We start from the raw sequence: 252,790 nt of genomic DNA, 5'->3' as shown, positions 1-252,790 counted from the left end.
ATCAGAATAATATTACCTTTAGCTTCAAGTCACTGACACCCAGGGTTATGAATGCAGCCTTGAGAGTGGCAGTACGATTTGCACTGTTTCTAAAATACAGGTAGAGGTCCTGCAAGTGGTTTCTGAAAGTGGCCATGTATTTCACATCATTTGATGCATCTTTGCAGGCAAGGGCCAGTCTGTGGGCAGCACAGGCCACGGTCACAAGTTTGGGGAAGCTGTCAGTTAGCTGCTTTGCAACCCCATTCAAACGCCCTAGATTTAAAAAACAACATTTAGTCACAATATTTAGGGATTCAACCGCCAAGATACTCTCACATGGTTTCAAATAATGACCTGTCATTACGGCTGCCCCATCAGTCCCGAGCCCATACAGCCTCTCTGTTGGGATACCTTTCTCTAGTAGCACTTTTTTAACAGCTGACACAATGGTGTCAGCTTTTCCATCCGGAACAGTGACAAGATCCAGAAATTGGTTCACTACTTTTCCCTGTGTATCCATGTATCTGTGAGAAAAGCATTTAGTATCCACAGTTCTTCAACAGGGACCAACATGTAAATCTGACAAAGAAAATAAATGCATACCTGACATGCAGATCGAGCTGCTTGGACACAGACACATCTGTGCTTTCATCTATTTCCAGGCTAATTGCCTGTGATGCTCTTATGGCCATCAGAATAGGCTCCTCAATTTCCTGAGATAAAATCTCAAGCATCTCATCAATTATTCGATGAGACCTGTAATTGTTCCTATGGTCAATCTAGACATTGGGAAAGGGAAAACATGTATAGTCATTAAAGTAAAGATTAAATGTATGTGACATTGTAGGTGACATTTATCTTACGGTTTAGGTGTGTTACCTTTAACTTCTTAAAGTAATCACACCGCAAAAGCTCTGCCAGGTTCAGAAGCTTTGAGTAGTTGGTGTGGTGGGCCTTTTCATTTTTTTACCAGCCAGTAGAGACACTTGAAGCCACCAATGATGACCTCGTGCTCTAGCACAATAGTAGGCTCGAAAGAGTCCATTACAGAGACCTGTTAATGCCAAAATTGTTAGAAAATAATTTGGGCGTATACTAAATGAAGTTATATTATTATTATTATATATGATCTGCTATTGGACTCAGAAGTTACTGGATGCAAGAGATGCCTGGCATCTAATGCTCTCCTGGTGGTGCTCTTTGGTGATGTGCCGCTCCAAATAGTCTTTCCTGTAGGTATTGGCCCCGACCTCAACAAAAGCCCTCTTTGTGGCACCTTTCTTGGGTGCAGGCTTGTGCTGCCTGCACAGTCTACAAAACATCCCTTAAAAGTACATTGATAATTAATGAAATTAGTTAAATAGACATTCCACAGTCACACTTTGTGTTTTTTTATTATCATAATACATTTATTACATAAATAATAATCATATAAAAAGAATAATCAATACAAATATATTTCAGATTATTTGTAAAGGATAGAATAGTATCCAGCCATTAAGTTTACCATGCTGTGTGTGGTACAACCATGGCTTGAACTGAAGCATGTTCAACCACTCAGGGTTGAATCCAGTGCCCCTGTGTTTGGTGCCTTTGGATGTTGCCAAAGTCCTGTCTGCTAGAAACAGAAGAATATAAAGTATTTCCCTTGTCCTGGAACCTGCTTTCTTACCTGCCTGTTTCCACATCTGTTTGTACACCTTACCTGTTGTTTCAGCTGTCTCTCTCACAGCAGCATGGATGCTTTCATCCTCTCCTACTCTTTCTTCAAGGCCTAAAGAAACTATTTCTTTCTCTCGCTGACCCTGTCTTTTTGCCTGAGCAGCACTGGTTGAAGCCTGAAAATATTGTAAACAAATTAATAACAAAACTAATTACTATACTGGTCGGACTGTTCAGCGCTGTTTCAGACTGATACCTCCGGTTCTGGCTGGTCCTCATCCTCAATACGTGCCTTTTTCAGAAAGTACTTTTCTATAATCATCTGGATTGAAGCAGCAAACATTGTGTTAAAGTAAAAACATTACATAATATTATTTATAATATGTTTATTGGATTCACAGCTGCTACATATAACCTAGCATATGGTTTTTACCTCGACAACCCAACTGCATTTTACCGAAAACTTGCGACTAGATAACTTTCAGGGAATCGCTTGTTTGCTAAGGGTCGGGTCGGGACTCCAACATTAATACACTGACAACATTGTATTGAAATATATTATTTTTTATAGCACTTTTTATTGTGTAAAGAGTTACCAACCTTTCGTAAACTTTCGCCAGCCGTCTTCTCTGCACCAATTAGGCCAAATAGGATGATCTCGTTTTCATGACACGCGAAACAGACGTGGTGTGCACAGAGGGGAGGGGCTGTGTGTGCGTTTGTATGTGAGACGCGTGAGTGACAGACACGGAGGGAGAGGAAATGCAACTGAACGAGTATGCTGCGTGTTCGTAATAGCGTAAAAAAACGAAACTCAATGTGTGGCGGCCGGTGTTTAACCTGTGGCGCACCGCCACGAAATAGTCTATGTGTGGGAAACACTGCAGTTCTAGGCACTCTATATGCTGCCTTTAGGAAACATAATTAGAAGCTCTGGGGTAAAATGTCACTGTTATTCAGATGATACTCAGTTATATATGTCTATAAAGTCTGGAGAATTTCCACATGCTATGGAAAAATGTGTTTCTAGGTTGAGAGCTTGGATGACTGCAAATTTACTTCTTCTAAATTCGGATAAAACCGAGGTTCAAATTTTCGGTCCTAAAAAATGTAGAAATAATTTTTCCAATCTGACCTTAGACCTAGACGGCGTCAAAGTCTCTCAAAGCCAGCTGTTAAAAAATTTAGGAGTCACAATGGACCCAGACCTTTCGTTTGAGTACCATATTAAGCAAATTACCAGAACTGCATTTTTCCATCTACTCAATATTGCCAAAATACAAAAAAAATTCTCAAAGGATGATGCTGAAAAACTAATACATGCATTTGTTACGTCCCGATTGGACTATTGCAATGTTTTGTTCTCTGGCCTCCCAATTACCCACCTAAAAAATCTACAGCGGGTGCAAAATGCTGCTGCTAGACTTTTGACCAGAACAAGAAAGTTTGATCACATAACATCTACTCTTGTCTCTCTACACTGGCTCCCTATCCAAGCCAGAACTGACTTCAAAGTTCTATTACTAACCTACAAATCTCTGCATGGATTGGCACCACTGTACCTCTCCGGTCTCCTTGCACCCTATTGCCCCGCAAGGACACTTATATCTCAAGATGCCGGCTATCTGGTGGTTCCCAAAATTAAGAAAAAAACAGCTGGAGGTAGGGTGTTCTCATATAGAGCACCTCTTCTCTGGAACAAATTACCTGTCTCAATTAAGGAGTCTGATATTGTTTCGACATTTAAAATTAGGTTAAAAACGTTATTGTTTAGTCAATTCTACGACTGTTAAAGGTAAGTATGTTACTAGTTGGAGGCAACGGAGGACGGGTTGTTTCCATCCTTATTATATAAGTATAACTTATTTTAGAGTTCTCTTCCCCTGGCACAGATTTCATGTTCCAACCGAGGGGGGCTGTCGCTGTCTTGGTGTGTGGGGCTGCATCAAATACCCCTTTTTTGCTCTGTTAAATTGCTGCTCCAGTCCACACTTGACCGGTGGGGATCTCATTCTATTATGACTGTAACTGTTAGCTGCTCCTGGCATTCTCTGATCCCTGCTCTCCTCTCTCTGTCCCCCCCCACACACATCCCTTGTGGTGTGGGGGGTTTGAGTTGTCAGCACCTGCCTGGTCGTCGGTCGGCCAACGCTGGACCTGGTCGCGAGTCTCCCGGTCCTGTCCTACATCTATAAAGTTGAACAATGGATTTTGGTGTTTCAAAATCCATCGACACTGTATGACTATGTTTAGCCTGTGTTCTGCTCCTCTCTCTCACCAACCGTCTCTGGGGGAGGGGATCCCTCTCTGAATTGCTCCTCCCAAGGTTTCTTCCATTTTTTCTCCTGTTGAGTTTTTCTGGGAGTTTTTCCTTGTCTTCCTTGAGGGTTTAGGTTGGTTGAGGGGCAGTTCTATGGGCGTATGTGAAGCCCTCTGTGACATGCTTGCGTGTAAAAAGGGCTATACAAATAAATATGATTTGAAGTCTCCATTTCAAACCCTCTAGGGCCACCAATGGGTCAAAGTTGAAGGTGTGTTTACACACTTTACTTTTGAACCACGTCTCATTTTCGAAAATGAGGTATTGTTGTATTCCCTGGATCAAGACGAGTCCAACGCACTCTATGACGTCATACCCAGTAAAGAATATATTGTGCTTATTAAAGTTATGAACTTAGAAGTGTGCTCAGGCTTAAACATTGGGTCTCACACTGAGTGTGGGAAGCAGGCTGTTCTTTGTGTCTCTATCTCTTCATTTTCAGAAACAACCTTGAAACTGGGTGGAGATGGCACCCGAGCAGGTGGGACGCGCGTAGGCAAGAACAACTCCCTGACGCACGAGAGAACAAGCTGAACCCTTTTTTGATACTTGTGTTTCAATTGCACTGTATAAATATATGCTGGGGAGGGACAGATAGCCAGTTGGACTTCGTGAACCAGCCCAAACTCTGTTGCGGGTAGGGAAACGTAGACAACCCCAGAGCTCTGTACTTGTTGATTTCCAACTGCTGCATTAAAGCTGATATTATCGGACCTCTGCGACTCCAGACCACTCTTTCTAGAACACAGATTTGTGTCATTGAATACCATCATTACATATTGGAATAGACACATAGATTTTGAATCCTTCAAATGGTGACCCCGACGCTGAAAAGAGGGAGTCCAGAGGGTTCCTTCCCGACCGACGGATCGGGGGAGAGACCCATACACTGGTACGAGGAGGCAGACGTAATCGTCAGAGGCCTCAACATAAAAAAAGGTAAGCAGACACCTGTTAATTCAAAGTACTGCTATTCGGAACTGAGAACCAAATTTAGACGATTACTATTTTTCATCGTACCTAGTCAAACCAACAGTGGTGGGAAATCAACCGTTTTTGTGTTTTGTCTTTGTCAAGGGGAGGTTAGAGTCCTCTCCAAAAGGGTGGAAGTCCCTACACGTTTGTCTTTGTCAAGGGGAGGTTAGAGTCCTCTCCAAAAGGGTGAGAGTCCCTACACGTGTTTTGTCTTTGTCAAGGAGAGGTTAGAGTCCTCTTCAAATGGGTGAGAGTCCCTATACGTGTTTTGTCTTTGTCAAGGAGAGGTTAGAGTCCTCTTCAAAAGGGTGAGAGTCCTAACACGTGGTTTGTCTTTGTGAAGGAGAGGTTAGAGTCCTCTTCAAAAAGGGTGAGAGTCCCTGTAGGCCTACGTGTTTTGTGTTTATAAAAAAGGATAGGGTTAAATCCACTCCAAGGGTTAGAGTCCCTGAACTTGTTTTGTGTAAAGGGTTAGAGTCCCTGAGGTTAAGTGCCCTCTAAAGTCCTAAAAAGGTTAAAGTCCCTGAACTTGTTTTGTGTTGAATAAAAATAGAGAGGAGTGTGGTGTGTTTTTTTTCTTTGACCAAGAAGTTAAAGAAATCCCAAGGAGAGATGGAGAAAGGTGGGGGCTAAAGGAGTCCCGTTACTTGAGATCTTACAAAGGTGATCCCAGAGGGTATAGTTCTGCATAATTATGTGAGTATTAATGCTGATAGATGTGTTCGTTTAGATGAATCCCAAGTTTGGTGGTTAACAAATGCGTGATCAACATTTGTTATAATTCCTAGCCAAACAGGGAGGTTTTTTGAAGCCTTTCCGACCAGAACTTGGATTTATAGGCGGAAAATCTGTGCTGTGTGATGGTATTCAGTAAAAATGCAGAAATTGAACCCCTGGTTTATAAATTGGTTCTAATACAATTGGAAGAGTTATACTAGAGCAAACCAGCTGTGTTGGTCAAAGAATGGTTTGAGGAAATGTATGTGAAAAATTATGAGGAAGCAATTGGAAAGCTACATAAAGGATTGGTTTAGAGAGGATCATGGAAGGTTATGAAATAAAGCAAGAACATTTTGTGGATGTGAAGAGATGATTGGTTTAAACACTGATGTTTTGAAGAGGAAACTATGAATATACTTTGAAGGTATATGGGATAAACAGTTAGGCTGTGATAATGTTGTATTAATAAATGGTATTATTGCATAAAGAGGGTTATTATAACATTAAGTTCTGAAATAATTTGTGAAGACTCATCAAGTCTGATACATTGTGGTTATGATGGTTTGAGCTAATTGGCTCGTTTTGAACTGCAGCAAAACGAGTTATGAAGTTCTACCTATCTGACCTTTATAGAAAATATAGTTGGGAAAAATGTTTGGTTAATAGCTACATTAAGAACATTATTTGGTTTATATTTCATTTAAGAAGCATACGGATTCTGGTTTGGCATAATGAAAATTGCTTTTATCATATCTTTGATAAAAAGAGGTGTGATTTGGTAAAATAGAGAATCTAAAACAATATTGGTCTTAAACTTAACTGTTTTAAAAGACAGAAAAGGTTTTTTGGAGTGAAAGAAATTAGACTAACAGTTGATTTTCTAAAGAAGGGAACAAAGAAACAGATTGTCATTTCTAGGCATGACTAATAGGAGTTGAATATCAAGTGATGATGTATTGTCTTATTAGATGCTGTTACATGTGTTTGCTCAACAATAAGAAAACTGAAGGGTCAATACTGACTGGTAATTGGGTGTGCTCAAGCCTTCGGCGAGAGCACACGCGTGACTACCTGTAGCAGAACATTCGTTTCGCATCTGTTAACTTGGGGGATAGCTAGGCTAACTATAGCTTTACTGCAATATGAGTAGGCTAAATGCCTGAAAATATCACAAGAAGGGAAAACTTAAAGGGACGTTTAAGTCATAGAGATTAGGTCAATTTTTACACCGGTCTGCCAAATTTATTCGTTTTGATTCAGCTATGAGGCTGCCTCCCAGCTAACACATGACGTTGCGGCAACGTTGCCAGTAAGTGCTCAGTTGGTAACCCGCGACGTTACCTTCTGGCAACGTTGTGGCAACGTCGTAGCAACGTTATAAATGGAATGTTGCCAGTTGGTCCCATGGACAACGTTGCCACGACGTCATACCTTGGTCGGCTGGTTACGTTATTATTAGACCCGTGGTCAACGTTGCCGCGACGTCGTACCTTGGTCGGCTGGTTACGTTATTTTTTGGTCCCCTGGACAACGTTGCCGCAATGTTGTACCTTGGTCGGCTGGTTACGTTATTTTTAGACCCGTGGGCAACGTTGCCGCGACGTTGTACCTTGGTCGGCTGGTTACGTTATTTTTTGGTTCCGTGGCAAAAATAGTTTATTTAGCCCGGAATTTTCAAAGACTGTGGAGCTAGCGTGGATGATCACGTTTTAATCACAGTCGGTCATGGCATGCACAGCAATGGCGTCTATAAAAGTATCATGTCACTAATTTTTCCAATTTGTACATGACATCTGTTTTTGGATAAGTTTATTCGTTTTAACGTTTAGATGCGTGAGTTCTAAATATTTCCGACGCTTCCACCAGTTATTTTTCCAAAACGGCAGCTAGGTAGCTTTAATTAGCTTCCGTTACCTAGCAACCTAGCATAATACTCGTAGCAATGCTACTACCTGCTAGTGTTACTTGTTAGCCTACTAATTGTAAATTTTGAAGCCTTACTATAGCGTTTGTCATATAGTTTTTGTCTATCGGAAAACAGTCGGTTGGAATGTTCAGAATCACACATGTGCGACGCTACGATGTGGGGCCCTGCTTTGGAACGATCACATATGTGCAATGCTACTCCTTTAATATCAATATGCTATAACTATGTACATAAACTACATTCCATTTTCATTTCTGTACAGATTATCCTACCACCGTCACACGGCCTAGCACTGTGTCCCTGGGAAATGATGGTAAAGTAATGAATGACCGTTTAAAACAGTGACAATAATTGTATGAGCCATGGCAACCTAAAGCATTCTTAATGCACCCAATATGATAAGCGTGTGTGGACCACAGTAGCTCAGGCCCAGCTTCTAGCAAGGCCACATCTGCGGTCGCTAAAATCTCTGCATTCCACTGCTGGGGGATGTGTATGGGATTGCTAGGCCAAGTGGTCTTTATCCTAAGGAATATTTAAGAAAAAGTCAGTAGTGCATTTCATTTCGGTTCAGTTTGCACAACAAATTCCTTTCCAACAGATTTACTTGTTACTTACTTTTACATAGTTGAAAGAAATACATGTTCATCTTTCAAAGATCCATCTATCCACCCATAAGAGCTAACTGACAGTTGTGTCCACAGGAACCCCAGAAACTACCACTATCATCTCATTGATTTGGGTACTGTATACCGTTGAACTGGCTAACCTAGTAGCTCTGGGTCTTACTTGAAAAAGAGAAGCTCTCTACCTCCCGTATTCTTGATTATTATTATTATTATTTTTAGAGGACTCTAACCTCAAGGATTTGAACCAATGTTTTTCTTTACTTTAGAGGACTCTAACCTCAGGGACTCTAACCCTATTTTTTAGAGGACTCTAACCTCAATGATTTGAACCTATTTTTTTTGTTGAAAAAAATGTACATATTATTATTCTCCGTAAGACATTCATTTGCAATGTCATTAATTTCTCAACTTTCTTTCCTGCATTCTCCTGCATCAATGTACAATTATGTTTGACATAATCCATAATCATATCAACAGTTTTTGTTCTCCCAATTTAGAACCTGTTTCTTAACTTCTACCTGGAGTTCAGGAAGCAATCCACATATGAACACATGATAAAGTGGCATGGGGATGCAGCTGCTGTAAAACCAGAATGTTTTTTTTCAACAAAGAAAATCCTAGTAAGTCTTTCCAGATCATCTGTAGGATCCTCATCTTTTCTGTTTCCGATCATACACTTTGCTCCAGTCAAGCAACACCCCTCCAGTATTACTGCCATTAAACACCATCAGAAATCTATGCTTTCTCAACATACCGGTCTGGAGTTCGCCCTCTAAGCCTTGATTCAAATCAATAAAGGTAGGTATGTTGGCATTGATAGCTATTTGCAAATCTCTTAGAAATGTTGCTGAGTCCTCATGTCAGGAAATCCCTTTCCTAGCTCCCTCAGCTCAGTCACTGACCATGGGCGATAAAGGTACATAGGCTGTCATACATCAGGACCTGGATATGCACACATAGGGTTCATTGATACCTGGGGGTTCAACTGACAGGCCTTCCTGATTAACCTCACCCATCATGTTTTGCTGTGATATGAACCTTCTCTTGTAGGTTCTGTTCTGGCTGCACCTGACCCACTGCTTCCCCTAATAATGCATTTTCCCTGTCTCTGGCTCTCCTCTGCATAGCCACAGCTATAGCAACAACATCATCTTTATCGTAGGTAAATAGGCTACAAATCTTTGGTAGACTCTCTTGTTTCCCTTGAGAATTAGCGCTACCTTCAGCCTGTTTCACAACTACTGACTTCTCACAATTAGTTTTGGCACTGTTAGTCTGTTCAAGCAACTTCATGTTAACATGTTCGAGCAATGTCTTGAGTTCCCTCACTTTATGAGGGAGTCAGGTGGCTGAGCGGTGAGGGAATCGGGCTAGTAATCCGAAGGTTGCCAGTTTGATTCCCGGTCATGCCAACTGACGTTGTGTCCTTGGGCAAGGCACTTCACCCTACTTGCCTCGGGGGAATGTCCCTGTACTTACTGTAAGTCGCTCTGGATAAGAGCGTCTGCTAAATGTAAATGTCTAAATGTTATGACTTTGATAACATTTAGACTCTGATCATCTTTTCTCTGTCTCAAGACGCTCCGGGTCATTTCTTGCTTCTCTATCAGAATCAGTTTTAGCTTGATCTGATTGTATTTTCTCTCGACAATGCCACGTCGTCTCGTAGCTTCAGTTAACCATATCATAAACATTGGCCAGCTGACAAATTGTTTACACGTCCGACTTGTTTCCTTGTCTGTCAAAACCGCTTTTAAACTCTCCTATATATATATATTTTTTTTTACATCAAACGTTCACTCCAGCGGAAAACAATGTCTCGGGTCATGATTAATCCACGCATGCCATCTCTCAATGCTTGACACTGCTTGAATTCCATGTAAATCAAATCATATATCGGGCTGGACTAACAACGTCTCTATCGCTCCTGTACTGGAAGCTAAATTACCCATACTGAATTACAATGTATCTGAATACAAAGTATTTGCAACAAATCTCATAACGGTAGGCTATGTAGCCAACTCTTATGATTTACTGCAGCAAGAATCACACAACACTTTAGAATATAGTCACAAAATCACATGGCACTATAAAACAGTCGCACAATCTCATAGCACTGCAAAACGGTCACAATATTGAAGAATAAAAGAACTACAATATCATGTGGTAGTGAACTACAAATATGGCCTTTTTCAAGCCAAACTATCCTCGACCTCCGGCGCTCGATCATGGGACGCGCCTACAAAGACCCAACTCTTTGGGAACGCGCATACAATAATTTCCTCAACTCCGTTACCTCATAAGTAACAAAATAACCACAATTCGTGATTAAAAGGGACGAGTTAATTCATAAACTGCCAGTCTATATCTTTCCCTTAGTATTTGATTGTGTCCGTCGCTGATCATTAAATGCCAAGCTTGTCAGTTAAAAGCCTAACTGCCCCTTTACATTGTCAAAGTATCCCTAACTTGTTTAAAACCACTTTACCCTTAAAAGTTGGTCTCTCGCATAAAGCCTGTGACCCTGATACATTATGACCGCCCACCTACTGTGCTTGGTCTTAAGAAAAGCCCAAAACAAAACTTAATACAGTTACAATTCAAACCAAAATTAAAGTCCCACTAAGATCTCTGTTCAAAAGAGAAAAGCCCAACACAAAACTTAATACAGTTACAATTCAACTTAATACAATTCAAACCAACTTAAGATCTCTGTTCAACTAAAGTTTTCAGCTGTAAACGTGCATTTTAAAAGAAACACATACCTTTCCTTGTTTGGTTCACCCCTGGTCTGCATCTGTAAAACCATACTCTCTGTTATCAGATCCTTTTCCCCAGATCAAGAGTATGGGACGTATTCTCTTAACAGATCCTTTGCCTCAGATCAAGAACACAGATTGTTTTACATACTTTTTCAATACTTCACACGACCAGAGTTCTTGTACGCTATCAGAGTTTGCCAACTCTGACCAAGACAAAGTAAAAATAGCAAGTCAATTAATGACCCAAATTTACTAAACCAAAACTCTAATATTATCTTCCTCCTGTTGAGGCCTAGCAGACTAGTCTGCTAAGACCAGGCTCCCAACTGAACGTCACAATAAAAGGTTCTTAAATTGTTTACGTTACCAGCATCGCAGAGGGACAGCAGGCGCACCAAGCATAAAGCAGTCCGTGAATGGGGTTTTGGAAACCATTCATTACCATTTAGTTTTGTGCACCACGGGTTCTGCTTTATACTGGTGCTGCCGTGGGTCTCTCCTGGATCTGGTTCTGCAATCCTGCTGCTCGACAACGCCAATTGATGAAGAAACAGTTTAGTCCGTCTCTTCATAAACGGAGTGACTAAGTTCAGTTGAGTTCTGGATTTTAATAAGTATTATCAATCTGCAGATTGGGAGAGAAAACCAGACCTCTGACAATAAATGACAACACAACACCAGGCTTAGGTCTCAATCATGATGTTTACCCAGTACTTTCTCCTGATCACGAACATCTATTAACCCTGACACATAGACACAATCTACTCTTTTTAATAGCAAGCTTACATGAGAACATACTAACTAGTATCCAATGACTAGTTATATTGATTAGTGAATAATGTAAGCACACCGGAAATCGCAATTTCTTCCACACTACCCCTCCTATAAAGTTGTCCAATCTTCACCAAATTTGGCACAGATCCTCTTCAGACCAAGCCTCACAAAAGACATCACGTTTTTTTTGATTTTCTAAACCTTTTGACTGGAACAGCCAATCAAAGTCGTCAACCAGGCCACCATAAAACAGACATGAAAATCCCTCACCTTTTGCTCCGTTTTGAAACCAAAATAGGTGACCTACGTGAATCGTGTAGATTCGATGATAAATTGTTTTTTGGGGGGGAGGGGGGGGGTATTCATATTCAGTGAACTGCGAACAGGTGTGCGTGTCAGAAGGGAGCGCAAGTGCATGGAAATATTAACGAGAAGGGCCTTGCATCACCAGTGCAGACCACCATCAGAAGCTGAAAGCACTCCTGGCCTCGGCGATTTACCTTACTGACTTTGATGAATGATGGTTTCAATCATTTTTATATTTTCTGGTATATCTAAGTTAAGTTACCCAGGAGCTCTGTTGACATAGACTTAGCTAACGTTAGCTACAGCTTGATGAATTGAGTCATTGAACACAGCAGGAGAGAACGCAACGTTAGCCAGCTAGCTAAAGCTCCGGTGGAAAATTCCAAATGAACGTATGCAGCCCTTAGCGCCGCTTACACACAACAGTGACACTGACAGATCGAAAGCTAATTTGAGACAATATAAAGATGGAAAACCAGGCTAAGAAACGTAAACGTAATTACCTTCACTAGACAACGTTTTACCAATTGGACAAACGGCTATGTTTGTTTGTTTCAAGCTCCAAAAACTATTTTTCGCTCAAATCAGCCAAATGCGCGCTCGCATTAAGCATGGAAGTCCCTAACTAGCATCACACCAGGCACAGAATTTGCATGCATTAGCAGGGCGCTCGCTGTGGTGGCGTATACGGGACCGGTTCTGGTGGGCCGGTCTGGATCAAAGTCCAGGGCCTATTTTTACTCCCAGTCCGCCCCTGCCGTTCTATCAATAAGCAGACCTGTCAACCTGTACGCAATTTGTGTAGCGGATATGCATTTTGACTTCAAAGTACGCTGGTACTTGTATTGGCTGTTAATCATGATGGAAGAGTAGACAAGTTAAGTTACAGCATGTCCACCATCTCTTGTGGGGGTTATGTATTAAGCCATTTGTGGTGCCCTTACCACATTGTGCCTCATATACTGTAAATGTTAGACCCAGTGACAGGCTGGCATGAAATGGCTTGCATAATACTTTGTAAGGAGGCCATAATAATTTTCGACTCATGGCTTAAGTTACGTTTCTCCAGCTCTCCCCAGGTTGGCAAAAGAAGTATCTCAAAATGCATCAGATTGATGCTTTAAAATATGGAACATTTACATTTTTCTTATGGGGGAGCATGCACCCGGACCCCCAGGGTAATATCCTTCTCACCTTTTTCACCTTCTCACCTTTTTCCCTGACCCGTTTTCATGCCTGATAAAAGAAGTGAGGTCATATCTCAGCACCTCTTTACTGCATTGACACCAAATTTGGTATAAGGACTAGGGACCCTGTTCTAAAGAGGTCCAATAGGTCATGCCATTTCACCTCTAGGTGGTGCTGCAATAAGCAAAAATCTGGCACCAATTATCTTCAGATCAAGCCTCACAAACGTTTTCACATGGTTTTTGATTTTCAAAACTGTTTTTCCGGTAAAGCTGATCAAAGTTGGCGATGAAGCCGCCAAAACAGGAAGTGAGATCATATCTCAGGAAATATTTGCTGAATTGACATCAAACTTGGTACAGGTGCTCGGGCCAAATCTGACAACCGCTTGCCAGTTGAAAAACTGCTTATATTTTTACACAGTAACTGAACACAGTAATTTCCAGCACTGAGAATAGCTCACTAGGATAAATTGGTGTCCTGGCAAGGGCAACGTAAGAAGTTAAAATCCAGCCAAAGCCAACGAGCCTGCCATGTCACTGGTTTTCTGTTTAGCGAGACTGTAAGCCACTGCAAAGGAAGCCAGGTACAACTAGGGATGGGTATCGAGAACTGGTTCTTGTTTAGAACCGGTTTCCAGTGAACCGATTCCTTGGAATCATCAGCCAAATTCTAATGATTCTGCTAACGGTTCTCTGTGCCGTTGCGCATGCGCAAACTTCTAGTTTATTCAGACTGCAGCAAACATGGCAACTAGGCAGAAGCATCCTAAAGTTTGGTTGTATTTCACGCAACAAAATGACAACAACGCCACTTGTAACGCGTGTAAAAAGTCTATTTCGTCGAAGGGATGAAATGCCACAAATATGAAGAAGCATTTGAACACACAGCATGGAATGAAGTGACTGGAATGTCATGTGTTCGATGCACGCAGCAGCGCAGCTAACGTTCGCGCTTCATAAAGGTGAGCTAAACTCCTCAAAAGTGATCACAACCACTTGTCACTATGTGAAGCAATTTGCCTTTATTGTGTGTAGTCGATCAAGTTATCTTCTGTCCCGTCGTTTGAAGCATAAATTTTTGCTCCGACATTCGTCTCCCATTATTGATCACTTCACGTTAATTATCGGAGGGCGTGTGTTATCAGCAAACGTTCGCGTTGTCGTGTTAACCCAATATTAGCTAAACTGAGCGACACTGTCATATTATATGATTTCACCTTGGCTGAAAATGGAAGATTCTATAGCTAAGCTAGCGTAGCTATAACTGACATAGCTTAGCTATAGAATCTTCCATTTTCAGCCAAGGTCAAATAGAAGTGTAGAAGAAGAGCAACGCCAAAATGTAAATGTGTATGTATACATACTGTATATGGTGTGTATCATTATAGAACATTATATAGAAAATGTATGTAAATTAACCTGTTTGTGCTCTTTTTCCCACCCTTGCCCAATAAGAATCAATAAGAGAATCAATAAGAGAATCGAATCGATAATCAGGAATTGATGGAATCAGAATTGTTAATATCTTATCAATACTCATCCCTAGGTACAACGCAGTCGCTAGCTACCTGTAGTCTAGCTGTATATAGTCATACTACTTTGGCTTTCGACGAAGGCGGTCGCATTTTTCTCTCCTCCCCTCCCTGACCTTCCCTGCTTGGCTGTGTCTTGTCTTGTCTCAAGATACTCTCTCATCATCACTCTCCGAAACTAGAAGCATGGAATTAATTAGCTGGTCTCTCAATGCTATTGACACCATCTTCTCGAAGAGAAGCTCGGGTTCGGGGGAACCCAACTGTCCGGACGGGACGTTCGCAGCTGGTTACACGATGGACGCGTGGGAGAATTGGCATGTGTGTCTAGCGGCGCTTTCCGTGGAGGACGTTGAAGACATCTTCATATTACAACGCAGCATTGATTACAACAGGGATAAGTTTGCGGCTCTGCAAAGGAAGATGGAGGACATGGAGACCTTCCTGAAGGGTGGACGTTAAAATTGAGTCGCGGCTACTCGTCAAAACAACTACCCCAATCTTATCCACTTTCGGCCCCGTAACCAGCACAGGCCTTGGCCAAGACCGTTGCTGGAAAACAACTCCCCTGAAGAGCGCTGAAGCGAGACTATCTTGCTCCTCCCTTCCCCCCCCCCCCCCCCTCCCCCACCGACATCTGTGGTTTGGTCTCTGCCCGGGTCATGACCAAGGATGTCTCCTGGCCAACACAATTTGAATAGGGAGAATCGTACTGATTGTGGCCTAGGTCGAGGGCGCCAACCCAGACCTACTCCAGGGCTCTAGAGTGCGACCAATTTGGTCGCATATGCGACCAAAATTTGTACGGATGCGACAAAATTTTTTACTAGGTCGCACCGGTGCACCTAACCTCCTCGCATCCGCTGCCTCTCCAGGAACGAAGCGTTTGTTTCTTCTTTGACGGAACTCGCACTCATGGTTGGATCATATCTTGGTCTAAACTAATCAGACAGAGATGGGGCGGGTCTTTGCCTCTGATTGGCTGTGGTCCAGATATTCCTGTAGGCCTACACTGCTCCGTGCTGTGTGATTGAAATTACGACCTGAGCACCAGAGAATCAGTTATGGCAGACCTGGGCATTGTACGGCCCGCGGGCCACAACCGGCCCACAGGCTGTTCCAATCCGGCCCGCGTGAGGTAAATCAAAAATTAAAAATAAATAAATGTGTTGGGCAGTTGTAAATATGTACTCCTGAAACACTAGTGATCAGGCAATTTACATATGTGCGCTTGCGCAACCTCACCGACAGGAGAGTTAGGTGGTTAGCCCTCGAAAATGAAAAACTAAAGGTTGATACAGAATGTAGAGTTTTTAACAAGACATGGACTTCTAAGTATCTGTTTACTGAGGTCAAACTCAAAGCTGTGTTCTTAGTTTTGGAGAACAGGTCGCTGTGTTGAAGGGACTCAACAAAAAAACTAACGCGGACATAATAAGAACTTGACTGATTCAGTGGGCGCGGGCTTGATGGTTTGCTAGTTAAATTGCACACTCGGATCATCACCTGTCAGCTGTCCTTCGCATATCCACCTCAGACATTCAGCCAGATTTCGATGCACCTGTTCAAGCCCACTGGATTCCTCTCACATAACAAAATGAACTGCAAAAAAGTATTGCTTTTTGTATAAAGTTGATCAATTGCGTATCTTTAACATACTGCAAAACAACTTTTCAGTGTTGGTGAAGATTAACTAGTTACAAATAAAATGAAACACCAATGTAATGATTATTTTAGTTTTTACTGTTACTTCGATAGTCTTTTCATAGTTGACCAACATGTAAAATATTTATATAAATATTTACAGAATATCCTTATTCTTCTGATAACCAGTAGCAGCTAATCAAAATATATACTTTACTGCTTTTTACAATGGGGGGAAATGAATAGTGAGCAGAATTAAGTTCAAGTTATCGTTGATGCGGCCCTCCAACACATTTCAGGTTTCTCATGTGGCACCTTGTCAAAATTAATTGCCCACCCCTGAGTTACGGAGCTGAGCCATGGAGCTAACCCATGGAGCTAGGATGTTGATGCTAGGGAGAGTGTGGCAAGCTGGTTTAGCCAAGACCAAAGGGCAAGAAAGCCAAATTACAGGTGTTGGCCATCTGAAGGGCATGCGACAGCAAGGGGGGACCCGCTATAAGACTTTGAGCCATGAAATGTTAGGTCTCAGTTCAGGGAAGCACTTTTAAACAGTAGCTCTTTCTATTTTAAAATGTTTTATTTTGCTTGCAATGTTTTAGTTTGGCAGCTCAGTGAAGCACTTAAAATATTTGTATATACAGTTTAATTGTGCGTCAAATAAAACCAATATTTACCTACACCTTATTCTTGTTTAAGATCATTTACATAATATATATGAATGTATATGGAGCGTGATAAAAAGGTGACCTTGAAATTGTGGCGATGCAAGGAAAAATTTGGGTGCACCTAAATTTTGTGCTGGTGCACCTAAATAAAAAAGTTAGGCGCACCAGTGCAACCAAGGGAAAAAGTTAGTCTGGAGCCCTGTACTCACACATTAACTTTCACCTACTACAGATATCACCACCCCCCCACCCCCATCCAACGCCTTCGCCTGCTTGTTTCCCCAGGGTGGCTGGCGGGTCTGTGTCCAGCGCCTACCATGGCTGCAGGTCCAGATGCTGCTTGTCTACCCCCCCCCCCACTCCCCGTTGCAAGTCACGTGTTTTTGTAAATGTTGTTGTGCTTATGTGCTGAGGTTTTTGTCTGTTCCCACACTTTACTCCTCTAGGAGCATTGTCTGGGTGTTGCCTTTTTCTCTCCTCCTCTCTCCTCATGTTATGCTGTAACTTTCTAGTTGGCGCCGAAAATGGCTGCCTAGGTAGGCTCTCCTGCCAAAGTAAATTCCTTGTCTGTGCAAACTTTCATGGCGAATAAAAACCAATTCTGATTCTGATTCTCATGGCAATCCTCACACAAACTATCAAAATTATTTTTGATTTTCGAAACGGTTTGATCGGTACAGCCAATCAAAATCTGCGGCAAAGCCGGCAAACAGGAAGTTGGGTCGTATCTCATCTTTGATGGATTAAAAGCTGCATTTACTCAGAACCCTGTTCTGAGAATGTCTAAAATGTTTTTTGTTCATTTTACCTGCTTTACCGGTTTGGCCACCTCATTGCTGCTTGCAATGAGGTGGATGATGTTTTTTTTGTAAATGTCACCATATTCAATCAATGGTAAATGTAATGGGTCTTTACTCATATCTTCAACATCAATTTCGTACGGATCCACTCCTCCAACCAAACGTAATTTATCCGCATATCTAATGTCATTTATTGAAGCCATCGCGTACTAGTGACTCAAATCTGCTGCCAACTGCTGTCTAGCTACGTGGGGGGTGGGGGCTTTCTATGACAACAAAATGGCCGCGGCAGGCTATTGTGACGCTGATCGAATAATGACAATATGTATTTATTCAATTCCATTCATCTACTGCTTTTTTCATGCCTCCCCTGAAACTCTTTGGCGCCCCCCAGGGGAGGCGGGCCTCACACTTTGAAAACCCCTGGTTTAGCCTATATATAGACAACAGGGATTTGGTTTCCAATGCTTTGTACAGAAAATACAAGACACAAATACAAGATACAATTTTTTTGCACCTCATAGCACAAAGTAAAAAACACAAACGTCAATGTAAACATAGCATAATGTAAACACACCTTAGGCTGACCTGGGGGGTATTACAGAAAGCAGGTTCCGTGATATACCCGGGTAAGTTAATTACCCAGCTGACACCCAGCGTTGTAGCAACATTGCCAGTAGGTTGCTGCAACATTGGGAATCAGCTGGTGGGTTAACTTACCCGGTTATGTTGCATAACCTGCATTCTGGAATACCCCCCTGTGAAACCTGTGTGCCAAGACCAATGAGATGTGAAGTTAGGTATAAGAGGTGTGGTTAATAGTGTGTTATATATACTGTGTATGTTACCATCATTCAGCACCAGTCTACTTGTATCCAAAGCACAGTAAGTGACACTTTCTCAACTTTCTTTTTTCTAATGTCTTTATTTTTCTTACTGAATGAGTGAAATTGGAATACAAATATGTATATTTGTGGCCAGATGCTAAAGGTAAATATGGTTAAAAAGTACTGATAGAACTCACCATGATACTTCCCGAGTAAATTACTTAAAGTTTGACAATTAATTTTCATATTGGAGTTTTATTTTTTAACTTTTAAATAATCAGCGAGTGAGGCACCATCTCATTAAATATGCATTTATTTGCATACGTTTCTGAACAGAAATCTGAGCCAGGTTCAAAATGTACTTGGTTGACATAGTAGAGTCCAGGGTTTTTACAGAGGAAATTTGGGATGTCTTTTATCACTGAGTCAACAGCTAAATACATTTAAATTAAATAAGAACATAATGTTAGACTATGAAGGATCTATAAAAAAAAACCCTATTCAAAAACCTTTACCATTACTGAAGTGGATACTTCTGGCACAAAGTTTGAGAAAAAGGAATTTAGAGGAAATGGCCTTTAAAGACGTGTATTGTAAAATTGTTTATTTGAAACTGTAAATGTAACTGTCGAAGGATTCTTAAGAATCCTTCATTTGAATTAACCTTGGAGAAATAATTGATGGAAATACTTACCAAATAATATGTGTATTTGCATAGGATGTGTTAGAAAGTGCTTGCTTATGTGTATTTAGATAAGATATGTTAAAAACAGCTTGTTTCTGACACATGATGTACTGCCTTTGGCCGCGTTTCCCAGATTCGTTAACAAGCTCTTAACGCTAAAGGCCGCAATATGCTTCTGCGTCTCCGTTTACGGATGGGCGGGCGCACGGATACGCACGGATAGACTTCGTTTATGGTTCTCCGTAGGCTGTGGGTGCTGAAAACAATTCACCGCCAGAAGAGTAGGTGGCGCAACGTTTTTTTGTAAGTCGTTGTGGAGTGTTTATTTACCCAGGTTATCGAGAAGTCGGAGCAAATTAGCCGTTTCATCAATAAAATACGCACATTTTCAGCAACTACACTGCCCATTTCTCGTCACATTTTAATTCAGATGCTGATTTACATGTACTGTTTAGCTGAAATATGAATTAAAACTTACAGCAATGGCGGTCAAAGGATTCTGTTCGTCCTGTTTATCATGGCGCCCCCGCCCCTGACGCAAGCGGTTCTTAATACTGACCAATCACAGCCAAGGGGGTCTCCGTAGCTCTCCGTCGCTCACAACGGATAGTTAGAAAATTCAGGAGGTGCACGTCGAGCTCTCAGGGGCTCCGAGGGCTGACGGAGAGCTTGTAGAGGGCGTTCCTCTGAGAAGATGTGTCCGTTTTTCGAAAAACGCAGAAGCATATATCGGCCTTAAGAAGCTTGACGCTACCCACAATGCACCACGCAATCAATTCGCCTGGCTCCATAGAAAATAAATGGAAAACATGTTGTCGCTCGCATCGCGTCGCTGCAGTGTGAACGCACTGTTAGGGTTAAGAGCTTCTTAACGAATCTGGGAAACGCGGCCTTTGACAGTTTAACACCCCTGACAAATAGAACGTGCATTTTAGACAGAAAATTCTCACAAGGTGTTAGAAAACCGTAACTGAACAAACGAAACTGTTTGCATGAAGAAACAACTAGAAGCCCTAATAAGGTGTTAGGAATTGTTAAAGACTGTTAGAGGAAGCTCTAGGTTTCCTGTGGATAAGTACAAGTTATAGCCGGGTACAAGGGAATAAGGGAGAACAAACCTTGATGCCAATAAGGAAATGCTAGTAAATACTTCCTGCAATACCGTAGTTGATTTGGTGTAGCCTGATTCCCGAGCAAGTTGCTAGAAAACTTAGAGGTGTGATCTCCGTACATGAACCTAGGAAACAGGAGACCCCAGGCGTGACTGGGTTCTAGGCGAGTTCAAGGTTGATAACGCGTTAACGCAATCTCACTTTAACGCGACCCAAAAAAATAATGCCCTTAACGCAGATTTCTTTTTGACCCCGGGAATCACCTGTCGTCACATGACTTCGACTGCCGACGGTAGCTGAATGATGGAGAGAGGGCTTTTAGATGGGAAAGTTCCATTTCAAAAAGTTGCGAGACGGCTCGGTTGATAAAACTAAGGCTGTGTGTACTGATTGTCAGGCTGAGTTTAGTTATCACTGGAGTACTTCCAGCCTAAACTATCTCATACAGGGGCGGTCTTTCCTACAGGCGGTATAGGCGGTCGCCTAGGGCGTCACTCAGAGGGGGGCGCAAAAAAATGCGCCCAGCAAAAAAAAAAAAACCTGCTGGGCAGTTTGTTTTTGCGCCCCCTTCTATATCTCCAACCAATATTGCACCAGGGCCGGGGTGGGTAATCGGGAGAGTTCCCGGTGGGCCACTTCACTTTTGGGCCTTCATAGAATATGAAGGTGAATACATTACAAAAACTGTATGCATCATATACATACTTTAAATTACAGGCTTATAAAGTAAACAGTTCAACACATTTTGCTGTTAGCTGTACAGTTCTAGCAAGACATATTACATTTAACACATTCATGAGCTAATTTGTACTAATCACAGCAATTACTGTATAGGGTTTTTATGATGTGTTCTGCAACATTTTGTTATCTGTTTCAAGTTAGCATCAAGGAGAGAGATGTCTGTGTCTGAGACCATCGAGCTTGCAGGGCTGGGCCGCCCATTCCAACTGGGAATGCTGTATGACTGCAGGAAAGATGTCCTGATCCCAGGTACACCTATTTTTCTTTTTTACAACAGATGTTTTTTTAGTACAGATGAAGTTGATTATTTATACAATCTATGTTAAGGACTGTTTTGTTATTTACAACTTTGAATAGAGTTGTAATCTGAGATAATTTTACAAAGCAGTGGCTTTTATTTAGCATGCTAAAGAAACAAAACCATGCGATGTAGCGGTTTCCCTAAAACACTTCAAGACTTTGTGTTGGCGTATAACTCTACAGTCTTGTCACCATACTACCAGCATGTTAACACTCTGCCTACTCATGCCCTCCTGTGTTTACAGAATGTGTAATTTTCATTGCATAATAGACTATCGAGTTGACTCGAGCTGGCGTCATTCTCACATTAGTAACGCAGTAGTAACGTGAAATATGTTAGTCTTGACCAGTGACCCATTGTCTACCACGTCAGGGCTCTTATCAGTGCTCAAACCCATATTCACTATCTGCTGAGGCACAACATAGGAACTGCAGTCAGGACTGAATCGAGATGTACCCAAGATCATAATAGAGTACCTACAGTAGATTATTTGAACCTAATTATAAGAGGTTACACCCTGGTAGAAAGTATACCCCAGAATTAGAGATGCTCCGATCAGGTTTTTTGGTGCCGATCACCGATCACACCGATCACCGATCACGGTGTCGACTCCCTAACTGCTCAGCCATCTGACCCCCTGAATTGACAACCATCCGTTCTATTGCAGCGAACGTGCAACATTCCAGTGTTGAAGCTCTCTCGCTTACTATAAAATGTGTAAATAATAATAAATATTAAAATAATAATAAAAATATTAATATTTAAATAAAAATCACAACAATAGAATCACATGTGCAACATTCCACTCTCTAGATGCTCTCAAGAGAACTTGGAGCTGATACAGTAGCTTTCCTGTGGAAAAATAATAATACAAACTTAACTGCAACATAAACAGGCTATAGCCAAATATCCAATATGTTTCAAGTCAGTCAGTTTCAAGTCGATTAGTCTGCATTTAGGAGGAGATAACATACAGAATAAAGATTGAAGGTGCACAGGAAGTCAGCAATTAAACAAAAAAACAAAACATGTATATCTATCTGTATAGTGTCTCACTCACTCTCACATACTTCATTCACTCTCTCACTTCACTCACTTCACGCACGCACTCACTCACTCGGAGAGGGGGCATACTAGAGTATTCAAACCTTACTTCTGATTAAGCAGCATCACTGGCAGATTTGCCTTGATAAATATAAGCATATCAGCATTTTTAGGAGTCAACCTCTTCTCATCTAAAATATGTCCTGCTGTGCTGAAAAGTTGTTCGCTATCTACACTTGTACAAGGTGCGGAGAGGAAGACTCATGCTGCTTGTGCAAGAGCAGGAAAGTGATCTTTATTGGCCTTCCAAAAAGCAGTGGCTGTCCGTGACTGTTTTCATTCGAATGCGGGTCTCACAGAGTAATGTCGCACATGTGCGATTCTGAAAATTCCAACCGACTATTTTCCGATAGACAAAAACTATGACAAACGCTATAGTATGGCTTCAAAGGAGGCTAGTGGTAGTGTTACTTGTTAGGAGGCTAACAGGTAACACTAGCAGGTAGTAGCATTGCTACGAGTATTATGCTAGGTTGCTAGGTAAAGGAAGCTAAAAAAAAAAAAAGTTTTGGAAAAATAACTCTGGTGGAAGCGTCGGAAATATTTAGAACTCACGCATCTAAAGGTTAAAGAATCATTTCTTACCACTGGCGGCTTGAAATGCCTATCTAACGTTTTATTGAAACGTCTTTGATAGTAGTTCTTGCAGATTTTATGTCTTCTGATCGGTCGTGTTTGATCGGCCGTTTTGAGAACGCCAATCAAAACCAATATTGGGAATATTGGCCGATATGGATTGGCACCGATCAGATCGGAGCATCCCTACCCAGAATTAATATTCTTTCTTGATTGGCTGTGTTACGCCGTGGCTACACCAAATGCGGAAATTCTGCCTTGCGGACGCGGTGTGGACTCAGTTCTAATCCGTTGTAAACAATGAGAGACGCGGAAACTGAATTTCCGCGCCGACAATTTCCGCACGGACAATTGAGAAATAGACAGGCTTCTATTTTTATTATTTTCTGCGAGGTTTGCGTGGCCCTTTTTACATAGTCTTGTAATAAATCTATAAAAATTATTATACATTTTGCTGTAAATAATGAAGGAAGCAATAAATCCTATTATTTCCCAAACCCTCGAGAGCTTTTCCCATGGAAATTTTAACTTTCTAACGATTTTAACGTTGCTTTCCTATTTGAAGATACAACAGTGATAGTAAGTAGATAGATTCAAGTGTTAAATAGTAAGTAAGATAGTTGACAGTGTTTATAAAATAAACAAAGACAGCAATACTGATTCATCTTCAACGCGTCCAGTGTAGCCGGTTAAATAAAAGATCCGCTCCGTGAACGTTCTATTTCCGCACGGCAGAATTTCCGCGCTTGGTGTAGCCGTAGCGTTAGGATTAATGATGATGATAATAATAATAATGTTAACAAAAATAATAAACTGTATTTGCATTTTCAAAACAAGAATTAATTGCAACAAACCCAGGAATAAATACAGAAAAAAAACAGAAACAAGAATAGAGAAAAAATGGGAACAGAAGTGCAAAAAATTTAAACACAGAAAACACAGAACAAAATACAGAAATAAATACAAGCAGACAAAAAAGTACTGAGAGTAACTGAGAAAGTAGAACAAATCTGGAGTAGTACGAGACTTTGGTCCCAAGTACAGAGAGGGCCATGGAAGAGCTTCCACAGGCAGGTGGGAAGGCCACCAGACCGTAAATAAGTAAAACAGCAGAGATTAAGAACTGGGTAGAAACGTAGAAAAAACTAAATGGTAGAGAGAGATAAATACAACAACACATACAACACAAATAATACTGTGTGAATAGTACAAACGTGTATAAGTGCAGGATTTTAAGAACAAATAAATACAATAGCAGCAATAGAATGTAGAACAGATGTGAAGAAATAAACATAGAACACATTTATTAAAGGCCTTCTCATACAGGTATGTTTTCAGCTCTTTTTTAAAGATGTTCACAGGACTTGCTTGTTTGATATACATGGGCGGCTGTGGCGGCTCCTGAAAAAATTCTCAGGGGGGGCAATCTTTTTGATAATGATTAAGGCGACCCATTCAGTAGGTACATTAAGCAAGACCATTGTATCAATTTGTTGTTAGCTGATTAACACATACAGCAATACCTTTTTTCACACAACAGAAATATTTACATACAGTAGCTAGTTACAGGTAGCCTGGCTGCCAGCCCAACTTCTCCCCGCCCACAAAAAAATGTGGTCGGGAAGTTGGGTCTGGAGGGTCTCGTATTGTGGACAACTACAGAAAACCCAAATCTGGGCGGACCAATGAAATTGCCAGGGCGGGCTTTATACGATGATGGACAGATGATCAACAGTAACGTAATCAACAACGTCACGAAAGAGCCCTTGGGTTGAATTCGTTTTCAACAAACAACATATTACGTTGCTCTGATTGGTTGTAAGTCTATCCAATTGAGCGAAGAGGCATTTGTTTTACGAGTTCGGTAGAAACACGCCCCGTAGTCACAGCCCAACGGAGAGTTTTCAGACTCATATTCTGACTAGAATTATGAGTATGACAACGTCAGGCTAAGTTACAGGTGGTAAGCTATGGAAGAAAGTTGCTTCCAGGAGCCTTCATAAGCAAACATGATGTGGCTACACATTAAATGATCCCACATTTTCATTATCCACATGTCTCAAATGTTGTACCATGCAACATAACTTAACAGGACACATGATATGTCCAGTAACAACATAAAGAAGGGGGCAACATAAGTCAAAACCAACTATATTTATTGACTGATCTTGGAAGTATTGGCTTACAAAAACAAAACTAGAGAGGGTACAATTTCTGGGGAAATTGTAGGGTGTGCTTTCTTGTGTCGGTTGCAGGTGGGTCCGTCCCCTTACGCTTTTCCCTTCTAGTGACATTTTTCAAGCATTTAGCCTACTCATATTACATAGCTTAATTCATTAAGAACCCACTTTGAAACAAGTTACTGTAACAAAGTTGTCACCGGCAGTATTTCAGATGGAATCGCGATTCAAACAGTACCATCTGCTAACTGAAAATATGCCCCCAAAAACGTAAATAAGCTTGATATCTATTTAGGGGGAAATGGTTAATTCAAAAGAAGTTTGCTACGAGCAAGCTAGTTGCTGTGGCTAGCCAAACTTTACTGAGTGAAGGGATTGTTTCAAAGCACCGGAAATGACAATGTTTCTTTTGACATTAAGTTTAGACAGCGAGACTGTCTGGCATACTAGCGTTGCAGTGAGCTACATTGGTTTGAAACCACAGGTAATGATAATTTCACCAATAAATCGTTTACTTGTATTCTAATGTCATAACTAGAGAGGGTACAATTTCTGGGGAAATTGTAGGGTGTGCTTGCTTGCTTGCGTCAGTTGCACAGGGGTCCGTTTTTTATGACATTTTTACAACTGATATTTGGTATATTTTATATAAAAATGCATAGGGCCTACTTATAATTTATAAAGATTACATATATTTAAAAGCATCTTTTTTTGATGCTCAGAACTGCTCTTTTTCAGAGCTCCTATCAAATTGGGAGCCTATCAATTCGACGTGTGAGCGTATTCTTTTGTTTTCTGATTGATTATTTACTACTCAAAATATGAGTGAAGTGTAGAATGAAATATGTCTTCTCATTTCCCCTGCAAGAGGCAGCCTCATAGCTGAATCAACGAATACATTTGGCAGACCGGTGTAAACATTGACCTAATCTCTATGACTTAAACGTCCTTTTAAGTTTTCCCTTCTCGTGATATTGCAGGCATGTAGCCTACTCATATTGCATTCATTCATGAATAAAGAACCCCCTTTGAAGATTATTCTACGACGTTACCGGCAGTAGAAAATGGAATCGCGATTCAAACAGTACCATCTGCTAACTGAAAATATGCCCCCAAAAACGTAAATAAGCTTGACATTTATTTAGTGGAAAATCGCTCATTCATAAAAAAGCTCACTGCTAGCGATCGCAAAATGCGATATAGCCCTGTGTGGAGAAGCTGCCCCGGTAAATTCTACTACAGTACAGTACTAGACTACTGCTGTGTTCGTCTTGGTAGCGATTGCGTTGGTTGAATTCGATTTAACGTTCCGTTGTACGGTTTAGGCTGAAATTAATTATTAATTTTTATTAATTATTTTCTTGAACAGATTGACAAAGTTTAGCCTGTGGAAATGAAGTTCAGGTTAGTAGTCAGATAGTTTCACCTATTGAAAGACTTGATTTAAGTAAGGGGAGTGCCGAACATGTTCTGTCGCCGTTTGACTTCCTAAACAGCTGTGTAGATGTTTTTGTAGTGTGTCTCGCCTAGGCTACAGCATTGCAGTGAGCAACACTGGTTTGAAACCACAGGTAATGATAATGTCACCAACAAATCGTTTACTTGTAATGTAATGTCATAATAAATCCTACAACGAAATGGTTTTGTGAGGAATGTTTATTTTAACGATTGAAAACAGATGCATCATAGACCACTGTAGTATGTGTTGCCCGGGCAACAGAGGCTAATGTCATGATGCTAATACTTCATTGAAATAGTAGACTACCGTTTCCGAAAGTAGATGTGGGCTTACTTCCTTAATAATATCAGCTAATATTGTACGTTACATTTCACAATTGTGTTTCACATCACAAAGTAAAATGACTAAATAGTTATCACCCTGGCCTCTTTACCTGTGGCGTTTCTGCAGCTGCCTTGCAGTAAAGCTATAGTTAGCCTAGCTATCCCCCAAGTTAACAGATGCGAAATGACTGTTCTGCTACAGGTAGTCACGCGTGTTTTAGTGACGTTAGTAACGTCAGTGACTGTGGCTAGCAAATTAGCCACCATTAGCTTCACTTTTCGCCACAAAAACTTAACTTGAGCCTAAACCATGCAACGGAACGTAAATCCCAATAGAAGCAACTCAATCGCTACCAAGACTAAACTTTTGACACCTAGATTGTCTATGTAGGCCAAATATTGACTGAGTTTTAGGGGGGCGAAAATAAACAATAATAAATATATATGTGAGAGAACAAAGGTTGTGCTCTCGCCGAAGGCTTGAGCACACCCAATAAATCCTACAACGAAAATGTATTTGTGAGGAATGTTTATTTTAACGATTGAAAACAGATGCATCACAGACCGCTGTCGTATGTGTCGCCAGGGCAACAGAGGCTAATAGATGTGTTCGACTTCATGCAGTGCCGGCGGCGCCGACAGCCGTCTGCAGTTGGCTGACTTGAAGCTGAGAATGCCATTGGCTGCTTAAAGTCAACCTGGCTGCAGCGGCTGCAGGCGACGCCGGCGCTTCACTTTTGCCACAAAATCAGAAGTCTTCTCTGCTTGAGACTGGGGGGGCGTGTCGCCTGAAGGAGCTGAAGCTCCGCCCCTCGCTGCCTAGTGCCTACCTCCGACCCAGATAATGGACGCTATGTCAAGCCGAACAAAACCGTATAGAATTAGAATGTATTTGTTCAATGAGTGAAACATACAGATGCATATAAATTAAATGTTCCCCTGAGCTGTAACAGTAAAAATGGACACCAGAGACTCTAGAGCTCTCCAACTAGGCTACTTCTAACACATTAGCTACCATTTCACCAAAATACCATCATTATACACCGAGTAGCCTAATATCAATTTAGCGGTTTGCACTAACTCATAGCAGAGATACCTCTGGAAATGTTATCTAGTATAATTATAACAAGCACACAGAACTGAGTGATGAACTGCTGGCGGCGGTGGATGGTCCAGGTGAGAACGGAGGATGAACGACCGGAGGGGCGATGCTCGGTACGGCTCCACAAGAGAAGCCGTGTGTTGGTGAACCCCGTCTGTCTAGTCCATGTTAAAACTGTCCACCGTGAAATAGTCAGTGCAGAGGCGGCTGTTGGAGTTTATCCGAAGCTTTCCATGAGCGTGGCTCTTCACAAAATCTATCCACCTATTTTTCCTTTCATTATCAATAGTGAACTTAAATGGCATTGCAGCGCAGCTGGAGTTCTTGCATCCAGGGAAGATGCAGTTGCGGGTGGTGGGAGACATCCTGAAGCTAGCTAGCTAGCTGATGTAGGCTACAATAACAGTACAGCAGGAGGAGCCATTCAGTGATCTGGGCCCCGTTCGTTGTAAGGGTTGAAGCTAAGTTAATCAATTGTCCCTTTAGCCGTTAACATTAGCGAGATGAGTGAGAACAGCAAACATCGGTTCCATATCGGTTCAAAAAAAGGCTGATCCGCATTCAAATCATGTGGTTAATTTCAATCAGGCTAAACTTATCAGGGAAATTGCACGTGCACGTCCTACTTCAAAAGGCAGGAAAGGTCGATCACCAAAACCGTGATTTTCTAACGGTATGATGGTGGAAAAGACGAAAGAGAGAGCGGTGATAGGCTATTCTCGCCATCCGAGCAAACTATTATAATGAGTCTGTCTCTACGAAGACAATAAGCATATTATCATGGCTAAGTCAAACACCGCCGCTGCCAGAGCAAGACAAGCAGCTTGGCAAAAAATTGCCGATAAGCTATAAATGCGAAAGTTTTGGGGAAATGTATTCATAGATGCCACTTACGTCACTTCCAAACAGACCGCCGCCATATGCACTACCAATCTCGCCCAGTATGGCCGCCCACACTGCCGATTTCAATGAGACAGTGAGACAGAGATATGTCGGAAAAAAATCAATTTGAAGCTCCGATCCTTAGCCTATTTGTTACCCCCAGTTTTCTTTGGTTCCTTATTATCTGCCCCAGGCTTGTCCCAATTGGCTTTCCATGACAGAGCTAGCTATAAACACTTACCTTGTACATAACCCTCCCCATACAGTGGAGATTGCTTGAAGTCTTTCAAGAGTAGGGATGTTTATCAGTATGCTGTGGCTGGATGGGTGAATGACGTGAAAGTGTGGCACATGGCCACCAAGGACTTATATTTAATCATGGGAAAGTTATTTATTATTTGAAAGAAATCAAATGTATGTTTTTGGTCGTAGTTTACTCTGACTTGGTAGCGAGTTGTTAGCTAATTGGCTAAGAGCTAGCTAGCACTCATCTTAGTGCCACTTAAGCTCACGGCTAGCTGTCATTAATCTTGACAATATTCTTTAATGTCAGATGCAGGGCTTGAAATTTTGAGGCACTTTGAGGCACTTATGTTCTATGCACAAAAGTCATTTGTCTGAAACCTTTAAATAGCCTGACCTAGTGAAACGGTCAAAACTAGCCTGGCTAACGGAGGTCGCTTTCTCAGGCAAATGACGAATGAAACAGGCTCGGTTAAAGAAATCCAATATTCTGGCTATCTTCGGTAGGCTCGTATCTACCAAAAGCAGTCCTCCCTGACGTTTGTGGTGTAGAATGGAGTGAAATACAACATTGTGAACACTGCCAGTGAGCGCCCGAGTCTGACTCTGAGGCTAACGTCAAAACCGGGGGACCAAGGCATGGTTGCCGCCTACTACTATGCGGGCGACGCATTCTCACTCAAATTGCAAGACTTTTGTGACCCAAATCAAAATTCTGATGCGACAGATCAATGGGGAATCGCGTTCTCTCTTAAAGGCTGTCCACCTCGATCTGAGCAGAATTCACCGAGATGAACTTCACCGAAACAGGGAAAAAGCAGGCATATTGCAGGCATTTCTAAGGCCGAGTAGGTAGGTAAGATGGCGGCGCAAAGCTACAGTGACGTCATGTGAATCAAATCAATTGGCTCATCTTAAGTGCCTCATTACCCCAATCAGATCACATTTCTTTAAATGTGCCTGCTGGCAGTAGGCTGAATGGAAATTAATAATCGAATGAGATCTTGCAAGCGAAAATAATGATCTCAACTCTTTCAGAATAAGTAGGCTAGATAAAAACAAGGCCAAAGAGTATCTAATTGATACAAATTCATAGACACTTATGAGGATATATGTAGGCTACTGCGCTTATATCATGTACTATATATGTGTATATGCATGTAGGCCTATGTGTAAATCCCTCTTTGATTTCATTGACTGGGACATGGCCAGGGAATATGATGAATTGATTCATCAGCTGGTTAAGCGCCAAGTACACTTTTCTTACAGCAACGCATGCTGCGGCTTTGCCAATGTCAAAAAATCTCAAGGCTATGCAGAGTCTGAAGCACAGTTAAAGTTTATTGTCAATTTCTTCACATGTCAAGACATAAAAAGGAATCGATATGACGTTTCCCACTCTCCCACAGTGAAACATATGAAAAGCACAGGCACAACAGATAAGACGAGACATTTCCTAAAACATAGCGTTACATATTCACATACAGCAGCATAAGCTCATAATAAAGCATAAAGCTTGCTGCGGCGTGTGATATTTGCAATGTACGGCCCGAGAAGGTCTTGCAAATCCTTGCGAGTCCTTGTCCGCTGAATCGATATCGCTCAAACAAGAACTCATCCGTGTGAAATAAAGGATCTTGGCAATCGCGAAGAACTCTATTGGTATGGAAAGCTAATCGAACTAAAATATAGCTACTTGGTCAACTGGGTCTCTCAAAAAGGGAGCTGCCATGTTATTTTCCGGGGGTGTGGCAAGCTTATCCAGCTACACTTACGTTAGCCTGCTCTGGAGCAGGTTAGTGCTAATTGATATGTTACTATGGTGATTTAGCGAAAGTTGCTTCCACAAACCAAAAAGAGGGGCGTTTTTTTATCTTAGCCTGAAAATTAGCTCGCTAAACCGCTTAGCAAGCTACGACGAATACCCCCCTGACGTAGATAGGGCGGAATGACGTAGATAGGGCATTTTTTGGCTCCGCCCATTAAAACCTGATCTGAAAACGGAAGAGAAACTGTTCTTTGGTTTAACTCCACATTTCAGTGTGACAAAGTTTTAGCGCTTTGCACATGCTTTCAGGAACTCATTTCACACGTATATAATGTGCTTAGAAGCAAAACATGGAATTTACTTTACAGGATCTTTAAGCACACAGCGTCAACTGTTACTTGCACTGGCCAGCTTGCCTACCGAAGTTGAGTTAGCAAATGTCGTTAGCGATGCTACCTAACGTTAGTTTGCTAGCTGTATATAACATTTCACTGGGTCTTGCAGGCATCTGTGTGTTTAGCAAGTCGCAGTATTTCCAAGCCCTGATAGTTTAACTGAGATGACGCAGTAGATACGACGTGCATATATGTGCTAGTCTGGATTGAACTAGCCCTATATGGGATAGACTGTTGCACAGTACTACTAGTACTAGTAGATAGTACTTAAGCTACTAGTACTACTAGTAGCTCAAGTACTATCTATCGTGCCGTGGTGTACTGGCAGCATCATACATTTAAGCAATTCAAGACTTGCATGTGCAGTAAGTAATGTCACATTAAATAATGTATTTAAACTCAAGCTTGTGTGGTGCGTCGCTGTCTTCAATGCCACAGGCTAAACTAGGTTATGTCAAAAGAAACGTTTTTCATTTCCGGCACATTCAGTGAAGTTTGGCTAGCAACATTAGCTAGGCTAGCTGATGTTGCTAGCCACTGTAGTATGTGTTGCCCGGGCAACAGAGGCTAATGTCATGCTAATGCTTCAGTGAAATAGTAGACTACCGTTTCCGAAAGTAGATGTGGGCCTACTTCCTTAATAATATCAGCTAATATTGTACATTACATTTCACAATTGTGTTTCACATCACAAAGTAAAATGAGTAAATAGTTATCACCCTGGCCTCTTTGCTTGTGGCGTTTCTGCAGCTGCCTTGCAGTAAAGCTATAGTTAGCCTAGCTATCCCCCAAGTTAACAGATGCGAAACGAATGTTCTGCTACAGGTAGTCACGCGTGTTTTCGTGACGTTAGTGACGTAGTGGCGTTAGTAACGTCAGTGTCCAGGCCCGTAACGGAAACACATGAGGCCCCCCGCAGAATATGCCTGAGAGCCCCCCCCCCCACATATGTAACGGATAATGTAATACAAATACCGACGGGACGAACAGGACCCCGACGCGATCAACTGAACTTTTTGGAACATTCTGAAGAGCCGTGTAATAAATGCAAGATATCAAAACTCAAGCTTGTCTTGTGAGGGAAATGTATTCAATAAGAAAAAAACGCTCAAACGGTTTGCAGGTGAATAGCCTACACAGGTGCGCGTCTTTTAGCAAATCTGTGTGCAAAGTCTTTTACCACACTCTTTACATCTAAACTGCGCGCACATTCATTTTCTATGCTAAGGATGGCCAGACCTGACAGCCTCTCTTGTGACATGGAGCTTCTGAGATATGTTTTGATCAGTTTCAGCTTGGAAAATGACCTTTCAGCGCTTGCGACAGTCACGGGTATTGTCAGAAATAATTTGATGGCCGTGGCTACATCAGGCACACTTGAAAGTATGGAGTTGTGGTTTATTATTAGCGTGTTCGCTAATTCATAAATGGAGCCATTTTTTTGTTGTGTGAATCTTGTAGAAAGCAATGACTGTACGTTTTACACGATCATAATATGTATATAACTGAAATACAATGACTTATTGTAACTTTGATTATGTTTTTTGTATGTTTAAATAGTCAAACGCAATCGCTGCAACTGCACAGTACTATTGTCGCATACGTTATCATGTTTGCTAATAATGTCAGTTATGTAATATATTTTATAATTAAGCACTTTTTCTACTTTTTTTGTAGTTTCACTCCATTTCAATGTTGTCAGCTTGATAGGAAGTCAATAAAGGAGCAAGGCTAATTTTCCTGGCTCTTGGAAAGGAGGCTCTGTTAACGCTAGGAAGTACAACACAGACAGCAGTACAGCTGCCAAAGTATAGGCTAACGTTAGCTACATGGTACAGTAATGTTAGCTATAGCAAACAGTACAATACCTGTCTCTTCTGGCAGATGAGTGCATCCTTCACCGGCTGGTCGAAAAATAAATTTGTAATTTTGGGAAGTTTGGCATTTAATTCAGAAATTTTCTGTTTTGAATGCCGCTTTTGTGCACCGCTTTTAAATGTGCGTTTCATTTTCCCTACGCTATGCTACAGTTAGCTACCTATTTGTAGCAGGCTCGCCGGTCTGTGTGACCATCTGACCTACTTCGTCATGTCACTTACCTAGCTAACAAAGAAAGCACAATTAAATATACTTTCCTTTATTTTCATATCAACTCTGGAAACACAGACAAGACAATAAGACATCCCATGTAATTCAAATTGTATATAAAAAATTTAAAAAAAACGGGGTGCGGGGGTATTCTTTACGGGCCTGTCAGTGACTGTGGCTAGCAAATTAGCCACCGCTAGCTTCACTTTTCACCACAAAAACGCAACTTCTACTTAAACCATGCAACGGAACGTAAATAAAAATACAACCAACGCAATCGCAACCAATACGAAACTTTTGACACCTAGGTTGTCTATGTAGTCCAAATATTGACTGATCCTTAGGGGGGCGAAAATAAACAATAATAATATATATGTGAGAGAACAAAGGTTGTGCTCTCGACCAAGGCTTGAGCACACCCAATTATACATGTAAACGGAGTAATCGTATTATTGGCATAAACCGACAATTGCTAGTAATCGGGTTTCTCATGGTCAAATAAACACACTCAGTGGCGTAGTAGAATAAAACAGTTCCATTAGCAATAGTAGTAAAAGAGATATTAGCAGCATCTGCAGAATTAGTAGTAGTAGTGGCATAAAATATAGCAGCAGGTGCAGTAGTAGCAGCAGCACTAGTAGTATCAGTAGTGGTAGTAGTTGTGTTGCGGTGCTCTTAGTCTTTTAATGAGACAAGTTGACTGAATTGCTCTGTCTTGTGTCTCCACAAATACGCTAATACCAATCACCTGTGTGAGAGACTGAGTGGTGCGTGTCTGTCGTTGCCATGGTGAAGGTGCAGCTATGATTGCTAACACGCTGAGGGCAGAGAATAACAGAAATTCTGCTTTCTCTGACGAATTTGTCACCAGATTTGCATTGGTCTCTATGGGGCGAGAGTTGGACTTTGTCTCGCTTTCGTGGGGCTCTGAACAAATGTGTAAGTCTGTTGGATTCCACAGACAACTGTCTACAACCAGCACGAAATTAGCTATCTATTGATCCAGAAATGAAGCATGAAGAGTGAAAATTGTGGCAATGCTGGCAAAGTAGAAATATTTTTTGAAGAAGATTTCGAAGCTCCCCTCCACTCTAAGCGTTTCAGTCAGCACTCTAGGCTCACATACACACCCATGTAAATCTCAGAAACGGTTTGAAAAACTCATGAAACATAATCAGTGATATTGAAAAAAGTTGAATAGATATCAAAAAGCTACATTTAAAAAAAATTGTTTAGGGTTTTGTCAACATTTTAAAGTTTAAATGGTGGCTGTAGTTGAAAGATTGAGGAAGAAGAAGGATTTGAAAGTTTAAGAAGTTTAAGAGGATTGAGAGGATTTGGAAAAAAAAACTCAATTGGAAAACCATGTAAAAAATAACATGAATATTGATTTATATTAATTAAAACATAAGAGGTAGAAAGCTGAAAAGGCATAGCAGTCATAGGCTGAAACTGCTGAATCTTTTGATAGCTGAACTGTTTTAGTAGCTGAAGATTTGAAGGCGCTGAAAGATGTCACGGAAGAAATAGAAGAAGAAGAAGATGAAGAAGTTGAATGCTGAAGCAGCATTCCAACAATAAAGATTCAAAGAACAATACTTGGAATGCTGAAGCAGCATTCCAACAATAATAATAAGTATGCAGAATGTGAGAGAACAAAGGTTGTGCCCTTGCCAAAGGCAAAGCACACCCAATAATAAATCATATATATGTGAGAGAACAAAGGTTGTGCCCTTGCCGAAGGCAAAGCACACCCAATAAGTCATCACATAGAAAACAACTCAGTGCAAGAAGCTAACATTCACACTGTGAAATCTATGAAAAGTGACAGTGGTATATCGACATACAGACCACGTTAGCCACTTCACAGCCTGCTAGCCACGATTTTCTTTCGTTCCAATTCTTGGATGTAGGATCCTCCCCCCTTTGTAGAAAGGTATGTATGTTGAATGGATACATTTGGTCTAGGAAGTCCTAATTGGAAAAATCAATTCTACAAGAAACAGGGAGCCAGTGCAGTTCAGCTAAGACAGGGGTGATGTTCTCTCTCTTCTTGGTCTTAGATAAGAGTCTGTCGCTGAGTGCAATGGTCCGTGGTGTCAAAAGCTGCACTCAAATCTAGAAGAATGAGGATTGAGTCTTGGTTTAAGTCAGAGGCGAGTCTGAGATCATTAACAATTTTTATGTTTCTCTTGTGGTTGATGCAGCAATCAGTCTTTCCAGTACATAATGTTTCATCATAAATGTCGCTGAAAGGATGCCACATAGGCTGTAACCTTATTGGTGTCATCCCTGTTTTACAGAGATTTGTAGTTTTTCCAGATGCCCAAGGTCATCAACCTTAGTCAGGTCTCAGGCTAGCATCCAAATAAATTCATCTCATGCCAAAAAGTTTGATAAGTCTCTGTCAATCTCACACCTAACCCAGGTAGATTGTAATAAATGACACAGTCACAATTACAACGTCAACAACTTACATTATGCGCAATATGTGCCTTTTTCATGTCACCAACAAAATGTTATTAGATTACCTACTCCACTTTCAAATGCTAAGAAAACAATGTATAGGCTGGAAACAGTGAGAATGCGCTCTGTTACAAGTAAAACAAGTCTATACATTTATTGTTTTCATATTCTCATGATAAGGATGAAACCAAATTAAAACTCACCTTAAAACAATTTGACTCAGTTATGAATGTCACCGAGTGACACCAGCTTACTGTTATCACTTTTGCTCTGAAACACAGGTACTACACTCTGGGATGGCGACATGCTGCAGAAGAACATTAATATCCGACCACAACCAAACACTGAGTTCAAGATCATTGCCTCAGATTCCACAGAGAGCAAGGCAGAGGCTCTGAATGTGTGTGCATCACTTGAGGCAAGCTTTATGTGTGGGTTGGTGAAAGTAAAAGGGTCTGCAGAGTTTCTGAATGACAAGAAAAAATCGAAACAACAGTCCAGAGTCACTCTTCAGTATCGCACCACCACACGTTTTGAGCAGCTTACAATGGAACACTTAGGGGTTGGAAATTTCCAACACTGCAATGTCTTCCAGGAAGGATCTGCCACACATGTGGTGACTGCAATATTGTATGGTGCTAATGCCTTCTTTGTGTTTGATCGTGAAGTCTCTTCGAATGAAAATCATCAGGAAATACAAGGAAGTCTTGAGGTAGCAATCAAAAAAATCCCACTTGTATCTATTAAGGGAGAGGCATCTTTGAAGATGAGTGAAACAGAACAACAACAAGCAGACAAATTCAACTGTACATTCCATGGTGATTTTGCATTGGAGAATAATCCTGTCAGCTTTCAAGATGCGATCAAGGTGTACTCACAGCTTCCACAGCTGCTGGGAGAAAACGGGAAACAAGCTGTACCCATGACAGTGTGGCTGTATCCCCTCAAAAATCTGGACTCGACTGCAGCCCAGCTTGTGAGGGAGATAAGTGTAGGTCTGGTGCGCCATTCTCAGCGCATCCTTGATGACATAGACGAGGCTGACATTGAGTGCCATGACCTGATGAAAGAGGAGATAGCCATCCACTTCTCTGAGATTACAACCAAGCTTAGGAAATTCAAAGACCTGATTTCTGAATACAAACTGGTATTTCAAAAGAAGCTTTGCAAATTACTTCCCACTATTCGCGGAGGGGGGGCAGAGGAGCAAGAGTTGGTGACTACCCTGAACAGCAGAAAGAGATCCCCATTCCAGACCGCATTAATCACAGAATATCTGAGTGACAGAGAACGTGAGATGAATGTTATCAGATCCTACCTTGAGATTATGAAAGAAATCAGGGTGATTAAATCCAGTAGTGAACTGGATAAAGTTGTCCTCAATCCAAGAAATGACTTTGTAGTGGCTTGTGTGTTCTCATCCCTCAGTGGGGATACAGAATATCTACAGGATTTGGAAAACTATCTGAAGGACGAGGCAAAGGCCAATAGGTCTGACACATCTTATGAGGCCCAAAGTGCTTGTAGAAAGGAACAATGGTTTCGCTCTGGGGAGGTGACCGCTCTTACCAGGCAAAGCATTCGCCTGTTCCTTGATTTCAAGCAGTCCAACCAAGACAGAGAAAACATTGAGTTTTGCATAGGATCCGTTCCAAACAAGTCCATCACAGCCTCCTCAATTCATGTGTATGAGAAAGGGACACTTCTTGATTCTCAGTTTTTGCTGCCCTCCACACCTCCTAGCCCGACCCTTTTGAGACAGGAACATGATCGTGTCCACTTGCAAATCCACCCCCCAGCCACAGGAGAACCTTTTGTGGATTCTTATCGAATCCTGTACCAGACGTCTGAGTCTGACTGGAAGGAGATAGGCACTGATGGAAAAGTAACAGATTTTACTGTTAGTCGCTTACAGCCTCATACAGAGTACCGATTTAGCTGTAAGGCAGTGTGTCGACCTGGAGTGAGCCTTGCTAGCGATGCGACAGACTTCATCCAAACACGTCCGTGCAGCCCTCCTGGTCCACCAGAGGAGAAACGTTCATCGTCTGAGAGCATTACTATTACATGGGATATCCCAACAGCAGTTGGAGAAGATGTAACAGTCATCAGCTATGATGTTCAATACAGACAACACATGGAAGATGACGCTAAGAGCAAACAATGGGAGTGTGTACAAGCCACAACGAGGGAGTGCACTTTGGAAGGACTGAAGATGAGTACCACCTACAGCATCCGTGTTTTGGTGAATACAGGGAAATCAGGAAAGAGTCTGCCAAGTCCTGAAAGGAATATTTTTACATTAGCACCTGACACCAAGCCCCCAAAAACGAAATCGGCACAGGGCAAGAGTGAACATTTTCTGCAACAATCGAAATGTCTGGAAAAGGACAACCCATTTGTATATCAGGTAGAGTTAGAAAGGAAATATGGAGAGAATGTTGATTTCTCGCAATACATGTTTGGTAGGAAGGTGGAAGATGTGCAAAACAAGGTCATACTACTTCTGGGATCTACTGGTGTAGGAAAAACAACTCTTGTCAATGTGATGATAAATTACATTCTGGGGGTTAAATGGGAAGACCAGTACCGCTTCAAACTGATCCATGAGGTGACTAACCGGACACAAGCAGAAAGCCAGACATCGCTGGTCACATCCTATGAGCTCTATAACCAACCAGGTTTTCAGATCCCATACTCACTTACAATTATCGACACACCTGGGTTTGGAGACACCAAAGGAATGGCGCAAGACAAACTGATTACAAAACAAGTGAAAAGTTTCCTGTGCAGCCCTTTAGGGGTTGATCACATAGATGCTGTATGCTTTGTCGTTCAGGCATCTCTCGCCCGCCTCAGTGCCAACCAGAAATACATCTTTGACTCCATTCTGTCTATTTTTGGAAAGGATATTGGCGAAAACATCATGGTTCTTGTAACATTTGCTGACAGTGACAACATTCCAGTTTTAGAGGCAATTAAGGCTGCAGAGTTGCCATGTCAGAAGAACAAGAAGGGCCAACCCACCCACTTTAAGTTTAACAACTCTACCTTATATGTGCAGAAAAAGGAAATGGACAGAGGCACTAATGAAGACAGTTCAGATGAAGATGAGGATGATGATGAAAATCAGGAAATTATGAAGAGCATTATCTGGTCAACAACCTTCACACAGATGAAGTTGTTCTTCAAGGCCCTTGGTAGCACAGAGGGCAAAGATCTCAAAATGACAAGGAAAGTTCTTGAAGAACGTGAACGTCTTGAGAATGCCACTGCTAGACTGACCCCTCAGATCACAGCTGGGCTTGCCAAGCTCAGTGAGATCAAAAGCTTTAAACAATGCCTGGAGAATGAGAATGCGATGATGGATCAAAATAAGGACTTTGAGACGGAAGTAGAGGTACTGACAGCAAAACGGAACAACGTGAACTTCTTTGCAACAAACTGTAACAGTTGTATGTTTACATGTCATTCTGGTTGTTTCCTTCCTGAAGGGGATAATCTCCTCACATGTGCTGTGATGGATGACCGTGGGAAGTGTGTGGTATGCCCAAATAACTGCTCTTCCCATCAGCATCTCAGAGAGAAAGTCTTGTGGAAATATGAGACAAAGAAGGAGAAAAAGACCATACAAGAGCTGAAGGAGAACTTCATGAAAGCACAAGTAAAATTCATGGACACCAAGCAGATGCTTGAGGAATTGGAGAATGGATTTCATGTGATTGAGGAGAAACTGATGTATTTGATCAAGCTGTCCTCTAACTGCATGAAGAGACTCAATGAGATTGCACTGAAGCCAAGTTCTATGTCAACCTTCTATTACATTGAAATACTTATCCGAACAGAGGAGGAGGAGAAAAAGCCTGGGTTTGAGGATCGAATCATTGGGTTGAAGAAAATGAAACAGGAAGCGGAAACTATACATAAGATTGCAAGCGGAGAAGATGTACTGCCACAAGAGCGCCACATGGTTAAACACAATATATATTTTTGATTATGTGAACAAATAATATTTTTTTGTCTTCCATGCTTTGACTATAGGCAATGTTAACCCTAGATGGTAACTGGCAAACATTCAGCTAAAAATAAATCATCAGTAAAACCAGCTAACAATACCTAGCTGGCGTGCCACTTATAAATTTGATGATTGGTATCCTACTCTAGATGTTAAAGCAATAAAGGCAGCAGATGTACCCTGCCACAAGAGACAATTTGTTTGAAGTTAATGATGATGGTGATAATGATGACAATTTGAACTAATTTGTGTGGACCAACACTTTTAAGTAATTGAGCAAATTTTTCACATCCCAAAACACGGAGCAAAGACTTGACTCTGACCGAGAATGTTCTTGAAAAGCATGAGCGGCCAGACAATGCCATTGCAAGTCTGACCACAGCTGGGCTCTTTAAAAGTATCGAATGCCTGGAAAATGAGGGAAAGACCTTGAAGGAAAATGAAACACAACTGGATGTGCCATTATTTGAGTCAAATCAGTAGCCTTGTCACAAACAGCAATACGTTTTTTTTCCCATGTCACTCTGAATATTACCTTCCTGAGGCCAAAGATATCCTCTCATGTGCTGTGATGAACACAGCAAATGGATGCCTTATGGACCAATGAAACAAAGGGGAAGAGGAGGACTGTTAAAAAGCTGAAGCACAACCTCCTCAGTACAAGTACATTTAGTCATTTAGCAGACGCTCTTATCCAAAGTGACTTACAGTAAGTACAGGGACATTCTCCCCGAGGCAAGTAGGGTGAAGTGCCTTGCCCAAGGACACGTCATTTTACACAGCCGGGAATCGAACCAACAACCTTCTGATTAATAGCCCGACTCCCTAACTGCTCAGCCATCTGACCCTGTAAAATACATTACAGAAGAGCTAGAGGAGCTTCAGTATAAACTTGATTTGAGTGAAAGTGTGCTGCTGAAACCCATCAAACAGGTCTCAAACTGTATGCACAGACTGCAGTGAAGATGGAAATACAGTGATAGTCTACCATCGACTATACTGGCACACTGAGTCGCACTGAAGTGGATGACCCAAAAGTCTGGTTTTGAAGACCAAGTAGTTGTACTAATTAAAATGAAACAGGAGTCTGGAATTATGGATGGAATTGCTACTTCGACATGAACTGTGCAAGATCTGAGAGAAACAAGAACTGTGCATGATCTGAAAGAAACAGGAAGTGTGCATGATCTGAGAGAAACAGGAAGTGTGCATGATATGAGAGAAACAGGAAAGACATGTAAGTAAAAGGAGAGAATGGCAAACCTTAAATTCAACAACATTATGCCATGTGATGAATTCTAACTTAAATTTATGTATGTCATTGTGTGAAATTAATTTTAAACATGTAACATTCATGAAGCATTACTAGTTTACATTTGCTAACATATATTATTTAATAATTGCTACAATGTTGTACAAATACAAAGTGTAATATTTGCAAAGAATAAAGCTTTTCAGAATTAGTTGATAATCTAGAACATGAAAAACAAGAGAAGATTATGAAGATGATCATGATACAAGCACATCTGATTATGCACAATGATGTTTATGGAGAGAGAGCATTGTAGTAAAGAAATGATTAACAATTTCACATTTACTTTCTTAACTGTACTTATTGCCCATAAGAAATTTCATTAAATGTTTTGAATGATTAATTTGGTGTATTTATGATGTCCTCTATTCATCAAAAGTAAATTTTGACATTTGGTCAGACTTTTACAATAATGAAGCAACTCAATAGTAGTTGACATGTGTTTGCCTTTTATTAAAACAAAACTTCTGTTCCAGAAACTATTTCCTGTATCTGAGAATTATGTTAAATAAATACAATGCATTACCTAGCAAATTCACCCCTCAAATACTCATGACCGACTGCATAGAAACACCACACTAGGCACATATGTACGATACTAGAATTTACTAGAGATGCACTTCTGCAAGAAAATGCAAATGTAGTTGTGCCGCAACAGCAGTCCACCATTGTGTACCATCACCTCTGCAGTTACATGTGTGCTGAGGCTTCACCTTACAAAAGAAAGGTTGGATTCTCTGTGTTGGATGAGCAGTATATATCATCTAACAAGGCACAGGGTAGCGATTCTGTGACAGCAATGACCCACTGATATTCTGGCACACACAGGCAGACAACACAGTCTACTATTAAAATATAAATCAGTCAATGTTCAAATCAAATCGCTTCAAATGGCACTTCTATAGTTTCTATACTCTGGCGAAGACCACTAAAGAGGGCGTGGACACTGCAAGAACACCCAGGGGCACATCGGTGATGTGCAGGACAATCTCAGCCAGACACGAGGACATGCTGAAGACCTGTTGGAGACTCGACCAGTGTAACGATATAACTGCTAGTATTCCTCAAGACATTTAGGGCTTAGCTCATGTGAAATGCTGGTTGTATACCAGCTAACCAAGGCTGTTGTTTGTATCCCACCCAGTTACTGCTTCCAATCTACCTGTGCCTCTGGAGGCGAGTGGTATGTATTGCACCCTGCCAGGTTACCCACCCTGATATAGGGTACGTGTACCCCTTTGTTTAATCAGGGGAAATGTGCTTTTCCAAAAGATGTTAGAACACCTCTGTCCATTCCATACATAAGTTAGGATAGGCATTTCAATTATTTAATAATTATGTAAAATATTATTTTTTCCCCAACTCAAGCATCTGTCAGCAGGGGTACTACGGCAGCCCTGAGAGCTCAATGCACGGCAACTTAAAAACCCATTAAATTGGACACAACACAAGCAAATTAACTAAATTTAATTTGACAAAAACATGAGAGCATTTAGAAAAGGTGCTGCCAAATTCAGACGATACAAAACATTACAGAAACACCCTACACATTCAGACAACACATTATAGAAATGTTCTGCAGTCACACCAAACGACGACAGAAGTGTTTCCACCAGACATCTCTAGACACTCCAGTCAGTGGTGTTTGAAGATGAGCTCAAATATAGGTGTTTTTGGTTTATTTTAACGTTGTGATCGCATGATTCAGCTATTATTGCAGATATCACTGGTTTGCAGTCGTGTTCATCACTTCTAAGTATCCTCCAGAAACACTTAAATTCAAATAGATTTCATTTATAGAGTGCCTGTGAGGGACCGGACGGTCACCCCACGTTATTTTTGGGAGGTGGCGACTGGAATGGGTGAAGATGTGAAGAAAAAACACTGCACAGGAGATGGTGGCTTTTGTATACAAAAGTATATCTCTATTACCAAAGGGGGACTATAAACCCCAACACATACCATACCACAACCATAAAATAAAACATACAAATGAAATGTACAGGCCGTACTCAAAGGCACTCAAAGTCACCTATACCCTGGGCACCTGCTTGTCCTACTGAGGCCCAATCACAGGCACCTGTTCGACCCAAGCCAGGCCCCACAACATGCACAGTTACTCAGGCCGAAGCTAAGTATATACACTGGCCATACAGAAAACAATCACATATTTTAGGCACACAGACAAGGCATACAGACCAAACACAGAACAGAGGCACAAAAGACACAAAACAAGGCCAACAGTAACTACACAACTAGTCACAAAACACTTCACCTTTCAGCAGGGAAGAATGCCTAAAACAAGTCCTCTTTCTCCGTGTTCTCTCATGTTTTTCTCAGTCTCCTTCATGGAAATGAGGCAACCTTTAATTAGGTTACAGCCACTTTGACTTAATTAGGTCCAACCATGGACGCAGGGGAGCCCGGACCCAACCATTATGGTGGGGAAGTCAATGACAGGGTCCAATTGGGACAGTGGCCTACAACATGAATCCATCATAATGGCCATTGGCAGGGCCAAAATCTAATAAAGAAATAATATATATATATATTTTTATCTAGATGTCAGCCAAGTGTTCCTAATAGCCACAGGAATGAAGGAATCTCTGGCACGACCAGTTCATAACCTCGGTAGCCTAAAGCGGCGACCTGAAGGGAGCAGATTAAACCCCCCCGAAAAGTGGGTGATCAGGGCAGTTTTTATATTTAATTTGTTTAGCCTTACCCATAATCCATTTGTCATATATATCTTGCAACTGGACTAGCTGTACCCCAACCACCTTAGTTGCTACATTTACCAGCTTTGTAAGCTTACGCTTGCTGATCATTGGAAGACCACTGTACCACACCACAATGCCAAATGTCAAGACAGATTCAATAAAACACTGGTATAGACATACACACACACACACACACACACATACAGCACTGGTAGGTCTGTTCACATAGTCAGGTGGCTGAGCGGTTAGGGAATCAGGCTAGTAATCAGAAGGTTGCTGGTTCGATTCCTGGCACTTCATCCTACTTGCCTCGGGGGAATGTTCCTGTACTTACTGTAAGTCGCTCTGGATAAGAGCGTCTGCTAAATGACTAAATGTAATGTAAATGTAATGTAATAAAACACTGGTATAGACATACCCACACACACATACAGCACTGGTAGGTCTGTTCACATTCACACACAGCACTGGTAGGTATGGACACACACACATAGACACACACTGTTAGGTACGTGTGTAGAGATATTGGTGGACAGACAGATAGAGATTATGATCTGCATAATCCTCAAATCATTATCCTTCTGTAATGGATGTGTCAGACTGGCTGGTCCACTCCTGTCTTCCCCATTCGTCTAATCCCTCTTTCCTCTCCAACACTCCTCTGTTCTACTCCCCCTCTTCCCCAACACTCCTCTGTACTTCCTCCTCTCCAATGCTCTTTCGCTCCATTCCTCCTCCTCTCCAACACTTCCTCCCCCTGAGATCATAACGAGGAATGATCTCAGGTCATAACCAGGAAGGGGATCTCTGAGGTTGCCACCAAGAAGAATCTCGGGGTAAAACTATTTTCAGTGTTCAGTGTTGGGTTAGGGTTAAACCTTGATGTGACAGTTTACTTTCATGAGAAGGGGCTCAAAACACCTGAGATAGGGAACCTTTCTCTTCCAAAATTTTCTAACTTCCTGTCTGCTTGTCTGCGTGTCTGGCTAGGCTAAAATAGGCTGGGCTAAGCTAGGTTACCCCAGTTATAGGATGTTTTCTCCTTCCACCCAGAATTCCCAACTGTTAGCCTTCCAAACCCTCTCCGTCCAATATCATGTAGCCTCCCCCCCACCCTCACCTCCTATCATGCCATGCCTCCCCTCTCCCCCCTGTTCTTGCCCCTGGGCTCTGGGCTTCCTCCTCCTCTCCTCCCTCCCCTTCCTCCCCCAGGCCGGTGTGTTCCGAGTCGGGGTGCTGGGACCCTGGTCATGTGACCCCCTGTTCGCCAAAGCCCGGCCCCAGCTGGCGGCCATGTTGGCGGTGGAGCGTATCAACCACGACCCCAGCCTGTCTTTGGGCGTGGTGTTCCAGTACGAGGTCCTGGAGGAGGACTGCCAGACATCTCGGGCGCTAGGGGGTTTCCTGCGCAACCATCCACGGGCCAACGCCTACCTGGGGCCTGTCAACCCAGGCTACTGTGATGCTGCGTCCCTGTTGGCTAAGAACTGGAACAAGGCACTGTTCTCCTGGGCGTGTGTGAACTACGAGCTGGACGAGCACCAGCGACACTCCACCTTCACGCGCACTGTGCCCTCACCTGTCTGGGTGCTGCTCAGGTGTGTCTCTGTCACTGTGTTAAACACGCAAACACGTACAGTAACAGTAACGTAACAGTCTGCTTGATAAACATGTACACATGCAAACATTCAGTTTATAAACATGTTAACATCTAAACAATATGCTTGATGAACATGTACACAGATAAACACTCAGCTTATAAACATGTGAACATATAAACAATCTGTTTGATGAACATGTTCACGTAAACATTCAGCTTATGAACATGTTAACATGTAAACAATCCACTTGTAAACATGTAAAGTACCATCTTGATCAACACGTACACGTGTAAACAATCTGCATGTGCACACGTCAACAGCCTAGCACGACACTTCCGCTGGGCCCACGTGGGCGTGGTCTCATCAGCCGAGGACGTGTGGGTGGATACGGCCAATCAGGTGGCCAACGGGCTGCGCAGCCACGGCATCCCTGTGGTCATCATGGTAACGGCAGATAAGGACGCCGCCTCCGTGCGTCGGGCCTTGGTGGCCATCAAGAGAAGAAAGCACCTGCGCAGTGAGTGTTCCACACGAACCCCAACCTTAACTCTAACATCACAACTCTAACCTCAATCCCAACCCTCACCCCAGTCCTAACCTAACCCTAACATCCCAACTTTAACCCTAACACCACTCTACTCTAACCTCAACCCCAACCCCGACCCACACTCACACCCCAACCCTGACTTCAACCTAACTTCAACCCTCATCCTAACTCTAACCTTGCCCTACTCATCTCAACTGGACCTCTCAATATTTCTTCACCTGACACACGGACAGCCGCATGTGTTTCCTGGTGCCTCAGTGGGGGTATGACTCTACCAGGCAGAGGAATTGATGAATGCTTAGGTGATGGATTTGAGCATGCCCATACCGCTGAACCTCTGCGGGTCAACATACTGAACTGCTTGGCGAGTTGGGCTTCAGAGATAAAAATCGAACCTGTACACAACCAGCCTGGGCCTACCTTCTTCTCTTATGTAGAACTTGAGATAAAAGCTGAATTGAATTAATGAAATGCACTGGTACATTGGAATTACATTTAAAAGCACAGTGCAGTTGATACAAATACACTGTACTGAGAATGCTAAGAAACACACCAACCATACTGTAGCACTGGAAATGACTGGTATTTTTAACTTTAATGTGGTTGTTCACGTGTGCGCCTGTCTGTGTTTGTCTGTGTGTTTCCATTTCTGTGACTGTGTATTTTGGCACATGCGCGCGTGTGTATTGTGCTTTATTGTATGTGTTTGTGCCACCAGTGGTGATCCTCTGCATGCACTCCGTTCTGATTGGTGGAGAGACCCAGCGGTTGCTACTGGAAACGGCGTTGGACATGCACCTGACGGACGGGTCTGTGGTGTTCGTCCCATATGACACCCTCCTCTACAGCCTCCCGTACCGCGACACGCGCTACCCCGCCCTGCTCAGCAACAGCAAGCTAAGGAGAGCCTACGACGCCGTCCTCACTGTCACCATGGACTCTGAGGAGAACTCCTTTCACACAGCCTACCAGCGGGCTGTGGATACAGGCCTACTGCCCAGACACACCCATCCTCTACAGGTAGGCCTACTGCCCAGACACACCCATCCTCTACAGGTAGGCCTACTGCCCAGACACACCCATCCTCTACAGGTAGGCCTACTGCCCAGACACACCCATCCTCTACAGGTAGGCCTACTGCCCAGACACACCCATCCTCTACAGGTAGGCCTACTGCCCAGACACACCCATCCTCTACAGGTAGGCCTACTGCCCAGACACACCCATAGATTCCAGGTAGGGTCTACTGCCCCGGCACACCAGGTAGGCCTACTGATCCTCTCATGTCTCTCCTCAGCTGTCTCCTCTCTTCGGGACGATCTACAGCTCCATCCTCTTCATCGCCAACTCCCTGCAGAGCGTGCGTGAGTCCGGGGCCTGGCCGTCTGCCGGCAACCTGGTGCAGCACTCCCGGAATATGGCCTTCTACGGCTTCAGCCAGCGCGTCCGCACCAACTCCAGTGGGTCCAGTCTGCTGTCCTACCTGGTTTTGGACACGGACGGGCTGACCTGGCCATTGGTGCCCACCCACAGCCTGGACCTGGAGGCTGGCATGGTCAGGGCCCTGGGCCGGCCCATACACTGGGCGGGGGGGGCCAGCCCAGCCCGGACCCCAGCTGTTGGTTCTCCTCACACACAATCTGTAGTGGAGGTTTGCACACACACACACACACAGTGCAGTGGAGGTATGCATGCATGCACGCACACACGCAACCTAACCCAGATATACTGTAATGTTTGTAAGGTGTGGATCCGTTTGGGCTGGTGCTGGTGTTGCTGAGCCTCGTGCTGGTTCTGGTTCTGTCTGCTGTGTTGGGCTACTGGGTCCGTCGTCGTGTGATGCAGGCCCGGCTGCTCCGAGGCCCGGGGAAGATCCTGCTGACCCTGGCAGATGTGACCTTCATCAACCTGTCCCTGAGCAACAAGGTCTTTTATCTGGGATCTCTGGAACGCTCTGTGTGTGGTTACATAGAATGTTCTGTGTGGTTCTATTGAATGTTCTGGGCATGGTTCTTTAGCTTGTTCAATATGTGGTTCTGTAGCATGTTCCTTGTGGTTCCATAGAATGTTCTTTTTGTTCGTTCTTTAGGATGTTCTATATGGTTCTATTGGATGTTCTGTGTGGTTCTAAAGAGTGTTCTGTGTGATCTCCCTGGTCAGAAGCTCAGCCTGGACAGCAAGGTGAGTGACCTGGGTGGCCCTACCTCACTCTTATCTGCCTCCACCATCTCCCCGGCAACCTATGAGAACTCCAACATTGCCATGTATGAGGTAAGGATGGGGAAGAGATTCCAGGTAAGGCCTAGTCCTCAGGACTATCTCCTAGCCCCAAGCTCCTAGCTCCTGCCCAAAGAGACAGGGTCTGAAGCTAACTGGATCTGAAGCTAACAGGAAGACGGGGTCTGAAGCTAACAGGGTCTGTAGCTAATACAGTGACAGAGTCTATAGCTAACAAGATCTGTAGCTAACAGGGAGACAGGGTCTGTAGCTAACAGGGAGACAGAGTCTGAAGCTAACAGGGTCTGTAACTAACAGGGAGACATGGTCTGAAGCTAACAGGGTCTGTAACTAACAGGGAGACAGGGTCTGAAGCTAACAGGGTCTGTAACTAACAGGGAGACATAATCTGAAGCTAACAGGGTCTGTAGCTAACAGGGAGACGGGGTCTGTAGCTAACAGGGTCTGTAACTAACAGGGAGACAGGGTCTGAAGCTAACAGGGTCTGAAGCTAACAGGGAGACGGGTCTGTAGCTAACAGGGTCTGTAGCTAACAGGGAGACAGGGTCTGAAGCTAACAGGGTCTGTAGCTAACAGGGATACAGGGTCTGAAGCTAATGCCTGTATCTAGCAGGGTGTGTAGATAATATGGCCTGTAGCTAACAGGGTCTGTTGCTAACAGGGTGACAGGGACTGTAGCTCGCCCCTAGCCCTGACAGACTGCCCCCACAGGGAGACTGGGTCTGGATGAAGAAACTCCCATCTGGAAGCTTCAAATCCATCACTCCCCAGACCAGTGACGTGTTTGAGCTGGTGAGTTACACCCGAGGGTTACGATTACACCTGGCACGCCTGTTATACTTGTTCCACACTTGGTACTGGTCACGATCATTAATAAACATTCAGTCTTAATCATACATATGCATACAGGTCTAGATCATAGATATACATACAGTCGAGAACACATATATATATATATATATACAGTCTAGATTTCATATAAAGAAACAGTCTATCACATATAGTGGTAAAGATACAGTCCAGATCACATATATAAATACAGATAATGTCTAGATCATTAATATACAAACATAAATACAGTCTAGATTAGAGACATAGGCACAGATTAAATTATTGATATAAATACAGTTTTATGTGGTGAGTAATGGCAGTGTGCGAATTACGGGGGGGTTTGGGGGGGTCTGACCCCCCCGATTAAGGCTCGGACCCCCCCAAAAGAGGTAAAATCCACTGCATTTCAATAGCGGCTCCCTGACGGCCGCAAATGCTGTACAATCTCCCGGAAATCAGGGATTGTGTATTTCGAGCGAGCGAGAGACTGTCTAATGGTCATTTCTGGTAGAGATAGGTGCATATCGCGCGTCCTGATTGCGTCGGGGGGGGGGGGGGGGGGGGGGGCGCTACCTCCCGGAAATGAGTCTCTGCAGGTTGGGATGTCTGGCTATCTAATACCACAACAAACTGTCACGAATGTATTTGTAATGGCAATTAGCTGTAGAATATTCACAAGAATGTTAATGATAGAAACATGGTTAAGCACCAACTTAAAAGATAGCTATCGCTAGCTCTATATCAAGCAAGATAGCTTCATTTGTCTGTCTCATTGCTTGTCAGAATCTGGAGAGATTTCCAACAACCTTATTTTGTGATGAACAGTCAGATATGTTACTCTGCAAATTTTGAAAAGATCAAGAATATTTCAGAAAGAAATGACTACAAACAATAGTGCTCGTAGTTTGAGTTGTGCGTTGTCGTGTCGTTTACTTTGTTGGGGCGGCGGCAGGGGTGAACTTCGTCCCGGGGGGGGGGGGGGAAGGGGTACTGAGTTGACCCCCCCGATTGTCATTGTATAATTCGCACACTGAGTAATGGTTTGTGAAAATCCTCAAAAGAAAGGAAATTAAAATGGCCACCACAAGCCCAACTCGCAAACAAGGTGTTTTGTGACGTATGCTATTTCAATCTGGAGATAACAGGAATTAGTAAAGTGAAGTTAATTTTACAAAGATGATGGAATTAGCCATCAGGTGTTTGGCGCTTAGACCCCCATGGGGAAATCAATGACGAATGGGCATCAGCCCAGCCGCCGAAGATAAACCCCCCCATGGAGTCCAGACACTGACGACCCAGCCAGACAAGCCGAGGAAGCAGGAGACTAAATCACCGGGCGGCGATGGGGAGGTGGAGGGCCGCGCACATTTGTAACATTGACAAACTAAACAGGGAGAAAAACATATTGAAAGGGACGGCAGACTAGCGGGGGAGGCTCCTCACTGTGCTAATTGGATAGAAGTGAGTGGCTAATTGAACTCTAAAACCCCAATGACAGCCCGGCATTGGAGTCGAGGAAAAGGGAGAGCATGCGTAGCGGGGGGAGTGTGTAGCGATACAGAATGTTTGTATGGCCCGACCGTACACTAACATAGGGTATTGTAACTGGTGTTATAGCTATGTACTAGAATACAGGTTGAATATTATTGTGAATTGTATATTATTATATTAATGTCTATATTTCCCTTCTTCCTCCTCCTCCAGATGAAAGATATTCGTCATGAGAACGTGAACCTGTTCATGGGGTTCTTCCTGGACTGCGGAGTGTTTGGAATCATGACAGAATTCTGTTTACGTGGTAGCATCCAGGACCTGCTACGTAACGACAACGTCAAACTGGACTGGATGTTCAAGTCCTCCCTCATACTTGACCTCATCAAGGTAGGACACACGCGCACGTCCGCACATATACACACACATGCCCGTACACACGCAAACTCACATACACTGTGTGTGTATGCAACCATGCGTGTGTATGTATGGTGGGGGAGCAATGTGTGTGCGTATGTGCCTACTTTTGTGTGTTTGAATGCATGCATGGGTCCATACCTGTGTGTGTGTGTAGGGTATGAGGTACCTGCACCATCGAGGGATCTGCCATGGCAGGCTGAAGTCCGGTAACTGTGTTGTGGATGGTCGCTTTGTGCTGAAGATCACTGACTACGGATACAATGAAGTTCTGGAGGCCCAGAGACTCCCACGCACCCCACCCTCTGCTGAAGGTAGACCTCACACACACACATGGATGCGTGCATACACACACACACACACACAAACCCAGCCCTCTGCAGAGGGTATGAATACGAATTGCTATCTTTGTGTTTGTGTCAATCTTTGTGTCAATGTGTGCCTGTGTGTATGGTGTGTGTGTGTGTGCATATGTTTGTATGGTGTGTGTGTGTGTGCATATGTTTGTATGGTGTATGTGTGTATGGTCTGTGTGTATGTTGGGTGTGTGCATATATGTGTGTGTATGGTGTGTATGTATGGTGTGTGTGTGTGAGCAGAGCTACTGTGGACAGCGCCAGAGCTGCTGCGTGGGTCAGGCCAGCTGGGGTCTCTCCCGGGAGACGTCTACAGCTTCTCCATCGTCGTGCAGGAGGTTGTGCTCAGAGGACCCCCCTACTGCATGATGGACATGACTGCTGAGGGTACACACGCACACACACACGTATGCACCCCCACACACTGTTATCCAGTCATTGCACAGGTAGATTACCTAAAATCTCTAGCACTTCTGCATTCTGTTCACCCTGTGTGTGTGTGTGTGTACGTGTGTGTGTGTGCGTGGGCTCCAGACATCATCCAGAGGATCAAGAAGCCTCCTCCTCTGTGCCGGCCGCTGGTGTCTCCAGACCACGCCCCCCTTGAGTGCATCCAGCTGATGAAGCTGTGCTGGAGTGAGCAACCAGACAGACGCCCCGACTTCAACATCATCTTCGACCAGGTAGACAGACCAGACCAGGTAGACTGCTACCTCATCTTAAACCATGTAGACAAACCAGACCAGGTAGACTTCTATCTCATCCATAACCAGGTAGACAGACCAGGGAGACAGCTATCTCATCGATAACCAGGGTAGAGAACTACTTAATCTGTAACTAAGTAGACAGCTACCATGTCTATAACCAGGTAGACAACTACTTAATCTATAACCAGGTAGACAGTTACCATGTCTATAACCAGGTAGACAGTTACCATGTCTATAACCAGGTAGACAAGTACCTCATCTATAACCAGGTACGCAAGTACCTGTTCGCATGCTGACAGAAAAAAGTACTGTTAACCTTTGATCTTCCTCCTGCTCACTTCCTCCCCCCCCTCCTCCTCCTCCTCCTCCTCCTCCTCCTCCTCCTCCTCCTCCTCCTCCTCCTCCTCCTCCCCTCCTCCCCATCCTCCTCTGCGAACCGCCCTTCCCCAGTTTAAGAACATCAACAAGGGGAGGAAGACCAACATCATAGACTCCATGCTGCGCATGCTGGAGCAGTACTCATCCAACCTGGAGGAGCTGATAAGGGAGAGGACCGAGGAGCTGGAGATAGAGAAGCAAAAGACGGAGAAGCTCCTCACACAGATGCTGCCTCCGTGAGTCTCACACGAACACATACACAAAAAGTATTGTGTTAGATTCCATCTCGTGGCAATTCCTTCAATTTTCCAGTCCTATTTCTGTAAAGACCGGGTCTCTGTGGCGCAATGGATAGCGCATTGGACTTGTGTCTCAAAGTAGGGCGTGCATCGCTGTTAGACTTTTTTTGGCACAGATGTCAGCTCAATTTCATATGAATTTGATATGAGATTGGTTTCAAAGGACAGTATGGAATGGTCGAAATTAAAGAGAGACAGAAATTGTACAGTCAATGATTACATCCGTACAAATCATAAACATAGCTCACGCCAAGGGAGGAAAGAGCGTTAGCCATAGTAACGTTTGATTAGGGTTGATCAATGAGGTTGAGGGCGGTTCGCGTCCGAGGCCCATTTGAAGAATCTAAAGTCAAAGCGCGGCTGCGCTGCAGGAGTCACGAGACTGAGTCTGCGTGATCTCAGTCAGGTTGCAATTAGAATTGAATTTTTAGGGACTTCTTCTGTGGAATCGTTCAGGTAGTGTTGCACAGGCACTAATCTTGTTGAATCCCAGGAGAAGCTTGGCGACGTCCATTGGAACATCAATCATGATGGCGTTGACGCCATAGTACTGTACTGTATACTGTATATATACAATGTACTGTATAGTTAATAATCTCAGCACACTTGCATGCACATAGGCCTCGTGGCGCAACGGTAGCGCGTCTGACTCCAGATCAGAAGGTTGCGTGTTCAAATCATGTCGGGGTCAGCAGACATTATGTGTGGCCCTCCATTGGGGAAAACAAGTCTTTCTTGCGGACGCAGGGAGAGCTCCCTCTTTTACAGAACTGGCAAAATCAAGCTCTGATTGCTTCCTCAAAGTGAGTCATGCCACCACTTCTAGGCAGGGCAAGGAAAAGCCGTTCAAAGGTTGTGGGTTGGAGTCCCACCAGAGTCGTTGTCCTTCTTTCCCAAACTCCCGTTGACAGATCACAGGAAGAGTACTTAGTATGGCCGCTCCTCCTCCTCTTCTTCATGGGGAGTTTGGGCACACGTCTCCCAGCGTTTCCTTCCATTTTTCAGCCCTGGTCCTGCGGAGACAGGGTCTCTGTGGCGCAATTGGTTAGCGCGTTCGGCTGTTAACCGAAAGGATGGTGGTTCGAGCCCACCCAGGGACGAGCGTTTTCTTGTTTGCTTCTGTTGTGGGTCCTGCCTGTGTGACAATGAGCTGTACCGCCATCAGAGTCGAAGAAGCTGGAAAATCTCTTCATTCTGGTGCCTTGAGAGGCTTTGCTGCATGCGGGGCATAACCTTCGGAGGTGTCTTTCGAAGACGCTGTAGACCCCGCCTCAAAGCACCTACCCGAAGAGAAAACAGCAGCCTGAGCCCGTCACGGAGCATCAAGCAAGGCGCCGTGGCTTAGTTGGTCAAAGCGCCTGTCTAGTAAACAGGAGATCCTGAGTTCAAATCTCAGCGGTGCCTTTTCTGGCGCAAGAGGAAGCCAAGCGCTCCCTGGTGGTAGGTTCATTTGAAAGCTTAGCCTTGCAACTTGGCCCTCATCTTTGACAGTGAGCAGAGTGAGCAGAGGAAGCAGAGCTCTCCCTGGTGGTCTAGTGGCTAGGATTCGGCGCTCACACCGCCGCGGCCCGGGTTCGATTCCCGGTCAGGGAAACCTGTTTTTAGACCTCTTTTAAAATGGGCGGGGGTCTCCCTGCTGGCAGAGTAGCCTTGCTGTCAGATAGGCAACGTTTGACCCCAAAACATCCCTCCTTCGAGCCGGATTTGAACCAGCGACCTAAGGATTTCTAACCGTGTTTGACCTACAGTCCTCCGCTCTACCAACTGAGCTATCGAAGGGTGAACGAGCGAGAGGTTTTTTTGGCGAGGAAGGCATGCGATCCCCCCATTCTCTCTCCAGTTCAGATACGAAAGAAGAAAGCCTTTGCTGACGCAACTGTCTTTCAAGCCTCTCCCTGGTGGTCTAGTGGCTAGGATTCGGCGCTTTCACCGCCGCGGCCCGGGTTCGATTCCCGGTCAGGGAACTTTAGGTTCAGCCAAAAGCTTGGTGACAGATGGCTTTTTTGCATCCGCTGTGTCTCAAAGTAAGGCGTGCAACGGAGATAAGGGTTGCTGCGTGCCACAAGTCACGCTGTGTAGTTTGAACACACAGCTCACGCAGGGACTTGAACGCTGGACCCTCAGATTAAAAGCTTCCATTGTTTCCTCAAAGTGAGGTATATGAGAGAGTCAAAGGTGGACCGCTCCGACAAGGTTTGAACACACGCCGCCCGAACAGGGACTTGAACCCTGGACCCTCAGATTAAAAGTCTGATGCTCTGCCGACTGAGCTATCCGGGCTCTGGGAGCAGGGAAAACACAGAGTGTTTCGTGGAACTTCCGCATGTAAATCTCCTCGCCCACACGAACCCTTAAGGATCGTATGGCGAATCCCTGGCAAGTGTAGCGGGGTTTGCTCGTTGAAGAATAGAAATACTTCACTTATAATCACACTTTTAGTAGGCGGGGCACCGCCCTGATATCGCACTTTGCCGCACAGCGTTGGCACATCAGAGTCCACGTCAGAATGTTGCCTCCTTGCTTGCACATAGGCCTCGTGGCGCAACGGTAGCGCGTCTGACTCCAGATCAGAAGGTTGCGTGTTCAAATCACGTCGGGGTCAGCGGACATTATGTGTGGCCCTCCATTGGGGAAAAAAAGTCTTTCTTGCGGACGCAGGGAGAGCTCCCTCTTTTACAGAACTGGCAAAATCAAGCTCTGATTGCTTCCTCAAAGTGAGTCATGCCACCACTTCTAGGCAGGGCAAGGAAAAGCCGTTCAAAGGTTGTGGGTTGGAGTCCCACCAGAGTCGTTGTCCTTCTTTCCCAAACTCCCGTTGACAGATCACAGGAAGAGTACTTAGTATGGCCGCTCCTCCTCCTCTTCTTCATGGGGAGTTTGGGCACACGTCTCCCAGCGTTTCCTTCCATTTTTCAGCCCTGGTCCTGCGGAGACAGGGTCTCTGTGGCGCAATTGGTTAGCGCGTTCGGCTGTTAACCGAAAGGATGGTGGTTCGAGCCCACCCAGGGACGAGCGTTTTCTTGTTTGCTTCTGTTGTGGGTCCTGCCTGTGTGACAATGAGCTGTACCGCCATCAGAGTCGAAGAAGCTGGAAAATCTCTTCATTCTGGTGCCTTGAGAGGCTTTGCTGCATGCGGGGCATAACCTTCGGAGGTGTCTTTCGAAGACGCTGTAGACCCCGCCTCAAAGCACCTACCCGAAGAGAAAACAGCAGCCTGAGCCCGTCACGGAGCATCAAGCAAGGCGCCGTGGCTTAGTTGGTCAAAGCGCCTGTCTAGTAAACAGGAGATCCTGAGTTCAAATCTCAGCGGTGCCTTTTCTGGCGCAAGAGGAAGCCAAGCGCTCCCTGGTGGTAGGTTCATTTGAAAGCTTAGCCTTGCAACTTGGCCCTCATCTTTGACAGTGAGCAGAGTGAGCAGAGGAAGCAGAGCTCTCCCTGGTGGTCTAGTGGCTAGGATTCGGCGCTCTCACTGCCGCGGCCCGGGTTTGATTCCAGGTCAGGGAAACCTGTTTTTAGACCTCTTTTAAAATGGGCGGGGGTCTCCCTGCTGGCAGAGTAGCCTTGCTGTCAGATAGGCAACATTTGACCCCAAAACATCCCTCCTTCGAGCCGGATTTGAACCAGCGACCTAAGGATTTCTAACCGTGTTTGACCTACAGTCCTCCGCTCTACCAACTGAGCTATCGAAGGGTGAACGAGCGAGAGTTTTTTTTGGCGAGGAAGGCATGCGATCCCCCCATTCTCTCTCCAGTTCAGATACGAAAGAAGAAAGCCTTTGCTGACGCAACTGTCTTTCAAGCCTCTCCCTGGTGGTCTAGTGGCTAGGATTCGGCGCTTTCACCGCCGCGGCCCGGGTTCGATTCCCGGTCAGGGAACTTTAGGTTCAGCCAAAAGCTTGGTGACAGATGGCTTTTTTGCATCCGCTGTGTCTCAAAGTAAGGCGTGCAACGGAGATAAGGGTTGCTGCGTGCCACAAGTCACGCTGTGTAGTTTGAACACACAGCTCACGCAGGGACTTGAACGCTGGACCCTCAGATTAAAAGCTTCCATTGTTTCCTCAAAGTGAGGTATATGAGAGAGTCAAAGGTGGACCGCTCCGACAAGGTTTGAACACACGCCGCCCGAACAGGGACTTGAACCCTGGACCCTCAGATTAAAAGTCTGATGCTCTGCCGACTGAGCTATCCGGGCTCTGGGAGCAGGGAAAACACAGAGTGTTTCGTGGAACTTCCGCATGTAAATCTCCTCGCCCACACGAACCCTTAAGGATCGTATGGCGAATCCCTGGCAAGTGTAGCGGGGTTTGCTCGTTGAAGAATAGAAATACTTCACTTATAATCACACTTTTAGTAGGCGGGGCACCGCCCTGATATCGCACTTTGCCGCACAGCGTTGGCACATCAGAGTCCACGTCAGAATGTTGCCTCCTGGCTTGCACATAGGCCTCGTGGCGCAACAGTAGCGCGTCTGACTCCAGATCAGAAGGTTGCGTGTTCAAATCACGTCGGGGTCAGCGGACATTATGTGTGGCCCTCCATTGGGGAAAAAAAGTCTTTCTTGCGGACGCAGGGAGAGCTCCCTCTTTTACAGAACTGGCAAAATCAAGCTCTGATTGCTTCCTCAAAGTGAGTCATGCCACCACTTCTAGGCAGGGCAAGGAAAAGCCGTTCAAAGGTTGTGGGTTGGAGTCCCACCAGAGTCGTTGTCCTTCTTTCCCAAACTCCCGTTGACAGATCACAGGAAGAGTACTTAGTATGGCCGCTCCTCCTCCTCTTCTTCATGGGGAGTTTGGGCACACGTCTCCCAGCGTTTCCTTCCATTTTTCAGCCCTGGTCCTGCGGAGACAGGGTCTCTGTGGCGCAATTGGTTAGCGCGTTCGGCTGTTAACCGAAAGGATGGTGGTTCGAGCCCACCCAGGGACGAGCGTTTTCTTGTTTGCTTCTGTTGTGGGTCCTGCCTGTGTGACAATGAGCTGTACCGCCATCAGAGTCGAAGAAGCTGGAAAATCTCTTCATTCTGGTGCCTTGAGAGGCTTTGCTGCAGGCGGGGCATAACCTTCGGAGGTGTCTTTCGAAGACGCTGTAGACCCCGCCTCAAAGCACCTACCCGAAGAGAAAACAGCAGCCTGAGCCCGTCACGGAGCATCAAGCAAGGCGCCGTGGCTTAGTTGGTCAAAGCGCCTGTCTAGTAAACAGGAGATCCTGAGTTCAAATCTCAGCGGTGCCTTTTCTGGCGCAAGAGGAAGCCAAGCGCTCCCTGGTGGTAGGTTCATTTGAAAGCTTAGCCTTGCAACTTGGCCCTCATCTTTGACAGTGAGCAGAGTGAGCAGAGGAAGCAGAGCTCTCCCTGGTGGTCTAGTGGCTAGGATTCGGCGCTCTCACTGCCGCGGCCCGGGTTTGATTCCAGGTCAGGGAAACCTGTTTTTAGACCTCTTTTAAAATGGGCGGGGGTCTCCCTGCTGGCAGAGTAGCCTTGCTGTCAGATAGGCAACATTTGACCCCAAAACATCCCTCCTTCGAGCCGGATTTGAACCAGCGACCTAAGGATTTCTAACCGTGTTTGACCTACAGTCCTCCGCTCTACCAACTGAGCTATCGAAGGGTGAACGAGCGAGAGTTTTTTTTGGCGAGGAAGGCATGCGATCCCCCCATTCTCTCTCCAGTTCAGATACGAAAGAAGAAAGCCTTTGCTGACGCAACTGTCTTTCAAGCCTCTCCCTGGTGGTCTAGTGGCTAGGATTCGGCGCTTTCACCGCCGCGGCCCGGGTTCGATTCCCGGTCAGGGAACTTTAGGTTCAGCCAAAAGCTTGGTGACAGATGGCTTTTTTGCATCCGCTGTGTCTCAAAGTAAGGCGTGCAACGGAGATAAGGGTTGCTGCGTGCCACAAGTCACGCTGTGTAGTTTGAACACACAGCTCACGCAGGGACTTGAACGCTGGACCCTCAGATTAAAAGCTTCCATTGTTTCCTCAAAGTGAGGTATATGAGAGAGTCAAAGGTGGACCGCCCTGACAAGGTTTGAACACACGCCGCCCGAACAGGGACTTGAACCCTGGACCCTCAGATTAAAAGTCTGATGCTCTGCCGACTGAGCTATCCGGGCTCTGGGAGCAGGGAAAACACAGAGTGTTTCGTGGAACTTCCGCATGTAAATCTCCTCGCCCACACGAACCCTTAAGGATCGTATGGCGAATCCCTGGCAAGTGTAGCGGGGTTTGCTCGTTGAAGAATAGAAATACTTCACTTATAATCACACTTTTAGTAGGCGGGGCACCGCCCTGATATCGCACTTTGCCGCACAGCGTTGGCACATCAGAGTCCACGTCAGAATGTTGCCTCCTTGCTTGCACATAGGCCTCGTGGCGCAACGGTAGCGCGTCTGACTCCAGATCAGAAGGTTGCGTGTTCAAATCACGTCGGGGTCAGCGGACATTATGTGTGGCCCTCCATTGGGGAAAAAAAGTCTTTCTTGCGGACGCAGGGAGAGCTCCCTCTTTTACAGAACTGGCAAAATCAAGCTCTGATTGCTTCCTCAAAGTGAGTCATGCCACCACTTCTAGGCAGGGCAAGGAAAAGCCGTTCAAAGGTTGTGGGTTGGAGTCCCACCAGAGTCGTTGTCCTTCTTTCCCAAACTCCCGTTGACAGATCACAGGAAGAGTACTTAGTATGGCCGCTCCTCCTCCTCTTCTTCATGGGGAGTTTGGGCACACGTCTCCCAGCGTTTCCTTCCATTTTTCAGCCCTGGTCCTGCGGAGACAGGGTCTCTGTGGCGCAATTGGTTAGCGCGTTCGGCTGTTAACCGAAAGGATGGTGGTTCGAGCCCACCCAGGGACGAGCGTTTTCTTGTTTGCTTCTGTTGTGGGTCCTGCCTGTGTGACAATGAGCTGTACCGCCATCAGAGTCGAAGAAGCTGGAAAATCTCTTCATTCTGGTGCCTTGAGAGGCTTTGCTGCATGCGGGGCATAACCTTCGGAGGTGTCTTTCGAAGACGCTGTAGACCCCGCCTCAAAGCACCTACCCGAAGAGAAAACAGCAGCCTGAGCCCGTCACGGAGCATCAAGCAAGGCGCCGTGGCTTAGTTGGTCAAAGCGCCTGTCTAGTAAACAGGAGATCCTGAGTTCAAATCTCAGCGGTGCCTTTTCTGGCGCAAGAGGAAGCCAAGCGCTCCCTGGTGGTAGGTTCATTTGAAAGCTTAGCCTTGCAACTTGGCCCTCATCTTTGACAGTGAGCAGAGTGAGCAGAGGAAGCAGAGCTCTCCCTGGTGGTCTAGTGGCTAGGATTCGGCGCTCTCACTGCCGCGGCCCGGGTTTGATTCCAGGTCAGGGAAACCTGTTTTTAGACCTCTTTTAAAATGGGCGGGGGTCTCCCTGCTGGCAGAGTAGCCTTGCTGTCAGATAGGCAACATTTGACCCCAAAACATCCCTCCTTCGAGCCGGATTTGAACCAGCGACCTAAGGATTTCTAACCGTGTTTGACCTACAGTCCTCCGCTCTACCAACTGAGCTATCGAAGGGTGAACGAGCGAGAGTTTTTTTTGGCGAGGAAGGCATGCGATCCCCCCATTCTCTCTCCAGTTCAGATACGAAAGAAGAAAGCCTTTGCTGACGCAACTGTCTTTCAAGCCTCTCCCTGGTGGTCTAGTGGCTAGGATTCGGCGCTTTCACCGCCGCGGCCCGGGTTCGATTCCCGGTCAGGGAACTTTAGGTTCAGCCAAAAGCTTGGTGACAGATGGCTTTTTTGCATCCGCTGTGTCTCAAAGTAAGGCGTGCAACGGAGATAAGGGTTGCTGCGTGCCACAAGTCACGCTGTGTAGTTTGAACACACAGCTCACGCAGGGACTTGAACGCTGGACCCTCAGATTAAAAGCTTCCATTGTTTCCTCAAAGTGAGGTATATGAGAGAGTCAAAGGTGGACCGCTCCGACAAGGTTTGAACACACGCCGCCCGAACAGGGACTTGAACCCTGGACCCTCAGATTAAAAGTCTGATGCTCTGCCGACTGAGCTATCCGGGCTCTGGGAGCAGGGAAAACACAGAGTGTTTCGTGGAACTTCCGCATGTAAATCTCCTCGCCCACACGAACCCTTAAGGATCGTATGGCGAATCCCTGGCAAGTGTAGCGGGGTTTGCTCGTTGAAGAATAGAAATACTTCACTTATAATCACACTTTTAGTAGGCGGGGCACCGCCCTGATATCGCACTTTGCCGCACAGCGTTGGCACATCAGAGTCCACGTCAGAATGTTGCCTCCTTGCTTGCACATAGGCCTCGTGGCGCAACGGTAGCGCGTCTGACTCCAGATCAGAAGGTTGCGTGTTCAAATCACGTCGGGGTCAGCGGACATTATGTGTGGCCCTCCATTGGGGAAAAAAAGTCTTTCTTGCGGACGCAGGGAGAGCTCCCTCTTTTACAGAACTGGCAAAATCAAGCTCTGATTGCTTCCTCAAAGTGAGTCATGCCACCACTTCTAGGCAGGGCAAGGAAAAGCCGTTCAAAGGTTGTGGGTTGGAGTCCCACCAGAGTCGTTGTCCTTCTTTCCCAAACTCCCGTTGACAGATCACAGGAAGAGTACTTAGTATGGCCGCTCCTCCTCCTCTTCTTCATGGGGAGTTTGGGCACACGTCTCCCAGCGTTTCCTTTCATTTTTCAGCCCTGGTCCTGTGGAGACAGGGTCTCTGTGGCGCAATTGGTTAGCGCGTTCGGCTGTTAACCGAAAGGATGGTGGTTCGAGCCCACCCAGGGACGAGCGTTTTCTTGTTTGCTTCTGTTGTGGGTCCTGCCTGTGTGACAATGAGCTGTACCGCCATCAGAGTCGAAGAAGCTGGAAAATCTCTTCATTCTGGTGCCTTGAGAGGCTTTGCTGCATGCGGGGCATAACCTTCGGAGGTGTCTTTCGAAGACGCTGTAGACCCCGCCTCAAAGCACCTACCCGAAGAGAAAACAGCAGCCTGAGCCCGTCACGGAGCATCAAGCAAGGCGCCGTGGCTTAGTTGGTCAAAGCGCCTGTCTAGTAAACAGGAGATCCTGAGTTCAAATCTCAGCGGTGCCTTTTCTGGCGCAAGAGGAAGCCAAGCGCTCCCTGGTGGTAGGTTCATTTGAAAGCTTAGCCTTGCAACTTGGCCCTCATCTTTGACAGTGAGCAGAGTGAGCAGAGGAAGCAGAGCTCTCCCTGGTGGTCTAGTGGCTAGGATTCGGCGCTCTCACCGCCGCGGCCCGGGTTCGATTCCCGGTCAGGGAAACCTGTTTTTAGACCTCTTTTAAAATGGGCGGGGGTCTCCCTGCTGGCAGAGTAGCCTTGCTGTCAGATAGGCAACATTTGACCCCAAAACATCCCTCCTTCGAGCCGGATTTGAACCAGCGACCTAAGGATTTCTAACCGTGTTTGACCTACAGTCCTCCGCTCTACCAACTGAGCTATCGAAGGGTGAACGAGCGAGAGGTTTTTTTGGCGAGGAAGGCATGCGATCCCCCCATTCTCTCTCCAGTTCAGATACGAAAGAAGAAAGCCTTTGCTGACGCAACTGTCTTTCAAGCCTCTCCCTGGTGGTCTAGTGGCTAGGATTCGGCGCTTTCACCGCCGCGGCCCGGGTTCGATTCCCGGTCAGGGAACTTTAGGTTCAGCCAAAAGCTTGGTGACAGATGGCTTTTTTGCATCCGCTGTGTCTCAAAGTAAGGCGTGCAACGGAGATAAGGGTTGCTGCGTGCCACAAGTCACGCTGTGTGCCACAAGTCACGCTGTGTAGTTTGAACACACAGCTCACGCAGGGACTTGAACGCTGGACCCTCAGATTAAAAGCTTCCATTGTTTCCTCAAAGTGAGGTATATGAGAGAGTCAAAGGTGGACCGCCCTGACAAGGTTTGAACACACGCCGCCCGAACAGGGACTTGAACCCTGGACCCTCAGATTAAAAGTCTGATGCTCTGCCGACTGAGCTATCCGGGCTCTGGGAGCAGGGAAAACACAGAGTGTTTCGTGGAACTTCCGCATGTAAATCTCCTCGCCCACACGAACCCTTAAGGATCGTATGGCGAATCCCTGGCAAGTGTAGCGGGGTTTGCTCGTTGAAGAATAGAAATACTTCACTTATAATCACACTTTTAGTAGGCGGGGCACCGCCCTGATATCGCACTTTGCCGCACAGCGTTGGCACATCAGAGTCCACGTCAGAATGTTGCCTCCTTGCTTGCACATAGGCCTCGTGGCGCAACGGTAGCGCGTCTGACTCCAGATCAGAAGGTTGCGTGTTCAAATCACGTCGGGGTCAGCGGACATTATGTGTGGCCCTCCATTGGGGAAAAAAAGTCTTTCTTGCGGACGCAGGGAGAGCTCCCTCTTTTACAGAACTGGCAAAATCAAGCTCTGATTGCTTCCTCAAAGTGAGTCATGCCACCACTTCTAGGCAGGGCAAGGAAAAGCCGTTCAAAGGTTGTGGGTTGGAGTCCCACCAGAGTCGTTGTCCTTCTTTCCCAAACTCCCGTTGACAGATCACAGGAAGAGTACTTAGTATGGCCGCTCCTCCTCCTCTTCTTCATGGGGAGTTTGGGCACACGTCTCCCAGCGTTTCCTTCCATTTTTCAGCCCTGGTCCTGCGGAGACAGGGTCTCTGTGGCGCAATTGGTTAGCGCGTTCGGCTGTTAACCGAAAGGATGGTGGTTCGAGCCCACCCAGGGACGAGCGTTTTCTTGTTTGCTTCTGTTGTGGGTCCTGCCTGTGTGACAATGAGCTGTACCGCCATCAGAGTCGAAGAAGCTGGAAAATCTCTTCATTCTGGTGCCTTGAGAGGCTTTGCTGCATGCGGGGCATAACCTTCGGAGGTGTCTTTCGAAGACGCTGTAGACCCCGCCTCAAAGCACCTACCCGAAGAGAAAACAGCAGCCTGAGCCCGTCACGGAGCATCAAGCAAGGCGCCGTGGCTTAGTTGGTCAAAGCGCCTGTCTAGTAAACAGGAGATCCTGAGTTCAAATCTCAGCGGTGCCTTTTCTGGCGCAAGAGGAAGCCAAGCGCTCCCTGGTGGTAGGTTCATTTGAAAGCTTAGCCTTGCAACTTGGCCCTCATCTTTGACAGTGAGCAGAGTGAGCAGAGGAAGCAGAGCTCTCCCTGGTGGTCTAGTGGCTAGGATTCGGCGCTCTCACTGCCGCGGCCCGGGTTTGATTCCAGGTCAGGGAAACCTGTTTTTAGACCTCTTTTAAAATGGGCGGGGGTCTCCCTGCTGGCAGAGTAGCCTTGCTGTCAGATAGGCAACATTTGACCCCAAAACATCCCTCCTTCGAGCCAGATTTGAACCAGCGACCTAAGGATTTCTAACCGTGTTTGACCTACAGTCCTCCGCTCTACCAACTGAGCTATCGAAGGGTGAACGAGCGAGAGGTTTTTTTGGCGAGGAAGGCATGCGATCCCCCCATTCTCTCTCCAGTTCAGATACGAAAGAAGAAAGCCTTTGCTGACGCAACTGTCTTTCAAGCCTCTCCCTGGTGGTCTAGTGGCTAGGATTCGGCGCTTTCACCGCCGCGGCCCGGGTTCGATTCCCGGTCAGGGAACTTTAGGTTCAGCCAAAAGCTTGGTGACAGATGGCTTTTTTGCATCCGCTGTGTCTCAAAGTAAGGCGTGCAACGGAGATAAGGGTTGCTGCGTGCCACAAGTCACGCTGTGTAGTTTGAACACACAGCTCACGCAGGGACTTGAACGCTGGACCCTCAGATTAAAAGCTTCCATTGTTTCCTCAAAGTGAGGTATATGAGAGAGTCAAAGGTGGACCGCTCCGACAAGGTTTGAACACACGCCGCCCGAACAGGGACTTGAACCCTGGACCCTCAGATTAAAAGTCTGATGCTCTGCCGACTGAGCTATCCGGGCTCTGGGAGCAGGGAAAACACAGAGTGTTTCGTGGAACTTCCGCATGTAAATCTCCTCGCCCACACGAACCCTTAAGGATCGTATGGCGAATCCCTGGCAAGTGTAGCGGGGTTTGCTCGTTGAAGAATAGAAATACTTCACTTATAATCACACTTTTAGTAGGCGGGGCACCGCCCTGATATCGCACTTTGTCGCACAGCGTTGGCACATCAGAGTCCACGTCAGAATGTTGCCTCCTTGCTTGCACATAGGCCTCGTGGCGCAACGGTAGCGCGTCTGACTCCAGATCAGAAGGTTGCGTGTTCAAATCACGTCGGGGTCAGCGGACATTATGTGTGGCCCTCCATTGGGGAAAAAAAGTCTTTCTTGCGGACGCAGGGAGAGCTCCCTCTTTTACAGAACTGGCAAAATCAAGCTCTGATTGCTTCCTCAAAGTGAGTCATGCCACCACTTCTAGGCAGGGCAAGGAAAAGCCGTTCAAAGGTTGTGGGTTGGAGTCCCACCAGAGTCGTTGTCCTTCTTTCCCAAACTCCCGTTGACAGATCACAGGAAGAGTACTTAGTATGGCCGCTCCTCCTCCTCTTCTTCATGGGGAGTTTGGGCACACGTCTCCCAGCGTTTCCTTTCATTTTTCAGCCCTGGTCCTGTGGAGACAGGGTCTCTGTGGCGCAATTGGTTAGCGCGTTCGGCTGTTAACCGAAAGGATGGTGGTTCGAGCCCACCCAGGGACGAGCGTTTTCTTGTTTGCTTCTGTTGTGGGTCCTGCCTGTGTGACAATGAGCTGTACCGCCATCAGAGTCGAAGAAGCTGGAAAATCTCTTCATTCTGGTGCCTTGAGAGGCTTTGCTGCATGCGGGGCATAACCTTCGGAGGTGTCTTTCGAAGACGCTGTAGACCCCGCCTCAAAGCACCTACCCGAAGAGAAAACAGCAGCCTGAGCCCGTCACGGAGCATCAAGCAAGGCGCCGTGGCTTAGTTGGTCAAAGCGCCTGTCTAGTAAACAGGAGATCCTGAGTTCAAATCTCAGCGGTGCCTTTTCTGGCGCAAGAGGAAGCCAAGCGCTCCCTGGTGGTAGGTTCATTTGAAAGCTTAGCCTTGCAACTTGGCCCTCATCTTTGACAGTGAGCAGAGTGAGCAGAGGAAGCAGAGCTCTCCCTGGTGGTCTAGTGGCTAGGATTCGGCGCTCTCACCGCCGCGGCCCGGGTTCGATTCCCGGTCAGGGAAACCTGTTTTTAGACCTCTTTTAAAATGGGCGGGGGTCTCCCTGCTGGCAGAGTAGCCTTGCTGTCAGATAGGCAACATTTGACCCCAAAACATCCCTCCTTCGAGCCGGATTTGAACCAGCGACCTAAGGATTTCTAACCGTGTTTGACCTACAGTCCTCCGCTCTACCAACTGAGCTATCGAAGGGTGAACGAGCGAGAGGTTTTTTTGGCGAGGAAGGCATGCGATCCCCCCATTCTCTCTCCAGTTCAGATACGAAAGAAGAAAGCTTTTGCTGACGCAACTGTCTTTCAAGCCTCTCCCTGGTGGTCTAGTGGCTAGGATTCGGCGCTTTCACCGCCGCGGCCCGGGTTCGATTCCCGGTCAGGGAACTTTAGGTTCAGCCAAAAGCTTGGTGACAGATGGCTTTTTTGCATCCGCTGTGTCTCAAAGTAAGGCGTGCAACGGAGAAAAGGGTTGCTGCGTGCCACAAGTCACGCTGTGTAGTTTGAACACACAGCTCACGCAGGGACTTGAACGCTGGACCCTCAGATTAAAAGCTTCCATTGTTTCCTCAAAGTGAGGTATATGAGAGAGTCAAAGGTGGACCGCTCCGACAAGGTTTGAACACACGCCGCCCGAACAGGGACTTGAACCCTGGACCCTCAGATTAAAAGTCTGATGCTCTGCCGACTGAGCTATCCGGGCTCTGGGAGCAGGGAAAACACAGAGTGTTTCGTGGAACTTCCGCATGTAAATCTCCTCGCCCACACGAACCCTTAAGGATCGTATGGCGAATCCCTGGCAAGTGTAGCGGGGTTTGCTCGTTGAAGAATAGAAATACTTCACTTATAATCACACTTTTAGTAGGCGGGGCACCGCCCTGATATCGCACTTTGCCGCACAGCGTTGGCACATCAGAGTCCACGTCAGAATGTTGCCTCCTTGCTTGCACATAGGCCTCGTGGCGCAACGGTAGCGCGTCTGACTCCAGATCAGAAGGTTGCGTGTTCAAATCACGTCGGGGTCAGCGGACATTATGTGTGGCCCTCCATTGGGGAAAAAAAGTCTTTCTTGCGGACGCAGGGAGAGCTCCCTCTTTTACAGAACTGGCAAAATCAAGCTCTGATTGCTTCCTCAAAGTGAGTCATGCCACCACTTCTAGGCAGGGCAAGGAAAAGCCGTTCAAAGGTTGTGGGTTGGAGTCCCACCAGAGTCGTTGTCCTTCTTTCCCAAACTCCCGTTGACAGATCACAGGAAGAGTACTTAGTATGGCCGCTCCTCCTCCTCTTCTTCATGGGGAGTTTGGGCACACGTCTCCCAGCGTTTCCTTTCATTTTTCAGCCCTGGTCCTGTGGAGACAGGGTCTCTGTGGCGCAATTGGTTAGCGCGTTCGGCTGTTAACCGAAAGGATGGTGGTTCGAGCCCACCCAGGGACGAGCGTTTTCTTGTTTGCTTCTGTTGTGGGTCCTGCCTGTGTGACAATGAGCTGTACCGCCATCAGAGTCGAAGAAGCTGGAAAATCTCTTCATTCTGGTGCCTTGAGAGGCTTTGCTGCATGCGGGGCATAACCTTCGGAGGTGTCTTTCGAAGACGCTGTAGACCCCGCCTCAAAGCACCTACCCGAAGAGAAAACAGCAGCCTGAGCCCGTCACGGAGCATCAAGCAAGGCGCCGTGGCTTAGTTGGTCAAAGCGCCTGTCTAGTAAACAGGAGATCCTGAGTTCAAATCTCAGCGGTGCCTTTTCTGGCGCAAGAGGAAGCCAAGCGCTCCCTGGTGGTAGGTTCATTTGAAAGCTTAGCCTTGCAACTTGGCCCTCATCTTTGACAGTGAGCAGAGTGAGCAGAGGAAGCAGAGCTCTCCCTGGTGGTCTAGTGGCTAGGATTCGGCGCTCTCACCGCCGCGGCCCGGGTTCGATTCCCGGTCAGGGAAACCTGTTTTTAGACCTCTTTTAAAATGGGCGGGGGTCTCCCTGCTGGCAGAGTAGCCTTGCTGTCAGATAGGCAACATTTGACCCCAAAACATCCCTCCTTCGAGCCGGATTTGAACCAGCGACCTAAGGATTTCTAACCGTGTTTGACCTACAGTCCTCCGCTCTACCAACTGAGCTATCGAAGGGTGAACGAGCGAGAGGTTTTTTTGGCGAGGAAGGCATGCGATCCCCCCATTCTCTCTCCAGTTCAGATACGAAAGAAGAAAGCCTTTGCTGACGCAACTGTCTTTCAAGCCTCTCCCTGGTGGTCTAGTGGCTAGGATTCGGCGCTTTCACCGCCGCGGCCCGGGTTCGATTCCCGGTCAGGGAACTTTAGGTTCAGCCAAAAGCTTGGTGACAGATGGCTTTTTTGCATCCGCTGTGTCTCAAAGTAAGGCGTGCAACGGAGATAAGGGTTGCTGCGTGCCACAAGTCACGCTGTGTAGTTTGAACACACAGCTCACGCAGGGACTTGAACGCTGGACCCTCAGATTAAAAGCTTCCATTGTTTCCTCAAAGTGAGGTATATGAGAGAGTCAAAGGTGGACCGCCCTGACAAGGTTTGAACACACGCCGCCCGAACAGGGACTTGAACCCTGGACCCTCAGATTAAAAGTCTGATGCTCTGCCGACTGAGCTATCCGGGCTCTGGGAGCAGGGAAAACACAGAGTGTTTCGTGGAACTTCCGCATGTAAATCTCCTCGCCCACACGAACCCTTAAGGATCGTATGGCGAATCCCTGGCAAGTGTAGCGGGGTTTGCTCGTTGAAGAATAGAAATACTTCACTTATAATCACACTTTTAGTAGGCGGGGCACCGCCCTGATATCGCACTTTGCCGCACAGCGTTGGCACATCAGAGTCCACGTCAGAATGTTGCCTCCTTGCTTGCACATAGGCCTCGTGGCGCAACGGTAGCGCGTCTGACTCCAGATCAGAAGGTTGCGTGTTCAAATCACGTCGGGGTCAGCGGACATTATGTGTGGCCCTCCATTGGGGAAAAAAAGTCTTTCTTGCGGACGCAGGGAGAGCTCCCTCTTTTACAGAACTGGCAAAATCAAGCTCTGATTGCTTCCTCAAAGTGAGTCATGCCACCACTTCTAGGCAGGGCAAGGAAAAGCCGTTCAAAGGTTGTGGGTTGGAGTCCCACCAGAGTCGTTGTCCTTCTTTCCCAAACTCCCGTTGACAGATCACAGGAAGAGTACTTAGTATGGCCGCTCCTCCTCCTCTTCTTCATGGGGAGTTTGGGCACACGTCTCCCAGCGTTTCCTTCCATTTTTCAGCCCTGGTCCTGCGGAGACAGGGTCTCTGTGGCGCAATTGGTTAGCGCGTTCGGCTGTTAACCGAAAGGATGGTGGTTCGAGCCCACCCAGGGACGAGCGTTTTCTTGTTTGCTTCTGTTGTGGGTCCTGCCTGTGTGACAATGAGCTGTACCGCCATCAGAGTCGAAGAAGCTGGAAAATCTCTTCATTCTGGTGCCTTGAGAGGCTTTGCTGCATGCGGGGCATAACCTTCGGAGGTGTCTTTCGAAGACGCTGTAGACCCCGCCTCAAAGCACCTACCCGAAGAGAAAACAGCAGCCTGAGCCCGTCACGGAGCATCAAGCAAGGCGCCGTGGCTTAGTTGGTCAAAGCGCCTGTCTAGTAAACAGGAGATCCTGAGTTCAAATCTCAGCGGTGCCTTTTCTGGCGCAAGAGGAAGCCAAGCGCTCCCTGGTGGTAGGTTCATTTGAAAGCTTAGCCTTGCAACTTGGCCCTCATCTTTGACAGTGAGCAGAGTGAGCAGAGGAAGCAGAGCTCTCCCTGGTGGTCTAGTGGCTAGGATTCGGCGCTCTCACCGCCGCGGCCCGGGTTCGATTCCCGGTCAGGGAAACCTGTTTTTAGACCTCTTTTAAAATGGGCGGGGGTCTCCCTGCTGGCAGAGTAGCCTTGCTGTCAGATAGGCAACATTTGACCCCAAAACATCCCTCCTTCGAGCCGGATTTGAACCAGCGACCTAAGGATTTCTAACCGTGTTTGACCTACAGTCCTCCGCTCTACCAACTGAGCTATCGAAGGGTGAACGAGCGAGAGGTTTTTTTGGCGAGGAAGGCATGCGATCCCCCCATTCTCTCTCCAGTTCAGATACGAAAGAAGAAAGCCTTTGCTGACGCAACTGTCTTTCAAGCCTCTCCCTGGTGGTCTAGTGGCTAGGATTCGGCGCTTTCACCGCCGCGGCCCGGGTTCGATTCCCGGTCAGGGAACTTTAGGTTCAGCCAAAAGCTTGGTGACAGATGGCTTTTTTGCATCCGCTGTGTCTCAAAGTAAGGCGTGCAACGGAGATAAGGGTTGCTGCGTGCCACAAGTCACGCTGTGTAGTTTGAACACACAGCTCACGCAGGGACTTGAACGCTGGACCCTCAGATTAAAAGCTTCCATTGTTTCCTCAAAGTGAGGTATATGAGAGAGTCAAAGGTGGACCGCTCCGACAAGGTTTGAACACACGCCGCCCGAACAGGGACTTGAACCCTGGACCCTCAGATTAAAAGTCTGATGCTCTGCCGACTGAGCTATCCGGGCTCTGGGAGCAGGGAAAACACAGAGTGTTTCGTGGAACTTCCGCATGTAAATCTCCTCGCCCACACGAACCCTTAAGGATCGTATGGCGAATCCCTGGCAAGTGTAGCGGGGTTTGCTCGTTGAAGAATAGAAATACTTCACTTATAATCACACTTTTAGTAGGCGGGGCACCGCCCTGATATCGCACTTTGCCGCACAGCGTTGGCACATCAGAGTCCACGTCAGAATGTTGCCTCCTTGCTTGCACATAGGCCTCGTGGCGCAACGGTAGCGCGTCTGACTCCAGATCAGAAGGTTGCGTGTTCAAATCACGTCGGGGTCAGCGGACATTATGTGTGGCCCTCCATTGGGGAAAAAAAGTCTTTCTTGCGGACGCAGGGAGAGCTCCCTCTTTTACAGAACTGGCAAAATCAAGCTCTGATTGCTTCCTCAAAGTGAGTCATGCCACCACTTCTAGGCAGGGCAAGGAAAAGCCGTTCAAAGGTTGTGGGTTGGAGTCCCACCAGAGTCGTTGTCCTTCTTTCCCAAACTCCCGTTGACAGATCACAGGAAGAGTACTTAGTATGGCCGCTCCTCCTCCTCTTCTTCATGGGGAGTTTGGGCACACGTCTCCCAGCGTTTCCTTTCATTTTTCAGCCCTGGTCCTGTGGAGACAGGGTCTCTGTGGCGCAATTGGTTAGCGCGTTCGGCTGTTAACCGAAAGGATGGTGGTTCGAGCCCACCCAGGGACGAGCGTTTTCTTGTTTGCTTCTGTTGTGGGTCCTGCCTGTGTGACAATGAGCTGTACCGCCATCAGAGTCGAAGAAGCTGGAAAATCTCTTCATTCTGGTGCCTTGAGAGGCTTTGCTGCATGCGGGGCATAACCTTCGGAGGTGTCTTTCGAAGACGCTGTAGACCCCGCCTCAAAGCACCTACCCGAAGAGAAAACAGCAGCCTGAGCCCGTCACGGAGCATCAAGCAAGGCGCCGTGGCTTAGTTGGTCAAAGCGCCTGTCTAGTAAACAGGAGATCCTGAGTTCAAATCTCAGCGGTGCCTTTTCTGGCGCAAGAGGAAGCCAAGCGCTCCCTGGTGGTAGGTTCATTTGAAAGCTTAGCCTTGCAACTTGGCCCTCATCTTTGACAGTGAGCAGAGTGAGCAGAGGAAGCAGAGCTCTCCCTGGTGGTCTAGTGGCTAGGATTCGGCGCTCTCACCGCCGCGGCCCGGGTTCGATTCCCGGTCAGGGAAACCTGTTTTTAGACCTCTTTTAAAATGGGCGGGGGTCTCCCTGCTGGCAGAGTAGCCTTGCTGTCAGATAGGCAACATTTGACCCCAAAACATCCCTCCTTCGAGCCGGATTTGAACCAGCGACCTAAGGATTTCTAACCGTGTTTGACCTACAGTCCTCCGCTCTACCAACTGAGCTATCGAAGGGTGAACGAGCGAGAGGTTTTTTTGGCGAGGAAGGCATGCGATCCCCCCATTCTCTCTCCAGTTCAGATACGAAAGAAGAAAGCCTTTGCTGACGCAACTGTCTTTCAAGCCTCTCCCTGGTGGTCTAGTGGCTAGGATTCGGCGCTTTCACCGCCGCGGCCCGGGTTCGATTCCCGGTCAGGGAACTTTAGGTTCAGCCAAAAGCTTGGTGACAGATGGCTTTTTTGCATCCGCTGTGTCTCAAAGTAAGGCGTGCAACGGAGATAAGGGTTGCTGCGTGCCACAAGTCACGCTGTGTAGTTTGAACACACAGCTCACGCAGGGACTTGAACGCTGGACCCTCAGATTAAAAGCTTCCATTGTTTCCTCAAAGTGAGGTATATGAGAGAGTCAAAGGTGGACCGCCCTGACAAGGTTTGAACACACGCCGCCCGAACAGGGACTTGAACCCTGGACCCTCAGATTAAAAGTCTGATGCTCTGCCGACTGAGCTATCCGGGCTCTGGGAGCAGGGAAAACACAGAGTGTTTCGTGGAACTTCCGCATGTAAATCTCCTCGCCCACACGAACCCTTAAGGATCGTATGGCGAATCCCTGGCAAGTGTAGCGGGGTTTGCTCGTTGAAGAATAGAAATACTTCACTTATAATCACACTTTTAGTAGGCGGGGCACCGCCCTGATATCGCACTTTGCCGCACAGCGTTGGCACATCAGAGTCCACGTCAGAATGTTGCCTCCTTGCTTGCACATAGGCCTCGTGGCGCAACGGTAGCGCGTCTGACTCCAGATCAGAAGGTTGCGTGTTCAAATCACGTCGGGGTCAGCGGACATTATGTGTGGCCCTCCATTGGGGAAAAAAAGTCTTTCTTGCGGACGCAGGGAGAGCTCCCTCTTTTACAGAACTGGCAAAATCAAGCTCTGATTGCTTCCTCAAAGTGAGTCATGCCACCACTTCTAGGCAGGGCAAGGAAAAGCCGTTCAAAGGTTGTGGGTTGGAGTCCCACCAGAGTCGTTGTCCTTCTTTCCCAAACTCCCGTTGACAGATCACAGGAAGAGTACTTAGTATGGCCGCTCCTCCTCCTCTTCTTCATGGGGAGTTTGGGCACACGTCTCCCAGCGTTTCCTTCCATTTTTCAGCCCTGGTCCTGCGGAGACAGGGTCTCTGTGGCGCAATTGGTTAGCGCGTTCGGCTGTTAACCGAAAGGATGGTGGTTCGAGCCCACCCAGGGACGAGCGTTTTCTTGTTTGCTTCTGTTGTGGGTCCTGCCTGTGTGACAATGAGCTGTACCGCCATCAGAGTCGAAGAAGCTGGAAAATCTCTTCATTCTGGTGCCTTGAGAGGCTTTGCTGCATGCGGGGCATAACCTTCGGAGGTGTCTTTCGAAGACGCTGTAGACCCCGCCTCAAAGCACCTACCCGAAGAGAAAACAGCAGCCTGAGCCCGTCACGGAGCATCAAGCAAGGCGCCGTGGCTTAGTTGGTCAAAGCGCCTGTCTAGTAAACAGGAGATCCTGAGTTCAAATCTCAGCGGTGCCTTTTCTGGCGCAAGAGGAAGCCAAGCGCTCCCTGGTGGTAGGTTCATTTGAAAGCTTAGCCTTGCAACTTGGCCCTCATCTTTGACAGTGAGCAGAGTGAGCAGAGGAAGCAGAGCTCTCCCTGGTGGTCTAGTGGCTAGGATTCGGCGCTCTCACCGCCGCGGCCCGGGTTCGATTCCCGGTCAGGGAAACCTGTTTTTAGACCTCTTTTAAAATGGGCGGGGGTCTCCCTGCTGGCAGAGTAGCCTTGCTGTCAGATAGGCAACATTTGACCCCAAAACATCCCTCCTTCGAGCCGGATTTGAACCAGCGACCTAAGGATTTCTAACCGTGTTTGACCTACAGTCCTCCGCTCTACCAACTGAGCTATCGAAGGGTGAACGAGCGAGAGGTTTTTTTGGCGAGGAAGGCATGCGATCCCCCCATTCTCTCTCCAGTTCAGATACGAAAGAAGAAAGCCTTTGCTGACGCAACTGTCTTTCAAGCCTCTCCCTGGTGGTCTAGTGGCTAGGATTCGGCGCTTTCACCGCCGCGGCCCGGGTTCGATTCCCGGTCAGGGAACTTTAGGTTCAGCCAAAAGCTTGGTGACAGATGGCTTTTTTGCATCCGCTGTGTCTCAAAGTAAGGCGTGCAACGGAGATAAGGGTTGCTGCGTGCCACAAGTCACGCTGTGTAGTTTGAACACACAGCTCACGCAGGGACTTGAACGCTGGACCCTCAGATTAAAAGCTTCCATTGTTTCCTCAAAGTGAGGTATATGAGAGAGTCAAAGGTGGACCGCTCCGACAAGGTTTGAACACACGCCGCCCGAACAGGGACTTGAACCCTGGACCCTCAGATTAAAAGTCTGATGCTCTGCCGACTGAGCTATCCGGGCTCTGGGAGTAGGGAAAACACAGAGTGTTTCGTGGAACTTCCGCATGTAAATCTCCTCGCCCACACGAACCCTTAAGGATCGTATGGCGAATCCCTGGCAAGTGTAGCGGGGTTTGCTCGTTGAAGAATAGAAATACTTCACTTATAATCACACTTTTAGTAGGCGGGGCACCGCCCTGATATCGCACTTTGCCGCACAGCGTTGGCACATCAGAGTCCACGTCAGAATGTTGCCTCCTTGCTTGCACATAGGCCTCGTGGCGCAACGGTAGCGCGTCTGACTCCAGATCAGAAGGTTGCGTGTTCAAATCACGTCGGGGTCAGCGGACATTATGTGTGGCCCTCCATTGGGGAAAAAAAGTCTTTCTTGCGGACGCAGGGAGAGCTCCCTCTTTTACAGAACTGGCAAAATCAAGCTCTGATTGCTTCCTCAAAGTGAGTCATGCCACCACTTCTAGGCAGGGCAAGGAAAAGCCGTTCAAAGGTTGTGGGTTGGAGTCCCACCAGAGTCGTTGTCCTTCTTTCCCAAACTCCCGTTGACAGATCACAGGAAGAGTACTTAGTATGGCCGCTCCTCCTCCTCTTCTTCATGGGGAGTTTGGGCACACGTCTCCCAGCGTTTCCTTCCATTTTTCAGCCCTGGTCCTGTGGAGACAGGGTCTCTGTGGCGCAATTGGTTAGCGCGTTCGGCTGTTAACCGAAAGGATGGTGGTTCGAGCCCACCCAGGGACGAGCGTTTTCTTGTTTGCTTCTGTTGTGGGTCCTGCCTGTGTGACAATGAGCTGTACCGCCATCAGAGTCGAAGAAGCTGGAAAATCTCTTCATTCTGGTGCCTTGAGAGGCTTTGCTGCATGCGGGGCATAACCTTCGGAGGTGTCTTTCGAAGACGCTGTAGACCCCGCCTCAAAGCACCTACCCGAAGAGAAAACAGCAGCCTGAGCCCGTCACGGAGCATCAAGCAAGGCGCCGTGGCTTAGTTGGTCAAAACGCCTGTCTAGTAAACAGGAGATCCTGAGTTCAAATCTCAGCGGTGCCTTTTCTGGCGCAAGAGGAAGCCAAGCGCTCCCTGGTGGTAGGTTCATTTGAAAGCTTAGCCTTGCAACTTGGCCCTCATCTTTGACAGTGAGCAGAGTGAGCAGAGGAAGCAGAGCTCTCCCTGGTGGTCTAGTGGCTAGGATTCGGCGCTCTCACCGCCGCGGCCCGGGTTCGATTCCCGGTCAGGGAAACCTGTTTTTAGACCTCTTTTAAAATGGGCGGGGGTCTCCCTGCTGGCAGAGTAGCCTTGCTGTCAGATAGGCAACATTTGACCCCAAAACATCCCTCCTTCGAGCCAGATTTGAACCAGCGACCTAAGGATTTCTAACCGTGTTTGACCTACAGTCCTCCGCTCTACCAACTGAGCTATCGAAGGGTGAACGAGCGAGAGGTTTTTTTGGCGAGGAAGACATGCGATCCCCCCATTCTCTCTCCAGTTCAGATACGAAAGAAGAAAGCCTTTGCTGACGCAACTGTCTTTCAAGCCTCTCCCTGGTGGTCTAGTGGCTAGGATTCGGCGCTTTCACCGCCGCGGCCCGGGTTCGATTCCCGGTCAGGGAACTTTAGGTTCAGCCAAAAGCTTGGTGACAGATGGCTTTTTTGCATCCGCTGTGTCTCAAAGTAAGGCGTGCAACGGAGATAAGGGTTGCTGCGTGCCACAAGTCACGCTGTGTAGTTTGAACACACAGCTCACGCAGGGACTTGAACGCTGGACCCTCAGATTAAAAGCTTCCATTGTTTCCTCAAAGTGAGGTATATGAGAGAGTCAAAGGTGGACCGCTCCGACAAGGTTTGAACACACGCCGCCCGAACAGGGACTTGAACCCTGGACCCTCAGATTAAAAGTCTGATGCTCTGCCGACTGAGCTATCCGGGCTCTGGGAGCAGGGAAAACACAGAGTGTTTCGTGGAACTTCCGCATGTAAATCTCCTCGCCCACACGAACCCTTAAGGATCGTATGGCGAATCCCTGGCAAGTGTAGCGGGGTTTGCTCGTTGAAGAATAGAAATACTTCACTTATAATCACACTTTTAGTAGGCGGGGCACCGCCCTGATATCGCACTTTGCCGCACAGCGTTGGCACATCAGAGTCCACGTCAGAATGTTGCCTCCTTGCTTGCACATAGGCCTCGTGGCGCAACGGTAGCGCGTCTGACTCCAGATCAGAAGGTTGCGTGTTCAAATCACGTCGGGGTCAGCGGACATTATGTGTGGCCCTCCATTGGGGAAAAAAAGTCTTTCTTGCGGACGCAGGGAGAGCTCCCTCTTTTACAGAACTGGCAAAATCAAGCTCTGATTGCTTCCTCAAAGTGAGTCATGCCACCACTTCTAGGCAGGGCAAGGAAAAGCCGTTCAAAGGTTGTGGGTTGGAGTCCCACCAGAGTCGTTGTCCTTCTTTCCCAAACTCCCGTTGACAGATCACAGGAAGAGTACTTAGTATGGCCGCTCCTCCTCCTCTTCTTCATGGGGAGTTTGGGCACACGTCTCCCAGCGTTTCCTTCCATTTTTCAGCCCTGGTCCTGCGGAGACAGGGTCTCTGTGGCGCAATTGGTTAGCGCGTTCGGCTGTTAACCGAAAGGATGGTGGTTCGAGCCCACCCAGGGACGAGCGTTTTCTTGTTTGCTTCTGTTGTGGGTCCTGCCTGTGTGACAATGAGCTGTACCGCCATCAGAGTCGAAGAAGCTGGAAAATCTCTTCATTCTGGTGCCTTGAGAGGCTTTGCTGCATGCGGGGCATAACCTTCGGAGGTGTCTTTCGAAGACGCTGTAGACCCCGCCTCAAAGCACCTACCCGAAGAGAAAACAGCAGCCTGAGCCCGTCACGGAGCATCAAGCAAGGCGCCGTGGCTTAGTTGGTCAAAGCGCCTGTCTAGTAAACAGGAGATCCTGAGTTCAAATCTCAGCGGTGCCTTTTCTGGCGCAAGAGGAAGCCAAGCGCTCCCTGGTGGTAGGTTCATTTGAAAGCTTAGCCTTGCAACTTGGCCCTCATCTTTGACAGTGAGCAGAGTGAGCAGAGGAAGCAGAGCTCTCCCTGGTGGTCTAGTGGCTAGGATTCGGCGCTCTCACCGCCGCGGCCCGGGTTCGATTCCCGGTCAGGGAAACCTGTTTTTAGACCTCTTTTAAAATGGGCGGGGGTCTCCCTGCTGGCAGAGTAGCCTTGCTGTCAGATAGGCAACATTTGACCCCAAAACATCCCTCCTTCGAGCCGGATTTGAACCAGCGACCTAAGGATTTCTAACCGTGTTTGACCTACAGTCCTCCGCTCTACCAACTGAGCTATCGAAGGGTGAACGAGCGAGAGGTTTTTTTGGCGAGGAAGGCATGCGATCCCCCCATTCTCTCTCCAGTTCAGATACGAAAGAAGAAAGCCTTTGCTGACGCAACTGTCTTTCAAGCCTCTCCCTGGTGGTCTAGTGGCTAGGATTCGGCGCTTTCACCGCCGCGGCCCGGGTTCGATTCCCGGTCAGGGAACTTTAGGTTCAGCCAAATGCTTGGTGACAGATGGCTTTTTTGCATCCGCTGTGTCTCAAAGTAAGGCGTGCAACGGAGATAAGGGTTGCTGCGTGCCACAAGTCACGCTGTGTAGTTTGAACACACAGCTCACGCAGGGACTTGAACGCTGGACCCTCAGATTAAAAGCTTCCATTGTTTCCTCAAAGTGAGGTATATGAGAGAGTCAAAGGTGGACCGCTCCGACAAGGTTTGGACACACGCCGCCCGAACAGGGACTTGAACCCTGGACCCTCAGATTAAAAGTCTGATGCTCTGCCGACTGAGCTATCCGGGCTCTGGGAGCAGGGAAAACACAGAGTGTTTCGTGGAACTTCCGCATGTAAATCTCCTCGCCCACACGAACCCTTAAGGATCGTATGGCGAATCCCTGGCAAGTGTAGCGGGGTTTGCTCGTTGAAGAATAGAAATACTTCACTTATAATCACACTTTTAGTAGGCGGGGCACCGCCCTGATATCGCACTTTGCCGCACAGCGTTGGCACATCAGAGTCCACGTCAGAATGTTGCCTCCTTGCTTGCACATAGGCCTCGTGGCGCAACGGTAGAGCGTCTGACTCCAGATCAGAAGGTTGCGTGTTCAAATCACGTCGGGGTCAGCGGACATTATGTGTGGCCCTCCATTGGGGAAAAAAAGTCTTTCTTGCGGACGCAGGGAGAGCTCCCTCTTTTACAGAACTGGCAAAATCAAGCTCTGATTGCTTCCTCAAAGTGAGTCATGCCACCACTTCTAGGCAGGGCAAGGAAAAGCCGTTCAAAGGTTGTGGGTTGGAGTCCCACCAGAGTCGTTGTCCTTCTTTCCCAAACTCCCGTTGACAGATCACAGGAAGAGTACTTAGTATGGCCGCTCCTCCTCCTCTTCTTCATGGGGAGTTTGGGCACACGTCTCCCAGCGTTTCCTTCCATTTTTCAGCCCTGGTCCTGCGGAGACAGGGTCTCTGTGGCGCAATTGGTTAGCGCGTTCGGCTGTTAACCGAAAGGATGGTGGTTCGAGCCCACCCAGGGACGAGCGTTTTCTTGTTTGCTTCTGTTGTGGGTCCTGCCTGTGTGACAATGAGCTGTACCGCCATCAGAGTCGAAGAAGCTGGAAAATCTCTTCATTCTGGTGCCTTGAGAGGCTTTGCTGCATGCGGGGCATAACCTTCGGAGGTGTCTTTCGAAGACGCTGTAGACCCCGCCTCAAAGCACCTACCCGAAGAGAAAACAGCAGCCTGAGCCCGTCACGGAGCATCAAGCAAGGCGCCGTGGCTTAGTTGGTCAAAACGCCTGTCTAGTAAACAGGAGATCCTGAGTTCAAATCTCAGCGGTGCCTTTTCTGGCGCAAGAGGAAGCCAAGCGCTCCCTGGTGGTAGGTTCATTTGAAAGCTTAGCCTTGCAACTTGGCCCTCATCTTTGACAGTGAGCAGAGTGAGCAGAGGAAGCAGAGCTCTCCCTGGTGGTCTAGTGGCTAGGATTCGGCGCTCTCACCGCCGCGGCCCGGGTTCGATTCCCGGTCAGGGAAACCTGTTTTTAGACCTCTTTTAAAATGGGCGGGGGTCTCCCTGCTGGCAGAGTAGCCTTGCTGTCAGATAGGCAACATTTGACCCCAAAACATCCCTCCTTCGAGCCGGATTTGAACCAGCGACCTAAGGATTTCTAACCGTGTTTGACCTACAGTCCTCCGCTCTACCAACTGAGCTATCGAAGGGTGAACGAGCGAGAGGTTTTTTTGGCGAGGAAGACATGCGATCCCCCCATTCTCTCTCCAGTTCAGATACGAAAGAAGAAAGCCTTTGCTGACGCAACTGTCTTTCAAGCCTCTCCCTGGTGGTCTAGTGGCTAGGATTCGGCGCTTTCACCGCCGCGGCCCGGGTTCGATTCCCGGTCAGGGAACTTTAGGTTCAGCCAAAAGCTTGGTGACAGATGGCTTTTTTGCATCCGCTGTGTCTCAAAGTAAGGCGTGCAACGGAGATAAGGGTTGCTGCGTGCCACAAGTCACGCTGTGTAGTTTGAACACACAGCTCACGCAGGGACTTGAACGCTGGACCCTCAGATTAAAAGCTTCCATTGTTTCCTCAAAGTGAGGTATATGAGAGAGTCAAAGGTGGACCGCTCCGACAAGGTTTGAACACACGCCGCCCGAACAGGGACTTGAACCCTGGACCCTCAGATTAAAAGTCTGATGCTCTGCCGACTGAGCTATCCGGGCTCTGGGAGCAGGGAAAACACAGAGTGTTTCGTGGAACTTCCGCATGTAAATCTCCTCGCCCACACGAACCCTTAAGGATCGTATGGCGAATCCCTGGCAAGTGTAGCGGGGTTTGCTCGTTGAAGAATAGAAATACTTCACTTATAATCACACTTTTAGTAGGCGGGGCACCGCCCTGATATCGCACTTTGCCGCACAGCGTTGGCACATCAGAGTCCACGTCAGAATGTTGCCTCCTTGCTTGCACATAGGCCTCGTGGCGCAACGGTAGCGCGTCTGACTCCAGATCAGAAGGTTGCGTGTTCAAATCACGTCGGGGTCAGCGGACATTATGTGTGGCCCTCCATTGGGGAAAAAAAGTCTTTCTTGCGGACGCAGGGAGAGCTCCCTCTTTTACAGAACTGGCAAAATCAAGCTCTGATTGCTTCCTCAAAGTGAGTCATGCCACCACTTCTAGGCAGGGCAAGGAAAAGCCGTTCAAAGGTTGTGGGTTGGAGTCCCACCAGAGTCGTTGTCCTTCTTTCCCAAACTCCCGTTGACAGATCACAGGAAGAGTACTTAGTATGGCCGCTCCTCCTCCTCTTCTTCATGGGGAGTTTGGGCACACGTCTCCCAGCGTTTCCTTCCATTTTTCAGCCCTGGTCCTGCGGAGACAGGGTCTCTGTGGCGCAATTGGTTAGCGCGTTCGGCTGTTAACCGAAAGGATGGTGGTTCGAGCCCACCCAGGGACGAGCGTTTTCTTGTTTGCTTCTGTTGTGGGTCCTGCCTGTGTGACAATGAGCTGTACCGCCATCAGAGTCGAAGAAGCTGGAAAATCTCTTCATTCTGGTGCCTTGAGAGGCTTTGCTGCATGCGGGGCATAACCTTCGGAGGTGTCTTTCGAAGACGCTGTAGACCCCGCCTCAAAGCACCTACCCGAAGAGAAAACAGCAGCCTGAGCCCGTCACGGAGCATCAAGCAAGGCGCCGTGGCTTAGTTGGTCAAAGCGCCTGTCTAGTAAACAGGAGATCCTGAGTTCAAATCTCAGCGGTGCCTTTTCTGGCGCAAGAGGAAGCCAAGCGCTCCCTGGTGGTAGGTTCATTTGAAAGCTTAGCCTTGCAACTTGGCCCTCATCTTTGACAGTGAGCAGAGTGAGCAGAGGAAGCAGAGCTCTCCCTGGTGGTCTAGTGGCTAGGATTCGGCGCTCTCACCGCCGCGGCCCGGGTTCGATTCCCGGTCAGGGAAACCTGTTTTTAGACCTCTTTTAAAATGGGCGGGGGTCTCCCTGCTGGCAGAGTAGCCTTGCTGTCAGATAGGCAACATTTGACCCCAAAACATCCCTCCTTCGAGCCGGATTTGAACCAGCGACCTAAGGATTTCTAACCGTGTTTGACCTACAGTCCTCCGCTCTACCAACTGAGCTATCGAAGGGTGAACGAGCGAGAGGTTTTTTTGGCGAGGAAGGCATGCGATCCCCCCATTCTCTCTCCAGTTCAGATACGAAAGAAGAAAGCCTTTGCTGACGCAACTGTCTTTCAAGCCTCTCCCTGGTGGTCTAGTGGCTAGGATTCGGCGCTTTCACCGCCGCGGCCCGGGTTCGATTCCCGGTCAGGGAACTTTAGGTTCAGCCAAATGCTTGGTGACAGATGGCTTTTTTGCATCCGCTGTGTCTCAAAGTAAGGCGTGCAACGGAGATAAGGGTTGCTGCGTGCCACAAGTCACGCTGTGTAGTTTGAACACACAGCTCACGCAGGGACTTGAACGCTGGACCCTCAGATTAAAAGCTTCCATTGTTTCCTCAAAGTGAGGTATATGAGAGAGTCAAAGGTGGACCGCTCCGACAAGGTTTGAACACACGCCGCCCGAACAGGGACTTGAACCCTGGACCCTCAGATTAAAAGTCTGATGCTCTGCCGACTGAGCTATCCGGGCTCTGGGAGCAGGGAAAACACAGAGTGTTTCGTGGAACTTCCGCATGTAAATCTCCTCGCCCACACGAACCCTTAAGGATCGTATGGCGAATCCCTGGCAAGTGTAGCGGGGTTTGCTCGTTGAAGAATAGAAATACTTCACTTATAATCACACTTTTAGTAGGCGGGGCACCGCCCTGATATCGCACTTTGCCGCACAGCGTTGGCACATCAGAGTCCACGTCAGAATGTTGCCTCCTTGCTTGCACATAGGCCTCGTGGCGCAACGGTAGCGCGTCTGACTCCAGATCAGAAGGTTGCGTGTTCAAATCACGTCGGGGTCAGCGGACATTATGTGTGGCCCTCCATTGGGGAAAAAAAGTCTTTCTTGCGGACGCAGGGAGAGCTCCCTCTTTTACAGAACTGGCAAAATCAAGCTCTGATTGCTTCCTCAAAGTGAGTCATGCCACCACTTCTAGGCAGGGCAAGGAAAAGCCGTTCAAAGGTTGTGGGTTGGAGTCCCACCAGAGTCGTTGTCCTTCTTTCCCAAACTCCCGTTGACAGATCACAGGAAGAGTACTTAGTATGGCCGCTCCTCCTCCTCTTCTTCATGGGGAGTTTGGGCACACGTCTCCCAGCGTTTCCTTCCATTTTTCAGCCCTGGTCCTGCGGAGACAGGGTCTCTGTGGCGCAATTGGTTAGCGCGTTCGGCTGTTAACCGAAAGGATGGTGGTTCGAGCCCACCCAGGGACGAGCATTTTCTTGTTTGCTTCTGTTGTGGGTCCTGCCTGTGTGACAATGAGCTGTACCGCCATCAGAGTCGAAGAAGCTGGAAAATCTCTTCATTCTGGTGCCTTGAGAGGCTTTGCTGCATGCGGGGCATAACCTTCGGAGGTGTCTTTCGAAGACGCTGTAGACCCCGCCTCAAAGCACCTACCCGAAGAGAAAACAGCAGCCTGAGCCCGTCACGGAGCATCAAGCAAGGCGCCGTGGCTTAGTTGGTCAAAGCGCCTGTCTAGTAAACAGGAGATCCTGAGTTCAAATCTCAGCGGTGCCTTTTCTGGCGCAAGAGGAAGCCAAGCGCTCCCTGGTGGTAGGTTCATTTGAAAGCTTAGCCTTGCAACTTGGCCCTCATCTTTGACAGTGAGCAGAGTGAGCAGAGGAAGCAGAGCTCTCCCTGGTGGTCTAGTGGCTAGGATTCGGCGCTCTCACCGCCGCGGCCCGGGTTCGATTCCCGGTCAGGGAAACCTGTTTTTAGACCTCTTTTAAAATGGGCGGGGGTCTCCCTGCTGGCAGAGTAGCCTTGCTGTCAGATAGGCAACATTTGACCCCAAAACATCCCTCCTTCGAGCCGGATTTGAACCAGCGACCTAAGGATTTCTAACCGTGTTTGACCTACAGTCCTCCGCTCTACCAACTGAGCTATCGAAGGGTGAACGAGCGAGAGGTTTTTTTGGCGAGGAAGGCATGCGATCCCCCCATTCTCTCTCCAGTTCAGATACGAAAGAAGAAAGCCTTTGCTGACGCAACTGTCTTTCAAGCCTCTCCCTGGTGGTCTAGTGGCTAGGATTCGGCGCTTTCACCGCCGCGGCCCGGGTTCGATTCCCGGTCAGGGAACTTTAGGTTCAGCCAAATGCTTGGTGACAGATGGCTTTTTTGCATCCGCTGTGTCTCAAAGTAAGGCGTGCAACGGAGATAAGGGTTGCTGCGTGCCACAAGTCACGCTGTGTAGTTTGAACACACAGCTCACGCAGGGACTTGAACGCTGGACCCTCAGATTAAAAGCTTCCATTGTTTCCTCAAAGTGAGGTATATGAGAGAGTCAAAGGTGGACCGCTCCGACAAGGTTTGAACACACGCCGCCCGAACAGGGACTTGAACCCTGGACCCTCAGATTAAAAGTCTGATGCTCTGCCGACTGAGCTATCCGGGCTCTGGGAGCAGGGAAAACACAGAGTGTTTCGTGGAACTTCCGCATGTAAATCTCCTCGCCCACACGAACCCTTAAGGATCGTATGGCGAATCCCTGGCAAGTGTAGCGGGGTTTGCTCGTTGAAGAATAGAAATACTTCACTTATAATCACACTTTTAGTAGGCGGGGCACCGCCCTGATATCGCACTTTGCCGCACAGCGTTGGCACATCAGAGTCCACGTCAGAATGTTGCCTCCTTGCTTGCACATAGGCCTCGTGGCGCAACGGTAGCGCGTCTGACTCCAGATCAGAAGGTTGCGTGTTCAAATCACGTCGGGGTCAGCGGACATTATGTGTGGCCCTCCATTGGGGAAAAAAAGTCTTTCTTGCGGACGCAGGGAGAGCTCCCTCTTTTACAGAACTGGCAAAATCAAGCTCTGATTGCTTCCTCAAAGTGAGTCATGCCACCACTTCTAGGCAGGGCAAGGAAAAGCCGTTCAAAGGTTGTGGGTTGGAGTCCCACCAGAGTCGTTGTCCTTCTTTCCCAAACTCCCGTTGACAGATCACAGGAAGAGTACTTAGTATGGCCGCTCCTCCTCCTCTTCTTCATGGGGAGTTTGGGCACACGTCTCCCAGCGTTTCCTTCCATTTTTCAGCCCTGGTCCTGCGGAGACAGGGTCTCTGTGGCGCAATTGGTTAGCGCGTTCGGCTGTTAACCGAAAGGATGGTGGTTCGAGCCCACCCAGGGACGAGCATTTTCTTGTTTGCTTCTGTTGTGGGTCCTGCCTGTGTGACAATGAGCTGTACCGCCATCAGAGTCGAAGAAGCTGGAAAATCTCTTCATTCTGGTGCCTTGAGAGGCTTTGCTGCATGCGGGGCATAACCTTCGGAGGTGTCTTTCGAAGACGCTGTAGACCCCGCCTCAAAGCACCTACCCGAAGAGAAAACAGCAGCCTGAGCCCGTCACGGAGCATCAAGCAAGGCGCCGTGGCTTAGTTGGTCAAAGCGCCTGTCTAGTAAACAGGAGATCCTGAGTTCAAATCTCAGCGGTGCCTTTTCTGGCGCAAGAGGAAGCCAAGCGCTCCCTGGTGGTAGGTTCATTTGAAAGCTTAGCCTTGCAACTTGGCCCTCATCTTTGACAGTGAGCAGAGTGAGCAGAGGAAGCAGAGCTCTCCCTGGTGGTCTAGTGGCTAGGATTCGGCGCTCTCACCGCCGCGGCCCGGGTTCGATTCCCGGTCAGGGAAACCTGTTTTTAGACCTCTTTTAAAATGGGCGGGGGTCTCCCTGCTGGCAGAGTAGCCTTGCTGTCAGATAGGCAACATTTGACCCCAAAACATCCCTCCTTCGAGCCGATTTGAACCAGCGACCTACGGATTTCTAACCGTGTTTGACCTACAGTCCTCCGCTCTACCAACTGAGCTATCGAAGGGTGAACGAGCGAGAGGTTTTTTTGGCGAGGAAGGCATGCGATCCCCCCATTCTCTCTCCAGTTCAGATACGAAAGAAGAAAGCCTTTGCTGACGCAACTGTCTTTCAAGCCTCTCCCTGGTGGTCTAGTGGCTAGGATTCGGCGCTTTCACCGCCGCGGCCCGGGTTCGATTCCCGGTCAGGGAACTTTAGGTTCAGCCAAAAGCTTGGTGACAGATGGCTTTTTTGCATCCGCTGTGTCTCAAAGTAAGGCGTGCAACGGAGATAAGGGTTGCTGCGTGCCACAAGTCACGCTGTGTAGTTTGAACACACAGCTCACGCAGGGACTTGAACGCTGGACCCTCAGATTAAAAGCTTCCATTGTTTCCTCAAAGTGAGGTATATGAGAGAGTCAAAGGTGGACCGCTCCGACAAGGTTTGAACACACGCCGCCCGAACAGGGACTTGAACCCTGGACCCTCAGATTAAAAGTCTGATGCTCTGCCGACTGAGCTATCCGGGCTCTGGGAGCAGGGAAAACACAGGTTGTTTCGTGGAACTTGCGCATGTAAATCTCCTCGCCCACACGAACCCTTAAGGATCGTATGGCGAATCCCTGGCAAGTGTAGCGGGGTTTGCTCGTTGAAGAATAGAAATACTTCACTTATAATCACACTTTTAGTAGGCGGGGCACCGCCCTGATATCGCACTTTGCCGCACAGCGTTGGCACATCAGAGTCCACGTCAGAATGTTGCCTCCTTGCTTGCACATAGGCCTCGTGGCCCAATGGTAGCGCGTCTGACTCCAGATCAGAAGGTTGCGTGTTCAAATCACGTCGGGGTCAGCGGACATTATGTGTGGCCCTCCATTGGGGAAAAAAAGTATTTCTTGCGGACGCAGGGAGAGCTCCCTCTTTTACAGAACTGGCAAAATCAAGCTCTGATTGCTTCCTCAAAGTGAGTCATGCCACCACTTCTAGGCAGGGCAAGGAAAAGCCGTTCAAAGGTTGTGGGTTGGAGTCCCACCAGAGTCGTTGTCCTTCTTTCCCAAACTCCCGTTGACAGATCACAGGAAGAGTACTTAGTATGGCCGCTCCTCCTCCTCTTCTTCATGGGGAGTTTGGGCACACGTCTCCCAGCGTTTCCTTCCATTTTTCAGCCCTGGTCCTGCGGAGACAGGGTCTCTGTGGCGCAATTGGTTAGCGTGTTCGGCTGTTAACCGAAAGGATGGTGGTTCGAGCCCACCCAGGGACGAGCGTTTTCTTGTTTGCTTCTGTTGTGGGTCCTGCCTGTGTGACAATGAGCTGTACCGCCATCAGAGTCGAAGAAGCTGGAAAATCTCTTCATTCTGGTGCCTTGAGAGGCTTTGCTGCATGCGGGGCATAACCTTTGGAGGTGTCTTTCGAAGACGCTGTAGACCCCGCCTCAAAGCACCTACCCGAAGAGAAAACAGCAGCCTGAGCCCGTCACGGAGCATCAAGCAAGGCGCCGTGGCTTAGTTGGTCAAAGCGCCTGTCTAGTAAACAGGAGATCCTGAGTTCAAATCTCAGCGGTGCCTTTTCTGGCGCAAGAGGAAGCCAAGCGCTCCCTGGTGGTAGGTTCATTTGAAAGCTTAGCCTTGCAACTTGGCCCTCATCTTTGACAGTGAGCAGAGTGAGCAGAGTGAGCAGAGGAAGCAGAGCTCTCCCTGGTGGTCTAGTGGCTAGGATTTGGCGCTCTCACCGCCGCGGCCCGGGTTCGATTCCCGGTCAGGGAAACCTGTTTTTAGACCTCTTTTAAAATGGGCGGGGGTCTCCCTGCTGGCAGAGTAGCCTTGCTGTCAGATAGGCAACATTTGACCCCAAAACATCCCTCCTTCGAGCCGGATTTGAACCAGCGACCTAAGGATTTCTAACCGTGTTTGACCTACAGTCCTCCGCTCTACCAACTGAGCTATCGAAGGGTGAACGAGCGAGAGGTTTTTTTGGCGAGGAAGGCATGCGATCCCCCCATTCTCTCTCCAGTTCAGATACGAAAGAAGAAAGCCTTTGCTGACGCAACTGTCTTTCAAGCCTCTCCCTGGTGGTCTAGTGGCTAGGATTCGGCGCTTTCACCGCCGCGGCCCGGGTTCGATTCCCGGTCAGGGAACTTTAGGTTCAGCCAAAAGCTTGGTGACAGATGGCTTTTTTGCATCCGCTGTGTCTCAAAGTAAGGCGTGCAACGGAGATAAGGGTTGCTGCGTGCCACAAGTCACGCTGTGTAGTTTGAACACACAGCTCACGCAGGGACTTGAACGCTGGACCCTCAGATTAAAAGCTTCCATTGTTTCCTCAAAGTGAGGTATATGAGAGAGTCAAAGGTGGACCGCTCCGACAAGGTTTGAACACACGCCGCCCGAACAGGGACTTGAACCCTGGACCCTCAGATTAAAAGTCTGATGCTCTGCCGACTGAGCTATCCGGGCTCTGGGAGCAGGGAAAACACAGAGTGTTTCGTGGAACTTCCGCATGTAAATCTCCTCGCCCACACGAACCCTTAAGGATCGTATGGCGAATCCCTGGCAAGTGTAGCGGGGTTTGCTCGTTGAAGAATAGAAATACTTCACTTATAATCACACTTTTAGTAGGCGGGGCACCGCCCTGATATCGCACTTTGCCACACAGCGTTGGCACATCAGAGTCCACGTCAGAATGTTGCCTCCTTGCTTGCACATAGGCCTCGTGGCGCAACGGTAGCGCGTCTGACTCCAGATCAGAAGGTTGCGTGTTCAAATCACGTCGGGGTCAGCGGACATTATGTGTGGCCCTCCATTGGGGAAAAAAAGTCTTTCTTGCGGACGCAGGGAGAGCTCCCTCTTTTACAGAACTGGCAAAATCAAGCTCTGATTGCTTCCTCAAAGTGAGTCATGCCACCACTTCTAGGCAGGGCAAGGAAAAGCCGTTCAAAGGTTGTGGGTTGGAGTCCCACCAGAGTCGTTGTCCTTCTTTCCCAAACTCCCGTTGACAGATCACAGGAAGAGTACTTAGTATGGCCGCTCCTCCTCCTCTTCTTCATGGGGAGTTTGGGCACACGTCTCCCAGCGTTTCCTTCCATTTTTCAGCCCTGGTCCTGTGGAGACAGGGTCTCTGTGGCGCAATTGGTTAGCGCGTTCGGCTGTTAACCGAAAGGATGGTGGTTCGAGCCCACCCAGGGACGAGCGTTTTCTTGTTTGCTTCTGTTGTGGGTCCTGCCTGTGTGACAATGAGCTGTACCGCCATCAGAGTCGAAGAAGCTGGAAAATCTCTTCATTCTGGTGCCTTGAGAGCCTTTGCTGCATGCGGGGCATAACCTTCGGAGGTGTCTTTCGAAGACGCTGTAGACCCCGCCTCAAAGCACCTACCCGAAGAGAAAACAGCAGCCTGAGCCCGTCACGGAGCATCAAGCAAGGCGCCGTGGCTTAGTTGGTCAAAGCGCCTGTCTAGTAAACAGGAGATCCTGAGTTCAAATCTCAGCGGTGCCTTTTCTGGCGCAAGAGGAAGCCAAGCGCTCCCTGGTGGTAGGTTCATTTGAAAGCTTAGCCTTGCAACTTGGCCCTCATCTTTGACAGTGAGCAGAGTGAGCAGAGGAAGCAGAGCTCTCCCTGGTGGTCTAGTGGCTAGGATTCGGCGCTCTCACCGCCGCGGCCCGGGTTCGATTCCCGGTCAGGGAAACCTGTTTTTAGACCTCTTTTAAAATGGGCGGGGGTCTCCCTGCTGGCAGAGTAGCCTTGCTGTCAGATAGGCAACATTTGACCCCAAAACATCCCTCCTTCGAGCCGGATTTGAACCAGCGACCTAAGGATTTCTAACCGTGTTTGACCTACAGTCCTCCGCTCTACCAACTGAGCTATCGAAGGGTGAACGAGCGAGAGGTTTTTTTGGCGAGGAAGGCATGCGATCCCCCCATTCTCTCTCCAGTTCAGATACGAAAGAAGAAAGCCTTTGCTGACGCAACTGTCTTTCAAGCCTCTCCCTGGTGGTCTAGTGGCTAGGATTCGGCGCTTTCACCGCCGCGGCCCGGGTTCGATTCCCGGTCAGGGAACTTTAGGTTCAGCCAAAAGCTTGGTGACAGATGGCTTTTTTGCATCCGCTGTGTCTCAAAGTAAGGCGTGCAACGGAGATAAGGGTTGCTGCGTGCCACAAGTCACGCTGTGTAGTTTGAACACACAGCTCACGCAGGGACTTGAACGCTGGACCCTCAGATTAAAAGCTTCCATTGTTTCCTCAAAGTGAGGTATATGAGAGAGTCAAAGGTGGACCGCTCCGACAAGGTTTGAACACACGCCGCCCGAACAGGGACTTGAACCCTGGACCCTCAGATTAAAAGTCTGATGCTCTGCCGACTGAGCTATCCGGGCTCTGGGAGCAGGGAAAACACAGAGTGTTTCGTGGAACTTCCGCATGTAAATCTCCTCGCCCACACGAACCCTTAAGGATCGTATGGCGAATCCCTGGCAAGTGTAGCGGGGTTTGCTCGTTGAAGAATAGAAATACTTCACTTATAATCACACTTTTAGTAGGCGGGGCACCGCCCTGATATCGCACTTTGCCGCACAGCGTTGGCACATCAGAGTCCACGTCAGAATGTTGCCTCCTTGCTTGCACATAGGCCTCGTGGCGCAACGGTAGCGCGTCTGACTCCAGATCAGAAGGTTGCGTGTTCAAATCACGTCGGGGTCAGCGGACATTATGTGTGGCCCTCCATTGGGGAAAAAAAGTCTTTCTTGCGGACGCAGGGAGAGCTCCCTCTTTTACAGAACTGGCAAAATCAAGCTCTGATTGCTTCCTCAAAGTGAGTCATGCCACCACTTCTAGGCAGGGCAAGGAAAAGCCGTTCAAAGGTTGTGGGTTGGAGTCCCACCAGAGTCGTTGTCCTTCTTTCCCAAACTCCCGTTGACAGATCACAGGAAGAGTACTTAGTATGGCCGCTCCTCCTCCTCTTCTTCATGGGGAGTTTGGGCACACGTCTCCCAGCGTTTCCTTCCATTTTTCAGCCCTGGTCCTGCGGAGACAGGGTCTCTGTGGCGCAATTGGTTAGCGCGTTCGGCTGTTAACCGAAAGGATGGTGGTTCGAGCCCACCCAGGGACGAGCGTTTTCTTGTTTGCTTCTGTTGTGGGTCCTGCCTGTGTGACAATGAGCTGTACCGCCATCAGAGTCGAAGAAGCTGGAAAATCTCTTCATTCTGGTGCCTTGAGAGGCTTTGCTGCATGCGGGGCATAACCTTCGGAGGTGTCTTTCGAAGACGCTGTAGACCCCGCCTCAAAGCACCTACCCGAAGAGAAAACAGCAGCCTGAGCCCGTCACGGAGCATCAAGCAAGGCGCCGTGGCTTAGTTGGTCAAAGCGCCTGTCTAGTAAACAGGAGATCCTGAGTTCAAATCTCAGCGGTGCCTTTTCTGGCGCAAGAGGAAGCCAAGCGCTCCCTGGTGGTAGGTTCATTTGAAAGCTTAGCCTTGCAACTTGGCCCTCATCTTTGACAGTGAGCAGAGTGAGCAGAGGAAGCAGAGCTCTCCCTGGTGGTCTAGTGGCTAGGATTCGGCGCTCTCACCGCCGCGGCCCGGGTTCGATTCCCGGTCAGGGAAACCTGTTTTTAGACCTCTTTTAAAATGGGCGGGGGTCTCCCTGCTGGCAGAGTAGCCTTGCTGTCAGATAGGCAACATTTGACCCCAAAACATCCCTCCTTCGAGCCGGATTTGAACCAGCGACCTAAGGATTTCTAACCGTGTTTGACCTACAGTCCTCCGCTCTACCAACTGAGCTATCGAAGGGTGAACGAGCGAGAGGTTTTTTTGGCGAGGAAGGCATGCGATCCCCCCATTCTCTCTCCAGTTCAGATACGAAAGAAGAAAGCCTTTGCTGACGCAACTGTCTTTCAAGCCTCTCCCTGGTGGTCTAGTGGCTAGGATTCGGCGCTTTCACCGCCGCGGCCCGGGTTCGATTCCCGGTCAGGGAACTTTAGGTTCAGCCAAAAGCTTGGTGACAGATGGCTTTTTTGCATCCGCTGTGTCTCAAAGTAAGGCGTGCAACGGAGATAAGGGTTGCTGTGTGCCACAAGTCACGCTGTGTAGTTTGAACACACAGCTCACGCAGGGACTTGAACGCTGGACCCTCAGATTAAAAGCTTCCATTGTTTCCTCAAAGTGAGGTATATGAGAGAGTCAAAGGTGGACCGCTCCGACAAGGTTTGGACACACGCCGCCCGAACAGGGACTTGAACCCTGGACCCTCAGATTAAAAGTCTGATGCTCTGCCGACTGAGCTATCCGGGCTCTGGGAGCAGGGAAAACACAGAGTGTTTCGTGGAACTTCCGCATGTAAATCTCCTCGCCCACACGAACCCTTAAGGATTGTATGGCGAATCCCTGGCAAGTGTAGCGGGGTTTGCTCGTTGAAGAATAGAAATACTTCACTTATAATCACACTTTTAGTAGGCGGGGCACCGCCCTGATATCGCACTTTGCCGCACAGCGTTGGCACATCAGAGTCCACGTCAGAATGTTGCCTCCTTGCTTGCACATAGGCCTCGTGGCGCAACGGTAGCGCGTCTGACTCCAGATCAGAAGGTTGCGCGTTCAAATCACGTCGGGGTCAGCGGACATTATGTGTGGCCCTCCATTGGGGAAAAAAAGTCTTTCTTGCGGACGCAGGGAGAGCTCCCTCTTTTACAGAACTGGCAAAATCAAGCTCTGATTGCTTCCTCAAAGTGAGTCATGCCACCACTTCTAGGCAGGGCAAGGAAAAGCCGTTCAAAGGTTGTGGGTTGGAGTCCCACCAGAGTCGTTGTCCTTCTTTCCCAAACTCCCGTTGACAGATCACAGGAAGAGTACTTAGTATGGCCGCTCCTCCTCCTCTTCTTCATGGGGAGTTTGGGCACACGTCTCCCAGCGTTTCCTTCCATTTTTCAGCCCTGGTCCTGCGGAGACAGGGTCTCTGTGGCGCAATTGGTTAGCGCGTTCGGCTGTTAACCGAAAGGATGGTGGTTCGAGCCCACCCAGGGACGAGCGTTTTCTTGTTTGCTTCTGTTGTGGGTCCTGCCTGTGTGACAATGAGCTGTACCGCCATCAGAGTCGAAGAAGCTGGAAAATCTCTTCATTCTGGTGCCTTGAGAGGCTTTGCTGCATGCGGGGCATAACCTTCGGAGGTGTCTTTCGAAGACGCTGTAGACCCCGCCTCAAAGCACCTACCCGAAGAGAAAACAGCAGCCTGAGCCCGTCACGGAGCATCAAGCAAGGCGCCGTGGCTTAGTTGGTCAAAGCGCCTGTCTAGTAAACAGGAGATCCTGAGTTCAAATCTCAGCGGTGCCTTTTCTGGCGCAAGAGGAAGCCAAGCGCTCCCTGGTGGTAGGTTCATTTGAAAGCTTAGCCTTGCAACTTGGCCCTCATCTTTGACAGTGAGCAGAGTGAGCAGAGTGAGCAGAGGAAGCAGAGCTCTCCCTGGTGGTCTAGTGGCTAGGATTTGGCGCTCTCACCGCCGCGGCCCGGGTTCGATTCCCGGTCAGGGAAACCTGTTTTTAGACCTCTTTTAAAATGGGCGGGGGTCTCCCTGCTGGCAGAGTAGCCTTGCTGTCAGATAGGCAACATTTGACCCCAAAACATCCCTCCTTCGAGCCGGATTTGAACCAGCGACCTAAGGATTTCTAACCGTGTTTGACCTACAGTCCTCCGCTCTACCAACTGAGCTATCGAAGGGTGATCGAGCGAGAGGTTTTTTTGGCGAGGAAGGCATGCGATCCCCCCATTCTCTCTCCAGTTCAGATACGAAAGAAGAAAGCCTTTGCTGACGCAACTGTCTTTCAAGCCTCTCCCTGGTGGTCTAGTGGCTAGGATTCGGCGCTTTCACCGCCGCGGCCCGGGTTCGATTCCCGGTCAGGGAACTTTAGGTTCAGCCAAAAGCTTGGTGACAGATGGCTTTTTTGCATCCGCTGTGTCTCAAAGTAAGGCGTGCAACGGAGATAAGGGTTGCTGCGTGCCACAAGTCACGCTGTGTAGTTTGAACACACAGCTCACGCAGGGTCTTGAACGCTGGACCCTCAGATTAAAAGCTTCCATTGTTTCCTCAAAGTGAGGTATATGAGAGAGTCAAAGGTGGACCGCTCCGACAAGGTTTGAACACACGCCGCCCGAACAGGGACTTGAACCCTGGACCCTCAGATTAAAAGTCTGATGCTCTGCCGACTGAGCTATCCGGGCTCTGGGAGCAGGGAAAACACAGGTTGTTTCGTGGAACTTGCGCATGTAAATCTCCTCGCCCACACGAACCCTTAAGGATCGTATGGCGAATCCCTGGCAAGTGTAGCGGGGTTTGCTCGTTGAAGAATAGAAATACTTCACTTATAATCACACTTTTAGTAGGCGGGGCACCGCCCTGATATCGCACTTTGCCGCACAGCGTTGGCACATCAGAGTCCACGTCAGAATGTTGCCTCCTTGCTTGCACATAGGCCTCGTGGCGCAACGGTAGCGCGTCTGACTCCAGATCAGAAGGTTGCGTGTTCAAATCACGTAGGTGTCAGCGGACATTATGTGTGGCCCTCCATTGGGGAAAAAAAGTCTTTCTTGCGGACGCAGGGAGAGCTCCCTCTTTTACAGAACTGGCAAAATCAAGCTCTGATTGCTTCCTCAAAGTGAGTCATGCCACCACTTCTAGGCAGGGCAAGGAAAAGCCGTTCAAAGGTTGTGGGTTGGAGTCCCACCAGAGTCGTTGTCCTTCTTTCCCAAACTCCCGTTGACAGATCACAGGAAGAGTACTTAGTATGGCCGCTCCTCCTCCTCTTCTTCATGGGGAGTTTGGGCACACGTCTCCCAGCGTTTCCTTCCATTTTTCAGCCCTGGTCCTGCGGAGACAGGGTCTCTGTGGCGCAATTGGTTAGCGCGTTCGGCTGTTAACCGAAAGGATGGTGGTTCGAGCCCACCCAGGGACGAGCGTTTTCTTGTTTGCTTCTGTTGTGGGTCCTGCCTGTGTGACAATGAGCTGTACCGCCATCAGAGTCGAAGAAGCTGGAAAATCTCTTCATTCTGGTGCCTTGAGAGGCTTTGCTGCATGCGGGGCATAACCTTCGGAGGTGTCTTTCGAAGACGCTGTAGACCCCGCCTCAAAGCACCTACCCGAAGAGAAAACAGCAGCCTGAGCCCGTCACGGAGCATCAAGCAAGGCGCCGTGGCTTAGTTGGTCAAAGCGCCTGTCTAGTAAACAGGAGATCCTGAGTTCAAATCTCAGCGGTGCCTTTTCTGGCGCAAGAGGAAGCCAAGCGCTCCCTGGTGGTAGGTTCATTTGAAAGCTTAGCCTTGCAACTTGGCCCTCATCTTTGACAGTGAGCAGAGTGAGCAGAGTGAGCAGAGGAAGCAGAGCTCTCCCTGGTGGTCTAGTGGCTAGGATTTGGCGCTCTCACCGCCGCGGCCCGGGTTCGATTCCCGGTCAGGGAAACCTGTTTTTAGACCTCTTTTAAAATGGGCGGGGGTCTCCCTGCTGGCAGAGTAGCCTTGCTGTCAGATAGGCAACATTTGACCCCAAAACATCCCTCCTTCGAGCCGGATTTGAACCAGCGACCTAAGGATTTCTAACCGTGTTTGACCTACAGTCCTCCGCTCTACCAACTGAGCTATCGAAGGGTGAACGAGCGAGAGGTTTTTTTGGCGAGGAAGGCATGCGATCCCCCCATTCTCTCTCCAGTTCAGATACGAAAGAAGAAAGCCTTTGCTGACGCAACTGTCTTTCAAGCCTCTCCCTGGTGGTCTAGTGGCTAGGATTCGGCGCTTTCACCGCCGCGGCCCGGGTTCGATTCCCGGTCAGGGAACTTTAGGTTCAGCCAAAAGCTTGGTGACAGATGGCTTTTTTGCATCCGCTGTGTCTCAAAGTAAGGCGTGCAACGGAGATAAGGGTTGCTGCGTGCCACAAGTCACGCTGTGTAGTTTGAACACACAGCTCACGCAGGGTCTTGAACGCTGGACCCTCAGATTAAAAGCTTCCATTGTTTCCTCAAAGTGAGGTATATGAGAGAGTCAAAGGTGGACCGCTCCGACAAGGTTTGAACACACGCCGCCCGAACAGGGACTTGAACCCTGGACCCTCAGATTAAAAGTCTGATGCTCTGCCGACTGAGCTATCCGGGCTCTGGGAGCAGGGAAAACACAGGTTGTTTCGTGGAACTTGCGCATGTAAATCTCCTCGCCCACACGAACCCTTAAGGATCGTATGGCGAATCCCTGGCAAGTGTAGCGGGGTTTGCTCGTTGAAGAATAGAAATACTTCACTTATAATCACACTTTTAGTAGGCGGGGCACCGCCCTGATATCGCACTTTGCCGCACAGCGTTGGCACATCAGAGTCCACGTCAGAATGTTGCCTCCTTGCTTGCACATAGGCCTCGTGGCGCAACGGTAGCGCGTCTGACTCCAGATCAGAAGGTTGCGTGTTCAAATCACGTAGGTGTCAGCGGACATTATGTGTGGCCCTCCATTGGGGAAAAAAAGTCTTTCTTGCGGACGCAGGGAGAGCTCCCTCTTTTACAGAACTGGCAAAATCAAGCTCTGATTGCTTCCTCAAAGTGAGTCATGCCACCACTTCTAGGCAGGGCAAGGAAAAGCCGTTCAAAGGTTGTGGGTTGGAGTCCCACCAGAGTCGTTGTCCTTCTTTCCCAAACTCCCGTTGACAGATCACAGGAAGAGTACTTAGTATGGCCGCTCCTCCTCCTCTTCTTCATGGGGAGTTTGGGCACACGTCTCCCAGCGTTTCCTTCCATTTTTCAGCCCTGGTCCTGCGGAGACAGGGTCTCTGTGGCGCAATTGGTTAGCGCGTTCGGCTGTTAACCGAAAGGATGGTGGTTCGAGCCCACCCAGGGACGAGCGTTTTCTTGTTTGCTTCTGTTGTGGGTCCTGCCTGTGTGACAATGAGCTGTACCGCCATCAGAGTCGAAGAAGCTGGAAAATCTCTTCATTCTGGTGCCTTGAGAGGCTTTGCTGCATGCGGGGCATAACCTTCGGAGGTGTCTTTCGAAGACGCTGTAGACCCCGCCTCAAAGCACCTACCCGAAGAGAAAACAGCAGCCTGAGCCCGTCACGGAGCATCAAGCAAGGCGCCGTGGCTTAGTTGGTCAAAGCGCCTGTCTAGTAAACAGGAGATCCTGAGTTCAAATCTCAGCGGTGCCTTTTCTGGCGCAAGAGGAAGCCAAGCGCTCCCTGGTGGTAGGTTCATTTGAAAGCTTAGCCTTGCAACTTGGCCCTCATCTTTGACAGTGAGCAGAGTGAGCAGAGGAAGCAGAGCTCTCCCTGGTGGTCTAGTGGCTAGGATTCGGCGCTCTCACCGCCGCGGCCCGGGTTCGATTCCCGGTCAGGGAAACCTGTTTTTAGACCTCTTTTAAAATGGGCGGGGGTCTCCCTGCTGGCAGAGTAGCCTTGCTGTCAGATAGGCAACATTTGACCCCAAAACATCCCTCCTTCGAGCCAGATTTGAACCAGCGACCTAAGGATTTCTAACCGTGTTTGACCTACAGTCCTCCGCTCTACCAACTGAGCTATCGAAGGGTGAACGAGCGAGAGGTTTTTTTGGCGAGGAAGACATGCGATCCCCCATTCTCTCTCCAGTTCAGATACGAAAGAAGAAAGCCTTTGCTGACGCAACTGTCTTTCAAGCCTCTCCCTGGTGGTCTAGTGGCTAGGATTCGGCGCTTTCACCGCCGCGGCCCGGGTTCGATTCCCGGTCAGGGAACTTTAGGTTCAGCCAAAAGCTTGGTGACAGATGGCTTTTTTGCATCCGCTGTGTCTCAAAGTAAGGCGTGCAACGGAGATAAGGGTTGCTGCGTGCCACAAGTCACGCTGTGTAGTTTGAACACACAGCTCACGCAGGGACTTGAACGCTGGACCCTCAGATTAAAAGCTTCCATTGTTTCCTCAAAGTGAGGTATATGAGAGAGTCAAAGGTGGACCGCTCCGACAAGGTTTGAACACACGCCGCCCGAACAGGGACTTGAACCCTGGACCCTCAGATTAAAAGTCTGATGCTCTGCCGACTGAGCTATCCGGGCTCTGGGAGCAGGGAAAACACAGGTTGTTTCGTGGAACTTGCGCATGTAAATCTCCTCGCCCACACGAACCCTTAAGGATCGTATGGCGAATCCCTGGCAAGTGTAGCGGGGTTTGCTCGTTGAAGAATAGAAATACTTCACTTATAATCACACTTTTAGTAGGCGGGGCACCGCCCTGATATCGCACTTTGCCGCACAGCGTTGGCACATCAGAGTCCACGTCAGAATGTTGCCTCCTTGCTTGCACATAGGCCTCGTGGCGCAACGGTAGCGCGTCTGACTCCAGATCAGAAGGTTGCGTGTTCAAATCACGTAGGGGTCAGCGGACATTATGTGTGGCCCTCCATTGGGGAAAAAAAGTCTTTCTTGCGGACGCAGGGAGAGCTCCCTCTTTTACAGAACTGGCAAAATCAAGCTCTGATTGCTTCCTCAAAGTGAGTCATGCCACCACTTCTAGGCAGGGCAAGGAAAAGCCGTTCAAAGGTTGTGGGTTGGAGTCCCACCAGAGTCGTTGTCCTTCTTTCCCAAACTCCCGTTGACAGATCACAGGAAGAGTACTTAGTATGGCCGCTCCTCCTCCTCTTCTTCATGGGGAGTTTGGGCACACGTCTCCCAGCGTTTCCTTCCATTTTTCAGCCCTGGTCCTGCGGAGACAGGGTCTCTGTGGCGCAATTGGTTAGCGCGTTCGGCTGTTAACCGAAAGGATGGTGGTTCGAGCCCACCCAGGGACGAGCGTTTTCTTGTTTGCTTCTGTTGTGGGTCCTGCCTGTGTGACAATGAGCTGTACCGCCATCAGAGTCGAAGAAGCTGGAAAATCTCTTCATTCTGGTGCCTTGAGAGGCTTTGCTGCATGCGGGGCATAACCTTCGGAGGTGTCTTTCGAAGACGCTGTAGACCCCGCCTCAAAGCACCTACCCGAAGAGAAAACAGCAGCCTGAGCCCGTCACGGAGCATCAAGCAAGGCGCCGTGGCTTAGTTGGTCAAAGCGCCTGTCTAGTAAACAGGAGATCCTGAGTTCAAATCTCAGCGGTGCCTTTTCTGGCGCAAGAGGAAGCCAAGCGCTCCCTGGTGGTAGGTTCATTTGAAAGCTTAGCCTTGCAACTTGGCCCTCATCTTTGACAGTGAGCAGAGTGAGCAGAGGAAGCAGAGCTCTCCCTGGTGGTCTAGTGGCTAGGATTCGGCGCTCTCACCGCCGCGGCCCGGGTTCGATTCCCGGTCAGGGAAACCTGTTTTTAGACCTCTTTTAAAATGGGCGGGGGTCTCCCTGCTGGCAGAGTAGCCTTGCTGTCAGATAGGCAACATTTGACCCCAAAACATCCCTCCTTCGAGCCAGATTTGAACCAGCGACCTAAGGATTTCTAACCGTGTTTGACCTACAGTCCTCCGCTCTACCAACTGAGCTATCGAAGGGTGAACGAGCGAGAGGTTTTTTTTGGCGAGGAAGACATGCGATCCCCCCATTCTCTCTCCAGTTCAGATACGAAAGAAGAAAGCCTTTGCTGACGCAACTGTCTTTCAAGCCTCTCCCTGGTGGTCTAGTGGCTAGGATTCGGCGCTTTCACCGCCGCGGCCCGGGTTCGATTCCCGGTCAGGGAACTTTAGGTTCAGCCAAAAGCTTGGTGACAGATGGCTTTTTTGCATCCGCTGTGTCTCAAAGTAAGGCGTGCAACGGAGATAAGGGTTGCTGCGTGCCACAAGTCACGCTGTGTAGTTTGAACACACAGCTCACGCAGGGACTTGAACGCTGGACCCTCAGATTAAAAGCTTCCATTGTTTCCTCAAAGTGAGGTATATGAGAGAGTCAAAGGTGGACCGCTCCGACAAGGTTTGAACACACGCCGCCCGAACAGGGACTTGAACCCTGGACCCTCAGATTAAAAGTCTGATGCTCTGCCGACTGAGCTATCCGGGCTCTGGGAGCAGGGAAAACACAGGTTGTTTCGTGGAACTTCCGCATGTAAATCTCCTCGCCCACACAAACCCATAAGGATCGTATGGCGAATCCCTGGCAAGTGTAGCGGGGTTTGCTCGTTGAAGAATAGAAATACTTCACTTATAATCACACTTTTAGTAGGCGGGGCACCGCCCTGATATCGCACTTTGCCGCACAGCGTTGGCACATCAGAGTCCACGTCAGAATGTTGCCTCCTTGCTTGCACATAGGCCTCGTGGCGCAACGGTAGCGCGTCTGACTCCAGATCAGAAGGTTGCGTGTTCAAATCACGTCGGGGTCAGCGGACATTATGTGTGGCCCTCCATTGGGGAAAAAAAGTCTTTCTTGCGGACGCAGGTAGAGCTCCCTCTTTTACAGAACTGGCAAAATCAAGCTCTGATTGCTTCCTCAAAGTGAGTCATGCCACCACTTCTAGGCAGGGCAAGGAAAAGCCGTTCAAAGGTTGTGGGTTGGAGTCCCACCAGAGTCGTTGTCCTTCTTTCCCAAACTCCCGTTGACAGATCACAGGAAGAGTACTTAGTATGGCCGCTCCTCCTCCTCTTCTTCATGGGGAGTTTGGGCACACGTCTCCCAGCGTTTCCTTCCATTTTTCAGCCCTGGTCCTGCGGAGACAGGGTCTCTGTGGCGCAATTGGTTAGCGCGTTCGGCTGTTAACCGAAAGGATGGTGGTTCGAGCCCACCCAGGGACGAGCGTTTTCTTGTTTGCTTCTGTTGTGGGTCCTGCCTGTGTGACAATGAGCTGTACCGCCATCAGAGTCGAAGAAGCTGGAAAATCTCTTCATTCTGGTGCCTTGAGAGCCTTTGCTGCATGCGGGGCATAACCTTCGGAGGTGTCTTTCGAAGACGCTGTAGACCCCGCCTCAAAGCACCTACCCGAAGAGAAAACAGCAGCCTGAGCCCGTCACGGAGCATCAAGCAAGGCGCCGTGGCTTAGTTGGTCAAAGCGCCTGTCTAGTAAACAGGAGATCCTGAGTTCAAATCTCAGCGGTGCCTTTTCTGGCGCAAGAGGAAGCCAAGCGCTCCCTGGTGGTAGGTTCATTTGAAAGCTTAGCCTTGCAACTTGGCCCTCATCTTTGACAGTGAGCAGAGTGAGCAGAGGAAGCAGAGCTCTCCCTGGTGGTCTAGTGGCTAGGATTCGGCGCTCTCACCGCCGCGGCCCGGGTTCGATTCCCGGTCAGGGAAACCTGTTTTTAGACCTCTTTTAAAATGGGCGGGGGTCTCCCTGCTGGCAGAGTAGCCTTGCTGTCAGATAGGCAACATTTGACCCCAAAACATCCCTCCTTCGAGCCGGATTTGAACCAGCGACCTACGGATTTCTAACCGTGTTTGACCTACAGTCCTCCGCTCTACCAACTGAGCTATCGAAGGGTGAACGAGCGAGAGGTTTTTTTGGCGAGGAAGGCATGCGATCCCCCCATTCTCTCTCCAGTTCAGATACGAAAGAAGAAAGCCTTTGCTGACGCAACTGTCTTTCAAGCCTCTCCCTGGTGGTCTAGTGGCTAGGATTCGGCGCTTTCACCGCCGCGGCCCGGGTTCGATTCCCGGTCAGGGAACTTTAGGTTCAGCCAAAAGCTTGGTGACAGATGGCTTTTTTGCATCCGCTGTGTCTCAAAGTAAGGCGTGCAACGGAGATAAGGGTTGCTGCGTGCCACAAGTCACGCTGTGTAGTTTGAACACACAGCTCACGCAGGGACTTGAACGCTGGACCCTCAGATTAAAAGCTTCCATTGTTTCCTCAAAGTGAGGTATATGAGAGAGTCAAAGGTGGACCGCCCCGACAAGGTTTGAACACACGCCGCCCGAACAGGGACTTGAACCCTGGACCCTCAGATTAAAAGTCTGATGCTCTGCCGACTGAGCTATCCGGGCTCTGGGAGCAGGGAAAACACAGAGTGTTTCGTGGAACTTCCGCATGTAAATCTCCTCGCCCACACGAACCCTTAAGGATCGTATGGCGAATCCCTGGCAAGTGTAGCGGGGTTTGCTCGTTGAAGAATAGAAATACTTCACTTATAATCACACTTTTAGTAGGCGGGGCACCGCCCTGATATCGCACTTTGCCGCACAGCGTTGGCACATCAGAGTCCACGTCAGAATGTTGCCTCCTTGCTTGCACATAGGCCTTGTGGCGCAACGGTAGCGCGTCTGACTCCAGATCAGAAGGTTGCGTGTTCAAATCACGTTGGGGTCAGCGGACATTATGTGTGGCCCTCCATTGGGGAAAAAAAGTCTTTCTTGCGGACGCAGGGAGAGCTCCCTCTTTTACAGAACTGGCAAAATCAAGCTCTGATTGCTTCCTCAAAGTGAGTCATGCCACCACTTCTAGGCAGGGCAAGGAAAAGCCGTTCAAAGGTTGTGGGTTGGAGTCCCACCAGAGTCGTTGTCCTTCTTTCCCAAACTCCCGTTGACAGATCACAGGAAGAGTACTTAGTATGGCCGCTCCTCCTCCTCTTCTTCATGGGGAGTTTGGGCACACGTCTCCCAGCGTTTCCTTCCATTTTTCAGCCCTGGTCCTGCGGAGACAGGGTCTCTGTGGCGCAATTGGTTAGCGCGTTCGGCTGTTAACCGAAAGGATGGTGGTTCGAGCCCACCCAAGGACGAGCGTTTTCTTGTTTGCTTCTGTTGTGTGTCCTGCCTGTGTGACAATGAGCTGTACCGCCATCAGAGTCGAAGAAGCTGGAAAATCTCTTCATTCTGGTGCCTTGAGAGGCTTTGCTGCATGCGGGGCATAACCTTCGGAGGTGTCTTTCGAAGACGCTGTAGACCCCGCCTCAAAGCACCTACCCGAAGAGAAAACAGCAGCCTGAGCCCGTCACGGAGCATCAAGCAAGGCGCCGTGGCTTAGTTGGTCAAAGCGCCTGTCTAGTAAACAGGAGATCCTGAGTTCAAATCTCAGCGGTGCCTTTTCTGGCGCAAGAGGAAGCCAAGCGCTCCCTGGTGGTAGGTTCATTTGAAAGCTTAGCCTTGCAACTTGGCCCTCATCTTTGACAGTGAGCAGAGTGAGCAGAGGAAGCAGAGCTCTCCCTGGTGGTCTAGTGGCTAGGATTCGGCGCTCTCACCGCCGCGGCCCGGGTTCGATTCCCGGTCAGGGAAACCTGTTTTTAGACCTCTTTTAAAATGGGCGGGGGTCTCCCTGCTGGCAGAGTAGCCTTGCTGTCAGATAGGCAACATTTGACCCCAAAACATCCCTCCTTCGAGCCGGATTTGAACCAGCGACCTACGGATTTCTAACCGTGTTTGACCTACAGTCCTCCGCTCTACCAACTGAGCTATCGAAGGGTGAACGAGCGAGAGGTTTTTTTGGCGAGGAAGGCATGCGATCCCCCCATTCTCTCTCCAGTTCAGATACGAAAGAAGAAAGCCTTTGCTGACGCAACTGTCTTTCAAGCCTCTCCCTGGTGGTCTAGTGGCTAGGATTCGGCGCTTTCACCGCCGCGGCCCGGGTTCGATTCCCGGTCAGGGAACTTTAGGTTCAGCCAAAAGCTTGGTGACAGATGGCTTTTTTGCATCCGCTGTGTCTCAAAGTAAGGCGTGCAACGGAGATAAGGGTTGCTGCGTGCCACAAGTCACGCTGTGTAGTTTGAACACACAGCTCACGCAGGGACTTGAACGCTGGACCCTCAGATTAAAAGCTTCCATTGTTTCCTCAAAGTGAGGTATATGAGAGAGTCAAAGGTGGACCGCCCCGACAAGGTTTGAACACACGCCGCCCGAACAGGGACTTGAACCCTGGACCCTCAGATTAAAAGTCTGATGCTCTGCCGACTGAGCTATCCGGGCTCTGGGAGCAGGGAAAACACAGAGTGTTTCGTGGAACTTCCGCATGTAAATCTCCTCGCCCACACGAACCCTTAAGGATCGTATGGCGAATCCCTGGCAAGTGTAGCGGGGTTTGCTCGTTGAAGAATAGAAATACTTCACTTATAATCACACTTTTAGTAGGCGGGGCACCGCCCTGATATCGCACTTTGCCGCACAGCGTTGGCACATCAGAGTCCACGTCAGAATGTTGCCTTCTTGCTTGCACATAGGCCTCGTGGCGCAACGGTAGCGCGTCTGACTCCAGATCAGAAGGTTGCGTGTTCAAATCACGTCGGGGTCAGCGGACATTATGTGTGGCCCTCCATTGGGGAAAAAAAGTCTTTCTTGCGGACGCAGGGAGAGCTCCCTCTTTTACAGAACTGGCAAAATCAAGCTCTGATTGCTTCCTCAAAGTGAGTCATGCCACCACTTCTAGGCAGGGCAAGGAAAAGCCGTTCAAAGGTTGTGGGTTGGAGTCCCACCAGAGTCGTTGTCCTTCTTTCCCAAACTCCCGTTGACAGATCACAGGAAGAGTACTTAGTATGGCCGCTCCTCCTCCTCTTCTTCATGGGGAGTTTGGGCACACGTCTCCCAGCGTTTCCTTCCATTTTTCAGCCCTGGTCCTGCGGAGACAGGGTCTCTGTGGCGCAATTGGTTAGCGCGTTCGGCTGTTAACCGAAAGGATGGTGGTTCGAGCCCACCCAGGGACGAGCGTTTTCTTGTTTGCTTCTGTTGTGGGTCCTGCCTGTGTGACAATGAGCTGTACCGCCATCAGAGTCGAAGAAGCTGGAAAATCTCTTCATTCTGGTGCCTTGAGAGGCTTTGCTGCATGCGGGGCATAACCTTCGGAGGTGTCTTTCGAAGACGCTGTAGACCCCGCCTCAAAGCACCTACCCGAAGAGAAAACAGCAGCCTGAGCCCGTCACGGAGCATCAAGCAAGGCGCCGTGGCTTAGTTGGTCAAAGCGCCTGTCTAGTAAACAGGAGATCCTGAGTTCAAATCTCAGCGGTGCCTTTTCTGGCGCAAGAGGAAGCCAAGCGCTCCCTGGTGGTAGGTTCATTTGAAAGCTTAGCCTTGCAACTTGGCCCTCATCTTTGACAGTGAGCAGAGTGAGCAGAGGAAGCAGAGCTCTCCCTGGTGGTCTAGTGGCTAGGATTCGGCGCTCTCACCGCCGCGGCCCGGGTTCGATTCCCGGTCAGGGAAACCTGTTTTTAGACCTCTTTTAAAATGGGCGGGGGTCTCCCTGCTGGCAGAGTAGCCTTGCTGTCAGATAGGCAACATTTGACCCCAAAACATCCCTCCTTCGAGCCGGATTTGAACCAGCGACCTAAGGATTTCTAACCGTGTTTGACCTACAGTCCTCCGCTCTACCAACTGAGCTATCGAAGGGTGAACGAGCGAGAGGTTTTTTTGGCGAGGAAGGCATGCGATCCCCCCATTCTCTCTCCAGTTCAGATACGAAAGAAGAAAGCCTTTGCTGACGCAACTGTCTTTCAAGCCTCTCCCTGGTGGTCTAGTGGCTAGGATTCGGCGCTTTCACCGCCGCGGCCCGGGTTCGATTCCCGGTCAGGGAACTTTAGGTTCAGCCAAAAGCTTGGTGACAGATGGCTTTTTTGCATCCGCTGTGTCTCAAAGTAAGGCGTGCAACGGAGATAAGGGTTGCTGCGTGCCACAAGTCACGCTGTGTAGTTTGAACACACAGCTCACGCAGGGACTTGAACGCTGGACCCTCAGATTAAAAGCTTCCATTGTTTCCTCAAAGTGAGGTATATGAGAGAGTCAAAGGTGGACCGCTCCGACAAGGTTTGAACACACGCCGCCCGAACAGGGACTTGAACCCTGGACCCTCAGATTAAAAGTATGATGCTCTGCCGACTGAGCTATCCGGGCTCTGGGAGCAGGGAAAACACAGAGTGTTTCGTGGAACTTCCGCATGTAAATCTCCTCGCCCACACGAACCCTTAAGGATCGTATGGCGAATCCCTGGCAAGTGTAGCGGGGTTTGCTCGTTGAAGAATAGAAATACTTCACTTATAATCACACTTTTAGTAGGCGGGGCACCGCCCTGATATCGCACTTTGCCGCACAGCGTTGGCACATCAGAGTCCACGTCAGAATGTTGCCTCCTTGCTTGCACATAGGCCTCGTGGCGCAACGGTAGCGCGTCTGACTCCAGATCAGAAGGTTGCGCGTTCAAATCACGTCGGGGTCAGCGGACATTATGTGTGGCCCTCCATTGGGGAAAAAAAGTCTTTCTTGCGGACGCAGGGAGAGCTCCCTCTTTTACAGAACTGGCAAAATCAAGCTCTGATTGCTTCCTCAAAGTGAGTCATGCCACCACTTCTAGGCAGGGCAAGGAAAAGCCGTTCAAAGGTTGTGGGTTGGAGTCCCACCAGAGTCGTTGTCCTTCTTTCCCAAACTCCCGTTGACAGATCACAGGAAGAGTACTTAGTATGGCCGCTCCTCCTCCTCTTCTTCATGGGGAGTTTGGGCACACGTCTCCCAGCGTTTCCTTCCATTTTTCAGCCCTGGTCCTGCGGAGACAGGGTCTCTGTGGCGCAATTGGTTAGCGCGTTCGGCTGTTAACCGAAAGGATGGTGGTTCGAGCCCACCCAGGGACGAGCGTTTTCTTGTTTGCTTCTGTTGTGGGTCCTGCCTGTGTGACAATGAGCTGTACCGCCATCAGAGTCGAAGAAGCTGGAAAATCTCTTCATTCTGGTGCCTTGAGAGGCTTTGCTGCATGCGGGGCATAACCTTCGGAGGTGTCTTTCGAAGACGCTGTAGACCCCGCCTCAAAGCACCTACCCGAAGAGAAAACAGCAGCCTGAGCCCGTCACGGAGCATCAAGCAAGGCGCCGTGGCTTAGTTGGTCAAAGCGCCTGTCTAGTAAACAGGAGATCCTGAGTTCAAATCTCAGCGGTGCCTTTTCTGGCGCAAGAGGAAGCCAAGCGCTCCCTGGTGGTAGGTTCATTTGAAAGCTTAGCCTTGCAACTTGGCCCTCATCTTTGACAGTGAGCAGAGTGAGCAGAGGAAGCAGAGCTCTCCCTGGTGGTCTAGTGGCTAGGATTCGGCGCTCTCACCGCCGCGGCCCGGGTTCGATTCCCGGTCAGGGAAACCTGTTTTTAGACCTCTTTTGAAATGGGCGGGGGTCTCCCTGCTGGCAGAGTAGCCTTGCTGTCAGATAGGCAACATTTGACCCCAAAACATCCCTCCTTCGAGCCGGATTTGAACCAGCGACCTAAGGATTTCTAACCGTGTTTGACCTACAGTCCTCCGCTCTACCAACTGAGCTATCGAAGGGTGAACGAGCGAGAGGTTTTTTTGGCGAGGAAGGCATGCGATCCCCCCATTCTCTCTCCAGTTCAGATACGAAAGAAGAAAGCCTTTGCTGACGCAACTGTCTTTCAAGCCTCTCCCTGGTGGTCTAGTGGCTAGGATTCGGCGCTTTCACCGCCGCGGCCCGGGTTCGATTCCCGGTCAGGGAACTTTAGGTTCAGCCAAAAGCTTGGTGACAGATGGCTTTTTTGCATCCGCTGTGTCTCAAAGTAAGGCGTGCAACGGAGATAAGGGTTGCTGCGTGCCACAAGTCACGCTGTGTAGTTTGAACACACAGCTCACGCAGGGACTTGAACGCTGGACCCTCAGATTAAAAGCTTCCATTGTTTCCTCAAAGTGAGGTATATGAGAGAGTCAAAGGTGGACCGCTCCGACAAGGTTTGAACACACGCCGCCCGAACAGGGACTTGAACCCTGGACCCTCAGATTAAAAGTCTGATGCTCTGCCGACTGAGCTATCCGGGCTCTGGGAGCAGGGAAAACACAGGTTGTTTCGTGGAACTTCCGCATGTAAATCTCCTCGCCCACACGAACCCTTAAGGATCGTATGGCGAATCCCTGGCAAGTGTAGCGGGGTTTGCTCGTTGAAGAATAGAAATACTTCACTTATAATCACACTTTTAGTAGGCGGGGCACCGCCCTGATATCGCACTTTGCCGCACAGCGTTGGCACATCAGAGTCCACGTCAGAATGTTGCCTCCTTGCTTGCACATAGGCCTCGTGGCGCAACGGTAGCGCGTCTGACTCCAGATCAGAAGGTTGCGTGTTCAAATCACGTCGGGGTCAGCGGACATTATGTGTGGCCCTCCATTGGGGAAAAAAAGTCTTTCTTGCGGACGCAGGGAGAGCTCCCTCTTTTACAGAACTGGCAAAATCAAGCTCTGATTGCTTCCTCAAAGTGAGTCATGCCACCACTTCTAGGCAGGGCAAGGAAAAGCCGTTCAAAGGTTGTGGGTTGGAGTCCCACCAGAGTCGTTGTCCTTCTTTCCCAAACTCCCGTTGACAGATCACAGGAAGAGTACTTAGTATGGCCGCTCCTCCTCCTCTTCTTCATGGGGAGTTTGGGCACACGTCTCCCAGCGTTTCCTTCAATTTTGCAGCCCTGATCCTGCGGAGACAGGGTCTCTGTGGCGCAATTGGTTAGCGCGTTCGGCTGTTAACCGAAAGGATGGTGGTTCGAGCCCACCCAGGGACGGGCGTTTTCTTGTTTGCTTCTGTTGTGGGTCCTGCCTGTGTGACAATGAGCTGTACCGCCATCAGAGTCGAAGAAGCTGGAAAATCTCTTCATTCTGGTGCCTTGAGAGGCTTTGCTGCATGCGGGGCATAACCTTCGGAGGTGTCTTTCGAAGACGCTGTAGACCCCGCCTCAAAGCACCTACCCGAAGAGAAAACAGCAGCCTGAGCCCGTCACGGAGCATCAAGCAAGGCGCCGTGGCTTAGTTGGTCAAAGCGCCTGTCTAGTAAACAGGAGATCCTGAGTTCAAATCTCAGCGGTGCCTTTTCTGGCGCAAGAGGAAGCCAAGCGCTCCCTGGTGGTAGGTTCATTTGAAAGCTTAGCCTTGCAACTTGGCCCTCATCTTTGACAGTGGGCAGAGTGAGCAGAGGAAGCAGAGCTCTCCCTGGTGGTCTAGTGGCTAGGATTCGGCGCTCTCACCGCCGCGGCCCGGGTTCGATTCCCGGTCAGGGAAACCTGTTTTTAGACCTCTTTTAAAATGGGCGGGGGTCTCCCTGCTGGCAGAGTAGCCTTGCTGTCAGATAGGCAACATTTGACCCCAAAACATCCCTCCTTCGAGCCGGATTTGAACCAGCGACCTAAGGATTTCTAACCGTGTTTGACCTACAGTCCTCCGCTCTACCAACTGAGCTATCGAAGGGTGAACGAGCGAGAGGTTTTTTTGGCGAGGAAGGCATGCGATCCCCCCATTCTCTCTCCAGTTCAGATACGAAAGAAGAAAGCCTTTGCTGACGCAACTGTCTTTCAAGCCTCTCCCTGGTGGTCTAGTGGCTAGGATTCGGCGCTTTCACCGCCGCGGCCCGGGTTCGATTCCCGGTCAGGGAACTTTAGGTTCAGCCAAAAGCTTGGTGACAGATGGCTTTTTTGCATCCGCTGTGTCTCAAAGTAAGGCGTGCAACGGAGATAAGGGTTGCTGCGTGCCACAAGTCACGCTGTGTAGTTTGAACACACAGCTCACGCAGGGACTTGAACGCTGGACCCTCAGATTAAAAGCTTCCATTGTTTCCTCAAAGTGAGGTATATGAGAGAGTCAAAGGTGGACCGCTCCGACAAGGTTTGAACACACGCCGCCCGAACAGGGACTTGAACCCTGGACCCTCAGATTAAAAGTCTGATGCTCTGCCGACTGAGCTATCCGGGCTCTGGGAGCAGGGAAAACACAGAGTGTTTCGTGGAACTTCCGCATGTAAATCTCCTCGCCCACACGAACCCTTAAGGATCGTATGGCGAATCCCTGGCAAGTGTAGCGGGGTTTGCTCGTTGAAGAATAGAAATACTTCACTTATAATCACACTTTTAGTAGGCGGGGCACCGCCCTGATATCGCACTTTGCCGCACAGCGTTGGCACATCAGAGTCCACGTCAGAATGTTGCCTCCTTGCTTGCACATAGGCCTCGTGGCGCAACGGTAGCGCGTCTGACTCCAGATCAGAAGGTTGCGTGTTCAAATCACGTCGGGGTCAGCGGACATTATGTGTGGCCCTCCATTGGGGAAAAAAAGTCTTTCTTGCGGACGCAGGGAGAGCTCCCTCTTTTACAGAACTGGCAAAATCAAGCTCTGATTGCTTCCTCAAAGTGAGTCATGCCACCACTTCTAGGCAGGGCAAGGAAAAGCCGTTCAAAGGTTGTGGGTTGGAGTCCCACCAGAGTCGTTGTCCTTCTTTCCCAAACTCCCGTTGACAGATCACAGGAAGAGTACTTAGTATGGCCGCTCCTCCTCCTCTTCTTCATGGGGAGTTTGGGCACACGTCTCCCAGCGTTTCCTTCCATTTTTCAGCCCTGGTCCTGCGGAGACAGGGTCTCTGTGGCGCAATTGGTTAGCGCGTTCGGCTGTTAACCGAAAGGATGGTGGTTCGAGCCCACCCAGGGACGAGCGTTTTCTTGTTTGCTTCTGTTGTGGGTCCTGCCTGTGTGACAATGAGCTGTACCGCCATCAGAGTCGAAGAAGCTGGAAAATCTCTTCATTCTGGTGCCTTGAGAGGCTTTGCTGCATGCGGGGCATAACCTTCGGAGGTGTCTTTCGAAGACGCTGTAGACCCCGCCTCAAAGCACCTACCCGAAGAGAAAACAGCAGCCTGAGCCCGTCACGGAGCATCAAGCAAGGCGCCGTGGCTTAGTTGGTCAAAGCGCCTGTCTAGTAAACAGGAGATCCTGAGTTCAAATCTCAGCGGTGCCTTTTCTGGCGCAAGAGGAAGCCAAGCGCTCCCTGGTGGTAGGTTCATTTGAAAGCTTAGCCTTGCAACTTGGCCCTCATCTTTGACAGTGGGCAGAGTGAGCAGAGGAAGCAGAGCTCTCCCTGGTGGTCTAGTGGCTAGGATTCGGCGCTCTCACCGCCGCGGCCCGGGTTCGATTCCCGGTCAGGGAAACCTGTTTTTAGACCTCTTTTAAAATGGGCGGGGGTCTCCCTGCTGGCAGAGTAGCCTTGCTGTCAGATAGGCAACATTTGACCCCAAAACATCCCTCCTTCGAGCCGGATTTGAACCAGCGACCTAAGGATTTCTAACCGTGTTTGACCTACAGTCCTCCGCTCTACCAACTGAGCTATCGAGGGGTGAACGAGCGAGAGGTTTTTTTGGCGAGGAAGGCATGCGATCCCCCCATTCTCTCTCCAGTTCAGATACGAAAGAAGAAAGCCTTTGCTGACGCAACTGTCTTTCAAGCCTCTCCCTGGTGGTCTAGTGGCTAGGATTCGGCGCTTTCACCGCCGCGGCCCGGGTTCGATTCCCGGTCAGGGAACTTTAGGTTCAGCCAAAAGCTTGGTGACAGATGGCTTTTTTGCATCCGCTGTGTCTCAAAGTAAGGCGTGCAACGGAGATAAGGGTTGCTGCGTGCCACAAGTCACGCTGTGTAGTTTGAACACACAGCTCACGCAGGGACTTGAACGCTGGACCCTCAGATTAAAAGCTTCCATTGTTTCCTCAAAGTGAGGTATATGAGAGAGTCAAAGGTGGACCGCTCCGACAAGGTTTGAACACACGCCGCCCGAACAGGGACTTGAACCCTGGACCCTCAGATTAAAAGTCTGATGCTCTGCCGACTGAGCTATCCGGGCCCTGGGAGCAGGGAAAACACAGAGTGTTTCGTGGAACTTCCGCATGTAAATCTCCTCGCCCACACGAACCCTTAAGGATCGTATGGCGAATCCCTGGCAAGTGTAGCGGGGTTTGCTCGTTGAAGAATAGAAATACTTCACTTATAATCACACTTTTAGTAGGCGGGGCACCGCCCTGATATCGCACTTTGCCGCACAGCGTTGGCACATCAGAGTCCACGTCAGAATGTTGCCTCCTTGCTTGCACATAGGCCTCGTGGCGCAACGGTAGCGCGTCTGACTCCAGATCAGAAGGTTGCGTGTTCAAATCACGTCGGGGTCAGCGGACATTATGTGTGGCCCTCCATTGGGGAAAAAAAGTCTTTCTTGCGGACGCAGGGAGAGCTCCCTCTTTTACAGAACTGGCAAAATCAAGCTCTGATTGCTTCCTCAAAGTGAGTCATGCCACCACTTCTAGGCAGGGCAAGGAAAAGCCGTTCAAAGGTTGTGGGTTGGAGTCCCACCAGAGTCGTTGTCCTTCTTTCCCAAACTCCCGTTGACAGATCACAGGAAGAGTACTTAGTATGGCCGCTCCTCCTCCTCTTCTTCATGGGGAGTTTGGGCACACGTCTCCCAGCGTTTCCTTCCATTTTTCAGCCCTGGTCCTGCGGAGACAGGGTCTCTGTGGCGCAATTGGTTAGCGCGTTCGGCTGTTAACCGAAAGGATGGTGGTTCGAGCCCACCCAGGGACGAGCGTTTTCTTGTTTGCTTCTGTTGTGGGTCCTGCCTGTGTGACAATGAGCTGTACCGCCATCAGAGTCGAAGAAGCTGGAAAATCTCTTCATTCTGGTGCCTTGAGAGGCTTTGCTGCATGCGGGGCATAACCTTCGGAGGTGTCTTTCGAAGACGCTGTAGACCCCGCCTCAAAGCACCTACCCGAAGAGAAAACAGCAGCCTGAGCCCGTCACGGAGCATCAAGCAAGGCGCGGTGGCTTAGTTGGTCAAAGCGCCTGTCTAGTAAACAGGAGATCCTGAGTTCAAATCTCAGCGGTGCCTTTTCTGGCGCAAGAGGAAGCCAAGCGCTCCCTGGTGGTAGGTTCATTTGAAAGCTTAGCCTTGCAACTTGGCCCTCATCTTTGACAGTGGGCAGAGTGAGCAGAGGAAGCAGAGCTCTCCCTGGTGGTCTAGTGGCTAGGATTCGGCGCTCTCACCGCCGCGGCCCGGGTTCGATTCCCGGTCAGGGAAACCTGTTTTTAGACCTCTTTTAAAATGGGCGGGGGTCTCCCTGCTGGCAGAGTAGCCTTGCTGTCAGATAGGCAACATTTGACCCCAAAACATCCCTCCTTCGAGCCGGATTTGAACCAGCGACCTAAGGATTTCTAACCGTGTTTGACCTACAGTCCTCCGCTCTACCAACTGAGCTATCGAAGGGTGAACGAGCGAGAGTTTTTTTTGGCGAGGAAGGCATGCGATCCCCCCATTCTCTCTCCAGTTCAGATACGAAAGAAGAAAGCCTTTGCTGACGCAACTGTCTTTCAAGCCTCTCCCTGGTGGTCTAGTGGCTAGGATTCGGCGCTTTCACCGCCGCGGCCCGGGTTCGATTCCCGGTCAGGGAACTTTAGGTTCAGCCAAAAGCTTGGTGACAGATGGCTTTTTTGCATCCGCTGTGTCTCAAAGTAAGGCGTGCAACGGAGATAAGGGTTGCTGCGTGCCACAAGTCACGCTGTGTAGTTTGAACACACAGCTCACGCAGGGACTTGAACGCTGGACCCTCAGATTAAAAGCTTCCATTGTTTCCTCAAAGTGAGGTATATGAGAGAGTCAAAGGTGGACCGCTCCGACAAGGTTTGAACACACGCCGCCCGAACAGGGACTTGAACCCTGGACCCTCAGATTAAAAGTCTGATGCTCTGCCGACTGAGCTATCCGGGCTCTGGGAGCAGGGAAAACACAGAGTGTTTCGTGGAACTTCCGCATGTAAATCTCCTCGCCCACACGAACCCTTAAGGATCGTATGGCGAATCCCTGGCAAGTGTAGCGGGGTTTGCTCGTTGAAGAATAGAAATACTTCACTTATAATCACACTTTTAGTAGGCGGGGCACCGCCCTGATATCGCACTTTGCCGCACAGCGTTGGCACATCAGAGTCCACGTCAGAATGTTGCCTCCTTGCTTGCACATAGGCCTCGTGGCGCAACGGTAGCGCGTCTGACTCCAGATCAGAAGGTTGCGCGTTCAAATCACGTCGGGGTCAGCGGACATTATGTGTGGCCCTCCATTGGGGAAAAAAAGTCTTTCTTGCGGACGCAGGGAGAGCTCCCTCTTTTACAGAACTGGCAAAATCAAGCTCTGATTGCTTCCTCAAAGTGAGTCATGCCACCACTTCTAGGCAGGGCAAGGAAAAGCCGTTCAAAGGTTGTGGGTTGGAGTCCCACCAGAGTCGTTGTCCTTCTTTCCCAAACTCCCGTTGACAGATCACAGGAAGAGTACTTAGTATGGCCGCTCCTCCTCCTCTTCTTCATGGGGAGTTTGGGCACACGTCTCCCAGCGTTTCCTTCCATTTTTCAGCCCTGGTCCTGCGGAGACAGGGTCTCTGTGGCGCAATTGGTTAGCGCGTTCGGCTGTTAACCGAAAGGATGGTGGTTCGAGCCCACCCAGGGACGAGCGTTTTCTTGTTTGCTTCTGTTGTGGGTCCTGCCTGTGTGACAATGAGCTGTACCGCCATCAGAGTCGAAGAAGCTGGAAAATCTCTTCATTCTGGTGCCTTGAGAGGCTTTGCTGCATGCGGGGCATAACCTTCGGAGGTGTCTTTCGAAGACGCTGTAGACCCCGCCTCAAAGCACCTACCCGAAGAGAAAACAGCAGCCTGAGCCCGTCACGGAGCATCAAGCAAGGCGCCGTGGCTTAGTTGGTCAAAGCGCCTGTCTAGTAAACAGGAGATCCTGAGTTCAAATCTCAGCGGTGCCTTTTCTGGCGCAAGAGGAAGCCAAGCGCTCCCTGGTGGTAGGTTCATTTGAAAGCTTAGCCTTGCAACTTGGCCCTCATCTTTGACAGTGGGCAGAGTGAGCAGAGGAAGCAGAGCTCTCCCTGGTGGTCTAGTGGCTAGGATTCGGCGCTCTCACCGCCGCGGCCCGGGTTCGATTCCCGGTCAGGGAAACCTGTTTTTAGACCTCTTTTAAAATGGGCGGGGGTCTCCCTGCTGGCAGAGTAGCCTTGCTGTCAGATAGGCAACATTTGACCCCAAAACATCCCTCCTTCGAGCCGGATTTGAACCAGCGACCTAAGGATTTCTAACCGTGTTTGACCTACAGTCCTCCGCTCTACCAACTGAGCTATCGAAGGGTGAACGAGCGAGAGTTTTTTTTGGCGAGGAAGGCATGCGATCCCCCCATTCTCTCTCCAGTTCAGATACGAAAGAAGAAAGCCTTTGCTGACGCAACTGTCTTTCAAGCCTCTCCCTGGTGGTCTAGTGGCTAGGATTCGGCGCTTTCACCGCCGCGGCCCGGGTTCGATTCCCGGTCAGGGAACTTTAGGTTCAGCCAAAAGCTTGGTGACAGATGGCTTTTTTGCATCCGCTGTGTCTCAAAGTAAGGCGTGCAACGGAGATAAGGGTTGCTGCGTGCCACAAGTCACGCTGTGTAGTTTGAACACACAGCTCACGCAGGGACTTGAACGCTGGACCCTCAGATTAAAAGCTTCCATTGTTTCCTCAAAGTGAGGTATATGAGAGAGTCAAAGGTGGACCGCTCCGACAAGGTTTGAACACACGCCGCCCGAACAGGGACTTGAACCCTGGACCCTCAGATTAAAAGTCTGATGCTCTGCCGACTGAGCTATCCGGGCTCTGGGAGCAGGGAAAACACAGAGTGTTTCGTGGAACTTCCGCATGTAAATCTCCTCGCCCACACGAACCCTTAAGGATCGTATGGCGAATCCCTGGCAAGTGTAGCGGGGTTTGCTCGTTGAAGAATAGAAATACTTCACTTATAATCACACTTTTAGTAGGCGGGGCACCGCCCTGATATCGCACTTTGCCGCACAGCGTTGGCACATCAGAGTCCACGTCAGAATGTTGCCTCCTTGCTTGCACATAGGCCTCGTGGCGCAACGGTAGCGCGTCTGACTCCAGATCAGAAGGTTGCGCGTTCAAATCACGTCGGGGTCAGCGGACATTATGTGTGGCCCTCCATTGGGGAAAAAAAGTCTTTCTTGCGGACGCAGGGAGAGCTCCCTCTTTTACAGAACTGGCAAAATCAAGCTCTGATTGCTTCCTCAAAGTGAGTCATGCCACCACTTCTAGGCAGGGCAAGGAAAAGCCGTTCAAAGGTTGTGGGTTGGAGTCCCACCAGAGTCGTTGTCCTTCTTTCCCAAACTCCCGTTGACAGATCACAGGAAGAGTACTTAGTATGGCCGCTCCTCCTCCTCTTCTTCATGGGGAGTTTGGGCACACGTCTCCCAGCGTTTCCTTCCATTTTTCAGCCCTGGTCCTGCGGAGACAGGGTCTCTGTGGCGCAATTGGTTAGCGCGTTCGGCTGTTAACCGAAAGGATGGTGGTTCGAGCCCACCCAGGGACGAGCGTTTTCTTGTTTGCTTCTGTTGTGGGTCCTGCCTGTGTGACAATGAGCTGTACCGCCATCAGAGTCGAAGAAGCTGGAAAATCTCTTCATTCTGGTGCCTTGAGAGGCTTTGCTGCATGCGGGGCATAACCTTCGGAGGTGTCTTTCGAAGACGCTGTAGACCCCGCCTCAAAGCACCTACCCGAAGAGAAAACAGCAGCCTGAGCCCGTCACGGAGCATCAAGCAAGGCGCCGTGGCTTAGTTGGTCAAAGCGCCTGTCTAGTAAACAGGAGATCCTGAGTTCAAATCTCAGCGGTGCCTTTTCTGGCGCAAGAGGAAGCCAAGCGCTCCCTGGTGGTAGGTTCATTTGAAAGCTTAGCCTTGCAACTTGGCCCTCATCTTTGACAGTGAGCAGAGTGAGCAGAGGAAGCAGAGCTCTCCCTGGTGGTCTAGTGGCTAGGATTCGGCGCTCTCACCGCCGCGGCCCGGGTTCGATTCCCGGTCAGGGAAACCTGTTTTTAGACCTCTTTTAAAATGGGCGGGGGTCTCCCTGCTGGCAGAGTAGCCTTGCTGTCAGATAGGCAACATTTGACCCCAAAACATCCCTCCTTCGAGCCGGATTTGAACCAGCGACCTAAGGATTTCTAACCGTGTTTGACCTACAGTCCTCCGCTCTACCAACTGAGCTATCGAAGGGTGAACGAGCGAGAGTTTTTTTTGGCGAGGAAGGCATGCGATCCCCCCATTCTCTCTCCAGTTCAGATACGAAAGAAGAAAGCCTTTGCTGACGCAACTGTCTTTCAAGCCTCTCCCTGGTGGTCTAGTGGCTAGGATTCGGCGCTTTCACCGCCGCGGCCCGGGTTCGATTCCCGGTCAGGGAACTTTAGGTTCAGCCAAAAGCTTGGTGACAGATGGCTTTTTTGCATCCGCTGTGTCTCAAAGTAAGGCGTGCAACGGAGATAAGGGTTGCTGCGTGCCACAAGTCACGCTGTGTAGTTTGAACACACAGCTCACGCAGGGACTTGAACGCTGGACCCTCAGATTAAAAGCTTCCATTGTTTCCTCAAAGTGAGGTATATGAGAGAGTCAAAGGTGGACCGCTCCGACAAGGTTTGAACACACGCCGCCCGAACAGGGACTTGAACCCTGGACCCTCAGATTAAAAGTCTGATGCTCTGCCGACTGAGCTATCCGGGCTCTGGGAGCAGGGAAAACACAGAGTGTTTCGTGGAACTTCCGCATGTAAATCTCCTCGCCCACACGAACCCTTAAGGATCGTATGGCGAATCCCTGGCAAGTGTAGCGGGGTTTGCTCGTTGAAGAATAGAAATACTTCACTTATAATCACACTTTTAGTAGGCGGGGCACCGCCCTGATATCGCACTTTGCCGCACAGCGTTGGCACATCAGAGTCCACGTCAGAATGTTGCCTCCTTGCTTGCACATAGGCCTCGTGGCGCAACGGTAGCGCGTCTGACTCCAGATCAGAAGGTTGCGCGTTCAAATCACGTCGGGGTCAGCGGACATTATGTGTGGCCCTCCATTGGGGAAAAAAAGTCTTTCTTGCGGACGCAGGGAGAGCTCCCTCTTTTACAGAACTGGCAAAATCAAGCTCTGATTGCTTCCTCAAAGTGAGTCATGCCACCACTTCTAGGCAGGGCAAGGAAAAGCCGTTCAAAGGTTGTGGGTTGGAGTCCCACCAGAGTCGTTGTCCTTCTTTCCCAAACTCCCGTTGACAGATCACAGGAAGAGTACTTAGTATGGCCGCTCCTCCTCCTCTTCTTCATGGGGAGTTTGGGCACACGTCTCCCAGCGTTTCCTTCCATTTTTCAGCCCTGGTCCTGCGGAGACAGGGTCTCTGTGGCGCAATTGGTTAGCGCGTTCGGCTGTTAACCGAAAGGATGGTGGTTCGAGCCCACCCAGGGACGAGCGTTTTCTTGTTTGCTTCTGTTGTGGGTCCTGCCTGTGTGACAATGAGCTGTACCGCCATCAGAGTCGAAGAAGCTGGAAAATCTCTTCATTCTGGTGCCTTGAGAGGCTTTGCTGCATGCGGGGCATAACCTTCGGAGGTGTCTTTCGAAGACGCTGTAGACCCCGCCTCAAAGCACCTACCCGAAGAGAAAACAGCAGCCTGAGCCCGTCACGGAGCATCAAGCAAGGCGCCGTGGCTTAGTTGGTCAAAGCGCCTGTCTAGTAAACAGGAGATCCTGAGTTCAAATCTCAGCGGTGCCTTTTCTGGCGCAAGAGGAAGCCAAGCGCTCCCTGGTGGTAGGTTCATTTGAAAGCTTAGCCTTGCAACTTGGCCCTCATCTTTGACAGTGAGCAGAGTGAGCAGAGGAAGCAGAGCTCTCCCTGGTGGTCTAGTGGCTAGGATTCGGCGCTCTCACCGCCGCGGCCCGGGTTCGATTCCCGGTCAGGGAAACCTGTTTTTAGACCTCTTTTAAAATGGGCGGGGGTCTCCCTGCTGGCAGAGTAGCCTTGCTGTCAGATAGGCAACATTTGACCCCAAAACATCCCTCCTTCGAGCCGGATTTGAACCAGCGACCTAAGGATTTCTAACCGTGTTTGACCTACAGTCCTCCGCTCTACCAACTGAGCTATCGAAGGGTGAACGAGCGAGAGGTTTTTTTGGCGAGGAAGGCATGCGATCCCCCCATTCTCTCTCCAGTTCAGATACGAAAGAAGAAAGCCTTTGCTGACGCAACTGTCTTTCAAGCCTCTCCCTGGTGGTCTAGTGGCTAGGATTTGGCGCTTTCACCGCCGCGGCCCGGGTTCGATTCCCGGTCAGGGAACTTTAGGTTCAGCCAAAAGCTTGGTGACAGATGGCTTTTTTGCATCCGCTGTGTCTCAAAGTAAGGCGTGCAACGGAGATAAGGGTTGCTGCGTGCCACAAGTCACGCTGTGTAGTTTGAACACACAGCTCACGCAGGGACTTGAACGCTGGACCCTCAGATTAAAAGCTTCCATTGTTTCCTCAAAGTGAGGTATATGAGAGAGTCAAAGGTGGACCGCTCCGACAAGGTTTGAACACACGCCGCCCGAACAGGGACTTGAACCCTGGACCCTCAGATTAAAAGTCTGATGCTCTGCCGACTGAGCTATCCGGGCTCTGGGAGCAGGGAAAACACAGAGTGTTTCGTGGAACTTCCGCATGTAAATCTCCTCGCCCACACGAACCCTTAAGGATCGTATGGCGAATCCCTGGCAAGTGTAGCGGGGTTTGCTCGTTGAAGAATAGAAATACTTCACTTATAATCACACTTTTAGTAGGCGGGGCACCGCCCTGATATCGCACTTTGCCGCACAGCGTTGGCACATCAGAGTCCACGTCAGAATGTTGCCTCCTTGCTTGCACATAGGCCTCGTGGCGCAACGGTAGCGCGTCTGACTCCAGATCAGAAGGTTGCGCGTTCAAATCACGTCGGGGTCAGCGGACATTATGTGTGGCCCTCCATTGGGGAAAAAAAGTCTTTCTTGCGGACGCAGGGAGAGCTCCCTCTTTTACAGAACTGGCAAAATCAAGCTCTGATTGCTTCCTCAAAGTGAGTCATGCCACCACTTCTAGGCAGGGCAAGGAAAAGCCGTTCAAAGGTTGTGGGTTGGAGTCCCACCAGAGTCGTTGTCCTTCTTTCCCAAACTCCCGTTGACAGATCACAGGAAGAGTACTTAGTATGGCCGCTCCTCCTCCTCTTCTTCATGGGGAGTTTGGGCACACGTCTCCCAGCGTTTCCTTCCATTTTTCAGCCCTGGTCCTGCGGAGACAGGGTCTCTGTGGCGCAATTGGTTAGCGCGTTCGGCTGTTAACCGAAAGGATGGTGGTTCGAGCCCACCCAGGGACGAGCGTTTTCTTGTTTGCTTCTGTTGTGGGTCCTGCCTGTGTGACAATGAGCTGTACCGCCATCAGAGTCGAAGAAGCTGGAAAATCTCTTCATTCTGGTGCCTTGAGAGGCTTTGCTGCATGCGGGGCATAACCTTCGGAGGTGTCTTTCGAAGACGCTGTAGACCCCGCCTCAAAGCACCTACCCGAAGAGAAAACAGCAGCCTGAGCCCGTCACGGAGCATCAAGCAAGGCGCCGTGGCTTAGTTGGTCAAAGCGCCTGTCTAGTAAACAGGAGATCCTGAGTTCAAATCTCAGCGGTGCCTTTTCTGGCGCAAGAGGAAGCCAAGCGCTCCCTGGTGGTAGGTTCATTTGAAAGCTTAGCCTTGCAACTTGGCCCTCATCTTTGACAGTGAGCAGAGTGAGCAGAGGAAGCAGAGCTCTCCCTGGTGGTCTAGTGGCTAGGATTCGGCGCTCTCACCGCCGCGGCCCGGGTTCGATTCCCGGTCAGGGAAACCTGTTTTTAGACCTCTTTTAAAATGGGCGGGGGTCTCCCTGCTGGCAGAGTAGCCTTGCTGTCAGATAGGCAACATTTGACCCCAAAACATCCCTCCTTCGAGCCGGATTTGAACCAGCGACCTAAGGATTTCTAACCGTGTTTGACCTACAGTCCTCCGCTCTACCAACTGAGCTATCGAAGGGTGAACGAGCGAGAGGTTTTTTTGGCGAGGAAGGCATGCGATCCCCCCATTCTCTCTCCAGTTCAGATACGAAAGAAGAAAGCCTTTGCTGACGCAACTGTCTTTCAAGCCTCTCCCTGGTGGTCTAGTGGCTAGGATTTGGCGCTTTCACCGCCGCGGCCCGGGTTCGATTCCCGGTCAGGGAACTTTAGGTTCAGCCAAAAGCTTGGTGACAGATGGCTTTTTTGCATCCGCTGTGTCTCAAAGTAAGGCGTGCAACGGAGATAAGGGTTGCTGCGTGCCACAAGTCACGCTGTGTAGTTTGAACACACAGCTCACGCAGGGACTTGAACGCTGGACCCTCAGATTAAAAGCTTCCATTGTTTCCTCAAAGTGAGGTATATGAGAGAGTCAAAGGTGGACCGCTCCGACAAGGTTTGAACACACGCCGCCCGAACAGGGACTTGAACCCTGGACCCTCAGATTAAAAGTCTGATGCTCTGCCGACTGAGCTATCCGGGCTCTGGGAGCAGGGAAAACACAGAGTGTTTCGTGGAACTTCCGCATGTAAATCTCCTCGCCCACACGAACCCTTAAGGATCGTATGGCGAATCCCTGGCAAGTGTAGCGGGGTTTGCTCGTTGAAGAATAGAAATACTTCACTTATAATCACACTTTTAGTAGGCGGGGCACCGCCCTGATATCGCACTTTGCCGCACAGCGTTGGCACATCAGAGTCCACGTCAGAATGTTGCCTCCTTGCTTGCACATAGGCCTCGTGGCGCAACGGTAGCGCGTCTGACTCCAGATCAGAAGGTTGCGCGTTCAAATCACGTCGGGGTCAGCGGACATTATGTGTGGCCCTCCATTGGGGAAAAAAAGTCTTTCTTGCGGACGCAGGGAGAGCTCCCTCTTTTACAGAACTGGCAAAATCAAGCTCTGATTGCTTCCTCAAAGTGAGTCATGCCACCACTTCTAGGCAGGGCAAGGAAAAGCCGTTCAAAGGTTGTGGGTTGGAGTCCCACCAGAGTCGTTGTCCTTCTTTCCCAAACTCCCGTTGACAGATCACAGGAAGAGTACTTAGTATGGCCGCTCCTCCTCCTCTTCTTCATGGGGAGTTTGGGCACACGTCTCCCAGCGTTTCCTTCCATTTTTCAGCCCTGGTCCTGCGGAGACCGGGTCTCTGTGGCGCAATTGGTTAGCGCGTTCGGCTGTTAACCGAAAGGATGGTGGTTCGAGCCCACCCAGGGACGAGCGTTTTCTTGTTTGCTTCTGTTGTGGGTCCTGCCTGTGTGACAATGAGCTGTACCGCCATCAGAGTCGAAGAAGCTGGAAAATCTCTTCATTCTGGTGCCTTGAGAGGCTTTGCTGCATGCGGGGCATAACCTTCGGAGGTGTCTTTCGAAGACGCTGTAGACCCCGCCTCAAAGCACCTACCCGAAGAGAAAACAGCAGCCTGAGCCCGTCACGGAGCATCAAGCAAGGCGCCATGGCTTAGTTGGTCAAAGCGCCTGTCTAGTAAACAGGAGATCCTGAGTTCAAATCTCAGCGGTGCCTTTTCTGGCGCAAGAGGAAGCCAAGCGCTCCCTGGTGGTAGGTTCATTTGAAAGCTTAGCCTTGCAACTTGGCCCTCATCTTTGACAGTGAGCAGAGTGAGCAGGGGAAGCAGAGCTCTCCCTGGTGGTCTAGTGGCTAGGATGCGGCGCTCTCACCGCTGCGGCCCGGGTTCGATTCCCGGTCAGGGAAACCTGTTTTTAGACCTCTTTTAAAATGGGCGGGGGTCTCCCTGCTGGCAGAGTAGCCTTGCTGTCAGATAGGCAACATTTGACCCCAAAACATCCCTCCTTCGAGCCGGATTTGAACCAGCGACCTAAGGATTTCTAACCGTGTTTGACCTACAGTCCTCCGCTCTACCAACTGAGCTATCGAAGGGTGAACGAGCGAGAGGTTTTTTTGGCGAGGAAGGCATGCGATCCCCCCATTCTCTCTCCAGTTCAGATACGAAAGAAGAAAGCCTTTGCTGACGCAACTGTCTTTCAAGCCTCTCCCTGGTGGTCTAGTGGCTAGGATTCGGCGCTTTCACCGCCGCGGCCCGGGTTCGATTCCCGGTCAGGGAACTTTAGGTTCAGCCAAAAGCTTGGTGACAGATGGCTTTTTTGCATCCGCTGTGTCTCAAAGTAAGGCGTGCAACGGAGATAAGGGTTGCTGCGTGCCACAAGTCACGCTGTGTAGTTTGAACACACAGCTCACGCAGGGACTTGAACGCTGGACCCTCAGATTAAAAGCTTCCATTGTTTCCTCAAAGTGAGGTATATGAGAGAGTCAAAGGTGGACCGCTCCGACAAGGTTTGAACACACGCCGCCCGAACAGGGACTTGAACCCTGGACCCTCAGATTAAAAGTCTGATGCTCTGCCGACTGAGCTATCCGGGCTCTGGGAGCAGGGAAAACACAGAGTGTTTCGTGGAACTTCCGCATGTAAATCTCCTCGCCCACACGAACCCTTAAGGATCGTATGGCGAATCCCTGGCAAGTGTAGCGGGGTTTGCTCGTTGAAGAATAGAAATACTTCACTTATAATCACACTTTTAGTAGGCGGGGCACCGCCCTGATATCGCACTTTGCCGCACAGCGTTGGCACATCAGAGTCCACGTCAGAATGTTGCCTCCTTGCTTGCACATAGGCCTCGTGGCGCAACGGTAGCGCGTCTGACTCCAGATCAGAAGGTTGCGCGTTCAAATCACGTCGTGGTCAGCGGACATTATGTGTGGCCCTCCATTGGGGAAAAAAAGTCTTTCTTGCGGACGCAGGGAGAGCTCCCTCTTTTACAGAACTGGCAAAATCAAGCTCTGATTGCTTCCTCAAAGTGAGTCATGCCACCACTTCTAGGCAGGGCAAGGAAAAGCCGTTCAAAGGTTGTGGGTTGGAGTCCCACCAGAGTCGTTGTCCTTCTTTCCCAAACTCCCGTTGACAGATCACAGGAAGAGTACTTAGTATGGCCGCTCCTCCTCCTCTTCTTCATGGGGAGTTTGGGCACACGTCTCCCAGCGTTTCCTTCCATTTTTCAGCCCTGGTCCTGCGGAGACAGGGTCTCTGTGGCGCAATTGGTTAGCGCGTTCGGCTGTTAACCGAAAGGATGGTGGTTCGAGCCCACCCAGGGACGAGCGTTTTCTTGTTTGCTTCTGTTGTGGGTCCTGCCTGTGTGACAATGAGCTGTACCGCCATCAGAGTCGAAGAAGCTGGAAAATCTCTTCATTCTGGTGCCTTGAGAGGCTTTGCTGCATGCGGGGCATAACCTTCGGAGGTGTCTTTCGAAGACGCTGTAGACCCCGCCTCAAAGCACCTACCCGAAGAGAAAACAGCAGCCTGAGCCCGTCACGGAGCATCAAGCAAGGCGCCGTGGCTTAGTTGGTCAAAGCGCCTGTCTAGTAAACAGGAGATCCTGAGTTCAAATCTCAGCGGTGCCTTTTCTGGCGCAAGAGGAAGCCAAGCGCTCCCTGGTGGTAGGTTCATTTGAAAGCTTAGCCTTGCAACTTGGCCCTCATCTTTGACAGTGAGCAGAGTGAGCAGGGGAAGCAGAGCTCTCCCTGGTGGTCTAGTGGCTAGGATGCGGCGCTCTCACCGCTGCGGCCCGGGTTCGATTCCCGGTCAGGGAAACCTGTTTTTAGACCTCTTTTAAAATGGGCGGGGGTCTCCCTGCTGGCAGAGTAGCCTTGCTGTCAGATAGGCAACATTTGACCCCAAAACATCCCTCCTTCGAGCCGGATTTGAACCAGCGACCTAAGGATTTCTAACCGTGTTTGACCTACAGTCCTCCGCTCTACCAACTGAGCTATCGAAGGGTGAACGAGCGAGAGGTTTTTTTGGCGAGGAAGGCATGCGATCCCCCCATTCTCTCTCCAGTTCAGATACGAAAGAAGAAAGCCTTTGCTGACGCAACTGTCTTTCAAGCCTCTCCCTGGTGGTCTAGTGGCTAGGATTCGGCGCTTTCACCGCCGCGGCCCGGGTTCGATTCCCGGTCAGGGAACTTTAGGTTCAGCCAAAAGCTTGGTGACAGATGGCTTTTTTGCATCCGCTGTGTCTCAAAGTAAGGCGTGCAACGGAGATAAGGGTTGCTGCGTGCCACAAGTCACGCTGTGTAGTTTGAACACACAGCTCACGCAGGGACTTGAACGCTGGACCCTCAGATTAAAAGCTTCCATTGTTTCCTCAAAGTGAGGTATATGAGAGAGTCAAAGGTGGACCGCTCCGACAAGGTTTGAACACACGCCGCCCGAACAGGGACTTGAACCCTGGACCCTCAGATTAAAAGTCTGATGCTCTGCCGACTGAGCTATCCGGGCTCTGGGAGCAGGGAAAACACAGAGTGTTTCGTGGAACTTCCGCATGTAAATCTCCTCGCCCACACGAACCCTTAAGGATCGTATGGCGAATCCCTGGCAAGTGTAGCGGGGTTTGCTCGTTGAAGAATAGAAATACTTCACTTATAATCACACTTTTAGTAGGCGGGGCACCGCCCTGATATCGCACTTTGCCGCACAGCGTTGGCACATCAGAGTCCACGTCAGAATGTTGCCTCCTTGCTTGCACATAGGCCTCGTGGCGCAACGGTAGCGCGTCTGACTCCAGATCAGAAGGTTGCGCGTTCAAATCACGTCGGGGTCAGCGGACATTATGTGTGGCCCTCCATTGGGGAAAAAAAGTCTTTCTTGCGGACGCAGGGAGAGCTCCCTCTTTTACAGAACTGGCAAAATCAAGCTCTGATTGCTTCCTCAAAGTGAGTCATGCCACCACTTCTAGGCAGGGCAAGGAAAAGCCGTTCAAAGGTTGTGGGTTGGAGTCCCACCAGAGTCGTTGTCCTTCTTTCCCAAACTCCCGTTGACAGATCACAGGAAGAGTACTTAGTATGGCCGCTCCTCCTCCTCTTCTTCATGGGGAGTTTGGGCACACGTCTCCCAGCGTTTCCTTCCATTTTTCAGCCCTGGTCCTGCGGAGACAGGGTCTCTGTGGCGCAATTGGTTAGCGCGTTCGGCTGTTAACCGAAAGGATGGTGGTTCGAGCCCACCCAGGGACGAGCGTTTTCTTGTTTGCTTCTGTTGTGGGTCCTGCCTGTGTGACAATGAGCTGTACCGCCATCAGAGTCGAAGAAGCTGGAAAATCTCTTCATTCTGGTGCCTTGAGAGGCTTTGCTGCATGCGGGGCATAACCTTCGGAGGTGTCTTTCGAAGACGCTGTAGACCCCGCCTCAAAGCACCTACCCGAAGAGAAAACAGCAGCCTGAGCCCGTCACGGAGCATCAAGCAAGGCGCCGTGGCTTAGTTGGTCAAAGCGCCTGTCTAGTAAACAGGAGATCCTGAGTTCAAATCTCAGCGGTGGCTTTTCTGGCGCAAGAGGAAGCCAAGCGCTCCCTGGTGGTAGGTTCATTTGAAAGCTTAGCCTTGCAACTTGGCCCTCATCTTTGACAGTGAGCAGAGTGAGCAGGGGAAGCAGAGCTCTCCCTGGTGGTCTAGTGGCTAGGATTCGGCGCTCTCACCGCTGCGGCCCGGGTTCGATTCCCGGTCAGGGAAACCTGTTTTTAGACCTCTTTTAAAATGGGCGGGGGTCTCCCTGCTGGCAGAGTAGCCTTGCTGTCAGATAGGCAACATTTGACCCCAAAACATCCCTCCTTCGAGCCGGATTTGAACCAGCGACCTAAGGATTTCTAACCGTGTTTGACCTACAGTCCTCCGCTCTACCAACTGAGCTATCGAAGGGTGAACGAGCGAGAGGTTTTTTTGGCGAGGAAGGCATGCGATCCCCCCATTCTCTCTCCAGTTCAGATACGAAAGAAGAAAGCCTTTGCTGACGCAACTGTCTTTCAAGCCTCTCCCTGGTGGTCTAGTGGCTAGGATTCGGCGCTTTCACCGCCGCGGCCCGGGTTCGATTCCCGGTCAGGGAACTTTAGGTTCAGCCAAAAGCTTGGTGACAGATGGCTTTTTTGCATCCGCTGTGTCTCAAAGTAAGGCGTGCAACGGAGATAAGGGTTGCTGCGTGCCACAAGTCACGCTGTGTAGTTTGAACACACAGCTCACGCAGGGACTTGAACGCTGGACCCTCAGATTAAAAGCTTCCATTGTTTCCTCAAAGTGAGGTATATGAGAGAGTCAAAGGTGGACCGCTCCGACAAGGTTTGAACACACGCCGCCCGAACAGGGACTTGAACCCTGGACCCTCAGATTAAAAGTCTGATGCTCTGCCGACTGAGCTATCCGGGCTCTGGGAGCAGGGAAAACACAGAGTGTTTCGTGGAACTTCCGCATGTAAATCTCCTCGCCCACACGAACCCTTAAGGATCGTATGGCGAATCCCTGGCAAGTGTAGCGGGGTTTGCTCGTTGAAGAATAGAAATACTTCACTTATAATCACACTTTTAGTAGGCGGGGCACCGCCCTGATATCGCACTTTGCCGCACAGCGTTGGCACATCAGAGTCCACGTCAGAATGTTGCCTCCTTGCTTGCACATAGGCCTCGTGGCGCAACGGTAGCGCGTCTGACTCCAGATCAGAAGGTTGCGCGTTCAAATCACGTCGGGGTCAGCGGACATTATGTGTGGCCCTCCATTGGGGAAAAAAAGTCTTTCTTGCGGACGCAGGGAGAGCTCCCTCTTTTACAGAACTGGCAAAATCAAGCTCTGATTGCTTCCTCAAAGTGAGTCATGCCACCACTTCTAGGCAGGGCAAGGAAAAGCCGTTCAAAGGTTGTGGGTTGGAGTCCCACCAGAGTCGTTGTCCTTCTTTCCCAAACTCCCGTTGACAGATCACAGGAAGAGTACTTAGTATGGCCGCTCCTCCTCCTCTTCTTCATGGGGAGTTTGGGCACACGTCTCCCAGCGTTTCCTTCCATTTTTCAGCCCTGGTCCTGCGGAGACAGGGTCTCTGTGGCGCAATTGGTTAGCGCGTTCGGCTGTTAACCGAAAGGATGGTGGTTCGAGCCCACCCAGGGACGAGCGTTTTCTTGTTTGCTTCTGTTGTGGGTCCTGCCTGTGTGACAATGAGCTGTACCGCCATCAGAGTCGAAGAAGCTGGAAAATCTCTTCATTCTGGTGCCTTGAGAGGCTTTGCTGCATGCGGGGCATAACCTTCGGAGGTGTCTTTCGAAGACGCTGTAGACCCCGCCTCAAAGCACCTACCCGAAGAGAAAACAGCAGCCTGAGCCCGTCACGGAGCATCAAGCAAGGCGCCGTGGCTTAGTTGGTCAAAGCGCCTGTCTAGTAAACAGGAGATCCTGAGTTCAAATCTCAGCGGTGCCTTTTCTGGCGCAAGAGGAAGCCAAGCGCTCCCTGGTGGTAGGTTCATTTGAAAGCTTAGCCTTGCAACTTGGCCCTCATCTTTGACAGTGAGCAGAGTGAGCAGGGGAAGCAGAGCTCTCCCTGGTGGTCTAGTGGCTAGGATTCGGCGCTCTCACCGCTGCGGCCCGGGTTCGATTCCCGGTCAGGGAAACCTGTTTTTAGACCTCTTTTAAAATGGGCGGGGGTCTCCCTGCTGGCAGAGTAGCCTTGCTGTCAGATAGGCAACATTTGACCCCAAAACATCCCTCCTTCGAGCCGGATTTGAACCAGCGACCTAAGGATTTCTAACCGTGTTTGACCTACAGTCCTCCGCTCTACCAACTGAGCTATCGAAGGGTGAACGAGCGAGAGGTTTTTTTGGCGAGGAAGGCATGCGATCCCCCCATTCTCTCTCCAGTTCAGATACGAAAGAAGAAAGCCTTTGCTGACGCAACTGTCTTTCAAGCCTCTCCCTGGTGGTCTAGTGGCTAGGATTCGGCGCTTTCACCGCCGCGGCCCGGGTTCGATTCCCGGTCAGGGAACTTTAGGTTCAGCCAAAAGCTTGGTGACAGATGGCTTTTTTGCATCCGCTGTGTCTCAAAGTAAGGCGTGCAACGGAGATAAGGGTTGCTGCGTGCCACAAGTCACGCTGTGTAGTTTGAACACACAGCTCACGCAGGGACTTGAACGCTGGACCCTCAGATTAAAAGCTTCCATTGTTTCCTCAAAGTGAGGTATATGAGAGAGTCAAAGGTGGACCGCTCCGACAAGGTTTGAACACACGCCGCCCGAACAGGGACTTGAACCCTGGACCCTCAGATTAAAAGTCTGATGCTCTGCCGACTGAGCTATCCGGGCTCTGGGAGCAGGGAAAACACAGAGTGTTTCGTGGAACTTCCGCATGTAAATCTCCTCGCCCACACGAACCCTTAAGGATCGTATGGCGAATCCCTGGCAAGTGTAGCGGGGTTTGCTCGTTGAAGAATAGAAATACTTCACTTATAATCACACTTTTAGTAGGCGGGGCACCGCCCTGATATCGCACTTTGCCGCACAGCGTTGGCACATCAGAGTCCACGTCAGAATGTTGCCTCCTTGCTTGCACATAGGCCTCGTGGCGCAACGGTAGCGCGTCTGACTCCAGATCAGAAGGTTGCGCGTTCAAATCACGTCGGGGTCAGCGGACATTATGTGTGGCCCTCCATTGGGGAAAAAAAGTCTTTCTTGCGGACGCAGGGAGAGCTCCCTCTTTTACAGAACTGGCAAAATCAAGCTCTGATTGCTTCCTCAAAGTGAGTCATGCCACCACTTCTAGGCAGGGCAAGGAAAAGCCGTTCAAAGGTTGTGGGTTGGAGTCCCACCAGAGTCGTTGTCCTTCTTTCCCAAACTCCCGTTGACAGATCACAGGAAGAGTACTTAGTATGGCCGCTCCTCCTCCTCTTCTTCATGGGGAGTTTGGGCACACGTCTCCCAGCGTTTCCTTCCATTTTTCAGCCCTGGTCCTGCGGAGACAGGGTCTCTGTGGCGCAATTGGTTAGCGCGTTCGGCTGTTAACCGAAAGGATGGTGGTTCGAGCCCACCCAGGGACGAGCGTTTTCTTGTTTGCTTCTGTTGTGGGTCCTGCCTGTGTGACAATGAGCTGTACCGCCATCAGAGTCGAAGAAGCTGGAAAATCTCTTCATTCTGGTGCCTTGAGAGGCTTTGCTGCATGCGGGGCATAACCTTCGGAGGTGTCTTTCGAAGACGCTGTAGACCCCGCCTCAAAGCACCTACCCGAAGAGAAAACAGCAGCCTGAGCCCGTCACAGAGCATCAAGCAAGGCGCCGTGGCTTAGTTGGTCAAAGCGCCTGTCTAGTAAACAGGAGATCCTGAGTTCAAATCTCAGCGGTGCCTTTTCTGGCGCAAGAGGAAGCCAAGCGCTCCCTGGTGGTAGGTTCATTTGAAAGCTTAGCCTTGCAACTTGGCCCTCATCTTTGACAGTGAGCAGAGTGAGCAGGGGAAGCAGAGCTCTCCCTGGTGGTCTAGTGGCTAGGATTCGGCGCTCTCACCGCTGCGGCCCGGGTTCGATTCCCGGTCAGGGAAACCTGTTTTTAGACCTCTTTTAAAATGGGCGGGGGTCTCCCTGCTGGCAGAGTAGCCTTGCTGTCAGATAGGCAACATTTGACCCCAAAACATCCCTCCTTCGAGCCGGATTTGAACCAGCGACCTAAGGATTTCTAACCGTGTTTGACCTACAGTCCTCCGCTCTACCAACTGAGCTATCGAAGGGTGAACGAGCGAGAGGTTTTTTTGGCGAGGAAGGCATGCGATCCCCCCATTCTCTCTCCAGTTCAGATACGAAAGAAGAAAGCCTTTGCTGACGCAACTGTCTTTCAAGCCTCTCCCTGGTGGTCTAGTGGCTAGGATTCGGCGCTTTCACCGCCGCGGCCCGGGTTCGATTCCCGGTCAGGGAACTTTAGGTTCAGCCAAAAGCTTGGTGACAGATGGCTTTTTTGCATCCGCTGTGTCTCAAAGTAAGGCGTGCAACGGAGATAAGGGTTGCTGCGTGCCACAAGTCACGCTGTGTAGTTTGAACACACAGCTCACGCAGGGACTTGAACGCTGGACCCTCAGATTAAAAGCTTCCATTGTTTCCTCAAAGTGAGGTATATGAGAGAGTCAAAGGTGGACCGCTCCGACAAGGTTTGAACACACGCCGCCCGAACAGGGACTTGAACCCTGGACCCTCAGATTAAAAGTCTGATGCTCTGCCGACTGAGCTATCCGGGCTCTGGGAGCAGGGAAAACACAGAGTGTTTCGTGGAACTTCCGCATGTAAATCTCCTCGCCCACACGAACCCTTAAGGATCGTATGGCGAATCCCTGGCAAGTGTAGCGGGGTTTGCTCGTTGAAGAATAGAAATACTTCACTTATAATCACACTTTTAGTAGGCGGGGCACCGCCCTGATATCGCACTTTGCCGCACAGCGTTGGCACATCAGAGTCCACGTCAGAATGTTGCCTCCTTGCTTGCACATAGGCCTCGTGGCGCAACGGTAGCGCGTCTGACTCCAGATCAGAAGGTTGCGCGTTCAAATCACGTCGGGGTCAGCGGACATTATGTGTGGCCCTCCATTGGGGAAAAAAAGTCTTTCTTGCGGACGCAGGGAGAGCTCCCTCTTTTACAGAACTGGCAAAATCAAGCTCTGATTGCTTCCTCAAAGTGAGTCATGCCACCACTTCTAGGCAGGGCAAGGAAAAGCCGTTCAAAGGTTGTGGGTTGGAGTCCCACCAGAGTCGTTGTCCTTCTTTCCCAAACTCCCGTTGACAGATCACAGGAAGAGTACTTAGTATGGCCGCTCCTCCTCCTCTTCTTCATGGGGAGTTTGGGCACACGTCTCCCAGCGTTTCCTTCCATTTTTCAGCCCTGGTCCTGCGGAGACAGGGTCTCTGTGGCGCAATTGGTTAGCGCGTTCGGCTGTTAACCGAAAGGATGGTGGTTCGAGCCCACCCAGGGACGAGCGTTTTCTTGTTTGCTTCTGTTGTGGGTCCTGCCTGTGTGACAATGAGCTGTACCGCCATCAGAGTCGAAGAAGCTGGAAAATCTCTTCATTCTGGTGCCTTGAGAGGCTTTGCTGCATGCGGGGCATAACCTTCGGAGGTGTCTTTCGAAGACGCTGTAGACCCCGCCTCAAAGCACCTACCCGAAGAGAAAACAGCAGCCTGAGCCCGTCACGGAGCATCAAGCAAGGCGCGGTGGCTTAGTTGGTCTAAGCGCCTGTCTAGTAAACAGGAGATCCTGAGTTCAAATCTCAGCTATGCCTTTTCTGGCGCAAGAGGAAGCCAAGCGCTCCCTGGTGGTAGGTTCATTTGAAAGCTTAGCCTTGCAACTTGGCCCTCATCTTTGACAGTGAGCAGAGTGAGCAGAGGAAGCAGAGCTCTCCCTGGTGGTCTAGTGGCTAGGATTCGGCGCTCTCACCGCCGCGGCCCGGGTTCGATTCCCGGTCAGGGAAACCTGTTTTTAGACCTCTTTTAAAATGGGCGGGGGTCTCCCTGCTGGCAGAGTAGCCTTGCTGTCAGATAGGCAACATTTGACCCCAAAACATCCCTCCTTCGAGCCGGATTTGAACCAGCGACCTAAGGATTTCTAACCGTGTTTGACCTACAGTCCTCCGCTCTACCAACTGAGCTATCGAAGGGTGAACGAGCGAGAGGTTTTTTTGGCGAGGAAGGCATGCGATCCCCCCATTCTCTCTCCAGTTCAGATACGAAAGAAGAAAGCCTTTGCTGACGCAACTGTCTTTCAAGCCTCTCCCTGGTGGTCTAGTGGCTAGGATTCGGCGCTTTCACCGCCGCGGCCCGGGTTCGATTCCCGGTCAGGGAACTTTAGGTTCAGCCAAAAGCTTGGTGACAGATGGCTTTTTTGCATCCGCTGTGTCTCAAAGTAAGGCGTGCAACGGAGATAAGGGTTGCTGCGTGCCACAAGTCACGCTGTGTAGTTTGAACACACAGCTCACGCAGGGACTTGAACGCTGGACCCTCAGATTAAAAGCTTCCATTGTTTCCTCAAAGTGAGGTATATAAGAGAGTCAAAGGTGGACCGCTCCGACAAGGTTTGAACACACGCCGCCCGAACAGGGACTTAAACCCTGGACCCTCAGATTAAAAGTCTGATGCTGTGCCGACTTAGCTATCCGGGCTCTGGGATCACGGTAATGGGTGTGACAGGATGTTGGCTCTGTGTGGTCTGGCTGGGTTAGGGTTACACAAGTATTCCGGTGCAACGTCGACAGCACACTTTGCAGCACAACAGTTGCACATCAGAGTCTGTGTGACACACACGTATACACACACATGCTGTACACACACACAGGAAGGCACACGCATGCATGCACAACACAATGACAGACAGACACATATACAAACGCATATAATTAGTCTTTTTGTGTGTTTTCCTTAATTCGTTTTTTTTTTTTTTGTGTGTGTGTGTGTGTGTTCAGCTCGGTGGCTGAGGCCCTGAAGACAGGCAGTGTGGTGCAGCCGGAGCACTTTGACAGAGTCACGCTGTACTTCAGTGACATTGTGGGCTTCACCACCATCTCGGCCAATAGCGAGCCCATCGAGGTGGTCGACCTGCTCAACGACCTCTACACATTGTTTGATGCTGTTATAGGAGACCATGATGTCTACAAGGTAACACAGAGAGTGTATGTATCATGTATTTGTTGTGAATGTGTCAGGTACTTGTTGTGTATGTATCATGTCATGTACATGTCATGTGTATTTCATATAAGTCAAACATAAATGTTTGGTGTATGTGTCATGTATGTGTATGTATCTGTACAGCATTTCTATGTGTGGTGAACGTGTCATGCATGTGTTGTGTTTGTTGTATGTGTTATACATGTGTCATGTATGTGTTGTGTAACGTTGTCTGTGTTATATATGTCATGTCCCCAGGTGGAGACCATAGGTGATGCCTACATGGTGGCGTCAGGGCTTCCAGTTGCTAATGGCGACCGTCACGCGGCTGAGATTTCCAACATGGCACTGGACATTCTGAGCTCTGTGGGGTCCTTCAAGATGAGGCATATGCCCGACGTCCCCGTGCGCATGCGCATAGGCCTGCACTCAGGTACAACCCTGTTCCTTGACCCCTGAATCCTGACAGACTGACCCTAACCCTTACCTTGACCCTGGCCCTGAACCTGGACGCTGAGATCTGACCCCTGGTGTGGGAACGCTGACCCCTGACCTTGGCCCTGACCCTACTATGTGTGTGCAGGTCCATGTGTTGCAGGAGTGGTGGGTCTCACCATGCCCCGCTATTGTCTGTTTGGAGACACCGTCACCACCGCCTCCAAGATGGAGTCCACTGGCATGCGTGAGTCATCACCTGCTCAGTCATTACCGGTCTGCTCTCTCTGCTCTTGGCTCATGTTGACATTCAGTGTATGTGCGTGTGTGTGTGAGAGTGAGACTGTTTCTTTTTGTGTGTGCTTGTGTGGTCCATGTGATTGTGTGTGTTTGAGTGTGTGTGTTTGTATGTGTGTGTGTGTGTGTGTGTGTGAGGGTGGGTGGGTGTCTGTCCCCAGCGTATCGTATCCATGTCAGCCACAGCACAGTGAAGATCCTGCTGCAGCTAAAAGAGGGCTACAAGGTCCAGCCGAGAGGAAGCCCCGAACTGAAGGTCTGAACAGCCCCAAATCTCCCTCCCCCTCTTTCGGACTCTCTCCCTCTTTCTGGATGCCTTCCTCTGTCTCTCTCTTTCCGTAGATTCACCCCATGTTCTCCACTGTGTTTAGCAAGGTGTGTGTAGCATGTTCTCCACTGTGTTTAGCGTAAGGTGACCAGATTTCGGAGACACAATCCGGGGACATTTTCAGTTCAGACACGTAAACACCTCCAAAACATGTAATGTTTTTATCTTTGTAAACGAAAAACGGGGACACTGACACTGACTGGGCCCTTATTCATAAAGTAGTTTATCTTACCCTTGTTCTCGTAAATCGCAAAGGGAGTGTCAAACAAAGAGTTTTCTACTTAAAACTGATCACAAAGTGTTTTCTTCTTCGTCTCTATCTATTTCACTCGTCTTCCTGCAAAGTTTTCCACCTGTCCTTCCTTTCCACTCTCCCTACAAGGACCAGGGGTTGGGGAAGGGGCAGAGGTAGGGAACGATACACAAGTATAGGTTAATTATTAACGTTTTCGTTAATGAACGAAAACGTTCGTATTCAAAGAGACTGTATAGCCCTAACCCTAACCCTAGCCTACAACACAATTAATGGCAGGGAAGAGTTGTTGCGCGGCTTTTAAACCAAAGTTCCTAGAGCCACTCAGCCAGAGATAACCGTGGCTGGCTACCTCATACGGTTGTTGATGAATGTAAGTCAGCACTCCTCGGCTTTCAGTGGTTTTATTTAATGACAAGTTGCCAACGACCTCTAAGTAACAACAACTCTCGCGCAACAACTCTAGGGAATCAGGTGGCTGAGCGGTGACGGAATCGGGCTAGTAATCCTAAGGTTGCCAGTTCGATTCCCGGTCACACCAACTGACGTTGTGTCCTTGGGCAAGGCACTTCACCCTACTTGCCTCGGGGGAATGTCCCTGTACTTACTGTAAGTCGCTCTGGATAAGAGCGTCTGCTAAATGACTAAATGTAATGTAAATGTAAGTAGCAACCCAGACTAGTGAAACTGAAATGTCATAGTACTGGTTAGTTAGCTAGTATCTCTAATATTAGTTAGTTAGTTAGCAAGTACAGCTGTGGCTGACACCTGACAGATACATTGTTGACACGCACATATTTGCAAATTGTACATACATATTATCTATATAATAATTATAGGTTAAATAATATATGACATAAATGATAAGCAAGGATGCTTACAAGAAACACCGTTCGTCAACCGCCTATCGCAATGCAATCTTGTCTTGTACTCGATTAGTCAGAGCTAGCTGGCTGATTGAATGAATAAAAGGACGCAATCTCTCGCGCTGCATATTCAATAGCCAATCAAAATACTTCAAAGACGGGCATTCTAGAACATCTTTGAGCTCTGAGCTCAATTGCCGCCCTGGCTGCTGGCTTGCTTGCTTGAGTCCGTGGCGTGTAGGCTACACAACTAAACGTTTGGTCATTGTTTTCTTTCTCTCTTTTTTGTATTTGTGTTCTGGGTCTGTTGTTGGTCACAGTGAAAACCGGGGAGATTTTCGGGGACAGCTCCAGCCGGGGACAGGCCACCAAAAACGGGGACTGTCCCCGGAAACCGAGGTGTGTGTAGCATGTTCTCCACTGTGTTTAGCGAGGTGTGTGTATAGGGTGACCAGATGTCCGGATTTCGTCCGGACAGTCCGGTTTTGCATCCTCCTTTTCGCCCTTTTGTCCTCCTTTTGGATCCTTCCTGCCCACCGTCGCAATTTACCACTCGCGTGGGCTTCAGTGCCAAAAAAGAAAGACCTCCTTCAAATCTACGTGGAGTTCAGAACTCCACTTTGCCACTAAGAGCAGCAAAAATCAATATCATACCTTCTGTAAGCTCTGTCGCATTGATGTAGACGTGATTAGTAGGGGGAAAGGGGCTTTAGAGCGGCATGCCTGCGCTACGCAACGGCACAAGGATAATACTAGTTCTGCCGGGCACTCTTCCTTAACATCATTTTTTGCTCCAAACACAACAGCGGATGATAAAACAACCACTGCTGAGCTGACCAAATTATATATTTTAATTTATATTACAATTGAAATAGTTCCCCCACCCAGTCAACAACTTTTGGGGATTGTCTTCCTTTTTGGATCCAAGTGTCCTCCTTTTCAAGGTCATGCTTCTGGTAACCCTATGTGTGTAGCATGTTCTCCACTGTGTTTAGCGAGGTGTGTGTAGCATGTTCTCCACTGTGTGTGTTTCAGGTCAAGGAACTGGGAGACACCTACTGGCTGATTGGCAAGGACAGCTTCACCAAGCCTCTGCCCATCCCTCCAGAGGTCAAGTCTGGGTAAGAGCAATGCCTGCTACTGGTATTTCCCCTGGTGTATTTCACCTGTGTACCGTATTTTTCGGAAATAAAACCCTGATTTTAAATTTTTCTTGTGGTGGTGAGGCTTATATTTTGAAGCGGCTTATCGAACGTTTTTATAACAAAACAGGCTTCAAAATGTACTAATGAGAAGGCTAACAAGTGGTATCATGGTAGTAGCATTGCTACGAGCAGGGGCGATTCTAGGATCAGACCTTTAGGGGGGCTCAGCCCCCAATGAGAATGTGACATGGATACAGTGCCTTGCAAAAGTGTTAAACCCCCTTGCTAATAAATCACAAATTTCACTGGATAACAATTACGTAAGCCCCATTGTACCGAATTTAGTTGCAGTTACACCAGAGTTCCACTGGGAGTGATTGCGGTCCAGTGCAAAATGAATGGGAGTTTATGGAGCTAAACGGCTAAATGTGGCTCTTTCGCCTGATTGTCGTTGAGAAATCTCTGATTTGATTGTAGTTGTTGCATGTTCAACATGGATTATAGGTCGAAAGTTGAATGAACAAGTACTTTTGTCCTTTCGATTTCTTACAGGGTGAGTCGTTGTTGCCCATAACACGCTAGCATTCTGCTAATGAATGCTGATTGGTTAGTGAAGGACTGACTACAACCAGAGATCCCGCTTGATGGTATCCGAAGCGGAACCAGAAAGTCAGAGCATTAGCAACATTAGCAACAACATTAGCAAGTCTAGCATGTGTATTCACAGGGAGAGCCTAACATGTCAGCTGTGTTGTCGATGCCTTGAGAGAAAAAAGGAAGTGACCAGAGCTTGCCGCAAAGCAATATCTCTGCTCGTACGATGTGTATGATGTCATTGACATTTTAAAAGGCTTTTTAAGACAAAAAAGCTACTTTAAAAAATCAAACACACAGCAGTGTGTATTTGTTTTGCCTCCCCTTTCTAATTCAACATTCAAATGACTAGACAAAAAATTATATCCTGAGAAAAGTGGATTTTGAGGGGTATAGCTCCATAGACCATTCATTCTGCACTGGACCGTTAGCGCCCTCATATGGAACTAGGGTGGAACTGCAACTAGTTCAGAAACAGGAAGTTTCCCGAGAGTGGCAGTTCTCCCCATATTAGACATTCTCTGACTATAGGCTTTGTGTTTGACCTCCTTGTCTATTCTTTGTTTATCTATGGCCGCACCGCAGCTACAATTCACTAAATCTCTCTTACTAATTAAACACCGCCCTCGAATAAACACCGCACCAAAAATGATCATTGTGTAATAAACGCTGCAGCGTTTAATTAAAGAAATACGGTAATAATTCATAATAATTAAAACATTTTATTATTTTTTTAATATTATTTTTAGGGGTGCTGAGATGAAATTTAGGTGTGTTGAGCACCCCTAAAAAGAGTCTAAAATCGCCAATGGCTACGAGTATTATGCTAGTTAACTTAGCCCGGAAGCTAACTAAAGCTAGCTAGCTAGGCCTACTGTTTCGGAAAAATAACTTACGCTTTGGGGAGAGTCCGAAATATTTATAATTCCCGGCAGTGGCAATTTCTTTAAGACTGCAAGGGAAGCTCGGCTTCCACTAAAATGTCAAAACATTTATGGTCAAATATTTACAATTGTATTAACATTTTAAATGCGTTAGAACACGTTCATCTCGAAGACGAATTCGTTCAGAATCAGCTACCTATAGCAGGTCGACTGACTAGATTTCCTACATACATTCCCGTAGCATCACAGTGCATTTCCCTATTGAAGCCTGGCGTCCATGTACTTCAATGGGGCTGCTTTGAACAGGTTTTTTCAGTGCTTCGAAACTATACGGTCATTGGATAAATGCTGCGATTATGTCCCGCCCACGATCGCTCGGCGGGTCAGGGGGTGAATGGAGGAGTGGGCTGGCCTGGACTCCGGGCTTCTACGTGATGATTGGAGGGTCTGTCGAAAGACTGCATCTCCTTTTGATTGACAGCGATTGTATACTATAAAAAGTCGCCGAAGTTATTCGAGCTCAGTCCCATCGCGAATTTTGCAAGTGTAGTCGAAAGACAAACTGCTGCAACCTATTTCTTGGAATTTGCTTGCCGAAATTGCTAGCCAATTTTCATCATACATTTAATACAATTATACACCACATTCCTTGTTTCAGTTGAACCTAATTCCCATATTTCCTCCTTCGAGTTTAATATCGTTAGATTGTTCGTTCATTCATTCATTCATACAGTAGGCTAGGCTAGCGTCGTAGGGGTGAACTAGCCAGTGAACTAGCCAAATATATTATGATGAAAATTATGATGTAGGCCGATGTTCCCCTCTTTGAAAGACCAGCAGCCGCCCTGATTCCCGGGCAATAGAAAACATACATTACGCACTTACTTTCGTTTTCGAAGTGTGTTGCAACGGCATGCTGTAAGATCGCCTATACTCGTGCATTCCCTTATCAAGTACGGCATATATTCCAGTGTGGTTTATACTCACATTTACAAACACAAAGCTCCCATTCTGGTGTGGTGAAGTTTATAAAAAATGCGGCTTATTTTCCGAAAAATACGGTATTTCCCCTGGTAGCTCCCCTGTTATCTCCTCCTGTTATCTCCACCTGTATCTCTACTGGAATCTCCCCTGGAGTATCTCTGCTGGTATCGCCCCTAGTGTCTCCTGGTGTTTCTCGTGTCTCTACAGAGCACAAGCTCATGGGCTGCAGATGGAGGAGATAATGCGTCACAAGAAGAAGAAAGCCGAGCAGCTGGCCAGGGGGAGCAGATGAATCTCTGCAGGCTGCACTTGTTACCTGCCCTGACCTACCAGAACTGTTACCTGCCATACCACACCTGTTACCTGCCCTGCCCTACCACACCTGTAACCTGCCCTGAACGACCTGTTACTAGCCCTGTCCTACCACACCTGTTACCTGCCCTGCCCTACCACACCTGTTACATGCCCTGCTCTACCACACCTGTTACCTGCCCTACCACACCTGTTACATGCCCTGCTCTACCACACCTGTTACCTGCCCTACCACACCTGTTCCCTGCCCTGTCCTACTCTACCGCACCTGTTACCTGCCCTGTCCTACTCTACCACACCTGGTACCTGCCCTGCCCTACTCTACCACACTTGTTATCTGCCCTAACACATCTTTACCACACTCGCCCTCACCAGCGAGATCAGATGAAGCCCAGGATTGTTCTTCCTGTCTCACTTCCTGAATACAAAACCTGTTTCACTACCTGAAAACAACACCTGTCTCCCTTCATGGTGACAGCACCTGTCTCACCCCTGGTGACAACACGTCTCACTTCCTGACCACACCTGTCTCACTTCCTGGAGACAATACCAGTCTCAACACTTGTCTGAACACCTGTCCACTTCCTGGTGAAAATAACTGTCTTACTTCCTGGCGACCAAATGTGTCTCACTTCCTGGTGACAACACCTGTCTCACTTCCTGGTGACAACACCTGTCTCACTTCTTGGGGATAAAACCTGTTAATCCACTCCAAAAAGCCTAAATGGTCTGTCTGCTGCCCCTCAATGCTTCTGTGTCTGTTTGACTGATCATGTGTCCATGTGTCTGGTTGAAATTCTGGTGAAGGTGACAGCAGAGATGGGGGGAGTACTAGCAGGGCGAGAGGACTGCAACTTCCTGACTGACTCCCGTCATCCTTCTTGCTGTGTTTCAGGACAATGCCGCGGGACTTTAAGCAACTCCTTCGGAAGGCCGTGAGGAGGCTCTCCACTGTGCGCCATGTTACTGAGCTGCCTACTGGAGGCGAGGAGGACAACATCATGATACACCACCATTGACATTGGAACATTAGAACACTGGAACCTTGGAACACATCACTGGAAATACTGAAACCCTGGAACACCTCACTAGGAATACTGGAACCCTGAAACACCTCACTGGGAACACTGGAACTCTGAAACACCTCTCTGGGAACACTGGAACACCTCACTAGGAACACTGGAACCCTGAAACACCTCACTAGGAACACCGGAACCCTGAAACACCTCACTAGAAACACTGGAATCCTGGAACACCTCACTAGGAATACTGGAACACTGCAACACTGGAATATCTCATGAGGAACACAGGAACACTGGGACACCTCACCAGGAACTATGGAACTTCACTAAGAACACTGGAACAGTGCAACGTGGAACACCTCCCCAGGAACACTGGAACACCAGGGCATTGGAACACTTGAACACCTCACTTAGAACACTGGAACACTGGGACCTCATACCTCTCTTTCACTCTCCCCCCCCCCCCTCCACACTCCCTTCTCCTTCTCTCCCTTCTCCTCTCCTCCACTCTTCTCCTCCTCTCCCCCCCACCCCCTCTTCCTTGAAGTTCTTGAGAGATAGGTGGTTCAGCATATCACAGTGGGCACAGCAGGGGTTTAATCTCACCGTTATGATTAGAAGGATCTCCTCTAAGGACACTCTGCTGGTCTAAACATAGACTCTGAGGATTAATGAGTCCCAGTCTATACCACTTAATCACTGAGCCTTACTTCCTCACCCTCCTCTCCCTCCTCACCCTCCTCTCCTTCCTCTCCCTCCTAACACTCCTCGCCCTCCTCTCCCTCCTCTCCTTTCTCTCCTTTCTCTCCCTCCTCACCCTCCTCTTCTTCCTCTCCCTCCTTTCCCTCCTCACCCTCCACTCCCTCCTCTCCTTCCTCTCCCTTCTCACCCTCCTCACCCTCCTCTCCCTCCTCTCCTTCGTCTCCCTCCTCTCCTTCCTCTCCCTCCTCACCCTCCTCACCCTCCCTCTCCCTCCTCACCCTCCTCTCATTCATCACCCCAGCCCCCATACATATTTATGTTTGGGGTCGGTAGAGCTCAGTGCAGTGCATTTGACTGAAGATCAAGAGGTCACAGGTTCACCCTTTCCCCCCTTGGAAGTCACTTTGAACAAGTTTATGCTAAATGAATGTATTATTATTGTATGTTCTAACCCCAATCCCTAAGCTCAAAGGTGTACATATAGCTCAACAGAATGCTTAAGAGATACAATCATAAGTAAAACTAATAGAAATACTCATCTACTTGTGTAAATACATGTTTGATACAAGCATGTATTTCAATGTAAAGACATGCTTGAGCTGGGCAGTAAACACGTTCCAGTACTTCTAATTGTAGGCAAACTGCTTTCTGATAGCTTTTTTTCTTTTTGATAGGCTACTTTTCAGTTCCTACACTTATTTTATCCCAAGTCAAGTGCTGGTGAATACACTGGTGTACTTAGATCATGATCATAGTCCTCTTTTCACACTTCTGAAGACTGCTACTTCTGTCTGAGTTCCAGTTTGAGGTCTGTATTTCTGTATTTCCTCCCAGCGTTCAAACAGACTGTAATAAAATCAGTCCCTGGAGAAGACAGACTGTGTGGTGATTGTACAGTTCTTCAAAGCATCTCTGAGTGAATGACGTGACTGATAAACATGACTCAGTTAAGATAGCGTCTCGCTCCGCAATTTGGATTGAGACACATCCCATCCTGATCCCCGGGAATGAAGAATTGAGATGCAGCGCGATAGTTAATCCTCATCCTTTCTCGGAAGGTCACTGTGAGGGCAAAAACCAGCTTCACATCACGTAACCACAACTACTCAGACACTTGTGATTTTATTGGCCCTTCTGATGCAGTATGATTAGCCTTTTAGCAGTTAACCCAGCACATAAGGGTAAGCTAACTTGATGTATCGGGTTTCACTAAATTCCATAATATCCTGCATTTGCAGTTATTTCAGTCTTATTCTTTTCCACCAAGGAATATGAGAGACAGTTACTGACACGTGGTCAAGCATTTAAAGTCTTCCATACTTTTACTTGAAAAGGTTCGCTAATTATAACTACAGTCTCCAAAAACAATAAACCTAACTATACATTTTATGTGGCAAGTTTTTCTATGATGGTGGAGGTACCAGAAAGCCACAGTGGTGAACAGAGTGTAATAATGATTTTACAAACTTGTGGTGTAGAGAAGAATGTGTCACGTGATTATTAATATGACTAAATGTGTTGTGTGCTAGAGAATGTGTGTGGACAGTGTGTATGTGATGGGGTGTACAGGTTGACGTGCGTGGAGCGATGCACTCCTGCACCTCCTCCTTCACCCACCTCCTTCTTCTCCTCCATCCTCTTTCCCCCTCCATCCTCCTTCCCCCTTTCTTCCTCGTCCTCCACAAGTACCCTCCCCTTCAGCTGGAACCAGGGGTGTGTTCTCCAGAAGAGAGGAGAGCAGCAGTGTGTCCCCAATCCTGCTAGCCCACACTGCCTTCTGGTGGCTGACTGTGGAAGGGCAGCATCTGAATGCACTGTAGGTGCAGCCACTCTCCTATATCTTCCCTCAGCCTCTCTCTCCCCTAGCCTCTCTTCCTATCTTTGTCCTCAGCCTACCCCCAACCTCTCCCCTAGTCTCCCTCCCAGCCTCCCCCACCAGCCTCCCTCCCAGCCTCTCCCCAGCATCTTCCTGTGTGTGTGGGATGGAGTGTTTGTATGAGATGAAGGGAGTATATATGTGTGGGATGGATAGAGAGAAAGATAGAGAGAGAGAGTGTTTGTGTGTGTGGTATGGGAGGGGTAGATAAGTCACTGAGAACACCCCCACACAAACACACACAAACAGACACACACAACACTCACACATTCAAGACTGGTGTTAGATAGATCTAGTATTATGGTATTGTCTCACATTTCCCTTTGATCTACTCCACTCGAACTGTCTGTCTGCCTGTCTGTTTTTCTGTCTGTCTGCCTGCCTGTCTATTTATCTGCCTGCATGCATTTGGTAGACGATTTGGTATACAAGTAGACGTTAGAATTACATGTAATACGTAACTGGTTCAAACAGAGTCCAATTTATGAACCATGTGTGTGGCATACGGTGACAGAAATTGATTTTTATACATAATTGTATAGTTTTGAACGAAGTGTTTCATTTTGCAAAAGATTGGAGGTGTTCTGCTACTTGTGTGTCTAGTTGTGTGAATCGTGTGTTGTGTTTTGACAAAGTGAGCCCAAAATTGTGCTTAAGCAATCGGAAAAAAACTGTACTATCGTCTCGAGACACGGCTGCACTCCCCGGTGAATCTCTATTAGAACCTCTATTAGAACCGGTCACGGTGGCGCGTAGCGTTTCGTCTGCTTGTGTCACGTTCTCCACTCTGATTCACCGCGGGAAGAACGGGGGGCGAACTCTTGACATCAGCCGGAGAATCATCCCACACGGCCAATGGGGGTGTAACAGCCGGGAGCCTCGCGCGGTCCACCGCCAACATCTTCCGCGTTTTGTCAGCCAAGTCTCCGCGTCTCCACCCGGACACCCGCCGAAGCGAAGAGCCGTTCTATTACTCTATTATTGGGGGGGCTTCTAGTCGCGCCCCCACTCTTGCGCCCTGCGTCTCCATCTTCTTTCCGAGCAGCTGTCAAGGAATGCGCGCGCCGGAACCTTACCGGAGCCGCACAGAGCCGGTGAGAAGGAGGCTCGAGATGGAGGCATGCACCGCTTCTCAGGTTGGCTATCAGTTTTTCTATCCGTGTTTCTATCCGTGTGTCCGTGTGCGTGGAACAGAGATTAACGCTCGAGATGAAGAGACATTGGTTCACCTTTATTCTTAGCTAATATGGCATCATTTGGTTTTTGACCTTAGAAGTCCTTTCTAACCTAGGGGAAACAGCGGGGAATATTGTATTAGAAGCAGGATGGGGGTATTCGTGGTGTTACTGCTCATGTATTGTGTTTATGCGTCACATGACTTGAAATGACTGAAATCTAAATTTAGCTCAAAGACATGCCATTCATGGCCATTTTTACTCTTCTATAAATTCCTTATCTGCCAGCTCTGTGATGTCATCTAGTCCCCGTGGAGGGGCTTGCATTTGAATTTAACCCTCTCCTGAAAGGGTCGGAGGAAGTTACTATCCCACCCTGTAAAGTGTCCGTTCTTGTTAGCTTATGCTTGTCATGTTTCTTGTGCAGAACGAGCTAGACAGGTGTGGTGAAATATGGATTGTTTGGGGGACTGTATTGTTGCATTCATCCGTGTCTATATTATTGTATCCTCCACCCACAGACACCTCTCATGCTGTCCCAACCCCAACCCCCCTTTCTGCCCCCTTTCTGCCCCTCCCCCCCTCCCCCTCTGTCCCACCCCAACCCCATTTCTCTGCCTTCCTCATCTGCCCCCCCACTCCCTCGCTCTGCCCCCCATCTTTGTTGCCCCCCTCCGCCTTCCCATTCCCCCCCTCCCTTACTCCCCCCCCTCCCCCCCTCCCCCCCCCCCCCCTAGGGATGATTTAGGCGCTGCTGCAGCGATGAGTAACCAGCTCCCCAACACCTCCATCTCCAGCTGGGACGGACCAGAGGGGCGCAACTCCACCCCGTCCACCGAGCTGCTCCCGGTGCCGTTAACCGTTAACCCCTGGGACGTGGTCCTGTGCGTGACCGGCACCCTGATGTCCTGTGAGAATGCCCTGGTGTTGGCCCTGGTGGTGTCCACGCCCAGCCTGCGCGCCCCCATGTTCCTGCTGATCCTGAGCCTGGCTCTGGCTGACACGTTGGCCGGCCTGGGCCTCATCCTCAACTTCACCATCACCTACATGCTGGACTCGGACCTGGTCACGCTGCTGGCGGCCGGCCTGCTCATCACTGCCTTCTCCGCCTCGGTGCTCAGCATCCTGGCCATCACCGTGGACCGCTACCTGTCTCTGTACAACGCGCTGACCTACCACACGGAGCGCACGGTCATCTTCACCTACGCTGTGCTGGTGCTCATCTGGCTGACGAGCCTGACGCTGGGCTCGCTCCCGGTCCTGGGTTGGAACTGCCTGGAGGACGCCGGCGCCTGCAGCGTGTTCAGGCCGGTGGATAAGAACCACGCGGCGGCGCTGGCGGTGGCGTTCCTGCTGGTGCTGGCTCTGATCCTGCAGCTGTACCTCCAGATCTGCAGGATCGCTTTCCGCCACGCGCAGCAGATAGCCGTGCAGCAGCAGTTCATGAGCGCCGCGCACGCCTCGTCCACCACCAAGGGCGTGTCCACTCTGTCGGCGATCCTGGGCGTGTTTGCGGCGTGCTGGGTGCCGCTGGCGTTGTACTCCCTGGTGGCCGACACACGCTACCCGCCTGTCTACACCTACCTGGCGGCGCTGCCCGCCATCTGCCACTCCATTATCAACCCCGTCGTCTACGCCTTCCGCAACCCGGACATCCAGAAGGGTCTGAGGCTGGCGTGCTGCGGGTGCTCCTCTTCCCGCTTCTCCATGCGGCCCCGCACGCCCAGCGACGTCTAGACCACCAGGACCACCAGGACCCCAGCCATGTCTAGACCACCAGGACCCCCCAGACATGTGTAGACTACCAAGACCACCAGGATTCCACACATGTCTAGACCACCAGGATTCCACACATGTCTAGACCACGAGGACCACCAGGATCCCCAGACAAGACTCTGCTCCTCCTCCAGCTTCTCACTGTGGCCCAGCCTGTCTTCCTGTGTTTCGAGTCCACATGGGGCTCCACTGTGGGACATAGCTGAATGGAGGGATTAGTGACTGTGGGACCTGCAATGATGACATTGTCTGTGGATGAATCAGATGATGTTGCTAATGATGTTGCGTTTTTCTTAATTTAGAAGTCTGAAGACTAGAGGTCTCTAATCAGGCCATAAAGGAGCACTATCCCACCACCCCAACAACTCCCCCCACACACACGGTAAGGCAGAAGGGTGGGTAGGAGGGTAGGGTGGGGCAGGAGGGTGGGTGGGTGAGGATAGTAGGGCAGGAGGGTGAGTAGGAGGGTTTATAAGGTCGGGAGGGTGGGTAGGAGGACAGGGTAGGGCAGGAGGGTGGGTTAGGCGGGTATGTTAGGGCAGGATGAGATAGGTAGGTAGGTAGGTAGTCAAGCTATCAACGGTTGAATAAGCCTCAGTGCTACAGCCAGGTGACAGTGCTGGATGAGGCCTGTGACTCGTCACCCGTCAGGGTTCCCTGTCAGAGTGCTTACGGAGCGTCACCTATAGGGTGGGGGTGCAGGGTGTAGCGAAGTTATAGAGCAAATGACTGCATATCAAGGAGTTGCGGGTTCGAATCCCCCCTGGACATTGCCTTGGATAAAAGCGAAATAAAGACATTCTCATTATTCTTTATGACAGTCGCGAAAGTCGTTTCAGCAGGGGACAGAGGCGCAGAGCAGGTGCTGGTGGATGTCGCTGTCCGTGGTGCTGAAATAGATGAAGCACCAGTAGTGGGACAAGTGCCGGCCGTGTGCCATACATAATGTAACAATGTTTGTGTTAGATCATTCCTAGACAGAAACAAGCCCAGCTCTAGCTCAACACGTCCAGCTGCTCCCTGAGTGACAGAGTGATGCATTTTGCATGGAGGAGGCTCGTTAGCGACAAGACACACACTGGCAGAGACGTCACAGCATCTAAATGAAAAGCAACACAATGCAATATTACGCTACCTTAAATTACCTTTCATTCATTTATTATTCAATCCGTCACACATATGCTTAAAAGTTACTCATTCAAATTCATTCATTCATTTTTTGAATGACTTCATTCATTCAGCAGATGCTTTGATCAAAGCATACAAATAGTCCATGTGGAAAGTACAGTAGAAAATCACAAATGCAATAAAACAACAAGTATTGAATAATATTTCTATGTCAGAGTGCCACATTAACATCTGAACTACAATACATAGTACAGTGCAGCAAAATCCATGTCTTATCATAAGTGCAACATCAAACAGGTTTGTGGGTGCAGTCTCTTGCCAGACAGAGGTACAGGATATCAAATACAACATGAAAAGGAAGGACAGATTAGCAGGCATCACAATAAGAAATAACATACAATAACTCCACATCTAACTCCAAACGTCACACTCGACCTGGGTTGGTCCAGCTCAGTAGTTGGAGTACGTGACAGGAGGGCACAGGGTCGAATCCCCCCCATGTACGCCTCTTTGGATGAAAGCTAAATGAACACATTGTTATTCTACTGAGCAGCGTCCCTCTCCTCTATGTGATCCTGGGGTTCATATCTATGTAACCCTCAGGGTCGTATCCTTATGGTTGTACATAGTAACACGTGATTATAATATGCAAATATAAGTGTTCCTGTCTCCAGGATCTTCCCTTGCTCTCCAGAATGTCTGCCTTGTTGCGCTGGCAATAACCACGTCTGACATCGTCATCTCCAGGCATGGCCTGCTGAATGTTCTGAACCCCAAACTAACGTGTAGCCTCAGCCGGGTTAGGGTCTGTGGTATCAACAACCGTATCTGGGATCATCTGGATTATCTACGTAATCTGAAAAATCTGGATAATCTGGCTGCTACAGCAGCTACTTGAATGATGATACCGTCCGAGTCCAGGTGAGAGGGGACCCGTGCTCTGGAAGCATACACACGCACACTCATACACACTCATACACACGTAATCCACACACACCACACACACACACACACCCACACAGCCCTCCCCGCTAAAGCCACAGCTATGGAGCGTGAGCGGTTGGTCCTCACAGCTCCTCCTCTGCATGACTGAGGAAGAGTCGTCACAGGGTTCTCACAACTCTCAGCAGGTTGATACAGAGCTATATTTTTATATATATATATATATATATATATATATAGAAAAACACTCAACTGATGGATTCTACACATGTACTGTTTTATTTCAGTTCCTGTTCAAAGCATAACGATCACAAATGTTGTCTTAAGGTCTTGTTCAGCTGGTTTAGAAATGTATTCGAAGAAAGATGTTTTCATAAATGACACAAAACAAGTGTGGCGTCTGTGTACTTTTTTACTGACAGCGAAGGCGCCTTGGGGATCACAGCTGCCCTAACCTAGTGCGCAGTAACTAAGAGAACCATTCTACCACATTTAGAGGTTTCTGAACGTTCCAGGGTTAGACTTAGGGTCTCCAGGTAAATCACACCTGCTTCTGGTCAAAGTGATTCTGCAGGAACACAAACTGAGTGTCTCAGTAAACAAATACACACTATTAGAATTTAGGATATTAAAACAATACACTAATAAATATAAAATGAATCCAGGACTATTTTACTGTCTATGGTGTTTGGATTCAGACAGGGTGTGAGGGGTTAGTGTGTGGAACTCTGCCATAGGTCAGTGTCCTACAGAGGGGCTCTGCCATTGGCCGCTGCCCCACCCATGTGAGGTCCTGGCACATATGTTATGGAACAGATGGAGGTGGTAGGAAAGAACAGTGGGAGAAATATGTGTGCAAAATACACAAGCTCAAGCGTGACATGTGTGTGTGTGCATGTGTGAGTTAATGGAAAAATATTCCCTTATACAATATATTTCTATTCCTCCATCTGTTATAACTCAGCTCCCCTCTCACCTTTCTCCTGGCAGACACACAAATACACACACGCTCCCCTCCCACCTCTCTCCTGGTCAACACGCACACTCTCATGCACACATCAAACACACACACACACACGTACATACTCGCTCTCCTCCTACCTTTCTCTGTCCCCTCCACACAAGTTCAGAGACAGCAGGATGCAACCTCATTAGACAGCTTCTGGGTTTTATTAGTTACATGCATCATCAACAGGACTGGAGAACAAGATAAACAAACTCGTTGTACAAGCAGTGTTACCAAAATCTATACAACAATGGATATTAAACACAGTAGTTGTTCTAAACCCATAGACGTCTGAGCTGACACTGTGATGTAGAGATCAGTCACTCTGCTCTTCTGCCCCATCATTCCCTGTCCTTTTCCTTCCCTCTGCCCCCCCCCCCCCCCGTCCTACCCTCCTACCCCCTCCTCCCCTCCTACTCAGCCTCCTCCCCACCGACCACCCCTCTTACCCCCTCCTGTCCTTCTACCCCCGCCTCCTCCCCACCCTCCTCCCCTCCTACACCACTCCTCACCACCTACCTCTCCTCCCGTCTTCCTTCCCCACCTCCTTCCCACCGACCCCCAATTCCTGCCATTCTACCCCCCTCCAGCCAATATCCTGATTTAATGAAAAATATAGCAAGGCATTTGAATTCTCTTGTGAACTCTTACACAACTCTGACACACACACCCATACACACACCCACACACAGTATGAGAATAGAAGCTAAAAAGGTCAACAACTCTTTCTTTCACAACCAAGTATGTTTCTGTTTTTCTTTCGTTTTTTTTAAACAAATAATACAGTAATATTACTTCTTGTTTGAGAAGGGTTTACATCATATTCAAACACGAAACTTGAAAGTGGTGGTGATGAGAAGGATGAAACAGATCCTGCTGTCAGTCCTTCTCAGTGAGTAACAGCCCAGGGACACAGCAGTAGAGCTGGAGAGGAGTAGACCTGTACATCTGTCGAGGTGTGGATCTGTAAATCTGTAGAGCTATAAAGGGTCCATTTCTCTTCTGTGTCTAACAGCAACTCAAATGTTGCCCCCTCCCCCTTGGGGTTAGCCCCTCCCCTTGTATGAAGCCCCCCCCCCCCCCTTAGGCCTAGCCCATCTGGGTGTGGCCCCCAACGTGTAGCACTTAAAATCACTGAACTAAAACCACAATATTATAGACACAAGACCGTTATTTAGTTATATAATAGACTATCATATATTTATATATAAAGCAATCACTGAACAGATGTATATGTAGTCACGTGTGATGTGTACTTACAGGATTCCTGTGCTTACGTTTGGAGGTTGTCCCCCTACGTATCTCCATCACACTCCTTCCTTCCTTCCTTCTTTCCTTCCTTCCTTTCTTCCCTCCCTCCCTCCCTCCCTCCCTCCCTCCCTCCTTCCTTCCTTCCTTCCTTCCTTCCTTCCCTCCCTCCCTCCTTCCCTCTCTCACGCTCCCTTCTTCCCTCTCTCCCTCTCTCCCTCGGGGTCTAGGATATATCTGGACTGTATTCATTAACCTATGTATCTCCCTAGAAACTGAGACAAATGCCTGTGATGATTGTGTACGTGTGTGTTTGTGTGCCTGTATGTGCATGCATGTGTGTGTGCGTGTGTATGTATGGTGAGTGTGTGTTAATGTGTGTCCAGGTATTGGAATAGCAGCACCTCCCCCCCCCCCGGCTCCCCCACCCTAAATTCCTCAGTCGGACCACTCGTTCTCCTCAGGCTCCGAGTCCTCGTCCGATTCGCTGTACTCCACGGCGATGCGACGTGATAGGATGGTGGCCACGTCGTTTCCTACTGGCTCCTTCTTGGCCTCCTGCTCCCTCTGCTCCTGCACCTTCCTCAGCTGGATGCCTGCTCACACACACACACATTCATGAGGGGATAGAATGGGATGGATTGTGGAGCAATGTGGTGCGTAGCAGTGTGTAACATTGTGTAGCATAGGGTAGCATAGCATAGCAAGGTGCAAAGTTCTGTAGCATAGGTTCGCATAGCGTATCATAGCAGTGTGTAATGGTGTGTAGCATAGCATAGCAGTGTGTAATGTAGGATAGCATAGTTTAGCAGTGTGTAAAGTGGCATAGCATAGAGTCATGTTGTGTAGCATAGGTAGCATAGCATCGCACGGCATCGAATAGCGTACCTCTGCGTATGGCAGACAGCAGGTCGCTGCGTGCGTCGGTCATGGGCATGGCGGGCACCGCCCCCTTCCTGGGCTCCCCAGACGGGAGGTGTAGGCCCCGTGCAGGGGACAGGGCGTGGCTGGGGGGGCCCGGGGGAGGCGGGGGTGGGGCGGCAGGGGGGCCGCCGGCCGGGTGGGACGGGGAGGGGACGTAGTTGGCTGGCGGGGGAGGAGGTGGGGAGGGGCTGTAGGGGCGGGAGAGGGCAGCGAGGGAGGGAGCAAGGGAGGGGGGCAAGGAGGAGGGGGCAGAGGTGCTGTCGAAGGCTGTCTGGGCGGAGGGGATGAGAGGGGGGGGCGGAGGGGGGGCGGGTGGGATGAAGTGCTCAGTCTGGTGGCCGCTGGGAAGAGAAGTAGAAGAGACAGTTACATCATCCTATCTACCTCACTACCCACCAACCTAATAAGACTGAACGCGTATGTTAGACTAAGCACTAAGTGTGCGTGTCTGTGTTCACACCTAGCGTCCTTAGTAGTTGAAGGGCGTGGTCCGTTCAGGGCGGAGTCAGCGGGCGGGGCTCCGTGATGCGGGTGCGGCTGGGTGCGCCCCAGGGAGTGCTGACGAGCGGTGGCCGCGGCGACGGCAGAGGCAGGAGGGCGGTAGGCGCGGTCCAGAGATTGGGTCTGGTTGGGATTGGTCAGATGATCCATCCCATCAGGGGCAGCTGCTTCCTGGTTGGGGAGGCTGGGGGAGGTGGGGTAGGACATCTCGTCTGAAAGCCCTGACCTGGGATGAGATGGGATGGGAGGGAAGGGGGTGGGGTCATACATTAGTAAACACCGTCGGTAGAGTGGGTTGTGGTGGTCATTTGAAATTCCTTTCTCCTGAGGCTTTTCACAAACCGTAACTCATCACATTAAACCGTATCTATACCGGTGATCTAACCAGTACCCAGTCCTGCCATAACATAATAATAAAATAATAATAATAACAATGATAAATCCATATTGAGTTTCTAATAAGTAGTGTAATCTAGAGATCTGCAGCAGCTGACAGCAGGTTGAAGTATTCGTTGTGTGTGTGTGTGTGTGTGTGGGGTGTGAGGTTTGTGATCTATGTGTATGCTGTGTATGTGGTGCGTGTATATGGTATGTGTTTTTGTGTGTATAATGTGTATGGAGTGTCTGCTGTGTGTGTGTGTGTGTGTGTTTACCTGTCTGGGGACAGTGATCCTTCTGAGGACATGCCGTGGTAGGGTGAGGGTGTGAGGCGTGTGTCCGGGCGGAACTCCTTGTCGTACGCCATCATGTTCCACTCTTGTCGGCGGTTACGAGCCTTACGGACCTTCTTCACCTCCCTGCCGGGGTCCTCCACCTGCTTCTGCTCCTGACACACACACACACCAGACACATACCAAACACACACATACGCCACACACACACCACACACACACACCACACAAACACACACACACCACACACACATCCATACACACACACACACACAGAGCAGAGTGTAAATCTGAATTGCTCCATGTACAGTGTCCAATGGGGGGGCTGTGATGTCACCATGGTAACATGGCCAGAGAACCATCTGTGCTAGAGGGGAAGAGGTGGAAGGAGGTGATGGAGGGAGGGGGAGGATGGGGAGATGGAGGAAGGGAGGCTGGCAGGCAGACATACCGACAGACAAACCTTCTGCCTCCTCTTCTCCTTCCTCTTGTTCTCGGTGGCCTGCAGCATCTTCTCCTTCCAGAGGTTGAAGAAGTAGGACGGGTCCGTGTAGAACTTCAGACCATCCTTCTTATCATCCCTGGAGAGGAGAGGAGATTGATTAATTCTTAATAAATGATTCAATACTAACCAGGAGAGTAAGAGTGTGATGACTGACCTATAGGGGCTGAGCATGTTGAGTACTGACCTGTAGGGGCTGAGGATGTTGAGGGGTGGGGGCTTGTCACAGCGTTGGTACATGTCCATGACGGGGTTGAGGATGGAGGAGCGTGACACCACCTGCTGGTCCTGGATGGTGCTGCTCCTAAACGCCTTCCTCATGTTGATGTCCTGGAGAGACACTGGGGTAGGCACACACATACGCTCTCATCAAACACACACCTTGTCTCGCTCGCACCCTTCCTCTCCCAGCACGCCCCCAGGCTTGCCCTCCTCCCTCCTTCCTCCTCCTCCCCCTCCCCGCTTCCTGTCCTCCAACCCCCTCTTCCCGGCCTCCCCCTCCTCCCCCTCAACCCCTCCTTCAACCTCCTCCTCCCAGCCTACCCCACCTCCCTCCTCATCACCCGTCTACACCCCTCCCGTCGTTCAATCTCCCCCCCTTCTCACCCTCCTCCACGGTGGAGTCTAGCTGGGTGACCTTCACAGCCAGCAGGTCCACTCTCTCCTGCAGGCCGCTCATCCTGAGGTAGAAGCTGTTAGCCTCTGTAAACAGCTCTCCAAAGATGTCCTCCGCATGCCTGCCTGCACGCACACATACATACATACACACAAAAGCACACTATAGTTAAACACACACTAAGATAATTGGGAGCTTGACATCACAGTGACCAATCGGTAGCTGACTTACTGAGCCCGAATTATTACAGTAACCAATCAGAAGATGACTTACTGAGCCCGCCCAGCTGTTTGATGATGGCCGCCAGTGTGCTATTGGTCACACACTCCAGTTCACTGGTGACGCCATCAGGCAGAGCGCCACGACACAGGTGCCTGGGCTCGATGCTGCGCTGGACAAGGGGCATGGTGCCTGGGGGGGGGGAGCGGGGGAAGGTTAGAGAGAGTGTAGTGTGTATTGTGTGTGTGTTAGGGTTAGGGATGTGAGTGTATATAGGTGTCTGGGAGGGGGGAGGTGCAAGTGTGTGTGTGCGGCGCATGTGCGTGGCATGTGTTTGGGTGTGTGTAGTGTGGGTGTGTGTGTGAATTCATGTGTGAGTGTGTGGTGTGTGCACATGCGGGTGTGTGCAAATACATGTGTGTGTGTTGTGTGTGTATGTGTATGCATGCCGTGTGGGCCTGTGTCACAGTACATGTAGTGACCATGGAAATCCCCCCCCCCCAGCCACCCTGGTCTTTGCGAAACTCCACGAGCCTCTACTGTCTCCTAGCAACCATGAATACTGCTCTGCTGGCCTCTCTCCTTTCTGCTCCCTCCTCTGCTCTCTCTATCTGCTCTCTCTTTTCTTCTCTGCTCTCTCTCTCCTCCCCTCACTGTTCTCTCCGCCCTCTCATCTTTCTCACCTCTGCTCTCTCTTTCTTCTCCTCTCTCTCCAGTCTCTTTCTCCTGACTCTCTCCTCTACCCTCTCCTCCTCTCCTCCTCTCCTCCCTTCTCCCCTCCTCTCTACTATTTCAGACCCCGCAGGATCAAACAGCTGAGTCAGATCACACTGCTCCTACATTTGAGACGTGTGTGTGCATGCATGACTGCTTCTGTGTGTTTGTGTGTGTGTGTGTGTGTGTGCGTAGGCGTGTGTGTGTACGTCAAGCGAGTAGCTATACTGTATCAGTGCTCTAGTCGGAGGGCATCACCATGACAACCTCTCGAGGCTTTACATCATGCTCTGCTGCCCAGTACAACGAGAGGAGGAAGAGGAAAGGTGGGGGAGAAGAGGAGAGGAGGAGAGGTGGGGTGAAGGAGAGGGGGAACCGTGGAGGAGAGGAGAAGAGGAGGAGGAGAGAGGGGAGGAGACGAGGAAAAGTGGAGAAGAGGAGGAAGAGTGGAGGTGAGGAAAGGAGAGGAGGGGAAAAAGAGTTCAAGTTTCAAGTATATAACAAGTACAGGCACACTGAAATGATTTGGTGCTCCTCTTGACAATCCCTAGTGGCCCATCTAAACCTATTATAATGAATCTAAACCTATTATAATGAATCTAAACCTATTATAATGAATCTAAACCTATTATAATGAATCTAAACCTACACTTATTGCCAATATATGGAAAAATTATCATCTTGAATAATTCACCTAACAACTAAGAATAATCAAACAATGTGTACATGCAGTGGATGAAAGGAAATTGACGAAGGTTGTGGAGCTTAGCAGGATATAGTATGTCTGCCTTCTACAACGACCAGCCCAGTGGAGCGAAGGAGAGTGGAGGAGAGGAGAGACAGCTCGACTACAAGGGTTAGGGTTAGTTTACTCTGGAGGAGGGTGAAGGGGGAAGTGGGGCAGGCCATATCCGGGGGCGTGTGTGGGTGTGTGTGCATGTGTGTGTCCGGGGGCAGGGTGTGTGGCCGGGCACAGCTGTCAGATTGCCAGCTAACTGGCACACCGTAGCATCATGACAACAGCAGTCAACGCCCCCCCGGGGACTCCATGCACAGGCACACACACACTCACAGCACACACATGCCACACACACACCACATGCACAGGCACACACACACTCACAGCACACACATGCCACACACACACCACATGCACAGGCACACACACACTCACAGCACACACATGCCACACACACACCACATGCACAGGCACACACACACTCACAGCACACACATGCCACACACACACCACATGCACAGGCACACACACACTCACAGCACACACATGCCACACACACACCACATGCACAGGCACACACACACTCACAGCACACACATGCCACACACACACCACATGCACAGGCACACATGCACAGAGACACACTCACACACCACACACACATACACACACTGGTGCGTACTCTACTCTGCTTGGCTGTGAAGTCTGTTGTGATCCGAGGAGCAACCAAGATGGCCGCCCCCCATCTCTGCTGCAGTCTCATAGTCTCTCAGAGATCCCTCTGTCTGGGGATGAACGCTCACTCGCACGCACACACCACACACTCCTCATACTCTCTTTTCTCTCTGTAACATGAATGCTCATACGCTCTCTTCTCACTGTCTCTCTCTCTCTCGCTCCTTTTCTCCCTCCAGGCTACATGCTGCCATGGATGGTTTTCCTCATCCCCTCTCCTCTTCAGCCTTCTCTCCTATCCTCCTCTCTTCCCCTCCTCTCTTCTCCCCCTCTCTTCTCTGCTCCTCCAGCTTTCCTCTCATCTCTCCTCCTTTAATTTACTCTCCTCTACCTCTTCTCACCTCTCTTCTTCTTCCAGTTTTCTCCTCTCCTTTCTTCCTCTCCTAGTCTCCTCCTCGTCTCTCCTCTCTTCAGCAGTCAGTCTCTACAGTAATGCTGTACAGCTGATTAAAGAGTGGAAACCATGGTAACGGCTCCACTGTGAAGTCTTTGATCACGATTTGTGTCCTCTGACTTTGCACTCACACACAGACTATGCATGCACAAAATCACACACGTGTGCATCCAGGTGTATGCACGCAGGACGGGGTTGTGGGTATAGAAGGATGACGTCACGGGATGCGTTCATTCGGACCGGAGACAGTGGAATAACAGATTACGTCATTGATTCTACAGGCAAGTCCCCGCCGAAGACGTGCACGTGATTTGTAAAATCTGAGCGAACAGGTGTGTGCGCGCGTGCGTGTCCATTTGCCTAGTCAAATACAGAAACAACGAGGTCAAGTCATAATTTTGTTGCTAAAAGAGAACACCGTTTGACCCACGGGCTTGGACGTGTTGTTTCCTGATACCCATATTGATCATCTAGGTTACTGATAATGACATGCCCTGATAACGTTGGTAGGCTCTCTCTCTCTCAGTGTGTCTGTCTCTCTGCCTATCTGTTTCTCATCAAGCCTTTGGAATTACATAAACGCACCACGAGCTTTACTCCCAAACGCATCGTTTTATAGTTATCTACACGCACCTAACCGGGAATTAAACGACCAGCGACCAGCGTGTGACAATAAGGATGGAAGCCTCACCTCTGCTTAGTCCTCCCGCGAGTAGAGACGGTCCTCTGCGTGGCTAGTCCAGCTAATCACCCATCAGCGGCGGAGCGAGTCAGAACGCGTCGGCGTGCTGCTATGAGTATCGCTGCATTCTCGCGGCTGAGGGAATGGAGGACAGTGCCGCCGCTTCTCCGCGGACTCTCTGCATGTGTGTATCACTGGCAGCCTACGCGAGCGCTCTGCAGCGATGATACTACGGCGCATGCGTATGGAGGGCGCACACAGGCACCACCATCACCACCCTTCGTTTCCGTGACGCGCACGCTCACGCGCACCCATACAAGGACACGCATTATGTGCGTGACTTATCTGTCATGCGTGCTAGAGTGGAACTGAGCCGTAACCTTCTGAGGTTAGGGAGGGAGGGGTGATGGACAGGTGGGGGGAGAGGGTTAGATAAGGGTGAGGTGGGGGTGAGGGAGGGAGGGAGGGAGGGAGGGAGGGAGGGAGGGAGGGAGGGAGGGAGAGGGAGAAGAGGGAGGGATTAGGGAGGGGGGAGGAGAGGGGGGATTACAGAGTGAGAGGGGTGAGTGGTGAGGGAGGCAGGGAGGGAGGGAGGGGGTGACGGAGTACTGTGTAAAGAAATCTGTGGGAACGAGAGGCCGAATAAAAGCCTCTGTCATTGTCTGCCAGTGTGTGGGTGTATGTGTGTAGTATGTGTGTGTGTGTGTGCGTGTATGTAAATGGTGTGTTTGTGTGTCTGTATATGGTGAGTGTGTATTGTGTGTGTATATAGGGTGCGTGTATGTGTGTGATGTGTGTCTGTGTGTACATGAGAAAGTTCTGTGAGTGTTGTTGATAACTTCAGTAAAAGTTAGGTGGCTGAGCGTTAGGGAATCGGGCTAGTAATCAGAAGGTTGCTGGTTCGATCCCCGGGTCTGCAACTGACGTTGTGTCCTTGGGCAAGGCACTTCACCCTACTTGCTTCGGGGGGAATGTCCCTGTACTTACTGTAAGTCGCTCTGGATAAGAGCGTCTGCTAAATGACTAAATGTAAATGTAAGATCTCCCGCATGCTTTCGAGGGAGATGAGGATGACGTCACGTAACAATGACATCTGGGGTAATCCATACAAAGATGAGTAACCTTGAATTTGATCGAATAAATCAATGTTTCCTGCCATGGCGCTAGATATCCGTCAGGAGGCGCTGTGGTCTGCAGCTACATCCTCTGTGGATTCTCGTGGTGTCTTAAAGAATGTGGGTATCTTTGTGGCGCATCCATGCCAACTTTCGCAATGTTGCTGCTGCACCATGCGAATGGGATCACCAAGACAACCGTGACGAATCACCTCAACATCTGGTCACATCTGTCAAGCCACGCGCAACTGTTTAAAGCACTGACGGATCCAAGGGGTGAGCAAAAAATACGTAAACACCCCAATCTCCCCATGCTAAAATATATACTTTTACATCATAGTATATTTCATTCAAAATATCATTATTATTGGCATTATTTAAATCTTATAATCATTTATAGTTGCATGAAGACACCGTCCCTCCCCGCCTCCATGCCACCCCTTTGCCAGCCCAGGTGAAAATGTCTATAGATCCGTCCCTTATAGATCCACAATAACAACACAAACACAAATACATGGAATTTCATCTGTGTGTCTTTTGCATTATGGTTAAGTTGTGGGGAGTCGTTTGGACGGATGTAACTAACCATCTAACTAACTAACTAACTACATACATTTCTCATAGTCTGTAGCTATAGTGTTGACTACAGTGGGCCAGCCTACGGCGCCACCGGGGATTACATATTCCAGCGTGATCTTGGCTACACCCAGAACTGCTCTAGCTCAGAAGGAAACAGCCCTATTACCGATAAACACACGTCTTTCTTGACGGCTTCGTCTAACCCGCCGGACGCAACTGGCAAGATGCGGGTGGCCCTGACCGTTTCCGTTTTGCTTGTGTTACAGGTAACCTCCATCGGAATGCTTTTTTAAGCTAACATGACGCGCAGGTGAAAGTAATTATCACCCCAACAACCAGCAGTAGAACTTACATTTTAATCGATGTAGGCTATCTGAAATGCATTTACTTATACGTGCAAAGACGCGCCGAGATTTGTTCGCCATTAACCGTGCACGAGAGAAGTTAGACTAGTACAATTCTTAACCTTTAGCCTAGTTGTCTTGCATGTCGAGAATTGTCTCCATGACTCATATGTGTGCATAACATTTGGCAATGTGTCCACTCGCATTCGCTGAGTATTGTTATGGGGATTCAACATTTCAGCATGGTAAAATCTAGAGCAGTTAATTAGTGTAGCAATTACATCAGACTGTTGATCTCTCAATCCTCTCTCTTTCTTACACACAATTACTCTCTCCAGCTCTCTGTCTGTTTCTCACCCCCTTTATCTCTCCCTGTCACCCCTCTCTCTAACTCCCCCCCACCCCCATAAAACCGGTTGGTTGTGGTTTGTTGTCTCAGTACTGCTGCAGAGCTCGCTATACTGACAATGCACCAACATCCTCCTATATGTCTCCTGTATCTCTCTCCTGTCTCTCTCACCTGTATCTCTGTCCTGTATCTCTCTGTCCTGTATGTTTTACTTGTACATCTTTCCTCACATCTCTCCTCATATCTCTCTCTTTGTCTCTCTCTCTCTTTGCAGCTGCAGTGCCAGGCTCTAGAGGAGGTTGAGTGTCTGAGGCTTCTGGGAGCACTGCAGAACCAGCACCATGCCCAGTACCAGAACCAGCACCGTGTCCATAACCAGACCCAGAACCAGACCCAGACCCTGCACCTGCACAAGGCCAAGGAGCAACCTGAGGTGCTGACCCAGCAGGGAGTGTCCTGCTTCAGCCTGGCCCAGAGCCTAAGAACCTACATCTCCAAGGTAGTCTTTCCTGAAAGATGATCTATGTCTCTACAGTAGGTACTACACTAGCCTTGCCTGAATATAATCTCCAAGGTAGTTCTCCACTAACTCTGCCTCATTATAATCTCCAAAGTAGGTACTCCACTTGCCCTACCTGAATAATCTACATCACAAGATTAGGTACTCCACTTGCCCTGCCTGAATAATCTACATCACAAGATTAGGTACTCCACTTGCCCTGCCTGAATAATCTACATCACAAGATTAGGTACTCCACTTGCCCTGCCTGAATAATCTACATCACAAGATTAAGTACTCCACTTGTTCTGGTTTAATATGATCTATGCCTTCAGAGTAGTCTACTAGCCCTACCTGAACTTGATTTATGTCTCTGAGATATTTTAATCGTATAATCCTGATGAAGCCAATTAGAGCCAGCCACTCAATTCCTCCAGGAAGTCTGGTTTGAGTCCTGTCTAATAACTTTAGGAATTCTAAACACCAAGCCCTAAACACACAAACTAGCTTCCCCAGCATTACAGCGCTTCCTCTCCATGGACTCTCTCCTACCCTCCTCACTCCTTCCCATGCTCCTTTCTGTCACACACACACACACACACATACACACACGTGTAGACACACGCACATACATATCCTCTCTGTCTAACATCCAGATTAAGCGTGTAAAGCGTGTCCTGCCAGGAAAGACTGAGTCACACTCTGGTCAGCTGATCTTTAAGGGGAGGATGGAGTGAGAGGATGAGGGGTGGAGGGGACGAAGGAGTGAGATGATGAGGGCGGAGGGGAAGGGGGGATGAAGGAGTGAGAGGATGAGGGGCGGAGGGGAGAAGGAGGGAGTGAGTGGTGCAGGGTAAGAGGGGATGGGAGGATGAGGGGTGGAGGGGAGGATGGAATTACGTGGAGGGCAAACACGTGAAGGGGATGAGGGGGTGGGGGACATGGAGGGGAGGGGAGATAGGATAAACAGTAAGAGTTATAAAAGCATTGTGACTAAGCGTCCTCTCAAGTCATTCTATTATCTGGTCCTGAGGCTTCAGACTCTGGTCAAATTACTTAAAGGACGAACACGGATGATTTAATTAAACGATTCAGTGAGAGGGATCCAGGCAGGAAATGCTGGATGTGGAGTCCTTGGGTGTCGACTGGGCTTCTCGGAGCTCGGACGATCCCCCCTCGAGGTGCCCTGGAAAGCAGGAGGGGAGGTCGAGAATAGAAGAGGAGATGGAGGAGGAGGAGGGATGCAGTAGTAGAGAAACATAAGTGGCTGGAAATAGCAAGTTTGTATTCATAGGAGGCTACTGCCTAGACTGAGTTATATGTTGGATTAGCTGATGAGTATCAGGTATGTCATCGTTATGGTGATCAGGTACGTAGACAAGGTGGCAGATGGGAGTTGTGGTCTTCTCCTCCGCCAAACTTTAGTCTTGTCCAACTTCATGTATATTGTAATAAACAGTATGTAATTATAGCATCACCTCCATTAGATGCTGTTTATTTTCCAGGTGACGGAAAGGATCGTCTCTGAGCACATCCTTTCAGGTAACATTCACACCCTCCATCCATCCTTTCATGCATTTCTTCATCCCTCTATCCATCCTTCCATCTGTACATCCATCCATCCCTCTTTCCATCATCTATTCCTCTATTCATCCATTAACTCTCTAACCCTCCATCCAGTTCCTCTCCATCCCTCCATCCATGCATCCATCCATTCATCATCATCTCTATCCAACCCTCTATTCATCCCTTCATCTCTTTCTATCCATCCCTCCTTCCACCTCTCTATACCTCTAACCCTCCAACCCTTCATCCCTCCCTGTAACACTCTGGTCTCTCTTCAGAGTCTCTCCCCGCCAGAGGGACCAAACGCAACCTGCAGCCCTCCGCCCACCTCACTCTCCGAGACAGCGGGCTACAGGGTAGGTATCTCTCCCTCTCCTCCAGGTCCTACTTACCTCTCCTCTTCTTTAGGCCCTAGTTACCTCCCCATTCACCCCAGGTCCCAGTTACCTCCCCCCACTCCCCCGTGTCCTGTTCACCCCTTCCCCCTCACATCTCTCCCCAGGGCCGGTCTCATCCTCCCCCCAGAGAGACCTCCACCAGTCCTGCCGCTACCCGGTCCTGTCCTGGTCCAATCACAGCATGGTGTCTCACCTGTACAACATGAGCGTGTCCGGGGGCCGTCTCCGCGTGGCGCGCTCGGGTCGTTACCACGTCTATGCCCAGCTGACCCTGCACTACGCCTCCCTGGGCCACCAGGGGGCGCCGGAGCACAGCCACCAGCTGGTGCTGTGCGTAAGTAGGAAGACGTCGTACGCGAAGCCCATCCTTCTGCTGAAGGGCGTGGCCACGCGCCGCTGGGCCCCCGATCCTGAGCCTGCCGTCCACTCCCTCCACCAGGGGGCGCTGTTCTCCCTGCGCGCCGGAGACCAGCTGCTCGTCTCCGTGTCGTCACCCGCCGTGCTGCACCACCCTGAGGACGCTGCCAGCTACTTTGGGGCATCCCGCTATGACCCCTGACCCCATAGAGGAGCTTTGTTACTGTGCCCCAGTGATAAGGAACAACAATCATGGAGGCAATTTGTCACTTAACCAACAAACATGTTTTTTATCTGGGACTTTTAGTTACATTTTGTATGTTTTGTATCTGGGACTTGTAGTTCAGTTTTGTATGTTTTGTATCAGCCGAGTTTTAACTGAATCACAAAGGTGCTTGATTGGTTATTCATTTGGTGGCTTGTCACAGCTTCTGAGCTGGAAGTATGACGTATGGTTGGACTGAATAAAATATATTGGTATGTGAAGTTAGCTGTTCACAGAAATGCAAGACTGCGTTCAGTTGCAGTGTTGCTCATTCATGTTTGGACTTGTTTGTTTGAACCAATTTCTTGATTTCCTCATGTGTCACCGACTGTGCCATCTCGCTCTCTCACTGTTTTATTCCTAGCAAAGATCAAATGACAGGAATGCATTAGTGATATATTACATAGTTTATAATCTTAGATTAGTGTTAATTGCAGTTAATGAACACATAACACACAGATGGGTTCCAAGGTTAGGGAGTGGTAGTTGTTAGGGAGTGGTAGTTCATGGGTAGTGCCTGCTGTAGCTGTCAACCAGCATAGTCCAAAACAAGTACACCTCAGGGAGGTGACTCCCCCTGGAGGGGTGGAGCCTAGCAGAAGAGCTGCCTGCTGCCCTTAAGACCCCCCTCTCTGGAGGACAGCAGCGTGCTTCGTGAACACAGGATGGAGTGTCTGGTTTATACTGACTGAGAAGCACAACTATTCATCTCTGAACAGATCTCTCAGGCTAAGGTGATGAAGAAGGTGGAGACGATATAAGACATAGATGATATCGATGATGAAGATAATTATGATGATCCTTCCTCTCCCCTCATCGCTGGGGCTGATCTGCATGCTAAATCAGCACAGCCAACCAACCAGAGTTAACAGAGCAAGCCAGCCAAACAGAATACTGTTTACAGAGTCAGCCAACCAACCAGAATACTGTTTAATACAGGCATAGCCAGAAAACAGATCTAGGCAGTTCTGGGTCTCTGTGCTCCACAGTGCTGTCTGGAGGGTCAGTTGAAGAGGATGGAGTCCTGTGCTCCACAGTGCTGTCTGGAGGGTCAGTTGAAGAGGATGGAGTCTGGGTCTCTGTTGGCCATGGACGCCAGGTGTTTTAGGATGTCCTTCTTAGTGATGATGCCCAGCAGACGCCTGCAAAACAACCACACAGACTTTACACAACATACACACTTTACAAACACACACTTCACACACACACAAACACTTTACACACACACTTTACACAACACACACACTTTACGCACACACACTTTACACAACACACACGTGCGTACCCGTTGTGAGTGACGAGGCACTGTCTCAGGCCCAGCTTCCTGAAGATGTCCACCACGATGTCCATGGCGGTGTGGTCGGTGAGAGTGAGGGGGCCCAGGTCCAGGATGCTGCGCAGCTTCAGGGGGGGGGGGCTCCCGGGGGGCTGGGGGGGCGGGTGCTCCGTGAAGAAGATGCGCGACGAGCTGACCACGCCCTCCTGACGCTGCCGGGCGCTATCTGGGAGGGGAGAGAGAGGGAGAGTTCCTGCGGTTACCTGGCTGTGTGTATATGTGTTTGTTTGTATGTATAACAGTGTAAGTGTGTGAGTGTAGTGTGTGTGTGTGTGTGTGTGTGTAGAACAGTGTGTGTAGGTCTGTGCGTATAACTGTCTGTGTATGACTGTGTGTGGTGTATCACTATGTCTACCAGAGTATGCACGTCCCCCCACCCCCGGCCCCCACCTATAGAAATGACCAGGTCCCTGCGCAGCACGAAGCCGACCAGCCGCTGGGACTCGCGGGACACGACCACGGGGAAGCCGCTGTAGGCCGTGCTGGCCACCAGCTCCTCCGCCTCCTGCACGCTCATCCCATCCTGCGTGAGCACGGACAGCGGTGGGTCGCCGTGGCGCGGCCGCATCACGTCCATGGCCAGGGTCTTGTGGCTGAACTCCTCCTTGGGCTCCAGGAAGGGGTAGCCGTTGAGGCGGATGTGCGCCTCGTAGATGCCCTCCTTGCCCAGGGCGTCCGCCACCCACTTGCTGGTCATGGCGGCGGCCATGAGGGGCACGATGTACTCCAGGCCGCCCGTCAGCTCGAACATGATGACCACCAGGGACACGGTCATCCTGGTCACGCCGCCTGGGGCGCAGGGAGTCACACCAGACACAGGGTTCTTGCAGGTTTCAGCAAGTCAAATTTAAGACCTTTTTAAGACATTTTAAGACCATAAAGATTGAAATTTAAGACCTACACGACGAAATCAAAGAAATTCTGAAAAAAAAACATTTTATTTCAATGAATTCAGTCATTGAAAAAGCATAAATTTAATTTACAGATAAAACAATCACATTAGCAATTTTTGAATATTTTTGGGGCAAAGTTTGCAGCGAGCCTTGTACCTGGAGCTGGGTACCGCTTGTAACCAACAGCGGAAATCGCTGTGATCTAGCCATGTCTCGTTGAAAGTACACTTTCCCATTTTCCACACGTAGCCAAACTTTAACAAACTCTGAGGAAGCGCAGACGTATTTCGCGGGCAGGTATTGCATTTATAACAGGATTTGTAGTTTTATCACCGTGTACATACCAACACCAATATCCCCCAGAAAAAACTACAACACACCGAACCAACGTTCTGAGGGCAGCGTTCTGCTGGTTTTGTTTGTAGAGCTCCGCTTTGTAGGCTGCGACTCAATACTTTTTTGCTACTTTGTCTTAACTTTCTGCGGCCAGCGGTCTGGAAATGAACGAGGGTAAAACCTTTTTTAGACCTGACTAAAAGAAATTTAAGACCTCGGATGAAAATATGTCCGTTTTTAAGACGTTTTAAGGCCTTAAATTTAAAGTTCCGAATTTTAGACTTTTTAAGACCCCGCGGGAACCCTGCAGACAGGACAGGAAGTCACACCAGACAGGAAGTCACACCAGACAGGAAGTCACTCCAGACAGGAAGTCACTTCAGACAGGAAGTCACTCCAGACAGGAAGTTACACCAGACAGGAAGTTATTCCAGACAGGAAGTCACACCACACAGGAAGTCACTCCAGACAGGAAGTTACTCCAGACAGGAAGTCACTTCAGACAGGAAGTCACTCCAGACAGGAAGTTACACCAGACAGGAAGTTATTCCAGACAGGAAGTCACACCACACAGGAAGTCACTCCAGACAGGAAGTTACACCAGACAGGAAGTTACACCCAAGTACACAAACACACACACAGCCCCCCGTCTAGACTCACCCAAACAAGAAGCGGCCCCCACCATAGCGTACAGGCCTGGTGTGATACAGTCGGCTCCGGGGGAGCACCAGCCTTGGAACACCAGCCAATCATGGTGGTACAACGCCAGCTGCTCCATGCCAATGCCTAGCAACCGCCCCGCGATGGCGCCCACTGCCATGCTAGGGATGAATAGACCCGAAGGCACCTGGAGCACACACAGACCGTACACACACATACCATACAAACACACCATACAAACACACATATACATACACACACACCACACACATATACATATACCACAAACACACACAGTTAAACACCATACACACTTGATGGTAGTATGTAAGTGCGCATGGGCATACCTTCATGCCGAAGGTAACCACGGTGATGAGCATCTTAAAGACCAGTGCGAGAGCCAGCTGCCACATGGCGGTGTACACCCCCCTCCCGGCCGGCCTATCAGGAAGCCTGTTGCTGACGCGCGTCACGTTGACGTTGTCGTAGTTACAGAGCTGGGAGGAGTCGAGCAGGCCGCAGTCATTGAAGAGCTCGGAGATCAGCTCACTGGTTGAGCCGCGCGTGTAGGGGTTAGGGAACGCCACCAGTCCTGTCACCGCCGTCACCACCAGCACCTGCAACAGGAGGTCAAACAGTCATCCTCTAGAAACGTTGAACAGGAAGTTAAGCAGTCTTCCTCTATAAACCAGTAACAGGAAGTTATTAAATCATCCTCCAGAAACTTGAAACAGAAGTTATACAGAAGAACTCTAGAAGAAACCAGACAGTCAACGAGTCATCCTCTCTCACCTGGTTTATACAACAGCCAATCACTTAGTCAACCAGTCAGTCAGTCAGTAAACTAGCCAGCCAGTCAATCAGTCACCTCCTGGTCAGTGTATTGGCCCAGGCAGTAAAGCAGCAAGTAAACTAGCCAGAAAACAAGGCAGCCAGTGAGTCAGTAAACCAGCCAGTAAAACAGTCAACAGTCAACCTGTCAGTAAGCCAGGCAATGAGGCATTCACCTCCAGGACAGGATAGCGGCCTAGCCAGGTGGTCTTGCGGCGCCGGCACCAGGCGATGTTGGCACGGATGAACATTGCCCCCCAGATGCCCCCGAACACCCCCAGCAGCACGAAGGGGATGAGCTCCAGCAGGTGCCAGGGGGTGTGGAACTCTACGTAGAACAGCACCAGGCGGCTGTCCCCGAACGGGTTGATGCTGCGCAGCGTGAACGCCGCCACCAGCGCGGCAAAGAATGACCGCCACAGAGTCTTCAGGGGGAAGTAGTAACTCACCTGACAGGAAGTGGACAGGGATCAGCTGACAGGAAGTGGACACAGATCAGCTCACAGCCTGTGACTAGTTGACCAGTAGTAGCTAGCAGTAACTAGTTGACCAGTAGTAGCTAGCAGTTACTAGCAGTAACTAGTTGACCGGTAGTAACTAGCAGTAATCTCACTTCCGACGTCTCACCTCCTCCAGGCTGAAGAGAACTCCTCCTATTGGTGCTCCAAACGCTACAGACACTCCCACAGCAGCTGCCGCAGACAGCACCTACACACACAAACACAGACACACACACACACAGGGAATAGTTACCCATCAGCTTTTTTTTCTTTTTACTTCTTGTCTTCCCTGCCTCATCCTCACCCCCCTCTTCTCCACCCTCCCCTCCCTCTACCCCTCACCTCTCGTCTCTTGGCCTCGTTCTTGCGGTACTTGGTGAACAGGTGGCAGAGGATGTTCCCGCAGCAGCAGGCCACGTGGACCAGGGGCCCCTCCTTCCCCAGGCTCAGCCCCGACGACACGGCCAGCACCAGGGTCACCGTCTTCACCACCAGGGTCCACTTCCCCAGGTATCCCCGGATAATGAAGCCGCTAAGGATGGTCTTGATCTGCACACACACACACACACTCTTACAGCTGGACCTTTAGCATGCGTGTGTGCGCGCATGTGTGTGTTGAAGTGTGCATGTATGTGTGTGCATGAGTGTGTGTGTGCTTGTGTGTATACATGTGTGCGAGCGTACATGTGTGTGTGTGTACCTCAGGTATCCCAGATCCACAGGCGTAGGGGGCGAAGGCTCGGACCAGGGTGACGGCCAGGAAGGAGAAGAGCAGAGCCCAGCTCACGTACAGCAGGTAGTTCACTATGTAGGCTGCTGCACCCTGGAACACACACACACACAATCCCACACACACCATGTCGTTCACTACCCAGAGCTGATCATCGGCACGAATACTTAAGGCCGATAACGCAGTGTTGTTTTTTTTCGGTGCCTCACATCCAGGCCTGAGCGGCCGACCCGGTTGGAGCCAGACACCCTGAGGAGAAATGTTTTTCAATGTCTTTGTTAATTCAGATGTCTCCTGTACTATATGTGTCTCCCCGGTCTGAATCTCTGGGGTTGTCAAAGTGTGTATACGTGTGTGTGTGTGTGTGTGCGCTAGCGTGTGTGTGTGTGCGCGTATGCAAATGTGCGTGCATGCATTTGTGTATGTGTGTGTGTGAGCCCACCTCCGTGGAGCCTGTGAGCAGCTGTGCCCAGGAGGTCCACTGGGGGCACTGTTCCCGGTCCTGGAAGGTGGTGTGGTTGGAGCCCCAGCAGCAGTGCTCTCTGTTGAACCAGAACCCACTCAAACACACGCCCTCCTTCAAGTCTGTCATCCAATGAGCCGAGATGTCGATCCCTCCCGCCAGCGCCCCTGGAGACGGACACGCCCCTCAGCCAATCAGCAGCTCTCTTTTCAGATGTTCCAAGTGTGTGTAAGCGTGTTAGTATGTGTGTTTGTGCGTGTGTGTTTGTTAATGTGTGTGTATCCTACCTGACATGAGTCCTATGAGCAGCATAAGCAGCCATCCAGAGAAAGCATCACACACACTCTTCACCAGCGCCCAAGTAGACTCCTTACTCTTACTGGCAATCTGCGCACACACACACACACACACACAGTTACTGGATGATGTTATTACTCAGCAATAGAGCTGAGGTTGGGCTCAAGGTTAGGGGTGAGGGGTTAGAGGTCAGGGGTCACCTCTCGGTGTCGGTCCCGATCCTTGGTCTTCTCTCTGACCCAGTCGATGGTGTTGAAGTCCTCATACGTCCCCAGGCCTGGGACAGGCTCGTCCAGCAGCTCCAGCAGCCTGGGGACCCCCTCTACACCATCTCCTGGGGGAGGGGGGGGGGCATGGGTGGAGGAAAAGAGAGAAAGGCATGTGCAGGGGGAGAGAGAAAGAGAGGCAAAGAGAGAGAGGGATGGGCAGAGGGAGAGAGAGAGAGGCAAAGAGAGAGAGAGAGGGATGGGCAGGGGGAGAGACATAGGGAGAGGCAGGGGAAGGGAAAAGGGAGAGAGAGGGACGGGCAGCCGGGGAGAGAGGGGGGCAGGCAGAGAGAGAGATAGAGAGGAGGTCAGGGGAAGGAAGAGTGGGAAGGAGGAGGAAGTTCAGATATGACACAGACATCAGGTAAGTTCATATCGTATTGTTGTTATAAACTCATGGTGTCTAATCATGCTGGCCTCATTCAGACAGGAAAAAGCAGGAACGCCCATAAGCTCAGTAAAACATTGATGGAAACACACTGTTTCCTGGTATTACTGATGTCCGTAGAGCCAACAAAAACAATAGTCCTTCACAGACTTGGTTACCAGCTGACATACCACCAGGGGCGGATCTACCGGGGTGGCATGGGGTGGCAAATGCCAGCTGCCACCCCAGTTGGCAGCTTTGAAAACAAAGAAAAGTTGTGGCTCATCGGACATTTGCGAGAGCGAATTTCTAATATCCGAATGCAAGTAAATGCAGCACGAAAACGACTCCATCCACCCTCCACACACCGCCACCGAAGTTGCTTTCATTTGAACACAAGGAAGGCGCAAACTGACCATTGAAGGCTTCAACTCAAGGAAGAAATCGTCGGCACGGACAGCAGACCACACCGGAGGAATGAGGTGTTAAGCAATTATCTATTAATGACTAAGAATAATTACAAAAGTGCAGGGCTATACGGAGTTGCAATGTTACTTTTCCTGTTGAATTGAGGTTAATAACATTAACTTGTGAATTCTTTGGGCAACAAAGCAACAACAAAGATGACTGTGGTAAAGTTAGTTTGAAGTTCGATATTCAACAGATATTCGGACGCCCAGTATTGTGTTATTTTAACCGGTGTTTAGCACTGCTACGACCGGCAGCTTAGCCAATGCTTTTGGCTGCCTAAACAACGCGTACGTTTAGGGACCGTCAACAAATTACACATTTCAAAAGTCAATAGCTTTTCATCAACATGAACTAGGAACGTCAAAATAATGTTAAACTGTTGAAGATGTATGCATTCATGCTGCAAAGCCTTTATTTTGTTAATTTTCATCTCAGGTTATTAAAAAATATTTTATTCAAAATAAATCTTCAAACTTCAATAGCTTTTTGGTCATGTGACCTATAATCCTCAAATTCATTTCAGTGTTCACTGACTATGCATACATGTTGCACAGCCTTTAGTTTTTTCATTTTGATCTCACACACATTTGCCACGGGAAGCCACCCCTCAAAATCTCCTGCCACCCTCTTGCCACCCCATGAATATTTTTCTAGATCCGCCCCTGCATACCACCTCCTCTATCCCCAACCTTACTCCTGTTCTCCAGCCCCAATTCTCCAGCCTCCAGCCCCAGTTCTCTAACCCCAGTTCTCCAGTCCAGCCCTTGCCCACCCACTACTCAAGACCCAGTTCTCTGGTCGGCGTCCCTACCGTCCCTGTCGAGAGACTGCACGTCTTCGGTGACGGAAAAGTCCAGCGTGGCTCCGGTTATCTCCACCATATCGTCGTAGCTGCTGCCGCTCTTCGTGCCGCTCAACGCACTGTTCAAGCTCTCGGTGCAGTAGCTCGAGTTGTCCATTCAGACAACCTGCAGCCACACGGAAATTAACGCAGGGTCCAAAGACTGCAGTTAACAGCTTCGCTAGAGATAAGAGCGGTCTCTATACTGTACTGTCGTACGCAAAACAATGTCAGCTATAATCGTGTACCTCCGAGGTATAGATATGAATAATTTAAAGCTGTAAGGCCGTAACTTCACATTATATGATATTGACATGATGCATCTCATTTACTGTATGAGACACTCCGTCACACTGGCCAATAATAGTCAGATGCTCGGTATCGGGAAAGAATGGGCAAGCGTTGTCAAACATAACGGATTATTATTCTGAAAGGTTATAACCGGCTGATTTAATATGAGCTCGCTGCGTGCCTGAGTCAGTGACCGTATTTCGTATTTTTACAGTAACGTCATCAAATCTAAGCTTACCGTTATCTAACTTGATGACTAAGACGAGTAGCTAGCGTTAAGCAAAGATAACGTGAATGGCATCCCAAAATGCTTAGCTATGTTGCCGTTATTGATGGTGTTGCTTGACAAAATCCTCGCGGTTGTTGTCCCATAACTGCATGCAGACAGTAGAAGTCAATCTCAGAGCGTCCCATCTGACAATCGGAGCTCTATTATTCTAACCACGTTGTCTGGCCAGTCATCTCAGTTGATAGATGTTGTTAAATAAAAAATATTGAAACTGTAGGATTTATGAATGCAATTTATCGTCAGTCAGATGCAATCCAAAGCATGAGCTGAATAGTTAGTTTTTACCTGAAGTTGCAGCTTTCTGGCAAAGACTCAGGGATGGAAAAGCTCAGCTGCACTCTGTATCTCCAATGCCAGCAGAACCCTGCTGTTTTTTAGGGGGCAGTAGATGCCTTTTGCCTCTTCCATTCCCACCCCCACCCTCCGAGCCCCCCGGCTCTCTAACCCTGTAAACAGATACCCTGGGGATGTTCCTTCCTCCACCCTGACATTTGCGGGGTCTCATGTTCTGGCTGCAGCACAAGCAGTCTGAGCAGAGTCCGAGACTGGAGCAGAGGCAGTCTGAAGACGATTAGAGGAGCAGTCAGTCAGTCAGTCAGAACACAGTTAGAAGAGTAGTCAGTCGGTCAGAAGACAATTAGAGTAGCAGTCAGTCAGAACAGAGTTAGAGAAGCTGTTGGTCAGTCTGAAGACAGTTAGAGGAGGAACAGTCAGTCAGTCTGAAGACCGTTAAAGACAACTAGCAGACATGAGGAGTCGCAGCAACTCTGGGGTGAAGTTGGACAACTATTCCCGCATGGTACAGAAGACTATCCTGTGTCACCAGGTGAGAGAGAGAGAGACAGAGAGGTGAGAAAGAGAGATGAGAGATAAGTTGAAAAAGAGAGAGATGAGATAGAAAAAGAGATGAGACAGGAAGAGAGAAATGAGGAAGAGATGGAAAGAGGGAGAGAAAGACAGAGATGAGGTATTAAGACAGAAAAAGAGAGATGAGGTAGGAAGAGAGAGATAAAAGAGGGAGAAATGAGAGGAAGGGAGATAAAAGGGAGAGACAGATGTCCTAACCCTTTCAGCCTACCTGCCAACATGTTTATGATGTTGTTTTTGCTGTTGCATTTTACCTTACGTAACGTTTCATTCATTTGCCATGCACTTTTATGCAAAGCAACATACAGTTAGTGCATATAAAAAGTACTGCAAAAAAGTACAGCAGAACATCAAGAACCAGAAGTTATTCTTATTATAATCTAATAATCTTAATATTGTTTTAACATTATTTCAGAGGTCAGAGACAAGGAACAATCTGTATTTACTAGCCACATTACAAAGTAACCACATCTCAGCTACCAAACACGATGCCACAACTTCAGTCCCACATTAACTACTACAACTACATCATTAAATTGTACAATCCAGCAAAAACAGTGTTGCATCATAAGTGCAACACCAAAGGATATCGCGAGTGCAGTGGTGCGCGGATCTCAAAGATAACCTGCAGAGGCCTGCTAAGTATTGTTGTTGCTATTGGGCAGGACCCAGTGACAGGCCTGTTGCCGAGGACAGCAGATTCACCCCATGCGTGGGTGAGGGACAACGTCTACAGCATCCTGTCTGTCTGGGGGCTCAGCCTGGCCTACAGGAAGAATGCTGACCGGGACGAGGACAAGGCAAAGGCCTACGAACTGGAGCAGGTACCCTAACCCTGGGGGCTGGGGGGCTGGAGCAGGTACCATAACCCTGGGGGCTGGGGGGCTGGAGCAGGTACCCTAACCCTGGGGGCTGGGGGGCTGGAGCAGGTACCATAACCCTGGGGGCTGGGGGGCTGGAGCAGGTACCATAACCCTGGGGGCTGGGGGGCTGGAGCAGGTACCATAACCCTGGGGTCTGGGGGGCTGGAGCAGGTACCCTAACCCTGGGGGCTGGGGGGCTGGAGCAGGTACCATAACCCTGGGGGCTGGGGGGCTGGAGCAGGTACCCTAACCCTGGGGGCTGTGGGGCTGGAGCAGGTACCCTAACCCTGGGGGCTGGGGGGCTGGAGCAGGTACCCTAACCCTGGGGGCTGGGGGGCTGGAGCAGGTACCATAACCCTGGGGGCTGGGGGGCTGGAGCAGGTACCCTAACCCTGGGGGCTGGGGGGCTGGAGCAGGTACCCTAACCCTGGGGGCTGTGGGGCTGGAGCAGGTACCCTAACCCTGGGGGCTGGGGGGCTGGAGCAGGTACCATAACCCTGGGGGCTGGGGGGCTGGAGCAGGTACCCTAACCCTGGGGGCTGGAGCAGGTAGATGTTTGGGGCTGGAGCAGGTAGGGGGTGTTTCTGTTGCCATTTTTTACATCTGACATCTGTTGACAAGTGTCATGTTTAGGTAGTTAACGAGCTAACTAGTTAATGTGTGTGGGTGTATCTGTGTGTATGTGTGTGCGTGTGTGTGTAAATGCCATGGGGTAACGTAGATCAGGTTTCACTGATCCAAATGACATATGGAAGAGATAAGGTCATGGGTCATACCTGCTGTCTGTGTACTATGCCCCATCCCTTCATATTCATTGCCTCTTTTTCTTTCTGTTGCTCTCTCTCTGTACCCCTTTCCTTTCTATATATCCCTCCCTCTCTCAATCCATCCTAGTTCAAGTTCAAGTCTTTTATTGTCAGATGCACAGAACAACACAGGGTCAGACTGGGCACTGAAATTCTTAGGACAAGACAACGCAAAGCAACCTGGCATAACATAACATTTAAGTACACAGAACATAGATTACATCTATAATAAGCTAAAATATAGTAAACCTCCTAATATACAAATAATATATAATATTCAATACAGTATACTAAACCTCTAATACACAAAAATAACCTATACTAACCTTATAAACCTATACTAACCTAAGACAAGTGAAGTACAATAGTGCAATATTGCTGATAGTGCAACCAGTAGCTGAAAGTGACAGTGTGTAAAGTGACTAGTGAGAAGTGTATCAGTGTCCATATCGATGTCCATTTAGAAGCCTTATAGCCCTTGGAAAGAAACTGTTGTCCTGTCTGCGTGTGCGAGACCGAATGCTTCGGTATCGCAACCAGAAGGCAACAGGCTAAAAAGACTGAAGGATGGCTGGTAACAGTCTCTTAGAATCCTGCCAGCTTTCCTGAGGCATCGTGTGTGGTAGGTGTCCTGTAGGGCTGGGAGCTTCCTGCCGATGATGAACTCAGCAGACCTGACCAAACTACGTAGGGCCTTGCAGTCCCTGTCTGTGCAGCTCCCATACCACACTGTAATGCAACAAGTCAGTATGCTCTCTATAGTGCATCTGTAAAAAGTTAGTTATCCTCTACCTTTTCCTCCTCTCCCCCTCCCTCTCTCCCTCCTCCTCTCGCCAGAATGTGGTCAAGCTGATGAGAGGTCTGCTGCAGTGTATGATGAGACAGGTATGACATCACTTCCTGTCATTCTTGTGTTGCAGGGAGTGATTGCAAGTCAAACATGGCCTTGGAGGAATGCACCGTTAATCATTTTTGCATGACCATAGAGTAACATTACCTTAACAACAGCCAGATAGATAGAATGATAGATACATAGATTTCTAGATATATAGATAGCACTGAGCTGACTAGAGGTTCATCCTGTTCAGATTGAGAAGGTAGAGAAGTTCAAGTACAGTAAGAGCGTGGGGGACTGCCTGCACGCCAAGTTCAGCTCCCAGACCTGCGCTCCAGTGGTGGGGGACGACGAATGGGGACACCTGCAGGTCGACGCCACCTCCATCTTCCTGCTCTTCCTGGCTCAGATGACTGCCTCAGGTACAACCCTCTCTCTCCTCCCTTCTCCTCCCTTCTCTTCTCTCTCTTCCCCCTTCTCCTCCCTTCTCTCCTCCTCTCTCTCCTCCCTTCTCCTCTTTCCTCACTTCTCCTTCCTTCTCTTCTCTCTCTCCCCCCTTCTCCTCCCTTCTCTTCTCCTCTCTCTCCTCTCTTCTCCTCTCTGCTCCTCTCTCTCCTCTCTTCTCCTCTCTCTCCTGTCTTCTCCTCTCTTCTCCTCTCTCCTCTCTCCTCTTTTCTCTCTTCTCCTCTCTCTCCTCTCTTCTCCTCTCTTCTCCTCTCTCTCCTCTTTTCTCCTCTCTTCTCTCTTCTCTTCTCCTCTCTCTCCTCTCTTCTCCTCTCCTCTCTCCTCTTTTCTCCTCTCTTCTCTCTTCTCTTCTCTTCTCCACTCTCTCCTCTCTTCTCATCTCTTCTCCTCTCTCCCATGCTCTTTGCTCTTCTATGTTCCTCCCCTCTCTTCTGTTCACCTCTCTTCTCTCATCTTTTCTGGTCTTCTCCACTCCTCTCCTCCTCAGTGTGTGTATTGTACTTGTGTTTGCAGGACTCCATATTGTGTATACTCGTGATGAGGTGGACATCATCCAGAACCTCATGTTTTACATCGAGGCAGCTTATAAAGTAGCAGTGAGTAACTCACAGTCATACATATAAAGTCATACTGTAGCGTCCCATAAACCCTCATAGAAAACTTGCTATTGTTTTGGTCATTGTCGTTGTTTTATTTTTGTTGATGTTGTTTTCACAGGATTTTGGCATGTGGGAGCGAGGCGACAAAACCAACAAGGGCATTCCTGAGATCAACGTCAGCTCCATCGGCATGGCCAAGGTAAACTAGCCAAAAGCAAAGCCAAGTTAGGCCAGCCAATAGCCGTTTAAAGTTTTATGCATGAGTGTGCGTGTTCTTGCTTGTGTGTGGGCATATGTGTATGTGTGACGGTATATTCGTCGTCTTTAAATATGGTTGTGTGTGTGTGTGTATGTGTGTGTGTGTGTAGGCCGCACTGGAGGCCCTGGATGGTCTGAACCTGTTTGGAGCGAAAGGGGGTCCAGAGTCAGTGGTCCACGCCCTAGCGGACGACATACAGCACTGCCAGGTACACACACACACAGACACACAGACACACACACAAGGGCACCCGCTCACGCAGACCCTTCCTCCAGTCCATCCTCAGCTCCATGTTGCCCCGCGCCTCCACATCCAAGGAGGTCGACGCCGGCGTGCTGTCCATCATCTCCTACCCCGCCTTCGCTGTGGAAGACCTCAGCATTGTCACCCTCACCAAGGAGGAGATCATCTCCAAGCTGCAGGTGGGCCTGCTCTGTTGCTGGGCTGGGGGGGGGGGGGGGGGGGGGGATGGAAGAGCCACGCTGCTACAACTTTGGGGGTAGCAGCGTGGGGGTCAGATGGCTGAGCGATGAGGGAGTCGGGCTAGTAATCTGAAGGTTGCCAGTTCCATTCCCGGCCGTGCCAAATGACGTTGTGTCCTTGGGCAAGGCACTTCACCCTACTTGCTTCGGGGGGAATGTCCCTGTACTTACTGTAAGTCGCTCTGGATAAGAGCGTCTGCTAAATGACTAAATGTAATGTAACTTTGGAGATATCTGTCTAAATTCACCTCCTTCCTGTCTGTCTGTCAGGGGAGGTATGGATGTTGCCGTTTTCTGCGAGACGGACACAAAACGCCCAAAGAGGTGAGTCACATGGTCTCTCTCTTCTCTCTGTCTCTCTCACAATCTCTCATTTCATATTTGTTATCTTTGAACATTCTTATTCAACTGTAATTAAACTCTGATTGATCCCATAGAGTAAAACCACCACAATTCCAGCATGTTTTGGTAATACTACATATTTCGCAGCGTGGGATGACATAGGCCAACTTTGTCTCTGTTGCATGCCTTACTTTTAGAAAACAATCCAAGTTTTTAATCTGAGGGTCCAGGGTTCAAGCCCCTGTGTGAGCTATGTGTGTTCAAACCACTCAGCGTGACTTGTGATACACAACCTTTGTCTCCCTTGCACACATTTCTTTGAGAAAACTCCAGAGGCAGTAGCCTGGATAGCTCAGTCGGTAGCGCATCAGACTTTTAATCTGAGGGTCCAGGGTTCAAGTCCCTGTTCGGGCGAAGTGAGTTAAAGGCATTGTTTCACTTTGAGGAAGCAATCAGAGCTTGATTTTGTGAGTTTGGTAAAACAGTCAACGCGTCCACAACGCATTCACTGCTCTCTGAAAGACATGTTTTTCCCATTGGAGGGGCACGCATAATGCAACCTAACGCAACCTTCTGACGTGGACTCTGGTGCGTAACAGTTGTGACTTTTAATCTGACACAGGACGCAAAATCACCTGCGCCAAAAAAAGGCACCGCTGAGATTTGAACTCAGGATCTCCTGTTTACTAGACAGGCGCTTTGACCAACTAAGCCACGGCACCTTGCTCAATGCTCCATGATGGGCTCAGGCTGCTGTGTTCTCTTCGGGTAGGTGCTTTGAGGCAGGGTCTACAGCGTCTTTGAAAGACACCTCCGAAGGTTATGCCCAACATGCAGCAAAGCCTCTCAAGGCACCAGAATGAAGAGATTTTCCAGCTTCTTCGACTCTGATGGCGGTACAGCTCATTGTCACACAGGCAGGACCCACAACAGAAGCAAACAAGAAAATGCTCGTCTTTGGGTGGGCTCGAACCACCATCCTTTCGGTTAACAGCCAAACGCGCTAACCAATTGCGCCACAGAGACCCTGTCTCCACAGAACCAGGGTTGAAAAATGGAAGGATACGCTGGGAGACGTGTGCCCAAACTCCCCATGAAGAAGAAGAGGAGGAGTGACCATACTAATAACTCTTCCTGTGATTTGTCAACGGGAGTTTGAGAAACAAAGACAGTGACTCTGATGGGACCCAAATCCACAACCTTTGAATGTTTTTTTTCTTCCTGCCTAGAAGTCCAATGCACTATCCATTGCACCACAGTCCCCAATGCTTTATCAGTGTGACGTCTACGTTTTCAACCCTGACAGCATCAGACTTTTAATCTGGGGATCCAGGGTTCAAATCCTTGTTTGGCCAAGGGCCTTTCAAACCTCGTCACTGACTGCTTGCTCTCTCTCTTCTCGCTGTCTCTCTCACAATAATCATGGTAGAGTAGGTACCGTAGTTTTGTAGTGTTTGCCTTGTAATTAATTTAGTTTAATGCAAAGTTATTACATTTCATATGTGTTATCTTTGAACATTCTTATTCAACTGTAATTAAACTCTGATTGATCCCATAGAGTAAAATCACCACAATTCCAGCATGTTTTGGTAATACTATATCACAGCGCGAGATGACGTAGGCCAACTTTGTTTCTGTTGCATGCCTTACTTTGAGAAAACAAACCAAGTTTTTAATCTGAGGGTCCAGGGTTCAAGCCCCTGTGTGAGCTATGTGTGTTCAAACCACTCAGCTTGACTTGTGGTACACAGCCTTTGTCTAACTTGCACACATTTCTTTGAGAACATGTCAAAAGAATGAGCCCGGATAGCTCAGTCGGTAGAGCATCAGACTTTTAATCTGAGGGTCCAGGGTTCAAGTCCCTGTTCGGGCGAAGTGAGTTCCTGGCATGCCTCATGTTGAGGAAGCAGTCAGATCTCTGTTTTTTGACCACACAGGACGCAAAATTAAGCTGACACTTGCGCCAAAAAAAGGCAATGCTGAGATTTGAACTCAGGATCTCCTGTTTACTAAACAGGCACTTTGACCAACCCTAACCCACGGCGCCTTGGTTGATCATCCAAGACGGGCTCCAGCTGCTATTGCTCTTTGACCAGGTGCTTTGAGGCGGGGTCTAAAGCGTCTTTGAAAGACACCTCAGAAAGTTATGCCCAACACACAGCAAAGCCTCTCAAGGCACCAGAATGAAGAGATTTTCCAGCAACTCTGATGGCGGTACAGCTCATTGTCACATAGGCAGGACCCACACCGCAAATAATAATCCCTTCGTCCCTGGTTGGGCTCGAACCACCATCCTTTCGCTTACAGTAATACCTTGTCCAGTTTACTGCTTGTCCATCAGACCAAGGAGCAAAGTTCTGGTTGATTGGCCAATATATAGAAAAACCTACATATACATACATACCTACATATACATACATACCCCCCTACCCTTATGTTATACAGAACAGCCTAACCCTCCCCCCCTTCCCCAGGACTCCACCCGTCTCTACTATGAGTCATCAGAGCTGAAGCTTTTTGAGAACATAGAGTGTGAATGGCCTCTGTTCTGGACCTACCTCATCCTTGACGGCATCTTCACCAAGAGCCCTGAGCAGGTAGGTGTGTGTGCATATATGTGCCTGTGTGCATGTGGGTGTGTTTGTATATGTGTGTGTGTGTCAGTGTGTATGTGTGAATCAATGTGTGTGTGTGTGTGTGTGTGTTTGTGTATGTGTGTGTGTGACCTCTCCCATGTCTCTCCAGGTGCAGGAGTACCGAGAGGCGCTAGAGGCCATCGTGATCAAACAGAAGGACGGGATCCGTCTAGTGCCGGAGCTCTACAGCGTCCCTCCTGACAAGGTCACACTCACTGACCCCTGACCCTTGACCCCTGACAAGGTCACACACCCCGACCCTGATCCTGACCCCTGATCCCAACCCTGACCCTGTTCCCTGCAGGTGGATGAGGAGTATATGAAGCCACACTCTGTGGAGCGAGTTGCCCAGGGCCAGTGTCCTCTGAAGTGGGCTCAGTCTCTCTACGTGCTGGGCTCCCTGCTGGACGAGGTGGGTACTGCACGGCCTGTCTGTACGTCACTTTGAATAAAAACATCTACTCATTGAAAATATAATTATTATTGTTATGGTGATGATAAGCGGCCCTATTCTTCTCCACCAGGGCTTCCTGGCTCCGGGGGAAATCGACCCGCTGAACCGTCGCTTTTCCACCATCCCCAAGCCTGATGTTGTGGTGCAAGGTGGGCAGCACCACGGCTGACTAGCAGGGGAGGACAACAGTTCACCTGGTGTGGTGACTCAGTAACCTGGCTGGTGTGTGTGGTGCGTGTCTGTTTGTGTGTTTGTGTTTGGTTGTGTGAATGTGTGTGTGCGCGTGTGTGTGCATGCATGTGTGTGTGTGTATGTGTATGTGTGTAGTGATAATCCTAGCAGAGACAGAGGAGATCAAGCAGCTGCTGCAGCACCACGGCATCGATTCTGAGACGCTGGAGGACATCCACCCAATCAGAGTTCAGCCTTCCAGAGTGCTGAGTCATATCTACGCCCGGCTAGGTGTGTAACACGCGGGCGAGATCCAGGGCCTGTACATCAAGCACAGCCAAGCAGGCAGGGTCATGGGGGAGGAGCCATATGAGCTGTATGGGCAAGTTCAGGCCAGTGGTTGCCATAGAAGCCGTGTGTTACGATGCCGCAGGTCGCAACCAGCGGTTGGGGTTGACCGGGAGACCGTACCGTCGTATTGGGGTGCTGGGAACCTCCAAGTTCTACCTGATCAGAGACACGGTGTTCTCCTTCACACCACAGGTGTGTGAACAAACACTAGAGACACACGATACACACGATACACTACACACACACACTACACACACACCTACAGACCCCCTGAGTGTTTTTTGTGTGTGCGTAGTTCTTCGACCACCAGCAGTTCTACCTGGCGCTGGACAACAACATGATCGTGGAGATGTTGCGTACGGACCTGTCCTACCTCTGCTCCCGCTGGAGGATGACCGGCAGGCCCACCGTCTCCTTCCCCGTCTTACAGAGCATGCTCAGTAAGACATTTCCCTGTCTCACAGAGCATGCTCAGTAAGGTCCTTCTCACAGAGCACGCTCAGTAAGGTCCTTCCCCCTTCTCACAGAGCATGCTCAGTAAGACCCTTTCTCACAAAGCATGTTCAGTAAGGTCCTTCTCCTTTCTCACAGAGCATGCTCAGTAAGACCTTTTCTCCTCCTATGGAGCATGCTCAGTAAGACCCTTCCCCCTTCTCACAGAGCATGCTCAGTCCCTCCTCTCACAGAGCATGCTCAGTCCCTCCTCTCACAGAGCATGCTCAGTAAGAGCCTAGTAATCACTATGGAATGCTCCTTCAGCTGACGACCAGAAAGAAGTGGACCCTGCTGTCCTGGCCACCCTGAAGAAGTTGCAGGACGGATACTATGGAGGAGCCAGGTACTCATACTGTATATATGTACACAGGATGTGTATAAGCACTACATAGAGAAGATCCAGGTACACTTATAATGTATGTGTAGGTGTGTAGAGAGAGCCAGGTAGACATATACTGTATATGTGTCTATACTGTATATGTGTTGTTGCTGTCCCGCAGGGTCCAGACAGGCAAGATGTCACAGGTCCTGTGTACATCCAGCTGCGCCCACCTCACGTTCATGGACTGTGGTGAGCACCTGTATGTGTGTGTGTGTATGTGTGTGTGCGTGCGTGGGTCTGAGTGCATTTGTGTGTGAGAGTATACGTGTGCGCATGTGTGTGCGTGGGTTAGCATGCATGCATGTATGTATGTATGTATGTATGAGTGTGTGCCTGTGGGTCTGTGTGTATGTGTGTGTGAGTGTGTCACAACGCCTCTCTGCCCCAGAGGTGGACGACCTGGCCCAGTACCTGGACCAGCTGCTGGCCGTACCAGAGGAGACCCAGAAGATCAGCAACACCGAGGGAGGACTGAACCGCTTCCGCGCTGCCGCCAACAAGACCCTGGAGATGGTGTCCCTGGTGCACAAGGCCCGCCAGCTCGACATCCACAGTAGGGGCCCTCCTGTCTGGGTGTCTGCCTGTGCTGCTCTAGCTCTGGAACTGTACTGCTCTGTCTGTAGTTCTGTCTGTAGCTCTGGAACTGTACTGCTCTGTCTGTAGTTCTGTCTGTAGCTCTGGAACTGTACTGCTCTGTCTGTAGTTCTGTCTGTAGCTCTGGAACTGTACTGCTCTGTCTGTAGCTCTGTCTGTAGCTCTCGAACTATGTATGTAGCTGCCTGTAACTGTCTGTAACAATGTCTGTAACCATATATGGAACTCTGTTACTTTGTAACCCTATACTGCTCTGTTCTGTAGCTCTGTCTGTGACTCTGTCCTGCTCTGTCTGTAACTCTGTCTGTAGCTTTGTCTTTAACGATGTACTGCTGTGTCTGTGGTTCTGTCTGTAACTATGTATGTAGCTCTGTCTGTAGCTCTGTAACCGTCTGTAACTGCGTCTGTAACTCTGTTTCTCTGTCTGTAGCTCTGTCTGTAGCTCTGTAACTCTATCAGTAACTGTCTGTGCACCTATATCTGAAGCTCTGTAACTCTAGCTCCGTCTGCAGCTGAGCTGTCTCTCTGTGTGACCTCTGACCCCCAGATGTGCAGATGTACCTGCCCACCAAGCTCTTTCGTGGCCCCCAGCCCAGCCTGCACCTGCTGGACTCTCAGGTACAGTACACCTGTCAGTCTGCATTCCTGTCTGTCTATACATATGTCTGGGCACCTGTCTGTACACACATCTGTCTGTATGTGCCTCAGCGCTGTGCGAATAAAGTTGTGTGTGTGCCCCAGCGTTGTGTTAGTAAAGTTGTCTGTGTGCTCCAGCGCTCCAGCATCCAGGCCCCCATCTCCCTGCCCAGGGACGTGTCCGGGGGTGTGGACCACCAGGCTCTGGTCCAGATGCTGAGAACCTGCCAGAACCTGCAGGACCAGGCCGACATACTCTACATCTTCTACAAGGACAAGTAGTTACACACACACACACGTCTACACACACACACGCGTCTACACACACACACACACACACAACACATGAATACACACACATACACATACACCACACACACATACATGCACCAATCCAGATGGCTCGCACCTCACCTAGTTGGTATGTACGGCGTGTGTATGGTGTGTGCGTGATGTGTGTGTATGGTGCGTGTGCGCGTGTATGGTGTCTGTGTGCGTGGTGTGTGTGTTTATCAGGGGTATGGGCTGGGACACCAGGCTGCATGGTAAGGGCTCCACAGTGAGGCATCTGCTGAGTCAGCTGTACAGCCAGGCGGGAGCGCTGAAGCACTGGGGCCTCATACGCATGATGTCTGGGATGCTGCGCATGAAGGTGGAGGAGCTGGACGAGGTACACACACACACACACACACAAATGCGCGCACACACACACACAGTCACACGCGCACACACTCACACACACTCACTCGCTCACACACACACATTATGCATTGACCATCTTTAGATGTAAATGTATTTTTATTTATTGTTGTTGTCATGCCAGGCCTGTTCTGACCTGCTGGCTCACCAGAAGCACCTGACCGTGGGTCTACCTCCAGAACCACGAGAGAAGACCATCTCAGCGTGAGTCCTACTAGCTCTCTCACACACACACACACACACACACATTTATACTCACACACACACACACATACATCCACACTCAGTGTCCTCCTGTGTTGGTTTCAGCCCCATACCTCCGGACCAGCTGGCCAAGCTGATTGACACGGCCAGCGAGAACAACCTCACCATCGCTGTGCTCACCCAGGTAGACGACGGACGCACCCTCACCCTTCACACCCTCACCTTCCTCACCTTGCTCCCCAAGGTAGACACCAAACCCTCACTCTCCACATCCTCCACACCCTCACCCTCCACACCCTCACCTTCCTCACCTTGCTCCCCAAGGTAGACACCAAACCCTCACTCTCCACATCCTCCACACCCTCACCCTCCACACCCTCACCCTCCACACCCTCACCCTCCACACCCTCACCCTCCACACCCACACCCTCCACACCCACACCCTCCACACCCTCACCCTCCACACCCTCACTCTCCACATCCTCCACACCCTCACCCTCCACACCCTCACCCTCCACACCCTCACCCTCCACACCCTCACCCTCCACACCCTCACCCTCCACACCCTCACCCTCCACACCCTCCACACCCTCACCCTCCACACCCTCACCCTCCACACCCTCACCCTCCACACCCTCCACACCCTCACCCTCCACACCCTCACCCTCCACACCCTCACCCTCCACACCTGTGTGTGTTGGCAGGAGATCATGGTGTTCCTGGCCATGATCATCCGGACCCAGCCAGGCCTGTTCTCTGAGATGTTCCGTCTCCGGATAGGACTCATCATCCAGGTCATGGCTACCGAGCTGGCCCAGTCTCTCAACTGCTCAGGTACCCACCTGTTCACATGCTCAAGTACTGACCCAACTACTGACCTGCCCAGGTCAGTACCTGGGGATGGGTCAGTCCGGGGGCTGGTGCTGTTTTCTGATTGGCCTTTAACTCTGTATAACTATCCTCTCAGTATGCCTGCGCCTTGTCCATTCATTGTATATAGCGGGAAAAGTTATCCCTTACTTCTCAGCGTGAGAAATTGTTGAAATGCGTGAGAAATACAAGGTCTTGCATTCGCACGTTCATTGAATTGCACTGCTCTTCTCCTCGATTTGCACTCGTCTCTTCTCTTCTGTTTTTCCTGCATCTGCTGAGTCAGCAGAGGCGGGACTTCCTATTTTATTCTCATTGGCCAACTGGCCATGACCTTCTATTCTTTTGCATTTATCTAGTTTAGTTATAAGTAACACAACTACACATTTCTATCAATTTATTATCTCTATCAAACGATATACAATATTTATTTGTTAACCAGGATTTTGGTCCAGGTTACATGTGCACATATTTGTTTCTTACTGACGTGTATGTGTGTGTGTGTGTGTGTGTGTATGTGTGTACATGTCTGTGTGTCTGTGCTGCAGGTGAGGAGGCAACAGAGAGCCTGATGAACATGAGTCCCTCAGAGCTGAAGAACCTGCTGCAGCTCATCCTCTCTGGGAAGGAGTTTGGAGTCCAGAAGAGCGGTACACACTCCATGATCACCAATACACACTCCATGATCACCAATACACACTCCATGATCACCAATACACACTCCATGATCACCAATACACACTCCATGATCACCAATACACACTCCATGATCACCAATACACACTCCATGATCACCAATACACACTCCATGATCACCAATACACACTCCATGATCACCAATACACACTCCATGATCACCAATACACACTCCATGATCACCAATACACACTCCATGATCACCAATACACACTCCATGATCACCAATACACACTCCATGATCACCAATACACACTCCATGATCACCAATACACACTCCATGATCACCAATACACACTCCATGATCACCACAACAGACACCATGATCACCACCACAGACACCACCATGTGCTTGTCTATAGTTGACTGGCTCTGTGTTTTCTAGTACGTTCTACTGGTGCAAACTCAGTGGCCATTCAAGAGTCTGAGGCCTCCAAGACAGAGAGACCAGCCGACAGGACAAGCTCTAGCAAGCACAGCAGTGACATACGCCTGGTAGGACACACATACACACTACTGAAAGATGGTAGTTGGTTTGGACATTAGGCTAGTCCTGCTTGAATCCACTCACCCTTACTCTGAATCCACCCTCACCCTAACCCTGAATCAACCCTTACCCTGATTTTACCCTTACCCTGATGTACTCACCCTTACCCTGATTCCATCGTCACTCTCACCCTAACCCTGAATCCACTCTCACCGTAACCCTGAATCTACTCTCCTTAGCCCTGGATCCACTCCACCCTAACACTCACCTGTTCTCCTCTTCCAGTCCTTATCCGTGCACTCTCTGGACATAGAACACATCGAGTCAGGGGTGAGTACCCCATCCCATATCAGACAATGCAGGTTTTGTTTGTTTGTCTTTTAGGGTAAGTGTTTAGTGTGTTTGTGTGTGTATGTGTGTGGGATGTGTGTGTATGTGCTCCTCAGCGCTACAGACAGCCCTCCATTGAGTCGTTCCAGGGCCCGGCTGTTAAACCGGTGAAGGACGGCCGGCAGGGCCAGTGGCTGAGGAGGAGGCGTCTTGACGGGGCCATCAACAGGGTTCCTGTGGGCTTCTACCAGAAGGTCTGGAAGATTCTGCAGAAGGTACAAGCTCCAAATATAGGTGGCCTAGATATAGTTGGTGTAGATATAAGGGGTCCAGATATATAGTAGATGTAGGTGGTTAAGATGAAGTGGCCGAGATGAGGTGGTCTAGATATAGGTGGTATAGACATAGATATAGGTCTTCTAGATGTAGGTACAGATTGTCTAGATACAGATATAGGGGTATAGGGGTTATATAGGGATATATAGATGTAGTTGGTCTAATCATTTTAAACCCTACGATGACTATACCTCATACCATATTTTGTATTTATTCATTGATCTTTCAGCATTATTATAGGTTCTATAGGTATTATAGTTAAAATCTATAGCTCTATAGTCCATAGCTCCAGTAATAGTGGTTTTCTTCTTTAGTGTCATGGTCTGTCCATTGAAGGATGGGTTCTGTCCTCCTCCACCACAAGTGAGGTAGGCCACAACATCTCCTTAACCCATGATCAACATCGTGTTCTACTACACGTGTTCCTATAGTTGCGGAAGCCTAAAAAGCATTTCATTGCAAATAACTGTTATGTGCATTTGACAATAAACTTTTACTTGGAGGTCAGGGTTGTGTCTCTTCTAACCTTCACTTCTTTTTTTAATCTTGACCCACTCTTCTCCTTGTCTTCTCCTACTGCCTCAACACCCTCCTCATCTCCTCCCCTCCCTGTTCCCCTCTTCATCTTCTCCTTCTTTCTCCCTCTCCTCTTCCTCGGTGACCCGTAGATGACCCCGGGGGAGATCAAGTTTGCGGTCCACGTGGAGACGGTTCTGAACCGGGTCCCTCAGCCGGAGTACCGGCAGCTCTTGGTGGAGGCCATCTTGGTTCTGACCCTGCTGGCAGAGCTGGAGGTGGAGACCATCGGCAGCATCATCCACGTGGAGAAGATTGTCTACATGGCAAGTGACATGTTCTACCAGGACCAGGTAGGAAGGGTGATCATATCACATTTTATGATTTTATCAACTGGAAACTTCTTATTGAAGCAATTATTACCCCCACCCCCATTCCCCATCGCCCTGCAACACAAACACACACTGAGAAGAAGGACCTAGGAGCAGAGGAGTCTCTCTTGGAGAGGGACCAGTCCAATGGCATCTGCAGACTGCTGTATGACAGCGCCCCCAGTGGCCGCTTTGGGAGCATGACTTACCTCTCCAAGGCTGTAGCCACCTATGTCCAGGACTACCTGCCTGGTGGAGCCTGTGCTATCCAATGAGACGCCAGCTAGGACAGTCAAGTGGATTGGTGGGGATCAGTCAACTGACCTTACCCAGCTTCTGTGATTGGCTGGGCACTGTTGCATACCTCTGCATACCTCTGCTTGTGTGGTTGCTATGTGTTGGTTGTTATGTGATGGTTGATATATATTAGTTAAGAGTAAATACTGCCTGACAGTATGGTCCTTACGTGACATTATGTTAAGTTTGTATCATTAATGGTGTGAAACTGCTGAAATAAATTGGACTGTGACACAATTCAATCCTGATGGCTTCTCTGCACCCTCAAACAGGAAGCTGTTCCAGTAACTAAGGATTACCTTAATAAATAGGGACACCAAAGTTTAACCTTAGGCTACAATAAATATGGCCCCCAGAGAACAACAGAACCTGAGCAACAGATGACATTTTATTTCATTTTCTTCCAAAAACATCAACCTCTGCATTTCAAATAAAAAATCTATCTTTGATAACAAAGCAAACCCATTGTTGACACAGTATAATGCATCTTCCTGTTTAATGTACAAAATGTCAGAAGGGGCCTGCTGGACTGCACTGGGTCCAGGTGAGCAGCACCGGGCCTGCTGCTGTCACCATGGTTACCACGACTCCAGGGTTACCACGACTCCAGGGTTACCATGACACCAGGGTTACCATGACACCAGGGTTACCATGACTCCAGGGTTACCATGACACGGGGTTACCATGACAAGGGGTTACCATGACTCCAGGGTTACCATGACACCAGGGCTACCACGACTCCAAGGTTACCATGACACAGGAGTTACCATGACACCAAGGTTACCATGGTAATACCAAGGTTGACACCTCGCAGTAGCCAGCAGGGTTGAGTGGAGAGTCAGAAGTGGGGAGTCGGGAGAAGCGGGTCAGAAGGGGGGCGGGTGGTGTCAGGAGGGGGGAGTTGAGAGAGAGTCTGAGGTGTGAGGGGGGTCAGGAGGGGGAATTGGGAGGAGTGAGTGGGGGGAGACTGGAGGGGGGAGTCAGAAGGGGTGAGTAGGCAGTCAGGAGGGGTGAGAAAGAGTCAGGAATGAGGAGTAGAGAGTTATTCACAGTGAACATTAATAAATCTGTTAGAACAGGGTCTAAACTCAGACACGGATGAACAGTAGCAGAGCATTCAAAGAAAGAGCATTCAACACATACTGAAGACAACAGCATCACAATAAGTTACATGACTGAGAAGTCTATCTAGCTGGGTTATAGCTAGCATTGGGTCTATCTTGTTTCAAAGAGGGTGTCATGGTAACCAATCACCACCCTGACCTGGAGGGGGTGTCATGGTAACCACCCTGTTGTGGAGGGGGTGCCACAGTAACAACCCTGACCTCCAGGGGGTGCCATGGGAACCAGCCTGACCACCCATAGGCTGCCGGTCGGCTGATCATCCAGACCCCCTCATCAGCACTCTGTCCAGGTGAAACACAGGGATGAACGTCCATGCTTGTTCATGTCAAAGAGGATCCTCTCCCCAGGGAGAACAGTCCTACACGTTTCCAAACACGCCGGTAGGAGTTCACAGTATGGTCATGCTGTACCGGGCACACAGGCCAATCAAAAGACAACATTTAATCATGCAAAAGAGACGTCGTCACTGAACTCAAAAGTCCTCCTGGCCAAGCGACGAAGGAGGAAGCTGCGCATCGTTGACTTTGGTGCAAAAATGTTCCTGCTAAGATCGTGGAGCGAGCGTCCACTGTCTGGTGAAGACACTCTCGGTAGAAGAGATGCTGACCCCCCTCCAGGTGGACACAATACACACACTGACCCCCCCTCCCTCCAGGTGGACACGATACACACACTGACCCGTCATAGATCAAACACAATCACCCAATCACAGACAGCAATAAAACGTCCCATGAATGTCGTCCAATGGGCTTCCAGGTACAGAGAACACATCTATATACAGAGGACAGGAAATGGACCCGTCCCAAGTCGACCTGTCAAGCAGCTGACAGGAAGGGATGTTGCCATGACACAGAGGAGACAGGAAATAGAACACGCATAAAATCTACAAAATGGTATCTGGTTAGAAGAGCTCCAGGGACAGGGATGGGGGCTCGGTCAGGGAAGGCAGGGGGCGGGGACAGAGATGGGGGCTCGTTCAGGGAAGGCAGGGGGCGGGGACAGAGATGGGGGCTCGGTCAGGGAAGGCAGGGGGCGGGGACAAGGATGGGGTCTCGGTCAGGGGAGGCAGGGGGCAGGGACAGAGATGGGGGCTCGGTCAGGGGAGGCAGGGGGCGGGCCCAGAGATGGGGAATTGGTCAGGGGAGGCAGGGACAGAGATGGGGGCTCAGTCAGGGGAGGCAGGGGGCGGGGACAGGGATGGGGGCTCGGTCAGGGAAGGCAGGGGGCAGAGACAGGGATGGGGGCTCGGTCAGGGAAGGCAGGGGGCGGGGACAGAGATGGGGGCTCGGTCAGGGGAGGCAGGGGGCGGGGACAGGGACAGGACAGGGGGCTCCCGAAGACTGATAAAAGGTCCTTTCACCCTCCAGCACACATGTAGAACACAAGACTAGTTACGCTAAGAACATGCCACCGGCCACGGCAGCACACGAAGGCCTGGATGCCTCATGAAGGAACATCACCCTGTTATCTCGATGGGAAGGCATGTATACACACAGACACACACACACGCAAATACATTTACATATATACATACATACATGTACATACAGAACATACAGTACATATACAACACAATCAATAGAAAACAATTACTTCCCAGCAACCCCTCTTCTGTACATCCCAGCTGTGGTTCAATACTTGTGCCAGAGACCCACCCCTTCCTCCAAGATTTGTGCTATAAATACTGTGTCTGTGGTCTGCCTACCTGTCTGTCTGTCTCCCATCCTGTCTGTCAATTTCCCTTCCTGTCTGTCTGCCACTCAATCATTCTGGGTCAATCCCAGAGAAGGATGCATCTGGACCAATTATGGGTAAAGACTGGCCAGGAGAATTATGGGTAAAGACTGGCCAATAGCATAATGGGGAAAGACTGGTAATTTCTAAACAGGAGCATTATGGGTAAAGACTGGCCAAGAGTATTATGGGTAAAGTCTGTTAATGTCTGGCCAGGAGCAATCTGGGCAAAGACTGTCCAGAAGCATTATGGGTAAAGTCTCTCCAGGAGCATTATGGGTAAAGACTGGTAAAGACTGTCCAGAAGCATTATGGGTAAAGACTGTCCAGGAGCATTATGGGTAAATACTGGCAAAGACTGTCCAGAAGCATTATGGGTAAAGTCTCTCCAGGAGCATTATGGGTAAAGACTGGTAAAGACTGTCCAGGAGCATTATGGGTAAAGACTGTCCAGGAGCATTATGGGTAAAGACTGGTAAAGACTGTCCAGGAGCATTATGGGTAAAGACTGGTAAAGACTGTCCAGGAGCATTATGGGTAAAGACTGCGCAGGAGCATTATGGGTAAAGACTGGTAAAGACTGTCCAGGAGCATTATGGGTAAAGACTGCGCAGGAGCATTATGGGTAAAGACTGGTAAAGACTGTCCAGGACCATTATGGGTAAAGACTATCAAGGAGCTTTATGGGAAAAGGTATTAGAACAGCTTCTCTCTCTGAGTGGTCAAAACTGTTCTTATGGCAACATCATCGATACTTCACATACAACTGTGATATGAAGCAGGCGGAACAGAAACCAGCACAAAGGGAGTGTGTGTGTGTGTTCTGAAATAATGAGGGTACCGTACCATCCTACATTCATAGCACTTGCACAGGTCTCTGATAGTACAGAGCTACACTGGCTAACCAGCACACAGAACGATGTATACACAGAAACTGAATGGAATCAAACACATATAACAAAGACTCAAATGGTTAGATCCGGATGCTAATGGTTCAACAGTACTGTATGTACACCCTTGGCAAGTTCACATAGATTAAAGTGCGTGCAAATTATCAGAGATTTATGGTAGATAGAGCTTGGTTTGGGGGCGGGGCATGGAGAGGGCTGGGTCTGCGAGGTCTAGTTGTAGGGGAGGGGCCTTTGGGCGGAGGGAGTGGTCTATTATGTAGTGGAGGGGCATGTGGTGGAGGGAGTGGCCTGTTGTATGGGGACGGGGCTATGATGGCCGGGTCTGGATGGTGAAGGGCTGAACCAGTTCCAAACTTCCCACTGGCGTCATTGTGGAATCAGTCATTCACTTCACGTTACATAACCCACTCAGAACAGTAAATACAGAGTATATGTTTGTGTGTGTGTGTGTGTGTGAGGATTCAGCCATGACAACAGCATGGAGCAGAGGCGGTGAGCCAGGAGAGGTCATGTGACGGGTCTCTGTTTTTGTCTTCCGTTCTCCTGCCACACCCCCTTTCTACCCTCTCCAATCTTCCCTTCCTCCTCCTCCTTATCCCTTCCTTCCTCCTCCTTTCCTACTCCTAATCATCCATTCCTTCTTCTTTCTCCTTTGCGGGGTTTGGATCTCGATGGGTGTTTCCTCTCTGTGTTGCCATGGTGACACTTCTGCCCCTACATAAAGTGCATCTTTACAGAAGAAAAAAAGAATTAGCTGTGTGGGTTAGGAAGTTAGGGTTGGGTATTTATCTGTGTCGGTTGAGGTAAGGTAGTTAAGTTAACTGTGTGGGTTAAGGTGATGTAGTTAGTTGTGTGGGTTAGCTAGTTAGCTGTGTGTTGTACCAGGTGAATGTGTACCAGGTGCATGTAGCAGGTGTGTTTGTTCGTACCAGGTGTGCGTGCCAGGGGTGTGTTACCTGGGCTCCTGGCATGGGGCCAAACGGGTTGCTAGGCCGCAGGACCGGCTGGTTGTACATCACAGGCTGAGGGGCCATCATGGGAACCGCCCCCATTGGTCCCATCTGGGGGGGGAGCTGGGTGGGGTTGGGGTGACAAGGTTGCGAGGGTGGGGTGGGGGTGGGGTGAGAGAAATGTTGGTGAAAATGATGTCAAAATGATCATCTCGGTTTGCATCTCCAATGAAGACTCAGGCAAGACCTTACCATCCCATAAACAGGCACTTGAGGGGTCGTCATGGGAAACGCCATAGGAGCAGGAGCCTGGGAAACACAACAGCAAAGATGTAAGAGAAGAGAGGGAGGGAGGGGAGAGGTGAGGCTTTAGGTGCAGAGCAGAGGGGAGGGGAGAAGAGATGAGAGCAAGAGAGGGGAAGCAAAGAGAAGCAAAGATAGGAATGGGGAAGAAAAGAAAGGAGGGGAGAGTGGAGACTTACATAGCCTGTGTAGATCATTCCATTCTGGAGCGTTGGATAGAGTAGAGAAAGAGTTAGTCACTCCAAAGAAAACCCCAAAGAAATGGCAAGAATTTTTTATCGAGTGTGTGTGCGTGCGCGCGCGCGCGTGCATCTATGCATGTACTTGTGCGTGTGCGTGTGCATGTATGTATGTGTGTGCGCGTGTATGTCTGGGTGTGTCCGTGTGTATGTGTGTGGGAATGTGTGTGTGCATGTATGTGTGTGTGTGTGTGTGTGTGTGTGTGTGTGTGTGTACCATCTGAGGGACAGGCATCGGCTGGGGTGCCATGGGGTGTGTGGCGTGGGTCCAGTTGCTGCTGGTGACCATGGTCTTAGACTGCCAGCCTCCTGACGGCTTCTTCTCAACCAGCTGGTTCCACTGCAGCTCTGGCCTGGAAACATACACACACATGCGCACACAGACACTACTGGTTAATCTGTTTGATGAGTTAACAGGTTGAGCCGAAGAGGCCAGAGCAGCACTACTCACTTCTTGGCTGGTGTTCCTCCAAACTGCAGGTCTGAAACAGAGTCAAGGGAACTATTAGCATGGGTCAGGGGTCAAGGGTTAGGTTCAAGAGTAAAGGTTAACTACTTTACCACCTCTAGAAAGGGAATCAACTATTTAAAGATATAAAGGAAAAAGATGGATCCAGAGAGACTGAAACAATGAAAGAGCAAGAAATAGAGAGATTGAGAGACTCACTGCCGACCAGGTTGGCAAGGGAGGAGTCTAGGTCGCTAGGCAACATCTTCCCAGAATGCAGCTGTGCAGGGTTGTGTATGTGAGGCGGCGGGGCTTGCTTCAGCAGGCCGCCTCCCCAGGCGTAGTGATTGGTGTTTGGCACAGTGGGCGTGGTCTGGATGGCTGGAGGGAAGCTGGCCTGCAGAGTGAACAACTCACTGCACAAACAAACACACACACGTGCACACACACACACACACACACACACACAAAGGCATCCGCACACAAAGACGGGCACTGAGAAAAGTCTGAAGATAAGTCTGTTCTTCATAAAAATATATTTGATCATGGATCAGTCTCACTGACTAGGACCAGGTACAGAATAATAACATATCAGTCTTACTGGCTGGGGGCAGGTAGAACTATGACACGTGTCAAATTGTGGGGGCTTAAATGGTGTATTGAAATAAGTCTACGCTGCTTTACAGCGTGTATTGACCATAAACGGTAGGCAAAGTGACGACATCGCGCCTCTAGAAAGCAGTGTAGATACACATCAGTGTTTATCGCAAAGTTCCAAGTTTAACTGTGGGTGAAGGCGAGCATGGTTTGAATGACAGCACTCCAATGCAGCCGGTTCTCCAAACGTACCCCATGCGCATTTTCAGCCAAGGTCCTCGGGCATTCAACCCAAGTTGGTATCGCTCTCGAACTTGGATAGAGTACTCAGCCAAGCTAGATGCATGTTTCTGCTTCCCCTGACGACAATTTGGAGCCAGAAATGATAAAGATATCACCTTCACTAGACAAGGTTTTACTAATTGGAAAACGGCAATGTTTATTTTTACATAAAGCTCAAAAAGCTATTTTGCGCTGTGCGCTCTTGCATTAACTGTGGAAGTCCATATCTAGCATCACATCAAACCCAGAATACGTCCTAGGTTTGGACTAATCCCTGAATGTTTACAACGTCTGTCTCCGCGCCTGATTAACACTCGGATCGATAAGCAGTTTCAAAAATTGTATCAATATAAAAAATAATACGATCCCTTTCTGTAATCATGATACCCCCCAGAAATGTTCACTGCACCCCCAGTCAAAGCACCAACTGGCCCTCGGTGAAAATTAGTTTTACACCCCTGATCTATGATAACAGATCAGTCTTACTGGCTGGTGGCAGGTAGATCTATGATAACAGATCAGTCTTACTGGTTGGGGGCAGGTAGATGTATGATAACAGATCAGTCTTACTGGCTGGTGGCAGGTAGATCTATGATAACAGATCAGTCTTACTGGCTGGGGGCAGGTAGATGTATGATAACAGATCAGTCTTACTGGCTGGGGGCAGGTAGATGTATGATAACAGATCAGTCTTACTGGCTGGGGGCAGGTAGATGTATGATAACAGATCAGTCTTACTGGCTGGGGGCAGGTAGATGTATGATAACAGATCAGTCTTACTGGCTGGGGGCAGGTGCACCAGGTGAGGTGGAGTACAGGTCAGCAGCCCCTCCCACGGACTGGGTGCCGGGCGACACGGCCTGGCTGTCACTCATCTTAGGCCCCTCCTCCTACATCCCCACCAAGAGAGGGTGAACAGCAGACACAATTAAGAACAGCTCAAAGGAGTGTGTGTGTGTGTGCATGTGTGAGCATGTGTGTGTGTGAGTGCGTGTGTGTGTGTGTCTGACCTTGTGCTGAGTCAGCCTGCTGTCGTCTGTCTTGTCATCCAGGCGACTAAGAGAGATGCTTCCGGATTGAGCTGCACCCACAGGGCTGGTGAGCACGCTGGCTCTGTGGAGCACACCACAAAATGTACAAACACACACACCCCTAATACACACCCTAAAACACACCCCTAATACACACCCTAACACACACACACCCCTTATACACATCCTAACACACACCCCTAATACACACCCTAACACACACCCCTAACACACACCCCTAATACACACCCTAACACACACACCCCTTATACACACCCTAACACACACCCCTAATACACACCCCTAATACACACCCTAACACACACACCCCTTATACACACCCTAACACACACCCCTAATACACACCCCTAATACACACCCTAACACACACCCCTTATACACACCCTAACACACACCCCTAATACACACCCTAACACACACCCCTAATACACACCCTAACACACCCCCCTAATACACACCCTAACACACACCCCTAATACACACCCTAACACACACCCCTAATACACACCCTAACACACACACCCCTTATACACACCCTAACACACACCCATAATACACACCCTAACACACACCCCTAATACACACCCTAACACACACCCCTAATACACACCCTAACACACACCCCTAATACACACCCAAACATACACCCCTAATACACACCCTAACACACACACACCCCTAATACACACCCTAACACACACCCCTAATACACACCCTAACACACCCCCCTAATACACACCCTAACACACACCCCTAATACACACCCTAACACACACCCCTAATACACACCCTAACACACACCCCTAATACACACCCTAACACACACCCCTAATACACACCCTAACACACACACCCCTTATACACACCCTAACACACACCCCTAATACACACCCTAACACACACACCCCTTATACACACCCTAACACACACCCCTAATACACACCCTAACACACACCCCTAATACACACCCAAACATACACCCCTAATACACACCCTAACACACACACACACCTAATACACACCCTAACACACACCCCTAACACACACACACCCCTAATACACACCCTAACACACACACCCCTTATACACACCCCTAATACACACCCTAACACACACACCCCTTATACACACCCTAACACACACCCATAATACACACCCTAACACACACCCCTAATACACACCCTAACACACACCCCTAATACACACCCTAACACACACCCCTAATACACACCCAAACATACACCCCTAATACACACCCTAACACACACACACCCCTAATACACACCCTAACACACACCCCTAACACACACACACCCCTAATACACACCCTAACACACACCCCTAACTCACATACCCCTAACACACACACACCCATAACCCACTCCCCCTAACCAAGAGCATGTACACATGCTGCCTGTGTGTGTGTGCATGTGTATGTGTGTGTATTCATGTGTGTGTGTGCGTGTGTGTTGTGGCATCACGAGAGGACGTGTTGTAGAGGGGCGGTACGTTTCCCTCTGCGAATGGCTACCATGCCACAAGATGGCTGACGCAAGAACTACACCTCCCAGAATGCACCACGCCGACAGCTGCAAATGCCTCAGTCCTCTGATTGAGGCAGGAGCACAGGCGGGGGAGGGAGAGAGGACAAAAGGCTCGATACAGAGACCAAGAGGGAGAGAGCGTACCTGGCATAAGCAGAGGTCGGTGCCAGACTTCTGAGTGTTTGATACTTGGTAGGATCCAAGGCGCGGAGCAACGTTTTTGTGTTTGATGGAACTTTTTGTTTTGCTTCCTGACCTGTTTTTGGTAAATAAACCAGTTACTTTTGTTTGAACCCAGTTTAGCCTGCTCTGTCCGGTTTTTATGCACTGCCCTACACCCCGCATCGTGGTCTAGCCTCTCATGATACCACAGTGTGTATGTACGTGTGTACGTGTGTGTACCTGGTTGCAGGGAGGTCCTTGCTCTTCCTCCCCTCCAGAGAGGCCAGGTGCTGCTCCAGAGCTTCCAGAAGACTGCTAGGGGCCTGGGGGACGGGAGGGGAGGAGGACGGGGGGCAGGGGGGTGGGGGTGGGGGGACAGCGGAACCAGATTGGAATAGTACACTTTTTCACTCACTCACTCACTCACTCACTCACTCACTCACTGAAACACACACACACTTTTTAGCATACACGCAATCATTGGGCAAACACACACTTTCTAGCATACACGCAATCATTGGCAAACACACACTCTCAGATATACACATTCTCCCTTGAACACACTCCACACACACACACTTCCAACACACACATTCCCCCCTTGAACACACACCACACACAGAGCAGCAAAATTGAACATTTGTTTTCACAAATTGAGCGTAACGTGTCTATCTGGTCATCAGCTTGGACCAGTTGTGTTGACAGACAGACATGCAGTCACTTCCTGGATCATGCAGACACTTCCTGGAGCATGCAGACACTTCCTGTCCTGCTGCCCAGAGCAGTACCACCTCCCTCAACTGGGGAAAGGTTTTGCCACACTGGACACACAGGAAGTACTGGAGGCTCATGCACTGGAAGGCATACATGCTCCACACACACCTCACCTGTAAGAGTTGAGTTAACCTATGGATTCCATCTTTAATATTAAAATCCGTCAGAATAGAGATTATTGAACCGGAGGTCTGACTGGTTGTCTGACATGGCGGTGCATTGTGGGAGGCCAGCAGGTTAACTCACTGAGAGGGGAAACCCGGCTGAAACGTCTGTGAGGGTGATCATGTGACCGATCATGTGACAATAGAGTTTCATACCGGACTTTGCCTTTCAGTTTTAAAACATAATCTGAACACGCAACAACTTGCAAAAAAGAAAACCTTTTATATACGTATTTTGTGGTAAAAAAAAAAAAAAGCAGATACGAAATAACAAGGCTGGATCATTCTTCTTCAGAGAAATCTAGAATGTACTAGAAGTGTAAAGCAAAGACAGACAAACCCAGGAAAGGTGTGGTTACTATGGTTACCATGTAGCTTGGACAGGGATCGGTGAGGTCTTCATAAGCACAACAAACAGGAACAACCGTTCCTTCATTTCCAGACTGCGGTGGTGGACAGGTGCTTATGAAGTCTCAGGCCCACTCAGCCCTGGGTTATGATTGGGTACAACCCTGAGAGCTGCAACCATTCACTGCTCTACCCACAGCTGCTCAAGGGGGAGGAGGACATGTGATTGGCCGGCGTATCCATACAGCTGGTCTCTAATAGGCTAACCTATTCAGAGAGGCGTGGCCTGTATATGTTTGAACCTATTAACTGGAGTCTGAGTGCCATCAATGAGAGATTATATGTCTTAGCCATCATGATTTAGTTCCATGAAAAGCTGCAATATAATTGACCACATCTAAACGCAATCTCCAAAACAAAACATTTGAGGAAAATTGTGTCTATATCTGGACTGAAACCGTGTAATCTGAAATTTAACTGTATAACCGTGCCTATATCTGGACTGTTACAGTGTAACTTTTTCTATATCTGAACAGCAACAGTGTAATAGTGTCTATATCTGACCTGTAACAATGTCTATATTTGGAATGTACCAGTGTAACAGTGTCTATATCTGGAATGTACCAGTGTAACAGTGTCTATATCTGGGCTAGAACAGTGTAACAATGTCTATATCTGAAATCTAACAGTATAACAAAGTCTATATCTGGAGTTGGCAGTGTCTGTATCTGGGATGTAACTTGGCTGTAAGGACTTAGGGAAGGAGAGGAGGAGGTCTGTTGGGTGAGTAGGGAACGGGAGCGTTTCGAGAAGAGCATTATGGGATTGATTGAGACTGAGATGAGATGTCCACTGACCTGTTTGAGATCGGGGCCTTCACCCTGATCAATCCCAACTCGCTGTGTCACACACACGGGGGAGGAGGTGGGGGTGAGGGGGATGACGGGAGGAGGGCGGGGTGAGGGGAGAGGAGGAAGTGGGGGGAGGGAGGTGAAGGAACGAGGGGCGGGTGGAGGGAGTGGAGGAGTGCTGCTAGGGGTGGTAAAGGGTGGAGTGGGAAGAGGTGGGGGAGATGAGAGGAGGTGGGGTGATGAAGGGAAGGGAGGAGGTGTGGGTGGGGGGTGAGGAGAGGAGAGGGAGTTGGGGTGGCAAAGGGAGGGGAGGAGACGGGGGGATAAAGGGAAGGGAGAAGCTGGGGGTGAGTAAAGGGAGGTTGTGTGTTGGGGGGAGGGAAGGTGGTGAGAGGAGGAGTAGGGGTGATGAGGTACAGTAGGTAAGGTGAGGAGGTGACAGTTGTGAGGGGAGGGGGAGGTAGGGGTTGAAAGGAGGATATGGGGGTATCAAGGGGGAGGGAGGCAAAAATAAAACAAAACAAACAACAACAAATGAACACAGTATAAGACAGGAGGAGGAGATGTATGAGAAAGAGGAGGTGAAGGAAGAAAAGGAAGGAGGGGGGAAGGAGGAAGGCAAAAGTAGGAGGAGAGGAGGATGTGGGGGACGAGGGGAGGAGAATGTGAAGGAGAAGTGGTAGTGGAGGAGGAGGAGCGGTGGAGGAGGAAGAATGGATAAAAGTGGAGGAGGGGAGGAGGAGGAGAAGAGAAAGAGGAGGAGAGGAGGAGGAGGTGGAGGAGGAGAAGAGGAGGATGAGAGGAGGTGGAGTAGGGGAGGTAGAAGAGGAAAAGAGGAGGTGGAGGAGGAGGGAAGGAGGAGGTAGAAAGAAGAATCAAACGAAATCATCCATTAATCCATGCAGTGACTGGAAACAAAACAACTGAACGTAGAAGCAGTGGGTGCAAGCTCACATACACACAGGTATACACACACACACACTACACACACACTACACACAGCTATACACATACACACTACACACAGCTATACATACACACACTACGCACAGCTATATATACACACACACTCTACACACACTACACGTACACTCAGCTATATACACACATATACACTACATACGCTACACGTACACACACATACACACAGCCATAAACACACATACAAATACACACACACAGCTATTGTATATACACACAACCACACAGCTATATACACATGGACAAACCACACACACACACACACTCAAAAACACACACACTCATCTGGAGACCGTTATGGAATGAGGGCATTGCGCTGATGTGCCGGTGTGTGATGGAGCACAGACATCCAGAAGAACACAGGTCATGTAGACTGAACAGAAGGTCAAAAGTGACAGACACTGTCAGACAGTGGTAAATGGACCTGTAGCCCTCTGACTAAGCTGACCCTGTCTCTTAACACCCCCAGCAAGACCAAGCTGGTAGGACCAAGGCTACATACAGGCCTAGTAACCACCCTGAGGCCTGTATCTAGACCGTGGTATGCGTACTATAGCCATCCTACCATCCTGTATCTAGGCCTTAGTATGCATACCAAATCCATGCTACCATCCATTATCAGGGCCTTAAGTTTGCAGACTCGGGGTCTGTATAGGCTTTAGTATGCAAAGTAGGGGGCTTTATCACGGGTTTAGTATGCATTCTAGGAGCCTGTGTCTAGGGTTTAGTATGCATACTAGGGGCCTGTTTAGTAGTCAGGAGGGGAACAGTTACTGGGGAATAGTGTTCATTGGAGAAAACGTGGGAAAGAGGGGAATGACAGAGAAAGATTGGAGAATAGATATAGAGTCAAAGAGACTAATATATTTAATCATCACATGCAATGCAGGCATCTGAACAGGAAGCACACAGTGCAGGGGACATCACCCCGATAGGATAAACTCAGCCGTAAATCATTACCTCAGGATTAGATCCCGCCCCAGCCCAGCCCGCACAGGAACAGAGAGGAGAAGAGAGGACAGGAGAGGAGATAACAGGAGACAGAAGAGGAGAGAAGAGACTCGAAGAAAAGAGAGGCTAGGAGCCACTTGTTGCTGCCTGTGGTACAGCTGTTACCTCTGCAACTTTGAGGAACTCTGATAGCTTGGTCATCCTGCTGAGGAAGGTCTTATAGATGTCCAGGGCCTCTTTACACTGCTGCTTCTTCATGTCAAAATACTTCTCTGTGGCAGGAAGAGGAGGAGGAGGAAGAAGAAGAGGAGGAGGAGGAGCAGAAAAAAAGAGGAGGAGCAGGAGGGGGAAAATGAGGAACAGGAATATCGGTAAGAAAGGGAAAGGAGAAGAGAGGAGGAGAAACGGGTGGAGGAGTGGGAGTTGGAGGAAGAGAAGGAGGAGGGAGGAGACAGGAAGGGGTGAGAAGAGGAGGAGGAAGGGGAGTAAGAAGAGAAGAAAAATAAAGAGGAGGAAGAAGGAGGAGGAAAATGAGGGGAAAAGTAAAACAGGGAGGAACAAGCAAGATCATAAGTAACAATCACATGGCCCACAGCCCCACACAGAGTGATGGTGTTACAGGTTGTGTTGTGACGGCGTACACACTTACCTAGCATGTTGATGACGCCCTCATTGTACGCAGCAAATAGTCGGATGGAGTCTTTAAATAGCAGCATAAACGCTGTGTTTATCACGCCGTTTGTCAGTTCATTGGAGTTAGCCTTCAGAAATAGAGGAGGGAATGTTGCTATCATTACTATTACTAATGCTACCATTACTATTACTAATGCTACTATTATTATTATAACTAGTTTTGATACTATTGTTGCTAAAACTACTTTTACCACTATTACTAATCCTGCCATTAATATTCCTACAACACCAGCACCAGTCTGGTACAACTACACTACTCCTGCACCCCTGGTGTACTACTACACTACTCCTGCACCCCTGGTGTACTACTACACTACTCCTGCACCCCTGGTGTACTACTACACTACTCCTGCACCCCTGGTGTACTACTACACTACTCCTGCACCCCTGGTGTACTACTACACTACTCCTGCACCCCTGGTGTACTACTACACTACTCCTGCACCCCTGGTGTACTACTACACTACTCCAGGATGCCTGGTGTACCTGGAAGTCCAGAAGAGCGTCCAGCTGGTTCTGGATGATGGGGAGAGTCTTGATCAGTTTCTCTGTTGTCATGGTACGCATCACTCCGTCAACCCTGTCAATGATCGGAGACAGGGTAGGGGTAGGACACACACACAGGGGTAGGACACACACGCACAAACACACACATGCGTTGTACACATTTATAACCAGGCTTGCAACCTTGAGGGAACCTGCTGTGTGTGTGTGTATGTGTGTGTGTGTGCGTCCTACCCTCTCTTCATCTTGGTGAAGTCTACAGCCACCAGTCTGTAGGTCATTGCCTTCTCATTTAGGTAGCGGCTATACCGCCGTATGAACGTAGACATGTCATACCCTGTGGAGAGAGAGAAAAAGAGAGAGGCAGAGAGAGAGACAGAGATAATGTGACACAAACAGAAAGAGAGCGGGTAAAACAGAGAAGGAGAGAGTGAGACAGAGAAAGAGAGATGAGGAGAGAGAGAGAGAGGCCATGGTGGGATTCCTTATACACTTAGGCAATTATCATACACAAACCCTCCCTGTGATTTGTCAGTGCCTCGGAAAGGCACTCACAAAATTCAGTCGAGATTTACCCCCAAATACTAAAAAACAACTCTTTTGCAAAGATTTCTCCAGGATTGATGTTTAGTTACTCTTTATGCATTTTTCTTTATCGTATGAGCGGTGTGTACCTTGGAGGGCTGCCTTGTCCAGGAAGCTGCTGAGGTTGAAGAGGTTGTTTTTGGACGCCAGGTACTGCATGACCCTCTGGAGCAGGAGAGAGGGGGTCAAGGGGCTGCATATAGTGTGTATATAGTATGTGTGTGTGAGAGTGTGTGTGTGTGTGTGTGTCCTACCTCGTTGCCGTACATCATGAGGTGGTGTGTGGTGATGAGGGCCTTGAACACCACCACCCAGCTGTTGCTGGCGGTCCTCTCCAGCAGTGCGTCGGCCAGGAGGGGCACACCCACGCTCAACTCGTTGGTGCAGTGGACCAGGTCTGGGGGCAGGAAGAACACAGCTTCATCATGGCAGACAGGCAGACAGACAGACAGACAGACAGACAGACAGACAGTCAGTCAGTCAGTCAGTCAGTCAGTCAGTCATCAGTCAGACTGATCTGGCAGACAGACACAGACAGACAGACAGACAGACAGACAGACAGACAGAAAGTCAGTCAGTCAGTCAGTCAGTCATCAGACAGACCTGGCAGGCGGGCAGGCAGGCAAGAAGATAAGCAGACAGACAGACATGCAAGAAAGCAAGCAATGCATACACACACATGGAGATAGACAGGCAGACAGGCAGACAGGCAGACAGGCAGACAGGCAGACAGACAGACAGGGGAGATTGACAGGCAGACAGACATTCACACAGACAGGCAGACAGACAGTTTTGCAAGGCAGTCAGACAGACTAACTGTATAACTAACTTTGCTTTATTGATTGGCTGGGTTGCTATTGATTGTGTGCAGGGTTGAATCAAATCTAATTGCCAGTATTTAGACCAGCGTTGAAATCCTATCTGACAGATAGCAGCCTCCTCGTCTAGCCATGCTCCCACAGAGCTACAATACAGCAGGACCACAGGGTGGTCTGTGACTACAGCAGAACCACAGGGTGGTCTGTGACTACAGCAGAACCACAGGGTGGTCTATAACTACAGCAGAACCACAGGGTGGTTTATAACTACAGCAGAACCAGAGGGGGGTCTATAACTACAGCAGAACCACCGGGTGGTTTATAACTACAGCAGAACCACAGGGTGGTTTATAACTAGAGCAGAACCACAGGGTGGTTTATAACTACAGCAGAACCAGAGGGGGGTCTATAACTACAGCAGAACCACAGGGGGGTCTATAACTACAGAAGAACCAGAGGGGGGTCTATAACTACAGCAGAACCACAGTGTGGTCTATAACTACAGCAGAACCACAGGGTGGTCTATAACTACAGCAGAACCACAGGGGGGTCTATAACTACAGCAGAACCAGAGGGGGGTCTATAACTACAGCAGAACCACAGGGTGGTTTATAACTACAGCAGAACCACAGGGGTGTCTATAACTACAGCAGAACCAGAGGGGGGTCTATAACTACAGCAGAACCACAGGGGGTCTATAACTACAGCAGAACCACAGGGGTGTCTATAACTACAGCAGGACTACAGTCTATAGGAGGATGGTCTATTGCAGGACTACAGTCTATAGGAGGATGGTCTATAGCAGGACTACCGGATGGCCTATAGGACGATGGTCTATAGCAGGACCATATGATGGCCTATAGGAGGATGGTCTATAGCAGGACTACAAGATGGTCTATAGCAGGATTACAGGATGGCCTATAGGAGGATGGTCTATAGCAGGACTACAGGATAGTCTATAGCAGGACCATATGATGGCCTATAGGAGGATGGTCTACAGGAAGACTACAGGATGGTCTACAGGAAGACTACAGCTCCTGACTGGAACCAAGACGAGAGACGGGGTTCTGTATTGGCCTCTCTTCACTGGGTTCCAGTTCAATATAGAATTCAGTTTAATGTTATTTGTTTTCAATGAATTGCATGACTTGGTACCCAATTAGTGTATGAGGACCCATAGGCCTTCAAATCATTGGCTTTTAACTGTTGCCAAATCCTGTTTAAAAGGGTGCTTGTGCCTTCTCAGTTGCAGCCCCACAGCTCTGGAATAGTCTTCCACTCCATAAAAGATCCTCTACCACTATTGAGGTTTTTAAATGATATCGTAAGACCCACTTATTCTCCATATAGCCTATAAAACGGCAAATGTACAGCAATGTTAAGTCCCTGTGTATGTGTCCTTGTGATAAAGCTGATGTACAGCAATTTGGCAAAACTAGTTTTTTCTTAAATGTGCTATAGAAATATAATTGACTTGAATTGACAAGACAGCAGACGATCTAGATCAATAGCAGATTTACAGGATGGTCTGTAGGATGATGGTCTATAGCAGGGTGGTCTACGGTAGGATGGTTATATTATATTATAGGCCTACACATGTGTAGGATGCACAGGGGCATATTAGCTGCATCAGTAATGACCAGTCGCAGTGTGAAGGCTATTGACCTGTGTGTCCCTGCCTGGCATTCAGTCATGATGGTTCCCTTCTCCACAGCTCACTGCCCCGGGCTGTAGCAGGCTAGGCTCAATGCGCAATCACTCCTATTCTCCTGTTCCACACCAGGATAATGTCGGTGGAAAAAAAATGGGCCAGTGTGAAAGCGACGGACAGTTAAAGCTGCATACGGAACAACCCCCCAAATGCGGGCCTTCAGACGGCCTTGCGGTGTTACGATGCTGGTGTTGGTAAATGTGTGATAAGGGTGACCACCTACAGTCAAGGTGCTTCTTCTTCGGTCCGCTGACCTCATGCGTCGTGGCCTTGCAGACGGCTTTGCTTACAGCTGAGCCGCTCATGCTGTGCTGAGCCGCGGCGATCCGGTCCGTGATGGTCTGTCCCGACATATTCCAGAGGTAGGAATCGGGGGATCACGAATCAAATGTCTTTAATGACAGAGAGACTGCCCTCGAAACGCACTGGCTGCCCGAAAAACAAAAACGTACGCTGACACTAACCCGATAACAGAATTCATACGGCGACCAAATAATTAATACGGTTACATTCAATAAATTAGCCTACCAAAATTTCCACCAAATTTGGCCTTGAATGCTCCGTGAAGAGGTCGCGATGCTTCAAGGTATCCGTGTAGAGGGGAGAGATGCCGGTAAGAGCAAGAACACGTTAGAGGATAAAATCCTTTGACTGCGCTGAACAAATGATCAGTTAACGGTCCTAGCAGGGTAATTATGATGCGGCATTCGCTTGAGCAGTTACAGAATACAATTTTCCAGACGTTATGCTACAAAACTGCACATTATAATCCTCCCTTATTGATTAAGCTTCCTCGCTCTCGGATGGATATTTTTTGCATTGACTCCCCCTGGTCCCTGCCCATCACTCGCGAGGCTCCCAACGCTTTATGTAAAGGCATTCAATTTTATAATTTTTTTCTTCTCCTTTTTGTGTTAGGGTTGGCGATTATTCTTTTTTTTTCAGTAAAAATGATGTGTAAAATGGCAGTATGAATCAGGTGACTTGAGGAAGGGGTTGATTGGGCAGCGCGCAGGGGTCCGGGGAGGGCATCTTAAAGAGGCACACGGCTGCTGCTGGAGTGGATAGCGCGGTCTCGTGCTCAGCCTCTGTGATAATACCATCAGACACGAGACGCCGCTTGGGTTGTATTAATATATGTTATTGTGCGTAACACCCTCACAAAAGACCTGCTTGTGATATAAGCAGGCTGTATGGTAAAATACACACACACACACACACACATGCACACACGCAAACATACTCTGACACACACACACACAGTCAAACATTCAAATACACACAGACACACACACAGTGTATCATATAATGACTTATTCATTAAAGAGAAGTTTATTAAAGTTGCAATATGCAATATTGAGGATACAGTAGAAAGTGCAGTGTTGCAGCCTAACAGTTAAATTCTTTTGCAGTTACAGTGTTTTACCTGGACAAAAAACGGTTTCTCCCTACCCTCCCAGTCTCTCTCTCTCCTTCCCCTGCCCCCTGCCTTCCCCCAGCCCCTCTCCCTACCCTCCCAGTCTCTCTCTCTCCTTCCCCAGTCCTCCCCAGTATCTCTCTCTCCTTCCCCAGTCCTCCCCAGTATCTCTCTCTCCTTCCCCTGCCCCCTGCCTTCCCCCAACCCCTCTCCCTACCCTCCCAGTCTCTCTCTCTCCTTCCCCAGTCCTCCCCAGTATCTCTCTCTCCTTCCCCAGTCCTCCCCAGTATCTCTCTCTCCTTCCCCAGTCCTCCCCAGTATCTCTCTCTCCTTCCCCAGTCCTCCCCAGTATCTCTCTCTCCTTCCCCAGTCCTCCCCAGTATCTCTCTCTCCTTCCCCAGTCCTCCCCAGTATCTCTCTCTCCTCCCCCTGCCCCATGCCCTCCCCCAGCCCCTCTCCCTACCCTCCCCGGTCTCTCTGTGTCCCAGCCCACCTTGACAGCTCCCCTGTATGAATACAGGATAAATAAAAAGTGTTGGGCAGTATCCAGACCACCCCATATTCTACTGTATGAAGAGCAGAGATGCAGTCCAGGGTTGGGTGGAGAGGTGGGTCACGAGCAATGCCACTGGTCACTTCCTGGTTGTCACTAATTGGTCAGGTCTTGGCACAGGACAAGCAGCGGGCTCTCTCCTTGGTGGTGTTGTTGTGGCCAGGGAGGATCAGCAAATCAGGATCGGCCTTAGGGGCCGCTGTCTCCTCATTGGCCAGGATGTGTTCTACCAGGCACCTGGCTGCCACCTCGATGTTGGTGTTCTCCTGAGAGACCAAACACTTACACTTTATATACTTTATAATTATACTTTATATTTATTTTATTCTACATACCTGTCCCCTTAGTATTAGTTAGTATTAGTCAATTAGACTTTGCACCTTTTGTATAGTATAGTTAGACTTGTTTAAACTTACACCACTTATTTAAGATTTACTCACATATGTTGAATGTATGCACCCTCCTGCCAAAGTAAATTCCTTGTCTGTGCAAACTTTCATGGCGATTAAAACCCTTTCTGATTCTGATTCTGAACAAGAAGATTTACAAACACACCCTGGAGGATCAATCCAGTGAATGCCTAACCGATGCAGGCGTGAATGTCATCGTTTTGCCTTCCCACCCAGGCCTTCTCATCTAGCAGGAACTTGTTTCCTAGGCTGGGGCATCTAACACCTGCCTGTGAACATTCCACAGGATCCTGCCCCTGACCTATCCCTCCAACTAACCCTGAACATCTGCGTGAGTGAGTGAGTGAGTGAGTGAGTGAGTGAGAGATCAGTATCCATCCCACCTTGGCTGAGGTCGGGAACCAGCCTACAAAGCCGTTGTCACGGCAGAAGGCGTCCATCTTGGGCAGAGGGGTGAAGACCTGGTCAGACTTGTTAGCCAGTAGGACGGCTGGGACAGGTCTGCCGTGGGTCAGCGTGACCTTGGAGTCAAGGTCATCCTTCCACTTCAGCACGGCGTCAAAGGTTGACGCCCGCGTCACATCGAACACCACTAACGCCCCCAGCGCCTCTCGGTAATACACACGAGTCATGTTGCCATAGCGCTCCTGGCCTGTGACAGACAGGCGGGCAGTCAGTCAGACAGGCAGGCAGACAAAAGCAGACAGACACGCAGGCAGGCAGCAAGGAGACCAAGGGAGAGAGGAAAGGAGAGAACACAAAGAGAGAGTGGGAGAGTGTTGGCAGTCTGTGGCTAGTGAGCCCTCTCATGTGACTGATATAGTTGAGCCTTCAGAACCCCAGAACAGCATTCCTTCCCTGCACAATAAAAACATTTACTAGCTAGAGTGGCATGGACACTATCTACCCTGAAGGGCGGTTATGGTTTTAACAGAATTACCACAAGTGTAGGATCCTCAATAGCTGGAATGAGAATGTTATTAAGAATATATAATGTCATCAAAATGTCCAACAACAATATTCTCTAAATACTACAGTGTTAGAGCTAGGATTTAATATAGGCTATAACCACATGTTGTCGTTTAAAGTCCACCTGTGCGAATGAAAAGCATTTATGCCTACCGGCAATATCCCAGAGCTGGAGGCGAATAACCGTTTCACTGTCCCATTGAAGTACTTTCAAAGCAAAATCTACGCCGATGGTGGCGCGGTAGTGTTGAGAAAATATCTGATGAACGTATCGCTTTATTATCGAGGTTTTACCGACTCCAAGGTCCCCGATAACAAGAACTTTAAACAAATGTTCCTGCTGCATGACTTGACTATAGTCCAACTTCAGACACGTCTTCGTCTAGTGCTGCTTAGCCTACTGTCTGGACTAGGTACCGTTGACGGCTTTATTGATTGACATTCCGATTCATCCCCTCCGAGTCTCGCATTCTGTCACCGGTCTACAAGAATCTTGGACCTGTTCACTCGTGATATCAACTCACTGCAAAAGGCCCAAAGCACAGTAATTGCTGGTCAGTTGCCAAGGATGAACTATTGAAACTTATCACTTCATAATAACTTGAAAGTTACGAGAGGCATCAGTAGGCTATGTGCCTCCATCCCATGTTCATCCGTATTTTGGATCATCCCAGGCTGACGCGAACTTTTCAACCACACTGGGACGCCTGCAAGGTGGATCCACGCACATATGTATTTGTAAAAATTAAGTAACATTAGACCTTATTAATATGTCTATACGATTCAGGTTAGAGGAGTAGATTTTATTTATCTCCACTGCGTCTGTTACACGGTGTTGGTCAGCCGCATCCATTAACTGTTGACTGATTTATACTGCAGTACGAAAGACAAGAACACACTTCTACTGTCTGATGATGATCATGAAGACCAGGGCTCCGTGGAGTTCCTACCTAAGCTCTGCCTTTCATCAGACTAGAGTTGGTCTACAGGGCTGTAGCAGTCTAGAGGTGGTCTAGCCTGGAGGTCTACCAGAACCATGTACAATGTTAACAGCAAACAAAGATGAAATAAAAACGACGCAATTGAGAATTGAATTTGTAAATACTTTTATAAAACATTTTGAAAATACTACTCATTCATATACATGATGTCCATATTTACAGACAGCATATAAAACTGAGGACAAACATGAATGTGATGATTGTTAGCATTGATGATGTAATAGCATGGTGGCTTGTCTTAGACACGGTACACATGGAGCTGGGGACCCTGTATTAAACAGCGGCTGTTTTCAGTCACCAGAGACTCAAATGGCCTGTAGGAACATGCCATAGGCTCCCTGTCTGTCTCTCACCGTCTGTCTCCCCCTGCCACCTGACCGTCTCTCCCTGTCTGTCTACCCCGTCTCTCCCTGTCTGTCTACCCCGTCTCTCCCTGTCTGTCTACCCCGTCTCTCCCTGTCTGTCTACCCCGTCTCTCCCTGTCTGTCTACCCCGTCTACCAGGAGTCAGATTAAACACCAAGAAGCACAGGCCTCCAGTAATCTACATACACTAGCATGTACACACACGGGTTAGATACAATCATCTAGCAATGAACAGAAACTGTACATCTATAGTAAAAACGGCACTACAGTCATAAGAAAAAGATAACAAATAAAAATTTAAAAATATATAAATACAACCACCGACTTGTGTCTGAGCACAAATGTACATTTCATTTAGAGACCAACTTTTAGAGGTCATTCTTAGTTTAACCAATCAGCACGCTCATTTGGTCTAGCAGCATCAAGGGGCCAAACAGACCAATCGTTTGGTGATGCCATGGAAACGATTTTACACAGAAACACCATGGAGACAACAATACACAGATGTACATCTATAAAGCACATTACAGTACTGAATTAAAAATTATTTGGAAGGCATGACATACAAAACACAAATTCCAAATTAAAGACAAAATAGACTGGTCTACAGAGCAGTGACTCCACAGAACTGAAGGTGCTGGGAGCTCAACAGACAAAGCTGCCAACAAGTTTCAATGGAAACTAAAAATGTTTGTGAAAAAGGTTTATTTTCACAGGAAAACTCCCAAACGAACAATTGATGCGTGTCTAGACAGTAGCGCTCACAACGCAATAAATTAGGGTTAGCTGTAGCCATAGCCCTGACCCTAGGGTTAGCCCTAACCCTAGGGTCGGCAACTTTTTTGATGTTGAGCCATTTTTCATCTTAATCTTCTCTTAATGCTAGGTTTTTTGATTCTAGGAGAACTTCTCACTGCAGATCAAAACATAATGGCAACCGAACGTGTTAACTGAGATTGCATAAGTCAGCCTATTCTTTGTGTTGCTTTTGGCCATTTAAACATGATTCAAACACCACTTGATTCACTTGTTTTTGTTTATGTCTATACAGGCTAGGCTAGGCTCCACTGGTAGAGTTGGATGGCACAAAAGTCTTATCACCCGTTTACGCTTCTGCATAAAATCTGTACATTCTTAAAGGCCCATGATGCTCGTTGGACTTGCTATGGTTGAATCCCAAAACCCCATCTGCGACTATATTAGGTTTGATTTACTATACATTGTATAACTAATCCTAAAATGTTGTTGGAGCCACATAAGTGGTCAAGGGTTGCCGACCCCTGCCCTATCCATAGCCCTAACACCAGGGTTACCCCAAACTCGATGCATTCTTTTCAAAACAGACAACCTGTTTTGTCACATTCTGTGAACATCATAAGGGACCAGGGGCACCTAAGACAGGGGTATCTAAATAACATGTTGAAGCCCCAACCAAACCCAGACAGACACCACACTCACACAGACATTTGCATTTGGTAAGCTGCAGCAGATTACAGTTTAGAGGGGACTGATGAATATCAAGTCGATGACCCCTGTTAGGGACCGGGAGCTCCCCTTCCTTCTAGGCCAGCCCCACCTCCCCCTCAACCCCAACACTTCCAAAACATGCGCACGCACACTCCCATCCACACACCCCAAAAATACGCACAACTGATTCTGAACCCTTCTTAAGACCTGCCCCCCTCTGCATCACTGTCTTCAGCCGAGCCTGCCAGGTAGATAGGACTCTTATTCAGGGAGGGGGAGGAGCCGGACGCTGCACTGCTGTGTTGCAGACCATAGAAGAAGTAGATGAGGAATCCTGTAGGAGGAGGGGGGGAGGAGGGAAGGGAGAGTGTGTCAGTTGTGTGTGTGTTTTGGGGGAGTGTGCATGTGTGCGCGCATGTTTTGGAAATGTGTGTGTACATGTTTTTGGAAGTATGCGCGTGTGTGTGTGTAGAGGAGACTGACCTATGGCCATCCAGACAGAGAAGCGGATCCAGGTTCCCATGTCCAGCTGCATCATGAGGTACACGTTAACGAACACACTGAATACTGGCAGCCATGGCAACAGGGGCACCTGGAGGGGACAGTTACCACAGTTATAGCACACTGCTACAGTGTAGCATAGTAAGTTACCATAGTTACAGGAGACTGGTACAGTAGCATAGTCAGTTACAAGCGTAGGGTAGCGCAGGCTAGTGCAGTGAAGTATAGGGTAGCGCATTGTAGGCTAGTATAGTGCAGTGTAGGCTAGTGTAGTGCTGTGTAGGCTAGTGTAGTGCAGGCTAGTGCAGTGTAGTGTAGGCTAGTGCAGTGTAGTGTAGGCTAGTGCAGTGCAGGCTAGTGCAGTGTAGGCTCGTGCAGTGTAGTGTAGGCTAGTGTGGGCTAGTGCAGTGTAGTGTAGGCTAGTGTAGTGTAGGCTAGTGTAGGCTTGTGTAGTGTATGCTAGTGAAGTGGAGGCTAGAGCAGTGTAGTGGAGGCTAGTGTAGTGGAGGCTAGTGTAGTGCAGGGTAGTGTAGGCTTGTGTAGTGTATGCTAGTGAAGTGGAGGCTAGTGAAGTGGAGGCTAGTGAAGGCTTGTGTAGTGTAGGCTAGAGCAGTGTAGTGGAGGCTAGTGAAGTGGAGGCTAGTGAAGGCTTGTGTAGTGTAGGCTAGAGCAGTGTAGTGGAGGCTAGTGTAGTGGAGGCTAGTGTAGTCTAGGCTAGAGCAGTGTAGTGGAGGCTAGTGTAGTGGAGGCTAGTGTAGTCTAGGCTAGAGCAGTGTAGGGTAGGCTAGTGTAGGGTACCTTGAAGGTGAGGGCCTCCCTGCTCTGAGGCTGTCTCCAGATGATGATGACACACAGGCCACACAGCAGCACCAGAACCACACACACAGCCAGCCAAGCAGGCTGGGCCTCCACCAGCGCAGACAGCTGGTTTGCCAGAACCACACACAGAACCGTGATCAAGACCGCTAGGAGGAGACAGAACCAGGATTAGAACCTTGAACTGGACTGCTAGGAGGATATAGAACTCACTTCAGTTATTGTGTGCATTTGTGTGACCAGCTGAATGTTTGTGAATTTGTGTAAGTGCGTGTGTGTGTGTAACTTACAGATGACTGCTGTGGTGGCGTAGACGATGGTTCCAGAGGTCTGTGTGGGCGTGTTTCCACTCGGGAAAAACAGCAAGCGAGGAGAGAAACTCTCCCTGACTGGCTGGTCCTCATACTCGTCACCACTGTCCCCACCCGCCGCCACCTTCTCCCCGCCCACCAGTTCCACCAGCTTCTCCGTCTGGCTGGATGAGTTCAGGCTGCCTGGCTGGTACCTACACACACACAATTTGTTTAACTGTATACTGGCTGGTAGACACACATACACACACAGTCTTTAACCATCATGCAGCACAGTTTGGGGGTTACCTGAGGATGAGGACGCAGATGGCCACCAGAGAGTAGGCCAGGAGAGTCCCTATAGACATGAGGTCCACCAGAGCAGCCAGGTCAAACAGGAAGGCCATCAGAGCTGCAGAGACACACACATTTAATATCTGTCCACACACACACACAGGTTTGTTTTTCCATCATGGTGGGGCCCGACCATTCACTCCCATTCAAAATCGTGTTAACCTAAACCCGTAATATAATTCTAACTCCAACACTGATTCTAACCTTAAAACTCCCGTAAAAAAAGCATTTGAAGTTATGGGTCCCAGGAAAAAATACTTTACTTGTGAGGACATGTGGTCCCGTACTAGAGTTGTTAAACAAGAGCACACACACAGAACGCCACTCACCTGCCACGCAGCCAGAGACAATGGTAGCCATGAGGGGAGTCTTGGTGCGCTCGTTCATGCGAGACAGAGCCCTGAACAGCAGTCCGTCCTCCGCCATGGCGTAGATGACTCTGGGCATGGGGAACATGGAGCCCAGCAGACTGCAGGAGACAGAGGCTGTTAGCATCACGGCTGAGATGGGTGTAGTTTACAATGATGGGACGGGTGTAATAGAGCAATTGAATGCAGATCAAGAGGTCGCAGGTTCAAATCCCCCCCCCCATTAGCTAAACGACTCAAAAGTAATAAAGCCCATCCCCAGCAGCCTGGAGAGTGACTGGGCGTGTGCGCTAACCTGGTGGAGAGGGCGCAGAGCGAGCCCACGGCCACGATGTAGCGGGCGGGGCTCCAGCCCACGTAGCTGAAGGCCTCGGGGAGGGGGCTCTGGGTGTTCAGCAGGTAGTAGGGCATCATCAGGGTCAGGGCCGCCGACACGCCGAAGTACGCGAAGAAGCAGATGAGCAGCGACGCCACAATGCCCACTGGGATGTCGCGCATGGGGTTCTTGGCCTCCTCGCCTGCCACACAACACCAGGCTTAGTCTGGCCAGTTGCCATGTTCAACATGGTGGTGGCTATAGGAGCTACCAGTGGATACTATGCAGAATATGACCTACTGGTGGTGGCTATGCAGTCGAAGCCCACAAAGGCGTAGAAGCAGGTGGCAGCTCCAGACAAGATGCCGCTGAGACCGAACGGAGCGAAGCCTCCTTCACCAAACACCTTCTCCACCGTCCTGGAGGAACACAAATGTCAGAGCACCGTTAGTCTGCTGCTCTGGGTCTAACAGGTAGTTCTGTTGCTCTGGGTCTAACAAGTAGTTCGGGGGACTTACTCCTGTGACGGTGTTGATTCGTTGGTGCCGTTGGAGTAGGTGTGGAGGTAGTCCTCCAAGGTCAGGTTCCAGTTAGCGGAGTCTCCTTTAACAAACCCAGAGATGATGACGAACCCCAGGACCACTAGGTTCACGCCGGTGAAAATCTTGTTGACCAGCGCCGACTCGCTCACGCCAAACGCCAGCAGTCCTGGGAGAAGAATGGAGACAGCTTCCTCATCAGCATCATCCTGCATCCTGTTTTTAATCAATGTCTCTGGACATCACCCTCATAATAACATTCTCCATTCCTCAGGGTCAAGGGGTGGGGTAGGGTTGATGTTGGGGTCATGGATGGGGTTAGGGTCGGGGGTCAAGGGTTAGGGTTCTCTCACCAGTGAGAAGCAGCACCAGGACCAGGGCGAAAATGTCGGGGTACTCTGCTAGAACCTTGCCAGGAACCTTCATGGCCATGGAAGCTTGGAAAAACCCAGAGATCTTCTGTTCCACCAGGTTGTCGAAGGTGGAGCTCCACGCTCGGGCCACACTGGCCGTTCCTGCAGGCCCAGACAGGAAGGGGTCACGACCCAGACAGAACTTCAAAACGTAAACAAATCCCTCACATCCCTCCGCCATGAAGCAAAACTGGCCAGCCAGGCTACCCACCGATGACGTAGGAGAGGATGAGGTTCCAGCCCGTGATGAAGGCCCAGATCTCTCCCACCGTCACGTAGCTGTAGAGGTACGCCGAGCCCGTCTTGGGCACGCGGGCGCCAAACTCAGCGTAGCAGAGTCCCGCCAGCATGGAGGACAGGGCGGCGATGAGGAAGCACAGCACGATGGCCGGCCCCGCCTTCTCGCGCGCCACCTCCCCCGCCAGCACGTACACGCCCGCCCCCAGCGTGGAGCCCACGCCCAGAGCCACCAGGTCCAGCGTGGACAGGCAGCGGGCAAACCGGGTCTCCTCTCCAGAGAAGTCCAGCACCCGGCGGCGCAGCAGAGCGCGGCCCAGGGATGCCATCTTGTCGGTCATGATGGAGACAGTGGGTTGCGTGGCTCGGCGTGTGAGGTGGAGCTGGTGGAGGCAGGTAAGAGAGGAGCTGCACAGATCTCTGGTCGCGTCACAGGAGCTTATGAGGAGAAACACACAAGGGTGGTTTTAGTGTGTGGGTGTGTGTGAGCTAGTGTAAGTGTGTGCGCATTGTGTCTGTTAATCACTGCATCTTATAACAAGTCTAGGCCATGGCACTGTATGGCTCTGGTTCCGGCTGGGATATTCCCATGACTCCATATGTTGCTGGTAATGTCAGACCTGTAATCCTGATCTCCTTATGACTCCACACACACTCCAACCAGAACATTCCTCTACGGCACAGCTAAGTTAGCCCTTCTAAAAGCGACATGACTACATATCCCTGCCTGCTGTGGAACCACATCCCCCAGCTTGTCTCAGAACCACATCCCCCAGCTTGTTTCAGAATCATATTCCCCAGCTTGTCTCAGAACCACATCCCCCAGCTTGTTTCAGAATCATATTCCCCAGCTTGTCTCAGAACCACATCCCCCAGCTTGTTTCAGAATCACATCCCCCAGCTTGTCTCAGAACCACATCCCCCAGCTTGTTTCAGAACCACATCTCCCAGCCTGCTCCGGGAGGGGGTCAACTACATCTACTAGAGTTGCAGGATGAGGGGGTGTCAAAAGACAGTTTATAAACACGAAATGCCAAACCTTACTTTTAGTGACAACTGCAGCTCTGCATCTGAGCAACTAGGTCAAAGGGTTGGGGGCAGGAAGGCCTCAAATGGTCGTATGGGTTAGTATGGGGAGTCAGGTGGCTAAGCGGTTAGGGAATCGGGCTAGTAATCTGAAGGTTGCCAGTTCGATTCCAGCCGTGCAAAATGACGTTGTGTCCTTGGGCAAGGCACTTCACCCTACTTGCCTCGGGGGAATGTCCCTGTACTTACTGTAAGTCGCTCTGGATAAGAGCGTCTGCTAAATGTAAATGTAATATATGTAATGTTAGGGTTAACTGTTTTATGCCAAGGAGACATATGTGGTTATGTGCCAACACCTACTTTATGGTATTTAGGTCCCCATTAGTGCTGTGGTTCATTTTGTGGTACAACACAAAACACTTGCTTCACAGCTTCATTTATCACCCAGAGCAGTGTACGTGAATGTTTCCAGTCCTAAGAGGATAATCAGCCAGACTAACCTGCTTACTGCCTGGTGCTCTCTGACGCCTCTGCACAGAGCGTGGCGTTTTGGCTGTCACTCATCCTCAACAACAACAACAACAACCACAACTCTACTCTGTGGCAAGTCCTGTCTCTTAAGGTAGAGTTTCGAAAGCCGCTTAAACATGGTCTCATGTCTGGGAATGGTTTGGGCTAAATGTAGCACACGAGTCACGACCCTTCGAAGAACTGACTCATCGGTTTGCAGACTGCCTGTAGCCTATCAGGTGGAAGGTGCGACCCCACTGCTCTTCAGCATGGCTTACACCCTATACCTCACACAAAGCAGCTTGATGCTGTGGCTGTCACAGGTTCAAATGTAGCCTACGTTGCTTTGGATAAAAGCATCTGCTAAATTAATGTCAATTTCATTTGGCATTCATTTAGCAAATGAATGTCCATTTCATTTAGCAGACCAAAACAGCACAGACATCTGAAGCCAGACTAAGGGACTGAACTACTTTTATCATAGTGACACATTACATTCCTGCCTTGGTGTAGTCTGGACATGACTTTGATATCCAAGACAATGCTGAACACAGCACTGCTCACACCCTGCCACCCCAGAACACAGAACTGCCTCCCCACAATGTAGGCCTAGTGCTGCCTCCCCACAATGTAGGCCTAGTGCTGCCTCCCCAAAAGAACACAGCACTGCCCGCACAACTTCCCAGAACACAGAATTCCTGGAAGTAAGGTCCGCTCCCACAGGGATCAAGAGGCTGGGTGGGATTAGACAGAACACAGGAGATGCTGGAGGAACCTGACCTTCACAGAGCTGGGGTGGGGGGAGTGTGGGAAAGACTAAATAGGCCACTGAACCAGAGAAAAGGGGGGTGGGTTGCATGGGAGATACCGACTGCCAGACAGAGAAGTACAGATATTGTGGGCAGAGTATATGAAAGAGAAGGCCGGAGAGAGAGACGGGGAGGGAGAGAGAGATGGGGAGAGGGAGCGATAACTGAACCTAGTTCCACCCTAGCAGCAGGTGGCTTCATCTCATGCTTCAAAGACAATAGCAGTCCTGCTGTGAGGAGTTATGGAACAGTGTTTCGTAAGCACAGGGAGTGACTTCTGGGAGTGAACACAGCGACCCTAACTCTCACCCTCAATGATATCCATTCCCTGCCCACAGCTACCAAGCCCCACATCCCTAAAACTGCCAGATCTCCTTTCATCTCCAGCCTCCTGCCATGCCCTCTATGAAGAATACGTAGGCTCCTTTCTTGCCAACTAGTTAGATCAACGCTCAATCTTATGCTCACGGAACTAAGTCACATAGAGAGCTACACTTGATAGCACTTTACAAAACACACTAGATACCGGCTAATATGGTGCTTGCTGGTCTCTTGGCAACGTGGAGGGCAGGGACCACAACCCAAACGTACAACAATTTTTTTTTTCATGTTTAAAACATTTTTTCTTACGTAATCAGCAACACCATGCATGCAGTTTCACGCAACACAGCTTACCCGCCTAGTGTGTGTGCGGCTAGTTAGAAATAGCTAGCACAAGCCTGGCTAGGAAATAGCGCGCGGAACCAACAAAACTGATCGGACAATTAGAGCCATGTCAGTAATGTGATGCTTTTCTGAATTAAGAAAATAATACTTTAACTTATTTTTTATGATGGAGAAATGCATGGATATGCTCGCCTGGCAAACTTCGCCAGCATGACAACACATGCGGCTGGGATTGCATCAGAATGGATGAGCCGGTTTTGTTGAATGTCAAGCTAAGACTGCACTGTTGCAATCTATCACGGTATAATAACGAGACTGTGTAATGGTGGATGTCTTCACAAACAAATGCATAGTTTTATGAGTAAATAAATTGTAATTTGACATTACCTTGCTCAGATCTACCGTCGAGAGAGATACTTCTGCTTGCTCTGTGTTCAGCTCCTTTCTGATGAAACTCTGGACGCCTGTGAGTGGAGTGTGTAGTGGACTAGGGGCGGGCAATATGACGCTCTGGTTTGTGTAGTATAAACAATCCGAGCGAGTGCATTGGCATCAAAGAGGGCGGAGCAAACAAATGACTATCCATTCATGAAACCCACTACTAATTTTGAACCAAACAGAATATCCCTCATTATACTGAAAGTAATGAGACCAAGTTATATCTTGATGCATGAAATCATCGTGCAAGTCGCTACTCTCCCAGTACAGAGATAATACGACTTAGACATCCCCATTGGTGGACTCAGGATGACGACCAGCTGTCCCCTAGAGAAACCTCTTTTCCGGCGCTGGCCAATCTGGCTATTGTCCCTGCTCATTGACAGTCACACTAACTTTGAGTTATTCTTTCCATTCCTGTCCACTCCGCCAACCCTAACCCCGTCTGCTTCATCAACTTCACCAAGCTGCATGTCTCTGCAAATTAAACAAGCGTAACATTTGACCCTGCGGCCCCAGACTCACATTCTGCCTCAAACCAAATATGGCTAATCCTCCTCCCAGCCATCCAGACGCTTTCCTGCAGCTAAACCCAACCCTTGCTCTAACACTAGCCCTACCACAATCCTGGACTAGCCCCAGCTATATAGCCCTGGCTCCCTCGCCAACCGAGCCCTACCACAACTCGAGCTGTAACCCCAACCCTAGCTAACTCCAACTGTAGCCCTACCACAACCTTAGCTCCAACCCCAAACCTGCCCCTTTCCCCAACCATAGCCCAAATTCTAACCCATAACCTAGCCCTATCACAACCGTATTCCTAGCACTAACCCTAAACTCCTATACCAGCCAACCCAGCATGTTTTTTTTTCACATCCAGGTGTAAGGCAAGTCAATCAAACCCACATCGGAAGCAGGCTATTCTAAAGTGTGTTTAATCCATTTGACCACACCTCCCTCACCTTCGTAATCCTGCCACTTTCCAGTCAGATACAGACAGATTAAAGGAAACTGAGAATAATGTCCAGGTGAACCAATCCTTGTCAACTGGCTTGCATATTGTATATAGCCATTTTGAGTCATCTTGCTTACAAATGAGGACAGTGAAGTGACAATAGCAAGTTTACCCAAATGTCATATGTGGGGAAACATTCTGAACTGATACCAGTTTGACACAAACAAACCAGGGTCTGTACCTAGCTGTGTGATGCAATTATCTTTCCAGCATAATCTGTGGGTACAATCTCAGTTGTGCTTTTCTCCTGCATGTTTTTGAAATGTGAGAAAGGAGAATACAAAGGAATAATTGAAGACAGCAGGAGGTGTGAGGACTTCCCCCACTCTGCCAACTCTTCCCATCTAAGGTCAGCTGAACAGCACACTATGGTAGATAATATTTAGACCTGATAAAGTATGATACATTTATGTTGTGTAGATGTTTTTTCATACCTGATATAATACATCTTTATGGTGTTGGTAATATTCCTACCTGATAAAAATATAAAACATTTATCTAGTGTAGATTAGATTCATACCTTACACAATCCATTTATTTTGTGTAGATATATGTTCCAGGGGCGTAGCCACATGTCCCCCCACCATATTTATGATTGCTTACAATAAAAAATTAAGGAGTTGTGATATATCAAAACATTTGACTTTCCCCCTCATTTTAAAATGGGACCTGCAGAAAAATACAATTCTGTCCACACCCCCAATTCATACCTGTTATAATCCATCTAGCTGTATACGAAATTCATACCTGATGTAGCAAATCTACTTCCGATCGTATTCATACCTGATAGATCAAATACACTTCTGTCTAAATGTGCCTGAGATAACATGGGGAGAAAAGACAGCCAGACCGAGGGCAGATATTTTCATAGATGTATATATAAAGGCTAGATGTCTTACTTCCCTTTATATATATCTATGGATATTGTGGGCAGAGAGGCTGCACAGAGCGTGAGCAGAAACATGCAAGGACAACAGGAAGTGGGGCTTTATTGATGGGCCAAACAGCAAGGCTACATGTTAGTGCTGTTTTGACATTAAAACACATCAATCACAAAAAAGATGAACAAGCCTTGTCTCAGACCAACCAACACGATGCGGAATGCACCTTAAAGGATGACACAGTGTTTCACAGTGTTAGATATGACCAGTTTACCTGACGTTGCATTCCCTAACACAGAAGGGCCGGCAGGCCTGAGTAAGACCACCAGAGTTAATAATCAAAGTAACCATAATACATAATAGTACTATAAAAGCATGTTTGGATAGATTTTTCTGCAGCGGCCAATGCACAGTAAAGTGGGAATGTAATTTACAGCTGTTCTCAAGGGTGCTACATGTTGCTGGATCTCAGCATAGAGGGGAATTATACAATATAATCGTTTTTGTCTGAATACAAACAGGGAATATACTTTACAATGATCCGAGTAAAAAATTAAAAAAAGAGGGAAAAAAACAAACATTGATGGATTATCATCAATTATTATCGAAAGAAAAATGCAGAGTAGGATGAATGTGAGTAGTGTCTCCAGCCTCAGGATGACACTCCAGACTTGCAGCTGTGGAGCCTGGAGGAACAAGAGGGAGGCAGGGGCCTCCAGACGCCATAGCAGGAGCGAGAGGAGACATGGCCCATACCATAATACCAAATGCTTAATGATAGGAGAAATGCTGGGGATAGAAGGTAACCTTACATGTCTGTTTGCGAGTCATTCATCAGGCCTCAGACTGAGCCCAGTGTCTAACCATCAGCTAGCTCAGCCAGGCCCCAACATTTGTTAGCTCTGCTAGGCACCAACACCAGCTTGACCCCAATACCAGCTAGCTCAGTTAGACCACAACACCAGCTAGACCCCAACACAAGCTAGCTCAGTTAGACCGCAACACCAGCTAGACCCCAACACAAGCTAGCTCAGTTAGACCGCAACACCAGCTAGACCCCAACACAAGCTAGCTCAGTTAGACCCCAACACCAGCTAGCTCAGTTAGACTGCAACACCATCTAGCTAAGCTATACCTAAACACCAGCTAGCTCCAACATCAGCTAGCTCAACAGGACCTTAACACCAGCTAGACCCAACATCAGTTAACTCAACTAGGCCCCAACATCAGTTAGACAAAATGGGGATAGACGCACACCTGGGACTACCTGGAACTGGGGGCACACATCTGGGACTATCTGGGACTGGGGGCACACCTGGAACTGGGGGCACACCTGGGACTACGTGGGGTACCTGGGACTGGGGGCACACCTGGGACTACCTGGAACTGGGGGCACACCTGGGACTACCTGGGGCACACCTGGGACTGGGGGCACACCTGGGACTACCTGGGACTGGGGGCACACCTGGGACTACCTGGAACTGGGGGCACACCTGGGACTACCTGGGGCACACCTGGGACTGGGGGCACACCTGGGGCTTAAAGAGTGACTGTGAAACAGAAAGATAGAGACAGGGAAAGACAAAAGTAGAAACAAGTGGAGTGGGAGCTGGTAGCATCTGTGTCAGGACATGTTGGGACCGCGGGCTGCTTCTGGTCAGTTCCACCACTACACACCTTTCCTCTGGACCTCAGCATCTGCAGACAGAACAGCACAGGCCCTTGTTAGACCCTAACTCATCTGGGCAGACAGACACACAGACTCAAAAAGTCATAAATGTAAGGCAATAATATCAAAAATGAAAACAAACTTACTTCATTCAAACCTACAAGAGAAAGAACAAACAATCAGCTCAAAGCACGGTAAAATAGTTATACATCAAATCCAAATAACAGTACACACCTTTACAGTATACTTTCCTTTCGGCCATCTAACTTTATTCATATTATCAGATAAATCAGAATCCCCCCTCCTTCTCTCCCCCTAAAGCCGTACTTTTCCAGGAATGTAGTTGCGGTCGATGCTCTCGTCCTGCAGGAACATATGAAGACAGCGCTCATTCTGGGCCAGAGGGTGACCTGCAATTCTGAAACACACACAGACATGGCTAGCACCTCTGCTTCTGGGCTGAGTTACACGGCTGGGTTGTAGGGCAGGGTAATGCTGGGTTACAGGGCTGACTGCTCTAGCCTGCGTCCATAGGCACCTGTTGATGAACTGCTCCAGGCCGAGCCGTCGCTCCTCGATGAAGGACTCCTCGAAGATGCCCTCATCCCCCCGGAAAGGCAACTGCCTCTTCAGGGCCTTGCCAGGCAGTGGGGGCACTACAATCTGAACACACAACATGCTTAATACAAAACTACTGTCTGAACACACAACTATTTGAACACACACAACTGCATAGCTCATTCAGTTCAGAATCAAGTTTACTTCGAAGTAGGTTTACATATACAATAAATTTGCTGTGGTCTGATGGTACATTACAATAAACATAGTGAAAACAATAAACAATGAGCGATAACGGTAAAAGGGACGTTGCCTACGCTAGCCTCTTACCTTGCTGTCTCGTTCCAACTCATTCTTCAACCACTCGAAGTCACTGTACCTCCTCCGGACGCACGAGTCCTTCAGTTTGAAGATGGGAAGGTTTGTCTGAAGGCAATTAAGAAACAAGAAAACATCGATGTACAGAAACTATGAATGTAAACGTTCCTGTTCATACAAGCATCCCGGTGGCATTGGCAAATAATAGCCAGGCAACTAGAAGTTACGTCACGAATAGTCGGTAGCTAGAGCTAGTGTACATTTTTGGGGCACCTAGATCTCCATTCCCCACGAGATACTCCTGGTTAAATTCAGACGAGGCAGCTCAACTAGCAAGCCTGCGCTGCTGTCATCATCAACACATCTAACAACACAGTTGTCAAAATGGGCCTTATTTAAAATTTGATCTTGGAACATTTGAATGGCTAACTAGCTACCGCTTCTCTTTGTCGAGCCCCATGTAGCTAGTATTTGAGTATACTAGCACTAACTAGCTGCAGTGCTTGCAGAGCTAGTTAGAAATCACTGATTGTTTTCAACGAGCTACAAGTTACTCATTGGCCTTACTAACTAGGCTTGTTTTAGTTGACTTGATGATGTGACGGCCAATGACGCGTTAGTCGGCTATGCAGCTAGTACAGTACTGTAGCTAAGTGCTAAGTAGTTGGCCACCTACCCGCATACGAACTTCGTAAGTTGTGAAACGGTTCCGCCCAACTCCAATAGTTTGTGGGTCATAAACGTCAATTTCCAGAAAATTGCTTGGGGGACCGTAAGCATCTGTTAGATCCTGGGGCTTGGAGTTCAACCGACGAGTATCCGCCACCGTTGGTTCTGACATGTTCGGTGTCGGACAGCCAGCAGCGAGTTAGCGACTGACTAACGTTTGACAGCTAGACTAATTAATACTTAGATAGAATAATAGCTATTATCTTCCCAGACATCAATTTAGCGTGATGGCTGGACGAATGAAGTTAGCAGTAGCATCTATACCAGGCGGGCACCGTCACCCTGCCCCTCTTGCGTTGGCACTAATAATACCCACTGTCACTAGCTAGTTAGCTAGCACAGACCAGCAGCTAGCTTCACGGCGCCGTACGGGTTGCCATGTATTTTAAACTTTAGGCACTATCCCCCCATCGAGGGGGTTGAAACCACATTTATGGTGATGGCTTTGTTGATGTCATGGGTTAATTTGTTGTTGAATAATAGTTGCACCTATAATCCTTGACTTGGATGATACAGAGATTCCAAAGAATCCAAATATCAATTTCTGTGAATTTCTGTGAAAAGACTGCCAGACACTTACACACAACACCATACACATAGACATGTGAAATTCGAATTGCTAGCTTTTCGGTGGAGTTTATGAATTTGCATATGTCATTTTATTTAGTCATTTAGTCATTTAGCAGACGCTCTTATCCAGAGCGACTTAAGTACAGGGACATTCCCCCGAGGCAAGTAGGGTGAAGTGCCTTGCCCAAGGACACAACGTCAGCTGGCAATGCTGGACCTGGCATATGTAGTTGCTGCTTGAGTCAGAGAACCTTAATAGAACCAGAGAACGGGCAAGGTAGAGAGGAAGCGATGACTCGACACCTGTTACTCAATATTACAGCTAGACCTACTCCAGCCTTCTAACACGGAAATCCCCAAATAACCACTTCCGTTTACTGGAAATCTGCTTAGATTGGGTAATTTCTATCACAGGAAAACAACCTAGAGTGTTTACTAGCTCAGATGTGACGAGAAAAAGATCAAATGGATGAAAGCATATTCAAAATTATTGTAAATGTAGCCGAATTAATCCTTCAACAGACACGTTATTTAAAACCTGATCATGTTCATAGTTGAGCGTTTGCACCAAGAGCAGTAACAGACCCCTTAATTCCACCTTTCTGAAGTGCAATTAGACCTACATGACCTGTTTTCTGATAAAGCTGATAAACACATCTGAAGCGCTTGACTGATTTAATGCCATCTACTCCACTCCATGGACTGCAGATAATGGACAGTCTTGACTCTCTTGTAGCAGACACAGGTGGTTTTGTGCTTTAGTAGCCTATTCCACACATATCTCTGTTAGGCTGAACTAATGAATTAACTTTGCCTGTTGCAGGTGTTTCCTGTTAAAAGGAAACATGAGGTGCAAGAACAGATACAATATTTGTCAGATTATAAAGGCTTGATTTCATTTATTCATTTTTTGGGTATACAGTGCATATGGATGGACAGTTGTAAATCACTAGTTGTGTTTTTTTCATACATGGCTTTGTTTATTAATCAGTCAATGCGCCTTTTTGTTGCACAAAGTCTATGAACACAATGGAACAGGAAACGTAGGAAAACTTAGAATACTAGATAAAGTCATACAAAAATATCACTAAGACTCGTGTTGATAAAATACAAAAAATATTCAATGTAAAAAATATCTGAGAAACGTGAAGCCACTGGGCAGTTGAACATGAATAGGGTGAGAGATGGAGTCCTCAGGAGAGTGAAAAGAGGAGAGGGGGGGGGAGAGGCTAAGTGAGGGATGAGAGGAAAGGGGAGGAGAGGTAGGATAAGACAACAGGCTCATTAAGATGTTCAGCGTGAGGTCACATTTTGAGGCAGGCCACAGTGGCAGGTGTGATGGCCGTGTAATGTACTTCTCCATGAGTCATATTAGTTATATATGTTTGATGTTACTCTGAAATGTATTGTCATGTATGCATTGTGAAGTCTTAGATAATACCCAATTGCTCTGAAAGTACCAAGTCAATGAAGGGAATAGTTAAGACAAGTTCAAGACAAAATCAACATATTTATTACAGATATGCGAGGTGCAGGTGTCTGTTACACTCAAGTTGAGTATCACAGAAGACTGGACAATGAATACAGGAAATCAAGGGAGTATATGGTATCACAATATGGGAGGCTTCAAGATGATTAGTATAGCCTTCACAGGCACAGAAAAAATAATACTGTGTGCTAGATAGCTTTTGTTTAGGTCTTTAGATAGGGCTCCTAGAAATGGCCTTGTTGCTCCTTATATTTTCCTCATTCAAAGTTGCATGGCATTTTACACTTTGGAAATATTGTGACCTCTGACTTACATTAGTGACACAGGCCTTTCCTAGTCGCACCTTACAAAGAACCAACTTATGGCTATGCAGGCTTAAGAAAACAGCATAATGACAGTTTATCAATGATACAAGATACATAATTAATTAATTATCTCCTGGACATAACCAAGGGTTATGCTCATGAACGTAATATAGCAAGGTATAGATCAAACATTGTTTATTATATTCAGAACATTTCAAACAGTATAAAAGTAATAAAGTAATCATTATCTTTAATTAGCTTGTGTTGGACAAGCTCTTCTCCTGTCTGGTCCCCCAATGGTGGAATCAACTCCCCACCTCCATCAGGGACACTGACTGTCTCCCCACCTACAAGAAAAGGCTCAAGACGCACTTGTTCCAGGAGTACAACGGCACTTAAGAATGCTTGGCTGGACCTGATGTTAGTTTCCTCCAGGATCACAATGACTCTTATTGAGAGACTTGTTGCTCTTGTTGGTTAGTTGTAACGGTTTTAAATTCTTGTACTCGCTGTGAAATATTTGACTGTTGATAATTTTTCTACAGGTACACTCTTGCACTTTTTGAGTTTCATGTTGTTTAATTGTAACTTGTTTAACTGCATGCTCTTATGGTTCTTCCCTTTGGCACTTATTTGGTTTTTCACAATGTATGCTTCATGTTTTGGCTGCTCGCAATGTTTGGGGCTATCTCGTTGTTATGATCAGTGACCTATGCTCTTTTGTAAAGCTCTCTCTTGGAAGTCGCTTTGGATAAAAGCATCTGCTAAATGCATAAATTTAAATGTAAATTATTGTTAACTGATCAGTTACTACTTCATTTGCTGCACATTCCTTTGAGTGGTTACAACTTCTGTATTTGCTGACAATACGTGGCTGGCCACTGTTACTGATGTGATTATCTGATAAACTGAAGGAGAAGATCACTGTTACGACTGATGTGTTTAACTTGTGCTAAAGAAACCACTGGACAAAAACAGGAAACCATATTTGATTGTGTGTGAAGAATGGTGACTTTTAGGCATGCAACTGTTTGCATTTACATTTAGTCATTTAGCAGTAAGTCGTTCTTATCCAGAGCGACTTACAGTAAGTACAGGGACATTCCCCCGAGGCAAGTAGGGTGAAGTGCCTTGCCCAAGGACACAACGTTATTTGGCAGAGCCGGGGATCGAACCAGCAACCTTCTGATTACTAGCCCGATTCCCTAACCGCTCAGCCACCAGCCCTCTTTATTTTTGCTGTTTGAGCCTTGTGTAGCTTGCTGTGGCTGAAATCCTCCAACACAGGTCAGGAGTTTTGTCATACAAAGCGAATCACAACTACAATTGTAAATGTTGTTCTGCTCCAAATTGTCCTCATCTTTTTGTTACATTTTCAGTAAACTCCTAGAAATATGTTTTGGTCTCTGATCTTCATCAATGCAATTGTAAAAACGTAATAACACTTGGCAATAACTGTGGCAAAGTCAATAAATTGTAATTGGTGGTGTTTAAGTGAAAGAGACCAGATTAGGGGGCAATCTGGAACAAACAAATGAGATGCACCGCAGGTGTTCCTAAAGACCTGCCTGTTCCTCTCCAGACGTGATGGGAAGACTGGAGGTGCTGGTGGACGACGAACCAGAGTTGGACAGGCAGTCTGACTGGTCAGTGGAGATGGAGACAGAGCAGTCGGATTGGTCGATGGTTACTGTGGCAGAGCTCTCTGATTGGCTGGCTGACTGAGTGGTGTACTCGCGGACAGAGCAGGCGTGCTCACTGAAGTTGGGTTTGAACCCCTCTTTCAGCTCCTTAGAGATGTGGAGCCATTCCTGAGAAAAGGTAGAAGGATATACTGCAATATTAAGTGTGTATGATCTTCCTGTTGGATATATGTGTGGATGTGACAATGTCTGTGTGAGAATGTGTGTGTTTGTGGATGTGTGTTGGAAAAACTGTGCATGAGGATCTGTGGGAGGATGTGTGTTTGTGTGCAACAATGTATGTGAAGATGTGTGTGTTGGAAGAACTGTGTGTGAGGATAAGTGTGTGTTTGCGAGGATATGCGATGTGAGTTTGTCTGGGAGAATGTGTGTATGGCTGTATATGGGTGAAGATGTGTGTGTGTGTGAGGATGTATGTAGTGATATGTGTGTGTAAGCATGTGTGTGAGGATGTGTGTGTGTGTGGATTTTACCTCCACATTGCCGTTGTGGGTGTCCAGCAGCTCCGCCAGGATGGGGTTCTTGGCCGGGTTTGGAACCATGGGAACGAGGATAACTTTAAGCCTGGGGGACAAAGGCATAGGTGTTAGACATGTCACAATTAGACAGACAGTTAGATAACACAGCTACAGATCCGACATACCATTATCCGTAAATCACACAAATGATTAAAGAAATTCTTTGGAAAAGAAATTCCAAAGAATCCCAAAAAACATTTCTGTGAATTGTAAAATAATGATTTTGAAGAAGTCAAAAGACAGTCACAGACACTTACACACAACACCATACACATGAGGGATAGGGGTAGTGTGTACCAGTGTATGTGTACTAGTACAGGGATAGTGTGAACTAGTGTAGGGGTAATGTGTACTTGTTAGGGGGAAATGTATACTAGTAAGGGGGTAGTGTGTACTAGTTAGGGGGTAGTGTGTACTAGTGTAGGGGTAGTGTGCTACCTCTCATTGTGGAGCAGAAGCATAACCAGCAGCAGGAGGGTGAGGGCGGCCACCACAGCCAGCAGGGGAGTCCACACCGTCACGGCAACGCCAGGCAGCCCCGTGACCTTACGGCTGTGTGCTGCCCAGGAGGAGGTAGAAACGGAACATGAGGGTGGAGCGTAGAACTGAACTAGGTGTGAACTGGCCTGAGCTGGCCTCAAATGGTGTGTCCTAACGGCACTCAGGTGAAAGCAGGTCGCAATTAGCAATCAAAGCAGTGTTACGATGAAACACAGTGGCTGGGAGCATACGAACATTGTGTATACCTATGATTGGACCCCAGGAGATTGCCTGGCTCCACTCACTCCAGAACTCGGACTGATAACAGTAGTCTGACACTCGCGTCCTCACTTGAAACACATAGCGGAGGCTTTGGGAGGGCAGGGGGACACTGAAGTCATGCTTCAAGTTGTTACAGATGAAACTCTGAGGATGAGGAGCGGGACAGAAAGGCAAGGGAAACACAAGAAGACAGACATGTTAATATATCCCCCTCCCTCCTTGAGCCCTTCTGCCTGCCTGTTTCCCTCCTATTCCCACCCCCACTCTCCCCTTACCACACTCTCCCCTTTCCCTCCACATCGCCCTCCCCTACTCCCTCATCTACCTCCTACCTTCCATTCACTGTTGTTGGTCTTGTGCCAAACTTCGTTTTCCAGGCAGTGGTAGTTCATGGAGTTGTTCCAGTACAGCCACAGCTCGTGTCCATTGATGTTCTTCACTGTCAGGTTGGTTGGAGGATTCATTTTCACTGGAAAATATAGATTGACAAATTAAACCCTAACCCTAAATGAATCATAAACCCTAATTGAACCACATCTCTAAATAAAGACTGGTTGAGTTGAACTGAAATGTCCACAAGAGATCTTGTGCTTTGATGAAATTAAATTACATGTCTTAAACAAACAAAAAAACACCCTCATTATCACAAATTTAAAAAGTGTGCAAAATAAAGACATACCACTGGCTTTGAGGTCATGTATCTTCACAGTTGAGCAGTTTTCGTGTGTGAGGTTGGTGGAAAAAGTATTGAATCTGTCTTTAAGGTCCTTATAGGCCTCACTGCAGCCAATAACCAGGCCCTGCTCCAGGACATAACTGGAGCATTCACTATATGGGGTAGTCTTATATCTAAGGGGCAAATAGCAGACCACAGTCACATACAAATTAAATGAGCAAGAGAACCGACATGGAAACGTTGATGGATTTAACACACGCACGCACAAAGACACACACACACACAAACTGTGAGAGAAATTAAGGGATTGACATTGCCTATGCAATCTTCATAAATAATAAGTATGAATTTTTATAAAAAAAATATAAAGAAATATCAGTTGTCAAAATTTCTGTTAAAAAACGGACCCATCTGCAACCGACGCAAGCACAACCCACAATTTCCCCAGAAATTGTACCCTCTTTAGTATCTATTGTTATCATAATATTGCTGTGTTCTTAGTGTTCTCTTAAAAAATTGCTCTCTGGCCTTCATGCCCCAGACAGATGTTGCAGCAGACCTCACTGCGTCGGTGATTTGGTCATTATTATTGTCTGGTGTGTTTCCTCTCAGCTGACTGACACATTCAATGTAAACCCCAGAACCTAATTGATGCTACACTGATGGTGGCGAAGAACCCTTTTCGTGAACACTGCCCACACACACACACACACACATACAGATGACAGAACTAACCGGCTGTAGAAGGTATAGTTGACCTGGCCTCTCCACCTGCATTCGACCGAGTCCAGGTTCACGATCGAACAGTTCACCTCTGTAACAGCAGCACAACTCCATGATGCAACACTGAGCCCAGTCATGAGAAGCAGGATAGACTGCCCCATCAGATAAGACGAACCACAGATACTGAGATGCAATTCAAGTCCTTTAGAACTTAACCCTTGCGACTTTCCCCTGGGAATCTATCTGAGGCTGGTTCACCCTGGCCAGAATATGATATTAGGAACATATTCCTTTAGCAGACACTTTTGTCCAAATTGATGTACAGTGGGGGATTTGAACCTGTGACCTCTTGATCTGCATACAGTCACACTGGTTTGTTTAGAATGTTTATTTTGGAGTACTATGCAACCCTTAAAAGTTTTGCCTTAAAATGTTCTACCATTGACTTATGCATGTTCCCTACAGTGCAGGCTGCTGTGACCAAGGGAAACTCCAATGTTAGTTGAGTAAATAGAGGAGAAACTTGCTGTCTCAAAATGGAGTTCAGGCAATTATTGGATGTATTGCTGCCTATCAAGTCACCTTTTTAAATGGCAAATAAAACTTGAAGCTTGAACTATTTTAGTGACTCAAGCTCCGATAATATTACTATTATCTATATAAAGTGAAAACTGAGATTCAGTGAATTTCTTAGGGTTAGTTATTTAAAATGATTGTGCTCAAACTCTTTTTAATCCTCCATATATATTGAACTCACAAACAATATTGTATAACCGTATTTTTCGGAAAACAAGCCGCATTTTCTATAACCCGCACCCCACCAGAATGGGATTTTAAGCCGCTTTGAAATATAAGCAGTACAACCACAAGAAAACTGTAAAATCGGGGTACAAGCCGCAATTTTATTTCCGAAAAATAGGGTAAATAAAACAGTATTCTAATTTTTCTTGTAAAAAATAATGAGTCAAGGAGGAAGTCAAACATGAAATCTGAAGCGGAGAGCACATTGTCCGGAAGTGCTCCTCTGTTCATAGAGAACAAAGGCCTTAAATATTGTATAACAGTTTAAATATTATATTGTTACGTTATTAAGTTCCACATGTAACATCATTTTTATAGTTGTGTCTTACCTGGACAGATGGTGGACTCATGTCCACTGAGCTGGATGAGGAGAAACAAGGCAACCAGCATCATGGTTAACAGACTACTGACTATTCTTTACCAACTCACTGGTTATCTGCTGTGTGCCTGTTTTTGTGTGTGTGATGTGTATGTGTGTGTGACGTGTATTTGTGTATGAGTGTGTGAGAGCACATGTGTGTGAGAGCGTGTGAGGGTGAAGTTTCGTTTCCTGAAGATATAAAACCACACAGGATCTACGCAGCAGCTTCTTCAGTTATCTTAGACTGCAGATAACAATAACACAACCTATACTTTGGATAAACAAAGTAACATCCAACATTTACTTATAGCAAAGCCTATATCTATATCTGTCTATGAAGCCTATATTAGCCTTCATAGACATGGAAATACAGCTACAAATTGACACACAGGCACACACACACATCACGCACACACACGTACACAGCCCCACAAATGCCCTTTTCTTTGATCTGTAGAGCTGGAAAGTTGCCTCAACTAATCAGATTTCTAGTGAACGGCGGATTATGCATATTTGTCTTCCTGTGTGTGCGTCCACCGTGTGTTAGTGTGTTTAGCTTTGTGCCCGAGTTTAGCTGTGTTTTGTTTTGTGTGTTTTCCGTGTATGAGCGTGTTTAGACTGTGTATGTGTATTCATTGATAATAATCTTTACCAGTGTATCATGTGTTTCATACACAGCAGTTTTCTCAAATCCCCCAGTATCACAGCTCAATGTTGCCCACAAACCTTATTCCTTCTCGCCATGAAAGATTGAGGGTGTGCATTTGAAGATGTTTGGACAGGTCCTAGGCAGGGTGTACATATGTAAGTATCTGGAGATGTGGATGCGAGGCCCAAATGAGGAAGCATGTAGAGCAGCTGAAGGTAAACACACAGACGAGGAAGTACAGCAGAAAATAAAGGATCAGAAACACGTAGTTCTGTTTCCTAGACCAGTGGTGGATGTTTCCTAGACCAGTGGCGGATGTTTCCTAGACCAGTGGTGGATGTTTCCTAGACCATGGTGGATGTTGACCAGTGGTGGATGTAAACCAGTGGTGGTTGTTTCCTAGACCAGTGGTGGGTACAGCTGTGCTTTCAAAGTACATAGCCTGCTGTTGCAGGGCTCTCAAGTCTCGCGCATTTCAACCATTTCTCATGCTCTCACGCAACACCTTGTATTTCTCACGCTAATAATTAAAGGTTAACTTGTCCCGCAATATACAATGAATGGACGAGGCGCAGCAGGGCCGGTCCTTCCTATAGGCGACATAGGCAGCCGCCTAGGGCGGCATGAAGAGGGGGGCGGCATTTTCCCAAGTGCATCCATTAATTAACCCTCCCGCACAACCAGCAGAGGGCGCCAACCGCTCCACGTCATATCTCCGTGTTGCGTTTGGGGGGGCGGCCCTGGGGGGGGGCACTAAGTTTTCTGCCGAGTTGAGAGCCGCCAGAGCTCCCCCCGCCCTCCCCAACATCTTCTGGATGGCAAAACGCTTAGAAAAGTTGGTGAAATCAGAAATTCATTTCAAACTAATTAGAAATATTTTTCAGACTGATTCTACAATGTGTGTTTTAAAAACAATTATATGGGCCCTCTATGATTTGTCATTTTGTTAGATAGTACAGCCCATCTCTTTATCTGTCTGCTTCTGACTCAAAACCATCTGGGCTGCGTTTCCCGATAACGATGGATCGTAGCAACGATCGAGCAAAAAACGAAACCATCGATATTTGTTACGTGTGTTTTCCGAACATGCTCGTAAGGAGTAGGCTAATCTATGCACTTTCAAAAGCTACGAATTTTCAAGAGACACTTAAGCTACGATGGCTTTGGGAACGGCCCGTAAAACTAAGATCCGTCGTACGATGGATTCTACGATCAACTTAGGCCTACGACGCTTTCAGGTAATGCAGGTCATACAGTATGGCCCACAGGTCAAACTCTGGTTTGAATGGCTTGTATCATTATGTAACTGTGATAACTTTCAAGTTGTAAACTGTGCAAGATGTATCTTGTAGTTTCATAGTTTAATAGTTAATTTCTTTATGGCATCATTGAAAAGGTGTAACGCCTGGACACTGGCTGCGAAGCACCGCGATTAGCTGCGAAGCGCCTGGAAGCGCAGCCTTTTTCCTTTTGGCGCCCATATTATCAAATTGGACCGGCCACACAGGCCGTGTGGCGCTGCGTTGCTCTGCGAAGCGACGCAATTGGCTCGCGCTCTGCAGAGATCGTTTTGGCAGCTGGTTTACTTTTTCCGCGAGCCGCTTGTGAATTCGGCTGCAGGGTGATAAAATACACCATATAATATGATATATTTGGATAAAAAAACATGTTATTCATATTTTATTGTGTTAGTTGTAAGCTATAGCCTATCACCCAATTTCACTACGCTGGTAACAAACGGCCAACCATGTGGTTACCCCGATAAAAAACTATATCCGATCAATTCTCAAAATGTAAACATTTTTTAATAAAAAACCCTGATTGATGATTGCGTTGACTGTCAAGCCAACATGTTGTTTCTAAACAGTGTGTTTAAGAGCGAGATAGACGGCTGGCATAGCCTACACTCAAGCAGCAGAGACACCGAAACCCATAGGCGACATCACAAACCAACGGAGAAATTTGATGAAGATTATATTGGAGGACTGGACTCTACTCAGAGGACAGGTAACCTTATATCATCAGTAAACTGAATGGGAAACCTACACTATTTGCAACTGTACTTCTTTGTCTGCCATAGGCAGTACAATGAAAAGCAAAATCGACTGTTCGGAGTGAACAGTTTGGTCATGTTAAGTCCAGAAAGTCAGGGTGACTGTGTGGTTCTTGTTGTGCAGCCTGTCTTGCTACCTAAGCCTGATGCCAAGAAAGAGGAGTCCCTGAGTGAGTAGGAACCTGAGAGGTTCCACAGGGGGCAAGTCTTTGAGAAGGACCTACCCCTGGTGGATACATGGAATGCCTCGGATTTTATTTGTACCAGGCGCTCTGCTGGACGACTGCAAGTAACTTAGACATCTCTGTCTTGTGGACTTCTCTGATTCTGTATCAAAAACTATACTCTCACACACACACTCACCCTTAACAGTAATTAGAGGTGGTGTGGAAAGCACTTGTAATAAGTCGGCCCTGTCTGCAAGTTACAAGCTCTAATGTCAACCTTGGAACAAACAATGTCCTCTAGGTCTATTGGTATGATTGGCTTAGCAATTAGGAGACCGAAGTTCAATCCCCAACATATTGCATTTTTAACAAGGGATTTTCCTCTTTACAGACACTGGAGGAGGTTGTGCAACTAGTCACATTGGACTCGAGGTGAGAGCATACTGCGGACTGAAGAGGCCAATCACCAGAGCGTCTGGTTCATCCCACTGTTCCTGGATGAAACTGAATGTATTCCTGTGTATCTTTCTCAGGGTTCTGTAGCTGTATCTAGAATTGAACTGGAGGTCACAGGGGTGCAGGTCAGTCAAGTACCTAATGTTCACAAGCTGACAAACGCAACTTCAGGGTTTTCAGCTTTACACTGAGACTGTATGTTAATTAGTTATGTTTAGTTTTGTCCTCCCTAGCTACTTGGTGGTAGACAGATGACCCATGTCATGTCCCACTGTATAAATACACAGAAGGAGTTCCTGTATTTTGAGGATGGCCAGGTGCACTACACTTACATTTAGTCATTTAGCAGACGCTCTTATCCAGAGCCACTCTTATCCAGAGCCACTTTCCTTGTTGAAAAATCACATTTGGTTGACAGTCATCACTATTTAATGGGCTACTAAAAATCTAAAGATGTTCTGTATTTTCTAATCACAGGAGGTGGAAGTGAAAACGACCTTTGAGGGCTTTGCCGAGGCAGGAGGTGAGACTACGACAACAAGTTGGTCATGCTCCAACACCTTCCACCTTAACTGACCCTCCTTCTCGTTCTCCTCACACCTCTCCTCACCCCACTTTGAGAACACTCCTCAGGTAAATATCTGTACACTTCCATCTCCTTATACCTCTGACAATGATCTCACTTGCCACTGAGTGAAAAGTGCCTTGAGATTGAAACCAATGTTGCTTTTGTGTTGTAGGATTTTGAGGAGGATGTTGTGGAGGAACCAAAGGTCCAAGTCCCCCTGATGCAGTAAGTACTGTAGAAACACCGGTTGAAAATAGTACTGCTACTCTGCTGTGTACATAATTAAACTTCAAGTTTTTCTTCAGCACATTCCACTATATCAATTTATATTTTATTGATACAGGAGTTATTTTGCCTACAAGGGAACCAGTGACTTTGAGGGTAAACTGGCTGCTGTTTGCAATGCCTTTGAGGTAAAGAGAAACAGTATTTGTCATGAGTCATTCCATTTGACTTTGTGTGGATACAGTGTACCGATGGTTTTCCCATATTTTCCCAGGATCTGACCAATACCAACTAGTCCCTTAACTTCATCAGCCATGCTGGGTGGATGGTTCTGGGTGAACTGGCTTAGCTCAATAACTGGGTAGATTTATAAATCACAATACTGAGAGGGAAAGAGACAGGGTCATGAGTTTTACCGGATCTTGTAGTTAATAGGATCTTTGAGGTTTGAGTTTTATTATATTTCAGTTTTGAGGATGTGAGGGAGTTCCAGCAGGCCTTAGGGTTCTCATTCGTAAATGAGCCAGGAAACAGACAGGCTATAATGGAAGAAATTGACCAATCAGGAGTAGTGTTGTAGAAAAAACATCACACTGCTGTAATTATGACGATGGAGAAATGATCATGGTTTATAAGATTGATATAGAACCACTTAATCACCCTTTTTACTTGTATACGCTATATTATTGAAAACCAGATGCAAAGCTGTTGATGGATTAGAATTGCCACTAAAACATGGCCAAATGTGGAAGTCCAGATACATGGGGTTTGAGTGCCAGAGAGAAAAGAATGTGTGTAGGCCTCTCCCATGAAGGACTACATAGCCCAGATATGGAGAACTACAACCGCCTGATATCAGGGGACAGATTTATGTCCTTTGACTCAGTGTCCCTGTGCAACTGGGCGGCAAGGCCCCACGTGGGCCTTGGAAAGAGAAAGTAGGGGGAATGTACGGGCAATGTAAATTTTGTGAGCATTGACCAACCAGGCGTGAAATGCATACATGCATCTGAGACCAGAGATAATGTACCAATGACAAAAGATCTCAAAATAATGGAAAGCAGATATATAGACAAATGTCCGGAGAAAAAGTCAGTCAGACTCCGGGGTCTACTCACGTTTGTTGGAATCGTTCCTCTGTGTTGGATTCTAATAAAACACTTTGCATCATACTTTGCTGCCTTTTCCGTGCTCTTTCAAAAACTTGGATATTGGAATACATATTTGGATTATTTTACTTCGACAGTAGGTGTAGCCAGACAGCATTACATTACATTTAGTCATTTAGCAGACACTCTTATCCAGAGCGACTTACAGTAAATACAGGGACATTCCCCTGAGGCAAGTAGGGTGAAGTGCCTCGCCCAAGGACACGTCATTTTGCACGACCAGGAATCGAAGCGGCAACCTTCTGATTAATAGCCCGATTCCCTAACCGCTCAGCCATCTGACCCCTTAGCAGATCAAATAGTTATTCCATAGCAATTAATGAGGTTCTGATGTAAGATTTTGATCTTCTATCCTTGTCATATGGTGTTACATTGTTCTTTAAAATATGTACTTGTTTGATTTCAAATCACCCAGATCAATTTTCTTGATTTGTTTTTTGAAATGGTCCTGCTTGGCCTTCTAGAAGGCAAGACTGTCCATGGTGGCCCGCTAAGGGACACAAACCTAATAGTGTAAACTTATTGTCTGGTCTAACCCACCATACTGCAGTCCTATGTTGACTCTGTCTCATCTCTCATGTCTCTCTCTACTACTACCCCCCCAGCAGCCCAATGGATTCCTCCATCTTCTCTTTGGGGTCATTCTGTCCATCAGGCCACCAGGACAGAGCTGGAGCCAGAGAGCAGAAACATTTTGGCTGAGAATTAAGGTGCAGTCTCTTTTTTCCCTTTCACACTATACCTGGATAGTGCTAACTGTTAGTTTGTGTCTTTGTAGAATTATAATACTAAATGTTGTTGATGTCTCAATGTGTTTTCTCAGAGCCAGATGCAGTCATGGATGGATGGCATTTTTAATTTTGATGACCATTTATATGTCTGTACTCAGAATTTGTCTGGAGAAGTCCTGGGGAACCTGGAGATGCAGGTGGAGTACCTTTTGTCCTCCTTGGACTAAAAGGCCTCAGACTCTACAACCTCCAGAGCTAACCAGAGCGACAGTTGACTGTTATAGGACTAACACCAGCGATCGTAGTCTGCATGAATAGAACAACTTATCCAGCACTTATGGTCAATGCCTTCTTGTAGAGACTAGTTATCAAAGATGATCAGAACTCAGAAATGATCAGAATGCATTTTACAGTTTCAAATGCATATTTGATAATGTCCTTTTGTTAGGAGGTATCAAATGAAATGACCAGATTTAAAATATCAAGTATCAATAGTTCCCATTTGATTGTTTTTCATATCATCTTGACAGACACGGTATGATCTGGAAATCTCCTGTCAAAGCATGTGTCAGCTAGAGTGGGAAAGCTGCTCTTTTTCTGGGGTTCGTTAGTTTTCCCCAAATTACACTGTCATAGCATTACCGTCCTTCAAACATACACTTATGCAGTATTGTCAGTATACATTATACATGTTGTGGGACACAAATGTTTTTCTGGGATACTACAGGTTTTGGAACGTAAATTACGACACTTTTATTGTGAAGAAACCAAACAGGAAGTATCAATGTTGTGATGGTGACAGTTACGGAAGTTGGAACGTACCTGTCAAAAGCTAGCCAGCAAGATAAGCATTTTATCTACCCTCACTGACTGTTAATATTGCAGTTACCGTAGTAATGGTTTAACAGACATACATAATGGGATCATCAGCAAAACATTTTGCTCTGAAGCCGTCGAAGACGCTGCTTATTTTACCCTGTCTGTTTACATTTCTTCTCGTAGGAAGCCAAGGAGAGAACACTGCCATGGACAATGTCGCTACTGAAAGAATGGCTGAAGAAAGCCATAGACAAGACAGTGCCTATCTACTTATATACATAATGCTCTTAACACTGACCATTTTAACCATATGGCTGTTTAAACACCGTCGATTCAGGTTTTTACATGAAACGGGACTGGCCATGATATATGGTGAGGCAACGCGCCGTAGCTTTCGTTAGTTCATTGCTTTAGCCCCAGCGTTACGTGATAGACAAGTATCTAGCTAGTCAACTTAGCTGTTTATGCATTCGCGAGCGTAATTCAACACTTGTGGTGTTGTCTCACAGTTCTGTATGGATCGTGGGGTGGTTCCACACGGCTGTATTGAAAGTGGTCCAACCGTGCTTTCTACCCGTAGGTTTGCTGGCTGGGGTCATTCTCCGCTTCGGAGTGCACGTACCCCAAAACCTGAACAACGTGACTATGAGCTGCAGTGTGAACGCCAGCCCCGCGACTCTGCTGGTGAACGCCAGCGGACGCTTCTACGAGTACACCTTAAAGGGAGAGGTCAGCAGGGGCAAAAGTCATCAAGTCCAGGATGATGAGATGCTGAGGAAGGTATGAGTTCTGACCTGACCATCCCAAAGCCCACATTTTTCCTGCTCTCCCCCCCCCATCTCCTCTGTGCTCAACATGTCAGCAATTACACTGAATTTTGTCTTTTCAGCTGACATTTGACCCGGAAGTGTTTTTCAATATCTTGTTGCCTCCAATCATCTTCCATGCTGGCTATAGTTTGAAAAGGGTAAGTCACGTGATTCCCCCAGGAGCATCCTCAATGTACATTCAGACTAACATCAGTAATACCTAAGGTTGACTTGTTTTATATTGTAATGTGTTTAGATTGTGTTCATAGCATGTTTGTAATGTGTTCATCATCAGAGGCACTTCTTCCGGAACATTGGCTCCATCCTGACCTATGCCTTCATGGGAACAGTCATATCATGCTTCGTCATCGGGTGAGTTCTCTGAGTGAGTGATATGTGCGGAAGGTGACGTGTATGTGACAGCTGTGTAACGTGTGTGCCGTGCCTGTTACGGTATGTAACGTGTGCGTGGTCTCTGTCTCCAGGCTCCTGATGTATGGCTGTGTGTCGTTCATGAAGGCCGTCGGCCAGCTGAGAGGAGACTTCTTCTTCACTGACTGCCTCTTCTTTGGTGCCATAGTGTCTGCCACAGACCCAGGTAGCACGTTCGTCTGCTCTGCTACATGTCGTTCTGCTCTGTTCTGCTCGGCTCTGCTCCCCTCTGTTCTGTCGTTCTATATGCTCTCAGTGGAGTGTAGCAATCAATCGGTGTTGAGTGAGTGTGTGTGTGTGTCCTCCCAGTCACAGTGCTGGCCATTTTCAACGAGCTAAGGGTGGATGTGGACCTGTACGCCCTTCTGTTTGGAGAGAGTGTCCTCAATGACGCTGTGGCTATCATCCTTTCCTCGTAAGTCTCTCTCTCTTTCTCACACACACACACACACACACACACACACACACACACACACACAAACAGTCTGTTTTTCAGTCAGTGAGTAGCTGTGATGTGCAGTGTTCCCCTGGCTGACAATCAGACTCAAACTAACCCTAACCCCTTGTTACCTTTCGGACAACCTGACGCTAACTCTAAATGAGTTAAACCCGTAGTTAGCTAGGTGACAACCTTACGCTAACTCCAACTAACCCGTAGTTAGCTGGCTGAAAGCCTAAAGCCAACTCGAACTAACTGACTCTTCCCTGGATGGTGTTGCAGCGTGCTGCTGCGCTATGAGAAGCAGCGCGGGCAGGAGAGGCGGGGCCAGGGCGGGGGCCAGGAGCAAGGCCCGCCCCCGCGGTGGGACATGGTTGTAGTGGCAGGTTTAGCCCCTCCCCCTCCAGCTTTACCCCCCTCCTCCCTCCTGCCTCTCTGAACCAGGTCAAATACAGCGAGCACTGCTATTGGCTTTACTGAACTCCACCTCAAGTGACAGTATTTGACCTGTAATTGCTCTCTGGTGTGCTATATTCTGCTTTAGTGTGCCGTAGACACTGATTTAGTGTGACATAGTCTATGATTTAGTATGCCGTCTGATTTAGTGTGTTATAGTGTGTGTGTGTGTGTGTTTGTGCGTGCGCATGTATTACCATAGATTTACTGGCGGAAGTCTTGGTAATGCAAGGCTTCGGTAAGTGATCAAATGGCTGCCATGTTGGACTACTGGCTAAACATTACAGAGACTTTGAATGGTATTCTGGATGCCTATGGGTCCTAGTTTGCACTCACCAATATGGCAGATGGTTGATGGCTATAGAGCCGTCCACTGTGGTGATTGAGATCATGTTGTTCCTCCCCAGGTCTATCGGGGCCTACCAGCCCACAGGGGACAACAGCCACAGCTTCCAGGCGTCTGCCATGGGCAAGTCCTTTGGTGTGTTTCTGGTCGTCTTCAGCGGGTCCTTGGCTCTGGGAGTGGCCACTGGGGTCATGACTGCACTCATATCCTGTCACCCATGGCAACGCTCGGACAGGCCCGTAACCAGCGGTCCAGTTCTAGAAGTCAATCCTAGCACTGGGACATTTTATATATTTGAAGCAGGGCGCTATTTAAATATATAAATAAATACAAATTCTCATCGAGGTCCGGCCCTTGGGTATCACAACCTCCGACTTGGATAAACAGTAACTTCTGCTTGCAGGTCGTTGAGCTGATATTTATATGAGTCTTTTGCAGAGTCTAAAATCTGTTATTCTTTAAATATCAGCTACTTGAATATACTGTGTGTCGCAGATACACACTAGCTAGCTACATAGTGGTCTGTCAGTTATACAGTAGCTAGCTATATACAGTACTGTGCAAGATATACAGGAACACAAGATTTTTCACATGAAAATGGTCATAAATATGTATTCTTTTGTCTTCTGCCTTTTAATTTCCAAAGCATTTTTGCTTTACAATTTTTTATTTGGGCCTAAGACTTTTGCACAGTACTGTATGTGAAATACAGACCCAATGAGATTATGTTCTAAATGTTATGTGAAGTTATTGAATCGTATGAGCAGCCTCTTAACTTCAGTGCTGTGAGCCCTTAACCTCCTGGTCACGTGACCAAGTTCACCAAGCTGAGAGACTTCCCCCTTTTGGAGACGGCCCTCTTCTTCCTCATGTCCTGGAGCACCTTCCTGCTGGCTGAGGCCTGCGGCTTCACTGGTAACACACACACTCATATATACCTACTGACATACACACAGATATATGTATATAGACACGCAGACAAATATACATGCAGTATTCACACATCGTCCATATCTGCCTCTGACTGTATTTCACTGCTTCGTCTGTAAGTTTAACTTTGTGTGTGTGTGTGTGTGTTTGTGTGTGTGTTGCTCCAGGGGTGGTGTCTGTGCTCTTCTGTGGGATCACTCAGGCTCACTACACCTACAACAACCTCTCCCCAGAGTCCCAGGAAAGAACTAAACAGGTTAAACACGCACACACATACAAACACACACGTACGTAGAAACACACATTGAAACAAATGCTCACGCACATACGCACGAGTGGAAACGTACGCAAGCGTGCGTAGATGCAAACGCAAGCGGAAAATGTTGGTGTGTTGTTCCTCCTCCAGCTGTTTGAGGTGCTCAACTTCCTGGCGGAGAACTTCATCTTCTCCTACATGGGTCTGACGCTCTTCTCCTTCCAGTCTCACGTCTTCAACCCCATGTTCATCATCGGAGCCTTCGTATCCTTGAGACATGATGCTTTAATATTCAGCTCGCTGCTTTTCTGTTTGCTTTTATAGCAATAATGTAATGTCTGGTACACCTCCCTACCCCCTAACCCTCCAGGTATACCTCCCTACCCCCTAACCCTCCAGGTACACCTCCCTACCCCCTAACTCATCAGGTACACCTCCCTACCCCCTAACTCATCAGGTATACCTCCCTACCCCCTAACCCTCCAGGTATACCTCCCTACCCCCTAACCTTCCAGGTATACCCCCCTACCCCCTAACTCATCAGGTATACCCCCCTACCCCCTAACTCATCAGGTATACCTCCCTACCCCCTAACTCATCAGGTATACCTCCCTACCCCCTAACTCATCAGGTATACCTCCCTACCCCCTAACTCATCAGGTATACCTCCCTACCCCCTAACTCATCAGGTACACCTCCCCACCCCCTAACCCTCCAGGTACACCTCCCCACCCCCTGGCCCTCCAGACTCCCCTGGACTGGTTGTAGTCCTTGATCCTTCCCTCCAGATAGCAGTATTCCTGGGGAGGGCAGCCAACATCTACCCCCTGTCCTTCCTGCTCAACCTAGGGCGTAAGAACAAGATCAGCTACAACTTCCAGCATGTCATGATGTTTGCAGGTAGATTGTTTCACTCTGTTCCTCGTCTCCTATCCTCCACCCCCCTTTCCTCTCTTCTTTTGATGTTCTCCTCGTCTGTCCTCTTCTCCTGATGCCCTGTCCTCTCCCTTGTTCTTCTCTCTTCTCTATCCTCCTCTCTTTCTGATCTCTCCTCTACCCTCCTCTACTGTCTTCTCCTGATCCCCTCCTCTCTACTCTCTCTTGCTGTCCTCTTTTCCTCTCCTGATCTCCTCTCAACTCCTCCTTTCCCGCACTACCATTCTCTCCTCCCAATCTCCTCACCTCTCCTCCTCTCCTCTTCTTTCCTGATCTCTTCCTCCTCTCTCTCCTCTCCTGATCTCCTGTCCCTTCTTCTCCCTTCCTCTCCTCTCCCCGCCTCCTGATCTCCTGTTATTCTCCCACCAGGTCTGCGCGGAGCCATGACCTTTGCCCTCTCCATCCGTGACACGGCCAGCTACGCGCGTCAGATGATGTTTTCCACCACCCTGCTCATCGTGTTCTTCACCGTGTGGCTGTGTGGAGGAGGCACCACCCCTATGCTGTCCTTCATGAGCATCCGGTGAGCGTAACCCCTAGCCATGCTAACCCTAAGGCCCTGTAGCCCCTAGCCACGCTAACCCTAAGGCCCTGTAGCCCCTAGCCACGCTAACCCTAAGCTCCTGCAGCCCCTAGCCATGCTAACCCTAAGCTCCTGTAGCCCCTAGCCATGCTAACCCTAAGCCCCTGTAGCCCCTAGCCATGCTAACCCTAAGCTCCTGTAACTCTTAGCCATGCTATCCCTAAGCCCTGTAGCCCCTAGCCATGCTAACCCTAAACCCCTGTAGCCCCTAGCCATGCTAACCCTAAGCCCTTGTAGCCCTTAGCCATGCTAACCCTAAGCCCCTGTAACCCTTAGCCATGCTAACCCTAAGCCCCTAACCGAGGTTAACCAAGGCTAACAGGTCTGGTGAACCATTGAGTGAAGTCTGTTTTTCTGTTTGCTCCTAGAGTGGGCGTCAACTCGGATCAAGACAGCTCTGTGAGTAACCATGTGATCTCTACCGTTAGAAGGAATTCTGACAGTTTTTGTGTGTCTGTACTGTCTGTGTGTGTGTGTGTGTGTGTGTGTGTGTGTGTGTGTGCTGATCTGTGTGTGTGCTGACCTGTGTGTGTGTGTGCTGCAGGTGACTGTCCTGGATGACACTCAGCACAGCAGCACCAAACATGAGAGTGCCTGGCCCTTCAGGATCTGGTACAACTTCGACCGCAAGTATCCTTTACTGGCTGCTCCTCCAGATCTCACCGGCTTATTTTCATTTTTGGTGAAAAGGTGTTCCCAGTACAATTGTCAGAAATGGTCACCAGATGGCTCCATAGAGCCACAACCACAAAGAGAGAGAAAGGCTGCGTAGGGTTGGGGTTAGATAGTAGACAGTCCTAACAGTCCTTGACCACTCCGCCCCCCCCAGCTACCTAAAGCCTCTGCTGACCCACAGTGGCCCCCCCCTTACTGCCGTCCTGCCGGCCTGCTGTGGACCCCTGGCACACTGCCTCACCAGTACACAGGCCTACGAGGTGAGAACACACACACACACAAGCCTAACAGATGAGAACACACACATGCATAAGCCTAACAGGTGAGAACACACATGCACACACACACACACACACACACACACACACAGAAGCCAACCAGGTGAGAAAACGCACACAGCGTGCTCAAACCAACCCACGTACACAGGTTCAGAGACACACAGACACACTCTGAGTCACTCATGCCCCCTGTCACACCCTGACAGCAGTGCAGTGTTCCACACCCTGTCACCCTGACACGCTGTGTTTCAGAACGACGGCCGTCTGCACGAGGACGACGCCGAGCTGATAGAGGAGCAGGGCTCCATGTACGCTGACGTCACCGTCAGCACCGACGCCAGCGGGCGCACCAGCACTCTCCGCAAACTCCCCTCCTCCGGGGGCGGGGGCCTGGACGAGGGGGTGGAGGAGGGGCTGGGGGTGGGGCATGAACTGGTCATCAGAGGAACACGTCTGGTCCTGCCCATGGAAGACCCTCCTGAAGCCCCTGTCCGCCTCCTGCCGCCTCCCTCCCCTCCCCACTCTGACCAACGCTGGCATAGACTGTGAGAACCCCCTGGTCTGGCTCTCTGTCTCTTCTCTCCACTTCCTGGTTCACAACCAGGGCTTCATGGGATTGGTAGTGAGAAGCTTATCGGTATGCAAACACCTATGGTCCTGAGATTCAGTTAAAGCTAACGTGGTTCTTAGGTGGACCTAACCCTAACCCACACCTTCCCTAACGTCAACCACACCTTCTCTGATACGAACCTAAACCCCACCCTCCCTATCCTCAACTATACCCTCCCTGGTTGTAACCTCAACTCCACCGTCCTTAACCTTAACCCCACTCTCCCTGCTCCTAACCATAATTCCACCTTCCTTAACCTTAACCTCATGCATGCACGCATCCTCCCTAACCTCAACCCCACTGTCCCTAGTCTTAACCTTAACCACACCCTCCTTAACCTCTCCCCCGTCCTCCCTTGTCCTACCTTCAACGACTCCCTCCATGGAGCTAGAAATCTACGCTAGGTGACACTCTTCCATCTGAGTGACACCATCTTGCCTCTGCTCTGCACAGACCTTCTCAGCCATTTTTTTGTTATTACATCTTATTTAAAAAGATAATATATTTATTTATTCAAAGTATTTTTATTTTCTTGTGTTACTGTTATGACACCTTTTATTCATTTATTTACGTAAACTTTTACTAGGGGAACCAGTCACATGTTCCTCGTTCTCGCTCTCTAGAATCAATATATGATATAGATGTATTTGATGTATACAACCTGGATTAGCCTATGCCCAGGCTACACCCAAGCTACGCCCAAGTTATGCCCAGGCTGTACTACTCAGCTACCCCCAGTTTGTTTGTAACCAGAACAAGGGTGATGTATTGAGGGCTGTCTACTGTTTGAACAAGTGCCTAATGATACTGATTTGTACATATAAGTGGATAGTGTGCAGTAAATTGTAGACTGTCAGTGTAACAGGATGAAACAAAGGTTGTTGTTTTTTTACAATGAAGACCTTGTTGTTACCATGGTGAATAGTGTGTTGTGTGCTGTAAACATGTTGTTGTTCACTCAGCAGCTCAATTCAACATGCTGTTCTGCGTTGCTATGTGTTTCTGCGTTCTTCTTCCGGCACTTTCTCTGACCACCAGAGGTCTCTGCAGATCAGGATCTGCCGTTGAGAACTTCAATCAATCTATAAAGGAACTCAACACTGCACCCTAAATGTTTGTTAATCCCTGACTAGGCTTTTTATTCCCTGACTAAGCTTGTTAACCCCTGACTAGATTTGATCTGTTTTGAGGACACCTGCCCATAGATCCTTTGCACTTTTTGGGCCAGATTATTTGACTTTTGCTTTTTCATACCTATTTTTACATACCTTATTTAAAAAAAATCTGAAGAAGAATAAAAACAAAATGCTACATACAACAAAAGCCATGAGCTGTTTAACATGGTATGAGCATGGTTGTATAGTTACCGGTTAAAATGCAGAGTTCACAGTAGTTCAGATGTTAACCCTAATCCAGCACTGCATTGGTTACGGAATCCACCTGTGTCATTACTGTGTTTGCCTGTCCGGTTGTAACAGTGCTTATTGTTTATTTGTGAATACAAAGATGTGAACAGCAGCTAGGAGTTTCAAACAGGATGTTGTGATGGGCAGTAAGGGTTTTTCTTACTGTATACTCTGTAGTAGAGATAGAGATGTTTGCTGGAGAATAAAACATATATATTCCTCTTGTGTTTACTTTAAAACCATAATTTGTATAATTCATGTCAAACCCCACATAAGTATTTAGACATGAATGAACCAGACAGACGCAGGATGCGATAAAGTCACATTTAAGTATGCTTACTGAAACCCCTTTGTTTGTAAATGTATTTTAAGTTACTGAGAAAGTTGTATCCTAGCTTCACATCACAATGTTACAATGTTGTTGTTTTTTCATGTGGCTGATAGACCCAGAACGCATGAAAATATGTGGATGGTGCACCCAGAACAAACGTTTAACAAGGTGTGATTGTAAAACACGAATTCTGTTGGGGAAGTCAGTCTCAGCAGCTAGTCCGTGGATTATAACAGCATTAATTGATGGAGACTGGTACGTGTGTCTACAATACAGCAATGCCACTAGCGAAGACCCACTGGCCTTCAAAGACAAAAGTCAATGGTTGCAGAAAGATATTTTGAATTTCCGGCCTAGATTCTGGTAGATTGTAAAATGGAAAATGAATGAATATGTAATTGCTGATGCTGTAGCTGGATAGGCAGAGGCTAAAGCTCATCAGCGATCAGTCAATTATGATGGTCCTCCAGGGGGGTCCTTTTTGTGGAACTTCAAAAGACTGGAGGCCAATTCTGAACCACAAACTTTCTTGCAGTGTGGTCATTGATGTGAGGCGCTGGGAGTGAGATATGGGAAGCCTTTTTGGTGGGAGATCCTCTCCTTTCTCTGCTGCTGCTTGACTCTGACAACCTGTTGGAGGTTGTCTTCGTGGAGTGTGGCTCCTTCATATTCACGCTTTCTCCATGTGAGTTTGCTTTGAGCCAGGTCTTCCCAGTTAGAGCTGTTTGTGTGGAATGTTTGGAGGTTGATCCTGATATAGTCCTTGAAACGCTTTTTCTGACCACCAGGAGCTTGTTGGCCAGTATTCAGCCCTGAGTAGAGGACCTGTTTTGGGAGGCGTGTGTAAAGCAGTTATATTACATGGCCTGTCCGTCTCGGCCAGTGTTTAGTGATGGAGGTGGCAATGCTGTCGATGTTGGCTTCCTCAAGAACACTGATGTTAGTGTGCTTCTCTTTCCAGATGATACGCAGGATCTTTCACAGGCATCTGTGGTGGTGGGACTGCAGTCCTCTTATACGCCTACTGTAGGTAGTCCAAGCCTCTGCATGATATAAAACAGTGGGCAAGATAACTGCTTTGTAGACCAGTAGCTTGGTCTTTGGAAGAAGGTCAGAGTTGTCAAAGATCATCTACGGAGGCTCAAGGCTTTGTCCTGAGGGAGGACAGTTACCTGGACAGCTGCCTGAAGCAGGACAGGGGGATGGACAGGGGGAGCTTGTGGGTGAACAACCTACAACAGAATCACAAAGATAGGGTTCAACCAGAATAGCTTTCATGTCTTCATCAAAAAGAACACTCATCCAAAAAAAAAAAAAAAAAAAAAGACTTCTACTATCATCTCTCCCACCTCTGTATAGTATTGCAGAGATATCTCATAAGTCACATGACTGGTTTCTTTTCCCTTTTCTGTCCACAAGCCTAACCTGAGATGGAGGTGCCAACACAGGGCAAATGCAAGTTTCAGCATTTTCAGCATGTATTCTTTGTAATGCAGTATAATTTATTGTTGCAGTTGCGTAGATTAAGGTAACAAGTTAATTTTCCTGTGTAAAATTGTGGCATAGAAAGGGTTTATGTTATAGCAGGGTTTTCTTGAAAGGCACATGACTGTTGTATTATGTATAATGTATTATGACTTCCATAGCTGACAAAAGTTGTAGTTTTGTTTCTGTATGAAGATGTATTTCCATTTAAATTACACATCTTCATTAATCCATATCCAAAAGAATTGGGTATTGGGTAATATGAATGAATTTATTTTTTGCATTACATTTTTTAAATGTAATTTTCAAGCTGATCACTTGGATTTGAAGACACAGTTATTTGTACCAATTCCCAACCCAATATAGAGTAATTATGGCAAATTAAATACCTAATATTGTTTTGAAGCAGTGGGCTAAAACTTGTTTTATCTCCACCACTACTCTGGGAGTACAACAGCACTTAGGAATGCTTGGCTGGACCTGATGTTAGTTTGCTCCAGGATCACAATGACTCTTATTGAGAGACTTGTTGCTCTTGTTGGTTAGTTGTAACAGTTTTAAATTCCTGTACTCGCTGTGAAATATTTGACTGTTGATTGTTTTTTTGTTTTTTTTACAGGTACACTCATGCACTTTTTGAGTTTCATGTTGTTTAATTGTAACTTGTTTAACTGCATGATCTTATGGTTCTTCCCTTTGGCACTTATTTGGTTTTTCACAATGTATGCTTCATGTTTTGGCCGCTCGCAATGTTTGGGGCTATCTCGTTGTTATGATCAGTGACCTATGCTCTTTTGTAAAACTCTATCTTAGAAGTCGCTTTGGATAAAAGCGTCTGCTAAATGCATAAATGTAAATGTAATGTAATGGTCAACTTTTAAACTGTTGGAAAATAGATTTTTCTGAATAAATCATATTTAAAAAAGGCTGTAGTACATACTCTACAGCAGGGGTGTTTTTAAATGTAATTCAAATGAATGGGTTGTTATCAAGCTCTGTGGAAGCCGGGTAATGACCATTCATTTGAATCAGGTGTGCTGGAGCAGGGAAACATCTAAAACATGCAGGACAGGGGCTCTAGAGGACCAGGATTGAACACCCCTGCTCTACAGTCTACCAAGCAGACAGTACATACTCTACAGTCTACCAAGCAGACAGTACATACTCTATAGTCTACCCTGTAGACGGCACACTCTGGTCTACCATACAGACAATACATACTCTACACAGTCTACTCTAGCACCCAGATATGGTGGATGAGCTGAGTCATTTGATATTGAAACTGGTTTGAGGCCAATTGACTTCTTCTTTTTGCACAAAAATCATCAAGTGGCTCCACCTTTATATAAAACCCTGATATGAACAGGGGTCAGATGGCTGAGTGGTTAGAGAATCGGGCTAGTAATCAGAAGGTTGCTAGTTCGATTCCCGGCTATGCCAACCAAATGACGTTGTGTCCTTGGGCAAGGCACTTCACCCTACTTGCCTCGGGGGGAATGTCCCTGTACTTACTGTAAGTCGCTCTGGATAAGATAAATTAAGTACAGAGAGGCCACATTACATGAATAAACAGAACAACTGAACTGATATAAAGTCAAATGTACATTCATGTATGTTCAAACATAGTGAAACATGGTCCACTATTTCACCAAGGGGACTAATGTATTTCAATACATTAGAAGTTAAAGGGTTTGAATGAATTGGACAACATACTGGATGAAGTTGGTGTTTCAACCATATAGTTGGTCACATCTTCTGTATATCTTACCTGATCTTGACCAGCTCCATCAGGGCTGCGTCCTCCGCCTCACAGTCTCTCAGGATGATCCGAGGCCTGGGGTGGTGGAAGGTGTGGTGGCTGTCTCTCAGGACGGTGGAGATGGTCCTGCAGTCCTCAACACTCAGACACAGTCTCTCTCCTTCCTCCTCTGCTATCAGGTCCACGAAGGACGAGCAGGAGAGATCCAGCTTGAACTGCAGAGCTGGTGCTGTCTTCTGCTGGACAGGAGAGACGGTGCAGCAATGGAGGAACTTCAGCAGCAACTTTCTGTCGACACTGGTAGGTAGCAGGACACACAGAAGGACAGATATCTTACAACAGTTCATTAGCATTATATAATAGTAAGGTGCAATAAAAAAATATTGTGCATTGACAAAATGAACACGACATAACAGTTCATTATTAAGGAAAATGTAAATGTGTTTAGAAAGTATTTAGGCTTGTGCCAGAGTAATGTTGACTAACCAGAGATGAGAGACTCCATTCAGAAGAGGCAGGAGGTTTTCTGTCTGCCCCGGTGGTATTGAGGCCCACAGCAGGCTGCATTTAACTCTCTTACATAGAGCTGTAACAATGCCAAATATTGCTGTACAGTTCATTTTTTTCCAAACTAAGTAATGTTTTTAATGAATCCCAAGAAATGTATTTTGGTTATGTCACTGCTATGTTACCCAAATAATGTAAGAACATAAGTACACATATAAACATTCGGTGTAAAATTGATGCTGTAGATTTTTTACAAACACTAAATGAAAACACAAGTGAATACCAAATGTGTATCAGTTTCATGTTATGGGCTTTTTTCGCAAAACTGCCCAATTATTTTTGGATTAGTTTAAGTTATAATAATGAAATAATTGTAACAGGCGTACTCTGGCTATGTTGCAGGATGAAGCAGAGAGCAGCACAGTCCATTGTGTTCAGCTCTCTTATGTTCAGGTTGATAACATTGTTGAACAATCTCAACAGGCTGGACACACGGTCACTAGCACAACTCTCATAGATCTCTCTGATGGCTGACATCACAAAGCTTAAAGTACGTGTTCCAGGCTTTGCCGGCCCTCCGCTGCGCGTCGGGCCTAACAACACCCTGGAACACGTACTTTATTGACGATAATGTACTGCCTCTCGTACCTTATTGCTTAACTGTACCACCCTCCACATCCCACACTATCACTAATGACCCTGTATTGAAGTACATTATTGATCAATGGTAGGTGAGCTCTATCCTGAATGCATCTAGAGACTTGAGATACTATACATACTCTGGTCTATCATGCAGACAGCGTACATACTCAACAGTCTACCATGCCAACTGCATACAGTCTTCAGCAGTGGCACATACTCTAAACACGTGATTCAAAGGACTGATCATATTCAGTCTTCGGCAGAACGACCATTCATTTGAATCAGGTGTGTTTGAGCTGGAACTAATCTAAAACATACAGGACAATGGGCCCTGAGGACCAAGGTTGAGGACCACTGGTCTACAGTCCACCATGCAGACAGCATGCATACTCTACAGCAGGGGTGCCCACACTTTTTTGGCTTGTGATCTACTTTTAAAATGACCAATTAAAAATGATCTACCACAAAACATGTTCATAAATAGAGACTATGCATGGCTAAGAAGGTAATGTATAATTAACATAAAAGTTTAATTTCAAGAAGAAAAAACTGAACCTGAGGCCAAGACAGGGTAATGGAAACCTCTATGGAGCACATGAAATGAAAAAAAGGAATTGGTTGATCGCGATCGACACATTGGGCACCCCTGCTCTACAGTCTACCACGGTTCCAAGAAAACCAGATAGGTGAAGTGAAGAGGTTTGAAACTTTTTTTGGGAAAGTACATCGCTTTCGAATGCCATCACTACTATACCTAAGAAGAATGTAATACACTTGCCATCAAAACCACAGCAAGGACTGCACCATCTACATTGCATGACAGTAGCTGGTCTGATGACCTATTTGCAAAGGCTGAGAACCTGAATATCAGCATGCACTCATAGACAATCACAAGAGACTGTACCAGTCTCAACATCCCACACTATCACAATGACCCTGTATTGAAGTACATTATTGATCAAATAGCAGGTTAGCTCTACCCTGATAACATTTACAGACTTGAGACACTATACTCTACCATGCATACAGTATATATACTCCATATTGACTACCACAGTACCAAATCAACAAGATTCTGTAGTTCAGCTAAGACATTTGATATTAAAACTGATTTCCCAGTCACATCTGGGGAAAGTACAGGGTTAATCAAATATCATCAAGTGACTCCGCCTTTATATAAAACCCTGACATGAACGAGCAGCACCTCCGATGTACCAGAGCTCCACATCCTCCTGCTTGACTGTGAGGAGCATCATCTCTGATAGACATGGTGGAACACTTTAACCTACCTACTGAACTCTTTACGAGACTGGTGAAGACAGCAGGAAGTGCTTTTGGCATTGTCGGCTTCTTCATTATTTTCCAATTTATCTTTGAACTTGAGTTTTGATGTCCTTGCCAACAAAATGATATTGTCTTATACTGCATACTCTACATGGTACTGCCCACAGTTACAATGTTTTTCCTCTCACTGCTGAAAGACCCAAGACGACCTAGGAAATGTGGATGGCCTGACCGTAGCTGGTGTTGTAAATGCATATCAAATTGTGGATGCTATTACTGGAAAAAGTGTGAATGCTGTTTCAACTGTGATTTTACAGCATGGACTATTTTGCTGAAGTCATTGTCAATAAGTTGTCTGTGGGTGATAACAGCGTTTATAGATGGAGATTGGTATGCATGTCTAAATTGGAACAATGGCACATTGGAAGAGGAGCTGTCCTGCAAAAATAAAGACAAGTGGACTAATGAAGAAACTGTGACATTTCGGCATTATGTAAATGAATCTCAAGTAAGTAATCCAGTTTCTCCCTTTATATAAATAGGCTACTATCATTTTCTAATCCATAATTTTGGTAATATGATCAAGTATGAAGTATATTTATATGGATTCCAGATTATTGCTTGCATTATGCTTCTATAGATATTTTGTAAATTGTACTTGTAAATGTATTCGTCATAAGGATTACAATTTTCGGTAACACTAATGGTCCGTTGTTTACGAGTAGCTATGCAGGAAGTAATAGGTAGTACTACATTAACACCGAACTTAATACTATTAACTAATATGGAACCAAGATGAACTAAGTAGTAAGTAATAGAAATTTAGTACAAAGGTAGTTCCTTTGTAGGTATTTGATTATTACTAAATAAATATATCCTCATTGAGAACTACTTGTGAACTATGACCAATTAAGAAAGAACAACCAATTAATTACCAATTAGTAGGTAGTAGGCTAATAATCAAATAACCTACCTGCTACTCGTTAACAACGGACCATTAATCTAAAGTGTTTTCAAATTTCCAAATTTCAATTACATTTTCTAAAACAGAATAATATAAAGATTTTCTTTTTTTTCAGGCCATAGGGATGGGTTTCATTGCAATCGTTGTGATACTATGGGTGGTTTTGACATGCAGATTTAAACAAGAATATACAGAGTATTTGAAGGATGAACTATTGGAGGTTGCTATAGAAACATATGAATACGATGTTGTTAAGCAAAATGTTGAGACTATATATTTATGGCAAGAAACAGAAGCGACTACTGAGCAGAAAGTGGAAAAAGCTAACGACGAAGTGGTTCGATGGAAACGGGAACTGGATAAACTTGTGGCGGAGGCGCCGCCGCCGGGGGAGGAGGAGGCGCCGCCGCCGGGGGAGGAGGAGGCGCCGCCGCCGGGGGAGGAGGAGGCGCCGCCGCCGGGGGAGGAGGAGGCGCC

General features: G+C 48.4%; 12 protein-coding genes, 286 non-coding genes and 1 pseudogene across 308 annotated transcripts; 209 read left to right on the top strand and 90 right to left on the bottom strand.

Moving 5' to 3' along the window:
• Nucleotides 1-18,765: 18,765 nt before the first annotated feature.
• LOC134013938 (uncharacterized) lies at nt 18,766-41,911 on the top strand. 2 transcript variants are annotated; one of them, XM_062453721.1, is made up of 4 exons: nt 18,766-18,776; nt 21,394-21,505; nt 36,425-39,907; nt 39,997-40,029. In XM_062453721.1, coding segments are annotated over exons 2-4 (3,579 nt in total). In that variant the 5' UTR covers nt 18,766-18,776; nt 21,394-21,411; the 3' UTR covers nt 39,999-40,029. The 2 variants fall into 2 exon arrangements, with proteins under 2 accessions (XP_062309705.1, XP_062309704.1); XM_062453720.1 differs by having other exon boundaries at nt 36,425-41,911.
• Nucleotides 41,912-44,833: 2,922 nt separating this feature from the next.
• On the top strand, nt 44,834-139,712 carry LOC134013955 (retinal guanylyl cyclase 2-like; annotated as a pseudogene).
• On the top strand, nt 53,675-53,746 carry trnaw-cca (transfer RNA tryptophan (anticodon CCA)). The gene has a single exon. It is a non-coding gene; the product is annotated as a tRNA-Trp (tRNA).
• trnan-guu (transfer RNA asparagine (anticodon GUU)) lies at nt 54,082-54,155 on the top strand. The gene has a single exon. It is a non-coding gene; the product is annotated as a tRNA-Asn (tRNA).
• Nucleotides 54,386-54,459, top strand: trnat-agu (transfer RNA threonine (anticodon AGU)). The gene has a single exon. It is a non-coding gene; the product is annotated as a tRNA-Thr (tRNA).
• Nucleotides 54,577-54,648, top strand: trnav-cac (transfer RNA valine (anticodon CAC)). Its single transcript has one exon. It is a non-coding gene; the product is annotated as a tRNA-Val (tRNA).
• Nucleotides 54,745-54,834, bottom strand: trnay-gua (transfer RNA tyrosine (anticodon GUA)). Its single transcript is given in 2 exon segments — nt 54,745-54,780; nt 54,798-54,834. It is a non-coding gene; the product is annotated as a tRNA-Tyr (tRNA).
• Nucleotides 54,948-55,019, top strand: trnae-uuc (transfer RNA glutamic acid (anticodon UUC)). Its single transcript has one exon. It is a non-coding gene; the product is annotated as a tRNA-Glu (tRNA).
• On the bottom strand, nt 55,263-55,335 carry trnak-uuu (transfer RNA lysine (anticodon UUU)). Its single transcript has one exon. It is a non-coding gene; the product is annotated as a tRNA-Lys (tRNA).
• trnaw-cca (transfer RNA tryptophan (anticodon CCA)) lies at nt 55,586-55,657 on the top strand. The gene has a single exon. It is a non-coding gene; the product is annotated as a tRNA-Trp (tRNA).
• trnan-guu (transfer RNA asparagine (anticodon GUU)) lies at nt 55,993-56,066 on the top strand. The gene has a single exon. It is a non-coding gene; the product is annotated as a tRNA-Asn (tRNA).
• trnat-agu (transfer RNA threonine (anticodon AGU)) lies at nt 56,297-56,370 on the top strand. The gene has a single exon. It is a non-coding gene; the product is annotated as a tRNA-Thr (tRNA).
• Nucleotides 56,656-56,745, bottom strand: trnay-gua (transfer RNA tyrosine (anticodon GUA)). The gene is given in 2 exon segments: nt 56,656-56,691; nt 56,709-56,745. It is a non-coding gene; the product is annotated as a tRNA-Tyr (tRNA).
• On the top strand, nt 56,859-56,930 carry trnae-uuc (transfer RNA glutamic acid (anticodon UUC)). Its single transcript has one exon. It is a non-coding gene; the product is annotated as a tRNA-Glu (tRNA).
• Nucleotides 57,174-57,246, bottom strand: trnak-uuu (transfer RNA lysine (anticodon UUU)). The gene has a single exon. It is a non-coding gene; the product is annotated as a tRNA-Lys (tRNA).
• trnaw-cca (transfer RNA tryptophan (anticodon CCA)) lies at nt 57,497-57,568 on the top strand. Its single transcript has one exon. It is a non-coding gene; the product is annotated as a tRNA-Trp (tRNA).
• trnan-guu (transfer RNA asparagine (anticodon GUU)) lies at nt 57,904-57,977 on the top strand. Its single transcript has one exon. It is a non-coding gene; the product is annotated as a tRNA-Asn (tRNA).
• Nucleotides 58,208-58,281, top strand: trnat-agu (transfer RNA threonine (anticodon AGU)). The gene has a single exon. It is a non-coding gene; the product is annotated as a tRNA-Thr (tRNA).
• On the bottom strand, nt 58,567-58,656 carry trnay-gua (transfer RNA tyrosine (anticodon GUA)). Its single transcript is given in 2 exon segments — nt 58,567-58,602; nt 58,620-58,656. It is a non-coding gene; the product is annotated as a tRNA-Tyr (tRNA).
• On the top strand, nt 58,770-58,841 carry trnae-uuc (transfer RNA glutamic acid (anticodon UUC)). Its single transcript has one exon. It is a non-coding gene; the product is annotated as a tRNA-Glu (tRNA).
• Nucleotides 59,085-59,157, bottom strand: trnak-uuu (transfer RNA lysine (anticodon UUU)). The gene has a single exon. It is a non-coding gene; the product is annotated as a tRNA-Lys (tRNA).
• Nucleotides 59,408-59,479, top strand: trnaw-cca (transfer RNA tryptophan (anticodon CCA)). The gene has a single exon. It is a non-coding gene; the product is annotated as a tRNA-Trp (tRNA).
• Nucleotides 59,815-59,888, top strand: trnan-guu (transfer RNA asparagine (anticodon GUU)). Its single transcript has one exon. It is a non-coding gene; the product is annotated as a tRNA-Asn (tRNA).
• On the top strand, nt 60,119-60,192 carry trnat-agu (transfer RNA threonine (anticodon AGU)). The gene has a single exon. It is a non-coding gene; the product is annotated as a tRNA-Thr (tRNA).
• On the bottom strand, nt 60,478-60,567 carry trnay-gua (transfer RNA tyrosine (anticodon GUA)). Its single transcript is given in 2 exon segments — nt 60,478-60,513; nt 60,531-60,567. It is a non-coding gene; the product is annotated as a tRNA-Tyr (tRNA).
• Nucleotides 60,681-60,752, top strand: trnae-uuc (transfer RNA glutamic acid (anticodon UUC)). Its single transcript has one exon. It is a non-coding gene; the product is annotated as a tRNA-Glu (tRNA).
• trnak-uuu (transfer RNA lysine (anticodon UUU)) lies at nt 60,996-61,068 on the bottom strand. Its single transcript has one exon. It is a non-coding gene; the product is annotated as a tRNA-Lys (tRNA).
• trnaw-cca (transfer RNA tryptophan (anticodon CCA)) lies at nt 61,319-61,390 on the top strand. The gene has a single exon. It is a non-coding gene; the product is annotated as a tRNA-Trp (tRNA).
• trnan-guu (transfer RNA asparagine (anticodon GUU)) lies at nt 61,726-61,799 on the top strand. Its single transcript has one exon. It is a non-coding gene; the product is annotated as a tRNA-Asn (tRNA).
• trnat-agu (transfer RNA threonine (anticodon AGU)) lies at nt 62,030-62,103 on the top strand. The gene has a single exon. It is a non-coding gene; the product is annotated as a tRNA-Thr (tRNA).
• trnae-cuc (transfer RNA glutamic acid (anticodon CUC)) lies at nt 62,221-62,292 on the top strand. Its single transcript has one exon. It is a non-coding gene; the product is annotated as a tRNA-Glu (tRNA).
• Nucleotides 62,389-62,478, bottom strand: trnay-gua (transfer RNA tyrosine (anticodon GUA)). Its single transcript is given in 2 exon segments — nt 62,389-62,424; nt 62,442-62,478. It is a non-coding gene; the product is annotated as a tRNA-Tyr (tRNA).
• On the top strand, nt 62,592-62,663 carry trnae-uuc (transfer RNA glutamic acid (anticodon UUC)). The gene has a single exon. It is a non-coding gene; the product is annotated as a tRNA-Glu (tRNA).
• Nucleotides 62,926-62,998, bottom strand: trnak-uuu (transfer RNA lysine (anticodon UUU)). The gene has a single exon. It is a non-coding gene; the product is annotated as a tRNA-Lys (tRNA).
• trnaw-cca (transfer RNA tryptophan (anticodon CCA)) lies at nt 63,249-63,320 on the top strand. The gene has a single exon. It is a non-coding gene; the product is annotated as a tRNA-Trp (tRNA).
• On the top strand, nt 63,656-63,729 carry trnan-guu (transfer RNA asparagine (anticodon GUU)). The gene has a single exon. It is a non-coding gene; the product is annotated as a tRNA-Asn (tRNA).
• On the top strand, nt 63,960-64,033 carry trnat-agu (transfer RNA threonine (anticodon AGU)). The gene has a single exon. It is a non-coding gene; the product is annotated as a tRNA-Thr (tRNA).
• Nucleotides 64,319-64,408, bottom strand: trnay-gua (transfer RNA tyrosine (anticodon GUA)). Its single transcript is given in 2 exon segments — nt 64,319-64,354; nt 64,372-64,408. It is a non-coding gene; the product is annotated as a tRNA-Tyr (tRNA).
• Nucleotides 64,522-64,593, top strand: trnae-uuc (transfer RNA glutamic acid (anticodon UUC)). The gene has a single exon. It is a non-coding gene; the product is annotated as a tRNA-Glu (tRNA).
• Nucleotides 64,837-64,909, bottom strand: trnak-uuu (transfer RNA lysine (anticodon UUU)). Its single transcript has one exon. It is a non-coding gene; the product is annotated as a tRNA-Lys (tRNA).
• trnaw-cca (transfer RNA tryptophan (anticodon CCA)) lies at nt 65,160-65,231 on the top strand. The gene has a single exon. It is a non-coding gene; the product is annotated as a tRNA-Trp (tRNA).
• On the top strand, nt 65,567-65,640 carry trnan-guu (transfer RNA asparagine (anticodon GUU)). Its single transcript has one exon. It is a non-coding gene; the product is annotated as a tRNA-Asn (tRNA).
• Nucleotides 65,871-65,944, top strand: trnat-agu (transfer RNA threonine (anticodon AGU)). The gene has a single exon. It is a non-coding gene; the product is annotated as a tRNA-Thr (tRNA).
• trnae-cuc (transfer RNA glutamic acid (anticodon CUC)) lies at nt 66,062-66,133 on the top strand. Its single transcript has one exon. It is a non-coding gene; the product is annotated as a tRNA-Glu (tRNA).
• Nucleotides 66,230-66,319, bottom strand: trnay-gua (transfer RNA tyrosine (anticodon GUA)). Its single transcript is given in 2 exon segments — nt 66,230-66,265; nt 66,283-66,319. It is a non-coding gene; the product is annotated as a tRNA-Tyr (tRNA).
• On the top strand, nt 66,433-66,504 carry trnae-uuc (transfer RNA glutamic acid (anticodon UUC)). The gene has a single exon. It is a non-coding gene; the product is annotated as a tRNA-Glu (tRNA).
• trnak-uuu (transfer RNA lysine (anticodon UUU)) lies at nt 66,748-66,820 on the bottom strand. Its single transcript has one exon. It is a non-coding gene; the product is annotated as a tRNA-Lys (tRNA).
• On the top strand, nt 67,071-67,142 carry trnaw-cca (transfer RNA tryptophan (anticodon CCA)). The gene has a single exon. It is a non-coding gene; the product is annotated as a tRNA-Trp (tRNA).
• Nucleotides 67,478-67,551, top strand: trnan-guu (transfer RNA asparagine (anticodon GUU)). Its single transcript has one exon. It is a non-coding gene; the product is annotated as a tRNA-Asn (tRNA).
• trnat-agu (transfer RNA threonine (anticodon AGU)) lies at nt 67,782-67,855 on the top strand. The gene has a single exon. It is a non-coding gene; the product is annotated as a tRNA-Thr (tRNA).
• On the top strand, nt 67,973-68,044 carry trnae-cuc (transfer RNA glutamic acid (anticodon CUC)). Its single transcript has one exon. It is a non-coding gene; the product is annotated as a tRNA-Glu (tRNA).
• trnay-gua (transfer RNA tyrosine (anticodon GUA)) lies at nt 68,141-68,230 on the bottom strand. Its single transcript is given in 2 exon segments — nt 68,141-68,176; nt 68,194-68,230. It is a non-coding gene; the product is annotated as a tRNA-Tyr (tRNA).
• On the top strand, nt 68,344-68,415 carry trnae-uuc (transfer RNA glutamic acid (anticodon UUC)). Its single transcript has one exon. It is a non-coding gene; the product is annotated as a tRNA-Glu (tRNA).
• Nucleotides 68,659-68,731, bottom strand: trnak-uuu (transfer RNA lysine (anticodon UUU)). The gene has a single exon. It is a non-coding gene; the product is annotated as a tRNA-Lys (tRNA).
• Nucleotides 68,982-69,053, top strand: trnaw-cca (transfer RNA tryptophan (anticodon CCA)). Its single transcript has one exon. It is a non-coding gene; the product is annotated as a tRNA-Trp (tRNA).
• trnan-guu (transfer RNA asparagine (anticodon GUU)) lies at nt 69,389-69,462 on the top strand. Its single transcript has one exon. It is a non-coding gene; the product is annotated as a tRNA-Asn (tRNA).
• On the top strand, nt 69,693-69,766 carry trnat-agu (transfer RNA threonine (anticodon AGU)). Its single transcript has one exon. It is a non-coding gene; the product is annotated as a tRNA-Thr (tRNA).
• trnae-cuc (transfer RNA glutamic acid (anticodon CUC)) lies at nt 69,884-69,955 on the top strand. Its single transcript has one exon. It is a non-coding gene; the product is annotated as a tRNA-Glu (tRNA).
• trnay-gua (transfer RNA tyrosine (anticodon GUA)) lies at nt 70,052-70,141 on the bottom strand. The gene is given in 2 exon segments: nt 70,052-70,087; nt 70,105-70,141. It is a non-coding gene; the product is annotated as a tRNA-Tyr (tRNA).
• trnae-uuc (transfer RNA glutamic acid (anticodon UUC)) lies at nt 70,255-70,326 on the top strand. The gene has a single exon. It is a non-coding gene; the product is annotated as a tRNA-Glu (tRNA).
• Nucleotides 70,570-70,642, bottom strand: trnak-uuu (transfer RNA lysine (anticodon UUU)). Its single transcript has one exon. It is a non-coding gene; the product is annotated as a tRNA-Lys (tRNA).
• On the top strand, nt 70,893-70,964 carry trnaw-cca (transfer RNA tryptophan (anticodon CCA)). The gene has a single exon. It is a non-coding gene; the product is annotated as a tRNA-Trp (tRNA).
• trnan-guu (transfer RNA asparagine (anticodon GUU)) lies at nt 71,300-71,373 on the top strand. The gene has a single exon. It is a non-coding gene; the product is annotated as a tRNA-Asn (tRNA).
• Nucleotides 71,604-71,677, top strand: trnat-agu (transfer RNA threonine (anticodon AGU)). The gene has a single exon. It is a non-coding gene; the product is annotated as a tRNA-Thr (tRNA).
• trnae-cuc (transfer RNA glutamic acid (anticodon CUC)) lies at nt 71,795-71,866 on the top strand. Its single transcript has one exon. It is a non-coding gene; the product is annotated as a tRNA-Glu (tRNA).
• trnay-gua (transfer RNA tyrosine (anticodon GUA)) lies at nt 71,963-72,052 on the bottom strand. The gene is given in 2 exon segments: nt 71,963-71,998; nt 72,016-72,052. It is a non-coding gene; the product is annotated as a tRNA-Tyr (tRNA).
• Nucleotides 72,166-72,237, top strand: trnae-uuc (transfer RNA glutamic acid (anticodon UUC)). The gene has a single exon. It is a non-coding gene; the product is annotated as a tRNA-Glu (tRNA).
• Nucleotides 72,481-72,553, bottom strand: trnak-uuu (transfer RNA lysine (anticodon UUU)). Its single transcript has one exon. It is a non-coding gene; the product is annotated as a tRNA-Lys (tRNA).
• On the top strand, nt 72,804-72,875 carry trnaw-cca (transfer RNA tryptophan (anticodon CCA)). The gene has a single exon. It is a non-coding gene; the product is annotated as a tRNA-Trp (tRNA).
• Nucleotides 73,211-73,284, top strand: trnan-guu (transfer RNA asparagine (anticodon GUU)). The gene has a single exon. It is a non-coding gene; the product is annotated as a tRNA-Asn (tRNA).
• Nucleotides 73,515-73,588, top strand: trnat-agu (transfer RNA threonine (anticodon AGU)). The gene has a single exon. It is a non-coding gene; the product is annotated as a tRNA-Thr (tRNA).
• On the top strand, nt 73,706-73,777 carry trnae-cuc (transfer RNA glutamic acid (anticodon CUC)). Its single transcript has one exon. It is a non-coding gene; the product is annotated as a tRNA-Glu (tRNA).
• Nucleotides 73,874-73,963, bottom strand: trnay-gua (transfer RNA tyrosine (anticodon GUA)). Its single transcript is given in 2 exon segments — nt 73,874-73,909; nt 73,927-73,963. It is a non-coding gene; the product is annotated as a tRNA-Tyr (tRNA).
• Nucleotides 74,077-74,148, top strand: trnae-uuc (transfer RNA glutamic acid (anticodon UUC)). The gene has a single exon. It is a non-coding gene; the product is annotated as a tRNA-Glu (tRNA).
• Nucleotides 74,392-74,464, bottom strand: trnak-uuu (transfer RNA lysine (anticodon UUU)). The gene has a single exon. It is a non-coding gene; the product is annotated as a tRNA-Lys (tRNA).
• Nucleotides 74,715-74,786, top strand: trnaw-cca (transfer RNA tryptophan (anticodon CCA)). The gene has a single exon. It is a non-coding gene; the product is annotated as a tRNA-Trp (tRNA).
• trnan-guu (transfer RNA asparagine (anticodon GUU)) lies at nt 75,122-75,195 on the top strand. Its single transcript has one exon. It is a non-coding gene; the product is annotated as a tRNA-Asn (tRNA).
• On the top strand, nt 75,426-75,499 carry trnat-agu (transfer RNA threonine (anticodon AGU)). The gene has a single exon. It is a non-coding gene; the product is annotated as a tRNA-Thr (tRNA).
• trnae-cuc (transfer RNA glutamic acid (anticodon CUC)) lies at nt 75,617-75,688 on the top strand. The gene has a single exon. It is a non-coding gene; the product is annotated as a tRNA-Glu (tRNA).
• On the bottom strand, nt 75,785-75,874 carry trnay-gua (transfer RNA tyrosine (anticodon GUA)). Its single transcript is given in 2 exon segments — nt 75,785-75,820; nt 75,838-75,874. It is a non-coding gene; the product is annotated as a tRNA-Tyr (tRNA).
• On the top strand, nt 75,988-76,059 carry trnae-uuc (transfer RNA glutamic acid (anticodon UUC)). The gene has a single exon. It is a non-coding gene; the product is annotated as a tRNA-Glu (tRNA).
• trnak-uuu (transfer RNA lysine (anticodon UUU)) lies at nt 76,303-76,375 on the bottom strand. The gene has a single exon. It is a non-coding gene; the product is annotated as a tRNA-Lys (tRNA).
• Nucleotides 76,626-76,697, top strand: trnaw-cca (transfer RNA tryptophan (anticodon CCA)). The gene has a single exon. It is a non-coding gene; the product is annotated as a tRNA-Trp (tRNA).
• Nucleotides 77,033-77,106, top strand: trnan-guu (transfer RNA asparagine (anticodon GUU)). The gene has a single exon. It is a non-coding gene; the product is annotated as a tRNA-Asn (tRNA).
• Nucleotides 77,337-77,410, top strand: trnat-agu (transfer RNA threonine (anticodon AGU)). Its single transcript has one exon. It is a non-coding gene; the product is annotated as a tRNA-Thr (tRNA).
• Nucleotides 77,528-77,599, top strand: trnae-cuc (transfer RNA glutamic acid (anticodon CUC)). Its single transcript has one exon. It is a non-coding gene; the product is annotated as a tRNA-Glu (tRNA).
• trnay-gua (transfer RNA tyrosine (anticodon GUA)) lies at nt 77,696-77,785 on the bottom strand. Its single transcript is given in 2 exon segments — nt 77,696-77,731; nt 77,749-77,785. It is a non-coding gene; the product is annotated as a tRNA-Tyr (tRNA).
• On the top strand, nt 77,899-77,970 carry trnae-uuc (transfer RNA glutamic acid (anticodon UUC)). The gene has a single exon. It is a non-coding gene; the product is annotated as a tRNA-Glu (tRNA).
• On the bottom strand, nt 78,214-78,286 carry trnak-uuu (transfer RNA lysine (anticodon UUU)). Its single transcript has one exon. It is a non-coding gene; the product is annotated as a tRNA-Lys (tRNA).
• Nucleotides 78,537-78,608, top strand: trnaw-cca (transfer RNA tryptophan (anticodon CCA)). The gene has a single exon. It is a non-coding gene; the product is annotated as a tRNA-Trp (tRNA).
• Nucleotides 78,944-79,017, top strand: trnan-guu (transfer RNA asparagine (anticodon GUU)). Its single transcript has one exon. It is a non-coding gene; the product is annotated as a tRNA-Asn (tRNA).
• On the top strand, nt 79,248-79,321 carry trnat-agu (transfer RNA threonine (anticodon AGU)). The gene has a single exon. It is a non-coding gene; the product is annotated as a tRNA-Thr (tRNA).
• On the top strand, nt 79,439-79,510 carry trnae-cuc (transfer RNA glutamic acid (anticodon CUC)). The gene has a single exon. It is a non-coding gene; the product is annotated as a tRNA-Glu (tRNA).
• trnay-gua (transfer RNA tyrosine (anticodon GUA)) lies at nt 79,607-79,696 on the bottom strand. Its single transcript is given in 2 exon segments — nt 79,607-79,642; nt 79,660-79,696. It is a non-coding gene; the product is annotated as a tRNA-Tyr (tRNA).
• trnae-uuc (transfer RNA glutamic acid (anticodon UUC)) lies at nt 79,810-79,881 on the top strand. The gene has a single exon. It is a non-coding gene; the product is annotated as a tRNA-Glu (tRNA).
• trnak-uuu (transfer RNA lysine (anticodon UUU)) lies at nt 80,125-80,197 on the bottom strand. The gene has a single exon. It is a non-coding gene; the product is annotated as a tRNA-Lys (tRNA).
• Nucleotides 80,448-80,519, top strand: trnaw-cca (transfer RNA tryptophan (anticodon CCA)). The gene has a single exon. It is a non-coding gene; the product is annotated as a tRNA-Trp (tRNA).
• Nucleotides 80,855-80,928, top strand: trnan-guu (transfer RNA asparagine (anticodon GUU)). Its single transcript has one exon. It is a non-coding gene; the product is annotated as a tRNA-Asn (tRNA).
• On the top strand, nt 81,159-81,232 carry trnat-agu (transfer RNA threonine (anticodon AGU)). Its single transcript has one exon. It is a non-coding gene; the product is annotated as a tRNA-Thr (tRNA).
• Nucleotides 81,350-81,421, top strand: trnae-cuc (transfer RNA glutamic acid (anticodon CUC)). The gene has a single exon. It is a non-coding gene; the product is annotated as a tRNA-Glu (tRNA).
• Nucleotides 81,518-81,607, bottom strand: trnay-gua (transfer RNA tyrosine (anticodon GUA)). The gene is given in 2 exon segments: nt 81,518-81,553; nt 81,571-81,607. It is a non-coding gene; the product is annotated as a tRNA-Tyr (tRNA).
• On the top strand, nt 81,721-81,792 carry trnae-uuc (transfer RNA glutamic acid (anticodon UUC)). The gene has a single exon. It is a non-coding gene; the product is annotated as a tRNA-Glu (tRNA).
• Nucleotides 82,036-82,108, bottom strand: trnak-uuu (transfer RNA lysine (anticodon UUU)). Its single transcript has one exon. It is a non-coding gene; the product is annotated as a tRNA-Lys (tRNA).
• On the top strand, nt 82,359-82,430 carry trnaw-cca (transfer RNA tryptophan (anticodon CCA)). Its single transcript has one exon. It is a non-coding gene; the product is annotated as a tRNA-Trp (tRNA).
• Nucleotides 82,766-82,839, top strand: trnan-guu (transfer RNA asparagine (anticodon GUU)). Its single transcript has one exon. It is a non-coding gene; the product is annotated as a tRNA-Asn (tRNA).
• trnat-agu (transfer RNA threonine (anticodon AGU)) lies at nt 83,070-83,143 on the top strand. Its single transcript has one exon. It is a non-coding gene; the product is annotated as a tRNA-Thr (tRNA).
• trnae-cuc (transfer RNA glutamic acid (anticodon CUC)) lies at nt 83,261-83,332 on the top strand. The gene has a single exon. It is a non-coding gene; the product is annotated as a tRNA-Glu (tRNA).
• Nucleotides 83,429-83,518, bottom strand: trnay-gua (transfer RNA tyrosine (anticodon GUA)). The gene is given in 2 exon segments: nt 83,429-83,464; nt 83,482-83,518. It is a non-coding gene; the product is annotated as a tRNA-Tyr (tRNA).
• Nucleotides 83,632-83,703, top strand: trnae-uuc (transfer RNA glutamic acid (anticodon UUC)). The gene has a single exon. It is a non-coding gene; the product is annotated as a tRNA-Glu (tRNA).
• On the bottom strand, nt 83,947-84,019 carry trnak-uuu (transfer RNA lysine (anticodon UUU)). The gene has a single exon. It is a non-coding gene; the product is annotated as a tRNA-Lys (tRNA).
• Nucleotides 84,270-84,341, top strand: trnaw-cca (transfer RNA tryptophan (anticodon CCA)). The gene has a single exon. It is a non-coding gene; the product is annotated as a tRNA-Trp (tRNA).
• Nucleotides 84,677-84,750, top strand: trnan-guu (transfer RNA asparagine (anticodon GUU)). The gene has a single exon. It is a non-coding gene; the product is annotated as a tRNA-Asn (tRNA).
• On the top strand, nt 84,981-85,054 carry trnat-agu (transfer RNA threonine (anticodon AGU)). The gene has a single exon. It is a non-coding gene; the product is annotated as a tRNA-Thr (tRNA).
• Nucleotides 85,172-85,243, top strand: trnae-cuc (transfer RNA glutamic acid (anticodon CUC)). Its single transcript has one exon. It is a non-coding gene; the product is annotated as a tRNA-Glu (tRNA).
• trnae-uuc (transfer RNA glutamic acid (anticodon UUC)) lies at nt 85,542-85,613 on the top strand. Its single transcript has one exon. It is a non-coding gene; the product is annotated as a tRNA-Glu (tRNA).
• Nucleotides 85,857-85,929, bottom strand: trnak-uuu (transfer RNA lysine (anticodon UUU)). Its single transcript has one exon. It is a non-coding gene; the product is annotated as a tRNA-Lys (tRNA).
• trnaw-cca (transfer RNA tryptophan (anticodon CCA)) lies at nt 86,180-86,251 on the top strand. The gene has a single exon. It is a non-coding gene; the product is annotated as a tRNA-Trp (tRNA).
• On the top strand, nt 86,587-86,660 carry trnan-guu (transfer RNA asparagine (anticodon GUU)). Its single transcript has one exon. It is a non-coding gene; the product is annotated as a tRNA-Asn (tRNA).
• On the top strand, nt 86,891-86,964 carry trnat-agu (transfer RNA threonine (anticodon AGU)). Its single transcript has one exon. It is a non-coding gene; the product is annotated as a tRNA-Thr (tRNA).
• trnae-cuc (transfer RNA glutamic acid (anticodon CUC)) lies at nt 87,091-87,162 on the top strand. The gene has a single exon. It is a non-coding gene; the product is annotated as a tRNA-Glu (tRNA).
• trnay-gua (transfer RNA tyrosine (anticodon GUA)) lies at nt 87,259-87,348 on the bottom strand. The gene is given in 2 exon segments: nt 87,259-87,294; nt 87,312-87,348. It is a non-coding gene; the product is annotated as a tRNA-Tyr (tRNA).
• On the top strand, nt 87,462-87,533 carry trnae-uuc (transfer RNA glutamic acid (anticodon UUC)). Its single transcript has one exon. It is a non-coding gene; the product is annotated as a tRNA-Glu (tRNA).
• On the bottom strand, nt 87,777-87,849 carry trnak-uuu (transfer RNA lysine (anticodon UUU)). Its single transcript has one exon. It is a non-coding gene; the product is annotated as a tRNA-Lys (tRNA).
• trnaw-cca (transfer RNA tryptophan (anticodon CCA)) lies at nt 88,100-88,171 on the top strand. The gene has a single exon. It is a non-coding gene; the product is annotated as a tRNA-Trp (tRNA).
• On the top strand, nt 88,507-88,580 carry trnan-guu (transfer RNA asparagine (anticodon GUU)). The gene has a single exon. It is a non-coding gene; the product is annotated as a tRNA-Asn (tRNA).
• Nucleotides 88,811-88,884, top strand: trnat-agu (transfer RNA threonine (anticodon AGU)). Its single transcript has one exon. It is a non-coding gene; the product is annotated as a tRNA-Thr (tRNA).
• Nucleotides 89,002-89,073, top strand: trnae-cuc (transfer RNA glutamic acid (anticodon CUC)). The gene has a single exon. It is a non-coding gene; the product is annotated as a tRNA-Glu (tRNA).
• On the bottom strand, nt 89,170-89,259 carry trnay-gua (transfer RNA tyrosine (anticodon GUA)). The gene is given in 2 exon segments: nt 89,170-89,205; nt 89,223-89,259. It is a non-coding gene; the product is annotated as a tRNA-Tyr (tRNA).
• Nucleotides 89,373-89,444, top strand: trnae-uuc (transfer RNA glutamic acid (anticodon UUC)). Its single transcript has one exon. It is a non-coding gene; the product is annotated as a tRNA-Glu (tRNA).
• Nucleotides 89,688-89,760, bottom strand: trnak-uuu (transfer RNA lysine (anticodon UUU)). Its single transcript has one exon. It is a non-coding gene; the product is annotated as a tRNA-Lys (tRNA).
• On the top strand, nt 90,011-90,082 carry trnaw-cca (transfer RNA tryptophan (anticodon CCA)). The gene has a single exon. It is a non-coding gene; the product is annotated as a tRNA-Trp (tRNA).
• Nucleotides 90,418-90,491, top strand: trnan-guu (transfer RNA asparagine (anticodon GUU)). The gene has a single exon. It is a non-coding gene; the product is annotated as a tRNA-Asn (tRNA).
• trnat-agu (transfer RNA threonine (anticodon AGU)) lies at nt 90,722-90,795 on the top strand. The gene has a single exon. It is a non-coding gene; the product is annotated as a tRNA-Thr (tRNA).
• trnae-cuc (transfer RNA glutamic acid (anticodon CUC)) lies at nt 90,913-90,984 on the top strand. Its single transcript has one exon. It is a non-coding gene; the product is annotated as a tRNA-Glu (tRNA).
• Nucleotides 91,081-91,170, bottom strand: trnay-gua (transfer RNA tyrosine (anticodon GUA)). Its single transcript is given in 2 exon segments — nt 91,081-91,116; nt 91,134-91,170. It is a non-coding gene; the product is annotated as a tRNA-Tyr (tRNA).
• On the top strand, nt 91,284-91,355 carry trnae-uuc (transfer RNA glutamic acid (anticodon UUC)). The gene has a single exon. It is a non-coding gene; the product is annotated as a tRNA-Glu (tRNA).
• On the bottom strand, nt 91,599-91,671 carry trnak-uuu (transfer RNA lysine (anticodon UUU)). The gene has a single exon. It is a non-coding gene; the product is annotated as a tRNA-Lys (tRNA).
• trnaw-cca (transfer RNA tryptophan (anticodon CCA)) lies at nt 91,922-91,993 on the top strand. Its single transcript has one exon. It is a non-coding gene; the product is annotated as a tRNA-Trp (tRNA).
• trnan-guu (transfer RNA asparagine (anticodon GUU)) lies at nt 92,329-92,402 on the top strand. The gene has a single exon. It is a non-coding gene; the product is annotated as a tRNA-Asn (tRNA).
• Nucleotides 92,633-92,706, top strand: trnat-agu (transfer RNA threonine (anticodon AGU)). Its single transcript has one exon. It is a non-coding gene; the product is annotated as a tRNA-Thr (tRNA).
• Nucleotides 92,833-92,904, top strand: trnae-cuc (transfer RNA glutamic acid (anticodon CUC)). The gene has a single exon. It is a non-coding gene; the product is annotated as a tRNA-Glu (tRNA).
• trnay-gua (transfer RNA tyrosine (anticodon GUA)) lies at nt 93,001-93,090 on the bottom strand. Its single transcript is given in 2 exon segments — nt 93,001-93,036; nt 93,054-93,090. It is a non-coding gene; the product is annotated as a tRNA-Tyr (tRNA).
• On the top strand, nt 93,204-93,275 carry trnae-uuc (transfer RNA glutamic acid (anticodon UUC)). Its single transcript has one exon. It is a non-coding gene; the product is annotated as a tRNA-Glu (tRNA).
• Nucleotides 93,519-93,591, bottom strand: trnak-uuu (transfer RNA lysine (anticodon UUU)). Its single transcript has one exon. It is a non-coding gene; the product is annotated as a tRNA-Lys (tRNA).
• On the top strand, nt 93,842-93,913 carry trnaw-cca (transfer RNA tryptophan (anticodon CCA)). The gene has a single exon. It is a non-coding gene; the product is annotated as a tRNA-Trp (tRNA).
• On the top strand, nt 94,249-94,322 carry trnan-guu (transfer RNA asparagine (anticodon GUU)). Its single transcript has one exon. It is a non-coding gene; the product is annotated as a tRNA-Asn (tRNA).
• On the top strand, nt 94,553-94,626 carry trnat-agu (transfer RNA threonine (anticodon AGU)). The gene has a single exon. It is a non-coding gene; the product is annotated as a tRNA-Thr (tRNA).
• On the top strand, nt 94,753-94,824 carry trnae-cuc (transfer RNA glutamic acid (anticodon CUC)). Its single transcript has one exon. It is a non-coding gene; the product is annotated as a tRNA-Glu (tRNA).
• trnay-gua (transfer RNA tyrosine (anticodon GUA)) lies at nt 94,921-95,010 on the bottom strand. The gene is given in 2 exon segments: nt 94,921-94,956; nt 94,974-95,010. It is a non-coding gene; the product is annotated as a tRNA-Tyr (tRNA).
• Nucleotides 95,124-95,195, top strand: trnae-uuc (transfer RNA glutamic acid (anticodon UUC)). The gene has a single exon. It is a non-coding gene; the product is annotated as a tRNA-Glu (tRNA).
• On the bottom strand, nt 95,439-95,511 carry trnak-uuu (transfer RNA lysine (anticodon UUU)). Its single transcript has one exon. It is a non-coding gene; the product is annotated as a tRNA-Lys (tRNA).
• trnaw-cca (transfer RNA tryptophan (anticodon CCA)) lies at nt 95,762-95,833 on the top strand. The gene has a single exon. It is a non-coding gene; the product is annotated as a tRNA-Trp (tRNA).
• trnan-guu (transfer RNA asparagine (anticodon GUU)) lies at nt 96,169-96,242 on the top strand. The gene has a single exon. It is a non-coding gene; the product is annotated as a tRNA-Asn (tRNA).
• trnat-agu (transfer RNA threonine (anticodon AGU)) lies at nt 96,473-96,546 on the top strand. Its single transcript has one exon. It is a non-coding gene; the product is annotated as a tRNA-Thr (tRNA).
• trnae-cuc (transfer RNA glutamic acid (anticodon CUC)) lies at nt 96,664-96,735 on the top strand. The gene has a single exon. It is a non-coding gene; the product is annotated as a tRNA-Glu (tRNA).
• On the bottom strand, nt 96,832-96,921 carry trnay-gua (transfer RNA tyrosine (anticodon GUA)). The gene is given in 2 exon segments: nt 96,832-96,867; nt 96,885-96,921. It is a non-coding gene; the product is annotated as a tRNA-Tyr (tRNA).
• trnae-uuc (transfer RNA glutamic acid (anticodon UUC)) lies at nt 97,034-97,105 on the top strand. Its single transcript has one exon. It is a non-coding gene; the product is annotated as a tRNA-Glu (tRNA).
• Nucleotides 97,349-97,421, bottom strand: trnak-uuu (transfer RNA lysine (anticodon UUU)). Its single transcript has one exon. It is a non-coding gene; the product is annotated as a tRNA-Lys (tRNA).
• On the top strand, nt 97,672-97,743 carry trnaw-cca (transfer RNA tryptophan (anticodon CCA)). The gene has a single exon. It is a non-coding gene; the product is annotated as a tRNA-Trp (tRNA).
• trnan-guu (transfer RNA asparagine (anticodon GUU)) lies at nt 98,079-98,152 on the top strand. The gene has a single exon. It is a non-coding gene; the product is annotated as a tRNA-Asn (tRNA).
• On the top strand, nt 98,383-98,456 carry trnat-agu (transfer RNA threonine (anticodon AGU)). The gene has a single exon. It is a non-coding gene; the product is annotated as a tRNA-Thr (tRNA).
• Nucleotides 98,574-98,645, top strand: trnae-cuc (transfer RNA glutamic acid (anticodon CUC)). Its single transcript has one exon. It is a non-coding gene; the product is annotated as a tRNA-Glu (tRNA).
• On the bottom strand, nt 98,742-98,831 carry trnay-gua (transfer RNA tyrosine (anticodon GUA)). The gene is given in 2 exon segments: nt 98,742-98,777; nt 98,795-98,831. It is a non-coding gene; the product is annotated as a tRNA-Tyr (tRNA).
• trnae-uuc (transfer RNA glutamic acid (anticodon UUC)) lies at nt 98,946-99,017 on the top strand. Its single transcript has one exon. It is a non-coding gene; the product is annotated as a tRNA-Glu (tRNA).
• Nucleotides 99,261-99,333, bottom strand: trnak-uuu (transfer RNA lysine (anticodon UUU)). The gene has a single exon. It is a non-coding gene; the product is annotated as a tRNA-Lys (tRNA).
• On the top strand, nt 99,584-99,655 carry trnaw-cca (transfer RNA tryptophan (anticodon CCA)). Its single transcript has one exon. It is a non-coding gene; the product is annotated as a tRNA-Trp (tRNA).
• trnan-guu (transfer RNA asparagine (anticodon GUU)) lies at nt 99,991-100,064 on the top strand. The gene has a single exon. It is a non-coding gene; the product is annotated as a tRNA-Asn (tRNA).
• Nucleotides 100,295-100,368, top strand: trnat-agu (transfer RNA threonine (anticodon AGU)). Its single transcript has one exon. It is a non-coding gene; the product is annotated as a tRNA-Thr (tRNA).
• On the top strand, nt 100,486-100,557 carry trnae-cuc (transfer RNA glutamic acid (anticodon CUC)). The gene has a single exon. It is a non-coding gene; the product is annotated as a tRNA-Glu (tRNA).
• On the bottom strand, nt 100,654-100,743 carry trnay-gua (transfer RNA tyrosine (anticodon GUA)). The gene is given in 2 exon segments: nt 100,654-100,689; nt 100,707-100,743. It is a non-coding gene; the product is annotated as a tRNA-Tyr (tRNA).
• Nucleotides 100,857-100,928, top strand: trnae-uuc (transfer RNA glutamic acid (anticodon UUC)). The gene has a single exon. It is a non-coding gene; the product is annotated as a tRNA-Glu (tRNA).
• Nucleotides 101,172-101,244, bottom strand: trnak-uuu (transfer RNA lysine (anticodon UUU)). Its single transcript has one exon. It is a non-coding gene; the product is annotated as a tRNA-Lys (tRNA).
• Nucleotides 101,495-101,566, top strand: trnaw-cca (transfer RNA tryptophan (anticodon CCA)). The gene has a single exon. It is a non-coding gene; the product is annotated as a tRNA-Trp (tRNA).
• Nucleotides 101,902-101,975, top strand: trnan-guu (transfer RNA asparagine (anticodon GUU)). The gene has a single exon. It is a non-coding gene; the product is annotated as a tRNA-Asn (tRNA).
• Nucleotides 102,206-102,279, top strand: trnat-agu (transfer RNA threonine (anticodon AGU)). The gene has a single exon. It is a non-coding gene; the product is annotated as a tRNA-Thr (tRNA).
• trnae-cuc (transfer RNA glutamic acid (anticodon CUC)) lies at nt 102,397-102,468 on the top strand. The gene has a single exon. It is a non-coding gene; the product is annotated as a tRNA-Glu (tRNA).
• Nucleotides 102,565-102,654, bottom strand: trnay-gua (transfer RNA tyrosine (anticodon GUA)). The gene is given in 2 exon segments: nt 102,565-102,600; nt 102,618-102,654. It is a non-coding gene; the product is annotated as a tRNA-Tyr (tRNA).
• Nucleotides 102,768-102,839, top strand: trnae-uuc (transfer RNA glutamic acid (anticodon UUC)). Its single transcript has one exon. It is a non-coding gene; the product is annotated as a tRNA-Glu (tRNA).
• On the bottom strand, nt 103,083-103,155 carry trnak-uuu (transfer RNA lysine (anticodon UUU)). The gene has a single exon. It is a non-coding gene; the product is annotated as a tRNA-Lys (tRNA).
• Nucleotides 103,406-103,477, top strand: trnaw-cca (transfer RNA tryptophan (anticodon CCA)). The gene has a single exon. It is a non-coding gene; the product is annotated as a tRNA-Trp (tRNA).
• On the top strand, nt 103,813-103,886 carry trnan-guu (transfer RNA asparagine (anticodon GUU)). The gene has a single exon. It is a non-coding gene; the product is annotated as a tRNA-Asn (tRNA).
• On the top strand, nt 104,117-104,190 carry trnat-agu (transfer RNA threonine (anticodon AGU)). Its single transcript has one exon. It is a non-coding gene; the product is annotated as a tRNA-Thr (tRNA).
• Nucleotides 104,308-104,379, top strand: trnae-cuc (transfer RNA glutamic acid (anticodon CUC)). The gene has a single exon. It is a non-coding gene; the product is annotated as a tRNA-Glu (tRNA).
• Nucleotides 104,476-104,565, bottom strand: trnay-gua (transfer RNA tyrosine (anticodon GUA)). Its single transcript is given in 2 exon segments — nt 104,476-104,511; nt 104,529-104,565. It is a non-coding gene; the product is annotated as a tRNA-Tyr (tRNA).
• trnae-uuc (transfer RNA glutamic acid (anticodon UUC)) lies at nt 104,679-104,750 on the top strand. The gene has a single exon. It is a non-coding gene; the product is annotated as a tRNA-Glu (tRNA).
• trnak-uuu (transfer RNA lysine (anticodon UUU)) lies at nt 104,994-105,066 on the bottom strand. The gene has a single exon. It is a non-coding gene; the product is annotated as a tRNA-Lys (tRNA).
• trnaw-cca (transfer RNA tryptophan (anticodon CCA)) lies at nt 105,317-105,388 on the top strand. The gene has a single exon. It is a non-coding gene; the product is annotated as a tRNA-Trp (tRNA).
• trnan-guu (transfer RNA asparagine (anticodon GUU)) lies at nt 105,724-105,797 on the top strand. The gene has a single exon. It is a non-coding gene; the product is annotated as a tRNA-Asn (tRNA).
• trnat-agu (transfer RNA threonine (anticodon AGU)) lies at nt 106,028-106,101 on the top strand. The gene has a single exon. It is a non-coding gene; the product is annotated as a tRNA-Thr (tRNA).
• trnae-cuc (transfer RNA glutamic acid (anticodon CUC)) lies at nt 106,219-106,290 on the top strand. The gene has a single exon. It is a non-coding gene; the product is annotated as a tRNA-Glu (tRNA).
• trnay-gua (transfer RNA tyrosine (anticodon GUA)) lies at nt 106,387-106,476 on the bottom strand. The gene is given in 2 exon segments: nt 106,387-106,422; nt 106,440-106,476. It is a non-coding gene; the product is annotated as a tRNA-Tyr (tRNA).
• trnae-uuc (transfer RNA glutamic acid (anticodon UUC)) lies at nt 106,590-106,661 on the top strand. Its single transcript has one exon. It is a non-coding gene; the product is annotated as a tRNA-Glu (tRNA).
• trnak-uuu (transfer RNA lysine (anticodon UUU)) lies at nt 106,905-106,977 on the bottom strand. Its single transcript has one exon. It is a non-coding gene; the product is annotated as a tRNA-Lys (tRNA).
• trnaw-cca (transfer RNA tryptophan (anticodon CCA)) lies at nt 107,228-107,299 on the top strand. The gene has a single exon. It is a non-coding gene; the product is annotated as a tRNA-Trp (tRNA).
• Nucleotides 107,635-107,708, top strand: trnan-guu (transfer RNA asparagine (anticodon GUU)). The gene has a single exon. It is a non-coding gene; the product is annotated as a tRNA-Asn (tRNA).
• Nucleotides 107,939-108,012, top strand: trnat-agu (transfer RNA threonine (anticodon AGU)). Its single transcript has one exon. It is a non-coding gene; the product is annotated as a tRNA-Thr (tRNA).
• Nucleotides 108,130-108,201, top strand: trnae-cuc (transfer RNA glutamic acid (anticodon CUC)). Its single transcript has one exon. It is a non-coding gene; the product is annotated as a tRNA-Glu (tRNA).
• On the bottom strand, nt 108,298-108,387 carry trnay-gua (transfer RNA tyrosine (anticodon GUA)). The gene is given in 2 exon segments: nt 108,298-108,333; nt 108,351-108,387. It is a non-coding gene; the product is annotated as a tRNA-Tyr (tRNA).
• Nucleotides 108,501-108,572, top strand: trnae-uuc (transfer RNA glutamic acid (anticodon UUC)). Its single transcript has one exon. It is a non-coding gene; the product is annotated as a tRNA-Glu (tRNA).
• trnak-uuu (transfer RNA lysine (anticodon UUU)) lies at nt 108,816-108,888 on the bottom strand. The gene has a single exon. It is a non-coding gene; the product is annotated as a tRNA-Lys (tRNA).
• trnaw-cca (transfer RNA tryptophan (anticodon CCA)) lies at nt 109,139-109,210 on the top strand. Its single transcript has one exon. It is a non-coding gene; the product is annotated as a tRNA-Trp (tRNA).
• On the top strand, nt 109,546-109,619 carry trnan-guu (transfer RNA asparagine (anticodon GUU)). Its single transcript has one exon. It is a non-coding gene; the product is annotated as a tRNA-Asn (tRNA).
• Nucleotides 109,850-109,923, top strand: trnat-agu (transfer RNA threonine (anticodon AGU)). The gene has a single exon. It is a non-coding gene; the product is annotated as a tRNA-Thr (tRNA).
• trnae-cuc (transfer RNA glutamic acid (anticodon CUC)) lies at nt 110,041-110,112 on the top strand. Its single transcript has one exon. It is a non-coding gene; the product is annotated as a tRNA-Glu (tRNA).
• On the bottom strand, nt 110,209-110,298 carry trnay-gua (transfer RNA tyrosine (anticodon GUA)). The gene is given in 2 exon segments: nt 110,209-110,244; nt 110,262-110,298. It is a non-coding gene; the product is annotated as a tRNA-Tyr (tRNA).
• On the top strand, nt 110,412-110,483 carry trnae-uuc (transfer RNA glutamic acid (anticodon UUC)). Its single transcript has one exon. It is a non-coding gene; the product is annotated as a tRNA-Glu (tRNA).
• trnak-uuu (transfer RNA lysine (anticodon UUU)) lies at nt 110,727-110,799 on the bottom strand. The gene has a single exon. It is a non-coding gene; the product is annotated as a tRNA-Lys (tRNA).
• Nucleotides 111,050-111,121, top strand: trnaw-cca (transfer RNA tryptophan (anticodon CCA)). Its single transcript has one exon. It is a non-coding gene; the product is annotated as a tRNA-Trp (tRNA).
• Nucleotides 111,457-111,530, top strand: trnan-guu (transfer RNA asparagine (anticodon GUU)). Its single transcript has one exon. It is a non-coding gene; the product is annotated as a tRNA-Asn (tRNA).
• Nucleotides 111,761-111,834, top strand: trnat-agu (transfer RNA threonine (anticodon AGU)). The gene has a single exon. It is a non-coding gene; the product is annotated as a tRNA-Thr (tRNA).
• On the top strand, nt 111,952-112,023 carry trnae-cuc (transfer RNA glutamic acid (anticodon CUC)). Its single transcript has one exon. It is a non-coding gene; the product is annotated as a tRNA-Glu (tRNA).
• On the bottom strand, nt 112,120-112,209 carry trnay-gua (transfer RNA tyrosine (anticodon GUA)). Its single transcript is given in 2 exon segments — nt 112,120-112,155; nt 112,173-112,209. It is a non-coding gene; the product is annotated as a tRNA-Tyr (tRNA).
• On the top strand, nt 112,323-112,394 carry trnae-uuc (transfer RNA glutamic acid (anticodon UUC)). The gene has a single exon. It is a non-coding gene; the product is annotated as a tRNA-Glu (tRNA).
• Nucleotides 112,638-112,710, bottom strand: trnak-uuu (transfer RNA lysine (anticodon UUU)). The gene has a single exon. It is a non-coding gene; the product is annotated as a tRNA-Lys (tRNA).
• On the top strand, nt 112,961-113,032 carry trnaw-cca (transfer RNA tryptophan (anticodon CCA)). Its single transcript has one exon. It is a non-coding gene; the product is annotated as a tRNA-Trp (tRNA).
• On the top strand, nt 113,368-113,441 carry trnan-guu (transfer RNA asparagine (anticodon GUU)). Its single transcript has one exon. It is a non-coding gene; the product is annotated as a tRNA-Asn (tRNA).
• trnat-agu (transfer RNA threonine (anticodon AGU)) lies at nt 113,672-113,745 on the top strand. The gene has a single exon. It is a non-coding gene; the product is annotated as a tRNA-Thr (tRNA).
• trnae-cuc (transfer RNA glutamic acid (anticodon CUC)) lies at nt 113,863-113,934 on the top strand. The gene has a single exon. It is a non-coding gene; the product is annotated as a tRNA-Glu (tRNA).
• On the bottom strand, nt 114,031-114,120 carry trnay-gua (transfer RNA tyrosine (anticodon GUA)). Its single transcript is given in 2 exon segments — nt 114,031-114,066; nt 114,084-114,120. It is a non-coding gene; the product is annotated as a tRNA-Tyr (tRNA).
• trnae-uuc (transfer RNA glutamic acid (anticodon UUC)) lies at nt 114,234-114,305 on the top strand. Its single transcript has one exon. It is a non-coding gene; the product is annotated as a tRNA-Glu (tRNA).
• trnak-uuu (transfer RNA lysine (anticodon UUU)) lies at nt 114,549-114,621 on the bottom strand. Its single transcript has one exon. It is a non-coding gene; the product is annotated as a tRNA-Lys (tRNA).
• Nucleotides 114,872-114,943, top strand: trnaw-cca (transfer RNA tryptophan (anticodon CCA)). Its single transcript has one exon. It is a non-coding gene; the product is annotated as a tRNA-Trp (tRNA).
• Nucleotides 115,279-115,352, top strand: trnan-guu (transfer RNA asparagine (anticodon GUU)). The gene has a single exon. It is a non-coding gene; the product is annotated as a tRNA-Asn (tRNA).
• trnat-agu (transfer RNA threonine (anticodon AGU)) lies at nt 115,583-115,656 on the top strand. Its single transcript has one exon. It is a non-coding gene; the product is annotated as a tRNA-Thr (tRNA).
• On the top strand, nt 115,774-115,845 carry trnae-cuc (transfer RNA glutamic acid (anticodon CUC)). Its single transcript has one exon. It is a non-coding gene; the product is annotated as a tRNA-Glu (tRNA).
• Nucleotides 115,942-116,031, bottom strand: trnay-gua (transfer RNA tyrosine (anticodon GUA)). The gene is given in 2 exon segments: nt 115,942-115,977; nt 115,995-116,031. It is a non-coding gene; the product is annotated as a tRNA-Tyr (tRNA).
• trnae-uuc (transfer RNA glutamic acid (anticodon UUC)) lies at nt 116,145-116,216 on the top strand. Its single transcript has one exon. It is a non-coding gene; the product is annotated as a tRNA-Glu (tRNA).
• trnak-uuu (transfer RNA lysine (anticodon UUU)) lies at nt 116,460-116,532 on the bottom strand. Its single transcript has one exon. It is a non-coding gene; the product is annotated as a tRNA-Lys (tRNA).
• trnaw-cca (transfer RNA tryptophan (anticodon CCA)) lies at nt 116,783-116,854 on the top strand. The gene has a single exon. It is a non-coding gene; the product is annotated as a tRNA-Trp (tRNA).
• Nucleotides 117,190-117,263, top strand: trnan-guu (transfer RNA asparagine (anticodon GUU)). Its single transcript has one exon. It is a non-coding gene; the product is annotated as a tRNA-Asn (tRNA).
• On the top strand, nt 117,494-117,567 carry trnat-agu (transfer RNA threonine (anticodon AGU)). The gene has a single exon. It is a non-coding gene; the product is annotated as a tRNA-Thr (tRNA).
• trnae-cuc (transfer RNA glutamic acid (anticodon CUC)) lies at nt 117,685-117,756 on the top strand. Its single transcript has one exon. It is a non-coding gene; the product is annotated as a tRNA-Glu (tRNA).
• On the bottom strand, nt 117,853-117,942 carry trnay-gua (transfer RNA tyrosine (anticodon GUA)). The gene is given in 2 exon segments: nt 117,853-117,888; nt 117,906-117,942. It is a non-coding gene; the product is annotated as a tRNA-Tyr (tRNA).
• Nucleotides 118,056-118,127, top strand: trnae-uuc (transfer RNA glutamic acid (anticodon UUC)). The gene has a single exon. It is a non-coding gene; the product is annotated as a tRNA-Glu (tRNA).
• On the bottom strand, nt 118,371-118,443 carry trnak-uuu (transfer RNA lysine (anticodon UUU)). The gene has a single exon. It is a non-coding gene; the product is annotated as a tRNA-Lys (tRNA).
• On the top strand, nt 118,694-118,765 carry trnaw-cca (transfer RNA tryptophan (anticodon CCA)). The gene has a single exon. It is a non-coding gene; the product is annotated as a tRNA-Trp (tRNA).
• Nucleotides 119,101-119,174, top strand: trnan-guu (transfer RNA asparagine (anticodon GUU)). The gene has a single exon. It is a non-coding gene; the product is annotated as a tRNA-Asn (tRNA).
• trnat-agu (transfer RNA threonine (anticodon AGU)) lies at nt 119,405-119,478 on the top strand. The gene has a single exon. It is a non-coding gene; the product is annotated as a tRNA-Thr (tRNA).
• On the top strand, nt 119,596-119,667 carry trnae-cuc (transfer RNA glutamic acid (anticodon CUC)). The gene has a single exon. It is a non-coding gene; the product is annotated as a tRNA-Glu (tRNA).
• On the bottom strand, nt 119,764-119,853 carry trnay-gua (transfer RNA tyrosine (anticodon GUA)). The gene is given in 2 exon segments: nt 119,764-119,799; nt 119,817-119,853. It is a non-coding gene; the product is annotated as a tRNA-Tyr (tRNA).
• On the top strand, nt 119,967-120,038 carry trnae-uuc (transfer RNA glutamic acid (anticodon UUC)). The gene has a single exon. It is a non-coding gene; the product is annotated as a tRNA-Glu (tRNA).
• Nucleotides 120,282-120,354, bottom strand: trnak-uuu (transfer RNA lysine (anticodon UUU)). The gene has a single exon. It is a non-coding gene; the product is annotated as a tRNA-Lys (tRNA).
• On the top strand, nt 120,605-120,676 carry trnaw-cca (transfer RNA tryptophan (anticodon CCA)). Its single transcript has one exon. It is a non-coding gene; the product is annotated as a tRNA-Trp (tRNA).
• On the top strand, nt 121,012-121,085 carry trnan-guu (transfer RNA asparagine (anticodon GUU)). The gene has a single exon. It is a non-coding gene; the product is annotated as a tRNA-Asn (tRNA).
• Nucleotides 121,316-121,389, top strand: trnat-agu (transfer RNA threonine (anticodon AGU)). Its single transcript has one exon. It is a non-coding gene; the product is annotated as a tRNA-Thr (tRNA).
• Nucleotides 121,507-121,578, top strand: trnae-cuc (transfer RNA glutamic acid (anticodon CUC)). The gene has a single exon. It is a non-coding gene; the product is annotated as a tRNA-Glu (tRNA).
• Nucleotides 121,675-121,764, bottom strand: trnay-gua (transfer RNA tyrosine (anticodon GUA)). The gene is given in 2 exon segments: nt 121,675-121,710; nt 121,728-121,764. It is a non-coding gene; the product is annotated as a tRNA-Tyr (tRNA).
• On the top strand, nt 121,878-121,949 carry trnae-uuc (transfer RNA glutamic acid (anticodon UUC)). Its single transcript has one exon. It is a non-coding gene; the product is annotated as a tRNA-Glu (tRNA).
• On the bottom strand, nt 122,193-122,265 carry trnak-uuu (transfer RNA lysine (anticodon UUU)). The gene has a single exon. It is a non-coding gene; the product is annotated as a tRNA-Lys (tRNA).
• On the top strand, nt 122,516-122,587 carry trnaw-cca (transfer RNA tryptophan (anticodon CCA)). Its single transcript has one exon. It is a non-coding gene; the product is annotated as a tRNA-Trp (tRNA).
• Nucleotides 122,923-122,996, top strand: trnan-guu (transfer RNA asparagine (anticodon GUU)). Its single transcript has one exon. It is a non-coding gene; the product is annotated as a tRNA-Asn (tRNA).
• Nucleotides 123,227-123,300, top strand: trnat-agu (transfer RNA threonine (anticodon AGU)). The gene has a single exon. It is a non-coding gene; the product is annotated as a tRNA-Thr (tRNA).
• On the top strand, nt 123,418-123,489 carry trnae-cuc (transfer RNA glutamic acid (anticodon CUC)). Its single transcript has one exon. It is a non-coding gene; the product is annotated as a tRNA-Glu (tRNA).
• On the bottom strand, nt 123,586-123,675 carry trnay-gua (transfer RNA tyrosine (anticodon GUA)). The gene is given in 2 exon segments: nt 123,586-123,621; nt 123,639-123,675. It is a non-coding gene; the product is annotated as a tRNA-Tyr (tRNA).
• Nucleotides 123,789-123,860, top strand: trnae-uuc (transfer RNA glutamic acid (anticodon UUC)). Its single transcript has one exon. It is a non-coding gene; the product is annotated as a tRNA-Glu (tRNA).
• Nucleotides 124,104-124,176, bottom strand: trnak-uuu (transfer RNA lysine (anticodon UUU)). The gene has a single exon. It is a non-coding gene; the product is annotated as a tRNA-Lys (tRNA).
• On the top strand, nt 124,427-124,498 carry trnaw-cca (transfer RNA tryptophan (anticodon CCA)). Its single transcript has one exon. It is a non-coding gene; the product is annotated as a tRNA-Trp (tRNA).
• On the top strand, nt 124,834-124,907 carry trnan-guu (transfer RNA asparagine (anticodon GUU)). Its single transcript has one exon. It is a non-coding gene; the product is annotated as a tRNA-Asn (tRNA).
• On the top strand, nt 125,138-125,211 carry trnat-agu (transfer RNA threonine (anticodon AGU)). The gene has a single exon. It is a non-coding gene; the product is annotated as a tRNA-Thr (tRNA).
• Nucleotides 125,329-125,400, top strand: trnae-cuc (transfer RNA glutamic acid (anticodon CUC)). The gene has a single exon. It is a non-coding gene; the product is annotated as a tRNA-Glu (tRNA).
• trnay-gua (transfer RNA tyrosine (anticodon GUA)) lies at nt 125,497-125,586 on the bottom strand. The gene is given in 2 exon segments: nt 125,497-125,532; nt 125,550-125,586. It is a non-coding gene; the product is annotated as a tRNA-Tyr (tRNA).
• On the top strand, nt 125,700-125,771 carry trnae-uuc (transfer RNA glutamic acid (anticodon UUC)). The gene has a single exon. It is a non-coding gene; the product is annotated as a tRNA-Glu (tRNA).
• Nucleotides 126,015-126,087, bottom strand: trnak-uuu (transfer RNA lysine (anticodon UUU)). Its single transcript has one exon. It is a non-coding gene; the product is annotated as a tRNA-Lys (tRNA).
• On the top strand, nt 126,338-126,409 carry trnaw-cca (transfer RNA tryptophan (anticodon CCA)). The gene has a single exon. It is a non-coding gene; the product is annotated as a tRNA-Trp (tRNA).
• Nucleotides 126,745-126,818, top strand: trnan-guu (transfer RNA asparagine (anticodon GUU)). The gene has a single exon. It is a non-coding gene; the product is annotated as a tRNA-Asn (tRNA).
• trnat-agu (transfer RNA threonine (anticodon AGU)) lies at nt 127,049-127,122 on the top strand. The gene has a single exon. It is a non-coding gene; the product is annotated as a tRNA-Thr (tRNA).
• trnae-cuc (transfer RNA glutamic acid (anticodon CUC)) lies at nt 127,240-127,311 on the top strand. The gene has a single exon. It is a non-coding gene; the product is annotated as a tRNA-Glu (tRNA).
• On the bottom strand, nt 127,408-127,497 carry trnay-gua (transfer RNA tyrosine (anticodon GUA)). Its single transcript is given in 2 exon segments — nt 127,408-127,443; nt 127,461-127,497. It is a non-coding gene; the product is annotated as a tRNA-Tyr (tRNA).
• trnae-uuc (transfer RNA glutamic acid (anticodon UUC)) lies at nt 127,611-127,682 on the top strand. The gene has a single exon. It is a non-coding gene; the product is annotated as a tRNA-Glu (tRNA).
• trnak-uuu (transfer RNA lysine (anticodon UUU)) lies at nt 127,926-127,998 on the bottom strand. Its single transcript has one exon. It is a non-coding gene; the product is annotated as a tRNA-Lys (tRNA).
• trnaw-cca (transfer RNA tryptophan (anticodon CCA)) lies at nt 128,249-128,320 on the top strand. The gene has a single exon. It is a non-coding gene; the product is annotated as a tRNA-Trp (tRNA).
• Nucleotides 128,656-128,729, top strand: trnan-guu (transfer RNA asparagine (anticodon GUU)). Its single transcript has one exon. It is a non-coding gene; the product is annotated as a tRNA-Asn (tRNA).
• trnat-agu (transfer RNA threonine (anticodon AGU)) lies at nt 128,960-129,033 on the top strand. The gene has a single exon. It is a non-coding gene; the product is annotated as a tRNA-Thr (tRNA).
• Nucleotides 129,151-129,222, top strand: trnae-cuc (transfer RNA glutamic acid (anticodon CUC)). The gene has a single exon. It is a non-coding gene; the product is annotated as a tRNA-Glu (tRNA).
• trnay-gua (transfer RNA tyrosine (anticodon GUA)) lies at nt 129,319-129,408 on the bottom strand. Its single transcript is given in 2 exon segments — nt 129,319-129,354; nt 129,372-129,408. It is a non-coding gene; the product is annotated as a tRNA-Tyr (tRNA).
• trnae-uuc (transfer RNA glutamic acid (anticodon UUC)) lies at nt 129,522-129,593 on the top strand. Its single transcript has one exon. It is a non-coding gene; the product is annotated as a tRNA-Glu (tRNA).
• On the bottom strand, nt 129,837-129,909 carry trnak-uuu (transfer RNA lysine (anticodon UUU)). The gene has a single exon. It is a non-coding gene; the product is annotated as a tRNA-Lys (tRNA).
• trnaw-cca (transfer RNA tryptophan (anticodon CCA)) lies at nt 130,160-130,231 on the top strand. Its single transcript has one exon. It is a non-coding gene; the product is annotated as a tRNA-Trp (tRNA).
• trnan-guu (transfer RNA asparagine (anticodon GUU)) lies at nt 130,567-130,640 on the top strand. Its single transcript has one exon. It is a non-coding gene; the product is annotated as a tRNA-Asn (tRNA).
• On the top strand, nt 130,871-130,944 carry trnat-agu (transfer RNA threonine (anticodon AGU)). The gene has a single exon. It is a non-coding gene; the product is annotated as a tRNA-Thr (tRNA).
• On the top strand, nt 131,062-131,133 carry trnae-cuc (transfer RNA glutamic acid (anticodon CUC)). The gene has a single exon. It is a non-coding gene; the product is annotated as a tRNA-Glu (tRNA).
• On the bottom strand, nt 131,230-131,319 carry trnay-gua (transfer RNA tyrosine (anticodon GUA)). The gene is given in 2 exon segments: nt 131,230-131,265; nt 131,283-131,319. It is a non-coding gene; the product is annotated as a tRNA-Tyr (tRNA).
• Nucleotides 131,433-131,504, top strand: trnae-uuc (transfer RNA glutamic acid (anticodon UUC)). The gene has a single exon. It is a non-coding gene; the product is annotated as a tRNA-Glu (tRNA).
• Nucleotides 131,748-131,820, bottom strand: trnak-uuu (transfer RNA lysine (anticodon UUU)). The gene has a single exon. It is a non-coding gene; the product is annotated as a tRNA-Lys (tRNA).
• Nucleotides 139,713-142,846: 3,134 nt separating the features above from the next.
• gpr185a (G protein-coupled receptor 185 a) lies at nt 142,847-145,369 on the top strand. 2 transcript variants are annotated; one of them, XM_062453606.1, is made up of 2 exons: nt 142,847-143,156; nt 143,956-145,369. In XM_062453606.1, the coding sequence occupies exons 1-2, from the start codon at nt 143,141-143,143 to the stop codon at nt 144,930-144,932; spliced, it is 993 nt and encodes a 330-aa protein (XP_062309590.1). In that variant the 5' UTR covers nt 142,847-143,140; the 3' UTR covers nt 144,933-145,369. The 2 variants fall into 2 exon arrangements, with proteins under 2 accessions (XP_062309590.1, XP_062309592.1); XM_062453608.1 differs by having other exon boundaries at nt 143,933-145,369.
• A 4,118-nt stretch (nt 145,370-149,487) lies between these two features.
• On the bottom strand, nt 149,488-156,259 carry si:ch73-362m14.4 (actin-binding protein WASF3). 2 transcript variants are annotated; one of them, XM_062453840.1, is made up of 9 exons: nt 156,002-156,259; nt 152,783-152,920; nt 152,500-152,634; nt 152,081-152,234; nt 151,855-151,972; nt 151,374-151,546; nt 150,680-150,946; nt 150,184-150,560; nt 149,488-149,891 (listed from the first exon to the last, which is right to left on the bottom strand). In XM_062453840.1, the coding sequence occupies exons 2-9, from the start codon at nt 152,913-152,915 to the stop codon at nt 149,734-149,736; spliced, it is 1,515 nt and encodes a 504-aa protein (XP_062309824.1). In that variant the 5' UTR covers nt 152,916-152,920; nt 156,002-156,259; the 3' UTR covers nt 149,488-149,733. The 2 variants fall into 2 exon arrangements, with proteins under 2 accessions (XP_062309824.1, XP_062309822.1); XM_062453838.1 differs by having other exon boundaries at nt 149,489-149,891; nt 151,843-151,972.
• A 1,397-nt stretch (nt 156,260-157,656) lies between these two features.
• LOC134013832 (tumor necrosis factor ligand superfamily member 11-like) lies at nt 157,657-161,708 on the top strand. Of its 2 annotated transcripts, none has more exons than XM_062453573.1 (5): nt 157,657-157,952; nt 158,654-158,878; nt 160,384-160,420; nt 160,723-160,800; nt 160,947-161,685. In XM_062453573.1, exons 1-5 carry the CDS (start codon nt 157,911-157,913, stop codon nt 161,399-161,401), a joined length of 837 nt encoding a protein of 278 aa, XP_062309557.1. In that variant the 5' UTR covers nt 157,657-157,910; the 3' UTR covers nt 161,402-161,685. The 2 variants fall into 2 exon arrangements, with proteins under 2 accessions (XP_062309557.1, XP_062309558.1); XM_062453574.1 differs by lacking the exon at nt 157,657-157,952 and adding an exon at nt 158,071-158,275 and having other exon boundaries at nt 160,947-161,708.
• A 90-nt stretch (nt 161,709-161,798) lies between these two features.
• On the bottom strand, nt 161,799-170,134 carry clcn5a (chloride channel, voltage-sensitive 5a). The gene is made up of 14 exons (XM_062453572.1): nt 169,985-170,134; nt 169,426-169,582; nt 167,711-167,844; nt 167,501-167,600; nt 167,193-167,380; nt 166,721-166,843; nt 166,363-166,569; nt 166,148-166,228; nt 165,697-165,969; nt 165,037-165,306; nt 164,690-164,876; nt 163,191-163,589; nt 162,750-162,966; nt 161,799-162,606 (listed from the first exon to the last, which is right to left on the bottom strand). Exons 2-14 carry the CDS (start codon nt 169,571-169,573, stop codon nt 162,516-162,518), a joined length of 2,418 nt encoding a protein of 805 aa, XP_062309556.1. The 5' UTR covers nt 169,574-169,582; nt 169,985-170,134; the 3' UTR covers nt 161,799-162,515.
• A 565-nt stretch (nt 170,135-170,699) lies between these two features.
• Nucleotides 170,700-217,205, top strand: LOC134013930 (phosphorylase b kinase regulatory subunit alpha, skeletal muscle isoform-like). Its single transcript, XM_062453708.1, has 33 exons — nt 170,700-170,861; nt 171,568-171,726; nt 173,409-173,456; nt 173,660-173,828; nt 174,385-174,467; nt 174,589-174,669; nt 174,839-174,937; nt 175,005-175,151; nt 175,482-175,535; nt 178,028-178,150; nt 178,299-178,394; nt 178,494-178,601; nt 178,714-178,792; nt 178,971-179,105; nt 179,248-179,357; nt 179,461-179,605; nt 179,925-180,003; nt 180,161-180,231; nt 180,431-180,595; nt 181,184-181,254; nt 181,411-181,550; nt 181,789-181,942; nt 182,096-182,175; nt 182,281-182,359; nt 182,880-183,009; nt 183,594-183,695; nt 184,127-184,236; nt 184,514-184,558; nt 184,675-184,833; nt 185,209-185,262; nt 185,563-185,763; nt 185,883-186,280; nt 217,195-217,205. Exons 1-32 carry the CDS (start codon nt 170,784-170,786, stop codon nt 186,054-186,056), a joined length of 3,528 nt encoding a protein of 1,175 aa, XP_062309692.1. The 5' UTR covers nt 170,700-170,783; the 3' UTR covers nt 186,057-186,280; nt 217,195-217,205.
• trnak-uuu (transfer RNA lysine (anticodon UUU)) lies at nt 175,895-175,967 on the top strand. Its single transcript has one exon. It is a non-coding gene; the product is annotated as a tRNA-Lys (tRNA).
• Nucleotides 176,202-176,275, bottom strand: trnat-agu (transfer RNA threonine (anticodon AGU)). The gene has a single exon. It is a non-coding gene; the product is annotated as a tRNA-Thr (tRNA).
• On the bottom strand, nt 176,506-176,579 carry trnan-guu (transfer RNA asparagine (anticodon GUU)). The gene has a single exon. It is a non-coding gene; the product is annotated as a tRNA-Asn (tRNA).
• trnak-uuu (transfer RNA lysine (anticodon UUU)) lies at nt 177,354-177,426 on the top strand. Its single transcript has one exon. It is a non-coding gene; the product is annotated as a tRNA-Lys (tRNA).
• Nucleotides 186,448-204,761, bottom strand: LOC134013933 (phosphatidylinositol-binding clathrin assembly protein-like). 2 transcript variants are annotated; one of them, XM_062453711.1, is made up of 17 exons: nt 204,029-204,761; nt 201,531-201,673; nt 201,366-201,441; nt 200,926-201,028; nt 200,674-200,767; nt 200,144-200,255; nt 199,660-199,766; nt 195,666-195,748; nt 193,678-193,780; nt 193,448-193,557; nt 192,008-192,204; nt 191,792-191,822; nt 191,558-191,693; nt 191,281-191,304; nt 191,051-191,107; nt 190,778-190,921; nt 186,448-190,577 (listed from the first exon to the last, which is right to left on the bottom strand). In XM_062453711.1, the coding sequence occupies exons 1-17, from the start codon at nt 204,156-204,158 to the stop codon at nt 190,563-190,565; spliced, it is 1,665 nt and encodes a 554-aa protein (XP_062309695.1). In that variant the 5' UTR covers nt 204,159-204,761; the 3' UTR covers nt 186,448-190,562. The 2 variants fall into 2 exon arrangements, with proteins under 2 accessions (XP_062309695.1, XP_062309696.1); XM_062453712.1 differs by having other exon boundaries at nt 190,805-190,921.
• rab38c (RAB38c, member of RAS oncogene family) lies at nt 205,703-207,760 on the bottom strand. Its single transcript, XM_062453632.1, has 3 exons — nt 207,308-207,760; nt 206,569-206,837; nt 205,703-206,041 (listed from the first exon to the last, which is right to left on the bottom strand). Exons 1-3 carry the CDS (start codon nt 207,498-207,500, stop codon nt 205,880-205,882), a joined length of 624 nt encoding a protein of 207 aa, XP_062309616.1. The 5' UTR covers nt 207,501-207,760; the 3' UTR covers nt 205,703-205,879.
• On the bottom strand, nt 208,245-220,605 carry LOC134013932 (cationic amino acid transporter 3-like). Of its 2 annotated transcripts, none has more exons than XM_062453710.1 (12): nt 220,565-220,605; nt 213,796-214,259; nt 213,525-213,686; nt 213,151-213,340; nt 212,933-213,051; nt 212,612-212,834; nt 212,278-212,417; nt 211,904-212,006; nt 211,595-211,809; nt 211,287-211,453; nt 210,471-210,579; nt 208,245-210,321 (listed from the first exon to the last, which is right to left on the bottom strand). In XM_062453710.1, the coding sequence occupies exons 2-12, from the start codon at nt 214,160-214,162 to the stop codon at nt 210,188-210,190; spliced, it is 1,929 nt and encodes a 642-aa protein (XP_062309694.1). In that variant the 5' UTR covers nt 214,163-214,259; nt 220,565-220,605; the 3' UTR covers nt 208,245-210,187. The 2 variants fall into 2 exon arrangements, with proteins under 2 accessions (XP_062309694.1, XP_062309693.1); XM_062453709.1 differs by lacking the exon at nt 220,565-220,605 and adding an exon at nt 217,220-217,887.
• LOC134013934 (sorting nexin-12) lies at nt 219,258-222,830 on the bottom strand. Of its 4 annotated transcripts, none has more exons than XR_009929002.1 (5): nt 222,388-222,830; nt 221,724-221,819; nt 221,271-221,498; nt 220,482-220,864; nt 219,258-220,433 (listed from the first exon to the last, which is right to left on the bottom strand). XR_009929002.1 is itself a non-coding variant. In XM_062453714.1 (4 exons), exons 1-4 carry the CDS (start codon nt 222,550-222,552, stop codon nt 220,706-220,708), a joined length of 648 nt encoding a protein of 215 aa, XP_062309698.1. In that variant the 5' UTR covers nt 222,553-222,830; the 3' UTR covers nt 219,258-220,705. The 4 variants fall into 4 exon arrangements, 2 of the variants coding, with proteins under 2 accessions (XP_062309698.1, XP_062309699.1); XR_009929001.1 differs by having other exon boundaries at nt 219,258-220,453; nt 220,537-220,864; XM_062453714.1 differs by having other exon boundaries at nt 219,258-220,864.
• A 1,670-nt stretch (nt 222,831-224,500) lies between these two features.
• LOC134013950 (cytokine receptor common subunit gamma-like) lies at nt 224,501-230,424 on the bottom strand. The gene is made up of 8 exons (XM_062453738.1): nt 230,317-230,424; nt 229,199-229,277; nt 228,467-228,636; nt 228,120-228,256; nt 227,772-227,931; nt 227,464-227,584; nt 226,981-227,071; nt 224,501-226,615 (listed from the first exon to the last, which is right to left on the bottom strand). The coding sequence occupies exons 1-8, from the start codon at nt 230,378-230,380 to the stop codon at nt 226,361-226,363; spliced, it is 1,077 nt and encodes a 358-aa protein (XP_062309722.1). The 5' UTR covers nt 230,381-230,424; the 3' UTR covers nt 224,501-226,360.
• A 6,737-nt stretch (nt 230,425-237,161) lies between these two features.
• LOC134013826 (sodium/hydrogen exchanger 6-like) lies at nt 237,162-245,560 on the top strand. Of its 2 annotated transcripts, none has more exons than XM_062453563.1 (16): nt 237,162-237,557; nt 237,766-237,965; nt 238,075-238,152; nt 238,290-238,366; nt 238,480-238,592; nt 238,736-238,841; nt 239,729-239,870; nt 240,477-240,582; nt 240,765-240,853; nt 241,004-241,117; nt 241,642-241,753; nt 242,159-242,312; nt 242,741-242,771; nt 242,917-243,002; nt 243,202-243,307; nt 243,578-245,560. In XM_062453563.1, exons 1-16 carry the CDS (start codon nt 237,284-237,286, stop codon nt 243,872-243,874), a joined length of 2,085 nt encoding a protein of 694 aa, XP_062309547.1. In that variant the 5' UTR covers nt 237,162-237,283; the 3' UTR covers nt 243,875-245,560. The 2 variants fall into 2 exon arrangements, with proteins under 2 accessions (XP_062309547.1, XP_062309548.1); XM_062453564.1 differs by having other exon boundaries at nt 239,729-239,875; nt 240,482-240,582.
• The last annotated feature ends 7,230 nt before the right edge of the window (nt 245,561-252,790 follow it).

This window comes from Osmerus eperlanus, chromosome 27, assembly GCF_963692335.1.
Source record: "Osmerus eperlanus chromosome 27, fOsmEpe2.1, whole genome shotgun sequence".
NCBI classification, from domain to species: domain Eukaryota; kingdom Metazoa; phylum Chordata; class Actinopteri; order Osmeriformes; family Osmeridae; genus Osmerus; species Osmerus eperlanus.
Note: the sequence above shows the minus strand (reverse complement) of the source record. Positions and strands in the feature narration are given on the sequence as shown.

Excerpts from the sequence above, each read along its gene's own strand:
- LOC134013938 (XM_062453720.1), top strand. The coding sequence starts at position 21,412 with ATGTCTGTGTCTGAGACCATCGAGCTTGCAGGGCTGGGCCGCCCATTC. Across the intron at positions 21,506-36,424 it reads GAAAGATGTCCTGATCCCAG|GTACTACACTCTGGGATGGC; the intron begins GTACACCTATTT and ends TCTGAAACACAG.
- si:ch73-362m14.4 (XM_062453838.1), bottom strand. The coding sequence starts at position 152,915 with ATGCCCCTTGTCCAGCGCAGCATCGAGCCCAGGCACCTGTGTCGTGGC. Across the intron at positions 152,235-152,499 it reads AGACTCCACCGTGGAGGAGG|TGTCTCTCCAGGACATCAAC; the intron begins GTGAGAAGGGGG and ends TGCCTACCCCAG. Across the intron at positions 150,947-151,373 it reads GGATCACTGTCCCCAGACAG|GTCAGGGCTTTCAGACGAGA; the intron begins GTAAACACACAC and ends ATCTCATCCCAG.
- LOC134013832 (XM_062453573.1), top strand. The coding sequence starts at position 157,911 with ATGCGGGTGGCCCTGACCGTTTCCGTTTTGCTTGTGTTACAG. Across the intron at positions 157,953-158,653 it reads CCGTTTTGCTTGTGTTACAG|CTGCAGTGCCAGGCTCTAGA; the intron begins GTAACCTCCATC and ends CTCTCTTTGCAG. Across the intron at positions 160,421-160,722 it reads CTCTGAGCACATCCTTTCAG|AGTCTCTCCCCGCCAGAGGG; the intron begins GTAACATTCACA and ends GTCTCTCTTCAG.
- clcn5a (XM_062453572.1), bottom strand. The coding sequence starts at position 169,573 with ATGGACAACTCGAGCTACTGCACCGAGAGCTTGAACAGTGCGTTGAGC. Across the intron at positions 166,844-167,192 it reads TGCTCACAGGCTCCACGGAG|GGTGCAGCAGCCTACATAGT; the intron begins GTGGGCTCACAC and ends TGTGTGTTCCAG. Across the intron at positions 162,607-162,749 it reads TGCCTCGTCACTCACAACGG|GCGTCTGCTGGGCATCATCA; the intron begins GTACGCACGTGT and ends GTTGTTTTGCAG.
- LOC134013930 (XM_062453708.1), top strand. The coding sequence starts at position 170,784 with ATGAGGAGTCGCAGCAACTCTGGGGTGAAGTTGGACAACTATTCCCGC. Across the intron at positions 178,793-178,970 it reads GCCTGATGTTGTGGTGCAAG|TGATAATCCTAGCAGAGACA; the intron begins GTGGGCAGCACC and ends GTATGTGTGTAG. Across the intron at positions 184,559-184,674 it reads TAGAACACATCGAGTCAGGG|CGCTACAGACAGCCCTCCAT; the intron begins GTGAGTACCCCA and ends TGTGCTCCTCAG.
- LOC134013933 (XM_062453711.1), bottom strand. The coding sequence starts at position 204,158 with ATGTCGGGACAGACCATCACGGACCGGATCGCCGCGGCTCAGCACAGC. Across the intron at positions 201,029-201,365 it reads GGACAAGGCAGCCCTCCAAG|GGTATGACATGTCTACGTTC; the intron begins GTACACACCGCT and ends CTCTCTCCACAG. Across the intron at positions 200,256-200,673 it reads ACGCTCTTCTGGACTTCCAG|GCTAACTCCAATGAACTGAC; the intron begins GTACACCAGGCA and ends CTATTTCTGAAG.
- rab38c (XM_062453632.1), bottom strand. The coding sequence starts at position 207,500 with ATGCAGCAGGAACATTTGTTTAAAGTTCTTGTTATCGGGGACCTTGGA. Across the intron at positions 206,838-207,307 it reads CCAGCTCTGGGATATTGCCG|GCCAGGAGCGCTATGGCAAC; the intron begins GTAGGCATAAAT and ends TGTCTGTCACAG. Across the intron at positions 206,042-206,568 it reads GGTTCCCGACCTCAGCCAAG|GAGAACACCAACATCGAGGT; the intron begins GTGGGATGGATA and ends TTGGTCTCTCAG.
- LOC134013932 (XM_062453710.1), bottom strand. The coding sequence starts at position 214,162 with ATGACCGACAAGATGGCATCCCTGGGCCGCGCTCTGCTGCGCCGCCGG. Across the intron at positions 213,687-213,795 it reads CATCCTCTCCTACGTCATCG|GAACGGCCAGTGTGGCCCGA; the intron begins GTGGGTAGCCTG and ends CTGGGCCTGCAG. Across the intron at positions 211,810-211,903 it reads ATCTGCGTCCTCATCCTCAG|GTACCAGCCAGGCAGCCTGA; the intron begins GTAACCCCCAAA and ends GTGTGTGTGTAG.
- LOC134013934 (XM_062453714.1), bottom strand. The coding sequence starts at position 222,552 with ATGTCAGAACCAACGGTGGCGGATACTCGTCGGTTGAACTCCAAGCCC. Across the intron at positions 221,820-222,387 it reads CTTACGAAGTTCGTATGCGG|ACAAACCTTCCCATCTTCAA; the intron begins GTAGGTGGCCAA and ends AATTGCCTTCAG. Across the intron at positions 221,499-221,723 it reads AGTTGGAACGAGACAGCAAG|ATTGTAGTGCCCCCACTGCC; the intron begins GTAAGAGGCTAG and ends TTGTGTGTTCAG.
- LOC134013950 (XM_062453738.1), bottom strand. The coding sequence starts at position 230,380 with ATGATGCTGGTTGCCTTGTTTCTCCTCATCCAGCTCAGTGGACATGAG. Across the intron at positions 228,637-229,198 it reads AACTATACCTTCTACAGCCG|ATATAAGACTACCCCATATA; the intron begins GTTAGTTCTGTC and ends TTTGCCCCTTAG. Across the intron at positions 226,616-226,980 it reads CCCACAACGGCAATGTGGAG|GAATGGCTCCACATCTCTAA; the intron begins GTAAAATCCACA and ends ACCTTTTCTCAG.
- LOC134013826 (XM_062453563.1), top strand. The coding sequence starts at position 237,284 with ATGGGATCATCAGCAAAACATTTTGCTCTGAAGCCGTCGAAGACGCTG. Across the intron at positions 238,367-238,479 it reads ATATCATGCTTCGTCATCGG|GCTCCTGATGTATGGCTGTG; the intron begins GTGAGTTCTCTG and ends CTCTGTCTCCAG. Across the intron at positions 241,754-242,158 it reads GCATGTCATGATGTTTGCAG|GTCTGCGCGGAGCCATGACC; the intron begins GTAGATTGTTTC and ends TTCTCCCACCAG.